Here is a 230,320-nt window from a genome sequence, read left to right as displayed (position 1 = left end):
TGCTGCGTTTAAATACCCTGTCCTCAGCTGACATCCTCCTTCCACCAGCCAGATTTGGCTGATGTCTCATTTAAGTGGTTTATGTAACGAGTGCCTGTTTGCACCGCAGTCCTTGCTCTCCTGTCAGGAATGTTTGTGAGAGTCAATTTGATAGAAATGCTGAAATGAACTCAGGTAAACGAGGAAGATGGGAATCTGGAAATAAAAGTGGACCAGAATATTCCCTCCAAGCCCACAAGCTAGAGGTAAAGGTAAAAGGTGTCACCGTGCAAGTAACAAGGACACCCTTAAGGAGGTACCAGAGAATCCCTGTAGAGCTCCCTGACACACATGGTCACACACCCTGCAGATCTCTGACTCTATTTCTGGAAAAAAAAATGAGAATCAGCTCTATTGCAGGTGCTCTTAACATTTTAGGACAGGGGAACTGACAGACAGACATACCTTGCCCAGATACAGGAGCCAAAAACAAATGTAACTGCTGCATTTTTCTGCAATCTCTTCCCCAGACAGGGGAATCATGCACAATCACAATCATGCAGTTTCAGGTTGGACTGGCATTTTGTTGGGGAAGACACTCAAGGTGCACTTCATGCCTTCTAAATCCTATGTCCCAGCAAAATTTGGATTTTAGGAAAGAAGCCAGGAGGCAATTTACAGTAAATCCCTGAACAGTCATTAAACTGACATTTGTTTGCACCAAACACTCTGGAATGTAGGGGCAAGTAGATGTCCAGATACTGAGCTGTGTAGTTAAACAGCATAAACAGAAAGGACAAAGAATGAATGATGGGGAAAATTAAGCCGCGTTAAATCTTTAAGGTGAATCGTGGGTATTTTTGGGTGTTGACCTGAAATTGTTTTGAGTGTGAGCATGTCTTGGGCCCTGGGCTGTGGAGGCAAACAGAGGTACATTTTGGAGGTGGCTGGCTGTTTTTTGAGCTGCTGGCATGTTGAAGCCCAAAGACTCTGCATCACATGCCTGTAAAGGAAGAAGAATATAAACTTCCATTATGCCAAAGTAATTACAAAATTAGTTCAGAAAGATGAGCAGAAACTGTTGTTTAAGCCTAGGGAGCCAAAGCCCTGCCTACACTTGTTCTGTCCTCAATTTCTCCAGTTTTGGAGGAGGTCTGAGAGTAAAAGGGAGGACAGGAGTGCTAGTAGAACACTTCTGGTAAGTAATGATATGTACATTCTACTCAGACTAGCTCTGGGCAATGGGCTGGCAGCAGCATCAGGAGTGTTTTCGCACCTGTGGTCCTACGAGTACATTCTCTCTGAGTACGGTGGTGGGATGAAATGCTTAAGTAGGCATAACCCACTTTTTAGTGTGTCACAAGTCTCCTCCAGCGTTTGTTCTAAAGCCTATAAATGTACTGGTGCTACCAGCCAGAGGAGTTACATCTTTAGCTCCAGTGGCAGCAGCTAATGCTTTTAGTGCTGCAAGTCCTGGATTCATCCCTGAGGGATGGGAGATGTTATATAAACAAGGCCTGTACTGTATTAAAACTTGCCCTGATTCAAGATCTGGGATTTGCTGTAATCAGACCTGACTGCAAAAGAAAAGCAGAGCCAGACCAAAGAGCCAGCAGCAGCTTCAAAGCCAAAGCCTGCAAACCAGGGTGAGGAGGCAACACCTGACAATTCGGTTTCTTAGAGGTGTCCAGGAGCTGCTCCCCTCCATCCCAAAATAACCATCAGCAACAAACCTAAAGCAATGCTTGAATTGATTTGAGCCATTGGAGCAGAAAATGGAGCATCTCCAGACTGATCAGGAAAACCAAGGTTCAGTTTGTGGGAGTGCTGGTCTTTGTTCATCTGTCTCTCCTATTACATCTTCCCTGGAGGACCTGAGGACCTGCATCTGCCTTTTGGGAAACTGGAACAGGTACTGGCCAGGTGAATAAACTGAGCTGAACCTGGATGAAAACAGACTTCTCAGGACATCTGAGCTTGAGGAGCATGGCTGCACTCAGTGCTCAGTGTTTGGGTTCATATCATTGCAATTAAGACTAGCCATGCAAAACCCTGTTACACACAGGACTAGGAAGCAGAGAATTTCTTATGTGCTGAAGGAATGCAAATGCCTGGTGAGCCCAGAAGACTCTGGCTGCAAAGGCTGGGTGAGTGACTAATGGGATGGTGCAGTCAGTGTTTTACTACTGGTAAAATATTGCAGTGAGGCACTGAGATAAAACAGCTTTTCTCTTTGCCCTGAAAAAAAAGCAGTTCCCCAAAGAAGCAGCATGATGTGATTGGACTGATGTCCATGGAATCATAGAGAGTGCCAGGAGGATTAACAGAAGTGAAGAACTGTCATTCCAGACTTCCTTCCCACCCACTGCTTCCTTTTAGGTCTGTGGGTTCTGTGAGCTGTCTGGGGAACACAATATGCTTTGGTCAGTGTGGAGGGTCCCTGAGGAGGTGTCTTCCTTTGACACAAATCTGGACACTGGGAAAAGTAGTTCTTCCCCTTCTCCCAAATCCCCTTTCCCATGTACCTCATATGCAGAGGACATCATCTTCTTGCCCTTCCCCACTGGGATACTTGGTGCAGGGTGCTGACACTTGCATTTTCAGCATGAGTTTCCTGAGTGTGTCCCTCCTGATGAGCATGCTGACAGTTGTTATGCTTGCTAGCGGTTTTCTACTCTCTTGCTGATCAGAACTCTTAGCCATGAAGTGCAGAACTCACAGATTAATTGGACAGCTCAAGTAGAAGTCCCATGACCAAATTTAGCCTGTAGCACTGCAAACCGTAACAAGCTCAGAAGTAGGGAGGTCTGAAGAGACTGCATTATTAGCTTGTTCATGATTCTCTATTCCTGTGCAGTGGCCGATCTTTTATTGTCCATCATGTCCAAGTCTCCCTCCCACACACAGCCTGTTCAGGATTTTGAGCTCCCAGAACAGTCCAAAAATTTTCCCATCACACTGCAACTACTTCACATCACTCTTCTGGAAAGTAATAATTTATCCTCAGCTGGGCCACATGAGCCACCAATCCATGTGGGCAGCTTGGCAGATTGAAACATATGTTGCCAACAACTGCAGGGCAAAGAGACATTGCTATTCATTTTCCTTTGTATCTTGTATCCACTTCCTTTGTATCTTGTATCCACTTTCACAGTTCCAGAGAAAAGAAAATTTTTGTAGCAAAAGCACCAACAAGATCACTGAGGGTAGTCATTCTTAATCTATCATACTTAGGCTACAGAGTTAACATCCCATTGTGGAGAAAGGGAGGGGGGCAGAAGTCAATGTGGTACTTGTGGCAGGGCTGTCACAGAATGCTGTGGCTTGCTCAATCATTCCCCTCTTCAATCTCACTAGAAAATAAACAATTTGGGGACATCAGTGGGATGGGTTTGTCATGTGAAAACCACAGTCCAGTTTCCTGCAAACAATGACATTAATAATAATCAATAACGTTGCACAATAGGTCATTATTGTTACAGCAAGAATTGGGTACAATTGCTTTTAATCCAAGTAAAGTTATGGTATCTAATGGATTTGATCATGGCTTGCAATTGAAGAACTAGAAGCACAAATACTCCCTGCACATATTTAGTGCTTCTAGCATCAGTCTTCCTAAATATCCTTCTGAACTTGTCTAAAGAGGGTCATGAGCACTGCTCTCCAAGCTGCCTGTAGCAACACCTGGATAGACACACACTGTCCATGCTGTGCCAGGCATCTCCCTGTCCGCTGGATGTGGATACTTGTCCACAAGACAATGCACACACCAACCATACACCATTCATGCCTACCTGGTTCCATCCAAACACACAGCATGGGGCCGATAACCTCCCTACATGGATGAGGTACCAAAACTCTCCCCCATCCCAGTCACAGCTGCACAGAGGGGTTAGCACACTTGCAGCACTAAAGACCCAGTGCCATGATCCAAACATTTCCTGGAACTCAGCATTTTCCATGCAGCTGCTCTGATTGTCGGGGCATGTGAGGCACAGGAGCTTGTGGGATGCTTAAGACCTAATCAACACCACAGGCATCCCTCACTTCACAGAATGGGCACTTTCTGAGCTCTCACTTTTTCATTACTGCAGTTTCATTGTGCTCACAGCTCTGCGAATGACTCATCCAGGCATTCAAGTTCATGTGCTTTCTGTTGGTTCAGTGCTGAACAATCTGTGTTGCTGATCAGAAACTGGTGAGAGTGAGGGCCAGCTCACACAGCACAGTGGAGAGCTATTATTTCCCCACCCTTTCCCCAGAAAAATTCTCAAGAGGGATATGATGTATTTGGAACTAGAGAAACAGCAATCTTTCTCTTTGCTCCTAACCTGTTTTAGCAAAAGGAGTTCATTAATATCTTAATATACCTGTGCATTTGGCTTTCCTGGAAACAAACTGTACTTGCTTGATATTTGTGCAAAGCTGTTGGTAGTGTGGGTGTTCACATTGTGATTATGTTTCAGAGGATGAGGCTCCTAAGCTGATCCAGGCAGAGATACCACTCCAGGCTACAGCAGTACCCCCCATGGCCTTCCCATCAGTTCACATGGGAGGATGAACCTTCCTAGCCAAGCTAACGGCGTTCTACTCTTGTTCTCAATAGCTTCTACAAATAGCCATGCTTTTGCAACAAATATCTCTTGGTGTTATTTTTCTTTTTTCAGGTTTTGATCATCCTGCCCTCTTTCTGCAGCGTTTATGCTTGTGAAAGTGCAGAAGTAAAAGGTGCAATGCTGTGCTGTATCACACAGATTAAATTAGTTTGTAATTCATCATTCAGGTCGGGAGGAGAAAGCACTGAAAAAGTATCTTATTTCATATGCTACTTTCTTTGGGTTTTGGGAGAGTGGGTTACACAAAACCCCTTCCAACACAATTAGCAGCAACTTATTCAGAACTGGGTTTTTTTACAGGGAAAAGCAAGACGGTTTCAAAGCTGTTGCAATGTCTGAAGTCTAATCCAGTGCAGAAAACCAGTTCAAGGTAGTTCATACCTGGACTGATTGTATGATTTTTCTTCTATAAACCTGATAATTCAAAGGACAAGATCAATTCAAGGGCAAAGCACTGCCCAGAGACCAGAAGCTGGTGCAGACCTACACAGGTAGCAAGTTTTGTGATTCCTACGCCTCACACCACACCCACGGCTAATGAGTAATCCGTAGAAGTCAGCAGCTTGGGTCAGGCTGGAGCCTGCCTGCTCTCACTGGCACAGCAGACTGTTGTATGGCTGGTTATTTGATGAAATTAGTGGAAAGGACAAACAGTGCTGTGGTAAAAAAGCTGGAGATGTGTCTGGATGAGCATTAACGGGCTGGGATACATTCTAACTATACCAGTCTGGCTTTGGGAGTTAGGTCCTTTCAGCTGGACCCCTGGTCCATTTCCCATAGTCTGCAGATGTGCAGCAGTGGCTTTGGTTAGCCTGAGGCAGGCAAGGAAAAACTCCTCTAACCCCTCTCCAAAAGCAGCCCAGGACTGTCCCCAAGCCAGGGCATGGAAAAGGGAAACAGCCACAACAGAATGCTATGTTCAGTTCAGTTTGCTTTTCTGAAACAGTATTTGGGTTGGCCAAGCAGCCATGGCTGGGGCCATATGTAGGCTGTGGCGGGGGGAATTGGTTTAAAGAGCACAAAACCCCGAGATGGTGGCCAGAGCATGATGCAGTATGACCTTCCCTCTGGCTCCCAGGGACACGGTCACAGTCTTCTGCCAGGGCAAAACACCCTCTGTCCACTCCTCTCTGCCTCTGTGAAAACAAACCTGTGGGTCCATGGAGCTGGAAGTGTCACTGCTTCCAGCTGCGTGCAAAGAGCAGGGCCAGGCACAGCAGCAAGGTCAGTTGGCTGGCTGGTATTGGGATGTGGGTTTCTTTTGGTTGGCTGCTTACTTGGCTGTGCAGAGCCCGCTGGATGGGCACCATCGGGATATACCGTGGAAAAGCGATGTGTGAATGCAGCAGTGATAGCCCTGTGTAAAAGTACAAAGTGCTGCCTCCTGCTGCTCTCTCTGCCAGCACCCACAACACTGCAGCTCCTCTGAGCAGCTCCTGGTTCATAAGCTGCAAATTCGATGTGGACGGACACCACTTCTTTCACCTTCCAGCAGATGATGAGCTTGCCACTAGCCATGTCTTCACTCCCATTACCCCAAACCCTTCCCATTTCCTATTTGTTGTCATGTGACCCTGCCAGTGAAGAGTCTTGGGGATGCTGCATAGCAGTGACATCCAACACCTTCCTCTGTTGCTCTCTCCTCTCCCAGAACATGGTTCACAGGTGCCATCAGCTCTCTCACCACCTGTTCTCATCCTCTGCTTGTTGATGGCAGCTCAGCTGGTCATTGCATATGGGGGGGAAGGTACTGCAGGGACTGCCAATACTGATGGAGTCAAGGTCTCTGTTTCCTCATGTGTCCTAAAACCCCAGGGCTTTTCCGTAGTGGAAATACAGCCAGCTTGTATTTGCCTCCATGCTCTCAGGTGTCCCTCTGAGATGCATGGGAAGGATAAGCCAACCTGAGCAAGCACACAGCAAACAGCCTGTAGGGAGAGGGCCACCCTGTCCCACTGGGAACAGCATAAACAGCATGAACGAAAAAGGCTTCAAAAAAAGGAGAAAAATAATTAAAACTGCTGGGAGCCCCTGGCAGTGCCTGGAATCCCACGCGGTAGAGAAAAGGCCGTCTGGGATGCCAATTTTGGAGCTCACCAGTGTGATCAGCCAGTTTTAGAAGCAAATGAGGACAGCCAAGGTCAGAGAGCATTGGGCCTCTGGGACTGTCGCTGTGCAGCTGAAAATTGGGAAAAAGGGGAAGCTGCAGGTCAAACACAGCTCTGTCCTTGCTGCTACAGCTGGGGCTGGGCTCTCCCAGGGTAGCCAAGCCCCAGGGGCTGGCCTGGCTGCACACAGGGATAATGGGGGCAAGAAACTGGGGTTTTTGGAGACTCCTGCTTGGTGTTGCAGGGGAAGGCAGGCAGTTCTGTGTTCAGAAAGCAAGGTGATGGGAACTCCAGGGAGCAGTGAGTAATTGTCAGGGTTTGGGAGACTTGCTCTGTTCTGCTGCTGGGGGAGAAAGCAGAAGAGACAGTTGTCTCCTGCTTTCCCCTCGCAGAAAGAGTACAAGGTTTCCTGGGGGTTCCTCAGACAACCCCCCTGAGTACATCTTGTTTTGCTGAGCTAATTGCTTTTGCTTCCTCGGGAAGTGCTGCCTGAGCCCCCATAGCCACCCTGCACTGCCATCACAGCCCCCAGGCTCCTCAGGAGCTCCTCTGTGCATTGCTAACCCCAGCCCCTGCAGGAGTTGTGTGGGACTGGCACAGTAAGGGGTGGATGAGTGTCTGTGTCCTGGTGGACTCTTGGCCCCTGAGCTGTGAATTAGAGCCACCTTAGTGCAAGGAGCCTGGGTCTTAGTCTGGGTGGCCATGGCACTTGTTCAAACCTCCTCTCATTGCTTCACCTAGTGGGACCATGAGGATGGCCATTGTGGGACACCAAAAAATTTGGGACAAAGCCTAGGCAACAGCCTGGATTAGCCGTGGTGGAGCCTGCAATGAAGATACCCCAAAAAGAAATACTGGTCAGTCTGAAACTTGGAGGCTGTTGAGGCTGCAGAAATCCCTGAAAAGGAAGCTGTATGTCTGGTGTAGGTTTGTTTTGCCACATAGAGCCATGTCATGTGCCTGTCCCATGTGCTGCAGGCGGGGACAATCCCCCAGCTGTTCTGAGCTAAAAATAGGAAAAGCCCCCTGTGTAATCATGGCTTAGGTCAACTGGAAACAAAGCACTCCAGCTGCTGTGTGCTGCTCTCCATCACGACTTGGGAGGACAGGAACCCACCAAGCTGTGGCTGCAGGGATGAGAACAGTGCTCGAGGAGTAGGAAGCAGCTCAAGGGTCTGAAGCCTGGTTAATTCAAAGCACAGCCCCACAACCCCACAACACTTAGGATAACAAACAGCCTAATACCGACAACCAGAAAATAGCCCAGCCTCCAGACTCCCCCTGCCCTCTCCCCAGGATTGGGACTGCAGCACGTGGGAGCTGAGGGATGTAAAGCCCTTGAAGCATCAGGACTTCCTCCAGAATGCAATTATAGGCTGAGAGCAGGGAGACAGTGGTGAATTCTTGGGGTGGTCAGCAGCTTGTTGTGTGACCACAACTGTACCACATCTCCAAGATGTGGCTCAGTTCCTCCTCCTAAGAAATGTGTGACTGCTGGAAACCATGTGATAGAGGCAAAGAAAAGTCACTGTATGAAAAGCAGAGCAAGGTCTCAAACCACTGATGGGCAGAAGATCCTCCCCATGAGGGAGCAGCCTGTGGCTTCTTAAATACAAGAGATTAAACAGTTTGAACTAAAGAAACATACACTATTCAGACCCAGCTCCTTGTTGAAGTGAGGCACATGTACCATCAATCACCACCAGCTGCTCCTGACTTGAAAATACAGCAGCTCCTCATGTGGGTGGGAAAAATGATCTCCAGCACTGTACAGCTTTTGTGAATCCTACTGCTGCCTCCTCTGTCTTTGAAAGAGCCAGGGTCTTCACTCTGCAGTGCACTTACTGTGCTTACAGTCTGGTCTAAATTAAGTTCAACTCTCAGTGTTCATTTGTTACCTTTCTGTTTCCTCAATGTGTTTGCAGTGATGCACAGAGATAGTTTGAAACAGATTTTACTGCAGGCATTTATCAGATCAATCAGATAACATCCTGATGTCCTGGTTGCAGGCAGAGATAGGATTTAGATCAAGTTTCTGGCTGAGCACCTGTGTCTCCTGTAGGTAAGAGCAGGCCTGGTAATGTCTCTGCAGGGAGAATCCCTGCACCATCCAGCTGTGGGGAGAAGAGCTGGCCCTGCCTGTTCACTTAGAGCTCTGGGCTCTCTTGCATCAGCATGGATAAGTTACTGCAGTCATGGTAACTTGGGCTTACCTTTGGCATTACCTTTGCCCTATTTTGCACTTATGTCATTGCAAACACCCTTTCAAAGTCCAAGCCAGGTTTTTACAGATGCCCCTACCCAGGAGGTTGTGACTCCCTGAACTGCAGGGGTCAGAGCTGTTGTTATCTCTAAGGACCAGGGATCAAAGCTGAGTATTACCATCCTGCTAAGTGTGTTTATTCCCATATATAGTATTGGCACTGCAGTCGTGTCTGGAGTTCCTCCTTGGAAGCAGAGGCCCTCCGCTGGGGACAGACAGCCCCAGAGGCAATCCAGACTGGCTCTGATAGCATTCATCAAGCCTGGCTGGGTCAGGAGCCATCTGAATTTTGAGGAGGGGGTGTATTCCTACCTGGTGGAGATAATAATTTCATTTCATCTCAGGTTTGTGACAAGAAACAGTTTAGATAACTATAAGGCAGCAGGTGTCAAAGCTTGTGATTGGTGGTATCACCAGTGCTTCAGATTGTGGTTGATTGCAAAAGGGTGAAAAGAAATAGAAATAACACATCTGTTTAGGGCACCCAAGCCAGCACTGAAACAAGAGAGCTACAGACAAGTGGAGACTGGGAAGCTGTTCCCAGAGAAAAAACATCCCAGCAGCCTGTGCCTAATACTCCCACTGATGTGACAGAAAAGTGATGGGAGCACTGAGATGAATTCTTCCATGTATCTTAGGTACAGACTCTCCTCACATGGCTGAGCACATTGTGTTATAGCATTATTAATTGCTTTGACTTGGAAGAAACAGAAAAAAATAATCTTTAATCTAAGATACTTTATCTTTTCCAGTGTATTACCTTTTCCTTGGTATCTACTACAGCTGGAGCAACCACATCTACACTACCAGGAAAAAGGTCATTAATCAGCAACTTCCTTCAACTTTTCTGCAACCATGTGCATGTTGCACTTTGAAATATATCCCTGACAAATTAAAAGAAGTGTTGGAATGAGTCCATGGGAAACATAAGTTCAGTAACCAGATCTGTAGTATACAACATCTGTCAAGATAATGTGATCTCTCAGCAGCTTTGATGTGGTGGAAGGGGGCCACTGAGTTCCCCTGAGAAAGTTTGCCTCCATTCTCTCTATTAATTAGATCTGTAGGCAGCCTCAGCACAAAGATTTTCTAAACCAAAACCCTGGGTGCATGAACAACTGAATGGATCCTTGAAAAGGCACAGTTACTGAACATCACTCAGTTCCCAGATTCCCTAGAAGTGTGAAGCCCTTTGGGCTGAAAGTTCTAATAAATGTGCCTTTCTTGTGGAGCTCCAGGCTCACAGGGAGAGAAGAGTTAAAGGAAATGTCCCCTCTCCTCTGAACAGGGCCTTGCAGGAAAGGCAGCGATCAGAGCACAGATAGTTGTGCCTTGATCAAAGCTCCCCCTCACTTCTGGCAGACCAGGCAGTGGGAAGCAGAGCTGTCTCCTTCCTGAAATGATGCATTTGGGGCCAGCAGCAGGGAGAAGGCAGAGGGCTGGACTCCACCTCACTCAGCATCTTCTCCAGGCAAAGCTGGGGCAGCTTTGAAGGGAATGCTGCAAGAGCCCTTTTCGTCCTCTGGACAAGTTGAAGGATGAGGAATAACCTGGCCCTTGCACAGGGGAGGAGCAGCCCCATCTCAGAGCAAGGAAGCAGGAACAGAGCAACAATTCTGTCTGGTGCCTGCTCTGTGTTGGTGACGTAATGCCCCAGGTCAGAAGAAGTGGAGGGATGGGCTGGAGTCAGATAAATTGCTCTGGAAATGAGGGCCTGGGCCAGACAGTGGCCAGCCAAACTTTTCTTGGGTATTTGTCCTGGCTGTTTAGAAACACAGAGTTGCCTCCTTGCCCCTGGCAGCCCTGACTTGGCATCATGGGCTCCCTTCTCATGATGCAGGTGACACTAGGCCCTGTCCCTGTACTGCTGTGCAATATGGCATTTCTCTGCCCATCTCCACAGTCCCAAGGTTGTGGTTATCCAGCCCCACACCTTTTTTCCTCTGGCTCAGCCCATGGATCACTTCCTAGGAGAGATTATTGAAGTGCGAGCCTATCTGGACTACCCTGCTATACCTCCTTGGGGAGGGCTTTCTCAGCTTCTCTTGCTACACATATCCACACATATCAGAGCTGGAAATGGGTTAGCTGGGAAAACAGGGGGCAGCTCTGCTACCTCCCATCTTATGCACCACTGAACTGGGAAAAAGAATCTGCTCAGAGACTGCCACCCCATTTCACATGGCTCAGTGCAGAGACAAACAGGAGCACAAAGCAGGGGGTGAACCCTGGACTACGGTAGGATTTGAAGGCCAGAGTCTCCAGGGAAGGAGGTGTTGCTGTTGCAGCAGCAGTACAAAACATTGTATGTGAATAAGGAATTTAGAAAGGGCAGGAGAACTCTGCAGACTGAGGAGCCTTGCTTCAGGGTGTTCATGTTCAGGCAGTCCCCATGTGACTGGGAGTGCCTGTCCCTGTGACTTCTCCAGTACTGTCCCCCATGGGAAATGTGCTTTGCTCTTCAGGCTTAAGCAGCTTCTGGGGTCATACAGGGTGGCTGCCTCCAGGGACTGCTGTCCCTGTGGCTGGAGCACATGCCACGCATGTCAGATGGCCACTGACTCATTTTCCATGCCTGGACAGGGTGTCCTCACTGAGCTCACTGAGGAGCCTATGCCTGCCATGGCCAAAGCCTCCTCAGTCTCTGAGAGTGACCAGAGGGATGAGTCAGTAGAGGATGGAGCCAGAGCATGAGCAGTGTTAGTAGAAGGGCAGCTCCTGCATCTGCACCATGGTTACCTGGGCAAGACTATGTCTGTTAGTTGGACATGAGCATCATCATGTCTTATCACGCTGGGGCTGGTGTTTCTCCTCAGGAGAGCTGCTGGTGAGGTATAATGGAAGCAGCATCCTGAAGGATGAATCGTATCACAGAGAATTCATCCATGAGCTACCTAAGAATTCTGGAAGGAGCTGTTGCTTGCTGAGACCATGTGAAGGAAGAAAAACCATTGCAAGCAGGAGAAGCTGGAGCAAGGCTTGGAATGGAAACTCAGCTAAAATATCCAAGGCAGTATATCCTACTGCTCAGCCTGTATCTATGAGGGCAGAACCTGGGACCAGGAAAAGTCCTAAGGAGAAGTAAATTAGAGAGAAGTTTAGCCTGGGACCTTGCTGTGCTTTCCCTCTCATTTCAGGTTCCTGAGCTCCAGGCAGGGACAGTAGTGGCAGACAGACTGTCACATTGATGTCCCTTCTCTTAAGTAAGCAGAGGGGCACTTCTGCTGTCCCCTGTCCCTCCAAGGAGACCCGTGCCACCTGTGGGGAACCTGCTTAGTTTAACATACCTGTGTGGTATCCAGAGACAGCGGATGAACATCCACCAGCAGCACCTCTGTGCTGTGAATGCTTTGCTCCTTGTGAATGGACCCCTCCCACCCTGTCTCCATATTCTGGTAGCTGGGGAAGTGCTGATGCAGCTCCTGTCTCATTGCATGTCCCAGCTGCTACAGCAGCAGCTGCGTACAGGGAGTTGTGGTAGCCCAGAGTTGTGGCAGCAGTAGTGCATTCTCCCTGTTAGCAGGTGAGGGATGCTGGGCACATGTGGTGGAAAGGAATACCAGGGAGCTCTGCAAGCACTGGCCCAGAAGAACTGGAAACACAGGGGGATGCAGACAGGGTGGCTTCATGTCTGGTTCACCTTCTCAAGTCTGTCAACCCAGGAGCCAAGAGCGGACGAGGCCTGTCAGTTCTTCTGGCAGAAATCCTCGTCTGAGAAGCACAGGAGAAGCCCAAATGAGCAAAGAGTAGATGAATAGCCTGTGAGTCAGTATCCCTGCTGTCCCTGCTTGGCCAGAGCCCAGGGCGTGGGAGAGAGGGAGGCAGAAGGGCTGGGGTGTAGAATCTGTCTGGCTTTCATGCTTACTGACTTACTTGTGGTCTGCAGTTTTATTTTTCCTTACAGGACTTGGTTCAGTGCTCCGGTAATTCTTGTGTCAGGCACAGAGTCATTCAGATGTATAAGAGTACTGGATAATGTCCATGTCCTGGCCATTGCCTACCCCTTCTCTCAGGGGCAGGAGCTCCTCCAAGGGTGCTTGGGGCAGGCAGACCCCTCTCTAGACGTGCCAAATGAGTGTCAGCTGTCCTGGGTAAGTCCAGGACACTGCCCTGAGTGCCCGGGGTTCTGTGTGCAAGGGTTCACGGCCTGCCCCTGTCACCTCTGCCACAGTGTGGGAATAGCCCCAAGCAAACCAGGCTCCCTGCCAGCATGCAGTGGGCCAAGAAGAGCTGAGTTTGGGCACTAATTGCATCCCTTACCTGGAGCTGAGATGACAGAAGTCTCAACTCTGCTGTAGGCACTGAAGGATGCTCTAAGAGCATCAGAGCTGCTGGTCAGGACATGTGAGGGGAAATGAGCCTTGTGTTAGGCACATGGTTCTTCCATGCAGATTACCTGTGATCCTCCTCATTGCAAGTCTCACCACTCTGGGGACCCCCTGATTCCACTCAGCCCATGTGGGGCCCCAAAGCTGTCTAAGACAGGACCAGACCCAGAGCTACCTGCCAAGGCTTGGAGATGGCTCATGGGCCATTGTGTCTGCAGAGGGAAAAGCCAGGAAAGAACCAAATGAAAAGGGAAAAGGGTTTAAAATGCAGGAACAGGGACCAGAAAGATGTCCCAGAAAACAGAGCATCCCCACCAAGCTCATCATTCCCAGAGTCGATGTATGCTGCCCTGTCCAGGGCATGTGCTCTGTCTAGGATATCCAAGGATGAGGAAGCAAGGAAAAGTCCCACAGTCTCTGTGTCTTCCCTTACCCAGCCACTGTGGGATACTGGGATTGACAGACCTCCAGTCAAACCCAGTTCCATCTCATTTCAATTTTCATGAGGTAATTTTCATTTTAAAAGCACCCCTGGAATTACATTGCTTTCAGAAAATGTTTGGCCTTGGTGCTGCTGGCCTCCAAGTTCCTGGTGAGACCAAAGGAAAATGTGTCTGCAAAGCCTGAGGAATATTTATCAAGTTGATTTTGAGTTTAGTTCATTAGCAATTACCTTGATTTGTCTTCCCCATTCTTGCCAATTTACCAGGGCAACGTCTTGGAAACTTGCCTCATTTGGAGAGAACAGGATGTAATTAGCCAGATAATCTACTGATTCCCCTGTCAACCTCTCTGTGCCCAGTCCCAACACACGCAGTTGCTGTGCAGGCTGGATCAGACCTGATTTCTGGTGCTGTTTATGCACTTAGTGCCACACAGGCAGGAATTAAGATGTTGTCCTGCCCTCAGGCAATGACAAATCCACCTCTTGGATCACTCCTCAGGCTGTAACCCCCGGACTGAAACCATCTGGGAGCTTTTATTCTGGGGTTAGTTCCTCTGCCAGGGCAACAGAATTCCCAAGGGTATGCAGATACCTATTTTTGAAAAGGATAAGGATTATTTACTTCCCATGGGCAGTTCATTTCTATTTTCTTGCTGTGTCCATCCTTGATGCTTTTTTCCAGACCACTAGCTAAGGTCAAGCAACTCTGCTGCAAGTTGTGGCACAGCAAGGGCTCAGTCACAAGTCACCAGGCACAGATGGTACCACCTAAGTGATGCCTGAACATTTTAACTGCTCAGGGAAATTTCAGGGAATACCCAATGCTGCAGAGTCCTTCAGGAGACAGAGGAGACTGTTTTCTACATCAGTCCTGGATCTGCAATTCAATCAGTGGAGAGGAATCCTGCATGGTGCCTGTTAAAGATTTCTTCCCTTTACTGAAGACCTCTCAGCAATGTCACGGGGGCTATACAGCACTGTCCTTGATATTGGGGCAGTGCTCTATGTCTGCAGTTAAGAGGTGCCTCCCTTAATTTCCCTCCCTCTGCCTATACTGTGTGCCTTGGACAGATAAGCACCAAGTGCCACCTTCCGCCCTTGGGAGAGGCCCTGCCACAGAGGTGGGGGTGCAAATGCCCTGTGTTTCTATCAGACCACAACTGAATTTGAGACTTTGAGTCTTCAGCTTGTCACCCAGTAGCAGATGACAGCAGCGAGGACCAGAGCAGGGTGTCACAGTGGGTCAATTTGTGGGGACTGAGGGAAAGCAAGAGAGGCCGGTGAGGTGGCAGAGCAGGTGCTGTCAATACCTGTCCCATGTGGAGAAGAGCAGCAGCGTGACAACGGGGCAAGGCAGCGAGCACCAGCTCCTGCAGCAGCCAGCACGGGAAAAGGCTGTCCTGCTGCCAGGCTCAGGGCTCTCCATAGCCCTTCTGCTGCCATCCAGTTAGGAGCTCCCTAGGGAGGTCTTTCAGCCTTTCCCTGGTTTTGAATGCAGGGTTATCACACAGCTTTTCCTCGGTGACAATTGAGCCGGTGACAGTGCTGTGTGAACTGTGCCAGGCAAGTCTCGCAGCCCTGGGACGGGCGGCAGGGAAAGGCAGCAGATGAACCCAGCGGAGGGCAGGTTTTCTGTGCTGAGGGCTGTACATGGCCCATCCCTTCTGAGGACCAGGATAGTACTGAAACACAATCAAAGCTAAGCGAGGACGGAGCCTGGGCTGGGGCAGGAATGGCTAGAGGGGATCAGGACCCATGGAAGTGACAGTGTCCGAGCAGGGGGACAGCCAGACACCAGCACTGCAGCATCCCAGCTGCTCCACCAAGCTGAGGGGAAGAAAAATGCCACCCCCACCCTCAGAAACCACGTCTCCTTTCATCCCATCCGCTGTGGAAGGGTCTCTGAGCGGGCTCCGAGGGGTCCCTCAGGGGCTGCGGGTTTTGGGGACAGCTTTTTGATGGCAGGTGTGAGCTGTGCGCTGACGGGCTGCTTCACATCAAGGCTGTCCTTTGCAGGAGGAGCGTCTGGACATTTGGGAACGCAGCACAAACACGACGCTGCTAGGAAGTGTATGAGAAAACATCACTGCTCCCAAAACCAGACACCACCAGGGTGACACCAAAGCACTTCTGACACCCCAAGGCCACCTGGGGCTGTCTGTGGGGACATTCAGGCCTCCCCCAGGCCGGGTCCCGACCGTGCCCGGCCATGGCAGGGAACTGCGCTGCTCCTCCTCCGCTCCTTCCTCGGGGGATGGCGATGAAACGCCTCTCCCCGCTCCTCAGGCCGTCCAACGGCGGACCTTCGCCATAGAGGTGACGCCGGGAAGAAGGAGATGATGGGGAGGCAAAGAGCAGCCCTCGCCCCGCTCCCGCCCCGTTCCCGCCCCGTTCCCGCCGGGACGCGCCGCCCCGCGCTGTTGTGTCCCCGCCGGGCGCCCGTTGCCGCTCCCGTCGCGAGCGGAAGCGGAAGCGGCGGCGGCCGCGTGCGGCGATGGCGGCCCGCGGTACCGCGCGGCGCGGGGCGGGCGGGGGGTCTGCCCGCGGCCCCGACCCGCAGGAGGAGCCGCCGCCGCCGCTCCAGGCCGTGCTGGTCGCCGACAGCTTCAACCGCCGCTTTTTCCCGATCTCCAAGGACCGGCCGCGGGTGAGAAATCCCCTCTGGGTGCTGCTGCCTGCGCCGCGCCGGTGCCTCCGGGGCCGCCTGTCCGGTGTGCACTGTCCCCGGGAGGCCGGGGTGCGCAGGGAGCTGGCGAGAGATCGGGCTGGGTGGGGAGGGGACGAGGCTTCTCCCGCCCTCCTGCGCTCCGGCAGTTCTCGCCCGCAGGAGTTTGTATCCCCCGCTGGAGAAGCGGCGAGGATCGATCGCTGTGTCGGGGCTCTCCTCTTTTCCATGTGGCGTGGCGAGCTGCGCTATCGGCTCCTCGTCTGCGGCTGGTGCAGGACTGGCAGCGGGTTTGGACAGGCTTGTTTCTGATAAAGGAAAGAAACGAAATCTTGGCCCTTGCCAGCTGTAATGCGTGAAAGAATATGGCCAGAAAATGGGTGGGCATAGTACTTTAATTATCCGTCTCAAAAGGCTGAGTGTTAAAGGCTTCTGGAGACTTTAGGTCTGAGTAATTATTTCACCTCGTTTGCTGATTAAGTGTTGGTGGTGCTTGTAATTATACATGCAAGCTCAAGCCTGAAATGGAACAGCACCAAAAATGAATTAAGGAATGGTATGCCATCACTCAGGTGTGACTCAGTAACTCAGTTTAATAAGTGTGTGTTGAATCTCAATTCAAGAGAGTACTTACTTCACTTTATGTTGGGGTTTCATTCCCCTTTTTTAATTCTGGACACTCATATTCCTGTGGCTTCATCATTCATGTCTGACAGGTTTTTCTTGAAGCAGTTAAAAGCCTGAGTCAGGGAATCAGCACTTTTCTTTTCCAGTCTCTGTCATTTATCTGAGTTTTCTTGAACAGTTTTCAGTGATAACTTCACTTGTTTATGCCTTCCTTTCTGAACTGAAAATTTGCCCCTAAAAGATCAGAAATTAGCTATTACTGTTTAGATCAAGTCTAAAAGATTTTTATAAAACCTGGTGGAGCAGTTGCTTGTGTTATGTTTCTGGTACTATTGATGTCATTAGATCCCCAAGTTGGAAGGGGCTGTTGCTGATGTTGGGGTACTGAGTGTTTGTTCAGCTATCTCTATGGTGTTTTGTTTTTTTTTTTCAGGCTCTTTTACCTATGGCAAATGTGGCCATGATTGATTATACCTTGGAGTTCCTAACAGCAACAGGAGTAGAAGAAACCTTTGTTTTCTGCTGTTGGAAGTCAGCTGAGATAAAAGAGCATTTGCAGTAAGAATCTCTTCTTTTCTTTAGTTTTATCCTGGAAAGTATTTGTCTGCCCTCCAACAAGCCTCAAAGGTCTCACTGATTCGTATGAAAACTGTGAGACACCCTTTCAGCAGTGGTCTCCCAGCATATCTCAGAAAGGACTGTCCCTGCGGTGTAGGAGGGTGGTTGTGCAGTGTTAGAAGGGTTGAGTGTTGTGGGATTGCTCCTTAGCTCCCCTTCTGAATGTACCTGAGCCTGGCAACAGCGGGCTCACTGTCACAGGATGCTCCTCACACCCCCTTACAGGTGTGGCACGCACTGGGACACTGTGTCCTAATGCGTCTGTGGGAACAGCCTCTTTATGCTCTCCTGATGTTTTTTTTCCTTCCAGGAAATCCAAGTGGTGCCGGCACACGTCTCCCAACACGGTGCGCTTTGTCACCTCGGACCTGTACCGCTCCCTTGGGGACGTGCTGCGCGACGTGGATGCCAAGTCCCTTGTTCGTTCTGACTTCATCCTGGTCACTGGCGACGTGGTGTCCAACTTCAATATATCCAAAGCCCTGGAAGAACACAAGTAGGTGCTGGAAGAGTGAATGCTTGCCTGGTGTGCTGAGACTGCGGTCTGTAGCTCTCTAAGGAGTGTTCTCATAGTTCTGCCCTCCTTTTTCAGGTTGCGTCGTAAGATGCAAAAGAATGTGTCCGTGATGACGATGATATTCAAGGAGTCCTCGCCTGGCCACCATGCCAGGTGCAAGGAGGATGACATTGTTATTGCTATGGACAGTGCCACAAACCGTGTCCTTCACTACCAGAGAACGCAGGGGCTGAAACGATTCCGCTTTCCTATGGTGCGTCTGGAGCCTGGCAGGTGGAAAAGGGCTGTGGTAGTGAGGCAGCCCACACAAGGAGATCCTCCTTGAATGAGGGCTGGGGACCTGTCCTAGCTGCTCCTCTTGGAGGAGCAGATGATAGGAAGTAACTTGGGGTAAATGGCTTTTCCCCCCCTTGATCTTTATTTGAGGCTTGGTGAAATCATGCTGGGACACACATGTTTGTGCCTCATTCCGGTTTGAGCATGAGGCAGATGATTTCTCAGAGTTCAGGTTTTGACCTTTATTTCCTTTCCATGATGTAAAACAAGGGAGGGATATTATTTGTGATATCACAGGGGCTCCCAATTTGGGTTGCATATACCACTACCATACATAGACCATTTTTACCAAATCATTTAGGTTGGAAAAGAGCTCTGAGATCCAAATCCAACCTTTGATCACCACTTTATTAACTAGACCATGGCACATCCAGTCATTTCTCAAACACCTCTAAGGGTGGGACACCAGCACTTCCTTGGGCAGTCCATTCCAGTGTTTAACAACCCTTTCCTTTTTGAAGTGTTGTTGAACCTGACATGGGGTGGAATTACAAGTCCTTTTACCTGTTTGTTCACCTAATAACGTAGTAAATGCTCTCTAAATGTCTGTGAAGACCCTTTCTCCATGAGATAGATGGACCAGTTTCTTTCTTCAACTCATAACTAAGGCTGTGATTGTATATTTTCATCCCCAAATCGGTAATCAGGAGGTTATTTCATGTCTTCAAATGGAAGTACAAACCACCATAGGAAACAAAAAAGGAAAAACTAAAAGAAACAAAATGCAGCAATGCAAAACTGACCCCCAGCTGTAAAAATTGTATTTGGATTTATCAGTGGGTTTTTTGTACAGTTGTAGTTCCCAGAGTCTGAGGTAAGGAGCCTCCTGGAGGAAAAGTGATTGTTGGAAGTATAAGGTGTTTCTGGGAGACCTGCACTGTGTAGAGGCAGGGGCAGTCTCTGCTGGCTGACACTCAGCTCTGTGTATGGCCAGTCTGTGCCTGCTAGATTGGGTCTAGTGTAGACTGTAGATTTCTCTGATCCTCAGAGCTTCAGGTAGTTTAATAATTCAGTCAGTACTGCCCCTGGCTTATAGAAGGCTTTTGGGGTTCGATACTGCATGAGGCACTCAGGTCACCTGAATTTTTTCTTCTTTCAGAGTCTGTTCCAGAACTCTATTGAAAACGTCGAGGTGCGCCATGACTTGCTGGATTGTCATATCAGCATCTGCTCTCCACAGGTGAGCTCTGCCCTTCCAAAGGTCCAAAATTCAGTCTGCACTGCTCCCTTGGTAGTGCTGGTGTGCAGGGCGTGTGTGGCCTGAGTACCAGGTCTGGGAAACAGAACAGGCTGAGCTGAGGACCTGGGTGATCATGTGGTGCTGCTGTGTGGAACACATGGGGGCTCAGTCTGTTTCTGGCATCCACTGCTCAAGCCCAGGCAGAACTGCATGGTGAATGCATCCAGAGACTGGCTGATTTGGTACAGAATGAAACTGTTTCAGGAAATAAGTTATTTCCCTTTGGATATAATACCATCTGTGGAGCAGAGGTGGTGCCTGTGCTGTGGAGAAGTGTCAGTACTTTTAACCTGGTACCATGTTAGGGTAACATTCAGGGTTATTCCAGCTAAGGCTTTCTAACATATCTTCCAGATCTGATAAAGTTTGTCTGCAGCCTTCCTTTGGAAGTGAAACTACAAAGTAAGGCTGGGAAAATTGCTTGGAAATGCTAAAGCAATGTCTTGCCCCTTTTGAAAATCAGAATCTGTTCATGGGTTCTGGAGGAATAGTAGGGTGAGGAGACGGGAGTGTCAATATTCTTAGCAGAAGGAGTCAGAGCTTTGTTCAAGGCAGGACCATCACTTTCCTATATTGTATAACTTGGCTCTACCTATAGTATTTCCATGTACTTTATTCCTGGCAGGTGGCTGAACTGTTCACAGACAACTTTGACTACCAGACACGGGATGACTTTGTGCGTGGCCTCTTGGTGAATGAGGAGGTAAGGGGAGAGGGTTGTTACAAGGGAGATCCTGTTACTTTTCCTTAGAGAACCCTCTGATGTGCTTCTGCCTGTCTGCCAGGTCCTGGGGAACCAGATCCATATGCATGTAACAACAGAAGACTATGGTGCTCATATATGCAACCTGCTGATGTACGAAGCTGTGTGCTCTGACATCATCCGGCGCTGGGTTTATCCTCTCACTCCAGAGATGAACTTCACTGATGACAAGAACCAGAATTACACCCACTCTAAACACAACATTTACCGAGGGGTGGATGTGAGCCTCGGCCACGGCAGCGTGCTGGAAGAGAACGTGCTCATCGGGCAGGGAACGGTCATTGGCAGCAACTGCTCCATCACCAACAGTGTTATTGGGCAGAACTGTAGGATAGGTGAGTGCAGGAGTGGGGAATGTGCCAGGCCAGGGCACACATTTGCTGGAATTCAGTTTTAAAAGCTTTGCACTGATAGCGGATGATAGGTGGGCACTGATTAATTGCTAATGGGGAGAAGGGAGAAAAGCTTGGTTTTCCAGCAGAGAAAATAGATTAAAGTTTCCAGGGTACCATAATGAAGCTGGAAAGTACTTCATGCAAATGAGTTTTTTCAGCAGCAGAGAATGCATGACCTTTACTGATCTACAGTTATCAAACACCACCATCCTGCCAATGAGGGACATCTGTCCCCATTTTCATGAGCTGTTTCTTCCCCTGTCGTCTAACATCCATCATGCATCAAGGGGATTGGGAGTCAGTAAGATGTAAGACTTAAGTAAGCCAGTAAGACTCAGCAGTGTCAGAGAGCACCAGACAGCCTTCCTCAACATATTTGTACTTGGTGGTGTATAACAGGTGATGAAGTCACTTTGGATGGAGCTGTTCTGTGGGACCGAGTGCACATAGCAGATAACGTGGAGATCCACCATTCTGTTATCTGTGATGAGGCTGAAGTGAAGGAGAAAGTAAAGCTAAAGCCCCGCTGTGTCCTCTCTTCTCAGGTGAGCTGATTTTTGTCTGTTCTGCTTTCTGCCTCTCCTGTACTATTCCAGAACACAGGACTTCCCCAAGCCTTTTTGCAGAGGTGGAGACTGTGCTACTGCTCCCACCCTTTTCTTCCCTTTGCTTGGCTGGGGCAGTATAGTGTGGAAAGTTGCAGTGCTGGTGTCTTCAGTTACACTTAGTGACAGTTTGTCTGCAGCTGCTGGGGCAGTCAGAGTGTTTTTCATTAAGATGTGTTTCATATATTTTCAGGTAGTAGTAGGTCCTGGCATCACTCTCTCTGAGGGCACAGTGATCTCTCTGCACCCCCCAGATGAGGAGGAAGAGGACGATGACCAGTTCAGTGATGATTCTGGTGTGAACAAGGAGAGCAAAGTGAAACTGAAAGGTATGAGAGTCTCTGTCTCCATGCACTAAAGATATGCAGAAGGTTTTTTCTTCCATGATCTTTTGCAGTCTTTACCAGTGCTTCATGATCTTTTGGGGTCTTTACCAGCACCTTTCCAGACACTACAGTGCCAGGGTGGAGCTTAGAGCTGCATTCAACCTGGAACCTATGGGTTTTCATCAGGGCAATCAAGGATATTTAGCTGAGTCTAAGGGCTTTGTCCTTGTAAAGTACTGATGCTACAGCGTGGGTTTGTCAAGGGATCTAAACATGGTCTGCCAAATGTTTCTCCTCTAAGAAGGAGTAAGTCACTTGTCAAGGCATGTGAGAAAATGAAAGCTGAAATCCATGTGCATCTGCAGGAATCCCAGCTCCCTCTTCATGAAGTCTCTTTAGGAGCAGTAACATGCAGGTTATACGGTCTATTTCAGGTTTGCCTGTAAGCAGATCTGCTACAACTCTGATTGCTGGTTCTTTTTCAGGTTACAATAAAAAGGATGTAGGCTCAGAGGGCAGAGGCTATCTCTGGAAAGCAGATGACAAGAATGAAGATGATGAAGAAGAGCAGAGGCAAAGCCTATGGGGTGAGGAAAAGTTTAGTGTGGTCACCTTGGGCTGAGCAGACAGGTGTGTGTTTGGGACACGAGGCAAGTGGCATGCTGGTGATTGTATCCAGAGGAAGACCTGGGAAGCAGGTGAAGCAGACTGGCTCCAGATAACAGCTATGTGTGGAGGGAATGTGAGAGTTAAAAGCAGGTCATGGACCAGATTCTCTGTACCTGTGCTCTGTGGAAGGTGTTTGTTAGATAATTGCTTCACACTAACACACAGAGCTATCTGTGCTGGGAATGCTGCACTATGGGACACCAGGCCCTCCCTCAGATGGGAATATGCTTTGGCTATTCCAGGTGCTGCTGGCTTTCTTCCTGCCAGTGGCAGTGTCTGCTGACATTGCTCCATTGTGACTCAGCAGTTTGCACAAAATGCAGTTACTTCTATCCGTGTCCTTTGCTGTCTGCCTGCAGACTTCCAAAAAATCCCATTATCCTCGTGCCAGCTCTAGTGTTCCCTCTGCAGCAAATCTAATCATCTGGACCTGTAAATAGAAGCTTCCTTTCAAGGACAGATAGTTGCTGACTTGGTTGGGAAGTCCCTGGTACACCTGGTTCCTCATGGCATATGATCGTTGCAGCTTTTGAGTGCTGAATGCTGCATCTTGTCCTTCCTCAGGCCCAGCTATGCATTCAGAGGAAGAGAGTGAATCTGACAGTGACCTGAGCATGGGCTCCGAGGAGCCAGACAGTCGGGCAGCTTCCCCTCAGCTGGATGACATCAAAGGTGAGATGGGCTCTGAAGAACAGTGATTCTGTAGATACTGCAGTGTGTGAGGTTTGTGCTGCATTCTCTGGATGTATTGGAAAATTTGTGCACCTCTGTGATATGTTTCCTGATCTCACTTCCTGCATTTTCTACAGAGTTCTTTAATATTCCCTGTATCACTGCTGGGTTAACCCAAGGCAGTCAAGGATGAGAAGCTAGCAAAGAGTCTCCATCTTTCTCATTCCTCATTACTGGACCTTCATAAAAGAGACCTCCCTGAGTTGTCTGTTTAAATGGCAGTATCATTGCCTAATTTTAGAGACTATGGGATGGTCCACTAGAGTTTCTCTGTATGGACATCTTAGTGCTGTAATCTTTCTGGAGAAATAAATGTTCTTGTAGGAGTTTCCTCTTTTGGCAGAGATGTTTTGGTTTTTTGTTTTGTTGTGTTAAGCTTACCTGGATTTGAAAGAGGTTCAGGCCAAATTGGAAAAACCCAAAAACTTTCTCATATTGGATTATAGCCTCAAAGGAAATGAAACCAATAAATTTTAGATTTGAATTAATACTTTCAGTTATGGGAAGATGAGGTTTGTCTGAGTAGGAAAGGCTAGATTGTGAAAGTATAACAGAAACTCTGCTCTAGAAGGCTGCAGAGGTAAATAGCTTTGTACTTGTTTCTGTGGATAGATCAATGACATGTAGTAGGTGGTTTCCTTTGTTTGAATTATATCCCACTATTTATAATTATAGTTGCTGTGGGTTTGTGTCAGCGTACAGAGAACAAATAAACATCTGTGTCAGAATGCTTTTTTTGTGAAGGGCATCATTCCTTCAGTAATGAGCAGTTTGGAGAATCTGTGCTTTTCCCTCGTATCTAACTGCCTGTCCTTTCTTTCATTAGTTTTCCAGAATGAGGTTCTGGGTACGTTACAAAGAGGTGAAGAAGAAAACATTTCCTGTGATAACCTGGTCCTGGAAATCAACTCCCTCAAGTGAGTTGGGGATGTCCTTAGGGATATTGTCCCTTATGCTGAACAGCTGGGATTGAGAGCAGGCATGTCAAAAGAGGAGAAACCACGTGAATGCCCATTGTTAGACATTTTGTCAGTATGGAGCAGGAAAAATGCAGCTTAGACATCATGACTGAATGACAGCAGGAGTTGATGGAGAGCACCAGCTGCACCTCTAGCATCCTTGGTGGTTAGGCTTTTCCTGCCCCCTCTCTGTAACAAGAGATTGAATTGCTGCTAAATAACTGTGGACTGAAGAGAAAAGGCCAGTTCTTGGCACGACTGTCTAGAAGTTCATGCAGGGTCTGTTGCTCTGGGCATTGCAGCATTCAGCCAGCTGCCTGCAGCTGGGGCTGTGCTGTGGTGTGACTTGTGCACAGTATTTTTACAGCAGCAAGTCTAGAACACATAATCAGAGTGCCTTTTATCTAGTGTTTCTCAAATCCAAACCTGTGTGCCTTCTTTTGTGCAAGAGCATTCCTGCAGCACTCTGGTAAATGTGAGGGTGCTGTCCCTGCAGTAGCTTGTTCCAATTGTGAAAACAGATTTTCAGGACTTACAGCCTTATGCAGGGTCTGATGCAATGCAAATGATTTTATTATCTGAATATCTGGAAAACGAAATAAATAAGAAATAGGTTGGGAATATGAAAATCAGATTTTCTACTCTATCTCCGTGAATAGGCACAGTCTGCAGAGATCAGACAGTGTGAAATGTTGAGGGTTTTTTGCCTTTTTCACTGTAGGTATGCATATAACATTAGCCTGAAGGAGATGATGCAGGTGCTCAGTAAAGTGATCCTGGAGTTCCCACTGCAGCAGCTGGATGCAAACCTGGACTCCCAGAACTATTTCTCAGCATTACTTCCTGTGAGTCCTGCTCCATTTGACTCTTCTTTGGGCTTGTCTTCTCCTAGTGTGTAACAGTCTTTCTGTGTGCCCTAGGTAGTTCCAGCCTGAGAAATGTCTTTTGTTTAAGCCTGGAGCCACTTGAACTCCTTGAGTTCATGAGCCTCTTTGTCTTCTATAGAAATAAAAATGAACTGAAACTGTTGTTCCTGTTTGACAGAGCTCAGCTGAGACTGTAGGTGTGGGAGCTCTACTTCAGTACCTGTGGTTGTTTCTGTTGCCTATGTGACACAGTAGAAGAGCATAATTTGGAAAAGAGAAAAGAGGAGGTCTGTTAGAGATGTCTTTACAGGCTTGCATTCCAGCAACCCTGTTCCAATCCATCTCAACTCCTGTCCCTGGGGCAATGGGGAGCACTCCTCTCCCAATGGGATCCTTTCCAAGGTCTTATTTTACTGCATACCATAATTGGTGCCAATTTTTTTTTCCAGCCAAATGCAAAGGCATTATATTGTTGTCTTTGTGCAAAGATAAAGTTCTGCTTTGTTGCTTGGGATATGGGTTGTATAGTTGGGTGTACCAATTTCAATTTCCTGCCTTATGGCAGACAAAACAGGGTAGGATCTGTTTTAAAAAGCAGGCAGTCTTCTCTTAATGGTTTTGTTCACCCAAGCTGAAGTCATTGTAGTATCTTTGTCTCCTTGTTACAGTCCATTTATGTGTTTGACTTCGCAAACTACAGATTCTGAAAATGCTCTTTCAGAATGAATAGGTCTGATGCATGTTTGGGACAGACTACTTTTTTTTATTAGGATTCTTTTTTTATAGGAGATTGAGAGGAACACTAGACTTCCTCATAATTCTTTCTCTGAGGAAGTATGTACTTTCAATTGATGGGAAAGGGTGGAAAACTAATTCTCCTTTGTGTAGGTGTAAGCATGCTACTTAATTCACCTTTTGGACATGTGGAGATGCCTTCTGCAGAAGACATCCATGGAAACTGATCTGTTCTTCAGATGGCTTAGTGAGATTTTCCTGCTCACTCTGTTTAAATTCTGCTTGCTTTTGTTCATTTTCCCAGACTGTTTTCTTGAATAGCATGTCCTGTCCTAGAAAAAGAGAATTGAAGGAGGAGGACCAAAGAAAATGTTGGAGCAGGTGTTAGATTCTGAGTGGAAAGCAGTACATCTAGACAACAGCTTTTGTGGAATTGGTAGCTATATAGGATGGGGTTTTTTTTATCCCAGCTGGGATATGGCATCTCTTGGTCTCCCAGATTAGGTCTTAACTGTAGCATGAGTGGGAAAGGAGAATTTCACTGCAGCACCCAGTCAGAAGATGTTCTAGTCTGGGATGAAGCATTAAATGCGTGAAGTTTTGTGCAATTGCCCCAAACCCCTAGAAGCTAAAGACAGTGGTAGTAGGTGAAGAGTTTCTCTGGGTAATTTTGTCCATATCTTTTTCATCAAAGGAAAGCTAATATTCATGTTCAGCAGCATAGAGAGCAACTCAGCTCGCCTTTAGTGAGAAGTAGTAATAATCAAAATGTGATGTTTAGAGTGGCCATGTGTCATGCCATTTGGCATTTGTCTAGGCAGGGAATTGTGTTCATTTATGAAATAAAAATTACCCTTAGATTTATTAAATAAAGCCAGGTGTCAAACGAATTGACCATCATGGCAGCATTTCTCCAGATTCTCCCTTGTAAAGAACAGCCAGGAAGTTTCTTAGAGAATCCTTCACTGTGTTCAGGATTGCTGTGCTGGCTTTCTGCACTGCATTCAACAGGAGCACAGTGTCCTGGTGAGGTACAGGTGTGTTCACTTGCACTCGTGGTGTCTGTCACTGTTACAATAACCCAGTATTTGGGGTGAGATGTACTCTAATAGATGTAATGACCCAGCCTTCAAAGGCTTATTGAACACATATCACTGTTCTTCTGAGGCAGCAGCTTTGTGTATTTACCAGCAGTGTTCTGCAAAGATCAGTTCTTCAGGCAGAAGTTGTACAGCATCTGGAACAGTGGCTTCTCTGCAGCTTGCAATTCCCTGGTTAGTAAAAAATATACTCCATTAATTTACTAATTCTTATTTACACTCTGCAAATCCCAAGCACAGGCTTGGTATAGGTTAGTACATAATAAAAGTAGTTGCTGCTGAAGTTTGCAGCTAAAACTGCCTCAGGCAATAGCAGTTTTGGGCTGACAGCTGCTCGTGATGGCGTAGTTATGGAAAAGTGTTATTTTGTGTGAGATGGGGCTACCTGCATTCTGAGAGAGATGGGTATCTGAAGCCCACTGAACCTTACAGACCTGTTTTATGTTTCTCACTCTCTTTGTAGCTCAACTCTGACCAAGAGATGCTGAAATAAGATGGGTTGCTTATGTAAAACCTATGGTAGAGCAGTCCCAGGCAGCTCAGGAGGGGAAATTGTGGGAATGCCATAGCTGTGATGTATGGTTTGACTTGAAACCACACTATGTGGTCTGAAGTGCTGGCCCCTGAGCATGAAGCTCTGAAGTGTTGCAGCAATTTTAGGAAACAAGCATCTGGTAAAGGATAGGCCCATGGGTATTTTTTTCAGATGAAACATGGAGGCTTGACAAATAGAAGTATCCAGTTTGATCTGTGTCAGGCATCTTGTTTAGCTGTTGTGCAAGTTGTAAAGCAGAGAAGGTGCAGGAACAGACCTTTCCTAGAACTATAGACCTTTCCCAGAACTAGGATTCTGTAATGGAGTGCATGTGAACACACTGGGATTGCTTATTTGCAGACCAAATGGATTTCTGCTGTCTCTGAAGCCATTTATGGTGATTAGCACAGATGCTGTTGTGGTCTAACTACCCCCACTAGCACCAGTTACAGTGCAGTGCATGTTCTCAACTTGACATGGTATATTTTTTCTTCTTTCCCTTTTCCATCAGCAGGCACACTGAATTGGGCCTTGGGGTGTGAGTATTTTCTGTATAAATAACCTGCTTTCAGAAACTCAATAGCTTCTGGTTAGGTTTATGCCTGCTTATTATTTAAAGGTGTTAATAGAAAGGTATTACAAAGTGTTTCTTAACCTGGAAAGAACTTTCCAGTAGCTTTACTGCAATTGAGGTGAAGATTCCAAAGAATAATAAGAATGGGGAGATGGTTGTAGAGGAGAGAAGAGTGTTTGGCGTTAAGCATTTTGCTAAAGTACCTCCTGAAATATGCCACAGAACCCTCTGTTGTTTTATTGTCATACCATGATGATCAGGATCTTTCTGTGCTGTTACTGTTGTCCCTTAAACCAGTCAGTGTACCACTGTACAGATGAGTTTGCTTGGACTAATCCCCTTCTTTGTTTCTGCTTGAGGCATGCAGATTCTAGCAGGGTTGCATAGCAGATGTGTCTGAAGAGGTGATGGGGTGCAGTACTACAGAGCAGATGAGCACTGTTTCCTAGCTGAGGCTAAATTTGGTAGTCCACACCAGCCTGGACTATCTCCATAGCTTGGGTTGTAGATCTGCTGTGTGTCCTGGAGCTCTCCGTCTTTCAGGTCTGCTACCTGTTAACAGTTACCCTGGAGGGTGTGATGCTGATTAACCCCAAATGTACGTGACTCAAAGCTTCTTCATCACACCCCAAGCCCCTCTGAATTGCCAGTTTCCCTTCAAAACAGACCAGATTTGTTCTGTAAGGAGACACTGATGAAGGCACAGCAGACCTGTGTATCTGTGCAGGCATGCCAGGGGTGTAGTTAAAAAAGATTAAATTAAAAAATATTTGGAACTCTGATTTAATTTCCTACAATGCTTTTGTAGGATGGTCAGGTCATGATGTGGCCAATGAAGAATTTTTGTATCTTATCCAAGTTCTGATACCTTTTAAAATTTTTATGGACAGGGATCTAAGTATTATCTCCTATCCCAGATTCAGGTCAGTCTGTGCTGCTTTGCAGAGCTCCCTGCTGCATATTTCCCAGATATGTACAACAAGGGAAAGAGCTGTGGGGGACTCAGAAATATTGTTTGAAGAGGTACCACTAAAATCGTTAAACTTAAGACTTAAGAAAAATAAGCCTTGGAGGAGAGAGAACAGCTAATAGTGTAAAAACTTTTTGCCCTTCATTCTTCCCACTCATTCCCTGCAGCAGGCTTCAGGATCCAAACAAGCCTGTAGGCACACAGCAAATGTGTGATTTGCACTTAGGGGCTGCTCTGACACGTTCCTGTTTTAGGGGTGGTTGTTTTTCACTGTTCACTTGTACTCAGCTGGTAATTAACCTGGCATTATCTTTTTCTATGTTTCCTTATTCGTCCTTCTGCTTTGAAGGAAAATTCCACTGAAATGTCAGCTGCTCTGTGGGGGGAGGCTCTGAATAGCATGTAGGTATCTCTCCTTATCAGTCTGCAGTGAGAGAAGAGATTTTGTTTGAGTACCACGCTCCATTGAACAACATTCATTGTAATGATCTGGTATTCCATTCAGAGAGGCAAAAACAAGAAAGCAAATATATATTCTGAAAGCTTAGTAAAACCATGTTCTGTCCTCACATGTGAGACTCAATATTATCTGTTTATTGGACAGAGAGGGTCAAATACCTGAAGTAGTCAGCTGAATAGTTTCATAAAATGCTTCTCTGGGTCACTTTCTTGGTGTAACCCAGCTGAGACACAGAGCTGAGTTCACCCATCCATCTCAGCTCTGGAACTCTTCTGTGTTTTCTCCCTGCAGCTGTTGAAGAACTGGACCCCATTGTTTAAGAACTACATAAAACGAGCATCAGATCACTTGAATGCCTTATGTGCCATTGAGGAATTCTTCTTGGAACATGACAGTCTCTGCACATCGATAGCTAAAGTGAGTATCCTCTCCCAAATCTATTTTTGCTAGATTCACAGTGGAATGCATCCTATTTACATCATCACCTCTCTGCTTTAAGGGAGAGAATTTTGGAATCTCGGTGGAGAGGGTGTGTAGAAAATCCATTTATAACAATTTCTTTAAAAAAAAATAGTTCTGTGTCTGCCTGTGCCTCTGAGGGAGCACAGCTGAGAGTGAGTATTAATTACCAGCCTGCAGCCTGTGGGGAGCTATTATTTTGCAGCTTCCAACATAGATGCCCTTGTTGTGTGACGCTGGAAGAGGCGAGGCCAGAGACTCAGTCTAGGAAGAGCTTTTCTTCATTTATCTCTCCCTGGTCCCTGGGATCTTACTGCTAAATGGTTTATCCTACTTTGGAGTGCAAAACACAAGACCTGGGAATAAAAGTGGAATTTTATTCAGGCTGAGCTAGTTATGAAATAGGGAGTAAATAGGAAAGCTGTCATGTGGCTTATTATCTGTCTCCCTGCTTCTGAGAATTTTCATATATTCCTCCTCACCATCCTTCACAAATATTTTGTCCCTACATTCTGTCTGCCTTATCACATGGAGAGCATTTGACTTGGATTACAAGGCTTCTTTAGCAGCAACCCAGAAAGCCCCTGTCTGTTTTGGAAGAGCTCTCCTAGAGCCTGCTTAGCTCTTGATTCCTCAAGAAAGAGTAATGCTAACTTCTGCTACCAGTGCTTCTGGCTGATGGCAAAGCACTTAGGACTGGAGCCAAAAGCCTTCAGTTTGGTGAGCCAAAATGTCCTTGAATTACAGCAATTGTTTGGCATGTATCCATTGTTCTAGGGGCCTGGGTTTCCCTGGAGGCTGGGAATTGAAGTGACACTTTATATTTGGAGTTGGCAGCCAGCTTTGTTAGTGCTCTGCTGCAAGGAGACTGATGCGAAGTGCCTGCTCTGCCTGAGCACAAAGGCACCCTGAGAAAGCCTGATTGCCTCTCCCCCTCACTCATGGGGCAGAGGCTTGAGCTGAGGAATGACCAATTGCTTTGACACCTGCCATAAGGCACTGCAGAGAGAGAACTGGCAGGAGGAGGAGCACTGCTGGATAGGTTCACGTGTCACTGTTGAATGTGAGCCGGCATCAGTTGCTTGTTGGATCTGCTTTGGGGATGGCGTTTGGGTTGCTTTTAAAAGAGAACTTATGTCTTGACCTGATGTCCTCTGTGACCCCTCACTGCCCGCTGCTCTCAGTCATACCCAGCATCCTCAGAGCTGAAGCTGATGGGGCTTGAACTTTGACTCATTATGTGTCACAGCATCTGTCAGGAACATAAGGCTTGGTAGGAGAATCACAGTTATTTTTAACAGTAGAAGGAAAATGAAGCAGGCTGAGTGCCTTCTGGTGAAGACGGAGCCGAGAGACACAGATTACGTGCAAACTTTGTACTTGGACATGAGCTAGTCCCAAAAGAGTTTATAGAAAGCCTGTTGCTCTTTCCTGATTGATGCAGGTGTTGATGACATTTTACCAGCTGGAAATTTTGGAAGAAGATGTAATTCTCAATTGGTTCTCTTTGCGGGACACGTCTGACAAAGGAAAGCAGCTTCGTAAAAACCAACGGGTGAGTCCCAAAGGTGTTGGGAGAGGCTGGGGTTGGGGGAGAGAGACAGACAACAGCTGCTGAAAGAAACTTTGAGTAAAGTTTGGTGTCACTGTCACCTTCTGTGGAGCAGCTGCCATCACATGGTAGGCCAAGAAACACACCAGTGCAGTGAACACTAAGCAACACAGATTTGTTCTCCAGAACAGTTTCTGTGCATTCTGCCATAATCATCCTGTTTGGATAAGAAATGGAGGTAGTATGAGGATTGTTTCTAGTGGGCTCTCTGTAGCACGAGGCCAGCACTTTCTGGAGTAGCAGCACGGCTTCTCTAAGCCAACACCCATTTGAAATGGGCTTTAGGCCAATGCCCTGTGTGCTGGCCCCATGCAATTCCTTTGAAGCTTTCATTCCTGGCTCAGCAGTCCCTTCACATATATTTCTAAGCATTTGCTGTACTGAGTATTTCATTTGGCTTCTGTTGCAAGGAGCATATAAACTTCCCTCCTCCATCAGGCAGAACTTTGTGCTGCAGTTTGGCTGAGCCCTGTTCCAGTCCTTCTCCCTGGATCTGGAAGAAAAGTAGAGGGAAAAAAAGCCATCTAAAGAACAACTTTTTTCAAGACCTTTGCAAAATCAGCTCTTAGTATAGGTCAGCAGTGCTTTCAGCTGCTTGTTCAAGCCCAGTTAAAATGTAAGATGAACTGCCTTTTTAATAGCAGTTTCTGAGGGATGAGTTTTTTTTTCCAAGCAGAGTTTTCAAAAAAGTCAGCTAAGGTGCAGCTGCCATCTCTTTGCCCTGAAGCTCTGAAACCTCTCAAGCTTTCGTCTTTTTGTTGAGTGTTGGAGGGATTGTCTGACTGGAGGAATCTCCTTTAGGAGTTTAATCAATCTACATTTGTCTGTGGCATCCCAGTTGTTTTTCACCTAATTTTCTCTTGCTCCCTCAAACTGCCTTCATTTCTGTTTCTTCTGGAAACACTTTCTTGTGTATGACAGTGCTGCTCACTCACACAGTGTATTTGTTGAGCATTTCCAGCATCTCCTAGGTGTCAATTGTTACCCAATTATGTTCCATTCTCTCTGCAGCTCCAGAAGTTTATCCAGTGGCTGGAGGAGGCAGAGGAGGAGTCGTCTGACGGCGACCAAGACTGACATGGTGGCTCAGCATGAGAAGAGGCTCTCACTGCCTTTCAGGGCCAAGTGGGCAGGGCAAGATCAATGCCAGTGCATGGTGTATAGATGTGGGGCCTGACATCGAAGTGACTGACAATCCCATCATTAATTCAGTTGTGTGTTCCCAACTTTGCCACTTCCCTCCCTCCCTCCCTCATTTGCACCTTATGTTGCAACCCAGTATAAAAACTATAAGGGAAAAGCAGGAGGCGGTGATACCTAAAATCCCTCTGGAGCCTGGATATGATGTACTATAAGCTATCTTTTGGGAGGTCCCTGTTACTAATACAAAGGGAGAGAGTAGATGCAAATGCATATGATGCCCCTGTAGATCTAACCATCAGGGTTGTGGAAGAATGGTCATACAGCTGAGGTATTTGGAGTCATTGTTGCTTCTGGAGCTAAGGGAACTCCTGCTGAAGAGACACTGGCAAGGTTGGTGAGTAAGAGCATGTGGATTAGGATCTGGAGTGCAGGACTAGAATTCAGGAGTTCTTGTGCCTAAAGAAGATGCAGCTGTCTGAGGACGCCCAAGGCATTTTGCAGCCTAGAAGGTACTTCTGTGATCTTTCCAAAAGGGAAAATCTCTTGCCATCTGCCATGCTAGGATCTAACACAAATTGCACAGTGGAGTTGGTAAAACTATGTGTTTCCTGTGCTGTAGAACTGGGGGTGATGTGTGCTCACCTTCCCCACAGGGTTGGTTGATGGCTGTACAGATCGCCATATCCTGCATGTGATTGTTCTTCTGTGCCCCCAGCTTAGCAGACATGGTTTAGAGAAGTGTCTGTTTCTTTTTTTTTTTTTTTTTTTGTGAAAAGGGAGCAGAGGTGCCTGGCTCCTCCTGCTGCACCAACTACACTTGTATTTTGCTCTGGGGGAACTGACTGTGCCCGTTGCTTTGAGGAGAATGCAAGTTACTAAGTTCTGCTCCAGTGTGAAAAGGAGCGAATGGTATTTCCTTCAGCAGCACACAGTCTGTGTATCCACATGATTTCAGTTATATAAGCTTGCTTACTTCATGGCCGTTTATTTATTTGAAACTTCCCTCAGACAGCAGGGAAAGTACTGCAGACCCACTGTGAGGCTCTGCAGCTGCAGAGCAGCTCGGCAGGCAGCAGGGAGTGAGTGTGCCTCTGGCTCAGACAATGTGTGGCAGCAGCAAGGCCGTTAAGAACAGCTTACTTGGAAGTGTCACTGTGCTGCATTCTCCCCTGTTCTCAGCAGAGTACTGCAACCATCAGCTTGTGTTCATAGGTGGGTTATTCGTTGGATGTGCTGACCTAGCCTCTGTCCCTTCAGGAGGAGCATGGAATAAATCCTTTGCAGGGAGAAATGCACTGGAGCTGCCCACTCAGGATATTTACTTGGCCGTTCCGTGGTGCCACAATTGTCAGTGAGGGGACAGCATGGATGATGGAGACCAGGGATACTGCCTCTAAAAAGCTGATGTTCAGGCAGGGCCATCTTGTGCACTCACACTATCAATTGCCAGGATTGTGCATAAATGTCCTTGTTTTCTGACATTGCAAACTCAGTCTTGTAAATGTTGGGGAAATAGTCGGTATCTGAATTTTCTGTATCTGCCAATATTTAATTCAGGGAGCAAATAAAAACTATCCTGGTGTTACCAGCTTGTTTGGTTTTTTTGACTTGAAATTGTATGTCTCCAGTTTTACATGCCTGATCAGGGCTTCATGTGTAAGTTAAATAACTCATCACTGCTTTTTCCTCAGATTTTAAGCACACAATAGCCATACAGGAAATCAGCACAGCATTGAATTGGTGAAAGTGTTTGATGGTAATTCATGAGTCCTGTTTGCAACTAGAGAACAATTCATTAAAACTTCCAAACTTGGAATCCTGAAGTGGGTGAGGTTTGGTTTTGTACAGAATTATGTTGCAAAGATGAACCTTAAATCCGAAGAAATCTGTTATCATTTGTCATTATGGGAATTGATGGGAATGTTGGCTGATAAGTCATGCATTGTGTCCTCCTGATGCTGGGAAATAAGAACTGGCAGAGGCAGCTACAGAAAAACCATTTACAAACCAGCTGCAAGACTTGGTAATTTTAAAATCTCCTTGGACATCTCAAATATTTTTTTTTCCTTTTACAGGGTAAAGATGGCTTAAGAATAAATTTAACATGTAGCGCTGTAAATGGCTCAGTTTTGCCAGAAGTTCTTGATTATTTCTGCCAAGTAACAATTCCACTTTTGTTTTTTCCACATTCCTTCCTCCCTTGCTCCAACTTTGTGGTACGAGCTGCTTTTTACCTGAGAGTTAAAATCCAAGGGGAGAATGTTGCTCTACGGCCACATCCTTCAGGCGTTGGTGTTGTGTGTGGTGGGGTGGTGTTACAGATGCCAAGAATAGAGTAGCAAAAAGAAAACAAATTAGAACACTTGATACTCTCCAAGGTGGAGTTCTGGCATGGTGCAGTATCCTTAGTACTGATACGTGTTGTACTTTTTAAAAGAGCGTTTATTCCATTGCTGAAGTGTAGGGTGGGCTTGGTGCTTTCTTGTTGCTTCAGTCAAGATGGTTTTTTTGTTTGGAAGACTAGAAATGCCTTTGAGAGCGATCTTGAATGTGGAATCATTGCTACCATCTCTGAGCAATGTAAGCAGTTAAGTACTTTATTTTCCTGAGGCTATAATAATCAACTTGTCTGCCTTCCCGTCTGACAGGGAGGGAGGGAGGGAGGGAGGGATGGATGGATGGATGGATGGATGGATGGATGGATGGATGGATGGATGGATGGATGGATGGATGGATGGATGGATGGATGGATGGATGGATGGGAGGAACCTGGTGTTCCTGTATCAAAGCTACAACTTCAGTTAACAATAGTAACCCTTTTAAAAGAAGATAATAATTTGTTTTTGCCTAAAGGTGTAAGTGATGGAACTCAACTACATCCACCTCTATGGGCTGTTCCATGATGCACTAAAATGTCTGAAGCCTGTGTACTCTAAGGAGAAGCAATGTTATCAATGCTGCAATTTTTAAGTTGCCATAATTGCAAAAATAAGCCAACAGGCAGTTCAGAAACTCTTCCTTGTAGACCTTGGAGTGCACAGCACAATCCCCTCCTGCTAATTTCTTTGGCACTGTGTTCTTAACTTCCATTCAGTGAGTCATACAGCACAAGGCCTCTGTGAGCAGTGAAACTGATCTATCATTGAGTCTATTCAGTCACTTGGCTTGTTTTGAAAGAGAAGGCAGCTGTAGCAATGAGATTTCATCTACTACCACCCTGGGGGTGTGGTACCCCTCCCCTGAGCTGCTTGTGTTCCCTTGGGAGCTCAGCATTACCGAAAATTGCTCTTTTGGTAACAAAAGTGTCTAATGTATACAATGCAGGCTCCGAGGTGCATCCACGGCTGTGCTGGGAGGTGGGTGAGTCGGTGGCCCTGCCAGGGACACACTAGGATTCTTTCACATGTGCCTGCTTTTGGGGCAGAGGGGTGTTGCAAAAAGACTTTTAAGATTAGCTCTTTCAGGGTTGACACAGGAAGAAGCAACTTAAACTAAACTTTTCCATTCCTGACCTAGATTCTTTATTCCAGGTACACCAGCTTTTACTACAGAGCTCCGAGCATAAGGAAATTACAATCTTCCAAGAGCTGATGTGAAAACATGGGAGAGTCTCAGACCTCTTACAACTTCTGTTTACCTGAGGACTTCCCTGGAATTTTTTTTATTTTTTCAGTTTAATGTCAGGTTCTTCCCCCAGTCTAGCAGTGCTGCCCAGGTAATTACTAGCAATGCCTGCAGGACTCTAATGCATTAGAGGGCTTATTTAGCTCAGCCTGCCTGCCTGAGGAACTTGGCTCTGTTCCCTATAGGATCTCTCTGGCTCCTTTTCCTACGGCAGGGCAGTCTAGTCTGAGGGCTGATCTAGTCTCATGCCCTGTGCAGGCCCATGGTGTGGTGCTTCCTCTGCATTTGTTCCTTCTAATCCAGGATGGTGCAAGGCGGTTCTTGCCCTTCCTGTTGGTGGGTGTTCCCAAAACTCCATCCACCACAGCTTTGCTCTCAGCCACAACTCCGGGAAACTGCTGATGGAGATGGTTCCTTGGTGCCTGCTGGGTACTGGCAAGGTGTGCAGAGGGGAAACCAGACAGCCTGACACTGCTGTGGAACAGAGGCAAGTCCTAGGGGCTGGGGTCACAGTGCTGATGACTGTAGGTAAGAATGTGCTGGGGTCTGGGGAGATAGAGGATGGGAAGAAGCCACATAGCCAAAGAGTGCCCAGTTGAAGAAGCCATGGTATATGGAGCAGAGGATTCTCATAAAGAGCAGAGGAGAGAGTCTGCTTGGTGAGGAAAAGGTCTGAGCACTGGGTTAGTTGTTGGATGGTGACAAGAGGTTCAGAGGGAGGCCGTAGCTGAAGAGGAGCTGGGGTGGGTGGTAGTCCCTGTGAGTGGTGGCCATCTGAGACAGTACGGGGAGCTCAAAGGGGTCTGTAAATGGGAGGAAAGGGTAGAGATGGATATGACTCATGTTTTGTAAGCTGTACTCATGGGGCACATAGTTGGATGAGGAGCATGGGGAAGGCTGGGACGTGTGCAATAAAGGACTAGGGCTGCAGAGATAGAAGGGGAGGCCTGGGGTGTGGACAGAAGTGGTGGTCGTGGGACACAGGAATGACCCTGTGTGTGAAGCAGCATCAGAGGGTGTAAAGGGGGTGTGAAAGCTGAATAGGGGTGGGGAGCCTGGGAGGGCTTTATTCCCAGCTGGCCCTGGGAATGCGGGTGCACGGGGAGTACCAGGCTGTGGACAGGAGGATGTGGATGTAAAGTATAAATCCCAAGGCACCCACGGGTGATGGGGCTGGGGGCGGGCAGTCCCAGGGACCATGCACCCACATGGACACAGCAGTAGAGGGGTGGATGGCTGTCTGGGGGGTCCGTTCCAAATGAGAGGGTCAGTGCCAGCCAAGGGGGGTCTCCTATCGATGCGGGGTCTGGGTGCGGGCCAGCATTGTGGCGAGATCTGGGCCCAAACTCCCGCGCTGCCCGCCGAGCCCGGTCCCGGCTCATGGCGGGTCCTGGGTTGGCTCCCGCGCCACGGCCCCACGGGGCGCCGGTTCCGGTTCCGGCGGGGCCGGGACGGCGGGCGGGGCGGGGCCGGCCGAGGCCGAGCCTGCGCCGTGCAGCCGGGCGGCGCTGGGACCCGGAGAACAAGGGGCGCGGGGGGACCGGGCGTGCGGAGGCCGCAGCCGGGCCGGGGCGCGGGCGGGGGCCGGGCCGGGACTGGGGGTCCGGGCCGGGGCGGAGGAGGCGGCGGAGGCAGAGGCGGGGGCCTGGCGGCCGGGCAGGGGCGCCATGGCGGCGGCCGAGACGAAGATCATTTACCACCTGGACGAGCAGGAGACGCCGTACCTGGTGAAGCTGCCGATCCCGGCCGAGCGCGTCACCCTCGGCGACTTCAAGGGGCTCCTCAACCGCCCCAACTACAAGTTCTACTTCAAGTCCATGGACGATGACTTCGGGTGAGCGCGGGCCCGGGCCCGGTCCCCCGGGGCCACGCGTGGAGCCCGGGCCCCGTGGGCCTCCCCGGGGAGCAGTGGGGGGTGGCTGGGGAACTCCGCCCTCACGGGGCCGGGGCTGGCTACCCCCTCGGCCTCGGGAGCGCCCCCGGGACGGCGGGGCCGGGACCCCCGGGGTGGGGAAGTGCCCCTCTGTGCCCGGCGCGGGGAAGGGGACCCCGATCCATGATCCATCCCCATTGCCTTTCCTTGGCGAGGATGGGGATGGTGACCCCCTTGGGTTCTGTCTGGGGGGGACACACCCTCCGTGCCCCCCAGGACCTCACCTGTAGGAGGCTGGTGGTGATACCCCCCCGTGCACATTCTCTGGGATTCCTTATTCCTGGGTGCTGCCTCCGGGAACAGCCGCACATCCTCGGATCTCGCCTCAGCTCTGGGGAAGCTGCGCCATGCTAACTCCTCAGTGAGGGAGCTGGTGATACCCTGCTTCAGGTGCCAGAGGCACCTTAGAGGAGACATCATCCCCATTTGAGGGTCACATCCTCCCCGTACTCAGGATGTTTGGCCAACAGCTTTCCTGAGGTGGTATCTCCCATGCAGCCCACATTGGGGTGTCTAGGGTGGCACCCCCAGGTTGTATTCTACTCAGGACTCTCATTCCCCATCAAAAGGGCCTGGGCATCTCCCACTGTGCCTACCTGGGGAAAGTGCCCCTTTCTCCCTCCTCCAAGAGGGTGTGGAGGTAGTGCCACCTCCATCAGCCCTTTCCATGGAATGGATTTGGGGACAGTTTTGTTCTCCTACCATCCATTTTGGGGAGGGACATCCATTTTGTCAGCTTTGTCCTCTGCATCTCATTTTTTGGAAGAATGTGTGGAGAAGACCAGCTTTGTCCTCCCCTCCCTCCATGGAGAAGGAGTGAGAGGTCTCCATGCGCTGCCCATCTCTGAGCAAGGGGTGTGTGCAAAACCCACTGTACCGATGTACATGTCTCATCCTCAGAGATGTCCCATGCTCAGTCTCTGGTATGGAAGAGGGGTGCAGCCCTGCCTCAATTCCTGCAGGGCAGCTCTCTTCCGACACTGGTGTTTCCATCACGTGTTTTGTGATGTCCTTTGGTTCCTCCCATCACAGGTGACTCTTTGGAGGTGAGGAGGTGTGTTGTGTCCCTTGTTTGGGTGTTGTACTCACCAGTATTCTGGGCAGCTCCTGCTGTCTCCTACTTGTGTAAAGTTGGTTACTGTTCTGGGAAGCAAGTACATGTGAAGCCAGCTCCCTGTAAGACCCTTTGTCCAGATTTCCTCCAGCTAACTTACCTTTAGCCTTTTTGAGGACCTCTTTTTCCATCCAGGGGCCCTTCTGGTTTCTACAATATGTGATCCTTTACCATTCCTAGGACTTTGGTGTTTGAAGGAGTTGTGTGATCCTTCCTCTGAAGATTTAGAGTTTACAGTAGGTCTTGTGTATGGGCTGGGATTGCAAAGTGTTTTCAGTTTTATAGTCTTCCCAGTGTCTTCTCACTGCACCAAATACCTCTCTAGGCTGTGATTTTGGCTTGTACCCTATGTTGAACAGGGCTGGGCCTGTTTGGGGCTTGGATGAGATCTATGTGGCTGCCTCAGCAGGGGGTGCTCTCCCCTCCTTAGCCAAATTATCCCAGTGCCCAGGTTCCCGTTACTTTGGGAGGTGCCAGCTTTCAGATGAGGCTTGAAATTTGGAGTCAGTCCTTTGACCGCAGTCTGGGGCACTTTGCCTCCCTAAATTCCTCCTGACCCAGTGGAGAGCTTTAATCCTCAGAAGCTTCCCCATTCCCTCCTGGCAAATACAGATCTCCAGCCCTCATTTTCCATAAATTTCCTCAGTAATATCAGTTGTCTGTGATTGTTTCCTGTCCCTCAGCTGTTGAGTAGCGTTGGGTGCTATGAAACAGCTGCCTCTCCTGGTCTCGGAGGGGACCATGCTCATTGGTGGGAGAAGTGAATTCTCCATGCATGCTGTTTGTAAACAAATGCTTTGGAATCCTTTGAAATGTTGTTCTTGAAGTGAATTCAAACTTGTCGTGAATGAAACATTGCCATGTGGGTGGGAGAGTGCGCAACTATAAACAAAGTTTAGTAATAAATAGCATCTTGCATTGGGAAGAAGGGTCTGGTGGCAGTGAGGTTTTGTGCTGTGCCTTTTCATCCTCTATCTCTTTAAGGTTCTACAAGAGGATAGATTAATAAAACTCAACCATAAAGCAGCATAGGGAGTTATAGTAGGTGATAGCAGAGAGAGGGTAAAGTCACTCAGGAAGACACCACAAGATCAGTTGTGTCAGGAACGCATAGGATGATATTTTTGTTGTGGCCAGTTCAGCTAATTTATTTGGGAAGCATAAACTGCTCTGGAAGGAAAGGTGCAGCTGAGAGGGGGTCAGAGGCTGTGTGTGGGCAGCCTGTTCCTTGGAGAAGTCCTGGGCAATGAGCTGTGCAGTTGGAGCAGCATGTGCAAGCCTTGGGGTTTGAGAAATAGAGCAAGACTCTGTTGCCATGGATGCTTCATCAGGAAAGCTGTCTCTGCTGCTTTCCAGAGAGCTGAAGAATGTGCTGGTGGTTGGCTGGAACATGGTGGGAACAACCAGAGCAGTCCAGCTGCAGCCTTGTCTCTGAGAAGCCCTGAAGCCCCAGGCAGCGCACAAAATTTCATGATCCCTGGTAAATGATGTCCAGAGAAAACAAGCCATTGGCCTGCAGGGAGAATCAGAGACAGAAGGGCAGGAGGCACCTTGGCTGCTTGACTGCAAATGCATGGGCAATTAATGAAAACTAGACTGGAGGTTAACAATGGTGGCATTCAGGAGCTGTGTGACAGGGAAAAGCATTTCTCTCTTGCACACGTATTCCTCTCAGCTCCTTCCCTGAGGGGATTCCCTCAGGGTGCCTTCTGTCTGGCTTCTGCTGAGCTGCTCTCTCTCAGCTGGGCAGTGTCCAGGAGTGGGACCCAGGTTAAAGCCCCCTCAATGAGAGAAGAAGCATGTGGCCTTAGGGAAGCTGATCAGTGAGGAGGAGGCCTGCAGGTTCCATGGTTCTGCTTTGGACTTTCTGCTGGATCCCTGTGGCATAAACTAAACTTTTCCTCTCATCTTATTAGGAACAGAGACATCTCACCTTCCAGAGCCAGCTGGAGCAGAATCTCCAATGTTTCTTCTCACCTCTGTAGCCCAGTCTGACTCTTTCTCTCTCTTCCTCCTTTTTTCCAGTCTGGTATTCCCTTCAGCTAACTCCATCCCCAAGGGAGTATTACAGCCTCAGTCTTGGTGTGTGGGATTTTTCATTCTTTTGTTTATCTTGTTAATATTTGTTTGCTCTGAGAATCAGAGTAGTGATGGAGCAGCTTCAGTGTTTACATCTCCTTGGAAATGTGAACTGATGTTCCCCTGGGTGGCTGTGGAGTTGTCAGGCTATGGCAGGAGTTAGTGCTCAGCTTCAAATAATTAAGACCCCTGAGTGGTGTCACTTCTGGGTGGCAAGGAGGAGAAATGAGAGGAATTCCTGCACCTGGTCCTGGGGAGAGGAGTTGGGAGCAGCAGGAAGGCTGCAGAGTTTTGTTCCTGATGCAGTGTGCTACAGCTGTATTTAACGGGGTGTAGATATTTGTGCCCTTGTTGGCTTTGTGTTCTGCTGATCCCGGAAGTGGAGGCACATGAAGGTCAACTGATGGATGGTATGAGTGTGGCAGTACACAGACGTGGTCCTGTGGTCTTTGACCTGAGACCTGGACCTGAGATGCTTTGTGTGGATGTTTCTCACCATGAAGTGTGGAACTGCCCTTGACTGTTAACATTGCACTCATTAGAGAGGGAAAGTTTCTTCCTGCAGCTTGAATCTTTTCATTCTGTGTTTCACAGGTAGGAGCTGTGTGTTGATCAGCAGGACAGCACCTTAGATCAGTGCAGTGCTGTGAGTGCTTTTGAGATCCATGTTCTCCATCAGACTTCCCCCATGTTTTTCAGGATTTTGAGCAGACTTTGTAATTTTTTTTTTCCCTTAGTCCATAAAATGGAATCTCTAGCTATGCTTTGTCTTGTCCACTTGACACTGGGAGCTTCTTGGGCAAACATTTGTGTGTCTCTTAGCATGACAGAGCTCTCACCTTCTGTAGAGGTGCTGGAAGAACAGGACCGTAAATTCTTCCGGGCACCTGCGCAGCTGGGAGGGGAACAACCGTGCTGATGGTCTGTAGTTTGTAGTTTGCTGGGACATGGGCTACAGTCATGTGTAAAGTGTTGTCTCCTACCCAAGTCCATCATGAGAAATGTACCTGTGCAGTGTGGACTTCTCACCAGCCAGATATTGTGCCCAGCTGCCATAGCTGAACTACAGATTTGTCTTGTTATCTGGTACAACTCTGAGAATATTCTTATATCAGCTGAAATGTGATTTCTTTTGATTCATTTTCTGTGTTTTGTTGATTCTGCTCATTTTCTCTTGATCAAAATGTGTTCCCAAAGGGGCATGCTAAAGTTTAAGCTAAACTTTTCAGAGCATTTTACTGAGTGTAATTTGTCTTCCAGGTAAATCCTTAGCACCTGGCCTGAAGTTCTGCCTTGTCTTTCCATAAATTGTGGAGTGCTGAAAGTTTGAATTTCTTTTGCCTGTGAAGAAATCACTTTGGTGATCATTTTGCTTATCTTCACTTGGCCAACTCTCTTCTTTTAGACTGGAGAGCAGAAGGGCCTCATTCTTCTGCAAGGGGACCACTCCTCCCTCCCCATCCTACTGGTTCTGCATTGCTGGTAGAGCACCAGTGATCTGAGGTACAGTAGTGGGATGGTGCTGCTCCTCCTGCTGCCGCTGGTTTCTCCCTCTTGCAGGTCTCCATTCCAATTTTAGTTTCATAGCTGTGGTGATTCCTTGGTCTCAGCTGTGAAGCGAAAATTGGTATCCAGCTAATCACTGGCCCAGTATCTCATCCAGACCTGCTTAATTATCACCTGCTCTCCAAAGCCGGGTATGAGGCAGTGATTAGAACAACGCTCTGGAGGCAGAATAAAGCGGGCGCTGCGGGAATTCCCAGTGTAGGGGTCAGATGCCATTGGTATTTGGCAGCCTCATCTCTGCACATGTGCATGAGGAAACGCGTTGATGCTCTCTGAAAGGCTGAGTGATTTATTTTTATTGCAGGGTCTTTTTGAAATTGATACCAGTGGTGACTGTCCTTCTGGCTGGAAGTGCTGGGAGCTGGGGAAGAGATCCTAAACTTAATAAGCAGTGTCAGTTTTTAAGCAGTGGTGAGCCCTGGCATTGTGCCCCTGCCTTTCCTGCCAGCTCTTTGTAGCATGTGTTGGGGGAGTTGTTTTATTTTGATTTTGGGAACTTTTTAAAATTTATTTTTAATTGGAAACTTTTGCTGTCTCCAGAAGACCTTTGCCTGTCCCATGCCCCTGATGGAGACTCCTTCCATGTCAGCATGAATTTCGTGCTGAGAGAGGTGGGCAAGAAATCTATGAGTGAAAGGGCCTACAAAACTCCTTTGCATGCTCACGTCCTGTGTGGTGGTCTAAGTGACAGCACTGGCCCTACTGGAAGGTGGCTATCACTTTTTTCCAGTTTCTAGTCAGTCCCTGTCCATTCCATGTGGAGAGGAGCACTTCACACATGAAAGGCCACAGCAGCTCATCTGTTGTGATCCAGAGGATATGTTTCCATGCCTGCTGTGAGGTGAGCTGCCCTGGTTAGCAAGGGCCCACCAGCAGTTACTTCAGACATTTTACATGTAGGTTAGTGCAACCTGTGCCTCTGTCTCCTGAGCTGCTGAGGATTTGGCAGAGAGCTGTAACCACTGTCTGCATGTGTGGTGGGGAGTTCCTGTAATGTTGCCCGTGCTTGGGGTGGCCCGTGGACACTGGAGCTGATTCTGGCTGGAGCTGCTGCTGGAGGCCGTTTCCAAGTGTTGTGGTGGTGGGGACTACAGCAGTGCCAGGGTTGAGGTGGAGATGGAGAAGGTTAGTTGACAGTATTCCCTGATTCCCTGGATTGTATTGTCTGTGCCTGGCCCTGTGTGTCCTGCTGTTCAGACCCAGCTATTACTGTCTCTGTAGGTGTCTGGCATTCTCAGTTGTGGTTGGAGCTGTGCTCTGAAGGCCACATTGGATGGCAGTCACAGCCTGGTTTCTTTGCCCAGGGGTGGTGTTCGAAAAGCCAAGTTAGCCAAATCAGGCTTCAGACCAATTTCCCTAAGGCCTTGTTGTGTCCTATGCAAACAATGAAGCTTTACAACAGCTATTGAACTAGTTTGCAGACAGAACTGGTCAGAATTTTTTTTTTGACTGAACATATTTTCTCCCAAAATATGGTGTCATGTTGAAGCCAGCATTTTTCTTGGAGAGGCATTGTTTTTAGTTATGTGTTTGATGGGAATGTTTCTTAATTTTAATCCTCTTTTGTCATTTCTGAAAAAAAAAAGAAAGGTCAAGAAATCTTTACTCAGCCATGTGAATGCAGCTGTTTTGGTGCAGTTCAGTGTTCTGAAATCATCTGGAGGACTCTGGTCCTCCAAATTCCAGTACAGACCAAAAACCTACCTTGATGTCTCAGAAATTGCTGCAAAGTGAATCGGTGTGCCCCGGCTGTGGTATGGCTGTGCTCCAGCATGGTTCAGATTTGGAGGTCAAGGAAAAATGCCGTAAAAGAACGGCTCATAAACCACCATAATTTGGGTCACAACCTGATGATTTTTTGTTGTTATGATATGATAGTTGTGGCCCCACTGCTCAGTTTTCTGGTTCCGCTGAGATACCTCTTTTTTTCTAAAGCGAACTCTAGAATTTCTTCTAGAATTTTGCCATTCCAAAATCCCAGACATTGGCTCACCCACAAGGTGGATGCTGGGTCTTCTGGATGGTAGTGTAAGCGGTGATGTTCCTTCCTACATGCTGCAGTGAGAGCATGATGTTGCTGGGGAGGCTGCATTTCATAATGGACTCTGAGAAGGGAGATGCTGGCGTGCAGGGGTGGAGGTAGATGGTCCATGAGCCCAAGGTCATTGTGCTTGGAGGACTGAGCGTTCAGTAAGTTCTTCTTCTCCATCATGCTCCTGGCCTCTTTCTCCAGTGATCTCTTCACCTGGTCTCCTAGCAAGTGTGAATTCTTCGAGGTGGAGGCTGCCACCCATTGCTATGCACATGGGGGTGCTCAGGAAAGGGTCTGTGAATATAAGCAAAGAAAATCTGGTTTCCCCTGCAGCTTTTCTGCTGCACACGTGGGTTTGGCTTCAGTCCTCTGTCAGGGTGGGCATCAGGCCCTTCATCTAGACTTGAAAGCTGTATATGTAGAGGTGTAGGGAGCATAGTTGAAATTCCTGAAGTCCGCTTTGAGCTCAGTGTACTTAAAGGGATGGGAAGCCTCTTCCATGTCCGTGTGGCAGTTGCTGAACTGTTGTGAGCTGAGGGTACCTGCTGTAATGAATTGCTACTCCTCCACTCTTGACTGCATCCAAATAGATAGAACAATGTTGTGGTTTAAGATATTTGATCTGTGAAATAGCCCATGAAGAGGAGCTGGGCTTGCACAGCACAGCAGATACTGAGTCTGCAGGAAATTGCCTTTATGTTGCACCAGCTTTGTGTCATGTTGCACATCTGATGAAGCAGCAGTCAGGGCTGTGTGGTTTTGGTGTTTCCTATTGATTTCCTCCTCTCTCCATCCCTTGTTTGTTATTCAGAGCCTGCCCTTCTGACCTGTGCTGGATGGATTGTTGTTTTCCAGAAGGGGGATGTGGCACCACGTGGCTTTGTTACTGTTTGTCCCTCTGGTGCTGGCTTGTTAGGCAGCAGCTGGCAAGTTAAGTAAAACTTAATCCCGCTGGTGGCTGCCGTTGGAAATTTTTGGACCAAATCCTTTTGTAAAGGCTTTTTGGAAGGCGTTTCAATAAGGTACAAATAGGGGAATTAGTCTAATCTCTGTGACTTTGTCTGCTTTGTCCATGTGCTTATCTGTGTAATGCCATGGTGGCCTTAGGAGAGAGTGTGAGCTTTTGGGCTGTGGTCTCTGAGGACTGAATTAGCTTGCAGAGCTGAAGCATTAGTGTTTCCCTGAGCCCCAAAGCTCTTGGTTTCGCTTGTTTCCATTGCTTTGTTGTTACTACTGTAGCACTAATATTAAACCCATCCAGGAATGGGCTGGAACTCTCCGGAGGGTTTGGCAGGCAGAGATGCCTGGCGCTGACCTTCCTGTGCTGTGTAATTCTGTATCACAGTGGAGGGTTGGGACTGTTGTGGTTGTTGTATCAGTTATTTATTAAAGGAGACATACCAGAGGTGTTGTTTTTTCAGTCACAGCTAGCTATGGAAGGCAGCAGAAGCAGCATTGTGGTATCCTGCTCCACTAAATCCTTTGTGGTGATTATCTCCTCACTGGGGTATTTGTCCTTGTGTCTTGTTGGCTAAAATTTGTTAGGATGTTAGAACTGTGGAAAAGAGGGAGCAGTGACTGAGTTGCTGCAGTGGAAGTGTGTCCTTCTGGTCCTGGCTGAAGACAGAAGCTGAAGTGGGAAAGGCTTCCTCACGTGACTTGGAGCAAAGCTCTGTTTCTGGGAGAGCTGTCACTGGCTGCTGTGTGGGAAGGTCTTTCCTCTGCTGGTTTTTGACCTGCCCCTAGGGTTTGGAGAGGAATTTATTTGCTATGTGGCCTCTCTGATTGCTGGCAGCTGTCTCTGTGATAGGCTGGGAGTTCTAGGTCTGGGTAGCAGAGTTTGTGGACTTTTCTGGTGCCTACAGGCTGGTTCTGGGGACACTGAGACTCTATCAGAGGGGTCTGTGTTTCAGGAGCTTTGGCTCTGCATGGATTATTATAGCAGGGAAGCTGGTGTTAGTGCAGTAACCTGCTCCTGTCTGGGCTTCAAGTCTTTCCCTCAGCATTACTCTGGCTACCTACTCATGGTGTTTTTGTGTCTCATGACCTGTGATCAAATAGGTTGCTCCCTGTACACTGCATTGTGCTGTGCTGCTGTGGTTGACAGCCAGAGCAATGTCAGGAGCAGGTGACAACCTTGGCTTGATGGCCTGATGCCATCGTGGCAGGGAGAAAGTTGCTGCAGTGATGATGGCTGTTGCCTGGTTGGCCCCAGGGAGCAGCAGCTTCTCAAGCTGAAGCTTTTTCCAGAAGCTGTGATGGATATGCAAACTCCATACTTGTGTTTGCATACAGCTAACCAGCTGTCCCAGTTCATTCAGCCCTGCCTAGCTCAACCAGTATGTTAGTGCCATTCACACAGAGACTTGCCTGTGGGCCCAGATGGGGCCATGCCATACTGGAAATCCATATAGGGGCTCAATGCATGAAGTCTTGCTCTTGCACTGTGTTCATTTGAGGCTTTTTACTGTTTTTTGTCACTCTGAGAAGGGTGAATTTTCGTGGTTCTGGTTGCAGAGCTAACTCCCTTATGGCAAACATGCCTTAGACCTAGAGCTGGTAAATGCATCTTTAGGTCCCAAAGGGCGTCCTGGGAAGTGGATTTTTCTTCTAGACTAAAAATGTGTTGTTTCAGCAGGGGCCAAAAAGTTATACTTGGAGAAAATCTTTAAGACTATTCCTTGTCTAGTCATCCTGGATGTGTCAGGGGACTTTGAAAATGTCAACATCTTCATCAGTAAGCTCTGGTTTTCTTTGAGGCAGTTTCAAACTAACACAAGGTGTGTAACATCTCTGCCAGTGTGCATGATGTTGGAGCTGGGTCTGACTTAGCTCTGCCATGTAGAAGGGTTTGTAGATGTGAGGTGGGGACTGTCTGGCCATCCTGACTGTAGAGTGCAGCTGTGCTCCTGGTTAATCAACATGTGGTGTTGGTACTAAGTGTTTGTGGTCACTCTACATATAACTTACAGGAGAGATGCTTCAAGGGAACTTGGTGTCAGTATTGCAGATAATTAGGAAGCTCAAAATCATGGTGGTCTTGTAACATGACTTACCAGCAGATCCACAGACACAGGATGGCCCCATTGCAGTAACAACATGTGATGAGTATTTCTGGACTGCCTTTGGGAATAGCTAATGTGTAGCATGACCAGTTCAACACAGTTTCTGAGTTCATGGGATATTTGCAGACTTGTAGACAGGTTGTGCGCCCTTCCCCTGCACTCTTCCGTCCTTGAAGGACTTAGGAGTTGGCAGTTGTGGCTTTGAGATGCCCCACAACAGAAACATTCCATGTCCTGTGATGGTGATTTCTGGAGGTCAATGGCCATTACCCAGCCTTTGGTGCAGTTGTCAGAGACAGCAGATGGAAGGTTTTGCCATGGTATGTGACAGGGTCAGGTCCAGGAGTTAACAGTGTCAAAGAAAAGCAGCAGTTGGACCTGGTGCTACAGTGATCCAAAACACAGTCCTCTTCTAAACTGAGGGGAGGCTTACCCTCTTGTTGAAAAGGAAGATAATTCCTGGTGTATAGGTGAGGCCTGCTAGGACCTGAACTGAATTCTGTACATGGCAGCTGTGAAGACTTTATATTTACAGTAATGTATTGGGTCCTACTGTATGGCTTTCATCTGCTTGCTGGACCTTTAGTTGAGAAAGTTGTGTGCCAGCACATGATTGGTTTGGTTGGGACTGGAGCACCTTTCTTGTCTCTTTCTTCCAGCAGTTGAACAGTATTTTCATGCTTTCTGGGTTGTTGGCTGGAGGGCGAGCCTTCATGCTTGGTAGGTTACTTGTTGTATTGTTGTCTTATGTCTTGAATGGAATTTGGTGAATAAGACTGGTATTAGTAAAATTGATGAAGTATATTAAAGGCTACTAAAATGTGCTTTATTCACTTTTTTTTTTTTATACAGGGAATTTTTTGTACTATCTGCATGACACAGTCAAAAGCAGATGAGGAAGAAAAACAATTAAGTGTGCCTGGCTTAGCAATGGTCAGAAAAGTTTCTTATGAGTGTTCAGACCCCTCGTGCTCTCTTCTGCCTCCTGCATTTTAGGACCAGAGGGATGTAGTATCAGTGTTTGCCCATTTTTCAGAGTACTGCAATAATAGCTTGCAATCTTTGCCACCACGCAGCTGTTGTGACACTGAAAGGCTCTTCTTTGCGTGAGTCCTTTTCATTGTCTTTGGCACATGTTTTGTGGTGAAAGTTTGTTGTGAGCTTTATTAACAGCCTGTTGGTTTTATGGGGGTTCTCTGTATGTCTTACAGACCCAGTTAGCAGAGTTGTTGCTGATGGCAGCCCAGCTGAATGTGCAGAGTAGGTGCAGCCATCTACAGCCTGTTGTGCTTCAAGACCCCTTCCCATTGGGTAGGAGGTTGAGTCGGTTTCCTAGGGAGGCTCTTGCAAAATTGTTTATGCAAGGAGAGAGTAATGTGAGCTGGTCAGTATCTTGAGGACAGGACACATGTGGAGGCTGCTTTGTCATTTCCTCATGGAGATCTGTCATTAAATTAATTATTAACATGATGGGGGAAATGAACCTTGCTCCTCTTCCCCACAGACATCTGCCTTGGTCTGTGTGGTCCCAGATCTGCTCTGGAGGTATCTGGCTGGCAGAAGGGTGCTCCAAGAGCATAGGGCTGGTGCTGGGCAGGGCTGTTGTGCTGGCAGCCCATGAGGAGGAGGTGCTGGTGAGCAGACTGCTCTGTGCCTCCCCAGGTGTGGAAGTCCAAGCTTTCAGACTTTGTTTCCCACCCTCCCCCTCTTCCCAATTTCCCCCTGTTCTCCTCTCCTTGGTCTCCCGCTGAGTTGATGCTTTTCCAGGAATGAGCTGTACTGCTGGCCCAGCACATTCCACAGCAGCAGCGCTTTCTTGGCAGGAGCCTCACTTGCTGTTAGAAAAAGCAGGACTGGCTTGGTGTCCCTCAGCTGAGGGCCAGAAAAGGAAGGCCTGGTCTTGTGTTCCTTACGGTGCATGCAGAGCCTTCACAGGCATCACAGCCTTCTCCCTTGGTTGTGGTGTATGTGCAAAATTCACGCTGTCCCCCCAGCAGCCCTTGGGGCTTTTTACAGCTCCTTACAATCATCTTAACCAGTGTGAAGTCCCTGGACATTGCAGGGGAAGCTGTTGCTTTTCTAGCCAGCCTAGAAAGACGGAGTGACTTCTCACTCATGGGGAGTTGCAAGGACCTCCTTGTGGGGTGCAAACACCTCATTCACAAGCTTCTTGATAAGCTGATGTTGTCCTTTGCGTTTTTTAACCAGCAGTAGCCAGATAAACCCTTTGTCCTCCTCTGCACTATTTTCACCTCTCACCCTTTCCCTCTGTCAGCAGGAGCTGGTGTTTTGCAGCTCTGCCTTGTGGGCTCTTCCTGCTGTCTGTGTCCAGATGGAGCTGAGTGTCACAGCAGACCAAGCCTCCTTCCTCCGGTGTGCTTGCTGTCTCACATTAGTGTGAACCACAGCAACCACATCAGGATTTTACCCTGTCTCATACACATCTCTGGCTGCAGCCTCTTTGGGCCTGTTTCCTCTCCCACCCTGAACACAAGCCCAGGTTTTGGCCACTGTTACTATGTGTGGAATTGTCTCCATTCCCTACAGGTCATTTCTGCAGATGTTTAAAATCAAATATTTTTTTCTCACAGTGAATCCCTGCACTTGTCTTGTATCTTTGTGTTGTGTTGTACGTTTATGCAAGCTTTTAGTTACTGAGGAGCTGAAATTGAGCTAGCAGCGTGAAGAACCTGACTTGGCTTCTGCTGGAAGTTCCCGTTTGTCCTGATTTCCAATTCAAAGAGACTGAAAGTGTCACTGAACCTTCCGGGGCCTGCAGAATGCTTTCTTTGATGATGTCTGTTAATGTCCTTCTGGAGGTTGGAAGCATCGCTTGGGCAGGGCAGGATTAATTAGTGTGGAGGTGCCTCCTGCAGTCCCTGTGCAGCTTCCTGCTGCCAGTAGGTCGGTGGAGGACAGGTCTGTCGGGCTTGTTTGCAGAGCAGAGCTGCAGCCAGATGGTCACTCTGGGATCAAGGTGGGAGGGGCTGCCAGGGCTCTGCACTCACTGTGAAATCAGTCTGTAGCTTTGCTTTGATAAGTGCTACTCCTGGGCAGGCCTCTGAGCCTGGGTAGCTCCTACCTAAATGGCATTCCGTTTCCAGTCTTTGGACTGGGTGAGCGGGAGGTCTGATCTCTGTCATCTGCCACACAGTGATACCTGTAGGACTGAGCACAGGTCCAGCTGAAGCTAAGTGTCGCCCAGACTTCGGGGCTCTGCTTGTCCTGGTGTTTGTCTAGCGGAGTGATTACAAATGTGTTGATGAGGGCTTCTCAGGGAAAACAGTTGGATTCTTGGATGTCTGACTGACCGTGGGGGGAAGGCACAGAAAGTTGGGGATGGTGCATGAGGAGGCTGTGGGGCAGCAGAAGTAAACATGGTTGAGGGAGGCTCTAGGCCTCTAGTAGGGGGACTGGGACTAAATGATCTGTAAGATCCTTTCCAACTCAAAACATTCTCTGAAAAGAAAAGAGCCTGTTCTTGAGGAGTGCAGGTAGTAGCTTGAAATGGAATGACCTTTGAGGAGTCCTTGAGGAGTCCTCCCCGGACTTCTTAGGAGGGCAGGAGAGCTCGTTCCTGCACAAATGCAGAGATGTGTTACTGTTTTGGTAGTAGGACAACTGCTGATGATTTGTGCTTCTTACACCAGGTAAAGACAGTGCTGCAAAGGAGTTCATGTTCATATGGGGTGCAGGGACAGACAGGACAGCACATCTGAAAATGAAACCATCTACAAATCTGTGTTTCCCCTTTTACCTTGCTGCAGCTTAGAGGAGCAGTGCAGAACACCCTATCTGGGGGCTTGGAAGGGGAATTAAATGGGAGAGTGACAGTCTGTTTATGGTCAGAGAGTCCTTCTCACCCCAGTGTAATGCAATTTGTACTCTTCTTTGCACAGGAGGTGAAAATACGGTGAGGGAGACACAAAGAGTGTGTTGGCTTACAGAGACAGACAGCTCAAATCCTCTAATCCTGTTTGATTCATCTTGTTTGCCTGCAAAGCCCAAGGTCTCACCAATATACGTGTGATCACTGCCATGTGAATTCTTTGTTTGGGTCTGTACTCTTGGGTGAATTGTATCCCCTTGGGAAATACATATCTGGGCTTAATCTAACAGGCACATATTTCCCAACTGAAATCCCAACATTCGTAGAGAATTGCCCTCTCCAGTTTTCTAATCTGGTGAAATGGCTGTAGAGCTCATCCCTGTGGCTTCAGCACTATCTTACAGAAGAGATAACGATTTTGCTCTAGAGCCAGGAGCTGCTCATATTTGGGTAGTAAAACATGAAGGTGCTTCCTTTAGCTATGTAGCATTATTAATCTATACAATCAATTGGAAAGAAGACATCCCTACCCTAAGGGGAGTGTACTAGAGGTCTTGAAAATGAGATCACATTTCTAGTGTGTAAATCCCTGAAGCTTGTGCTGTTGGGTAGAAGTGTTTCCTGGTTTCCTGATGGTTTTTGTTTGCTTGATTTTTTTTTTCTTCCTTTGTGAGCTGTAGGAGATAGGAGCTGTTAAGGTTACAGGAATGACCAACCTAATTGTGCACTTCTGGAATGTTGTAAGAGAAGATTGTTTATAATTTAGTTTCTGGGCTTTGCACTCTTGGAAAAACGTTGCTGCTCTGTAAAGGTTTTTTCCTCTTAACGCTTGAGGAGACATCTTCTTTAATCTGCTCTACTAACTTTGCATCTTTTCAGTGTGAAATTGTTGTTGCTCAGTTGTCTTCTCAATCTTTGCACGTCCCCTGTTTTTCATTCTGGCCATCAAGCTGTCCAGCATGCCCAAGAGGTCCCCAACCCTACCTCCCTTCTTGGAACTGAGCCCTCTGATGCCAGATCCAGTTTTTGTATTTGCCACCATGTCTGTGATTTCTTCTCTTTGAGTATCATCTCCACGGCAAGCCCTTAGGTAGGCAAGGTGGGGGACAGGACTGTCAGAAACAAGCAGTAATTGCTGCTGAGCTCCAAGCCTGCCTCCAAATCTGAGGTTCAAATCCTGTGGAAGCCTTTGTCTGTGCCTCTTGGATTTCTTCTTTCACTGGGCTTGTATTACTCCGTCAGAGTTCTTCTCAGGGACCTCGCTGTGGCTAGCGGATGCTGCTCAGGAGAGACCAGAGCTGGCTGAAGCTAGAAACATGCTTATATCCACAGCCTCAGCCAGGCTGGAGGCCACCAAGGGGAAATGAGGAGGCTGGAGCAGAGCAGCTGCGCTGGCGATGTGTGCACAGCCGGGGTCTGACATGGCGCAGCCGTCTCCGCGGCTTGGGGTTTATGGCCTCCTTTCTCTCCTCTGCACACTCTCTTGTTCCCCACCTTCCCTTCATTCCGAGGACATGACTCTGTGATATAAAATACCCTCTAATTTCCTGAGCCAGGCTGGAACTCCCCGGGGAAGGCAGCGTCTGCCTGCCTGTCCCTCACCCGCCTCTGCATCCATGTTCCAGGCTGTCAGCTGCTCCCGCCGGCAAGGCAGTGGGAGGGAAACTGGGAGCATGGCACCTTCCCAGGCCGTGGGGAGAGGGTCTGCTGGCTCCAAAGGAGGAGCTGGGGGGAGGGTAGGGATGGAGTCAGGGTTGGAGCTGGGTTTCCTTTGCTTCCCTCCCTACTGCCGGGGTTGTCCCTTCCCCTCCCCCAGCTGCATGGGAGCAGATGTGCTGCTTGTGTCAGCCCTGGCAGCCCCCTCCGCACACCCCAGCCTGGCTTCTGCACAGCCAGAGCCTCGTCCCCTCCTCCCCTTCTTCCTCCTCCTCCTCCTCCCCCCTCCCGGCTTGGCCCCGTGTCACTGGGGATGGCGGTGGAATCATCCGCCCACTCGGCCTGCCTCCCCTGTAACCCTCCCTCCTTCCTCCCTCCCGCAGGTCTCTTTGTTGGGAAATTCAAGGCAGATGAGTACCGGGGAGTGCTGGGCCTGCGTGCCAGGCGCTGAGCTACAGTTTGGCCTCGGCATGTCTGCTTGCCCCAGGATAGGAAGGGGGCCAGTGAGTGCCTGGCTGCAGGGCAATTCTCTGGGCAGGGCAGCAGCACCAAGGGTCCTGGACTCGCACTCTCCTGGGCATGCCTTGGGTTGCTTCCACATGAAAGGGTTTTTTCCTGACCACCATTCTTAGCCATGTTCTACGCAGCCCCCAGCAGGACATTGGAACATTCAAAACCTGACAGTAATCTCAAAGCAGTCCCTCTGAAATCAGCCTTAGGCAGATGTTTTCCCTGGGCTCTGGGAAAAGGAAAGGCTTGGTGAGAGCCAGAGAGCCTGAACTCCTTCTGAGTCTGTTCTTTCAGGAATCCCGGGCTCAGACCCCATCAGGTGGGGGCTGTTCCCATCACATTCAGAGGATGACTTTTCCTGCCAGCACATCCGCAGGACAGTTTCATCACATGGCTGCCTCCCATTCAAGCACGGAGCAGAAACGTGGCACTGCTCACAGCTCCCCCAGAGGCTGCTCGCTCGGTGGCTTCTGACGTGTGAACCTGCGGTCGTGTCTGTGCGAGAAGTGTGACTGGAAGAGTGGTGAGAGGTGGGAGGAGGAAGGCTGCAGCTAGGGCTGAGGCTGGAAAGGAATGGAGGAGGAAGGCTGCAGCTAGGGCTGAGGCTGGAAAGGAATGCAGGGCACGAATAGCTGGGATGGTGTGAGGGGTGACAGATGTGAGTAGCGCTGCAGAGATATTCCTGCTCGGCATGTGCCTGACTCCAGCACTATCAGTTTTTGCTCTGTAGAGTCTAAATATATAATCCATTGTGCTCTGGCATCTGGGTGATAAATAGTGATAAATAATGTAATGGCTGGAGAAGGAGGCAGAAAACTGCTCCGGGGTGGAGCTGACCCCTGGGATGTCTGGGGCAGCCGCAGGGTAATAAGATAGAGGAGGGACCAGTTCTCAGGACAGAGGGAGCTTGTTCTCCATCAGGCATTGCAGCTGAGGCTGAATGGGTGGGTCTTGGGGTTGGTTTCCTCTGTCCCCACTGAAAGTGGAATAGTTTACTTGTGCTGAGCAGTTGGTCACCTTGACCCAGCAAATATATCACCTTGTCCCTTCACTCACAGGCAGGGCTCTGTGTCCCTAAGCAGGCACTATGTAGCACTGAGAATTGGCTCTGCCTGAAGTTCTCTCTAGGAATTGGATGCAGTCCAGGCTGCTGGCGACAGTATGAATGGATGCTAGTGCAGCCAGGGCAGGGTGCATGTGTGTGCACTTGGAAGTGAGAAGATGACAACTTGCCTGCATTGGAAAGGGCTGGTGTGGGCATGAAAGAGGGTGGGTCCCAAGGGTTCTGCCTGTATTTGACATTCATCTGGGCTGTAGGGGCTTTGAGCAGAGGCTGGCTCAGAATATGCTGAAGAAGCGTTAAGCTATCAGGGTTTTAAATCCATCGTCACTGCTCCTTTCCTGCTTTTCCTGCTTCTCCATCTGTGCAAGAGGAATTAACACACATCCTGGGAATGGATTAGACTGCTCAAACCATGACCTCCTCATCTGTGCCTTCTGGGGAAGGGTAGCCTTTGTGCAGTCCATTTGCTGGCTCTCCAGTTTTGTCAGGGATTGTGAGTGCCAGCTGCCAGCAAAGGCCTGGTGCCATGCTGCCTTTCACCCTGTGGGACAGCCCTTTGCTGAGCGTGTGTGACACTGGTGTAACCAGTGGGGCTGGCACGGTGGAGCAGGCCTGCTCCCCAGGTCTAGGCTTCCAGCACTGTTCATTTGCCTTTTGCTAATGCCTTGTGAGTGTTGGCAGGCCTTGTGTCCTGTTTTTGGGGCCAGCTGGGACAGCTGTTGGCACACCAGGGAGCACTGCCAGAAGCCCAGAGCACCTCTTTCTCCAAGCCCCAGCGTGTTGCGACTTAATGGCACTGGGGCAATGGGTCACAGTTCCATGTCTCACCTTTGCATCCTCTTTGATTCCTTGTGAGTTGAGGACTAGCTTGGGGACCTTTCAGATTTGTTGTTAGGATTCCACTTCTGAGTAGTGTTGGATACTTATAATCTACTTAATACATAATTTCTCTTGGTTTCACATTCTTTACTTTTGTTATTTTTTCTTTTTTGTTGGACTTTCTCCCTACCCCCATAATTTATTCACTATCTAGTTACCTCATGTTTTAAGCATATGTGTCAAGCTACCTTAAATATAGGGTGGAAGGGGGAACATAGTATCACAAGCTAATTGTAATATATCTTTGTATTAAATAAGAGTGCTTAAAATGTTGTCATTGGATAGAAAAGGAAATGAGCTTGTTAAAGCCTATTTTGCTATTAGATTTATCAAAGATAGTAGTAATTGAATCTTCTGAATTTGCAAGTTGTTTTGATTGCTGATTCTGTGTGGAAAAAGTATTTAGGGGTCCAGTAATATTTAAAATAAGAAAAAGAAACTTTTTTTTTTCCCCTAGGAGTAAAAAAAATAAAAATAAAAGAAATCAATTTTCTTTGGAGAAAGAAAGTTAGTGCTTCTTTCACTGTGAAGGCTGATAATAATGTAGCTGTTTGTGTAATGCAGGGACGTGACATTATGGCACAACTATAAAGCTTGAAATGATGTTGAAATATTATGCATGTAATTAAAAAGCAACAGTGTCATTTAGTAGGCAGTGTGTTTAATGTATTTTGCTTTCATCTATTAGAAATCTCTGGCATAGTTTGGGATTCTTTCAGATCATTATAAAGAGGCTTAAATTATGTATTTCTTTAGAAATAAGCAAACTGGTGGAAATATGTCTGCTGGAAATGGAGTACAGCAGGAGTAGCCTGGGAGGTTGCTGGAGTGTGTGGAAGAACTTTCTGATACAGCAGGCGAGGGAGCCAGCTGGGGAGGGCACGCACTGGAGAGAAGAACTGGGGGGTGATCTGATGGCTGGAGGCTGCCTTGTGCACACCAGCCACAACATGATGAGAGTTTTTGATTCTCAGAGGAGTAAGGAAGAGGATGAGCAGAACTACCACCTTGGACTTGCAGAAGGCAGAGTTTGGCCTGATTAGGGACTTGGTTGACAGAGTCCCTTGAGAGGCAGTCCTGAAGGGCAAAAGAGCCCAAGAAGACTAATATTCTTCAGGAAGGAAATCTAAAAGATGCAGGAGCAGGCCGTCCCTATGTGCTTGAAACACAAGCCAGTGGGGAAGAAGAATGGCCTAGCTGAGCAGGGACTTTGGCTCAAACTCAGGAAAAAATATTTTATCTTTGGAAGAAGGGGGAGGCAACTCAGGAGTGCTATGAGGATGTTGTGAGGTTAGGCAGGAAGAGCTAGAAGGGCCAAAGCCCAACTGTAACTTACCTGGCTACTCCTGTTAAAGACAATTAAAATGTTTTTACAAATAATGTCAGCAACAGAAGGAGGGCTAAGGAGAATGTCCATCCTTCATTGGATGTGGGGGGAAACGGTGACAAAGGGTTAGGAAATGGCTGGGGTACTTAATGTCTTCTTTGCTTCAGTCTTTAATAGCAAGATCAGCTGTTCTCAGGGTGCCCAGACCTCTGAGCTGGGAGACACGGACAGGGAGCAGAAGGAAGCCCATGTAATCCAAGAGGAAATGGTCAGCAACCTGCTTAAACACGCAAAAGTCTATAGGGTCGGATGGGATCCACCAAGGATAGTGAGGAAGCTGGTGGAAGTGCTGACTGAGTCACTCTGTCATTTACCAGCAGTCCTGGTCAACCAGGGAGGTCCCAGGTGAGTGGAAGTCAGCAAATGTGATGCCCATCTACAAGGAGGGCCAGAAAGAGAATCCAAGGGAATTACATGCCTGTTGGCCTGACCTCAGTGCCAGGGAAGGTCATGGGGCAGATTATCTTGAGTGCCATCATGGGGCACGTACAGAACAGCCAGGCAATCAGACCCAGCTGGCATGGGTTTTGGTAAGGCAGGTCCTGCTGGACCAGCCTGATCTCCTGTGTCAGTGTGGCACAGTTAGTGGATGAAGGAAAGGCTGTGGTTGTTACCTACCTGGGCTTTAGTAAAGCCTTTGACACTATTTCCCCAGCATTCTCCAGGAGAAACTGGCCAGTCAGGGCTGTTCCCTATGTAGAAAACTGGCTGGGTGGGCTCAGGAGGGTGTCAGGAATGGAGCTACATCCATTGGCTGCTCACAGTGGTGTTCCCCAGGGCACAGTACTGGGGCCAGTCCTGTTTAATATCTTTATCAGTGATCTGGTCATGAGGATTGAGGGCACACTCAGTTCACAGATGACTAAGTTGGGTGGGAGTGTTGATGTGCTGGAGGGTAGGACAGCTCTGCAGAGAGATCTGGACAGTCTGGATTGATGGGCCAAGGCCAGTTGTATGAGGTTTGACAAAGCCAAGTGCTTGGTCCTGCACCTGGGTCACAACCCCACAGAGCTCTGCAGGGTGGGGGAAGGCAACCTGGAAAGCTGCCTGGTGGGAAAGTAATTGGGGGTGGTGGTTGACAGTGGCTGAACATGAGGCAGCTTGTGCTCAGGTGGCCAGGAGAGTCAATGGCATTTTGGGTTGTGTCAGCAGTAGTGTGCATAGCAGGACCAGGACAGGGACTGTCCCCTGTACTTGGGACTGGTGAGGTCATACCTTGAACCCTGTGTCCAGTTTTTGGGCCTCTCACAACAAGACAGACACTGAGGTGCTGGAGCCATGTCCAGAAAAGGACAACAGAACTGGGGCAGGGTCTGGAGCACGAGTCCTGTGTGGAGCAGCTGAAGGAGCTGGTGATGTTTAGTCTGGAGAAAAGGAGGCTCAGAGTGGACCTTATCACTCTCTACAATTCCCTGAAAGAAGGCTGTATCCAGGTGGGGATTGGTCTCTTCTCCCAAATAGGAAGCAACAGGACAGGAAATTGCCTCAAGTTGTACCAGGGGAGGTTTAGATTGGACATTAGGAACATTTCTTCACCAAAAGGGTCAAGCACTGAAACAGGCTGCCCAGGGGAGTGGTGGAGTCATCATCCCTGAAGGTATTTAAAAGTGGTGAAGATGTGGCATCTGGGGACATGGTTTGGTGGTGGCCTTGGCAGTGCTTGGGTAATGGTTGGACTTGATGATCTTAAAGATCTTTTCCAACTTTAACAATTCTATGATATGCACCTGAATTTTGGCTTTACTGATTAAAATGTGATCTGGGAGATGAAACAGCTGTATGCACATAGAAAGGCTATTCTGTCTTTGGCTCCTCTTCAGGCTGCCGGTCATGGCTGTGGGCATAGCAACCTGTGGCCTAGCAGCAGGAGAGAGCTGCCAGTCCTCTCCTGCTCCATCCCCAAGCCTGGGCTGCCTGGTGTTGTATGCAAATACCCATCTGGGAGTCTCCTTTTCCTTTGAAGTCCTGAACCCAGCTCTGACTGCCTCCTCTCCCCTCTGCAGGGTGGTGAAAGAAGAGATCTCGGATGACAATGCCAAGCTTCCCTGCTTCAACGGCCGGGTGGTGTCGTGGGTAAGAAAGCCCCTTGCTTCGGTGTGTCTCAGCCTGTTTGTGCCCTCTGAAAAACAACATTTGGATGTGGAGTGCCAAGTAAGGCACAGGGGCTGCTCAGTTGGTGTGCTGGCTGCTCACAAAGCTGATGAGCTGGATCCCCACACTCCAGCCCCCCTTCAGCTGGAGAGGGGGCTCTCTGCCAGGGAAGATGTGGGATATCTCTATGAAGAGCTCATGGTGACTGATGCCTGGCAGAGATCATGGTCGTGGCCTGTCCACAGCGTAACCCCTGTGCCCCTATGGCAGGGTCAGCTTCCCAAGGAAAGTCCCACTCCAATGACTGGTACAAAGGGCTTGTGTGACTTTAGTGCTGGTGAAGCGGACTGGATTTGACTGCCCTGAAGACTAAAGGTACTGCCTGGGCAGCTGCAGGACAAGCTTTTCCCTCAGTACTGTGCCATGCACACGCTCTGCTCCCTGCTCGCATGCTTCCCTCTGTCCCCATGGGGACTCTCTGTTAGTGGGGGGAGAGTCTCCACAACACATCATCCAGTTTTCCCTCTGCTGAGCTGCAGTTTGTGCTGATGAGGGTGTGTGGGTCTACACCAAGACTCAAGTGCCTTTTTCTAGAGGCCTCTGAACAATAAAAATCCTCAGTAAATCAAGCCAGGTCACACCTAATTCTGCTTCTATCCCTGCACCAAACAGTGATGGGGCAGGCAGGTACCCCCCTGCCGACACAGTTGCTGCTGGGATTCCAGCCAGGGGCACAGGGTGCAGGCTGGAGCAGGGAGGAAAGGCTGTGCTGGGCTCCCGCACAAAGAGCCGGGGCGGACGCCTGCCGTCCTCCCTCTAGCGGTTATCCAGGCCCTTCGGAAATCAGCTGTGTCCCGCTCTTGGCCACCACACATTCCTCTGCATCCATCCCGCTGCTGCTGCATCTGCCCCAAGATGTCCCACCACCCCACTCCTTCCAGCTGCTCTTTGCTTTCACCTGCCCTATGGGGTGTCCCAGAGTCTCTAAATCCATTCCAGTGCTCCTTTTTTATCTGGTGTGCTTTTCCTTGTGATCCATGTGTCCATGTAGCTGCTGGCTTTCCTTGCAGGAGCTCTTTGGTTGTTCAGTGTGTGAGTGGCACAGATCTGGTGTGCGTCTGTCTGGTGTGACCACCGTGCTGCTGCACTGCTGGGCTGGATCCTTACAGGGAACTTGTGCCCAGAGTGAGCATCACTACCAGGTCTTATGCATGAAGGGTAATGGCCTTTGTGCACCTGATGATCCCTTTTTCTATCTCTTCTGAGAGTCTCCTAGTCCATGGGTAGTTTGGGGGCTGAGAGGAGGGCACTTGCTTTGCTGCTTCTGACAGACAGGCTGGGATGATGCTATTTTAGGAACTCAGTACTAATTTTAGCAACAGGGAAAGACAGGGGCTTGAATCCAAGTGAGTATTTCCTGACAGTGTAAGAGGCAGGAAAAGTGCAGGATCGTTATCAAAACCTTCCTGGGAGGAAATCCCAGCCTTGGGAGTGTTAGAGGAAGATAGCATCAATCCTGCCTGCTTGGGAACACCACTCTCTTCTTCACTGCTGTTTGACAGCTGCCTGTGGCTGGTTCCCTCTGTCCAGATCTATTTCCTTGATGTTGCCTTGAGATTTTCAAGCATAAAGTGTTATAAGACTTTTCCCTAGGCAATGCTGGCCACTTTCAGTATCTTTTCTACCCTGTGCTCCCGGGCAGTGGCTACCAGAAAAGGGATGTGGCCCTTAGGGAGGGGGATCTATCCTGGGAAGACAAGTCACCAGGAAGGTGCCAGGAGCAGAGCCAGGCGTGTGCCTGGGGCTTGCTGGAGGGAGAGAAGCTGACCTGAGATGAGCTGGTTAGACAGTTGTGAGAGCAGGAGCCGTTGGGCTTGTCCTGGGGCTTGTGGGACGGGCTCTGCAGCTTTTGACACCTGAGGCTGCTCTCTGCCCTGTGTGCTGCCTTGGCTCCAGCTTTTTCAAGGCTGCCCTGTCTTGCTTGCCCCAGCTACATCCCTGTCTTTGTTTCCAATATCTCTGGCAGTAGACCTCTCGTCTGCTATGCTAATGATGATCTGTGGGGTTCATACCCCCATTATGAGGGTTTCTCCAGTTCCTGAAGGTGGGCAGGGCACAGCTCTTTCATCAGTGATGCTGGAAGCACTCAAGACGGGCTGTGCTTCTATCATCCGAGTTGGGATCTGCTCTTGGCTCCATGCAGATGTGGTTCCCTCACCAGCAAGCAGTAGTGCTGCCTCTGAGTTTATACTGGGTATTATGGTTTGGACAGCAGCTATCAGCTTTTTTCCAGCCTATGTTTCATATTTTGTCTGTCCTGATCACAATGGGTATCCCTCACCTCTGTTAAATCCTTTCTGGGCCCTGACACCTCTGCTCTGGAGGTCCTGAATGCTTCTGTCAAGGAAGAGGCTTTTTGTTGCTTTCTTGCTTCACCCTATTGGGATTAGCCCAGTTCATTACAGCTTGAAAGTAAGGGAGAGTGCAAATCTGGACAGGGAGCAATACTGGGGAGCACCTCATTTGGGCTGTCCTCTGTTTCATTCCACTGGTGAGCCCATGGCCCCTGGGAGTCTACAGGGTTTGTTGGTGTGCCTGGGCTGCCCCACAGCATGGCTGGCATAAAGAGTCTCTAGGGTTTAACCCTTTCTTGAGTTTCTGCACTGGATGCAGTCCACTGAGCATCCCAGAGATTGGCTGAAGGTTGTGCTCAAGCCAATAAGGTGAGCACAGCATGAAAGTTTGTGAAGTACACATGGAAGCTAGAAAGAGCCTGTTTCAAGAGTCTGTTTCAAAGCCAGCCTTGGCCCTGAGCTCTGTTACCCCCAGCTTCTGAGGGTTGTGAAGGTGAAAGTCCTTCTGGGTCCCACAGCTTGAAGGCAGAAGTGTAGAGGCTGCTAGAGCTGAGGAAAGAAATGACTTGTAACTGCCTTTCCCAGTGTGAGAACTGGGGGAATCCGGTCCCTGCTGCAGGATGTGTGCTGAAGGTTACCTGAGTGTGTGGTGTGGGTGTGCAGGTGATGTCAGAGTGTCCAAGCACAGCTGTCACCCACCCGGGCTTCACTGCTGGGTCAGGAGTTCCTGAGCCGCAAATAGCCAGTGTCTGGGAAGGCCTTGGGGGGAAATGTTGCTACGTGCTTGGCCTGTTCCGTACCTGCTCCTGGGCATCTGCTGTGGTCGACTGCCAGAAATGAGATCCTGGGCCAGGCAGGCTTTTGGCCAGCTCCTTTGGCCACTCTTGTAAATGTTTTCTCAGCTTCCTTTTCTGTCTCTCATCCCTCCAGCTGGTGTCTGCAGAGGGTTCTCATTCAGATGCTGGCTCGGTCTGTGCTGATAACCAGACAGAGCTGCCGCCCTCCATGGAGCGCACAGGAGGAATTGGAGACTCCAGACCCCCCTCTTTCCAGTAAGTTACATGGACATCTGTTCTGGTTTCCAAGGGCCACATGGTGCATTTGCTGTAATCCAGACCAGTATCCCAGACCAGGCTGGGACACTCTTACCCAAATTGCCAGGGATGACAGCCAGCAAGAGGGGAGGAAAGTAGGGCTGGGAGCTGATTTGAAGTGGAGCTGCATTATTCAACAAACAAGGGCATGCTGAAAATAATGCGGGGAAAGAGCCAGCACAGCATCCCCAGTCCTTTGACCTGCACTCGTAATGTGCTGTGGTTGTTCCCTTCCCTCAAGAAGGAGACAGCTGATGGCTGGAACCTTGTGTTGGTCATGACAGAGGTAGAGAGAGCCTTGTCAAGTTGTTCCCTGTTGAACATATTTGTTTTCTTTTATCTCATCACAGCCCTAACACTGGGGGGAGTCGAGAAAACTTGGACAATGAGACAGAGACAGACTCGGTGGTGTCATCACAGAGGGAACGACCTCGTCGGACTGATGGGCCTGAGCATGGTGAGTGTTGGTAACATGGTGAGAGCTCTGCAAGGGCATGGCTGGGGCATGGTGGCAGCACCAGCTCCAGACTTGGGGCAGCTTTCTCTCCTCTGCAGAACTTTTCCAGCTTAAAAGGGCTAATTCTGTAGCTTTTAGAAGGGCCATAGCCTCATGTTGGAGGTAAGAGCTAACGCCTGTGTTACATCAGAGCTTGGTGATTAACCCTTTGGGGTCAAGGGAGATATTTCCTGTAGAAGCCCTAAGAGCAGGAGACACTTGTGCCTCTGTCTTCTTAGCTGAGAAGCAGAGTGAGCTTGAGCCTTGCCACTTGTGCTGCTTCTTGCTCTACCAAGGAAACAGCGGCAAGTCTTCCACAAGTTTAGCAGCATTGTTCCTACTGAGTCATCAGCCTCTTCCCATCCTAGTGATAAAAGAGGTATCCCATAGGAGATGGATCTGATCCCAGGGAAGACTAGGAGTTACTTGGCACTAGATGGGATTGACTGATGGCCAGATTTGTTCTGAGGAGGTTGCCATGAGCCCTCCATAGGGGAAGGGTTTCTCTCAAGCCCACTGACTCTTGTCTTTACACAGCACCCAGGGTGAATGGGACGGTGAAGGGAGAGCGGCGCCGAGACCTGGGTGGGTACGAGAGCTCCTCCACACTCATGAGCAGTGAGCTGGAGACCACCAGCTTCTTCGATTCAGATGAAGATGACTCCACCAGCAGGTAGGAGAGCTTGGGTCTTGGAGAAACACTAATTTCCTCCTGACTCTCAGAACAGAGAGATGCCTTTGCAGGGCACACTAGTCCTGGGCTCAGACCTGCTTCTGTCTCACTCAGCAGACCCCTTTGCCATTGTCTGTCACCCATGTGCATGTTCTCCCCTCTGCCCCTGCAATCCTCTATTCCCTCTGCCATTTCCACAGCTCTCTTGCTGCCAGAGCCACCACTATGGCAGCAGAAGAGCTGATTCTTGCTTTGACCTGCAGGTTTAGCAGTTCAACAGAGCAAAGCAGTGCTTCCCGTCTAATGAGGAGACACAAGCGACGCCGGAGGAAACAGAAGGCTCCACGCATTGAACGGGTACCCAGGGAGGGGCTGGATATCCTGGGGAGGGCAGTGCAGGTCAGGGTGGGCTCACAGGGATTCAGCTGGTTTTGCTGTGGGCATGGCTTTGGACAAGTGTTCAAATGCTGAGACTTCAAAAAGTGCTGTGAACCTTTTCCAAGTCAATGTAGCCTCAAGAGCTGGGACCACAGGCCTTGTCTCAGCTGTAGAGAGGTCACAAGGACCGTAGCTGTTCTCTGGCTCTGCAAAGCTCCCAGCATAAAACTGGAGTTGTGGGGGGTGGCTGTGGTGCCACAAGGAGGCGCAGGAAGGAAAGGACAAGTGGAGGAAACTAGGGCTGGGAATGTTACTGAGGCACAGGAGAACATCTTATGTTTTGCTTACGTTGCAGTCCTCATCCTTCAGCAGCATCACAGACTCCACCATGTCTCTGAACATCATCACAGTCACACTGAATATGGGTGAGTGGGAGATGTGCATGGAGCCTGCAGTCCTTCCAGGGCGAGATTGGGTCATGGAGAGGGAACTGGGGAGGGGGCAAAGAGAATACATGGGGGAGGAGTGAAAAGATGGATTCTGTAGGAGATTGGCTTCTATTGTAGAAATTGTCTCTCAAGACTTTGTGTGTTTCAGGACATCTCTCTGGGACAGGGGTGCAAATCACCACCATTAGGATGTGGTTTTACTGAGGTTAGGTCTGCTTGTGCTTGATGCTTTGGGGTGACTTACTTCTTTCTCTTTCCATCCCTGCAGAGAAATACAACTTTCTGGGCATTTCTATTGTGGGACAGAGCAATGAGCGTGGGGATGGAGGCATTTATATTGGCTCTATCATGAAGGGAGGCGCTGTGGCAGCTGATGGCAGGATTGAGCCAGGAGACATGCTCTTGCAGGTACTTCACACCCACATATCTCCATCTTTGGGCCTGGGACAGCAGTAAGAAAAGACCCAGAAGCCTCCCTGAGAAGTTTGGCAGGCTAAACCCAGGAAGTCATGCTTGGAAGAGGGAAGCTGAGTCACTGCTGAGCTGAGTGGGGAGCTCAGCCTCTGGTCATATCTCTGGGACTCACCTCTTTGTGTTGTTTGTAGGTAAATGACATCAACTTTGAGAACATGAGCAATGATGATGCTGTGCGGGTGCTGAGGGAGATCGTGCACAAGCCGGGGTGAGTACTTGGGTTGTTCCTTCCATGCAGGGACATCTGCCCAGTTTGTGCTTGGAGTGTGTGAGTTGTATCTTCCGGCCACCTCTGCCAGTGCCTCTGTAGAAGCTCAGAACTTCGGGGATTGGTTTTGTTTTGATTCCTGGGTTTTTATGTCCGGTGCAAGAATTGCAGTCTGTGCCCTTTTTTTTTGTGGGGATGCCGTGCTGCTGCTTATTGCAGGTCAATTGGACTAGATGACCTTTAAAGATCCCTTCCAAAACAAATTTTGCTGTGATTCACTGATTCTATTTGGGTCATCAGCAACCCTCAACAGGGTCACATCATTTTGTTCATGTCACTAGGGAAACCCATAGCTGGAGGAGAACAAAGTCACTATACTAGCAGCTTCTCCCTGTCTCCCAGGATGGCACACAGCATCCACTCATCATGCAGGGGTTTGTGTTTCTCTGCTCTGGTTCTAACTCTCACCTTTTTGTTGCAGGCCCATTACCCTGACAGTGGCCAAGTGCTGGGACCCCAGTCCGCGGGGCTGCTTCTCATTACCCAGGAGTAAGTGGATAGCTGACCCACCCTTAGCGCTGGTGCCAAGCTCATGTGAGAGCCCTGCCTTAAGCACTTACTTGGTTGTTGTCTTATTCCTCCCCTGTGTGTGTGACTCCATGGGGCACTGAATTGGGGTTTGATGGGGTTTCAGCTCTCCTTTTAGGAGGCTGTTAGGTCCTATTCCCAAACCAAAATGCCCATAAGCCCAGCCCGTCTTCCCACATCACGCTGGGGACGCGTTTCACTGGGGCAGGGAGGTCACTTGCTCGGGGCGCCAGAGGAAAGAGAAACCCCCCTAAAGCCATAGGGGGATCTCTCCCTCTGCACCTCTCCTGCTGACCCTCCCTCTCTTCTTTCTCTCCCAGTTGCTCCCCAGCGGATCTGGGCTGGGCCAGACTCTCCATGCTCCGATCCGGGTGAGTCCCGGCAAATACTGGGGATGGAATGGGCTGTGCTGCGTCCCTGTCCCTCCCCAGAGGTTGTTTTGATGAGCTGATAATTTCTTACAGCTACTGACTGACTCTTTTTTCATTGCAGGTGAGCCTATCCGGCCCATCGACCCGGCAGCCTGGGTGTCTCACACGGCAGCGATGACTGGCACCTACCCAGCGTACGGTATGAGTCCATCCATGAGCACAATCACTTCCACCAGCTCCTCCATCACCAGCTCCATCCCAGAGACTGAACGTAAGTCCTTGTGCCTCCGTGCTGCACCCGCTGCACGGCCTCCTCACCTTCACTATGCTGTCAAGGGAGCAATACATCTGCCTGGGGACAGCTGGGGTGGGCCTGATCTGCCTTGCCAAGGGAATGAGAGGGAGGCAGCTCTTGCTGGGCCGGCACTTTGGTCAGTGGGAGTTCTGCCTGGGAGAATTAACATGTTTTTAAGCCTTCTGTGTGAGGAGAGTAGAGGAGCCTGGCTGCAATCAGGAGCTGTGGCAGGTGTAGAGGAAAGGCTGAGACTAGTCAGGGGTTGGCTGCTGAGAATATGGAGCCAGATGGATTCAGCATGTCCCTGGAGCAATTGAGAGCTCCTCCCAGACAGCAGATAGAAGAGGTAGCTGAGAGCAAGGAGCCTTGTGGTGGGGCAGGGTCCTGCTGAGCACAGGCCTCTTGGTTGCTTTCTGAAGGTTTGGGATGATTTGGTATATAGAACCCTGAAGCAAGGGTCTGGAGAGCTTGGGTTGGGTGAGGCAACAAGCCAAGAGTTTAAATTTGTGACTCTTGCCTGGGCTTTGCCCAAGAGGAAACTGCTGACATGTGAAAGATAACATGGGAAGGCTGGAAGGGGGGTACCACAGCATGTACCCCGAGGCTCTCTGCAATGTATTGTTCACTGGCCCATTCCTCCCATGTGTGATGCTTCCCTGTGGCCCTCTTGTCTCTTCTGCTCTCTCTCACCTCTGCCTGCCTTCCTTCATCCACACCACAGGCCTCGATGACTTTCACCTGTCCATCCACAGTGACATGGCCACCATTGTCAAAGCCATGGCCTCACCAGAGTCAGGCCTCGAAGTGCGTGACCGCATGTGGCTGAAGATCACCATCCCCAATGCCTTCATTGGTAAGAGACTGTGCTTGCAGCAGAGGCAGGGACTGGGAAATGGGTGGCCGGTTTTCAGGCAGATGTCCAAGGGAGCATCTCTGTCACCATAAACAAACTGTTGACTAAGCAGGAGTTAGAAATTGAACCTTTTGACCCACTTTGTCTTTGCTCCAGTGTGTCTCACTGCCTCAAGGGTCACCGTCTTCCTCTCTCTTGCCAAATTTAACTGTGTATTTGGTGGCAGGTTCGGATGTGGTAGATTGGCTCTATCACCATGTGGAGGGCTTTACAGACCGCCGTGAGTCCCGCAAATATGCCAGCAACCTGCTGAAGGCTGGCTACATCCGACACACCGTGAACAAGATCACCTTCTCGGAGCAGTGCTATTACATCTTCGGAGATCTCTGTGGAAGTATGGCTCTTGGTGTGGGTGGGAGGGAGAGGATGGAGGGGTAGTGGTCCTGCAGAGCCCTGCTGACACCCTGGAGATACACCTGCAGCCATTGCCATCAGGCTGGGCGTCTTGTTCTACAGACTCTGTTAAGGGAATGATGAAGAATATCCCAGCTCCCTTGTCGTGCTGCTGAAGTAGTGAAGTTGGAAGCAGCATTGACAGTGTCACCTACTATGTGATCTTTTCTCCTGGACAGTCGTAGCAGAGTTTTAATCTTTACTGACTGTCTCCAGGCTCTGAATTTCAGTGCTGGCAAGGGGTTGGTGCTCGGGCAAGTGGGTTCTGCTCAGATAAGATGGGGGAAGGAATTGGCAGGGTGAGCTGTAGTTCTGATGTCCTTTCCCACCAAGCTGGTCTCTGTATTAGAATGGCAGCTTGGACTCCCACAGCCTGGCAGTTGTTCAGCCAGGAAGCCCAAATAGTGGCATTGACTAACAGAGAGAGTGCCAAATTCCTGTGTCTCTTTGCATATCCTGTCCTTGTCCATTAGCAAGAATGGACAGAAAGCTGCTTCACACATGGTTGTTTTTCTGCTTGGATTAACCCCTGTTCTCTGCTTTTTTGCAGACATGGCTAATCTGTCTCTTCATGATCATGATGGCTCCAGCGGTGCCTCTGATCAGGACACTTTGGCTCCGCTCCCCCACCCAGGAGCCGCACCCTGGCCTATGGCCTTCCCATATCAGTATCCACCACCTCATCCATACAACCCCCATCCCGGCTTCCCTGACCCAGGCTACAGCTACGGAGGGGGCAGTGCAGGCAGCCAGCACAGTGAAGGTGAGTGAAAAGGACTAAATATGACTCTAGGTGGGCAGATGTCCTGTTCAGTACAGGGCAGCAGCAGGAAAGGGCTGCTTAGGCAAGGCCCACTGTGGGGGATGCCAGGATAGAAGCCATCTCGCAAGGGTCGTGGAACTTGCTGCTGAAGGGAGATAGAGAGCACAGACTGTGCTGGGGCCTGGCTGTGCTGGAGCGTGCTGCAGTCCTCCCTTGGCTAGAGCAGATCCATCTGTTCTTCCTGACTTGTCCGAGCTGGCACCTAACCTTGCCTCACGTGCTTCGCAGGGAGCCGGAGCAGCGGTTCCAATCGCAGTGGCAGCGAGAGGAGGAAGGAGAGAGAGAAGACGGGGGAGTCGAAGTCAGGTGGCAGTGGGAGCGAGTCAGACCACACCACGAGGAGCAGCATGCGGCGCGAGCGTGCGGCCAGTGAGCGCTCGGTGCCAGCCAGCCAGCACAGCCAGCGCAGCCAGCACTCCCTGGCTCACAGCATCCGCAGCCATCACAGCCAGCAGTCGTACGGGCCGCCCGGCCTCCCCCCTCTCTTCAGCCCCCCCATGTTGCTGATGCCTCCACCACCGTCAGCCATGGGGCCCCCCGGGGCGCCGCCGGGCCGTGACCTGGCCTCTGTGCCCCCCGAACTGACAGCCAGTAGACAGTCCTTCCGAATGGCCATGGGCAACCCCAGTGAGTTCTTTGTGGATGTAATGTGAAGCGCCCGTCCCCTGTCTGTCTGCTGTCCCTCCTTCCCCCTTCTATCCCTGTCGTTTGTTTCCTAGGACCAGCCCTGGCTTCACCCCTTGTTTTTTTGGGTTTTTTTTTTGTTTGTTTGTTTGTTTCTTTTTTTTTTGGTCTTGATAACGAAAAGAAAAAAAGGGAAAAAAAATAATAAATGGAACTAAACCTTGATTCTAATCCCTCCTCGAGCAGGGTGGACAGGCCTGGCAGGCCTGCTGGGTGCTGTCAGCCCATCCTGCCCCCAGACTTGTGTATTTCTGATGGTAATTCCCTCCTGCCATCCTCTCTAACCCCATTAATCCGCATCCGTCCCAGCACCCTGTGCTGCTTGCCCGTGTGTCACTGCTGCCTCAGTCCTTTCACCCTAAACATCTCTTCTTTCTTTCACCCTTTTGTGTTTCTTCTATCAAGCAGCAAAGAATTACGGGGTGTTTGACTTTCTCTGAGCCTGCCGCCTGTGGGGGGGAGAGCTGGAGCATGGCGTGGCCCGACAGCAGGACACAGAGCTCCAGGGGCGCTGGGCACGCATGGCGCTGAAGATGGCTTCTTTCCTCCCCCTCGCGGAAGATGCCCTGCCCTTCCCACAGCCCTGAGAGGGGAGCAGGGACCAGCCTTACATATGTATTTTAAATCCCGTTGTAGTTGCCTTTTGGCTAATGCATGAATGTTCCAGGGCTTCAGTGCCTCCAGGGAGTGGAGAAATGCTGCCACTTCCCTCTTGCCTCCCTTCTCTTGCCCACATATTGGGCCAGGTCCAAGCCTGACACTGACCCATGGCAGGACCCTCCTTCACCTTGGCCAGGTCTCGGGGCTGGGGCTGTACCTCAGCCCAGAGAGGCAGCGATTGCCTGTGCACAGTCTCTTGCGTGACTCAGTGCCCTACACCTGCCCTGGGGTTCTTTGGGGAGAATTAAGGGCAGAGCTCTGCTCCTTTCATCCTGCTCTTTGCCCTCCTGCCTGCAATGTGCTGCTGCCTGTCCTGTTTGTAGGGGCTGTCCCGTGCCTGGGGCTGGCGGTGGCAGCTGTGGCCTTCTCACTCCTGCTGTCGCGCTGCTGCTCGGCTATGTGGTACCTTCAGGGGCCTGGACTACGATAGAAGGCAAGGGCGGGGCACAACTGGTTCAATTTCTTGCTTTGGAGAAACGTGGAGGTCCCCTTTATTTGCCCTCTGAAGGGCCTGAGTCTGTCTTCTCCTCTGCCCAGTGCTGCTGGCCTGGCTGCTGGGAGGGACTAACCTCTGGGACAACCCCACTCCCTCTAGTCTGTGAGCAAGGTGAGCTCTCCAGGGGTGAGACTTCAGCCTGAATCATGGCCTCTGGGCTCAGTGCCCACAGGTGTGCTGGGACAGTTGAGTCTGTTTGCTCCAGTGCTCCCTGCCTTTCCTCCTTCCACTTCTGGGTACGCAGAGACGTGCCTGGGGCTGGGGCAGCGGCAGCTCTTTCCCCATGCCCAGGGCCAAGCACGGTACAGTATGGACATGTTGACCCTGCCGCTGTTGGTGCTGGCGCCCCGGCGCCCTCTCCTCCTGCCACACCGTGGCTTTCTCCACAAGTTTTGCCTCCTTTGGTCTTTCTTGTGTTCACAGTTTTTATACGATGGAGTTGAATTGTATTTTGCTCCCTGGGAGTCTGCATTGCCCCTGCAGCCCCCCTGCCAGCTCTCACGCACCATCAGTTCATCTCCCTGACTCCCTAAAGCCTCTCCTTCCCTCAACCCGCTGGAGTCAGACTGTCCCCAGTAGCCTCCCTGGCCACTGCACACCCCTTGCCCTGCCCTACCCACTGGGTTTTATAAAAACAACACCAATCTTCTTGTTTTTATTTATAAACATAGTTTTATTGGACTCCTGCCTCCTGTCGTTCGTTTATTCTTTTTCCCCCAGCCTCCTCCATCCTCCTGCCTTTTGCTCTACAGCGAGATCCCAGCAGGATGCAGGCGCCCGGTCTCAGTGTGCCGGCTGTCATTTCCCGGGATGCCGAGGGCCGCTGCGGGTTGAGTTTCTCCGGAGCAGGGCCTGGGCGGGAGCTCTCGGGGTTCCCTGGGTCCCAGCGGCAGCACTGCGGGGAGAACCACGGGCCAGTCCGAGCGCGGGCGCTAGCCCCTGGCGCCGCAGTGCGGGGTGGGGGAACGGAGATGCCTGGGAGCGAGGCCAGCGGGAGCTAGCAGCCCTCTGGAAGGGCGCAGCGACCTCAGGTCTTTGCCGGGCGAGCGCGGCCTCCTGCCCGGGCGCACCCCCGGCCCAGCCCCTCGCTGAGCGCAGCTGCCGTGCTGTCCCCGCCCAGCCATAGCCTACACTTCCCAGTACGCCCTGCGCGGAATAGTAATTCCCGCCGCACGGCCACCCCTATCCCCCGCGGAGGCGCATGCGCAGTGGCGGGGCGCGGGCGGGGCGCGCGCGCGGCGTCTCTGCAGTGCGCGGGGGGGGCGCGGGGCGAGGGGGGGCGGCGCCGCCATCTTGGGCGCGGGGCGGCGAGCGGCGGCGGTGGCGGCAGTGGCAGGTGAGGCGCTCCGCTCCCCGCCTGGCTGCGCGGCCCCAGTCTCTTCTCCGGGCTGCTTCCTGCGGTTGGGCTCGCTCTGCGGCCGCGCCCGGGCGGTGGCCGAGCTGCTGCGGGTGACGGCTCCCTGGGCGCAGGTTGGGGGTTGGGGTCTGCAGGCCCAGGAGCGGGGAGGCGGCTGCAGGGTGAGGTGTCCCCCGGTTGCCCTTGGGAGGGACGCGAGAGTGCCTCCGGAGCCGGGAGGGAGGGAGAGAAGCGAGGCCGCCGGGAGGGCTTTTCCTCAGCTTCCTCTAAGGGGGTGCTGGGAGACCCCATCATTCATTCGCACTTTGTTCGTGGCTCAGAGGGGTTATTAACAGCTGTTAATTAGCTCTCTGGCTGGAATACCTGTGTGGTAGCCCTGCGGTGCTGCACCATGGAGGGTGGGGACAGGGTCGGGCTGTGTGTGGCACAGGAAGGCCGGCACCGATGCGTCAGGTCAGCCTGAGCAAAGGTTTTTTTTTAGCCGGATCGGGCTGGAACTTCACCGAAAATTATTTGTCTGTACTGCTTATCCAAACTTGAATTAGCTAGGTCATGGCTTGCGCTCTGCTTCCTCCCCGGAAAACCTGCTGAGGCAGAACGCAGCGCTGCTGATGCCGAACTGCTTATTCTGAGGCTTAAAGCAGACTCGTATCCAGCGGCTCCTCTGGATGCATTTCCACATCCATTCTTCCCAGGACTAGGTTTTTGGTTTCTGTAAAACGGCAGGAAGCACAGCCTGTGTTTATCAGCCAGTGCAGTTGACTTCTCTCACTTCTGGGAAATGACTTGCTTTTGGTCTAGTGTTCTCTCCATAAGCTGTGTGAGCGCACGATCTGTTTTCTGCTTGCTTTAGTATGACAAAGCTGCTATCAAGTTTTAGCCTCAGGCTGCCAAAATCTGAGCCTGGAACTTGCCCAGATAGGTGAGTCTGGATGGCTTCTGTGTCTTGGAAGTCTCAGTATTGTAGGCTTCTAACTGTACATGGGCTCATGGTAGTGTTTGGTTGGGCAACATTTACTTGAATGCTGTCAGAGCTGTAGCTACTGTTTTTTCCCATAGTAAAAGCTCTGTGTGTCCCGGTGAGTTTTGCTTGGAGGGACAATCTCAAATCTGAAGAGATGCTGCCAAACTGTCTACTTCCATATTTTTCCTGTCAGAAGGGAGGCATCACTCCTCTTCTGTAGAAAATGCCATGTTACTGACATCTAGTGACAAAGATACCTGGTGTTCTTTGGGCTGCAGAATGGCCATGTTCCAGGGAGAGCATTGGGGTGTCTTTGAAGGGTATCATGGCCAGCTGCTTCCTCCTCCCAAAAGAGCCCAGTCCTGGCTTTTGGAGAATTGACTCTTGAGGTCTTGAGGCTGTGAAGGGTTACATCTTGAGTTCTTTGAAAAACAGAGGACTGGACATGCATTCTTGTTTGATACCATCTCTTTTTTTTTCTTCTTTTTTTTTCTTTTTTTTTTTTTTTTTTTTTTTTTTTTTTTTTTTTTTTTTTTTTTTTTTTGGTGGAGCAGGAACAGTTTCCAAACAAAACAGGCTTTATAAAAAAACTTCCTGTAACCCTACTTAAACTTTTCTTGCCTCATTCCTGCATCAAAAAAGGCAAAGTCAAGACTCTCTTTTGCAGCTCAATGTCTTGCACTGGTTTTCTAAGCTTATTCTACTGAAGACCATTAGAGTATTTAAAGCCTGTTCCTGGGGCCAACTGGAGGATGGCCTGTGGTGCCAAAATATAATTGGTTTGTGAGACAGAGTCTGCTTCTCTCCTTTAGTGAGTGACCTACTGAGTCAAAAGTTACTGGCAAGTCATGTATTATTTTGATCTTGGCAGGAGGTCGGCAGCTCAGCTAAAAGCTTGCAGGCAGAGGCACAGAATGTGAAATGCAGTTATCTGCTCTCCAGTTAGAGTAGAGAGAAAAGCTGACACATCAGGGCACCTAGACCATTAGTGGTCTGTAGAATACAAGCTTGTACTCAAACTCCACTCTGCGCCTCTAACCTCTTCTGTTAGAAGATGCATAGGAAGCAAATCACTGTTCAGGTTTCTAGCTCAAGAGTGAAAAGCAGGTAGTTCAAACTGACTTTCAAAATGCTTTGGTAGAATGGGTAGAAGTAGAAAAAGGCATTGGGGCTGTTCACATCAGGTTGGGCTCAAAATATTGCTGAGAGATGTGTTAAATGCTGTACCTGTGATGTTTCCCTGGAGTAAGGGAGCTTCTTGTGTTTCCCTGTGTCAGTATTTATCTCTTGTTACTCTTCAGACTGGCTGCGTGCAGTATGGCATGCAGAGGTGGGCTGTAGGAGGAGAGCCTGGTAAGAGAACAACATGCTTCTCTTCCTGCCCACTGGTTATGAGGATTTATGGGATTGTGTTTAAAATAGGAACAGTTTCTCTGAAACTGATGGGTTTAGCTCAGGAGCTCTTTAGCTCAGGGTATGCCCCTTAAGTAAATTATGCAGCCTGTCTTCCCCAGGATGAAGTGATTGCAGTTACTCTTGTTTAAAACCAAGTACAGCCCATGACCTCCTGGAAAGTGGCTAATGCAGCCAACTAAGCAAAGCTTAGGTGCTCAGATTAGCTGGTGGGGTAATGGCATTGTTTTGCGCCTTAAGTCTTGGGTTGATAATGGCTAGTGCAAGCTAAATGGATGGGTTTTCTCAACAACTTCAGTTGCCAGAGCAGCCTGACTAATCCCTCTCCTGCTTCAACTACTGTCACTTGTCCAGGATCATACTGCTTTCTGGAATGCAGAAATGGCTGCAGTTGGTGATTTGCCTTCAATACCTCTCTTGATTTCTTCCTGGATGAAAACTCAGCAGCTAATGTACCTTGAACTGCTTAGTTAGATAAGCTCATTAATGCACAGAAGTCTTACTTACTGTTAAGTCAGAACCCAAACTGTCTTTTAATAGACTACTAAAGGGGTTGGTTGCTTTACACCAGCTTATTAACTGACTTGTGATTGCTGTTTCCTGATGTGCTCTGTAGATTACAGAAATCAGCATTCCTGTTTGCATTCAGGCTAAGTGATGTCTGTGCTGTAGGAAACTTTCAGCCCCTTAATGGGAGTGACAAAGTCCAAGTAGCTGGGTCTTGGGCTCACTACTGATCAACTTGTGTTTATTTGTACCTTGTACTGGATGGTATAGGATGAAGCTCATGGCCTGTCTCACAGTGGGGTTGAGGCCAAAAGGGCTCTGCAGGTTAACAGCAGTCCTGACATCTCATCCAGCCTTGGTCAATGGCTGGCTGAAGGCTTTATTTTCCCCACCGGTAGTGCCAGACTCTTTTCTGAACAGGTATCTCTATGGTAAGAGTATCACCCACACAGCTGGCTTGGGAGAATACAGCTGATCCCAAAGTTGCCTCCTAAAATGAGTGGACAGATGTGCTCACTGGTGATGCTACTGGTGCTCATCAAATCCAGGCACAGCTGGGGCAATAATGTGAAACTGTAGTTATATTGTTACAGGCAGCCTAAGAACTGCTGCAGTCACATTGCTCCTGAGCAGTTATTCTTGAGTTGCTGTGTCACCTCTGCACCTCTGAAGAGAGGGCACAGAGGATTTGCCGAGTAGATGCCATGAGAGCAAAGAGGCCTGGCTCAGGAGTTCCTCAACTTCGGCCTACACTGGAGATAGAGAAGCTGTCGTGGAAGGATACAAAGAACTGTATTTGTCTATTTCCTTAGGCAGAAATACCAATATGCACCAAAAATTTATGGTGACTCTGGTACAATTAGGCTGTAGGCACATTACATTGCTAGTGACACATTTCATTCAGACAGTTCCTAATTCTTTTGGAGCTAGAACAAGTACTTCTTGCCTTCTGTGTGAAACTGGAATTACTGCAGCCATGTTCCTTTTACCACAGAAGAAAACTGACTAAAAATTCACAATTTTTTCTAAGCAACAAATTCGAGCAGATCAGCTTGTTTGTTTGTTTTTACTTGTGCAAATACAGCTACGAAAGGCAGAGAACTGTTTCAAGGTTTGCGGTGTAGGTTGAAGCTACCACCATCTGCCGGTGCAGGGAATGGTTAATGGTCTGTGTGGTGTCATGTGAAAGACCTCAGGTTATGGGACAAAAGTATTGGAGAAAATCACTCATTTGAATATCTGTGTATCTGGGATTTAGGCTACAATTCAGCTTAGTCTTTCATAGGCTAATGAACAAATGACTGATACTGCAGTTGTGTGTTACTGCTGATGTCATGCTTTGGCTTCTCAGAGAAACCATGGAGGGATGCACTGAACAGACACTTCAGCATTGGTACTGTGTGCTGTGGTGGTTCTGAAAGAGTTGCTGCAGATAAACAGCTACAGAGGGAGTGAACTGTCCTGGTTAGTTGATTCCTTACATATGCCTTGTTTACTTTAAGAAAGCTCCATGCTGCATGTTCATTTTTCTGCAGCTGTTATAAAGCAGAGGAAGGCTGGGCTCTCACATGCTACAGGAGGGAGCTGCTGTATCTCCACTTGATAAATGCAGGTTTAGTGCCTCATCTCACTAGGTAGCTCTCAGTCCAGCCACTTGTTGCAAACCAAAACATGTGAAACTGACAGTCCAGCAACAGGATCCTGCTGCCTGAGCTTTGTGCTCCTGGCTTCACCCATGCATTCCAAGTAGGTAGCACACTGAAAGGATGAAGTCTGACTTTTAGAGAGCCACCTGTTTTTAGATCAGACTTAATAAACAGAGCATTTTCCATCTCTGATAGAATCAGTGGACAAAGGCAGTTTTTTCAGATACTGTGCTTTATTGTGTCTCTATCTTCCGCTGGATTCCTTTAGTTATGGTCTGCAGCTTACTTGCTGCAGACTGACTTTGGGGGCTTCCTAGTTGGTTGGGAGAGGGGTGCTTATTGCACATCCCCTGCCCAGTGGGAGCACTGAGACACGATTTGAGGCAAGTATGTGTGATTCTTAGGAAAGTGTATGTTACCATGTCAGTCATTGTAGGCCCAGATAATCCTGCTGCTTTTCTCTTATGTAACTACTGAAATGCATTAAAATTTTTTTCCCAGCCTGTTTTTATACATGTTTTTTTTTTTTTCAGTTGGTGTCTTAATGCTGTAACCTTGCCACAATTGCTCTAAAGGTATATTTTAATGATCTCATCTTCTCTTGAGTAAAAAGGCATTCTGAAAAGTCATTTCCATGTAATCTTAACTCCTGGTGGGTTTATAAGCATGTATATAAGTGTGGTCTGTCTGTGATGTTCTTTACTCTCCTTTTCTGTTTATGGGTTGAAATGACAGTGTATAGGAATGTGAGCGCTTGGCAGGAGGGTAGGAAGCCTACTGGCCTTAGGTATTTGTAGGAGCTGCATTCAGATGTTACATCTACCCTAGTAGCTGCTTGATGAATGCAGAGTGTATTGGGAGAGGGTTGTTGTTCCTAAATTAAGGTGATTAGTCACCAAGTGGTGTGAATTCAGCATACATGTGGATTATCCCTGTACCTTAACTAGAATAAATCCATCCACACTGTAAGTAGAAAAGAGGGCTGTAGCTACCAGTGTGGAGCAGGTTGCCATATGTTCAAGCTAGTGAAACAGAAGGAGTGAAGCTGCAAAGCCCTGAAAATGCAGCTGATGGATCATTAACCCGAAGGTTTCAGCTAGAGTCATCTTTTCCAGGCACTTCGTGGTAAGCAGTTAAAGAAATGGTGGGCTTTGCTCTTAAGCTGTGTCTGACAGTGAGATATTAGGCTGAGGAAACCCAGAAGCAGTGTAGAGCAAGCTCCCTAGGAAAGGCTGTCTGGAGAGGAGCAGAATGAGTCATTGAAAGCTGATTGAGCAATGCTTTCTGAGTCATGTTGCTAATGCACAAGAAGCAGATGAACCCATCTCCTGTGCTGGAGTTTTTATTCTGAGGCCTTCTGATTCCAGCAGCCATGAGTCACACTGAATGTCAGTCTCAAATTAATTTCAGCTCTGTTCCCTGCAGTTCTTAACCACTGCAAGCACTAGGATCTTTAACTTCCACAGCTGATCTGTGAAGAAAACTATTAATTATTTTAAAATATGTGGAAGATTGTGCTATGTCTGAACTGTACCACTAAAATCCTCATTCTAGTTAGAATGTAACCTTGAAATACTTGAAAGGAATATCTGTGAAATTTGAAACACAAAGGAGGATCAAAACAAAGCAGGCTTATTTTCACTGCAGCGACTTCAAGGAGAGGCATTGTCGTCTTGAAGAGCCATTCTTCTTGCTGAGCTTTAAGCAATTTTCTTTTGCATTCTGCCCTTTGTATAGCTTTCTGCTCTGTTCATCGATCTCTGGGCTACTTACTCCACTCTTGAGTTTCCAGCTGTGTGGACATGCTTCCATTAGCTGATGGAAGTAATTCTGTCTGGAGAGGGAGTGTAGTCACTCTGATCTTGTGTCTTGGAGGGATGGAATGCAAGTTGTGAACAGAAGACTGGAATGTTGTCCATATTTCCTGAACTCCCATCATGGCCAAGCTTGGTGAAGGCTGACAGAGAGTAGCCCTGCACCAAACTGAACTTGCTGGAAGTTGTGCTGATGCCATTGTGCTGTCTATGCTTGTGATGCCTGGAACTCTTCAAGATGCTGAACTGCAGGAGTTGAGTAGACCAAGGGAGATCTGATTATAATTGTGTTAAATACCTTGCGTAGTTGAGACCTCCTTGTTCTCTGATGCCATTAGAGGGGAATGCAGCCAGAGGTTTATCCTGCTTGTGTCCTTCAGCTACTGCTAAGAACTGATTGGTAGCTGGTACAGTTGGGTAGATCATCTAAAACCCTTTCCTTATAGTCACCATTTTTAGCCCATGTGATGTTGTTGGTACCTGGAAACACTTTACCAATTGTCTGACACAAATCATTAGATAAATTGTACTTAAATGTGAATTCAGGTTTCATTTTTAGAGCTGTAGAATTGTGGGTTCTTTCATACTTGAGGTGAATCCTAACTCATATGGAGGCATTCTGCTGCTACATGTGAAATAATGCTTGTGCATATCTCAGTATGGTTGGCTTTTAAAACAAACTGTCAGAATGGTCCTGATACTATGGCCAAATCTGTAGTAGTAGGGAAAAGTACAAGCTCAGGTGTTAACCAGGGCCTCACATATCACAGAGCAGCCCCTTTCTGACTTTGAGCAAGTTCATCAGCTGGTTGGTGGCAGATTTCTGCATGCTCCTGTTTTGTACCATAGAAGAATTTGCAATAAGAGCACTCCTGGTGAGTAGTCATGGGAGTGGGATGTGTGTAGATATGAGGGTATTCAGAGTAGTGAAGGCAAAGTGGATCGAAGTAGACCAAGGAGGTGCAGATGGGTCTACAGAATGGCACCCTAAATCCAAGATACCCAATTGTACAACGGTGCATGTAGGAGGCGTGTGGAATTGCCAGCAGAGGCAATTCTGGCTTCACCTGTAGCTCTGAATATGAGCCAATGCAGCTCTTAAATGTGCCAATGAAGGTGGAACCAGGAGCTAACTGGGCGGTCTGAAGATTGAACTCATCTCCTGGGATATTTTGTATAAGGAAGAAGCGTAGCATTTCATTGCATTGATGAAGGATTTTTGAAGACTAAAAGCCTTTGAGTCATTATCTTCCCTATCAAACATGCTTTTACTATCATGTAAGATGAGGAAGCAGCTGACTCTGCTGCCTAGTACTGTGATACAATTAAAAATCCTGATTTTTTTGCCTGTAACTTCAGCAAAGCTTTTACAAATATGTTCTAAACTAACATCAGAAAGCATCACATCGTTATTTCAGACAACATTTAAAGTTTGTAGATCTTCCTAAGAGAAAGCTTTTAATTTCCAATGCAAAGCTTCATCAGCAATCTTCTACATGTTTTATAGTAATGCAGTAAATATTCAAATCAAGGCTTTTTCAAAATTGATTTGCTTGTCATGCTGGCAAAGAGCTTTGTCTTGTTTATGCTGCATGTCTGATCCTGTTGCTTATCAAAGCAGACATTTCCTTTGTACTAAAAATAGTGAAACAAATAACTTAAGCAGCATTAAAACCCAGAGGGAGATTATTTTTTTTAAGACTAGGATGTGCTTTCTAGGATTCTTCTGGAAAGGGTTTGTAGGATTCTTATGATCCAGCTTTGACCAGTTGCATAAGCTTCCAGGAAGCTGCTCTATAATAGACAATGCAAATCTTAAAAAGAATGCAAGAACTCTTTGTCTTTGATTGGAATAGTCTGTATCTGAATGTGGAAGCCAGCACTGTAGAATTCTGAATACACATGCTTGTTTCTTATCTAGAGTGAAAAAACTAGTAAATAGGAAAGAATTTTCTGGAGTGGGTAATAAGTTGCTTTCACTGTCATAATGTTTCTCATTTTTTTCATTGTTTGACCAGTGTGAATGACCTTGCAAATGTTTCAGCTTGTGCCTGTCTTGTTGGGCAGCTGTGTTCAATTCTCCATGTTTTGGATTTCAGCCCTGCACTTTAGCTCCCTGTGGCCTTTTCATGCCTGTTAGGGCTGTGTGTTCTTTGTGTAAGTAGTTGTGAGTTTGTGGTACAGCTACTTCCTTTAGTCTGAGAAATTTGGGTTGTTTGGTTGTCCAGTGGGATTGACTTCTGCTGTGAGGATGCTGACATTGCTGCCCCTGCAGTTTGTAGCCTTGGTCACGAAACAGTGAGCAGCCACAAAAGGCTTTTCCCACTCTAACTACGTGGGAATCTTGGAGCTGCCTATGTCTTAATAGATTTGGTTACAGAGACTTAGAAGTAAATGAAGTACTTGTATCCCAAAGTTATAAAGTGTTACAGTTGGGAATGGAAGAAAAACATATTTGGAAAGCTCTTCTGTGCCAATTGGATTCTCAGACATGAAAGTATGTTGGTGACAGCACCACAAGAAGCCACTGAAAAGTGGCAAAAGGCAGCCCATTAGTAGCCAGGGATACTTGACCAGAATAAAAGCCAGAAAACTTACTACTGAGCTTTGGGAAAACCACTTGTGTCTTTCTATTTTGCCTTAACTGACTTTTGCGCTCTTTTTTTTTTTCTATTAATAAGCAGAAGCACCCATCTGGAAGCTGAAGACCTGTAGCAGAGAAGTTTGAGTAGTGTTATGCTTTGAGGACTCACTAGATGTAGCTAAAAATGTTAGTGGAAAGGCTTAGGAAATTTAAAGTTTCTTTTTTGTCTTGCTGAAATTAAAAGTGGTGGCTGCACTGTAAACTTTGGTTTAGCGCAGAACTCAGATCTGCAGTACTGCCTTCAGATGAGCAGTTACTGTAGTTTATTTGGTGTAACTTCTAGAGAATACGTTACTTTTGATAATCCAGAAGTCTTTTAGTCCCTCTGATGTGTGCATTGTTTTCATATTCTTTTTTCCCTGACATTTGAAGTGATCCAAAGCTGGGTCACTTCAACTTTGTCATCGCAGTGTTCCTGAGCAGACACGTATCGGTTCAGTGTCAGCATCTGTCTCTAGGCTGGCCTCTCCCTATCCTTTTCACCCAGCCCATACTAATGGGTGTAGGCTAACCCACCCAAAGAGCAGTGTGGAGATGGTTGTTATCTAATGCTCTGCAGTGCCCAAGCTAAGCAGTGCCTGTGGGATCACCCCAAGGCCTGCCCTATCAGGGTTGCAGTTCTTTTCTTGGGACTAAGCCAACCAAAAAGTTGCTGCTTGTGGGTGTTATGACTTTGACCTAAGTGAATAGGAGTGCATAAGACTCCAGGAATGGAATCTGGTGAAGTAGCTGTATATTTTTAAAAGTCTTCTCTGTCAATAATATCTAATGTCTTTGGAAAGAGCTCTGTAGCTTTCTCCAAAGCAATCCTCCTTTGAAGAAAGACAAAATGAGCAGTTTAGGAGGGTAACTTCTAGGGGACTATCTCCCTGTTCAAATGAGCCATGATTGTGACCACTCCAGTGGTACCTTCTAGCCAAATGGCTCTCAGTTTGAATTCTGAAGTGTGACTTGATATGGCTGCTAGGGACTATCAAAGGCTCTTACTCTGATGTGTAAAAACTAGGTAAAAATGGTAATGAATGGAGATGTACTTGGTGCTAGGAACCCCGGGTCATGTGGTGATAGGCTTGGTGACATGTCAGACATTTGTGTGAACTGCATGTAAAAAGACTTAGGAATTGTGTCTGATTTGTATCTCAGTTTTTAGGGAGATAGACACTTTATAGTAGAAGTAAGGGGTCTTTGATTTTCTTGTAGTTCCAGGGCTGTGTTTTTTCTCACATTCAAGAGGTATGTTTTGGATACTTGTCCTTGAGGCTTAATCTGTTGTGCTGATTTTTGGAATGAGAAGTAAGGCAGCTTCTATTTCAGTGCCAACTTTAAGCTTTAGTCTTGGCTACAAATTGTTTCGGTACAGCCTACTTAAATATGCTCTTTTCTGCTTCAGGTATTAAGCAACATGGGAAGTGAAGACTAAAGTTCCATCATGATCGGAGGCTTGTTCATCTATAATCACAAAGGAGAGGTTTTAATCTCTCGTGTCTACCGGGATGACATCGGGTAAGTGCTTCTGTTGCATCCCCAGTTTTTGCATTTTTGTTTCATTTTGGTGCAGTAAACAACCCAGAGCTGCTTTGTTCTGCATTAGCTATGCATGCATGTGAGACTGCAACTCAACTTGCTGCTCTAGGCTTAGCTTAGAATAAAGAAGTTTAAGCCCTGGTCACCTACAGTGAAGGATAGCCTGCAGCCAAACCTGGGACTTTATTTTGGATGGTGGGGATCTGGCCATTATTCCAAATGCTTCAGCAGCTTGGACTGCCACTGTGGGAGCCTACCTCACTGTAATTGCTAAAACTTTACAGGAGCAGTAATGTGAGAACTGTCTGCCACACACTATAGCCAGGGTTCTGAATTAGTTTCAGGCACTGATGTTTAACATCAAGTACAGGCATACAGGAGACTGTTGTCTTGGAAAGTTTTATCTGCAAGCAGTCTCATGACTGTACTGCTACAGCTGGCTTTCTGTCCCCCAGCTTTGTATGGCAGCCTAGTGTGAAAAGCTTACATTTATTGGGTAACTGAAGTTGTGGGAAGCCTTGAAAACCTTCAGTAGATTGTAGGTGTCTTGTTGCACTTCCCTGAAGTGTTATGATGCTCACTTAGACTGGATCTGTGCAACCCTTAGGCTGCTAGTTTCCAGAAGGCATCTTTCTAAAAATGCGGTGTCTTGTAGGCAGTGGATAGTGCTGTAGGGAACCGCAAGTGATGGTGCTGCTTGGGCTGAAAACCTTAAATTCAAGGGGTTTGTTCACAACAGTACTCTTTCTAGTGGGTTTTCATTGGCGTCAGGCATTATGTGGAAGTTAGTAATTAAGTTGGCAGAGTTAAGACAGTGCTATCAGAGGCAGAGCTGTGGTAGGTGCTAATTCAAAGTTCAGTGAGAGAGAGCCTTCAGGCCAATTTAGGAAAAAGTAGTTTGTACCAGGTCTCCACAATGACTAGTGGTAGGATGTGCTGCGAAATAACTTGTTGCCATAAATTACAAAAAACAGTTAAGCCAGTCTGCCTTCAGACTGCTCTGGTCTGAAGAGTATGTCCCTTCTGGTTATGGATTGTCTAGTGGAGGTTAAAAGTTGAGGTAGAACTAGTAGCTAGTCAAGGCTTGTACTGCTTCATTCAGGGAGTAGTCAACACAGTGTCTGTAATGAGGCTTCACCTAATGAGCTTTCAAGTCTCTTGGCTTGTTCTAGGTCAGCTAAGGCGAAGTAGCTGTTCTAAGGCTGACTGAGTTATTCCAGGACTTCCATACATAGCTGAGCCAAGGAAGCATTGTATTTCTCAAGCAGAAAGCCAGTGGCTGTGATGCTTTGTCTCTTTTCTACTGTACAAACTCTTACCAGTCTTCAATACTTGTTAGCTGAAGCTCTTCAGAGCAACTCATATGACAGGACTGACTTTGTAAAGCTGGTATCACAGTGGCTGAGCCAAGCCAGTCTGGATTATAGGTAACTTTGGTGAATATTTCAGGTGGGGGCTAGGAACACTTTCACTGCAGTTTCTGGCAAAAATATTTTGTTGTTTGCAAACTTGAAACACGTACAAGATTGTTCTCAAACTGATGTTTATTCAAGAAGGCCTTTTGATTTAAATGGCATTGTGGATGTGGAGATGCAAACTGGGGAGCAAAGTAGGTATTTTTAATATGCTCTTCTACTGCTTTTTATCTTGGCTCATTTCTCTTACAGAGTGAGTGTCTTGTGTTCAGTACGTGATAAAATACTTCCTGCTGGCTGGCCATACAAAGCTAGAAAATGGGATTTCCTGCCTGATCCTAGGTTAACTTTTTCATTTGGCAGAATGCCAAAATATTCCAGTGTTTTCTCTAGTACTTGAGGAGTTGGTGTTCCTTTCAGTGAAATCATCCGTTCAGTTCTTGTGAAAGTGTCAGTCTTGTGACTTGGGCGGAGCTGGTGTTGGCTGTTGACAGAACTTGCTCCCAAGGTGCTGGATTTTTTCTCAAACGGGCCTTCAGTTTGGATATTTTAAAACATGTAGCCTTACACAAAAAGTTTTTATGAAATGGTTATGTCTCATCTTGTGTAATCAAGAAACTGAGAGTCTTTCCATTTCGTGGTCTGAACATTAGCATTAATGCCAAATCTATTTAAAATTTTTAATATCCTAACCCTCAGTGGGAGGTAAGGAAAGGAATAGCTATGATACTGTAGCTTGTACTCAACTTTATAGGAATTCTGTCTCTAACCAAACAGCTGAGTGATGGACTTCTGGCATACCATACAGTTCTTAGATCCTAAGCAGTAGTTCTGAAGTGTTGAGGGCTGAACGCACCCTGCATGTTGGGAGGTAGTTGAATAGGAAAAGAGCATAACTGCTCCCTGTCTTCATGAGTGATTGACCCATAGGACTCCTTAGTCCTGGCCATTGCCTTTAGCATTCTGAAGCCTCAGTTTCTGAGCTGGGAGATAAAGGTCATCTGTGGTTATGAGAGCACCTCCCCTTGCAGTTGAAGGGCCTTAAAAAGCACATAGCTCAGATATAATGACCAAAGTGACAAACAATGAGGATATCCTTCTTATGAGTTTGTTTAGGGCAGAAGTACCACAAAACTTGAACTTTCTTTGCTTGCAACTTAGAATGGCTTTGGTGCATGTAGCGCATCTGTCCATACAGCAGCTAGCTGCATGTATAAGCAGCCTTATTAAAAAAAAAAAAAAAGGCAAAACACCATGCATATAATTCAGGATACCATGGAGGGTTCTGCTGTAATTTTTGAGTGCCTTGTTCTTCAGTGACTTAGTCGTTGGGGAACCTACCTGCATTTAAGAATGCAGCTCTGTAATAAAACTTCAGCTATTTGAAACTGAGCAGCTTACATGACAAACTGCATGCACTTTAAATGTAATAGATATTTGGTTTCTGAGCTTCTAATACATCACGTCAGCTTCGTAGCTCTTGATCCTTAAGGAAAAAGTGCAAGCTGGATAGAGCAGTGTCTGAATCTGCAGGATGTGCCCTATCTCTCCAGATGTGCTCCAGCTCTATCAAACTTGCTGTATTTCCTGTTGGCTGGACCAAACCAGAAAGCATCGACCCAAACACCTTCAAATGAGAAGTACTGTCACAGAAATTCCCACCCAGACTTGTAGCCCTGTCCTGAGGCAGACTGGGAAGAAGATACTTGATACTCTGCGGTCCCCAGGTGATGCCTCTGATTGAGGCTTTGGGGTTTTTCCACACCAAGGCCTGCTACCTATATTAGCAGAGCAGACTGGGTATCACTGTTGTGAAACAGGTGTAGTTCACCTGGACTAAATGCCCAGTTATTCCTAAAGTTCAGCCAAACACAAATCTGTCCATGCTGACAGCCTGACCATGGCATGTCAGTGTTGTACCTTGTGAGGGCTTCATTGCTGCTGTAGCTTGTTACTGTCCATCCAATACTACCTTGGCCTTTTGTGCCAAGGAGCTGGGGGAGGGGGTGCTGTTTGGTCTCTTCTTATCTCTTTGGATTCATTGTGCCTTGTGTGTGTGTTTCTAACCCTTTCTCTTGTTGCTGTCACTCCTCCTTTCTCCGCTGGCGCCATTTCTGTCCATCCCATCTCATTGGCTGCTGTAGCAATAGGTAAGAGACGCGTGGTAGGCCACGACTGGCACTGCACAGTGGGCACCTGGTGTGCTAGCAAAGCCTCCCTGATCTGAGGCTTCTCCTCTAGTGTGCACCAGTCTAGTGACTGGTTCTGGTGCTACTTTTAGTGGGTTAGAACTTGAGGCTGGGAGGGCTAATGCTCCAGAACAAGCTGAACTTTCCTTGCAAGGCCTACTGGAGGGGAGGATTTGGGCTTTTAGATATTTTTTTATAGTAGATTAAGTTACTTTCTTATGGAAAAAGTAAAGTAGAAATGAAATATTAATTTAACTCCAGCTTGCAAACTTTCTGGAGCAATAAAACCTGAGAAGTATTCAAATGCCAGAATTTTCCTTATGGGGGAGCTTGTTTACTGATGAAACTTCTACATATGTCCCCTGACCTTCAAGGAGCAAACGCCTGCTGTGGTAGCATATGTTCCTTGGAATATCCTTTGTTTTCTAACTTGGAACTGTATGTTGGATTGTTGACAACCCTCAGTGCCTACAAGCATTTGTATGCTTGTATCCTTGCTTGCAAGGATGATTTTACTGTCTGCTCTCAAATGTGTTTCTGCATAATCAGTACCATGGCCTTGATGCTGCAGTCAAACCCCCTGTTCTATGGGTTGTCTGAGAGTATGAGTAATAAAGCATGACTAAATAAGTTTTGGCTTTGTGTGTAGACTGTTGCTTTAAGTTTTGGTCTTGTCATATAAAGCACTTGGGCTTCCTTCCTGTATTCTCAGGATTGGTGGAGTTAATTTGGGAAGTTTATTCTGACTTGTAGTTACAGGATAAGGAGACCATTGTGCAAGAGCTGGCATCCAGAATGTCACTTGGACTCTTTGGGTAACAAGGAGGGCTTTCTCCCTTGTTGCTGGTGTATAGACAGTTCGGATCAAAGAGGGCAGCACCTATGGGCAGCTTGTACAGCAGTTGTTCAGCACTGGGGCAGAACCCTTCACTGTAAATGGTCCTGGACTGTACAGCACTACTGACATGTTGCACTTGTGGGGATTCTGAGTCTGGATGCAAGATACCTGTTCTGAAACAGAGCAGTCTTGAGGTGCCATGTAACTGGAAATCCAGTGGTGATTCTAATCCTCCTGCTGCTTTGAGCCTGACATCCAAGGTGTGTGGTGGAGGTGAGCTGGGTCTGAGAACTAAAGCTCCGTTCTGGAGTGTACCTGGGCACTGACATCTCTAGGGTGGCCCAGGAAAATTTTGCTGTTTTTTCCTTGGTTGTATGTCTGGGAGCAACTGCCATTGACACGTATCTTGGGAGACTACAGCTTGCTTTGGGGCAAGAGTGTGAAGGCCTGGGCATGCAGAATAGACAATAATTAGGTGTTTGGTCAGAACTGGACTCTCTGAGCCATACGTTGTTAATGTGTTTGTTTCCAGCTATGACAATCAATTGGGAGTGGTATCAAAATTAATTGAAGGGAAGGTTTCTTTGCCATTTTATTCCAGATGGAGGTTTGCTCCTCCTTCTGACTACAGTTACACTGTAGTCCAAAGCTCCCTAGAGACCAGTAGCTCTCTCTCTCCTTGAACTTGTGCAGAATTTAGTGTCTAACTCTGCTCAGAGCCTTCACTTGCCATCTTAGAGACATCCCCAGGCACCCTCCCTAGGTGAGCTTGGTGTATGTAGTTCAGTGTCTGACCGTAATGGCAGAAGAAGAGCTGTGCAGCCCGCTGGTGTCACATTTGCTGTGCTGACTTGTCTTTGGTGGTGCTTTCGTAGGCGCAATGCCGTGGACGCCTTCCGCGTCAATGTCATCCACGCACGGCAGCAGGTGCGCTCGCCCGTCACCAACATCGCCCGCACAAGTTTCTTCCATGTCAAGCGCTCCAACATCTGGCTGGCTGCTGTCACCAAGCAGAATGTCAATGCTGCCATGGTATTCGAGTTTCTTTACAAGATGTGTGACGTGATGACTGCCTACTTCGGGAAGATCAGTGAGGAGAACATAAAGAACAACTTCGTGCTGATCTATGAGCTGCTGGATGGTGAGATGTTTCCCTTACATACTGTGGCCTATTGCACTTGGTCATCCTGAAATCCTTAGCTTAGTATGATGTAGTAATAATCCTTGAAGTATTTTTAACATGTGAGGCAGAGTTCAAAATTACTTGTTCGGCTTTCTAATGCCACCTGTACTGCAAATGTGAATGTCCAAGTCCATAGCCTTGTGCGGATTTCCTTCCCTGAAATGTTGGGAGCTGTGAACTTGTATGACTGAGACAGCTGGTACGACTGGAGCTCAGCTTCTGAGGGGATCCTGTGTAGATGTCAGGCTTTCCTTACTCCAAGGTATATCAAGAGGACTGTCAGTAGCACCTCTAAGGCCAGCTGGTGCCCAGGTGGCTCTAGCAGTGTATGGAAAACAGCCACCCCAGGATTAAGTTGATTGCCCCTAGAAAGTTGCCTTTTGAGCTCAATTCTGAACAGAAGGAAGTCGATAAAACAATGTGCTCTGTCCTAACCCTACCTCTCCCACTGATAAAGCTACAAATTTTGCCACAGATTAATAATAGTGTCCCTTCAGCTGCTTATGATATCAGCCTGCTTGTGTAGGTTGCCCTTGAGCTGCCCCAGTTTCACATATCATGAGGACTTTGTTTTAGTTATGTTTCAATTTGTTTTCCAGACAGCACACCATACGTGTGTGTCCTGGGATTCTTAGCCAAGGATCACAGTGACTGATGTTTTCCCTGTTTCCTCAGGGCAGACCAAGAGACTTCCTATTCTCTGCTTTGGTCAGTTACTGCTGCCTCCTTGCAGGCACAGTGAGATCAAACCTGCCAGTGTGGTGTTGCTCAGTATCATGTTAGTGGTCTTCTTTCCCCTCTAAATCTCTTGTGGGTTGTTCCCTTTCTCTTTGAGGGGAGTAGGTGTGTACTGTTCCCTGTGTGTAGTTAACATCTGTTTCCCTCCTACACTCATCCTGCAGTGCCACTACTCAGCTGTTGTTTTAGGGTTTGGTTTCATTACATCTTCATAAGAACAAAACTAGAAAAAAAAAAGCTGCAAAGATAAAATTGCTGTGGTGTTTTTAAAACTCTCTATTGTCCCTTGGATGTTTTCAGTGTGCCCTGTGCAGATAGCTAGGTTAGTTGATATTTAGTCCTGAGGTCTGGTTGTGTTTAAAAACTGGCAAATTCAACACTTACACAGCTTTCCATCACCCCTAGTCTCTGAAGTAATGCTCTGGGAGTTCAGTGTAGCAAGAATGATCCTTTTCCCTTGGTAAGGAATGCTACAGAAACTTACCCAGAAATTCAACATGTAAGCAGTATCTGTGCACTGCTTGCCTCTCTCTGTATAGTAGCTGTTAGCCTAGTTGATGTGTTTATTCCTTGTAGCTCTAAACTAACCTTTTACCCTTCTGTAGAAATCCTGGACTTTGGCTATCCTCAGAACTCTGAAACAGGGGCCCTGAAGACTTTCATCACTCAGCAAGGCATCAAGAGTCAGGTAATCAGAGGAATTTGGTGTACAGCACTGATCTGCTGGTTAATTTTTGCTAAACCTGTTCAAGAGAGCATGGTCTTAATTACCATCTAACCATTTGACCCCTATGGAAGGAAGGTGCCTGAATAGGTTGAGAACACCCTGGCAGGGGTGTATCTCAGTGGCACCTCGTTCTAGGTGTCCCTGCACTATGCTACCTCATGTTCCCTGGCACATGATAAGATGCAGGAGGAAGAGCCCAGAGCTAGGATAAAGTCAGTCCCTTGCATGTAAATATGGTTGCTGGCTTCAGGCTCTGCTCTGTGTCAGCTTCTAAGAGAATAAACAAATCTACCTGCTGAACCAGAAATAGCTTTTTTGCATGTGAATCTCACTGAGCAAGTCTGTTCTCCAGCAGAGCTGTCAGGATTTCATGCCTGCCGTATAATGAAGTATTCTTCAGCCTTGTGAATCTTGCTGTGAAGTCAGGAAGCTCATGTTGCTCTGTCTCTGCCTGTAACATCCTTGCAGGTCAGCGTCAGTACAGCTTAAGCTTTCTTAGGTTAGAGATGAGAATCTCTGCTGTGCTTTTAGCATAGTGTTAACCCTTGCAACAAAGTTTACATAGAGTTAGAAGATAAAGGATGTGTTGGGAAAAAGGTGGTTGATTGGACTGGTTTGGGGAATGTGTTTAAACTAGTTCTAATTCTACTCTAAGTACTAGTTCTAATTCTACTCTAAGCCTCAAAACTAGGCTTCCAGTCTCATAAGCTCATGCTTAACCTCTGAATTCAAAGGAAACTCATAGTCTGTTTCTCATGTCCCCAAGGAATCTTGTCCACCTTGTCCATCTGACACAGCTGTGCAAGTCAATAATAAGGACTTAGCCTTAAAGCCTCTCCTCTGCACAGCAATGAGTCAGGAAAAAAAAGCTGGGAATCCATAGTGAGTGTCCATAGTCTGTGGAAGAGTAAAGCTTCAGCCTCAGCTACAAACAGAAGCAAAGGGCTAAACAAGAGCCTGCATAGTGACTGTTCATGTTAAGGTTAGCAGAGGTCAGTCTCTGGAGGCTCTGTTTCAACTCAGTTCATCAGCACTGATTTCCTTAGAATTCCTTTTTAAACTTTTAATCTAGTAGTAAGACTAACTGCATTTCAAGAGGAGGTGAGAGAGAGAAGCTGCCCCTGGGCTGCTGCATATTTCCCGTTAAAACAGCAAGCTGTTTCGCAACATGGCCAGATGTGAATGCATCCGGTCTCGGTCCCCATCACGAGTCCTAGTGTAAATCTCTGGCCTTCTGCAGTCTGACAGTTTGGGCAGTCAGCATTGAAGATAGCTGAATCAGCTCCTGTTCCTAGGAAAACTCAAAAACTAACCACCCTTCACACTTCCTTCCCTTTTGCTCTTTTTTTTTTTTTTTTTTTTTTGCTTTTGTTGGTTTTAACAAACTTTTGTGCTTGTTTGTGTGCGAACCACTGTTGCAACATCATGCTTAATTCAACAGCAGGTTTAGTCCTTTCCTTACAGAGAGAAGTATGGCTTTCAGCTTTACACAAGTAAGCAGTTCTCCTGTTCAGTATTGGAATTTTGTGCAGCCCAGTTCAAAAACCAGAATTAATCTATTGCAGGCACATGATGGCAAGGGCATCAGTTGAAACAGTACCTGCCATGTTTCCTTATCTGCTCTCTCCGCTGGTACTTCTAGCCTTCAGCTCCTCATTGACTTAGAGCCTGTTCACACAGGTACCCAGGACCAAAATTTGGGTCTGAATCATCTAGCCTGTCATCTGTGTTTCCTGTCTTCATGTAGTTTCTGGTGATACTTTCCTTGGGCTTGTGTCCTGAGGAATTTAAGGAGCAAAATCTACTTCCGGCAGACTTTCCAAACTCAACTTTTTGACTTTGTTCTCAGTGAAAGATTGGAGATGTACTGAGCTGCTGTGTTCTGAGTGCCCTCCCTGTATGGCTACAGTGATCTTTCCAGAGCAGATGATCTTGAAATGCAAGATCTGCTTTATTCTTTTTGAAAACATGTCTGAAACTGCTGCACTGCTTGCCAAGGAAAATAGCTGTGTGCTCTGGGAATGAAGTCATGTGCCACACAGGTTTTTAAAGGTCTTGGTATGCAACATAGTTTTACTTCTAGTCCCTACACTTGAAGTAGCCCACTACTCAGATTGCAGGACTGCAGGCTGTGCTGTAGCAGAACTGATAAAGCAATTATCTTGAATATCTTCCTCCAACAGAGGCTAAACCTTGGTCTTACAGCTTGAGGTAGCTGTGCTTCATGTGCTGTTCTCACTCTTAAGATGCTATCTGCATTTGTCCAGACTTTGCTAACTAGATGTACACTGAAATCTTCATCCCTTCCAAGTGATTTCTGGGCTTGTGAGTTGGTCAGCTGTTAGTTACAGTGTTTCCCCAAACCATAGATGTTCTTTAGTGCTAAAATGCTGGTGTTACTTTTTAAAGTAGGCAGAGGACCACCACCAGCTGGAAGATCCCTGGAAACATGCTGTTAGCTAGCTGTCTTTAACCTAGTCAGCATGCTGGCAACTCAGCATAAGGTGGGTATTCTTGGGCCGTTTTAGCTGATTTGTCCAGCTCTGAGAAGCACCCACTCCTGAGAAATTCCAGACCCAGGTGTCTTCTGTGCCTCCCTTAGGGAATACTCATGCTTCTGGGTGGTCTCAACTTCAGCAGCTGCTTCCAGATCCATCCAGTCACTTTACAGAGTAAATGTCAAGTCAGGATAGTGGTGCTGTTACAGGAGATGAGAATGTTATCACATGATCAATGTCCCTTTGGAAGACAGAGCACTGGGTATTAAATTTATGTATTCTTCTAAAGCCTGAACAAAGCATTGAACAAGACAGTGGGTTTTTTTGGTGGGACAGACAAGAGAGGTACTCTGTGTACTGTACTGAGCACTTACCTAGGCAGCTCTCAGGGGAATATAAAACTCTGTCTCTTAGATGATGAGACAGTGCTTGTACTTACTGAGGAACTGACCCTGTCTGTGGCAAGAGCATGTGTGAAGCTGAGATCATGCACTGCCACCCTGTGGGCCTTCTGCAGGGCTGCTGTGGGAGAACCCCCTTGTGTCTCGTGCAGTTGTTGTGTGGGAGAGCAGAATTAACAAGGATACCACTTTATACAGGACCCAAAGTGCCTGTTATTTCCCAAAGTCTGTGCATCTGTGACATAGCATAGTACACATCCAGGATTTGCACTAGGAACACCAGCATGAATCTGTTCTGCAGAGAAACATTATTGGGAGTGGTATTTTGCCTGTCTCTCCCTCTGCTCCACCTTGTGTTTGGATTGTCAATAACGGGCCAAGTCTGAAAATTAATTTCACTGCTTGGAGTGCTGGGTTTCCTGCAGGGAGCTAAAGGTCAAACCCCCTCATCTTGTTTGTGCTAATTAGCTCCCTAATTAACAAAGAGCTGACCTGCTTTTTTCCTGTCCTCAGGTAGCCTTAAGCCTAATCTGCCTCTTTCTCCCTTCCTCCCTTCTCTTGCTATTGACCTGCTTGCCTGTTAACCCTGTCTACACTGCACTTGCTACTATACATCTACTTCTTGACTTTCTGCGTGTGACTGGACCCCACCTCTAGCATCAGGTAGGAAATCTCTCTGTGCCTCTCAGTACAGCCCTTGGTACTTTTCAGAGGCTTAGAGCCTGGGTGCTGTTAGATGCCTTTTGGGTTTGTGTTGGCATGTAACTTTTATGACTGTAGTTATTCAGAAACAGGCCTTGGGGATTAGCTCTCCTGTGGCCCTGGGGTTTCATGTTGGATAAGGGTGTGAACTGCTGCATCAATCCATGTTAAGCTTCTCTGCTTAATATGGATTGATGTGACAGTCTGAGATATGATTTGAATGCCGTTGGTGGAGCCTGTGCCTCCCTGCACTAAGAGGTAGCCTAATGGACTTGCTAGCAGAACAGAACAACATTCCCTGCTGTTGCTATGGCCAGTTCTTGGTTAGGCATAGAATTTGATGTTCTGAGGAAGGAATCACCAAATCATGTGAGGTGTCACAGCACCCGTATCTAAGTGACAAAAACTTTTATGTGTAGTAAATGGCGAGTGTTTGCTCTTAGATTCAGAGCAAGGTTTCTTAGTATTTGGATTTATTTATGTCTAAGATGCCATTTCTTCTCTTCAGACCAAGGAAGAGCAGTCCCAGATCACCAGCCAGGTGACTGGACAGATTGGATGGAGACGTGAAGGAATCAAATACCGTCGCAATGAACTCTTTCTTGATGTGCTGGAGAGTGTGAATCTCTTAATGTCTCCACAGGGTAAGTAGGTGGTGGTTGAGCTGGCATCCTTCTCCTGCTCAGGGTTTGTGAGTGGTGACTCTTATAAGTGTTCTGAACTGTGATCTTCTCTAACCAGGTCAGGTTTTGAGTGCCCATGTCTCTGGCAGAGTGGTGATGAAGAGTTATCTGAGTGGAATGCCAGAATGCAAGTTTGGCATGAATGACAAGATTGTCATTGAAAAACAGGGCAAAGGGACTGCGGATGAAACGGGGAAAAGGTAAGAGGTTTGGACCTCATGACCACTTGCCACCAGGGACTCTGATGAAAGGGCAGCCCTTAATAGCTTTTCTGATCTGACAGACTAAAAGCTGGGTTTTTTCTTCTCTTCAGATGGTACTGCTATCTTAGGGTAGATCAGTTGTCATGCAAGCTACCATCCTGAGGGCCTCAATACAGAGGGCTTCTCTACAGCGCTTTAAGTATTAAGATTCAAACATAGTTTTAAGTGTAGAGTTCTTGCACCTGGAAACACTTCCCCAAGATGGATTTTCCTATAATCTTTATCTCCAGCAGTTTTGCTCAGTGTTCTTAATCATAAAAGCAGTAGCAGTGCTCCCAAGAAATAGTGAAAGAATCCCTCTGTCTGCTTTACCTGGACTGTTCCCACAAAGTAGAACAAAGACTGGGGAAGCCCCTCCTGCTTACGAGTGATCAGTGGTTGTGTGAGTAGGAGGCACATCTTTCTGAGGGCCCAGCTACCCTCTCTCCCAGCTGCACCTCAGTCAGTACCCACCTTGAAGCTGAAAACAGCTCTTAACAGCTTCCCCAGCTTTCCTGCTTAGGGTGAAGAGATAAAAGCAATGGGACTGCCACTTTCGTCTCACTAACCATTTGCAACTCATCTGTATTTCTCTTGGTTGTCTTTTTTTTTTTTTTTTTGCTGACCCCCAGTGAATTGGGAAGGTAGATAATCTGCTTCAGCTTTGTGTGCACTCTGCTCTCCCTCTGTCTCTTGCTTTGTGTGACTTGTGCATGTAACTTGGATCTCAGACACTTCCGTGATGGTTCCTGTAAATGGAGCTGAGCTGCTATTTGCCTTTTCTCTCAGAACCAAGCCAAGAGCTATTGCTTCACTGTCACCTTTAAGCCATCTTCCCTGTACCTGAATTGAGTTAGTGAAATTGCAGGATGAGCCTGAGATGGCTGATGGGCCAATGAAGATTTACTCTAGTGAAAATATCAGCTGCACAGGCCTTGAAGAGTCAGTACACTGTCCCAAAGCTCCTGTGCCAACTGCCTTTGCCAGTAAATACACTTGTTTTTTGAGTTGTAGAAGTTAGATGAACAGGGACTCTTGGTAGGTGGTTCTGTGATTGTCCAGTGGGCATCTCCAGCTTGGAGACATTACTCTCCAGACGCATTTTGTTATGAAGTGACCAAAAGGAACAGCTGCTATTAGTTGCTTTTTGGGATCTAGGTTGTGGCAAGCCCATCCCCAGTAATGCGCCTGAGACCTGGAGCAATCCTAAGCAGAGAGATTTCTCAGCTGTTTTGCAAAGAAATAGAAATCAGTTGACTAAGATTGGTTGTCATCTGGGCAGCAGATTAGGAAATACTAACTCCTCCTTTTGCAGCACAAAGCAGACCACTGGTGGTTGTGTAACCAGACAGCCAGTTAGCCTGGGGTCAGTCTGCTTCCCCTTGCTGTAGGTAGTGGTGGTTCCTAGAAGAGCTAAAGCTGCTGTCATTCTCACACTATCTTGGCATATTGGCATGGTTGTCCTGTTGCTTCCAGCGATTGAGGCAGCCTCGATACCGTAGTGATACGCTGCTGCACCTTCTCTACACTGCTTCCTCTTCTGTTGCTCCTGCCTTCTGGTCCCTCTCAGTAGCTGAGGGGTTTTGGCTGGCCAAGGACCTGTATTTTCAGGAATTAGTACCTGGCACATGTTCAGTGCTGGCAGGTTAGGCTGGTGCACATATGTGGACAGGTGGTAGCTCATCAGATTTTTAGGAGAGATACAGACTTGTATGTCACAATATCATGGTTTTGGTGATTTGGTTCAGAATCAAACCACCTGCTGGTAGTGTGGAAATGAAGAGCTGTGAAGAGATTTCTGAACAGGAGGACTCTGAACCTGGCATTTCTTGGCTGTGTGGCAGTGGGATAGCTTTGTGGACAGGAAAGTGTTTTCTGTCCTTTGAACTGTGCTGTGGGAAGACTTGGGCTGGCAGAGTTGCCTTTGCAGTACTGAGTGCTGCTGGCAGGCAGACCCAAGCATTGTTGTGCTGGCTATGACAGAAGGGTTCTCTTCTAAGCTCTCTCCTCTTTGGGGAGAGGAGGGAGAAAATTCTTTCAAACAAGCTTCCTGAAATAAGATTTTTGTGGTTGTGAAACAAGGAAAGTCTGAGCCAAGAGGCTGCTGTCCCCTAAATCTGTCCCTGCCTCCCCATTTCCTGGACACCTGCGATGGCAACATGCTCTGTAGAGTAGTTTCTGCCTGGACAGATTTTGACTGCACCAAGATACCAGAGTAGCAGCTTGTGCTTCTCTAACTGTGTTTTGTGTTTTTAGCGGCAAACAGTCAATTGCCATTGATGACTGCACTTTCCACCAGTGTGTGAGGCTCAGCAAGTTTGATTCCGAGAGGAGCATCAGCTTCATTCCACCAGATGGAGAATTTGAGCTCATGAGGTACTGTGGGTGGAGGATGAACGGGCTGGTGTTGGCATCTGCTTGCTGCTACAGTAGCGTTGCTGCTCCCAGGCAGACTTGCAGTCCTTGAGCACTTAAGAAATACACACCACCCCCTTTTCAGAGTGGAATCTGTAGGGTGTCCCACAAATCCATCTGTTACAAATGTGGAAGCCCAGCTGTGTTTAGTTTCTTTGCCATAACCATGGTGTTGGTTTGGGTTTTCTTGCTTTTGAGCTTCTTATAGCTGTTGTTTTTAGTGTTTAACACTGGTGTCCTTGAACAAGGCTGTTGGCAGCAGCCAGATACAAAACTTGAGACACAAGAAACCATTGCTGCCCTACAGCAGCACGGATCTTAACTGCTATTTCCTTCTGGCATGTTTCCCTTTCTGTCTGATGTTTCCAAGCTGTTTGGCATACTCAGAGGCTATCTCTTTAGGAGGGTGATACAGTTTGAGGCGTAAGGGAGTTAACTCCTCCTCAGAGTTCACTGTAGCTTCCATCCCTGCAGATACCGAACCACGAAGGACATTATCCTTCCCTTCCGTGTGATCCCACTGGTGCGGGAGGTGGGCCGGACCAAACTGGAAGTGAAGGTGGTGATTAAATCAAATTTCAAACCTTCCTTGCTGGCCCAGAAGATAGAGGTAAGAGAAAAAAAAACAACTGTGGTATCTTGTGCCTGGAAGTCGTGCCTCTAGTTTATGTCCACTGCAGTAGAGTTGTCACAGATGAGTCTTCAGGCTTGAACAGGGCTAAAAAAGTGAACTGATTTATCTCTTACATGTGTGGTACTGCCGTTTTGTGGGAAGGAGGTGCTGTAGAGTAGGGAGGTGGAAGCTGTTTTCGTTTGCACAGCTGCCTTGGCAAGGGCCTCATTCCATCCCTGCAGCAATTGTTCACTTAATTCCTTAGCCACTGAAAATTTCACGTTCTTCTGTCTGCATGATCTAATGGTATGTCAGACAGGCAGCAGACTGTGACCTGTAGGGGTGGCTTTGCAGCTTAGTCCCATCTGGAAGGCTTAGTGCTGCAAGGCTGGGCTGTCCAGAGCCTGCTGCAATGCCTGGCATCCTTACTGAGCTCATCTTCCCAACATTTCCCACGATTCCTGCAGCATGGCAATCTCTGCCCTGTTCCTTACCAACTTTGTGTATTATGGAACTGTGAACGTGTACTTCAAAGCAAGAAACTGGAGAGCTAGCCTAGGATGCCTTGTGATAGCTGATGTTCTCTGGGCCATGAGCTGGGCGGGAGAAGGCCCAAGGGGTGCAGGACAGACTGTCTGAGACTGCCCTGAGTCCCCAGGCTACAATCTCATTGCCCCCGCTTACCAGACTGTGCCTTCCAGGTCCGGATCCCAACGCCCCTCAATACCAGTGGAGTGCAAGTCATCTGCATGAAAGGGAAGGCGAAGTACAAGGCCAGTGAGAATGCCATTGTCTGGAAGTAAGTGAGCTTCTTGGGGCTGGCCTGCAGGGGCAAGCCTCTGGGAGGCAGGGTCTGTTCAGTGCTCCTGTCCGCCCTGAGATTATGTAGTGATGGGGAGCATCAACCCTGGCATTTTCTCACTTCTGAGCTTTCTCCAATAGGATAAAACGCATGGCTGGAATGAAGGAATCCCAGATCAGTGCGGAGATTGAACTGCTGCCCACCAACGACAAGAAGAAGTGGGCTCGGCCTCCCATCTCCATGAACTTTGAGGTGAGTACCTGTCTGCCTTTCAGGATGCACGCAACCTTGGAGAAGCTTTGTGAGTCCCTCTTGGGAGTTACGCAGGTATGAGCATCCCCTGTGACAAGCTGCCAGGTGAGGTCAGCAAGATGGTAAAGCTAATGGAAGAAAATTGCCCTTAGAGCAACAGGAGTCTGTGCATGCAGGGAGCAGGGAAGGGAACTGTTGACTCTTGATGTCCATTTCTAGATGTGTTGCCCCGGGGTCCTCTGGTGTTTGTGGATGGAGAGCATCTTACCCCCATTCCAATGCTCTCTGTTGCCTTTCCCTCTCTCAATAGGTCCCATTTGCACCCTCTGGGCTGAAGGTGCGCTACCTGAAAGTCTTTGAGCCAAAGCTGAACTACAGTGACCACGACGTGATAAAATGGGTGAGGTACATCGGCAGGAGTGGGATCTATGAGACCAGATGCTAGCCCCAGCATGCTAGCAGGCTCCCTCTTCTCCAAGCCATGCTCTGCCTCTCCTCGGTCTTCAGCTACATTCAGAGATGTCTGCCTGGCCCCTCGACGCAGATTGAAAGACCCTGTGGCTCACCCCGGGAGTGGACTCGCCTGCCTGTGTTCAGTTACCACCCACGCTGCAGATGAAGTTCAGAACCTAGTCGTGTGCAGGGGTGCAGTCAGCCTCCTGCTCCCCATCCCAGGGTGGGCAAGGGCTAGTCTAACTCCCATCTTCTCGTGATCTTTCTAGGGAACGTCCACCATTAAACTCCTCTTCTGTTGGTGTCTCACTACTTGCATCATATCCTAGTATTTTTGAAGTTCTTGTGCATATGTACTCGTAGAATAGACCTAAACATAGACTGGACAAATCTGAGTTGAAGTTACCCTGGCTTCTGTACTAGCTATTGCTGTTGTGGTAGATATTGCTGGCCAGTCTGAGATGTCTGGGGTGGTGAGTTTGTTGGGCCCCCACCACAGGAAGATGGTGGGCTCACCAGATCTCACCACCACCTTATTTCTTGCAAAGTTGTCAGTATAGAGTCCTGCTGTGGGAAGGTTTGTGACCAAAAAGGATGATGAGGGTTTAGGCTCTTGCTGGTGTGTATGTGGGTGGCACAGCATTTCAGGTCTTTGGAGCATTTACCCTTACCCACTGCTGGCTTGAGCCAGTCTGTCCTTTCCAAACAAATTGGAGACATGGCCCCACTGTCCCAGGTAGTGTGGGCCAGCTGAACACTGTCAGGATGTTAACAGGGTGATCTGTCCTTGGGGAATCTCAAATGCAGCTGGCAGTAAGAGCACCCTGACCCAGCCTGCCCTCTCCACTCTTCTACCAAATGCTTCTGGGCCATAGGAATGCTGCTGCAACCCACAATCCTGCTTCTGGTAGTGTGGTCTCCATTTTGTACACTTTGTGATTTGTCCAGCTCTGAATCTAATAAAGTATGTAGAATGGAGAAGGCTGCCTGTGCTGCTGTTTGGGACTGCTGCTGCAAGAGCCTGGGCTGTGCCCTGGGCCTGTGCCACAATGTTTGGGGGCTTGCTTGTGCTGCTTCCCCAGCCCTGGGCTGCTTGGGGGCTTGTAGGTGAAAAGGACAAGCAATGCTTTTATTTCCAGCTGTGCCAGTGCTGCAGCTCCCTGGAGAAATGAGAATGCTCTGGGCTTTCCTTGGGGCTGCAGCTGGGATGAACTGAACTCAGTGGAATGTGTCCCAGTCCCCTATAAGTCAAGCTCCCATGCCCCAGCCAGGCTTAAGAGAATCTTGGTCATCTTTCCTTGCACTCACCTGAAAAAACTCAAAAGACAGTTACTCTTTTTAACTTGGCATTTGGTGGCAGGGACCGCGGTGGGTGCTGTATGGGGTAGCTGAGAGAGTCAGTAATTGCTGTGCAGCTGGAGCTGGCCCTTGGCTCAGCCCCCCCTGCCTTCAGTCTGTTAGCAGGTGAGGATGTGCAAATGGTCATTTCCCATCGGTGGATGAAAAAATTCAAACCCAAACACCAACCTGAAGTGTCTTGATTGTTTAAAAGTAGAAGCTTTTTAAAAGAGGGAAGAGAAGAATTCCAAGCCCTCCCACAACCTCTTTCACTGGGCGACAGGACAGGTACGGGCTGAGTGGCTTTGGGCCCGTTCCGATCGCTCCCGGGTGCCTCTGGGCCGGCACGTGGCATTGGGAGTCTCACGCCTGGCCCCGTATTGCGCAGGCGCAGTCGGTCCCGGACTACATCTCCCGGCGGCCCCCGCGCCATGGCGGCCGTCCACCTCCTTCCCGGCAGCGCCCGCCGTCCTTTCCGGCTTCGAGCGGCGGCGGCTCCGCGGGGCGGGCCCGCCCCGCCATGGCGTCCTGCGCCGACATCCTCCGCTCCGAGTTCCCCGACTTGGACGGCGAGCTCTTCGCTTACGTGACGGGTGAGCGGCTCCCTCCTGCCCGCTGTGGCTCGAGCTCCCGCGGCGCCTCATGTCGCGACACATCCCCGCTGTGCCGACAGGCGGCAGCGCCCGAATCGCGACAGACGGCCGGGGAGGGGTGCGGTGGGGGGACCGGGAGGTTGCCACCTGTCGCCACAGCGGCGGGGTGTGCAGCGCCGGCGCCGTCTGCCCGCAGGGATCCTGCACGGCAGCGGGGCGGACTTCGAGTCGGTGGACGAGCTGGAGGAGGCGGTGGGCGAACTGCTGCGGGAGGTGTCGCAGGACACCAAGGACGACGGCGCCATCAGGGAGATCTGCCAGCGCCTCTTCAACACCCTGCAGCTGTAAGGGTACCCGGCGTCCCCTCGCACCTCCTCACCCCACTCACGCACCTCACTCTCCTCCTCCTCCTCTCCGTAGGGACGAGGGCCAAGCCCAGCGCTGCAGCCAGGTGTTGCTGGATGCCCCCATCCAGCTTTCCCAGATCACTGATGGATACGGTGAGTGATGCCCTCGGCTCACGTCCTGCCATCGGCGTGCTGGAGCTCGGAAGGGCTCGGGGCGCTGGGTGTGCTCTCCTGACCTTGGGGAGGGGAGCCTCAGGCTCTCCCTCACAGGCACACATCTGTTTCTCGTTTTGCTGCTGAGCTCTGGACAGCAGTGCCCACGGGGTGAGCTAGGGTGGAGGTGGAGAGATTCCCTTTGGTCCCCTCATCCTGTCCGGGGAGGGATCAGTCGTGTCTGGGCATGGGTGGTCATTAAGGCAGGGCTTTGCAGAGCCTCCCTGCGGCACGTGCTCACCAAGCCAACCCCACACTGCAGGCGATGCCAGCGCGGATCTGCTGCCGGGGCTGCTGCTGAAGAGAGGCCAGACCTCGGTAAGTGAGGGCTGTGCCCTTCCTTGTGGGAACAGCTAACACGTGGGGCTGCAGGTGCCCTGCCCTGCTCCAGTCCAGGTTGCCCTTGGAGAGCAGCCAAGGCAGGCAGCAGCCTGGTTAGGAGAATAGCTGCAGGGGGTACTGCTCCTCCTTGTCAAGCTCTCTATAATTTGGGAAACTCTTGACCTTGGTCTGGTGAAGAGGCTCCAGATGAGTTAGCAGCTTATTAATTTGATGAGATCTATTTTGCTGTGATTTCTTAGTGAACTCTGACTTTTGTAAAGACCTTTGGCTCCTACAGCAAGGCCTTTGATTGAGAAAATAGGATGTCCCTGCATGACATCTTGAATATTCAGTGAAGGGTGAAGCCCTGGGTAATTGCAGGAGAGGAGGGTGTTACAGGTGGGAAGTTAGCAGAGAGCTGCTGCAGGGACATTTTAAGCTCTAGATCCAGCTGTAGATTGTTGTGGTTTGGGAAATGAGATCAAGAGCAGAGAAGTTTGGAAGAATTCCACTCCATGACCTGAGGAAATCAGGATGTCTGTATTGATAGAATGTGTAGTTGCTCAGGAGCAGCCTTGGCTTGCTGACTGTGTTGGATGTGCCAAAATCTGGGCATGGGTGAGGTGTAGTACATCCACAAAGCAAGGATGGCGGTAGCTGCACAGTGTGGGCAGTGTCATTGCAGGCTGGTCCCTCACAGAGCTCCCTTTCCATGGGTTAATGTGTTGAGGATGGGAACCCTTCACTTGGAGGCTGAGACCTAACACGATTCCCACGTGTCTGAACGGGAGTCTCAAGCAAAAACTGACAGCTCTGGCTGGGTTTGGCACCAGAGTTGTTGCAGCTGGATTCACTTTCCAGTTCTCGTGTCTACAATTCAAAAAAGGATCTTCAGAAAAATTGCAGATGATTCCAAGCAGGCGTGGGGAGGCCTGTCAAGCTTTGGAGGACATGTCTTACTAGGAGATTCAAAAATCTGGGTATAGTTTAGAGTGACTCTGTCTGTTGGTGTGGAGTCACAACTCTAGTAACAAGACTTTCTTCAGTCTGGCATGCAGGTCTGTAACGTGCTCCATTGCCTGCAGAGTTGCCTAGAAATACCTAGGAGTGTTCTTGGTCAGCCACAAATATTTGACTCTATGCAGGAATAAGCTGGAGTGGGCTGAAAGCCTGGCCAAGACCAGAAGCCAGGTTTAAACACTTGGCGCCTTCTTGCCTTCAGGGTTAATTAAATGCTTTTTGTCTCTGATCCACTGCTCAAGAAGAGTTTGTTCCAAACTGGCTAACGTTTAACGTGTTGGGAAGGGAAACACCTCATGGTGCACTTCAAGGGTGAGTGCAGGGTATACCAGAAGAGTTACTGGGATGGCAGGTTGCTGCTGTTGAAGTGACTTGGCTGATCCAGGTCCCTGGAACTACAGAAACTGTAAGAAAGGGTCAGCCAAAACCTCTACCTTGCTGAGGCAAAACTTGTGTATGACCTGTTGATTTAGGACTTCATTCCTGAGGTAGCTTCCTGGCCTGATTAGCCTCCTCAAAATATGCCTGAATCTGTCCCAGTTTCCCTGTCCTTCTTCCCTCCCTTTCTTCCAGGTTTGAGAGGTTGATTGATCTTTTTTCTCCCAGAGCTGGGCTTTTGGGGGTTTTGCTGAAGATGCTTTCTCTTCTTTAAACTCTGTTCTGTGTCCCAGATGGTGAATGCCAAGAAACTGGAGAAGGCAGAAGCCAGGCTGAAAGCCAAGCAGGACAAGAGGCTGGAGAGGGACTCCCTGAAGTCATCTGGCCCTCTGTGAGTGTGCAGGGCACTTTGAACAGCCCCATCCTGCTCTGCTGAGCATGGCTGGGATCTGGCTGTATCAGAACTTTCCTGTTGAGCCCCCTCTATGTGTTCTGTCTGTCCTCAGAGTCCTTGAGGAGGCATCTGCCAGCCAAGCTTCCAGCAAGAAGGAGACTCGCATGGAGTCATCAGGCAAGAACAAGTCGTACGATGTGCGCATCGAGAACTTCGATGTGTCCTTCGGTGAGCGGTGAGTGCATTGAGGACTGGGGCAGACCCTGCCTGGGACTTTGGACGATGGGGGATTGAGACTGGTTTAGAGAGCAGTTGAGAAGTTACAGAGGGTGTGGCAAAGATCAGGAAGCTAGGTGGGCACTGGCCCTATTGGCTTTTGGCAGGAGAAGCCTATGATTTTTGCTTGGCCCAGCACAGCCTGAAATACAGCAAGGGCAGGTGGCTGTCCATTATCCCCTCTTCATGGGACAGTCTGACCAGGGAGCTGCCTGTTCCCTTGCTTCAGTGTCCTGCTGACGGGAGCAGACCTGAACCTGGCCTTTGGACGGCGCTATGGGCTGGTGGGCAGGAACGGGCTGGGGAAGACCACGCTGCTGAAGATGATCGCCAGCCAGAGCCTCCGCATCCCCTCACACATCAGCATCCTGCACGTGGAGCAGGAGGTGGCAGGGGATGACACACCAGCGCTGCAGAGTGTGCTGGAGTGTGACACCACTCGTGAGAGCCTGCTGCGGGAGGAGAGGGACCTGACAGCCAAGATCAGTTCTGGCAGGTGAGGCGATCCCCTGGATTTCCAGCCCTTCTGTGGCCTCTTGACCACAAGGTCTCATTCTGAAGTCTGTTCCTTCCAAAGCCAGGCTCTGGCAGGGGTGGGCTGTATCTTGTCCACCTTAGTCCTGCCTGGGGAGATCAGCCTCCCCCAGCACTCAAACCCTGACTTGGTGAGTCCCACACACTCCTCCTTTTTCTGCCCTAGGGGAGAAGGGACAGAAGGTGCCAGATTGTCAGAGATCTATGCTAAGCTGGAGGAGATTGAGGCAGACAAGGCCCCAGCAAGGTGAGACAGCCCTGTGAGCACTGCTCTGTGTTGGTATGGCCAGGGCTGAGCAGTGGTTTGGGGTATGGAAGGGCCATGCTGTGGCCCTGGGATCCAGCTTGCGGGGATGGGCTTTTCCCTGCTTTTCTTCTTGTCTCTTCTCTGTCACAGCTCTGCTGGTTTAGGAATAGTTGAGCTTTTTGCTGAAGCTGGAGGGAATTTTTTTGCCCCAAATGGCTTGTATTGTTGCTGCTGCTGCTGTCTGACCTCCCTAGGTTCCTGGTGCCTGGGGAGCATTTTTGGGATGGTAGTGGTGGTGTGACTCTCTTCCTGGCCAAAGAGATGAAAACTCTTTGCAAATCTCGTGGGACTTTGTGTGGGTGCCGTTCCCTGCTGGGCTGCATTTCCTAGCCAAGTGTTTCTCTTGGGTGTGCAGGGAAGTTTTCCTGCACCAGAATGGCTTTAAAATATGTAGCAGAGTTCCCTTGGTGGTTGTGGGTCTGAGACCTTGGACTGTGCCCTGCCACTGGATGCTGTAGCTGGATTCCAGTTCTCTCCCCTTTTCCCCAGGGCGTCCGTCATTCTTGCTGGGCTGGGCTTTAATGCAAAGATGCAACAACAGACAACCAAGTAAGTTTCCAAACTTTGGGCACTGAGGCAGTGATGAGGTTGGGGAAATGTTCCAGTTGAGCCCCCAGGCACTGCTGTGGCTGTAAGGAAGAGCAAGGGATTATTCTTGCCCATCCATGTGGTCTCTTGCCCTGGGGGTGCCTGTGATCTCCTGCCACCTTCCTGCTGGACCTCAGATCTTGTGCTGTGCCTGAAATCTCTGCAGGGACAAGTTGCCTCTGAGCAACAGCAGAGCCAAAAGAGCCGTGGGGGAGCAGGGATCCTGCAGGCAGGCAAACACAGTGGTTCTGTGTTAAACACTAACCCCTCTCTGCATCTTCTCTCCTCAGAGAGTTTTCTGGAGGCTGGAGAATGAGACTGGCCTTAGCCAGAGCCCTGTTTGCCAGGTTGGTGTCCAGGCTTTCATGCTCTGGGGTTAAGCCTCCTTGTTGTCCATGCTTCAGAGATGCTGCCTGGGGGCCCTCTCAACCCAGGCTCTTGAGGTGGAGGGTGTTGGAGGCACTGCAGCTCTGTGTGTGTGATGAGACGCTCTGCACTGACCCTGTGCTTCTTCTGCTTCTGATACCCATGTCTTGTTTTCCCCAGGCCAGATCTCCTTCTGCTGGATGGTAAGTTGATACTGTGAGTCCCCCTCTGACACTGCTTGCCTGCCTGTGCCCTTGCTGGGGTTGAGAACATGCCATGGCCTTTATCTGCCTGCTCAAAATAGCCCTGTGTGATGGGCTGGCCTGGCAGCATCGTTGGCAGCAGTGGCACAAGGAAAACTGCCTGGGCAGCAGCTCTCACTGTGCTCAGCAGAGCCTTGCCCTGTGCTCCAGCCAGGTGGTCTGCATGTCATCCTGCCCCAAGTTTTGTTCCCTTTCCCTTGCTAGTCCCTGGAATGTACCTTGGCTGCCAGTCTCTGCTGGGGGAAGTCCCTTCACTGCAGAGCATGCCCAGGTTGGGTAGGGAATCTGGGTAAGATGCTGCTATGAGGAGTATCTCTGCCTGAGCCTCAGCCCCCCTGCACACATGGTATTACACCCTACACAAGTGCCCAGAGCTGGGCAGGGAAGGTCTCCAAGCAGGCTCTTTCCTCCCCAGTGCAGATCACTAGCCTTTCCTATGGGAAAAAAATATAATCAGCCATCCCCATCCCTCCTGACCTCAGTGCCTTTTCCCCTTCCCTCAGAGCCAACGAACATGCTGGATGTGAGGGCAATTCTGTGGCTGGAGAGCTACCTACAGGTACGGGGGGATAAGAAGACCTTGATACAAAGAAAGGGTGAGGGAGGGAGATGTCCTCACCTCCCTGGGTGATGGAACCAACCCCAGTGCTCTGGCTTGATGGTGCTCAGGCCTCCCTCTTGCTGTCTCTTCCAGACCTGGCAGTCGACCATCCTCGTGGTGTCCCACGACAGGAACTTCCTGAACGCGGTGGCCACGGACATCATCCACCTGCACTCGCAGCGGCTGGACATGTACCGTGGGGACTTTGAGAACTTCATCAAGATCAAGGAGGAGAGGCTCAAGAACCAGCAGCGAGAGTATGAAGCCCAGCAGCAGTACCGTGAGCACATCCAGGTACTGGGAGAAAGAAGCCAGTGGAGCTGGAACATTCTTCTCCCAGCCTTGTCCCTTTCTCTCTGCCTTACTGCTGTAGGTTTGGCAGTGAGCAGGGTGGCTGGTGCTGAATGGGACTTGGGGCTCTCTGATGCTTTTCTCTCTCGCAGGTTTTCATTGACCGCTTTCGCTACAACGCCAACCGGGCGTCCCAGGTCCAGAGCAAGCTCAAGCTGTTGGAGAAGCTGTGAGTGCCTGTCCTGCTCTTCTCTGGAGGTGGGAAAGGGGCAGCGCTCATGGGAAGAAATGGAGGTTTCCAGGGTACCTGGCAAATACAGTTGTGGTTTGGGCTTTTTGGGTGCCCGTCTCTGGTCCAGAGGCTTTGGTTAGGATGAGGTGTCACAGAGCTAAAGCTATGGCACACCTGGGCTTCTGGTGTGGGAGCAGACCCACAGTGCAGAGCACCTTGGTTATGTTTCCTCTTCTTGCAGGCCAGCGCTGAAACCTGTGGACAAGGAATCTGAGGTGATCATCAGGTAAGTGTCCCCTGAGCCATTGTTTGGAGGGCACCTGGCTCCATTTCTGACATGAACTTCTCCAGGGTGCTGTCCCAGCTGGGACAACCACCCCTTCATATGGGCCCATTTTACTCTGATGGGGAGACCAGACAGGTCTCTCATTCAGGCTGGGTTCCCTCTTGGGGCCAGGGCTGCAGGTCTTTGTTGCTTTCTCCTGACCATCCTTCCTTGAGGCCCTACATGGTAGGGAGCCCTCCTTGTCACCTGGTGGGGTTACAGAGGTTGTTCTGGGTGGTTGGGAGTCTCTGAAGTTCCTGGCCATCTCTCTCCTCTTCCTGCCTCCTCAGGTTCCCCGATGGCTTTGAGAAGTTCTCCCCCCCAATCCTGCAGCTGGATGAAGTAGACTTTTATTATGAGCCAAGTCACTACATCTTTCATTCCCTCTCTGTCTCTGCCGACCTGGAGTCCCGCATCTGTGTGGTATGTGGGATTGCAGAATAATGGAGGCTGTGAGGGACCTTGGGAGGACCCTGCTCAAAGCAGGGATAGCTTTGATTATAGGTCAGCTTGCTCAGGTCCTTGTCCAGTTGAATTTTGGATGTTTCCAGAGAGGACCATTTCTTCCATTCCACTGGGTCCCATCAGAGCATTTGATCGTCCTCATTTTGAGGATGGGACACTACACTAGGATATTTTTCCTAGTACTGTTAAGAACTTGTGATTTCAGCCTTTCACTGGATACCTCTGGGAAGAGACTGGATCCATATACAACTCCTGTTAGATGACAGCAGCATGTAGTGGGGGCCCTGCTACGTTGGATGGGGCAGCAGACACTGTGCTTGAAGAGGAGGCTGGGACTGGGTGATCCTTAGACTTGAGAGTTGGGGAGGGAACATCTGGCACTGCTGCCAGTGCTGCTTGTCATGCAGCTTCCTGGTACACCATTTGTGCTCTGTCCTGCTTCATGGATTTCACATTCTCCAATGATGCTGCTGCTTCTCTAGGTTGGGGAAAACGGAGCTGGCAAGTCAACCATGCTGAAGATTTTAATGGGGGAGCTGGCACCAGTCAGAGGGATCAGACATGCTCACAGGTACCTGGTTGGAAGGGCTGGAGGATTGGATGGAATGGTGCAGCTGGGGGGCTCCTGGGCTGTGCTTTGGAGCAGTGTCTGCTTGAGTGACCAGGATGGGTCCAGCACATGCACACATGTGCCCCTTATGGCACTGCAGCTATGAATGCTGTGATTGTAGGGTCTGGTACCAGCTCCCAATCGTTCTTCTCATTCTGCAGAAACCTAAAGATTGGTTATTTCAGCCAGCACCATGTGGATCAGCTAGACTTGAATATCAGTGCTGTAGAGTTACTGGCAAGAAAGTTCCCAGGTGAGTTTTTGTTGATCCCAGAGGTCTCCTTTGCTGTGCATGGGGGAGCATTGATTTGTCCATGCTCCTGGGCAGAAGACTCTGTCCCATCAGTGCTTAAGGGTCACTGCCAACACTGGGACAACTCCCCTTGTCCAGCCAAGTTCAGGTCATCAGCCATGAGAAGAAGGGGTAGCTGGTAGTTTGCAGATCTCAGGCTGGTGCCAAGTTTTGGGGGCAGATGAGCTGCTTTCCTGCTCATAGGATGAGCACTGGATGGCCCTTTCCCAGTTGCCAAAACCTCTGGTTCCTTTCTGGTTCCTTTCTTCATTACTTGACACCGTGACAGGGACTCGGGAGCAGCATCACTTGGTGTCAGTCACCAGTCCTACAGCCCCTGTCCTGATTGTGTCAGGTTTTCTCTGCAAACCCCTCGTACAGGAGGGAAATGCCTTGAAGTGCTGCTGATCTCCCATTTGCTGGTCTGGCAGAGGCTGTCCAGCTGTGACCCTGTGTCACACCAGGTGTGCCATAGCAGTGTTGTGACATGATCCTGCAGGGAAGACGGAGGAGGAGTACCGGCATCAGCTGGGGAGCTACGGCATCTCCGGAGAGCTGGCCGTGCGTCCTGTGGCCAGCCTGTCTGGGGGCCAGAAGAGTCGGGTGGCCTTTGCCCAGATGACTATGCCCTGGTAATGTTCTCCCAAATGCTGTTATTTTGCATGGCTTCATCCCTGGAGCTTGCTTCACCAGGAGGAGGGCAGGCATTCAGGGCCTTTCTGCTACCCCACAGAAGCCTTGTCCTTGGGGGTTTTTATGGAGAGGGAGGTGTCACCCTGGGGAGAGTGTGTGGAAGGAGGCAGGTGGTTTTCTCCCACTGCTTTGGGCTCAGAGGGATAAGAGGTGTCCCTGGAACTGGGCAGTGCCAGTCCTGGGGCCGGGCACATGCCAATGGCTGTGGCTCTAAGCAGCTAAAGCAGCAGTCAGGGTGCAGACCCAACCTGAGTATTTCACTGCAGCCTCAGAGCTGTCTTCTCTTCCAGTCCAAACTTCTACATCCTGGATGAGCCAACAAATCACCTGGACATGGAGACCATTGAGGCACTGGCAAAGGCACTGAATAAGTTCCGGGTAAGGTTCTCCCGGCAACATCACTTGTTTTTTTAACACCTCCTGCAGCTCAAGTTACTTGGTATCTCAGCCAGATGTGGATGGTGAAATATCAGCAGTGACTTCAAGTCTGGGACAGTTTGGGAAATTAGTCACATTCTGCCTTTGCCATCCATCCAGGTGGTTTGTTTTCATGATGGCTTTGGCTAGGAGTGGCTGAGAGAGGCAGTAGCAGCCCAGAGAGCACCTTGTCCCATCCTCACCTACTCTTTGGCTTCTCACATGCTGTGTGCAGCTCCCAGCCTTGCCTTGAGGCCACTCAGATCTTCCTTAGGCACGTTTTATGCCTGATCTCCAAAGACTCAGCCTCCAGATACCCCTGTGATCAACCTAGATCTCACTGGTTGTTGCTCAGGTTGGGGCAGTTTTCCTATGACAGAAAAGTTTAGCTGAGGCTGCTGTTACTGACTTTGTGGATTCTCCACCCTTGAAGTTGTTGGAGACCTGGAGAGCCAGTAACAAACTTTGCACTTGCCTTCTGAGAGAGGAGATTAGATATGTTAGTACTGCACATGGCTCCTCCATAGGTGATCTGTTTGTCCCCCTGAAGGGAGGAAAAGCTAGGATGAGCTCCCTGTCAGTAAAATACTGTTAAGTTTTCCCTGGAGCTGATGGAAACCGGAAGTCCTGGGCACAGGCTACACAGAGGCACAAGATCTCCATGCCAGCAGTCCTGGGCCATGGGTTATGCTCCACTGAGTTCCCAATTTTCCCAATTGTGTATTGACAGGGTGGCATAATCCTGGTGTCCCATGACGAACGCTTCATCCGCCTGGTGTGCCAGGAGCTGTGGGTGTGTGAGAATGCCACTGTCACACGGATCGAGGGTGGCTTTGACCAGTACAGAGACATCCTGAAGGAGCAGTTCCGGAAGGAGGGTTTCCTATAAGGGAGGTGGGAGCCGGACTGCACCAGGGGCTGGAGGGCAAAGCTCAGCCACCTCGGCTTCCATCCCAACTGTGCCTGGCAGAGCGCGGAGGACGCTGCTGCCCACATGGACCGTCAGCCATGCCATCAAACTGCCACCTGACCTGCTCTCCCCTCCTGGGGCCGGGTGGAAGGACAGTGTGGGAGCAGGAGCCTGGTGTGTGTGGCCAGGGGCACGCCAGGGGCTCTGTCACTGGCCAGGGCTGTGCCTGGCACCGGGCACACTGGGAAGGCTGTGCCTGGAGCTGCTGCTGTGCCGAGAGGAGGGAAGGCAGAGCATCCTGACCCTCGGTTTAACTCCGTGCTCTGCAGGGCAGAAGAGCTGTTCTCCGTGTTTCTTCGCTTCACCCTCTGCCTTTTTCTTTCTTTTTTTTTTTTTCTTTTTTTTTTTTGTTTATCTGCCTGAGCTCTAGTCTGGCTCTATCACATGCCACTGTCCTTCCTGCTGCCTTGGAGGGAAATGAGGCATTTGCTGCTAAAAGTGACCCCTGCCTCTTCCCCTGCCCCCCGATCCTGGGGCTTGCTTACGTCTGTAGTGCCAAGGGAGCCAGAGCCCGGTTCCCCTGGGTGTGCTTCCTGCTCCTTTCCCTGTGCTGCTGCCGGTACCGCCTCGCTGCCTGCCTTGCCTTTGAGCCGGCTCGGGAGTGGACTGCCCTGGGGTGGGCTGCCCAGCATCCCTCTCTGCCCACCCACACTGAGGTTGTGGTGTAAATAAACCCAGGACGCAGTGGGTGCAATGCTCTCCTTCCTGTGGAGCTTGATTTTGGGGGGGAGGGGGCGATTGTCCTGCTGTTGCCTCAAGCACAAGGCTGGTGAGGGGGAGATGCTTTCCAGATTATTCTCTTTGAGCTAAATGGCAGCTCTGTGGTGCAGGTGAGGCTGTGACCTCCTGGATGGAGCGTGCCAGTGTCCCACTGGGCAGTGGGAGGCTGGCTCCATGACCTTTCAGGGCATGGAGCTGTTGTGAGGCTGGTGTGATACCTCTTGAGGGTATCAGATCCAGTTGTGGTTTGAGGGGGAAATGGGGCCAGGGTGGGTAGGAGGAAGGGCGCAGAGGTTTAAATTACATTGAGCAGGGAATGGGGATGTATTTCTGTGTGTCAGAGAGGAACCAGGAAACATTAACACCTTAGGAAGCAACAAGGTAATACCCATAAATTGTCTCAAAGGAATTATTAGGCAGGACTTCTCCCAAATGGCAAAAAGGCCCCCAGCTAAAGTGTCTCCACACCAAAGCATGCAGCACAGGTAACAAGCAAGAGGAGTTGGGAACCATGGTGGAATTAAAAATCTATTACATAATTGCTATCAAAGAAACAGATGTGCCACACAACTGGAATACTGCAATGGGGGGGCTACAAGATTTCAGAAGAGAGGATGGGAAGGAGGGGCAGGGGTGTTGTACTCTTAAGGAAGGGACAGGTAATGAAGAGCTGCCTCTAGGTAACAGCCATGAAGAGGCTGAGAGCCTGTGGGTAAAAATCAAGAGCAGGACCAGCAAGAGAGATCCTGTGTTTGGCATCTACTACAGGCTGCCTGGTCAGGGGGGCTGCTGATACAGCTGCCTTGCTTCAGATATGTTGGCAAACTCGGTGTATCTTCAAGTCCTGCATCCAAGTTGTTTATGAAGATTTGCAGAGCGTTGGCCTTAAAACTGAGCTCTGCAGAACCCCACTAGTGACTGGTCACCAGTCTGATGCCACCCCATTCACTATAACCTGACCCATGAGCCTACTGCTCACCCATCCCATGACATATTTACCCATCTGTGTGCTGGACATTCTGTCCAGAAGAATACTGGGAGACACCATATTGAAAGCTTTACTGAACTCCACATTTTGTATCAAGACTTCCCTAGATCAACTACTTGAGTCACCTTGTCCATAAAGGAAGTTAAGTTTCTCAAGCAGAACTTTCCCCTCATGAACTTGTGCTGACTGTGACTGATGCCTGTGTTGTCCTTCAGGTATTTTTCCATAACTCTCAGAATAATCTTCTCCATAATGTTACTAGGCACTAAAATGTCACTGGCAGTCCTGTAGTGCCCAGGATCATCCCTCTAGCCCTTTCAGGGAAAATGTTTGCCAGTTTCCAGTCGAGTGGGATCTCTCCAGAATCCCATGGCAGTTAAAAAATCATTGAGAGATCTCATGATGACATCCACCAGCTCTTTTGAGTACTCCTGGATGAATTCCTATAAAGGGATTCAGCTGGAACAGCAGATCCCGCACAAGTTTGTGATCGACTGGGAGTTAATCATTCTCACAGCCATGGTCCTCCAGCTCAAGGACCCCTAGAGCCCATCACTGGCGTTGAAAGTTGAAGTGAAGATGGCATTAAACATCTTTGCTTTGTCTATGTACCTCCTTGTGAGGTGCCCATCCTCATCTAGTAAGGAGAAAATGTGAATTCTAGGATGGCTTTTGCTGTTGACATATTTTAAAAAGAGGGAGTGACTTTTTTACACAGGCGGGTAGGGATGAGAGATGGGGGGGATGGCTTTAAAGTGAAAGAGGGGACACTTCGGTTATTAGGATGAAGTTCTTCCCTGGGAGCTTGTAGAGGCAGTGGTGCAGGTTGGCCAGAGCAGCTGTGGATGCCCCAGCCCTGGAGCTGTTCCAGGCCATGTCGGACGGAGCACCCCGGTGGGGTGGGGTGGGTGTCGGCCCGGCCCCGGCGCGCGGGGACCGTTCGAACGCGGTGTTCCCCCCGAGCCCCAACATTCCATGAGCCGCGACCCCGCGCGGGCGGTGGGCGGTGCCGCGGCGTTGCCGTTGGCGGCGGCGGCGGGTCCGGGCGAGTCCAGCCCGGCTGCGCTCCCGTACTCGTACCGGGAGGGGCGGACACTCACCGGCACCCCCCCGCACCGGGACGGCAGGCGGGAGGCCCCGCCCCCGCCTTCCCCGCCACCAGGTGGTCCCGCCCCTGCGGCCGGGGCGGCGCTCGAGCCTCGCTCCCACCGGCGGCGGGCACCGCACCGCACCGGGACTGCTACCGGCACCGGGACTGCTACCGGCACCGCCACCGGCACCGGCATGAGCGCCGGCGGGCAGCCGGCGGAGCCCTGCCCCCGCGGCGGGCCGTGCTCGGCGGGGAGCAGCCCCGTGCCCAGCCCCGCGTCCCCGGCGCCCGAGGAGGTGAGCGGGGCGGCGGGGAGCGGATGGTGGTGAGGGGCGGCTGCGTGCTGGGCATCGGGGGTGCCCTCCGGAGCGGGGGGGGTCGTCTGTGTGTGCGCGGAGGGGGGTGGGCTCATGTGGCTGTGTGTGTGCAGGGGGGGGGGTCCCCTCCTGTGTGTGTGCGGGGGGGGGGAGTCCCTTCTGTGTGTGTGTGTGCTGGGGGGGTCCCCTCCGTGTGTGTGTGAAAGGGGGAGGGGGTCCCCTGTGTGTCTGTGTGTCCGGGCGGGTCCGCTCTCTGTGGCTGTGTGTGTGTACGGGGGGGTTCACTCTGTGTCTGTGTGTGTAGGGAGAGGGGTGCCCTCTGTGTGGCTCTGTGTGTGTGTACGGGGGGGTCCTTCGGTGTGGCTGTACGGGGGGGGGTCCCCTCTGTGCGGCCATGTGTGTGCGGGGGGGTTGTGGGTCCCTCCGTGTGTGTCTCTGTGTGCTGGGGGGGTCGTGTGTCGCGGAGGGCCTCGTGGGGGAGCGCTGTGTGCGGGGGGTGAAGCTTGGTGTGGAGGGCTGGGGGGGCTCTGTGTGTGTGTATGAGTGTCTGTGTGAGTGTCTGTGTGTGCGCGGGGGGGGGGCGGCTCCGTGTGTGCCCGCGGGGGCTGTGCGTGGGAGAGGAGCCCTCGGGGGGCGGCTGTGGGCACGGGCGGGGGATGCCGCCCCGGGGGGGTGGTGGCGGCACTCGGGGTCCCCATGAGGGAGCTCGGGCTGCTCGGGTGGGCTGTGGGCTCCGGGGCTGCCGGGTGCCCGTGTGTGTGCAGGGGAGCGGGGGGTCCCGTGCCGGCGCGGTTGCCGCGGGCGCGGGGGTGTCGGTTTGGGGGGCGGGGTCCCCCCCGGCCGGTCGGCCGGGGCAGGACCGGCAGCGCGGCGCCATCTTGGGAGCCATCAGGTGCCCGGCGCGGGGACGGGCGGTGCGGGGGGGCCGCCACCGACACCCCCTCCCATCCCCGGCCGCCACCGCGGGGGGAGTGCTGCGGCCCGGCCCCGGCTCCCCCTCGGTCGGCCGCGGCGTGCGGGGCTGCCCCGGTGGGGCGCTGGTGCTGCCGGCGGCGCCCGGCCCTCCCACCGCTCCCCCCGCGGGACCGAGCCCCGAGCGCGCCGGGCGCTGCCCCGGGAGCGTCCCCCGTCCAGGAGTCACCGCTCGTGGGTGGACATCCCGGCACCGGGCCCCTGAGCCGCTGATTCAGGCTCCGCCAGCGGCTGCCCGGCTCTGGGTGTCCCGGCATGTCGTCACGGTGTCGTCGCGTGTGTCCGGCCCTCCCTCCCCCCCCGCCCAGCCCCGCCACCACCCCGCCCGGGATCTGGGTTTAAAGGGAAGGGCTGCATTTTCCTCGGCAGATGAGGAAGACTTAGGGGAAGGATGGGTGTTTGGGTGACCTCGATATTCTGTGCTTGTAAAACTGCCGGGTGGTCGAGGGCTGCCGGCAGGTGATGCCGGCTTGGTTGGGATATCCCCGGAGTTTAATCCATTCGTGGTGTTCGTTGCAGCCACTTCAGAAACGGCGGAGAACCGTGGAAGATTTCAACCAGTTCTGCACCTTCGTTCTGGCCTATGCAGGCTACATCCCCTACCCTGAAGAGGTAAGTGGGCTTGCACAGTGTTCCTCTACAAAGCCACTGTTTCTCCTGATCTCCCTGCATGTGCAGACTCAGCTCCTAATCATAGAATCATGGATTGGTTTGGGCTGGAAGGACCTTAGAGCTCATCTAGAGTTTCAACCCCCCTACCATGGGTGCCACCCACTAGATCAAGTTGCTCAGGACCAATCCAGTCTGGCCTTGAAGTCTGGGTAGACACTGCTGGAGAGTCGTTCTCTCCTTACCCCAAATATCTGTGCTCTGTCTCCCCTGCTAATCCTTCATCTTCCCCTCTTGCCACTAGTATGTGCCCTGGACACACGGAGGCAGCATGAGCCCCCAGAACAGCACGGGGAGCACTCAGGACAGCGACAGCTCAACCTCATCTCACTCCTCTGATGGCCACATCCCCATGGACAATAGAAAGAGCAGGAATGCTGTGGCCAGAGGGGCTGTGGGCAGCAGCCTGCTAATGAACAGCCCTGCCTTTTCCACTGCCTTCTACAACGTCCGGCCCCAGCAGATCAAACGGAAGAAACCACCAGCAAAGAAACGCATTTTGGAGCAGGAGGTGAAGAAGAGGGTGCCTCTGAGTGCTTGGAAAGACTTTGGGGCAGAGCAGGACGGGGTGAAGCAGCTGGCTGCACTGGCAGGACAGCTGTCTCCTGTGAAAGAGGAGCTATTGGAGCCTTCCCTCAACCCGCCTGGGGACCCCCAGCCCAACTCCCTCCTGGAGGAGCCAGTGATGGAGGAGAAGGACTTGATGTACGGAGCACAGGGAACTGAGAAGCCAGAAGATGATCCTCAGCTTAAGGAGCATGACTCCTTCTCTGGAGAGAGGAAAAGCCCTAGTCCCTGTAGTACCTTGGACCAAAGCACAGGGGAAGATACAAGCAGAGAGACCTCCCAGCTCAGTGGTAAGTGTCTGGGGGACTGCAGAGCACTGTTGTGCTGCAGCCAGTGCCAAACATTGTCCCTCCCTCAGCTGGAGCCACCCTTGCTGGCCACAGGGAGGGCATGTCTGTAGCTCAAGCTTTTCCCAGCAAGAGGAATACTTTTGGGACCTGGGGGACTGAAGAGCAGAGGGCAGGAAGCTGGCCAGCCCTTTGGTAGCTCTGTTCTGCAGAGCAACCAGTGCAGACCTAAACAGATCTGAAGTGGGGTGTAGGGCTGCCTTACTCATCTGATTATGTGGTTTTTTTTCTTTTTTCCCCTTTTGCAACTTTAGCAGTCGAGTTTGCAGAAGTCCCCAACACCAAAGCAGAAGGTGAGTGGGGGGCTGTCACATTTAACAGCAGTAGAACTGGCTGGGCTGGCCACAGCCAGACCTGCAGCTGGTAAGGTGGTGTCTGAGCCGTGTCTCTCTCTCCCTGAGCAGATGACGATGCCTGGGATCTGATCACTTGCTTCTGCATGAAGCCCTTCGCAGGGAGGCCCATGATCGAATGTAACGAATGCGCTACCTGGATCCACCTCTCCTGTGCCAAGATCCGCAAATCCAACGTGCCTGACATTTTCATCTGCCAGCGGTGCCGGGATGCCAAGCAGGAGATTCGCCGCTCCAACCGAGCTCGGACAGTGCCCCGCAAGCGCCTCGTTGACTGATGCTCCTGCAGAGCAGGAAGGCCGGGGGTCCCTTTTTAACCTGAAGACTTAGACAATCAATGCACTGGCAGGGGAGGGGCTGGGACACAGGGCCGGACTGTCCCCCTCACACCTCTGGCCCCTGAAAGCTGGCCCTGCGTGTTCTCCCCGAGGATCGTATCGGCCACAGAGCTCGGTTATCCCAGAAGTGTGCAGGGGGTAGGAGGGTGGTCCAGATGCTCATCCCTGTGGGTGGTGTGTTAGTGTTTGTGATCTCCTGGGGCCCCACATGCACTAACTGTTGGATCCCACCTCCTCCTCACAGCCCCTCCAAAGAGCCCTGCCCATGTGCCTTCTGCACTTTCCCTGGGGGATGCAGGCCCCGCTCCTGTCCTGGTGACACTTAGCCCCTACCTGCCAGTCCCCATGACTATAATTCTTAACTGGGTTCTTTCCTACTTGCACATCTGGTTACTGTGGGACCACAGCTGGGGGCAGGGTGTGGGACAGCCCCCTGTCACGCAGCAGCCCTCAGGCTCGTCCCTGTGCCTCTCTCCTCCTGTGGAAAGCCTGGGCCCCAAAAGTGCTTTATGTTTTTATAGTTAATTTGTATCATAGTTAATTTGTATTATAGTTACTTTGTATTATAGTTAATTTGTATTATAGCAAATTCTGGTCCTTGCCCTGTGGAGTGTGACTGGAGTCTTATGTATATAATAAATACTTTTGCCATAACAGTGGTGGCTTTGGCATAGGTCAGTGACCTTGATTCTCACGTCCCTTGGGGACCCAAGTGCTCCCTGCTTCCCTTCTGCTGTGCCTGGGAGGGGACCCAGTGTAGGGATACCTCTCAGCCCTGCTATTCCACCTTGTAAATCCCAAGCTGCAAAAACAACAGAAACGAGCAGACCAGTGCATCTGTATTTAATTTGGCAATGACCACCTCCCCACACTACTGCAGTTTACAGGGATGCTCCATGGGTAGATCCTCAGGAGGTGCCTGGCCTGGGGGACAACCTCCTCAGTGGAAGCGTGTTCCAGAGCCTGCTGCCATCTCACAGGGAACGTCACGGGTTATTCCACAGGAGCAGCAGGTCCTTCCTCAGGGAGGAAAGGCATCCATGTGCCTTTGCTCTGATGCTTAAGGCACATCACTGGTTCACAAGAAGAGTTTTGCTCTTGGGCTCTGACAAACCTTCCTTGACTCTGTCTCCACTCTGAAGTACAGTTAGAAAATAGTCCCAACAGTAACTGAGGTGCCAAAGATTCCAGTTTTCACCACAAAATAAGCCTCTACTTCCAGCACAGAGATGTCATTGGTTTCATTTGCAGATCCAAATGTGTGCCAGCTTCCATCAGGCATGCTGTTGGGGCAGGTGGGGGATGCAGTGAGGGTGACAGGACAAGAAGGTTCTGGGATCTGAGTGCTGACCTGGCTGGGGCAGCAAGAAGGCACTGTTTGTGGGGACCCTTACCAAGCAGGGTCCTGCTGGTACAACTTTTCAGTTCCAAGGCTGTGAACGGTTCAGGAACAGCAACTAACCGGGGTGTAACTTCTATGCTAGGGAACAAAGCTGGATTATGCAGCCAAACGAGTATCCAGTTGAGGTAGGCAGGCAGTGGTCTATTCCTCCTTGGCCCAGACAGAGCTGCCTGCCTTCTGCTCCAGGTGGGGAATCACTGCCTCCGTGTAAAACTTCTCCAGTTTGGGCACTGTCTTCCCCCAGAACTCCCTGTCAAACTCCACAGGGACCACAGCCGTCTCCTTGTTGGTGTGCACCACGAAGTCGGCCCTCTGCAAGCCAGTGGTTCCCAGCTGGCACTGGACCTGGGTAAAGTAGGGATGATTCTTCTTCAGGGCATAGGAATCCCCATCCACCTCCAGGCAGAAGTCCTTGTCCTTGCAGGCCTCACGCACCGTCCTGTTCCTGTGCTTGTAGGGACACTTCACCTCCAGCAGCCCCAGGTCCTTCCCTGTGGCTGGATCCTTGATGATCCCATCTGGGCTGGCAGCAAGCCAATTCTTCTCCGGGTGAATGAAGAGGCCACAGTCCTCCACTTGCACTGGCTTGCCCCCCTTCTGTGACTTCTGCTTGTAGGCCTCCACAGCCACCTTCTCATTGCGGATCCCCCAGGACATGGCTGGGGTCTGCACCTTGGAGCCAGAGCTCACCACCTCTTTGAGGTAGGACTTGGGCACCTCGTCGGTCTTGCTGTTGGCAAACCTGCTGTTGGCAATTTTGGGGGCCACGGAGGCAGTGATGCGGTTCTCCCGCCACTCGTACCACTTGGGGTTCTCCCGCTGGCCCCGGGTCTCCTTCTCCACCCTCGGGATGTCCTGGCTCTTCACAGGGGGCAGGAACTGGTCACAGGCCTTGCTCAGGTCAGCCCCAGGCTGCTTCTTCTGTGGATACAGGTCAGTTCTGGTAGGACCAGCAGCTCCCTTGGCACCAGGCGCCTTCTGGGTTGTAGAACTCCTGCTGGGTGCTCTGCTCTTGTCCCCAGCATTTCCACGGGATGCTGTGCATCTCGGCTGAGCAGAGTCTGCCTTTGTCCCCCAGCCCTGCGTGGGGGTGGTAGCCTTGGCAGCCGAAGTGCTTCGGGATTGGCTCCCCACAGCTGCGGCCTTGGCCCGGGTGGCTGAAGTGGAAGGTGGGGGCACAGCGGGAGCAGTTTTGGGGGCGGTTGTGGCCGGTCGGGGGGATGATGTGCCAGCAGACTCCTTCCTGGGTCTCCCCATTGCTACAAGTCAGAGGATCTTGTACTGTGGACATGGAATAAAGTTTAATGCAGATCTTCACAACACTTATTTCCCTTTTCTTAGCCCTCCCTGCACCTGCTCCAGGGCACACCGTGTCCCTGCCAGAACTGCTACTCCCACACCTTCCCTCGGCTCACGTGTCTCGGTGGAATGGCAGCCGGCCCAGCTGGGGTGCTTGTTCTCACCCCCCTTCCCCGCATCCCAGCCCGGGCCGCCCCGAGGATAGGGCGGGGGCACAGCGGAGCTATCTCCGCCGGGACGCGGCAGCGGTGCCCGCAGGAGCCACTTCTGGCCGCGGCCCAGGCGCGCTCCCCCGGGTCCATCCGCTCGGCCAGCTGGGGTGCCGGGCAGGCGGGGGGGCGGGAACCCCCAGCACCACCCCGGGCATCCCGGGCGCGCTCCGGGACCGCGGTGCGGAGCTCCCCGCCCGGTGCCGCCGCTCTCACCGCTCGACCGCCGCCGCTCCGGAAGCGCGTCCCGCCTTCCCCACGTGCCGCAGGGGCGGCGGCCCGAGGCTGCGGGAGGGAGGGCGGGCGGCGCGGGGCCGGGCAGGGCGCAGCCGTCGGCCAAGCCCCCGGTCCCCGCTAGAGGGAAGCAGCCGCTCGGCCATTGGTGCCGCGGGATCTGCCTGGGCATGCCCGCTCAGCTCCGGCCCGACATCCCTCTGCCTTCCCCCGCATCACGCCCCCCGGGACCCCCGGACATTTTACGCCGGGCTGGGGATAAACCCCGCAGCCCCGCCCGTGGGCAAGGGTCCGAGCCCAGCCCTTGCGTAGCCCATCCGCGCCCGTGGGCAGAGGGCTGAGCCTCTCGAGCTCCACTGTGAAGGGACAGCTGACCTGACGCGACCCCGTCGAGCCCCGGTGGCCCAAGCTGATCGGAACCTGCACGTCCCACGGCGAGCAGACGTTCGGGAGAAGGGCGGGAAGCTGGAGCGGCGATACCACCGTGAAGCGCCCTCTGTGCTGCCTGTGAGCACGTCCCGGCACGGCCCCACCCCGAGCCTCGCCGAGGGCTGGGCCCCGTGCCGGGGGCAGAGACTGGCGTCACGGCACGGGAGTTTCGGGTTCCTCAAATCCAGGCGGTTTCGGTTTCTCCGGAGAGGCTGGCGCCGCCGAGCGAGTCCCGGAGGGGAGGCTGCTGAGAGGTCCCCCCGGGCCCGCCCCACGGCTGGGAGCCCCTGTTGTTTTTGCCTGCCGAAAGCAAATCCAGCGGCCCCCAGTGTGTGGCCTGGGTCTGTGTCAGAGCCAGCCCCTCTATCTACCTCTGCCAGCATCCTGGGAAGATTTCAGTTAGGCAGGCTGAAGTGCTGGCAGCATTCCCAGCCCCTCTCCCCAAGGATCCCAGATGTCTCCACCAGCCATCTCTAGCTCTGCTGATGTGTCATTTCATTTCCTCCCTCCAGGCCCTGTGTAACTCCCTACAGCTGGGCAGACCAGTATTACCTAGGTTAAGCCAAAGCGTGCCTGATTTTTACCAGAAACACCACTGGCACCTTCCTCCTCCATGGCTGCCCATCCTCAGGATTTGGTTTAGTTCTTGCTTATTATGGAGCAGCTAAACAGGACACTCCTGCCCCGCTCCCTGCAGGCAAGCCTGTGCAATCTTCATCGGGGTCTGAGGAGCTGCAGATGCATTGAGCACAGCTCCTGCCAGCCTGGGTTTTGGGTTATTTCCCAAAATAACTCCACTCACGCTAAATTCACAGGGCTTGTCAGCTACTCAGGACGCATCTGTAAAATCTCTGCGGCCTGTACCCCCTCCCGCAAGCCCTATCAGTGGGTGATAATTCCGCTCCAGTAAGAGGTGATTTGGGGATAAATACCCAGATCCTGATTGGTCCCTTGGGTTTTGCTGCAGCTGCAGCTGCTGGTGAAGTGTTACTGGGGTGTGAAGGAACTGAATGGAGCCATTGGGCTGAGCTGGGCCTTAGTTTGCAGAGTTTAACAGGTCTTAGCTCAACACTCTGCTGAAGAGCAATGCCAAGCTCTCCAGGTCTGTTTGTGTCTGAGATGAACTGCTGTAGGGAAGCTGTGACAGTGCAGAGCAAGGACACAAACGCCTGATGCCGCTGGGAGCAGATTGGGATGGAGCCCTTCTGTGCCTCCTGCTGAAGCTGCCAGCATGCTGGGGAGACTCAGCTGTGTCCCCAGTGCTGTACAGGCCGTTGTCACTCACCTGCTGTCACACCAGGGCCGACGTCTGACGCTGGGGGCTGGCTAAGCTCCATCACCCCGGCTGGTGGCACTGAACCAGTGCTCACATTTGGATGCTTTTCTTTGCCTCAGCTTGGCCTAGAAATGATATCTCAGAGAAAAATCAAAGCTTGTGTGGTTTTTGTCTGGGCTGGAGTGGCTGTGGCGCTTGCTATGATGATGGGAGCACGAGTCCCGTGCACATTGCAGGCTGTGAGGATGTGTTGTGGCGTGTGTGGGGCCTCCAGCAGCTCCTGGAGCTGGTGGCTGTCACAGGGGGATAACACATGGATTAGCATCCTTCTCCTCTGGTCGTAAAGGAGAGGGAAGGGGAGCAGCTGCACACTTCAGCTCTCCTCTGTGCACTGGGAGGGGAGGTGATGTGCCATGGGGCAACTCACACGGGGGAGGGAATGGCTCAGAGTGCTCTAGCAAGGGCCCTAGGGATGCACAGAGTGCCTCTTGGCCAGACAATTGTTGGCTAAAGCTCGGGGTGAGGGGTCAGGAAGGAGGAGTGTGCTTTGCGCTGCCATGTGAAGCCAAGGGCCTCTTCCACTGAGATTTCCCTGCATTGCTCCTGCTGTCACCTGTGAAACCCGTGTCAAGGAGCTGAAGCTGCAGTGGCATATGGGTCAGCTCAGAGGTGAGATCTAAAAATACCTGCTGAGGACTGGGGATTGCTCCCCTTGTGGTGCTGCTGGATTGTCTGCCCCAGATTGTGCCTGGGCTGGCTCCAGGTTTGGTGTGGCTGTGGCGGTGGGTTCTGTGGTGCAGGAGGTGGGGGGGACTCCTCTCTGTGTCTATAAAAAGAGCTGCAGCAGCACAGTCCTATCTATAGCAGAGGGAGCTGCCTGGGAAAGGCAGGGCAGGGATTAGCCCAAATCTGATGGATTTCTCTGGTCCTGCTTGGGAATGTGGGGCTGTCAGTGGCTGAGGGATTCCCAGTGCACCCCGGGCTGTGAGATCTCCCTGCCAGCAGACATGTCCTGACTTTGCTGGGATTTCCTGACTGTCTGCACCTTCCCCAGGGGGGCTTGTTGTCACACTTGTCTCCCAAAAGCTGCGCTGTCCCTGAATCCCCCCTTGTTCCTGCTCCTCAGGGCTGTGATTTCACTGCAGCACATGGAGGCTGATGCCCAGTGGTACCCCAGGGCATCTGGGTTTGGGGTGGATATTGAGCATCTACCCACTACCCATTTTGTTATGGTCTCAGGGCAGCTGAGACCTTTCCTAGTGAAGCTGGTTGTGACACTTGTGGACAATGTGATTTGTGCTGGAGAGTTCAGCTGGTTGATGGGGGGCTATTTTGCCTCATGATCTGTTGGGGGGCACATAGGGAGTGGTTACATGTCCCAGTCAGACAAACCCCATGGTTTTTCTCGCTGCAGCATCACCAGGGGTCTCACCAGTACCCCAGTTTGCCTGGACACTGCTATTCTGTGGGTACAGAGCAGCCCAGAGCCATGGGCTCTGCTCTTGACTGGTGCCTGTCACTCTGTGAGGGTGTTGGCTGTCCCCTGAGACCCCCAGTGTTCCCTGTGAGAGCGTCGGCCCCCCCCCCCCCCCCAGGGTGCCGCTATACGGAGTGTGTCTCTTTAATGAGGCTGGGCTTGGAGCAGCTCTGCTGCTGGCACAGGGAGTGAGGGATGGAGCGAGGGCGGTGAAGGAGCCAGTGCCAGAGAGGGAGCCTGCAGCAGGGAGAGGCGGGGAAGGACCGCTCATCCCCCGGGTACCGCAGCCACCCAGACAGAGCGACAGGGAAACCCATCCCCAGGGAAGAGGGCTCTGCAGAAGGCAGGGACCCAGCGAGTGCTGAAAGGAGCCTGCAGCCTCTGTGTCATCCTCCTCCTCCAGGTAAGGACCAGGGCCAGGGGCAGGCAGGGTAGGGACCATGGTGGCCTGGGACTCTGAGGGTGTCCCGCAATTCCTCGGTGTCCCAGGGTTGCGCATCCGCTGTCAGGGCAGCTCTGGGTCATAGGAGGGGTGAGAGGTGGAGATGAGACAGCAGGGCCACAAAAGTGCTGAAATCACCATCCGGCAGGGACCAGACAGGGCTGGCTCCAGCAACTGCTGGGAACATGCTCCAGGTTATCAGAAACCAGTCCCTGGCCCACGACACAGCTGTCCCATGGTGGGAGACACTGGGACCCTCTGTGGGGCTGCCCTGCCAGGATTTGCCCTTGTCAGGGGAAATCCATGGAGCTGAGAATTTTCTTTTGGTGGATGCCTGTTTTAGGGTGCATTGAGGACAAGCAAATCCTGTTCCCTGACACAAGGATGGGTTTTTCCAGGGGTTTTAGTGGCTCTGGGGAGGTGAGAGCAGCAGCTCAGGTCCTGGAGGTGGTGGTCCTAGATGAGGTGTCGGAGTGAGGTGTGAGTGCCAGCTTGCACGCCCGTGTGCAGTGGGCTCTGTTCTCTGTTCCCACTCCCCAGCAGACAAAGCAGGGGGCACCACAGGCTGGAGACAGTCCTTTGCCCCATCCAGCAGTTCCTTTCCCCTTCACTCCTCTTTGGGCTTTGCAAAGTGATGTGTGATGTGTCCCATGGACATAGGGCAACAGCACCATCACCTCCTGGCTCCGTGGCCTTCTCCATGCTCCCAGAGTTGGGATGGATCCTGCTGTCCTGCCTCTGTGCCCCATGGGATGACTTGCCAGGAGGGGAGCCAGGGAAGCAGGGGGTAACGCAGCTGAGCAGCAGGGGCAGCAATGGCTCCTCACTCAGGCACTCTTGCAGAAGTTGAGCTCCTCTCCTTCCATCCTTTCTATTGAACCTGTCTGTGTGTCTGTCACCAATGGAAATTTCCGCTGGGTTTGTCTGTGTCGGGTTTGGCCTCTTCCTTCCCCCAGACCGTGCTGAACCCTGGTTTGGACGGCTGTTGCTGCAGCAGGTGAAACTCTGGCAACTCCCCAGGCAGCTAGGGAGGATCTGCTGGGCTCAGGCGCCTGCCTCCCTTTCCAGCCTTGCTGGAAAACTCAGCCTGCCCACAGGCGAGAAGAGAAACATTGATCTATTCTGACCCAGGCAAGAGTCAGCTCCGTCTTGCCTTCAGAGACAGTTTTTAGCTGCCAGCACAGAGAGCTACCCCCAGCCTGCTGTAGCCCTTTTATATTGGAGGTGTTGCTGGTTAAACCAGCTCCTGCAGGCAGTAGGTGGAGAGGAGGAAGAAGAGAGGGCTGTGAAAGTACTGGAAATGATGCTGGGGATGGGGAGAGGGCTGGGGACCTGTTGGTGATGCCACCTTGGACTCTGGGGACAAGTTGCTGCCCCAGGGAAAGAGGATGAAGAGGCTGAGGTGAGGACCATCAGGTCTGGTTTTTATTCATTAGCACGGGGCTTAGAGCAGCCAGCACAAAGTGTGGAAGGCCAGATGGGGCCTGTTTACTCTGTGAGGTAAATGTAAAGAGAAGTGATAAAACGCAGCCGGGACGGCTTCTCCAGCAGTCCCTGGTAAACACGCTGGCAGTGACCCGGCCGGCAGGCAGCACGGCAAACACGGGCACGTTGCTGAGCATTCAGCTGGGTGCCTTGGGAACAAATTAAACAGCTCTGGGGAAAAATACATCTTTAATGCTCAGTGTGGCTGGGTTGGTCTCCAGATCCCATCTGGGTGCTGTGGTCAGGGCAGTAACCAACTGTTGATGTTCCCAACTGTGGAACTGCAAGTGTGGAGGAACAGCAGGCTGTGCAGGGACCCTGTGCCACCTCGTGGGCTGGGAGCACAGTTTGGGGGCTGCAGCAGTGCAAGCAGCATCCTGCACAGAGGGTGGAGGGCTGGTGATGATGGGGTGTGGTTGGGTGGCCAAGATCTGCCAGCATAACCCTGCAATGCCAGTTGTGCATGTAAATGGCTCTCCTCTGCTGTAATGGACTGATTTTCCTGGGATGCAGCCACGTTGCTAATGCACTTCTGCACTTCTCCAAGGCTCCCTGTTTTATGCCAGCTGAGAATTTGGTCCCGGTGCTGCCTCCAAGGATGTAGCCCTGCTCCACTTTCAAGGATGCTCTGTGAGAGGCACTCTGTGACCCCACACCGAGGGCACCCTGAGCCTCCCATTACCAAAGCTCTTATGAGCTGTTCCCAGGATGAAGGCCACTGGAGTGGGGGCACCAGATGGCTCAGTTGTACCTGGCTTTGTCCTTGCCCTGGGCACATTGTGTGCTGCAGCACCAGCACATGGCGTGGGGTGGGGGCCTTGCTGGGTCAAAGGGGTTTGGGGCAGAGCAGAGGCACAGACCCACGTGTGGAGCAGACCCCATGCACACTGTCCACAGATCCACACAGCCAAGGCTAAGGCTGACAGGAATATTTTACGCAAATATTTGATGGCACAAGATGGGCTGATGTTGGAGAGATGCTTTGACTCCAGACAATTGTTTGTGATGCTGCTCCTGGGTGTTTTTCCCAAGGGGAAGAGAGGTGTGGAGTGGGTTGGTGCCATGGCTGGAAGGCATCCCCAGCCACCTCTCTTCCTGCCAAGAGGTGGGACCCTAGACACATCCATTTCTGGGCAAAGAAGGTGATGATCATCCACTTGTCGTGCTCCACCCTGCAGTGCATTCCCTCTGTGCTGTTCTTCCGTGCAGCACTGACCTTGTTGTTAATTATTAAACCCCCAGCAAACACTGCTGGCTGCTTTGTCCTAGTTACACTGTGGGCTTCTCACCCTTCTGGTTGGCTTTTTTTTTTAACAAATTACCCTGGTAACCTCTGTGGACGAATGGAGCTGGGAGCAGCAGATGCTCCTCTCCTAGTGCAGGAGATGGCCTGGAGAGGCTCTGGGGTGGCTGAGAGATGGGCTGCATGTGGTTGGCCATTATCCATTCTGTCCAGGAGTCCCTGTTTGTCTGCCAGGGCTTGAGGCTTGCATGGAACTGGAGTTTTGTTGCCCTCTCTGTGAGGTCCTGTGGCTCCAGACCTGGTTTGCAGGTGGGCTGGAGTCCAAGGAGAGACCTGGGTCCAGGTCCATGTGTTCTGTGGATGCTGAAGAGCAGCCTGGGATGTGGGAGGGCTGGAGACTTGCTCCCTCTCACAGGCTGGGCAGATGTAAATAGCTTGTGGGCAGAAGCCCCTTCCAGCAGACCCTGTCCCTGGGCATCCAGTGCCTGCCTTCCCTCCGCTCACAGCTGCCCACTGAGGGACAATGCCAGGCCTCTACGCCCTCTTGTCCTGGGAGGCTCTGCCCCTGAAGAGCTCCACAGTGAAGGCTTGTGCCAATGGATACTCCCTGAGCATCACCGCTCACCTCCTGTACACCAACCCCCACAAGGAGCCTGTGGAAGGTAAGGGAGGGCTGCCAGGTGTGGCAGGGACTGCATGGCCCCCTGAAAGCCCCTGTGCTGGAGAGCATCCTGTCTGCAGCCCATCTGTGTCCCGACCCCCAAACCTTGCTCAGTCTGGGGAGCAAAGACGGAGGCCAGCGGAGGTGGGGCCACTGTCACACACTGTGGGCAGGAGGAGAGTGAGACTGAGCAAACAGATTGCCAGCACGGAGGAAGAGGAGGATTTCATCCTCGCTCTGGGTCGCTCCTGTATCTTGCTCACGTGCTGTGAGTCAGACAGGGGCTCCCATGGGCTGTTCGTGCCACAGCCATGCCAGCATCTGCCTCGGGGCTCTCTTCTGCCTGCAGGCATCTTCATCTACCCGCTGGAGGAGTCTGAGGTGGTGGCTGGCTTTGAGGCAGCAGCGGGCAGCCGGCGGGTGACGTTCCAGCTCCAGAACCGGCACCGGGTGCAGGAGTGCTGCCTCCAGTGCAGTCCCAGCCCCGGCCGCCTGTGCCGCTGTGCCAGCGGTAAGTGCCCTTACAACCCTTTTCCTTACGAGTTCACCACGGATGGAGCTCTTGGGTGGTGCTGGCCAGGAGGCTCAGAATGGGCAGGGGGGAAGTGTGGGGGAATACGAGGGGCTGAGAGCCCCTGCCAGGCCACCCCAGCGCCTGGGGGGTCTCTGGGGCTGGAGCTCTCCACGTCTCCTTTCACCTCCCGCCACCTCTTCTGGGGCTCTGCCCCCATGTGCACAGCCTTCCTGTGCTCTGCTGTCACTTCAGGGCCACTAATGACCTCCTCCACAACCCCACATGCCTCACTGACCTTCCCCTATCCCTCCTCCCTCTCCTCCCCAGGCCACCTTGTCTTGGATGAGGATGTGGAGCGCTCCACCTTCATCATTGTCACCGGCACATTGTGCCCATCGGAGAGCCTGGCTGTCACCCTGAACACAGTGCAGGAGCTGCCCACGCTGCCAGACGGGGCCCTGCGCCTCCTCCTGCCCCCCATCCTCACACCCCACGTCCTCGCTGACCCCGAGAGCGAGCCGGCAAGCTTGTGTGACGACAGGTTGGCCCTATGGTGATTTTCATGGCTTCCTCAGTCTCTGCCATCCCAGGGGGGCGATGCCAATGCTGGGCGAGCAGGCCAGGGGGGCAGGAGCCATCACCCCCTCTCCCCTTGCAGCCCCACAAGCTGTTTTGGGGGGCCAGGTGCCCGGAGCCAGTCACCCACTGTGGTGCCTGTGGACAGCGTGGATGTCTTTCGGGGACGACCCTACAACCCTTTTCCTTACGAGTTCGCCTTCGAGCTGCTGGTGAAGGGCCCCTGCTTGCTGGCAGGTAGGGGATGTGTCTTGGGTGTTATCAGTTGGTTGTGTAAAACCTCCTTAAAATGTGGGTCATGTTCCCTGGTCCCTCCCTTCTAGGAGGATGTGAGGGCCTGTTCCTGGGCATCCTCTTGCACTCTCTCCAGGTGAAGAATCCCTTTTTCCATTCCATCCCTGGGGCTGGGACCCCTCAAAGTCACCCTGCCTGTGCCTTTGGGCAGCTCTAGGTCAGCAGCCTCCTTTCCCGGGGTGATGTAATGCACTGGGGAGAGGGTGGGTGAGGAGGGCAAGATGGTTTGTTGGTTGGTTAGTGGGGATGTGCTCCTTGCTGCTGGCCCAGTCAATCCCATTAGCTCTGTCAGGAACAAGCCACTGCTGTGGGGCCTCGTGGGTGGGGGGGCTGAGGAGAGGGTTTGTGGGGGACTTACCTGCTGCCTTCCCTTCTTTGCAGGGCTGGAGAGCCCATCACATGCCCTGAGAGCTGACGCCGATCCCTGGGCCAATTCTGCCACCACCACCTGTGTCACCCTAGCCGAGCCCCACCGCTATGACAGGGACCTGGAGATCATCCTCTACCCTTGTGGTGAGGGGAGATGGTGCTGTTGGAGGGTTTTGAGGCATCACCCCAGAAACATCCAGAGCATCCCCAGCCCCTTGCAACACAGGGTAACTCGAAACTCTCCTGTGTGCCCCAGAGCCCCACAGCCCGCACCTGGTGATTGAGGATGGCACCATGACATACCCCGAGTACGAGGCGCACATCCGGAGCCGTCGGGATTACATGCGGATTGCCAGGAAGGACAGCAGTGGCGAGAGACAGGTGACAGGCACAGCCACTGCTGCCCCAGCCAGAGGAGGAAAAGGGAGGTGGTGGGATGTGGGTGAGGCAGACTTTGCTGTGGTCCAAGGGTGGGAGAAAGCTCTGACCTGCCTGGCTCGCAGGTGGCTTTTGTGCAGAAGCGTTTCCACAAAGACATCTTCCCCAACCCCGTGCTGATGCTGAACTTCTGCCCGGCCATGGAGGGCGTCCCCGGGGCCCTGCAGAGCGTCACCCGCGAGATCCTCTTCCTCATTGACCGCAGCGACTCCATCAGTGGCCCTGACCTTGACAAGGTCAAGGTGAGGCACGGCCATAGGACCGGGGGTGCTCCCTGGGTGGCCAGCTCTTAGCAGCTGTCCCTGGTCCCTGCTGTCACCTCAGGAGGCTTTGCTGGTGGCCCTGAAGAGCCTCCCGTCAGGAACACTGCTCAACCTTGCCAGCTTCGGCGCTGACATCAAGCCGCTCTTCCCATCCAGTCGCCTCTGCAGCAATGTGAGTCCCATGGGCAAATCCTGGGGATCCACTAACCCCTCTTTGTCCTTCTCCCAGCTCCTTGACTTGGGGTGGGGGCTGGTGAGCCAGGGGACTGCTGCAAGGCTGGCTCTTTGTGCTGACAGGAGACATTGCGTCGTGCCTGTGAGCACCTCGGCGGGCTGCGGGCAGACCCTGGTGGCACCAACCTGCTGGCAGCCCTAGGCTGGGCACTGGCTCAGCCCCTCCACCACGGCTACCCTCGCCAGCTGTTCCTCTTCACCGGTGCAGCAGTGGGCAGTGCAAGCAGGATCCTCCGGCTGGTGCGCAGGCAGGCCAGCACCGTCAGGTACGGCATGGGCACTGCAGCGGGTCTCCGTGTTCCCTAAATCCCCTGCGCTGTTCCCGCTGATTTCTCCTTGTGCAGCCTCAAATCTTACCTGCACCTGCCCCAAGGGTGTCCTTCACCCATCGCATCCCTCAGCCCATGGCCTCGGCTCTTCCTGGGGTGCCCCAGCACAGAGCCAGGGCAGCGCTCTGGCTGCCAGATCCCCCTGCCCATCCCTGCTAAAGGGCTCATCACTGGAGCCCCCGGCCCCAGCCCAGCCATGGCTTTCCATCCCCTGGCTCTCCTGCAGGTGCTTCAGCTTTGGCATGGGCCCGCGGGCGTGCCGGCGGCTGCTGAAGGCCATGGCCAAGGTGAGCCGGGGCCGTGCCGAGTTCCTGAGTCCGGCCGAGAGGCTGCAGCCCAAGGTAAGACCCGGGCCAGGGCAGGGGGAGTGCTGGGGACACTACCGTGTGTGACACTGTCTCCACTCCCCGACCCAGCTGATCAAGTCCCTGAAGAAGGCGATCGAGCCAGCCATCAGTGACATCACCATCGACTGGTACGTCCCTGACAGCATGGAGGCTCTGCTCTCACCCACCGAGCTCCCGGCCCTGTACCCCGGTGACCGCCTCGTCAGCTACTGCGTCCTCTACAGCATCGCCCGCTTCGGGGACAGGCGCCTTCTGGTACGACTGGCACTGGCCTGGGGAAAGTGGCCTGGTCCCTGTGCCACCAGCTGCTCCCCCAGCTGGGGGCTGATGGTGGTGTCCTCTCTCTCCTAGGGCCAGGATGGGGCTCGCCAGAGCTCCCGGGGTTCAGCCTTTCTCTCCCAGCAGGAAGTGCCCAGTCCTGGGGAGAGCCGCCAGCCACCCCAGAGCAACCCAGGAACTGGGGATGCCTCCCTGGACATTTTTTCTGGAAGTACAGAGGTGTCAGAGCGGAGTGAGTGGGGTCGAGAGCTGGGGCAGGGGGCAGTCGTGGGAGCCACGGGCTAACAGGGTGTGTGCTCACCGGGCAGGTATTGATCCTGTTTCTGGGGGAGACATCTGGAAGCGGATTTACCAGCCCTCCTACATCCAGGAGCAGTATGTCCTGACACACTGCTCTGTCAGCACTGACCGCAGCCAGGGGCTGCTCTCCCGCAGCTCCACCAGCAGCGAGTCCACTGGTTCCCGGGATGTGGCCCCCGAGGGTGGCTCCTCAGCCCCTGGTGCCGATGTCACCTCCCAGCAGGGCCAGAAGAGCCTGTCCCTCTGTGAGTCCTCCACCAAATCTGCCCCGCTGCCCTCTGCCCCAGCTGGCACCAAGGTAAGGATGCCAAGGGGGTGCAGGGGCTCATGGTGTGGGGGTTGTTCATGGCTTAGCTGGAGCCTGGCTGCCCTGTTGTGTCCAGGCATCTGCCCACTGGGCTGGGAAACAGTGCTGTAGCCTGAATTTTAAGCAAGGATCAGCAGTGGATGCCATAAGGATGTTCCTGGGTGGTTTTGTCCTACTGCAAAGGGACAGCTGGGGACCAAGCAGCTGGTTCCTTAGTGTCCCTGGCCAGCAGTCAGCTGAGTGTCTAACAGACCCCTGAGCCAGCTCAGTGACACCTTAAAGCTGCAGAAACCAAATGAAAATAGCTGGGCTGGCATCATGTAACAAATCTGTTGAGCCAGAGAGGAAAGGCTGGCTGGGCTTCAGCTTGACTCCTTCAGCCCTCAGCCAACACTGCCAGACGCTTCATTAGCGATGGGCCACATCCCTGCTGCTTCATACCTGGGTTTAAAACCCAGCTGGGTCACTGGGGTGGGGAAAGGCAGCTGCCCCGGTGATGACGGCCCCAAGGCTTGGTGAGGCCAGCTGTCACCCAGCACCAGGACACGCTCCTTCCCAGTGGCATGGCTTAGGTAACCCATTCCTGTCACACAGCAGCACAGCTGGTGCCCTTTGCTGCTGAAATGTCAAGCGTAAGTGATTTCCCTGCAGAGTAAATGATCCTCCCAACTCCCTGCTGCCGTGGCGAGAGGTGGCATGGGTGCCACTGCCCTGATATGGCTTTTAGGGGAAGCATCTCAATGCAGGGACACCACTCTGCACTGGGGAATGCATCTCTTTGTAACATCATCCAGCCTGAGTATCCTCGTTAACCTCACTTCTGCACACACACAAATCCCTGGCAACTCCAGCATCAGCCTGAGTCAGTCCCCAGGGATGTTTGCAAACTCCTGTGTGGGTGCTTCCCATGTCTATGGTGCCAGGGCAGCATCTCTGGGAAGCAGCTGGTGCCAGTCTGCAGAGCACTGATGACAGCCAAGGAGAGGTGCGGGTGCCCATTGCAGCTCAGGGCAATCTGGGCTCAGTGCTGGCCTTGCCAACAGCCTAGTCCCTACCGCAGGTGATGGTGGCCCTGAGCACGGAGGAGCTGGCGCAGCAGAAGAGGGTGCTGGCACGTGCTGCCCTGGCTGGGCGCAGCTTCTCCACGCCACACGGGGAGCTGGATGCCCATCGGCTCTGCCAGGCCCTGGAAAAGGTGTCTCAGAAGAGGAACCAGTCCCTGGAGGGGCGGCTGGATGAGCTGGGACCCCAGCCACGGCAAATGCAGCCTGGTGCGGTGGAGTCAAGTGCGTGCTGGCTCTGGGGACTAGGGAGGTGGGATGTAGCCAGGTGTCCCTGCCTTGCTGAGCCCAGCCTTTGCCGTTGCCCAGATAACCTCCTCTCGCCCACCCACCTGGACTGGGACATGCTGGTGGAGCCCTCCTACCTCTTCAGTGCCTCGCCAGTGCCCGAGCCAGGGCAGCCCAGCCTGGGTGACGCCAGCATACCCCTGCGCTGCCAGGTGGTGATCCACGCGCTGCGAGCCGGCAAGCCGGTGTCCTGGGAAGTGACAGCCTCGCTGGAGTCACTGCTGCAGCCCCGGGAGGGGCCGGGCAGGGAGGACTCAACGCGGCGGGTGACCAAAGCCTGGGACAAGCCTCTGCATCGCCTGGCAGCGCGCTCCGTGGTCCGGGACAATGAGAGCATGGCACAGCGGGAAGCCAAGCTGGAGCAGGGTGGGTGCTGGTGCGTCTCCCCGGTGTGTCTCCCCGGTGCCGCTCCGGCATCCCCCCCGCTCTAACCGCCTTGCTCCGGGCAGGTTTTGCCCGCCGGTTCCGCCTGAAAGCCGTGCAAACCAGCAAAGCCTGCAACGTGCCTTCCCTCTACACCCACCTGGTGCCCGTGGACGGTGCCACGCAGACAGCCCTGCCCGCAGCCCCCGAGGTGTGGGGCATAGGTATGGACAAGGGCCTGGTGGGAGGGAGAGGGGCAGCAAGGGGGCGAAGGGTTGAGGTGGTATCATCCCTTGCAGCTGGCTCAGCCAGCTGGACACGAGCTGCTGCAGCAGGAAACTGGCACCACCGGAGCTTCTCAGCGGGTCAGGGGCAGCAGCAGGAAGTAGAGGAGCACGATGAGGCCCCTGGCACTGCAGGTACTGACTCAGACCTTTATGTCAACTTATGCTCCCCAGAGACCTGTCAACTTATGCTCCCCAGAGACCTGCACCAGCGTCTCAGCTGGTGGCTGAGGGGCTGGATCTGCCTAGGGTGCTGTGGATATCTGGAAAGAGGCATCTGGCTGTACTGGGGAGGGGGGTGTTGGAGGACAGCACAGCAGCCCCTGAGAGCAGCTGTGAGCTCTAGGGGTCCCTGGAGCCCAGGGCCCCACAAGATTTTGCTCTTTTGCAGAGCGAGACGAGATCGCCAGGTCTCCAGGCAGCATCTCCTCCCCTACCTTTGGCTGGGAAAAGAACTACTCAAACGGTGTGTCCAGGCTGGAGGGGGCCAAGGGCTGGATGAGGGTGGGAGATGGGCTACCCTCCATGCCCTGCCACAGCTGGAGCATTCACTGTGCCCTCAGTACCCTGGGTACGTGGGCTGAGCTGCCCTCCCAGCTACTGGGCAGTGGGACACACCTCTGGGTGCATCATGTTCCCACTGTGCTTAACTCTTCCCCCTTGCAGGGCCTCCATCCAGCCCCTCCACCACCTCCATGGGCTCCCAGAAATCCACAGAAAGCATCGCAGGCTCCAGGTGACACTGTTGGGGGGATGCAAGGGACCAAAAAATGGCATGTTGTGGGGAGAGTGGGACAGTGCCACTTTTTGGGAGCTGCTGGTCCCTTGTCCCCTGCAGCATAAGTGGGGGCGTTAGTGCTCCAGACCCTTCCCTACAGCAGTTTGGTGTCCAGCTGCCTTTCAGGAATTCTTCCCAATCCTGTTATCTTGCCTGTGACCCCACAGGTTTAGCCTGAGCAGGCGCAGGGGTCCCAGCCTGGTGCTGCGCCCGCAGTGCCTCAGCCCAGAGAGCGAGCGCTCCAACAACCATGCCAGCCATGACTACCTCCCGTTGGTAAGGACCTGCTGCCTGTCCCCTGTCCCCATCCCAGCAGGGGGATCTGCCCTGCTGGGTGCCAGCTGAGCCACCCAGGTCATGCCCGGCAGCATGAGCAGCAGAAGATGCTCTCAGTAGGTGCCTGCTCAGCCCTGCTGCGTCCTTAAACATCTCTGGGGATCTTGGTTGGCTTTTTGAGGGGCATTAGACTGTCCCTGTGCCCTAGGGACACTCCTGCAGCCTGCAGTGATTGGTGCTGCAGTGGGTCTGCACCCTGCCTGCCCTCCCCACTCATCTGTGCCCCCTCCTTGCAGGTGCAGCTGCAGCAAGCCCGGGGGCTGTTCCAGCTCACCGAGAACTTCTCTGAAGTGGTGCAGATCCCCCTGGACCGCCTGCGCCGCGCCTCCCCCTATGCCTCCCACCGTGCCAGCCTCAGCCCCATGTCCCCAGGGGCCAGGAGCCTGCCTGAGGCAGGACCTGGGGCTGAGGAGGGTGAGGAGCCCATCATAGCCCCACAGCCCAGCTCGCCCCCATCCCGCAGCACTTGCTCCGAGGTGCCCAGCGCAGCCGCATGGGCGCAGGCGGACAGTGGGCATGGCTCCGAGTCCGACACCGGGCCCCACTCGGCTGCCCCCTCTGAGGCTGGTGTGAGCTGTCAGGACATGGGGCCAGAGGATCTGGAGAGTGCCAGCTGGGCCACGGCAGTGGCCTTGGCATGGCTGGAGCATCGCTGCGCTGGGTTCTTTGAGGAGTGGGAGCTGGTGGCAGCCAAAGCGGATGCGTGGCTGCAGGCACAGCGCCTGCCCGAGGGGGTGGACGTGGGCTGCCTCAAAGGGGCAGCCAGGCACTTGTTCCTGCTGTTGCGTCATTGGGACGAGAACATCAAGCTGAACATGCTGTGCTACAACCCCAACAACGTCTGACGGCCGCCCAAGGGGCCAATAAAGACACCTGGCTCCAAGCCACCTGCACTGGTGTCTCTGTTATCAGCAGAGAGCTGCTGGCTTCATTCAGGCCATGACAGGACTCACCAGAATCCTAGGAGGGGGTCACCCCCTTCCCAACCATCTCTGGTGGGAGGGAGCAGGCAGGGGAATAGGAAAAGCTGTACTGGAGGGACTCCTGGGCTCCATCAAAGCAAAATGAAACTGTGATGCAAAGCAGTTTTGCAGCTCCTCTCTTCTAACCTCACTGCAGAGGTTCCTGCCTAGCCCTGGGCACCCCTTTCCCACAGCTGGGAAGCGAGAGTGCTCACGGCTCAAGATGATCTGCCTTCCCTCAGGTGCGACAAGTCCAGGGACATCATCACAGGACAAGGATTTTGGGGAAGGGCACACAAAGCCCCTTTATTCAGGAAGTCCTGCCTTTTGGGGGTCCCCACACCTGCCCCTTTTGCACAGTTCCAGGGCTCATGGCCCTCTTGGGATTGCTGTGGGCAGCCTGGGAGTCAGCTGGGAAAAGAACAAGCAGATGGGGCAGCTCCAAAGGCCAGTTCCCACTGGCCAGCCATCCCCACTCACTGGGCTTTCTTGGACGTGGCTGTGGGTTTCCTGCTTGGTGTAGGGGTGTGTGACACTGGTGTGGGGGCTGTGCCGTACCAGAGTTGGAGCAGGATGAGTCCGTGGCAGATGTGCAGGGAGAGGGAGCTGCAGACTGTGGAGGGGTAGGTGTTCCAGCAGAGCTCGATCACGCCCAGCAGCAGCACCCTGTGCAGGGGGAAAGCTGGGGGTCAGCATGGGGGACACACCAACCACCCTCACTCCCAGACCCCCAGCAGATGGGTGCTCCCCGTCCCGGCCAGCACGTACTTGGGCATGTGGGCCAGCTTGGTGGTCGGGGTGCACCAGAGTAAGTAGGGCAGAGTATGGAAATACCAGACATAGAACTGGTAGTGCAGGGAGCGGCTGCAGCAGACACCCAGGAAGTTGGAGGAGAAGAGGATGAAGACAATCCGTGCACTGGCATTAAGGGTGCAAACACAGGAGGCTGAAGGTGTGGTCCCACAACAGCTCCCCAGCATAGCTCCTTTCCCCAGGGCAGGCTGGTACAACAGCACTGCATGACCTGGGACCTAACCAGTTTTTCCCTGCCCTGCCTTCTCCCTCTCTCCTTGCTGCCCACCCTGCCAAAGGATATTGTTGACAGTCAAGCGAGGGGATGCAGGTTTCCTTTTGGCAGGATCCTTCAACAGAGTCAGGATGTTCTCTTTGGAACTGAGAGGGAAGAACAAACATTGATCTCAGCTGCTGAAAGTCTCTTACAACCCAACATTCCCCTGTGAGCCCCAGTGCCTGGGCCATACACTCCCCAGAACAGAACAGTAACTGCCCTCCAACTCACACTTGCAATCCCAGGACTGCAGCACTGCAGGGGCAGGGGAGTCATGGATCTGTATCCTGCAGGTCTCACCTGTGCCAGCGGTGCAGTGCAAAGAGCCCCAGGCCTGCCAGGTGAGCCAGGAGCAGAGCAGCATGGAAGACTCGATTCTGGAAAACATCTTCTGGGAGGAAGCGCCAGTTCACCGTCCATTTAAACTGGAACTGGCGGCCCAGGTCAAAGGAGCGAGTCAGGTACCCCACGGGGTTCACCAGCAGGAAGGGCAGGCCCAGAATCCCCTGCAGGGACACAGCAGCAACATCAGAGAGCCCTACACCAGGTTGTTGTTACCCCAGCTACCTCCTGAGAAGCCCAGTGCCACGTGTGGTGACAGGGACAGTCAGCCCAAGATGAAAGTCATGTGAGTTAAATTATTTATCAACACCCAGCTTGCTGTGAGAGGCCACAGGTGCTGGTACCACTGTCTCCACCCATGGCTCTGCAGCCTGGCAAGGCAACCCACTCTTCCCTGTTGCTGCGGCCAGTGCAAACAGGGACCCACCTGGAGCAGGGCACAGATGCAGAGCTTGGGGATACAGCCCAGGAGACCAAACCGTTGAAGGAGGAGAAAGAGGAGTCCAGGGGCGAAGAGCAGGATGTTCATCTTCACAGACACAGCCAGGCTGAGCAGGAAGCTGCATTACCACTGCGGACCCCACACGGAGCCCTGGCAGCCCCTGAGCCAAGCGCAGCCTCCTCCTGGGGCTGAGCTGGCTCACACACCCAGCAGCCATGGAGAGCAGCTCCCAGCCCCTCACCTGAAGAGGAGGCAGCCCCAGGACCAGCGCTCCTCCAGGAAGAGGTTGATGGCGAGGAAGAGGATGGCCATGGCCACAGGGTCATTGAAGAGCCGCAGCACAAAGATGGAGTGGATGCGGTATGAGGCACAGCACATGAAGAAGAAAACATATGGAGGGACCTTGCAGGGAACAGAAACACAGAAAGGTCATCAGCAGCCTGTCCTGGGCTCCCTGCTGCTGCTGAGCTCCTCCACACCCCAGCCCTGAGCCCGTGTCCATTCTGCCGGGTTGAGGGCTCAGCAGAGCCCTGGCCTCACGGTACCTTGTTGGTCCGGCAGTAGATGCGGAAGACGAGGAGCAGGTTGAGGAGGTAGAGGCCGGCAAAGAGGTACTGAGCCAGGCGGATGTCGGAGCCGCGGCCCGTGGCATGGTACAGCCCCAGGAAGATGTACACGAAACCGGCGGGGTAGCTGTGGGGAGATGGGAGTGAGGGGCCGGGCCCTGCGGCCCCTCCGGGAGCCGCAGGTCACAGAGAGCTGGGTGTCCCTGTCACTTACACCAGTGGGCCGGTGTCACCCTTCAGCTGGGTGTAGTCGAGGGTGCCGTTGGCGAACCCCTCCACCTCCTGCATGTAGGCCTTCCAGTCGATCTCGGTGTCTGTGGGACGACGGGGTCAGGCGGCGCTCGGGTGATACTGCAGGAGCTGACCCACCTCCAAAGCCGCCAGCCTGACCCTATGCCTCCCTGCCATGCTGTCGGCATGGGCTCCTCCCGTGCCACCACATCCAGGACCCCCAGCCCAGCCCCGCGTCCCTCCCTGGCCCCATCCAGGCGCCCCGCCCGGCCCTATCCCCCTGCCCGGGGATGCTGTCACCCGAGGGGCCGGGGCAGGGCTGTCCCCGTGCCCGCGGCATCCCCGCCCTCCACGCTGCCCCGGGACAACCCCGCCATCACCGCCCACCCCGGGGCCGAGCTGTCCCTGTCCTCGGACCGCCCCGCGCCGTGCTGGACCGGCCCCGCCATCCCCGCGGGCAGCCCCAGGCAGCGCCAGGCCGGGCCGGGCCGGGCCGGGCCCCGGCACTCACAGGGGACCCTGCGGATGACCCAGAGGTTGACGCCGCCCTCGGCCAGGCAGAGGCAGGCGGCCACCAGCGGGGTGTAGCGGGGCTCCAGCAGAGCCGCCCGCCGCTCCCGCCATGCCCGCCGCAAAACCGCCGCCCCCCGCCCGGCCGCCATTCCGCTCCGTGTTTCCGTCCGGAGCCCTTAAGGCGCGCACCGGCCCGGACCGGAAGGCGCACGTGGGGGCGCGGGCGGCACGTGGCGCCCGGTGCTCCCGCCCCGCGCCCGGGCATGGAGCGGCGGCGCGCGCCCCCCGCCCCCCCCCGGTACGGGCGGCGCCGGTTCTGGGACGAGCTGTACCGGCGGGAGGGCGCCGAGACCCGCGAGTGGCTGGGGGGGCTCTCCCGGTTTCTCCCGCAGCTGGAGCCCGAGCTGCGCCCCGGTGACCGCATCCTCGTCCTCGGTACGTGCCCCGTGCCCGGTGTGCCCGGTGGAGGGCGGGCGGGCGGGGCTCGGGGTCCCGCTGGTGGATGCGCTGGCGCTAGCCGCCAGGGGGCGGTGTGGCAGCGGGCCGGTACCGGGAGCTGCGCCCAGCCCGGCCCGGCGGGGTGGCCCCAGTGCCGGGGGTGCTGGCGGGTATAACTGCCCCGTAATCCCACCTGCGGTCTGATCCGATGGCGGGATTAAGCGGGTGTAATCACCGATCCTGTTAGCGGATCAGCCGCTGCCAGCTGCGCTTAATAGCCCCCAAATCCGCCCCCCTCCCCGGGCTTCCCCTCGGCCCCCCCGGTGAGCGGCCGAGCCCCGGTGGAGCGACTCCGAGGGGAGGGCTTGGTAGTGGGGCTCTTCCCGTGTCTCCCCGTGTCCCGCTGAGGCACCAGTTCTTCCATCCCTCTCGCCATCGAACCCGGTTAATTCCCCCCGCCGAAGTTCCTTGTTTTCCCACTGGAGTTACCCAGCAGGCTCTTGGGACCGCAGCCGGCTCCTGCCCCACAGCACTGCGGGAGGAATAACTGGGGACGCCCCTGCCTCTTTCCTGCCTCCAGCCTCCCCACACCTCCCACCCAAGGTGAGGGGATCGGGTGTGCAGGGCTGCCCCAGGATAGGAGCCCAAAGTAGCCATCTGGCAGGACAGTGGTAATTAGTGACTCGCCCAACACTCACTAGCTGGCATCAAAGCCATGACCTGCCCCTGTCCAGCAGCCCCAGCCCACCCGCACCCTCCCCTGGACCACGGGAACAGAGTTGGGGTGCCAGCACCCCCACGGGCACCCCGAGCCTTGTGTGAGCTGTGCCCCACACAGGCTGTGGCAACAGCGCCCTGAGCCATGACCTGTACGAGCTGGGCTACACCGACGTCACCAGCATCGACTTCTCGGCCGCCTGCATCGCGGCCATGCGCGCCCGCTACGCCCGCTGCCCCGGCCTGCGCTGGGCCGTCATGGACATCCGCGCCCTCACCTTCCCTGACGCCTCCTTCGACGTGGTGCTGGAGAAGGGCACCCTCGACGTGCTCATGGTGGAGGAAACTGACCCCTGGCACGTCTCGCCCCAGGCAGCCGCTGCGATGCGCCGGGTGCTGGCAGAGGTATGGGGTGGGGGGACCTGAGGAGGGGTGCAGAGGGTGGACCCCATCCCCGTTTGGGCTGGGGGAAGGTGCTGAGTGCCTGCTCACTACCCTGCTTCCCTACGGGTGCCCCAGCCAGTGTTTCTGTCCTCCCAGCCGGGGCTGCGCCTCAGCTGTGTTGCAGGGGGGCACCTGGGGAGCTCCCAGCACTCCTGGGGGTAGGAGACTGCCCCCTCTTACAGCCCATCATCTACTCCCCAGGAAGGTGGATGGAGCAGGATATGTCCCTGGCTCCTGCTGGGGGACTGGATGACCCCTCTCTTTATTTGCATGCTAAATACAAAGAGTTGGCTGGAAAAATGGGCCCCATCGTAGTGTGGGTAGCTGTAGGGGACCCAGGGGGACACACCGAGGTGGCCCTGCCTGCCCAGGGCAAGGTGATGACCGTGGGGCTGTGAGAGCTCCGGCCCCCCCCGCACCCTCCACCCCAGCTTCGATCGCCTTAGCCGGGGTCCCCATCATCTGGTCTGGTGTTGCCATGGCAACTCCCATCAGCATCGACAGGGCCGTGGCGTTGCCACGGGGACGGGTGATGCCTCAGGGCCCTGTTAATTGGCGGTGGCAGGACCGGATTGAACCTGTCCCGGCGCGGGGGTGCGGGTCCTGGCAGCCTCTCCCACCCTGCGGGAATAACTGCCAGGATAATTAATTGCTGCACCTCCCTGGCACCCTGGGGTTGCAGGCACGGGGTGCTGGGAGGGTGTTCATGGCTGTTGACAACCCTCCCAATCCTCTCTTGCCTGGCTGAGCCTGGGAGGGAGTGCAACCCCCTCCAGGGCAGTGGGGCTGTGCTCGCTATCCGTGCCCTGCCCTCCTTGCCAGCGCTGCTGCCTGTCCTTGTCATTTTGCCAAACGGCAGGGATTTAATTTTCCCTTTTTTTTCGCTTTTTAATCCTCTGCTCAATCCCTGCCCTCCCCCAGCATTGCTGGGTACCAGCTTCCACCCGCAGCCAGTCCCTGCTGTCCTCATCCCCAGGGGGATTCACTGGGTGTTCCCATTTGCTCCCTGTTTTGAAGGTCCCTTCAGAGGGGTCTGTCCGTTGCACCTGCCTTCCCAGCCTCATCCCCCTTCACTGGGGGGTTCACAGCCTCTGTCCTCCTCTCCCTGGGGGCATGTAAGAACCTGAAAATCCACCCTGACTGTGGGGACATCCCAGGGATGTCCTGTCCCATCGAGCTGGGGACAGCGGGTGTGGCGGGAGCAAGGAGCGGCCCCCTCAGCCCCCCTGCTCCTGCTGACGGATGGGAAGGTTTCCTGCACTCGTCTCCAAGCAACGGCCATTATTGCTCTATTAACGAGGGATGGATGTGGACATGCAGCTCAGTTCCAGCCGGAGATCCCTGTCTGCCCCCACCTCCGGGGACCCCCCTCCCTGCCTATCGCTTGGGAAGCTGTGGGGTCTTCCCAGCACAGATTTTCAGGCGCTTAGCAGGGAGGGATACTGAGCCAGGTGCCCAGAGAGGGATGTAGGGAACTGCCTTCCCCTTTTCCTGGCCAAAACCGGTAGGGTTTGGTTCAAAAGCCACCGCCGCAGCAGGGGAGGGCACGCAGGCTTCCTGTCCCCTCCACTGGCCCCAGCCAGAGCTCCCCAGCTGGAGCTTCCCAGCAGGATTAAACCAGAGCTTGGGAAACCCCCCAGTTGGCCTCCAGCCCTGTCCCCTGCAGTGGTGACTCTCTGCCCTTGCTGGGGGGGCTGGGGGTGTCCCTGCCTGGGGCAGGGTGCCGGGGAGGGGGCTGGACACCCGCCCACTCCGGGCATTGCCTTTGCATGCCGAGCACGCCGGCGCTGGCCGTAAAAGCCTTTTGACATTGGATAAAGCCAAGCAGGAAAATTGATGTTCTTTTCCATCCTGTTAGCGGGGCTTAATTCCAGCAGGGAGAAAATGGTGATTAAAAGGGTTGAGTCTTTTCCCATCAAACACCCCCTGCATCCCCCTCTGATTCTGGGTGTTGGTGGTAGTACTGGGTGGTCTGAGGAGAAGTGGGTGGGATGGGTGTCCCATGCTGTGCTTGTGGGATTCCTGTGCTCGAAAGGGTGAAGCTTTCCCATGCCAGGGTTGGGTCTCTATGGTGTCTGCTGTGGGTGGGAGTGAAGAGTTTTGGGGCACAGGGAGAGGTGGAGCATGGGGATCCCTGTTCCGGATTGCCTCACCCTGTTGGTGGTCTGGGGACAGGTCAGAACCGGAGTTTCTCTATGGGGGGTCAAGGTTAGGACAAGAGGTTTTGGGGTGTGATGGAAAAGGCTGGGAGGGGTCTTTGGCAGATGGTGACTGGGTCCCTGGGAACGGAGCCAAAGCAGTGAACCTCACTGTGTTCCCCCACCCCATCCTGGGGCTTTTCCTGACACAGGTGAGCCGGGTGCTGCGCCCAGGGGGCTGCTTCATCTCCATCACATTCGCCCAGCCCCACTTCCGCAAGCCCCACTATGCCCAGGAGGCCTTTGGCTGGTCCCTGCGCCACGCTGCCTGCAGGGACGGGGACGCCGGTGCCTTCCACTACTTCCTGTACGTCATGCGCAAGGGGCAGCCCCTGGAACCCCAGGACGTGGTGTTGGGGCGCCGCCTGCACCAGCCCACCCCGGCCCCCGCCCCGCCGCCGCCCCCCGCCCCCCCGGATGACGACGAGGACTATCTCCTCGCCATCCAGCTGTGACCCGGGGGCTTGCCTGCCTGCCCCCACCCAGTAAAGCCTTAAGATGCTCTATCCTCACACGTGGGAGGCAGGGAACCAGTGCATCCCCCTGCAAGCTGCCCAGTGGTGTGGGTGATGGAAGGAAAGAGGGGGGTGCTTGGCCTCCTCCAGGGGCACAGGGATGCTCTGGTGATTCTGTGCCCCCTCCCTGGCCTTTCCTTGCTGAGCTGGAGAGCAGCCAGGACTCCAGGCTTTGCAGCCAGTAAAGAAATCAAATCAGGTTTAATTTCACCCATCCATCTTGCAGGGAGTGGCTCCCTGTCCCCCATCCCTTCCCCCTTGGCATGGACAGCCAGGCTGAGGGCAGAATGGGGATGCTGGCACTGGCTATGGGGGGCAGGATTGGAGGTGCCCACTGGTCCACTCCCCACTCCCCCCCCCCCCACTCCATCCTGCACCAGGACCTGGCCCTGGGGGTGTGTAAGGGCACCTTGTCCTTGTCACCCCCCAAGTAGCGGGGGGGTCCAGGCTGGAATGTGCCAGCATGGGGCAGGCGGTACCACAGGGCAGGAAGGGCAGCATATCTGCTTCTTTCCCCATCCATCCCCACTCCTGCTTGTGGTGACAGTCCTGGTGTGCTGCACACGCCTGGCCCGTGTCACCCTGTGCCTGGGGCCAGCAGCATGGTGACACATGTGTGCCAGGGTGGGTGACGGCTGGGCCACCGCATGCTGGCGGGACTGGCTGCGTGTGTCTGCTAGTGTGGCAGGTGCATGGGTGCCACTGGCAGTGTCCCCAGAGGCTCTTTGGGCACCAACTCCCCCTGGGGTAGGCAAAAGGGACCCCCTCCTGGGTGGTGACAGCACAGAGGCATGAGCTGCTGGGCTGCTATTTCGGGCAGAAGGCGTAAGTGGGTCAGCCAGCGGCTCCCCCTGCACCAGGAGCCAGCAAAGGGCTCTGGGGTCAGCCCCCATCCTGGCCACGCCACCCCATCCCACAGGTACCCCAAAAACCAGCTGGCACGAGGAGGGGACAGAAAGGAGCAGGCAACTGCCGGCTTCACCTGGGTACATGAATGTATTTTATTCATTGCATTTTGTTCACCAGTACAGTGAAAAATGGCATTTAAATTTACAATGGATCATTTGTAGAACATCATGACACAAGTATCTTTTTTTTCCTTTTTTTTTTCTTTTTTTCCTCAGTTTTTTGTTTGTATTTTTTTTGTTGTGGGTTTTTTTTTTTTTTGCATCGTTGTCTCCATAAATGCCACTCGTAGGTTATTGAAAAAGATGACAAGTTTCTCATGCACATCAGAACCCCCCGAGAAGCTTCTTAAAAAATAAAATTAAATTAAAGTATAAAATTAAAAACAACGACTCAGGCCGGTCCCTGCCCTCCCCACTCTCCCCCGACCCCACCACCCTCAAGCGAGGGGCAGTGCAGGGACCCCCCTGGCACCTGCAGCTGGCCCCGGTGGGCTCTGCCCCGGTGCTGCCGGGAAGGAACTGCAGCGGCCGGTGATGCTGCCAAACCCTCCGGTGCTCCTGCTGCCTGCCAGTGGGGGGTCGGGCCAGGGGGTCCCTGCTCCCCTCCCTCCTCCTGTGGCTTTCCTTGTGCTCCCTCCATCACTCTCGCCCCCCCTTTAATTTTTGCCCTCGTTTTTTTCTTCTTTTTTGTCTTTTTTTTCTTATGGAAAAAAATAAGAACCTTTTTTTTGTTGGTTGGTTGGTTGTTTTCGTTTGTTTTCTCGATGCAGTTACTTTGACATCTCAACGTCAGCAGATCGTTTTTAACAAAGATTCGGATATAAAAATACAAATATGAGGAGTTTCTGTTTAAAAAGAAGCGTGCCGGAGTGGTGGGGCTGACCCTCGGCCCCCGGGCCGGCCGCCCGGGCCACCAAGCTCATGCAAAAAACGATGGAGCAAAAAATGTCTCTGGACAGCAGCGCTCCCCCCCCAGCTCATGGGGCCGGGTGGCCCCGGATTTCGGGGACCCTCCGCCAAGGAGGATTGGGGGGACGCGCCACGGAGCAGGGGGCTGGACCCCTTCCCCGGGGAGGGGGGTCTTCGCCCAGGGTGGGGGGCTCGGCGGTTTGTCCCGGCCCCGGGGGAGGCGGAGGGGTAAAGTGCATGGCTCGGGGGGGGGTGGTGGTGGCTGCAGGGCCCCCCCCCGGGCCGGGGGGGGCAGCGGGCATGGCCTCCCCCTCCTCGTCGGCGGTCCAGCCAGCATGCGGGGCGGCGGGCTGGAGCGGGGCTCGGCCGGCGGGTCCTGGCGGCGGGTCCCGGCTTACACCCCCGGCGGCGACTTCTCCGTCATGCCCTTGAGCACCTCGTCTATCCGGTCATCCTCGATCACCACTGCGGGGACAGGGGGGGCGCGTGGGCGAGGGGATGCGACAGCCTCTGCCCCTCTACCCCGGCTCTCACCCCCTTCAGGCTCCAGGTGTGCCCCCGGGTGCTGGGCAGCGGGGCAAAGGGGGTTAAGGTGGGTACAGTGGGGATGAAGGATGGGGGATCACCCCCCTGCCCGGCTTGGGTAGGGGCAGCATCCCCCCTGCAGCCAGCTGGCTGCCTCTGGATGGGTGATTAGGGAAGGGGGGGGGCAGGAATAGACCAGGAAGGACCCCCCCCTCCTCTCTGCGGCAGGCGCTGATGAGAGCAACAGGACTGGAATGGGTAATGACCCAGCGGGGGGGGCACCGCCTGCTCGGCGGGGGTGGCAGCCAGACCCCCATCAGCATCACCCGCTGCGCAGGACACCCACCCTCACCATCGGCATCACTGGGGGGGGTTGCGGACAGCCCCCCACCAGCATGGCGGGCTGCATGAGCCCCCATCAGTGTCACCGTGGGGGGCTGGAGAGCCCCTGGTCATGTCACCTTCCAGAGAGACACCCCCCCCTCAGCATCACCCACTGGGCAGCCCCCTCCCCAGCAGCAGCAGCAGCGATGGGAGGCTGGACAGACCCCCGTTAGTATCACCAGGGAGCTACACGCACAGACACCTTCCCCTACCCCACACCATGACCGCCTGGGCAGCTACCTCCCATCAACATCACTCTGGGGGTGGAGGGCAGACCCCCACCCAAATATCACTAGTTGGGGGGGGGTTCAGTAATGCCCTCCATCACCCTCCTGGGGGTGGATTAACCAGACCAGAATCACTGGGAGAGCAGATGGACCCCCCAACACGACCGAAGGAGAACCATCCCCCATTAGCCCGGGGGTGATGCTAGACCCAGCCGCCAACACTGCAAAAGGGGGCAGTGGAGCAGGCAGCACTCACCCCCGTGGGGCTGGGGTGTGTTGGAGCTGGGGGGGAACTCTCCCCTCCCTCATCCCTGCAGGATAAGGAGTGTTTGCCTATAGAGGACCCCCAAGCAGGTGGGATGGGGGCTGCAGGAAAAACGGGGGGGGATATTTTTAAGGGTCCCCAAGGCATTGGGAAGGATCAATGGTGACAGATCAGGGTGCAGGAAGGAGAGAGGGGCAGTTCTTTGGGTCTTGATGGAAGCAGGGGAGATGCTGCTGGGGTCTCTGCTGCAGGAGGTGAAGTACAGGGGGGCAGGACACAGCTGGGCTCATGGAGTCCTAAGGGGGCAGTAAAGTGGGGGGGATTTGCTGATCAGCATGGCCAGAGGCTGCTGGTGGTCTCTGCGGCAGGCAGAAATGTGAAGGGACAGAGGTTCAGGGGGCAAGGAGTGCTGTTCTGGTGATCCTCGGGTACAGGCTTGTTTATCCAGAATGAGAAGGGGGCAGTCCCGGGGGTGCTGAGGAGCACTCCTGAGGGCTCCCAGGGGCACTCATGGACGTGCTGGGGGATAGTCCCGGGGGCAGCCCCAGGGAGGCTGCAGGGTAATCCCAGGGGTAGTCCCGGCATGAGGCGGAGGCTGTTGCAGGGCAGCACTGGGAGGCTGTTGGGGGAACAGCGTGGTGTCTGGAGCAGGAGATGGGGGAGCCTGTGGTTCTGGGGGCGGGTGTCAGTCACGGAGCTGGGGAGTCTCAGGGTTGCCGGGGGACAGTGCTGGAGCTGATGTAGGGCAGAGATGGAGATTCTGGGGATGCTGGCGGCGGTGGCAGGGGACAGTGCTGGGGATGCAAGGCAGAGCCAGGAGTCGCAGGAATGCAGTGGGGCAGTGCTGGGGATGTTGCAGGGCAGAGACAGGGGTTGCCATGGGGCAGAACTGAGAATGCAAAGGCAGAATCGGGAGTCTGGGGATCTCGTGAGGCGATATTGGGGGTGCCAGGGATGCACTGTACAGTGCCGGGAATGCCGGGGAAGCAAGGGCAGAATCCTGGATCCTGGGGTTGCTATGGGGAGGTGCTGGGGATGCAAGGGCCAGTGCTCGGGATGCCGGGGGGCAGGGGCAGTGCCAGGGATCTGCAGGGCAGATCCGGAGACGCTGCAGGGCAGATCCGGAGATGCTGCAGGGCAGAGCGGGGATTCCAGGGCAGAGCGGGGATTCCAGGGCAGAGCCGGGAATGCAAGGACAGATGCGGGGGTCGCAGGGATGCGGTGGGGCAGCGTCAGGGATGCAGGAGGCAGTGCCGGGGACGTTGCAGGACAGATGGGGGGTTCCGAGGATGCCGTGGGGCAGTGCCGGGGACGCAAGAGTCAGCACCAGGGATGCCGGGGATGCTGCAGGGCAGATCCGAGGGTCCCGGGACAAACCCGGGGATGCTGAAGGGCAGATGCGGGGGTCCCGGGGAAGCGGCGGGGCTGAGGCGGGGTTAGGGGGCAGAGGCGGGGGTCGGCGGTACCTCTCTTGGCGCGGCCGATCTGTCCCAGCTTGGGGGGCCGCTTGCCCTGGTTGCCCCCGAAGAAGGCGTTGGTGTCCTGCAGGCGGCAGCTGAAGGGCAGCTCCCCCGCCTCGGGCTCGGCGCCGTAGCGGCCCACCTTGTCCTCGCCGTAGGGCAGCACCTGCGACATGGCGGGGCCGAGCGGGCCGAGCCGCGCCGCGCCGAGCCGGGAGCCGGTCTGCGGCGGCGGCGGCGGCGGCGGGGAGGAAACCCGGGCGGAAGGATGAAGTCATGCATCCGGGGGGAGCGGGGACCCCCCCGGCGGGGGGCGGCTCCGGAGCGCCGCGGCCCGGCCCGGCCCGGACAGGACAGGGACGGGGGACCCCCAGGGCCGGTGCCCGGGGACCGCCCGCTCGGAATGGGGACCCGACCACGCCACCGCCCCGGCTCCTGCCGCGGCCCCAGAGCGCAGGGCTCCCCCCGGCACAGCCTGTCCGAGGCGGCCGCCTCTCCTCGGGGGTGCCCCCAACCACGGGGTACCCCTGTGGAGGGGAAACCCTTGTCACAGCCGGGTGCCACCGGGTCAGACAGCTGAGGACCACCAGACACAGCTGGGCCCTCTCCTGGCATGCAGAGGTGACCAAACAGACCCCCAACATCCTGCTCCAGTCCCCCAGCACTCCACAGACCAGAAAGCTCAACCCTCAGGATTCCAGGCCAGCTCCCACCCTGGGTCTACCTCAGCCCCTCACTTGTGTCCCTTGCCCAGCACCCATCCAGGCACCCACTCCTGTAGCCCCATTCAGTGCTGGGATTCCCCCTTGAAGCCACACCAGTCCTGCCTCAACCACTGCCAGTCCTCTTGGCCCTTACAAGTTCGTGTGTTTGTACACATCCTCCCATTCTGTATCTTTGCAGGAATGAGGGGCGCACAGGTGTAATTCTGCAGGCATCTGTAAGTGTGGCCGCGTGGGGACTGTGCCCTGGGACACCCCTTGTCCCACTGATCCTTCCCTGGGGGCTCTCTGTGGAAAAGGGGAAGGGCTATCCCCTGTGGGGACCTGCAATGGGGCAGAAAGGGGTGATCCCAATGTCCCCCCCAGAGCCCCACTTGTATCTACACACCTCTACCCCAGACCCACCCTGGATCTTTCCTCCTACATTGTTGACTGCCAAGGCAGTGATTACATTAATTGGCATTGGTGGTTCTGAGCAGCCTCACCCAGGACCTCCCCCATTCACGTCACCTGGGGCATCTGGGAGGCTATTTAAGCTCAGGATAAAGTTGGTGCTTCTTGAGTGAACTGTGGGTACAGCTGGACCCCTGGATATTAGACTGCAGGGTGACAGCAGTAGTGGCTATGGCTGGTTGGAGAGAACCATCCTGTCTTGGAGCAGCCCAGCTGTTTGGAGAGGACCATCCTGTCTTGGAGCAGTTTGGTTCCTGCTGTTCCCTCACATCCAGGTCCCGCTGCTCATGTTGGGGCCCTGGGTTGAAGCAAAGCCAGATCCCTGAATGGAAATGGCACTTCATTCATGCCAGCCCACAGCCCAGCGAGAATATCTTGAGGGGGTGAGAGTGGTGTTTTCCAGACAGCCCTGTGGTACATCTTGCTGTTCTAGCATCTCCATAGTCTGAGATCCTGTTGAAAGGTGCTGCAGAAGAGCATCAGCTGGGCTGGTGCATGAGGGCAGGCAGGTTCTTCTATTTTGGGAAGGCTCAGCCATGCTTTTACCTTTGTGTCTGGATCTGCAGAATATCGTTCCCTGCTGTCCCCTACCAGAGCCAGGTCGGGACAGTGGTACCTGCTCTCCTGGCAAGGCAATTCTTTTATTCATGCCTTTGCTGGGGAACCAGCTTGAACTTATTCATGTGAAAGCTTCTGCTCCTGTGAAAAGTGCCTGGGAAAATAGGCAAGAGGCCCACGCTGAGATGTGGCCTGCTTTTCCCGTTGCTGAGCCCACGTGCCACTGCCCGTGGGCAGGGACAGGCAGACCGTGGCACGCGCGGGGCCGGGGGTAAGCGACAAGAGGAGCAGATGGGCTGTGTGGGATGTGAGTGGCACTGGTGCAGCGCTCCAGGAGGGCTTCCAGCCTGGCAGGCTGCTGGGGAGAGGCTGGAAATGGGTCACCCTGGAAATAGACCCACATATCCCACACCTGTATCTCCACAATGCCTCACACCTGCGGCAGCTACTTGACTTGGCTGTGGGGTGGGGGGGAGCTCTGTGCGGCTGCCTGGGATCTGGGGCATGGGAAGGACTGTGTGCCCATCCCAGGCAAGAGGAGGGCTGGATTTGTGCCAGCACAGCTGGGCCGTGGGTGGGACAGGGCAATGCTGTGGCTCTGGGCTCTGCATCTCCTTGGGATGGCTCTAGTCTCTGGTTCCCCAAGGGTGCTGCTTGTCACTCATCCCTGAGTAGCAGGGGACGGTACCAAGGACCTGAATGTGAGTGGGCTGGCAATGGTGTGCATAAGAGACACCCCTCATCCCCTGGCATTGCATGTAGCATCCCCCCTGGTGAGCCAGATGAGCACCCTCCTTCCTCTGGCTCTCATCCCACCTTCCTTATCCGTCTTTTAGCAGCCACGTAATCTCCTTTCTTGCTTCCTTTGCAGCCTTTTGTCCAACACAAAGCCAACTCTTCCGGAAAGAAGAGGCTGTGGGGGTGGGAAGCAGGGTGTTCTTCCTGCCCTGGCTCCTTAAACCTGGGCAGCAGCCCCTGAGCTGGGACACCTTGGGGATGATGCAAGGGCTGGAGGCCCCCCGCGGTGGATATGGAGCTGGGTAGGAGGCACAGCATGAGACTCCCAGCTGCAGTGGGGCTGGAAGTAGAGGTTGTGCTGCATTGCCCACACTTGGGCCATGCTGGAAGCTCACCAGTCCCTGCCATGCCCTAGCTCCACACCTGGATACTGCTCCTGAGCCCTGCACCCTTGTGGAAATTCGGGTGACTAGTCCAGGTGATGGAGGTGATAGCTTTTCCTGCAGTTACTGATGGTTCAAGTTGTTTTATGGTGGAAAATCATCCTGTGTGTGCAAGTGGCTTGGTGGAGCACGTCCTGCCCATGTTCTGCAGGGACCCCAGGCAGCTAGAGCTAGGAACCACCAGGCACTCCCATCCAGTCCAAGGCCTGGCAGGAATGGGGTTGGTATCCTGGCAGGCAGTGACTGGATGTCAGGGATCTGAAAGGAGGCAGGAAGCATCAGCCACAGGACCCATGGTTTTCCCTGCTGCACGTCTGGAAGGTAGTGCTCTGGGGCTGGTGCCACAGAGCTGGGGGCTGCCAAGGCATGCCAGGAGGCCAGTGCAGGTGCCTCCATCTGTGTTGCTTTTAGCCCTGCCAAGAAACGTGAAATGGCACTTCTGTTTCACAGCAGTGGCAGCCACTGGAGGCCTCACTGAGTGCCTGCTGTTGGCGCTGATGCTCTCCCTGAGTCCCTATCCTAGCAGGAGGGACTATGTCATGGTAAGGCTGGGGATGTGCCTGTCCCTGGCTGTTGCTGCTGGCTCTCAGTAGCCACAGTCCAGATAGGGATGCCACTTTGTGTGCTGCTTGTGCCACAATCCAGGTGTTTTGGGGGAGCAGAGACACACACTGGGCTGGGAACAGGCAGTGGGGATGACCTTGTGAGACGATGGTTGTGGTAAAAACTGTCACCACAGGGCAGAGATGTTGAGGGACAGGTGTCCTTCTTGGCAGTTGTCCTGTGGGGGAGCCCAGGGCAAGTGTGCAGGAGTGGCATGCTCCTCATCTTCTGCTGTTCCTGCAGCTGCTGCTGTGGGAAGATCAGGCTGTCCCTGGAGGGGCAGTGTCTCCCCCTGGGAAGAAAGACAGGTTGTCATTACTGAGATGAGTTTGTCTGTCTCTGTGCACAGCCTGGGAGATGCCCTGTCAGGGCAGGTGGAAGGAGGATGGCACTGTCCCCATTCCTCACATGAGCTGCCTGGGACACAGCTGTGATCCTGGCATCTGAGCAGATGGAGCACCCCCAGCACACTGCCTGGGGCAGGGGCTTCATGGAGGGTCCCCTGCCGAGACCCGGGGTTGACAGGGGAAGAGCAGGAAGCCGGGGTAGCCAACCCTTCTGGGCAAACAGCCCTGCTGGGGTGTGAGGCTCCATCCTCGCCTGTCACCACATATCTGGTCACCATGACAACAGACAGGGAGGCAGGCAGAGCGGGCTGGCAGCCCTGGGGGGAGCGGGTGGAGGCCATGGGCATGGGCTGGCACACAGGGGCACCCTGTGGGTGTGAGGAGGCAGCTGTCAGGATGTGTGGCCTGTGTGACACAGAGGGAGGCTGGGCAGTGCTCGGCCCAGGCACTGTGGGCTCCCCATTGTCCTGCCCCTGACCAAATACCCATGAGAGGCACACAGCATTTGTCTGGGGATGTGGGCACTGCAGCGTGGCTGGGCAGCCCCTGTGCCAGCCCCTGTGCCAGCCCCTGTGCCATGGGTTTGGCACAGCAAGCTCTGGCTGGTGGCAAGCTGAGGGGGTGAGTCATGCTGCTGCCCAGAGCCATGCCAGGCAGGACTGGCAGCTGGGTCTGCATCCTGGGAGTGGCAGAGACCCGGGTGGGGCTAGAGTAAGGCTATGCCCCAGCACTGGGGGGTGGCAGCCTCCCTCCACAAGGGATGTGTTCTCTGCCCTGGGCACCTTTGGGGGCAAAGGGGAGTGAGGGGAATTAGAGACCCCTCTCTAATTGTCCTGTTCTTGTCTGGCTGCTGGGCCCTGGGGAACGAGGTGAGCAGTCTCGGGGAGCAGGGGCACCCCCCGCCCTCCCCGGCCCACGCGCCCACTCGCGCCAGCAGCTCTTGGCATGCAGAGAGTGTGTTCCTGGCAGCCCAGCCCTCTCCCATCTGGTATTTATCTCCTTCCCGAAATCCCTCCTGCTGCGGGGGGGATGCCCAATGCTGGGGGGGGTGAGAGGGGGAATCTGGGCCCAATTGCTCACTCTGCAGCCCAAGGAAGAGGCTGGGCGGAGAAAAAGGCAGGGTGGGGGAAGAGAACTCCCGCCCACATCCCGACCCCAAAAAGGCATGTGGGTCCCAGGAGGCCTTATTGGGTCCTCCGGGCCTCCTGTCTGGTTGTGAGTCCTGGGGGCAACCTTGCCAAGGTACCTTTGACCCAAGCAAGCTCCCAGCCCACCTGCAATTGTGGCCACTGCTTTGGGGAGGGGGCACATCATCCCTCTCCAATCTCAACACTGCTACCTGGCTGACAGTGGCCTGCCAGCACTGTCCCCCACCCCCAAACTCTGGGTGCCCCAAAGCTGCAGGAGCCAGGAGAGCCCATGGGTTGCCTGGGCAACTGCAGCCAGGCAGTGATGGGGAGCAGTCCAGGGGAGCAGTTGCCATGGAGACCCAAGGAGCACAATCACCTTGGCAACGGTCCTGTGTGTCCTGCCACCCCCCATCCAGGGCTGCATCTAGAGGAGATGCACCTGGGCTCCATTGTGAACCAGGGCCAGCTCCTTGGATGAGGAAGGCGGGGAGGCAGTGGTGCCCACCCCTCCAAGGGGAGAGTCTTGGCTCCCAGCACCCACCCAGCCCCCAGCTTAACGGCGCGAAGGAAGAGGTGAGGCCAAGCTCAGCTCCTTGGCTTTATCACTCCACACACCACTGCAAGCCATTTCCCACACCCGCTCCTGTCCGGAGGTGAGCAGAAAGCCGGGTGCAGTGCAGCTGGACATGCGGGCAAGCTCTGTGGCACCCTAAAGCTGTTCTCCCTGCAGAGAGTGACAGAGGGACACAGCTCCCATCTTGGTGATAGAGCAGCTGGCAAAGGGACTCATCACCACCAGTCCCTGGGTGTCCCCAGTGTCATCTGGGCAGTGGCTGTAGGCACACGGATTGGGGTGGCAGGACAAAAGTGGCACTGAGGTATATCACTGCAGTGGGTCAGGGGGGTTTGGGTCTCTACCACTCCACTGTGCTTGCTGTGTCCCATCAGCCCTGGTTTCACCCTAATAATCCTCCCCATAAATCCACACACTGGGAAAAAACCACAAGGGAGAGTCCTGCGGGGCTTTTGGGAGGTCATGGCTCAGAAAGAGACACAAGTCGAATAGCCTGGCAGCCAAAGTAGTGCCCCAGTGTGGGGTTGGGGTCTCAGCTCCTCAGCTCAGGCATTGTGTAGATTTTCCCCAAGCCTTCAAGTTTAGGGGGGTCCTTCTGGCAGACAAGGGAGGATGAGAAGGCTGTAATTCCCCTCCTCCCCAGAACAGATTGAAGGGCACACCAAGACCCCTCTCTTCCAAAAGGAATTGCACAGCTGCACGTGAGGAGACAGCTGAGATTTCTGCAAGCTCCAGGCTTGGCCCGGTTCACACTGCCCCTCCCTGGGCACCCCCAGATGCTCTCAGGCCTGGTAGAGGGGCACTACGCGGTCAATGGGCCCCCGGCAGATGGGGCAGAGGCGGGTGGGCAAGGCTTGGAAGCAGCGGAAGCAGCAGCAGATGTGGCCGCAGCCCAGGAGGACACACTCCCGGGGCCGCGACAGGCAGACCACGCAGGAGTCCTCGGGCGCTCGGTCGCCGCCCTCCTCCCCATCCAGCTCCTTGTCCTCCTGCTGCTGCCTGGGGCGGGAGCGGCGGTAGGCGCGGCACAGGGCGTGCAGGAGGACAGCCAGCCCCGCTGCTGCGCACAGCAACGCTGCCCCCTTCCAGAGCCCGCTGGCCGACTCCAGCTCCGACAGCACCGTCTGCCAGTCCCCCAGGCACAGGAAAAACTCGCCTCCCTGGGCCGGTGGCTGGAGGTGCAGGGAGCCGTCGGGTTGCAGGGACAGCTCCCCGATGCCTGTCAGCCCGGCCCCCACCCGCAGCATCTCCTCCGTCTCCAGGATACCCTTGGGCTTCTCCCCGATCAGGTACTGGCCCAGCAGGTCACGGAAGCCGTGGGATGGCTGCTGGAACCGCTCGTACACCATCTCCAGGGGCAGGCAGACGGCTTGGAGTGGGCTGTCCACACTCACCTGCGTGGCTGCCTCAGGGCCTGGCGAGGCCAGCAGGAAGGGGACTGTGTAGATCTGCTCTGAGAGCACCCGCTCGCTCTCGCTCCTGCAAGTGTGGAGAATCACAGCATCAGTTAGGTTGACCTCTGAGATCATCATGTTCAGCCTATGACTGAATATCATCAGCCTGTCAACTAGACCATGGCACTAAATGCCATGGTCTAGTTGACAGGCTGATGATATTCAGTCATCAGCCTGTCAACAGGCTGATGACTGAATATCAGTCATCAGTCTTTCCTCAAACACCTTCAAGGATGTCAACTCCACCACCTCCCTGGTGGTGGTGAAGCCTGGTGGTCAAGCCTCCTGCTCCCTGGACAGCTCATTCCAATGTCTAATCATCCTCCATGTGAAGTTCTTTTCTAATCTCTAACCAAAACCTCCCCTGACACAGCTTGAGGCCATTTCCTCTTGTCTTGTCACTGGTTGCCTGGGAGAAAAGGCTGATCCCCACCTGGCTACAGCCTCCTTTCAGGGGGTTGCAGAGAGCAAGAAGGCCACCTTAGAGTCTCCTGCAGGCTACACATCCCCAGCTCCCTCAGCTGCTCCTCATCAGACATGTGCTCCAGCCCTTCACCAGCTCAGCTGCCCTTCTCTGGACCTGCTCCAGCAGCTCAGTGGCCTTCCTGAGTTGAGTGACCCAGAAATGGACAAAGGACTCGAGGTGTGGCCTCACCAGTGCTGAGTATCAGGGGATGATCACTGCCCTGTTCCTGCTGGCCACAACACAGAGAAGCTCTGAGCTCTCAGTGCTGAGCTAAGCATAGGGACTAAAGTCTTTAACCAAGTCATTTTCTGCCTCTCAATAGCCCCAGACAATGGGGTCTGGACTCACTGCTGCAAGCCCCCTCCTGCGGCCCCTTCCCATCACTCACCAGCTCCGGGCCAAGCTGTTCCAGATCAGCCGATGCTCCTTCAGCTGCAGTTTCTGGATCACACCCTGCAGCCCCTCATGGTAGTGGCTGGTCAGTGCAGCCTGGGCTGGCAGCACTATGCCTAAGGACAAGGGATGTGTCACGTCCAAAAGAGGAGATCATGGCCCTTGCTCCTTGTGCAGGGCCACAGGGTGTCCTTACCTTCCAGGGCAACATAAGGCAGGCACCGCCCCTCAGCTGCAGATACCAGGGCAGGCAAATTGTCATCGACCTGGAGCTTTGGAGCCTCCTGGAAGAGCATGGACTCAGTGTGAGCATGGGCAGGGACGGGGCAGTGAGTGGCAGAACCAAGAATGGCTCTATGGAGACTTCTGGCCTGCAGGATGTGGCCTGCTCAGATCTGCATGTCATGAAGTTACCAGAGGATGGAGAAGGCTGCAGGCATCAGTGTGTGCACACAAATCAAAGCATGAAGGGCAGCAAGGAAGAGACAGTGCCAGGAAAGGGCATCTAAGAGACAGGGCTACCTGTATGCGTGCCACGACTCTGGATTTCTTCCTGTACAGGTAATAGAAGAGGCCAGAGAAGGCGAGGCTGGAGCCCAGACACAGCAGCTCCCCAGGAGTAATGGGTTTGTCCATGGTGCCAGGCTTGGGCGACAACGCCTGCAAGGTGAGCATGTTGTCTGGGGAATGCGGCCATGTCACCCATGACAGGGACATCCCACTGCCCCTGTTCTGAAGGCAGGGGCGTCCCTGGATCCCTGTCCCCAAAGCGGTGCTTTGTCTCATTGCCCCTGACCCCAAGGCAGAGGTGCTCCTGCACCCCTGTCCCCACGCTCTGACGCCCCAGGGCCATGCCCACCCACAGCGCCAGCGGGGACAGTTCACCTCCAGCACCCACAGGTGCCCGGTACCCGGCTCGACGCTGCATCCCGGGCCCAGCCAGGGCCCAGTCCCGCACCCGGGATCGCGCCGAGGCCCAGCACCCGTGACCCAGCCCGAGGCCTGGCCCAGGCTCCCACCCGGGTCCGGCTCCCCGATCTGTCCCGGCCCAGCCCCCGGCTCGGTCCCGGCCCGGCCCCGCCGCCGCGCCCGGCCCCGATGCCCCCGTACCCCCGAGGCGCCCAAGGCCCGGACCCTGGCCATACCGCGCTTCCTGCTGGGAAATGTAGTCTAGCCCTCGCGGTGAGGCGGCCGCTCTGCCGTAACCGAACTACCCCTCCCAGCTTCCCTTACGTTGAACTACAGTTCCTAACGTGCCCTGCGTCGTTCACAGGCAGAACTGCGAGTTCCAGCAGCCTTTGCGAGCGCCTCTGTCCGCGGCCGAGGCGTCCCGCGGGGTCCCGGTACCGGGAGTTCGGGAGACCCCGGCGTGGGGCGGGACCCGGAAGCTCGGAGTGGAGGCTCGGGGCAGGCAGGGAATTCCCTTGGCTCTGAGTCGTCTCCACCAGCCTTGCTGTGTTCTTCCCCACACCTCGCTTCCCTCATTCGGGCGATGTCCATGCAGACATGTCGCCCCCGCTCCCCTCCCTCGAGGTGTCACACCACCTACGCGTCCCCAGCCCCGCAGTCGCCCCCCACAGCGGTCCTGAACTCCCTCTCCCCCCGCCCCGGCACCGCCAAGGACCCGGAGCTGCTGGAGTAAGTGGAAACTGCTTTTAATCGTTAAATAAACTCGGCGACAGCCACCCACAGCTGAAGGCACCAGAGTCCCCGCTGCCGCCCGCTGGTCCCAGCAGAGGTGGATGGGGAAGCCAAGCTGGAGTGGGAGGGGACAAGGGAAGCGCGGAGCCGGGTAGCCCCCAGCCTCCATCTGCGGCAGGCCGAGGGGCAGGAGCAGGAGGATCGTGGCTCTAATGCTTTCCCCGGGACCCCTTTGACCTGCCCGCCTGAGGGGAGGACGCAGCGCAGGGGACACTGAGCTGTGCCCGACTCAAGCACATCAAGGTTGGGGGGCAGAACTGCGTTTTGGGGATGCTACAGCCTCTCTGCCGGCCGTGTACAGCCCCAAGCCGTGGATGGGGCTGCGGCGGGTGCCTGGTGCGGGGCCGTGTGTGCCGGGGAGGGTGCAGAGGGGGGGTGTGCAGTGTGAGCGCAGGAGGGGGACTGCGCTCTGCCCGTGGCCAGCTCCGGCAGCCACTGAGGTCTGGGGAGGGGGAGCACAGCAGAGATCATCCCCTCTGTCCCCAGCACCCTCCCCGTCCCTACCACACCTCACAGTGCTTGCCGGGGTTCATGGGAGAGCCCAGGGGGCAGCCGAAGTGTTCGACAAAGTCCCGGGAGTTGCTGAGGGTGCCGATGACACGGTACTTGTCGGGGCTGTGGGGGTCGGTCACCAGCCCTTCGTGGGAGCTCTCGGGCGTCCGGACGGAGCACCACACCTGGCGGAGCCGGAGCAGCCTCAGGGATGGGGACCGAGCATCCCCCCGGTGCGGGATGGGGAGCTGCGGGGGGGCTCCGAGCAGCCCGGGAGGCACGGGAAGCCCATCATCCAGCTCCGCCCTACCTGCGCAAAGCCCACGAAGAAGAGCTGGTGGTTGGTGAGCCCCAGGGCTGGCAGGCGCTTCTCCTCCCCGTTCTTCTGCAGCCAGGACTTGTAAGCCTGCAGGAGAGCTGGCCTGAAGCTCCGGGAAGGGACAGACAGGCACGGGGGTTCGTGTCCCCTCCGGATGGCGGCACTCACGTTGTAGGCTGCCTTGAGCCCGCCGTTGTCGGCGATGTTCTCGCCCAGGGTCTGCCGCCCGTTGACCTTCTCGCTGTGGACGGTGTAGCGGCTGTACTGCTCCGTCATGCACGCCGTCCGGTTCTTGAAGGCCTCCAGGGAGGAGTTCTGCCACCACGGCCGCAGGTTTCCCTCTTTGTCATATTCCCGTCCTGCAGGACCGAGCCGTGGGTTGGGGTGGGACCAGGGGAAGCCATCCCAGTGCAGCCCTTCAGCTGCAGGGGGTCCCGAAGCAGAATGGGATGTGGTGGGAGAATGGGCACTGGGGGATGCCAGGGGGACCTGGCACCTTGGGTCCACGCCCAGGGGAGAAGGTGTCCCCCAGCCCCTACTGTGGGCAGTCTCTGCCTGGGGCTCAGCCATGCACTTGGGTCCCCAGGCATCCCCCAGTGCATTCCTGCTAACCCAGCCCACATCTGTGACCCCAGATTCCCTCATTGACCCCATGTCGGCGCCGGGGCTGTGGTGAAGGTGCAAGGCAGAGTGGATGCGAGAGGGACCCATCCCATGCCCTGGAGGGAGGAGGATGAGAAGGGGGCTGGGGCTGCAGACACTGTGTCCTCACCAAGCGGATGAAGCGAAAGCTGCACAGAGAAGCCGGGGGAAGGAATCGGCAGGTGCCACCTGGGGAGACAGGATGATAGAAGGGGGTGGCCAGGGGGGCACAAGCACACATGATGCAATGGATGGCAAAGCGGGACCCCTGTGCACCCAGGGCACCTCTTCCCCATGCCAGGGGCAGGGGCTGGGGGGACAGGAAGGTGACAGGGGTCAGGGCCAGCGCTGCCTGTAGGCTCTCACCTTGGTCATCAAATGCATGGGTCAGCTCGTGCCCCATCACCACACCGATGCCACCGAAATTAAGGGCTCTGCGGGGCCATGGGAAAGAACCAGGTAAGTACAGGATGTGTTAATGATGCCATTGCAGCCCACCCCATCTCTGCCTGGACACCCAGTGACATTCTGCTCCAGCTGGGACCCAGCTAGGAATCACTCCTGTTGGGGACACTGATGGCCCTAAGGGGACTCAGGCTGTCTTGACTGCAGGATGTAAAGCATTGAGAGACACTCAAGCTCTTCAGGGCTTTTATTTGTGACTGTAAAGGGACTCTGTGGCATGCTGGCCCTGATCCAACCCCTAACTCCAGGAGGTGCCCCCCATGCCAGACTCACTTGGGATGGTTGCGGGCGTAGAAGGGAGCTTGGAGGATCCCAGCAGGAAAGACGATCCCGTTCTTGGTGGGCAGGTAATAGGCATTGACAGTCTGTGGGGTCATGCTCCACCTGGGCAGGGAGGTGGGACAGAGTACAGGCAGGGGTGTGCCTCTCTCACCCCAGCTCCAGCCCCTTCCTGTGCCACTGCCCACCACAGGGCCCTGCCCAAGGTTGACACTTTTGCCCCCATCCTGTTACCAAGGACCTTGCCTGGGGATAAGCTACAGCTACCACAGGTGACCTACTGTGCTGTGCTACGCCATGAGGGTGATCTCCTTCCCACTGAATCAGGGGAGGCACCCAGGGTCACATCCACCCCTCCTCCCCCTCCAAGCCCACCCCTTACTGGTCACGGTTGGGGGGTTTCCGGAGTTGGTCGGCCATCACTTTGGCAGAGAAGTTGTAGAAGTTGAGCATGTTTTGGAAGAAGGAGTCCTCAGAGACCTCGTACTGGTGAGGAAGAGGAGGGATGAAGACAGGTCCATTGGGGTGGTTCCCCACACCCTGGCCAGGATGAACTCAGTACTTGGGTGGCTTTGCATAACATCCCAAATAGGGATATCGCTCAACAATGGGCCCCCCCCTCGCCCCAAGCTTGGCATGACCAAGCTTCTCCCTCACAAGCCAGGTGCCCCCTACCCCATCATAGACATCATCCAGCTCCTTGTTGTCCAGAATGAAGTCAGGGAAGCCAATCATGTCGTAGATGGCATCCGCCTGCATGGGGAGAGGCCCCATCAGTGAGATTAGGGGGCTTACATGAGTAGAGTGAGGTTTCCCATCCACTTCCCTCCCTGGGGTCACCTTCTCCTTTGCAGCCTGCCTGGTCTTCTCGTCCATCCAGTCCAGCTGGTCCAGGGATACCTCGAAGGCTGCACGGATCTCGCTGATCATCTCCTCAGCCTGGGGAGAGGAGGCAATGAAGGCCCCCTACCCCCCACAATGCCTTGGTGGGAACAGGGTGGGCAGGGTACAACCTCCCCAGGGCTAGGGGCCCCATTTTCCAGCTCCCTGCCTTCTAGCCCTGGGGCTTGGGTGGGATTGGGGTTCCCACGAATGGTGATGGGGAGGGGATGGGGACAGAAGTATTCTCACGATGGCCTTGCTGTCCCGGTCAAAGGTGGCTTTGACGAAGAGGGAGCCCAGCGCAAAGCCCAGTGTGTCATCCGTGTTGGAAATGCAGGTTTGCCAGCGGGGTGTGCACGACTGTGGGAACGGGATGAGAGTCTGTGAAACCCTCATGCCACTCCCCTGCCCCCCTGCCTTCATCCAGCCTGGCTCTGCCTCCTCATCAGAGGGAAGATAGGCAGCAGCAAAACCCCTATCCCAAAAGACAATCCCTGGGTTCCTGCTGAAGCATCCAGGTCTTAGCATCTCAAGGGCATATGAAGGACAGAGGAGGTCCTGGCTGCTTCCAGGCTGAGTGTGTAGAGGTCTGATCCCAGGGCCCTCTGTTACCTTCCTGGTGCCATAGAGTGTCTCCAGCAGCCTCTCCTGGGCTGTCTCAAAGCGCTGGTCCAGGCTGGAGGCCGTCTTCTGCACCAGGTTCCAGATCAGGTAGTTGTTCAGGATGCTGCAGGGGCATAGAAGATGCTGCAGCTCACCACAGTCTATGACTGCAAGACACTGATGAGCCCAAAATGTGTCCCTGCCACGGGGGCCACAGCCAGGGATATGAAGGAGCCTCACCTCCTGTCAGTGTCATTGATGAGGTCAGAGACCTGCTGAAGGTAGGTGTCCCCATACACCACCACAGGCTCCGTGTCTGCCAGCTCCAGTGGGGCCAGGGCATAGGAAAGGTAATCCAGCCAGTCAATGGCAGGGGCCAGCAGCTGGAGGGGACACAAGAATGTGGCACCAGGGGCTTGGCATGGCTATGCTGCATCCTGCTCAGCATGCTCAGTTCCTGGGGCAGGAACTGTGTTTTCTGGGAAGGACTCAAAGTCCTTCCCACTCCAGATTCTTCTCTGCACCCCTCCTGCTGCTCTTAATGGTGGCGGCTTCCCCCAAATGGTAACAACTGGGCACTACTCTTCACCACCCAGCACATGTCCCACAGCAAATAGGGCTGCCCAGGGTGTCCCAGAGTGAGGACAGCAATGGGCACAGACCCCTTAGTGCCCTCTGGACAAGTCCCCATATGTCCCACAAGGGTGTCCCCAGGCTGCTCTGGGCCATGCCCACCTGCAGCTCAGCGATGCTCATCTTGTGGTAGATCTTCTCGTCATCCCGCCGCTCAGCCTGGGGCACGGTGATGTTGGCCAGCTGGGTTTCAAAGTCCAGCACCTGCTGCATCTGGAGGCGGGTGGGCTCTGGGGTGCCCCCCAGTAGTGTGCCCAGCTCCACCATGTAGTCCAGGTATGCTGCCAGAACCTGCGGAACCCCAAGCCCTGCCTCAGTGCCAACCACAGCTCATCCCACCTCCCTGGGGTGGGCACCCAACAGGCAGGATGGATATGCCAGGTGTGTCCCAGTGCTGCTCGCACCCCATTGCCATGGGTTTCCCCTGACTGCTGTTGGCAGCATGCCCAGCACCCAGCCTCACCCTCTCATTGGCAGTCTTGTTCAGATAGTAATCCCGGGATGGGAGGAAGAGCCCCGACTGGTCCACCTGTGGGGAGAGAGGGGCAGCATAGACATTCTGGTGTCTCCTGGTGTCTGCCACCCCTGGGGGCCAAGGTGCCAACCTGGATGATGTTGCTGTTGGAGCTCTTGGAGTCTGCACCAACATACACCGTGAAGAAGGGGGTTGCCCGGTATGTGCCTGACACGCTTTTGAGTACCTCCATGAAGCTGGTTTGGTTCCAGGAGCCAGTGATGTTCCATCCCCCAATCTGCCAGCAGACAGACCCAGCACCTCAGGGAGTGATGGGGTGCACGGGGTGCATCCCCGAGGTTACTCCCTCCCTGGTTATGTGAAGAGCTAAGCAGGAGGTGTTCTGGGCTGAGCCCTGACAGCTTGGCTCACGTGTAGGTGTCTGCCCACCTTATCGATGAGCTCCATAAGGGGCTGGGAGCCCAGCTCCTCTATCCTCTGCTCCTTGAGGCAGGACAGGTAGTACCGCTGTGTCTTCCGCTCTGCCTCGCTGCTGGAGTTGAAGGTGGTGTTTTCTGCGGGAGGCTGTGGGTCAGCCCCAGTGACACAGGGGTCACCCCCTCAGTGTCTGTGACCCCTTGGTGCCCACCTAGGAGATGCTTCATGATGGCCTGATTCTGGTCCCAGATGCTGTTGAAGGTGCTCCACTTGGAGCGCCCGTTGGGCAGCGGGTTCCTCTTAATCCAGCCCCCGCACGAGTACTGGTAGAAGTCCTGGCACGGGTCCGTCTCTGTATCCAGGGCCTCCAGGATCTTGCTGGCCACCCGGACACAGGCATCCGTCAGGCACGTGCTGTGAGAGGGATCTGGCAGGGAAGGCATGCCTGGGGCTGGGCGAGTATACTGGGGGAAACTGAGGCACGGAGCGGGGCCAAGCCCTGTCTGTACCCCAGGATGGGCAGAGTACCTGGTGCAGGTACCCAGGGCTGACCCATCACTCCTCATCCTCCCGTGTCCTCCCGGGTGTGGGAACACTGCTGCCAAGTCTCCCTACCTCTGCGGTACTGAATGGCCAGAGTGACAACGGCGACGCTGAGCAGCAGGGCCAGGGAGACGGCGACAGCGCAGAGCACCATCTCCAGCTGGCTGCGTGAGGCCAGGCGGCTCAGCAGCGTCCCCGGCCCCTTCTGGAACCCCACCTGGGCAGGAGGAGCAGGACCTGCCATCGCACCATCGGGGGCCGAACATCACTGCCCCCCTTCCCTCCCTGCCACTCCCCAGTGCCTGGTGTGGCTGCATGAGGAGGTGGGGACCAGGGCATCCCTCCCCACCAGCTCTGGCCAGCCGGTGGTGGGTCCTGGCAGCTCCCCCTAAGCCACAAGGAAGGACGATCGTCCAGGCACACTCTGTGCTGCATTTTGGCTGACTCCCAGCACATCCCTGGGGACAGCCATGTCTGGCTTGGCTCCCAACCCTGCTCCCACTGCCCACTTGGTTGCAGGCAGGGCCCAGAGGGTAAGGACGGGGGCTAGAGGGGATGGAGAGGGGAAGGATGGAGGAGCCGGGGCAGACCTCACCTCCACGCTGTCGGGAGAGGCGCTTCCATCCCCCGCTGGCTCCGGCCCCTCCTCGTCCTGCAGCGTGGCACGCTTGTAGTTGGGCATCTGCTAAGGGAGGGAGCGGGCTGGGGCAGGGGCGTGGGGGTAGCTCTTCCCCGCCCTGCCACACCCTCTGGCTCTTATGGCAGGGCCGAGTGCTTGCTCACGGAGTACACAGCGGGGCTGAGGCAGCCCCTTACCCCCCTCAGTGTGCCTGGGCCTCCCCCAGAGGTTGTCCCCAGCCCTGTGTGGCCCTGGAAAGCATGGGGGGAGCTGCTAATGAAGGACTTGGGGACTGTCACCAGAGCATCCCTCTGCATAGCCATGGCATCAGCCCTGCCGACAGGTGACACATCGCCACGGAGACATGGTCCCTGTCACCAAGCAACGGTTTCCTAGTGCTGCTGTCTCACCCCTCCTCCCCTGACTGGAACTTTCCATGCAGATGTGCACCGGTCTGAAACATCTGGAAGTGCTTCCAGCCCCATCATGGCTCCGGGGTGACCAGGATGCAGGACAGAGTGTGCAAGGGGAGAAGGGGCACTGCAGTGTGTACCAACCAGCAGGGCAGGATCCCCCTTACTCCTGGTCTCGCCAGGCACAGATCCAGCCGTGAGGGCTGCTGAGGACTCAGCCAAGAGGGAGGTGGTGGAGTTGAGCCAACAGCATTGGAGGGGGGAATAAGCTAGAAGAAAATGCTGGAGGTTTTGGTGGAAGAGAATCAGCAATGCCGCTGGTTGTAAGCTATCCTTAGGCTTCAGAGCTAATGCCTGTCTGGGCTGCAGCTCACCCTCCAGTCTGTGCTGCAGACTAAAGTGAATGCCCAGCCTGCAGGGCTGCTGTCACAGGCCAAGAAGGAGCTGGGGGGGGAGGGATGATGGGCAGGGGGAAAGCAAGGAGAGTGCCTCATGCCCAGCTCTGCCCACTGCCACACTGCTGGGATAGGGAGGGGGCATCACCAAGGGCTGCAGCCAGAGGGTGGGATTGGCAGGAGATGGCAGGAACCCCCCACTGAGTTGGGCTCCTGGAAGGTGCTGGCATTAGGAAGAATTGCTCAGCATCCTGTAGGAGCTTGGCCAGCCTGCCCCCCCCCACCACCCCAGCTCTCCTCAACGTGCTCCTTTCCACTCCTGGGTGGTCTTCATCCTCGGCAATAGCCAGCACCCCCTCTCCAGCATCTTCTGTGGCATCCTCAAGGCAGGAGCCTATTTCTGGGGCTCCTCCTACCCCCTCTGTAGGGCTGAGACCCATGGGGACAGGGCCTCCTGCCCCCTCCAGAGGTGCTGTCTTGGGGCTCACCCTATGAGCACCATTACCGTACTCGGTGGAGTGGGGTTTGTGGGGCCATGTCTGAACCACCCCAGTTCTGTCTGTCCAACCCCAGTCAGGGATTTGGAGGGGGTCCTTCTTCCTCCACCGTGGGGGACAGGGACCCTCTAGCCACTCAGTTCTCTTAGCCCCGGCATCATGCAGCCCCTGCATCCCATAGGCTCTCACCGCCCCCCGTAATCCACCAGTCCCCCCCGCCCTCCCTCCCTCTCTCTGGTTCCCGAAGCCCCCGCAGCCCTTGCAGCTGCTTGAGTTCTCCAGACCCGGCGCTCTCTTGTGCCCCGACCCCCTGCTGTCCCCCTCGCCGAGCCCCTCGCCAGTGACTCCCGTCCCCCCTCCTCTTGCCCTCCTCCCTGCCGCGCCGCTGCCCCGGGCACTCACGGCGTGTCCAAGCTCCTGTAGGGCCACGTTCATCCTGGCCATCCCGGGCCGCCTCCTGCCTAGCTCCGCTCCCCGCCCGGGCCGCGCCGGGCCCCCGCCGCCGCCGCAGCGCCGCCTGCCTCCGCCGCCGCCATGGCCCGCACCGGGCGCCGCGCTGCCGCCAAGACCGGCACCGGGGCTGGGCAGGGATGGGGCCGGGTGGAGATGGGGCCGCGCCGGAGGGATGGAGCCGCAAGGGCTGATACCGGCGGCGCGCGGACCGCAGGCACCGGGCGGGGGCGACGGGGGCCGGCGGCCCGGGAGGGGCTGGAGCGGGGACCCCGGTGCCCAGCCCAGTAGCACCGCTCAGCTCCACTCGGCCTGGCCGCCCCAGCAGGGTGACCGCCGTGCGCACGGGAGGAGCTCCGTACCGGCGTCTGCACCGGCAACGCCGCTTGCACCCCCGGAGAGCCGCAAAGGCACCCGCAGCCTCCCTCACCGACACCGGCACTCGGACCGGCGCCCTCACCGACCGGCACGGGCAGCAGAACTCGGGCTCACATCCGGCTGCCCGCAGCGGGCACCGGCACACGCACACAGGGTCACAAGGACCGGCTCCTGTCTTCAGCACTCAGGGCAGGGGAGCACAGCAGCGCCGCACGGTACCGGTCACCGGCGCCGGCAGCGGCCGGTAATGGTGCACAGCGGCAGCAGCACGCCGTGCTCCAGCACGAGGGCACACCCCCGCGCAGCACCCGCACAGGTGGATGCACACACGCACGCCGACACCCCGTCCTCGGTACCTAAAGAATGGCACCCCGATATCACCCTTAGGCCCATGCCAGAGCACACGCACACACGGGTGCACAGCCGTGGTTAGAGCCTTGGCAGTGAGCAAAGAGAAGGCCGGGGCTGTGCACAACTTCACATCCTGCCTCGATACTTCTCAGCCCTGTGTGACCGCCTGTCCGGGACAAGGTGTCACTGCAGGTCACCCACTCGGTGCCCGGTGTGCCACTGTTCAGGGGTGGAAGCGCTCCCCAGGGTGCCAGGCGGGACAGAGTGAAGGCAGCGCCATCTGCCCCAACTGCGGAGCCAGGGACACAGCACGGAGGAGTGCGTGTGAACACAGGTGCTGGGGCACCAGGCTGTCCACGGGTGTCTGTGACATGTGGGGGCCACCGCAACCCTGCCAGCAATGCTACTTCACTTGTCCAGCTCGGGTGGCAGCGTTGCCCGAGCCAGGGTGGTGGAACTCCGGGTCTCCAGCTGCCAGTGCCGCTGCCAATGTCAGCATCAGTGCCGGTGCCACTATTGGTGCCAGTGTCGGTGTCAATACTGGTGTGTCAGTGTCGGTTCCGGTGTCAGGGTCAGTGCTGGTGCCGGTGCCGGCGTCAGTGTCGATGCCCGTGTCAGTGTCCCTGTCAATATCGGTGCCGGTGTCATTGTCGGTGCTGGTACCGGTTTCAGTGTCGGTGCCTGTACTGGTTTCAGTGTCAGTGTCAGCGTCGGTGTCATTGTCGGTGCCGGTACCGGTTTCAGTGTCGGTGCCTGTACTGGTTTCAGTGTCAGTGTCAGCGTCGGTGTCATTGTCGGTGCCGGTACCGGTTTCAGTGTCGGTGCTGGTATCGGTTTCAGTGCCGGTACCGGTTTCAGTGTCAGTGTCGGTACTGGTTTCAGTGCCGGTGTCGGTGCCGGCGTCCCCGCACGTGGGGCCGCCCCGCCCTTGGCCCCGCCCCCGGCGCGCGGCGGTGCCGTCACGGCGTTGCGCAGGCGCGGTGCGGCGGAAGCACGGCCGGGCGAACATGGACGCGGGCGGTGGCGGCGGACAGAGCCGGGTGCAGGGCGGCCCCGGGGCGGGCGGCGACGAGAAACCCACGCCGCCTTGGGGCCGGGACCGCCGGGACCCGCCCTCCGGGCCCGAGAAGGAACAGGAGCTGGTGAGTGCCGCCGCGCCGCGGGCCGCAGCTGAGTCACGGCCCGTTCGGGCCCGCGTCACCGGCGGAGCAGGACGTCATTCCGCGTCACGGGGTTGGCCGGCATCCCTCCGGGAATGGGACGTCATCCCGCGTCACGGGGGCGGCCAGCATCCCTCCGGGGACTCCCTCCAGCGCGGCCGCGTGACGGCAGCGAGGGGTTCCCTCCAGCGGGGCCCCGGAACGTCATGGGGTGCCCGCGTGACGCAATCGAGGGTTCCCATTTCTGGGCGGGGGGCTCCGGGGTCTCAGAGGAGTGTTGGTGGGGGAAGCTGTGGTGTAACCAGTGTTGTGTGTGTGTGTGTGACAGTGGGCACTGTGGAGGGATCCCCGCTTTGCCCAGCACGGGGGTGACCTTGGCTCTGGGAGTCCCCGTGGGCTGGGGGGACACAGTCTGTGGGTGAAGGGGCTGCTGTCAGTGGCGTGCCCCCGCTGGGCTGTGACCTGACGTGCTCTTCTCTGTGGGGCTGTTTTCATACGGCACAGAGTAATAGGGGAGGTGCATCTCACAGCCCGGGAATGGGTGGTTTCTTAGGGATGGTATCCCCAGTAATGTGAGCATTGCTCCACCCTGGCAGCACTTGGGCAGGGTGGTGCCCTGAGCAATGAGTGCATTACTTTGTCCTGGTACCCTTGCAGCTTGGGATGAAATCCCTGCCTCTGTCACACTGAGACTTCCTGTGCTCTGCACCCTTAACTCTGCTTTCTCCTGTGCATTTTGGCAGTCTGAGGAGGACAAGCAGCTGCAGGATGAGCTGGAGATGCTGGTGGAGCGCCTGGGGGTGAGTCTGTGCTGTGTCCCTCAGCAAGGAGTCCTGGCCAGGATTTGACTCTGTCTCTTGCTTATGGCTGTTCCTTGTGCAGTGGAGATGGGGGGATTTTACCTTGAGTGGGGTAGGCCCCTGCTTATCTGCTGTGATCTGTCCCCCAGCCTTGTTGCCTGTCTGACCTGTGCCCAAGGGACCTCTGTGTCCATGATGTGAGAGAAGCTTTCTACCCTGCTGTGCCCTCCTTCTCCAGCTCTTGGGCTGAAGGAGGCAGCCCAGGGTGGGGGGCTGTTCTGCTAAGAGCCATGGCTGTGTTTGGGGTGGGCTGGTGAGGTGGTGGCTCAGGAACCAGCCCCTGACAGGCAGCTTCCCTCTGCAGGAGAAAGACACGTCGCTTTACCGCCCAGCCCTGGAGGAGCTGCGGAGGCAGATCCGCTCTTCCACCACCTCCATGACCTCTGTTCCCAAACCCCTCAAGTTCCTACGGCCCCATTATGGCAAGCTGAAGGAGATCTATGAGAACATGGCTCCAGGAGAGAACAAGGTAGAAATTCTTGGCCCCACCATCCCATGTGACTCAGGGGACAGTGCTCGGGCAGGCAATCACAGAGCCCTCTGGTCCCTGGGATCTAACAGCAGTCTCTGTGGCTTGCTCCAGAGGATTATAACTTGTCAGGATGGTACCTTTGCCACCTGTGGTGGTTTGCAGACACAGGGAGGGTATTGTGTCCCTGCCTGCCCCTGGTTCCCTGTGCCTGGCCTGTGTCTGGAGCTCTGCACTCTTTCTGCAGCGCTTTGCAGCAGACATAATTTCTGTCCTGGCCATGACCATGAGTGGGGAGCGTGAGTGTCTGAAGTACCGGCTGGTGGGCTCCCAAGAGGAGTTGGCATCTTGGGGGCATGAATATGTCAGGTAAGCCTGAGGGGGACCAGAGGGGAAGGATAAGGGCTCAGGGGAATTTCCTGGAGTGCTTTAGCTCTGGCCTGGCGGGGATGTGTCTTGACTACCTGGCCGTGTGTTCAGCTGCTGCTATCACACCTGCATACGTGTCACTTCATGCTCTATGCACGATGGTTTTCTAGCTGCAGAGGTCTTGCTGCTGTGGCCTCTAAATCTGTGGTCTAAACCCTGTTTCTCCTCTGGCCTTGTCCCCCATAAGGTCTGCAGAATGCAGAGCCTCCATAAATAGTACACAGCCCTGGCTAACTGGGAGCAGCTGCTCCATGTTCTTATGGCTCAGTGAAACTGGTTTTTGTAGTGGTGTTGTCCCTTTGTTCCTGCAGGCACTTGGCAGGAGAGGTGGCCAAGGAGTGGCAGGAGATTGATGAAGCTGACAAGGCTCAGAGGGACACACTCCTCACCCTGGTCAAGGAGATCGTCCCCTACAACATGGCCCACAATGCAGAGCATGAGGCCTGTGACCTGCTCATGGAGATAGAGCAGATGGACATGCTGGAGAAGTACATTGATGACAATGCCTACTCCAAAGTGTGCCTCTACCTGACCAGGTGAGGGGACTTGGCAGGCTGAAGTGCTGGATGGGGCCTGATCCCTGTGGGGCCAAGGTTGCCTGAGCTGGTTGTCACCCTCATGTCTGTCTCCTCAAAGCTGTGTGAGCTATGTCCCGGAGCCCGAGAACTCGGCTCTCTTGCGCTGTGCCCTGGGCATCTTCCGCAAATTCAATCGCTACCCTGAAGCCCTACGCCTGGCTCTGATGCTCAATGATGTGGAACTGGTGGAGGACATCTTCACTTCCTGCAAAGATGTGTAAGCGGAGATGTTCCCTGCCCTCTGTGGCCTTTGTTCATCCTGGTGAGGCAAGGCTCCCCATCTGGGCAGAGATAAGTTGGATCTGTCACTGTTAGAGGTGTCTGGGGGTTTGGATTGAGACTCTTATCCCTGAAATGAGGATGGGCAGGAGTGGATTATGTCTGTATGCCCTGGGCAGGGCAGGCTGCTCACTGCTTGGTGAACCTGTGTTTGTGCTGGGGCTTGCTGGGTTCTGGGCACTCAGGAAACCCCTCCCCTCTGCACAGAGTTGTCCAGAAGCAGATGGCCTTTATGCTGGGCCGCCATGGGGTCTTCCTGGAGCTGAACGAGGATGTGGAGGAGTACGAGGACTTAACAGAGATCATGTCCAATGTCCAGCTCAACAGCAATTTCCTGGCTTTAGCCAGAGAGGTGAGTATCCCAGCTGGGAAAAGCACCCTAGGCTACTTCCAGCTGTGGCTGCCCTGGCTGCCAGGCTCTGTGGCAAGATTTGAGAAGAAATCCATCATCCCTATGATCTGGGCCAGACACCTCCTGAAGAGGTTGCCATTGTAGGATGTGCTGGCCAGGTGGTAACCTCCTTCTCCCTTGTCTTTGCAGCTGGACATCATGGAGCCTAAAGTGCCAGATGATATTTACAAAACCCACCTGGAGAATAACCGTAAGCGCTTGTGTTGTGGCCTTTATGGTCCCTGCCTGTGTGGAGTTCTTGAGGCTGCCCAGCACCTCTGAGCCTGTGTGGTCAGATGTGTATCTGAGGTGGGCGGATGGCCTGCCCATGGTCTCTGGCCTGTGGATTTGGGCTTCTCCTTCCTGCTGGTGATGGGACAGGTCCTTGTTCCCCTGTGGTGTGGGATGGCTGCATGTTGAGGGCTGGCAGGGCTTCTGTTGCTGCTTTCCTCACCGTGTCATTGTTCCACAGGGTTTGGGGGAAGTGGTTCCCAAGTGGACTCAGCCCGGATGAACTTGGCCTCCTCCTTTGTGAACGGCTTTGTGAATGCTGCCTTTGGACAGGACAAGCTGCTGACAGATGATGGCAATAAATGGTTGTACAAGAACAAGGACCATGGTAAGTTAGCTGGCTGGTCAGGGCTGGAGGTGCCTCTAGGCTTGGGGTTACCACCCTGTCCCTTTTGGGGTAAGAGTGGCTGAGCTGGCCTAGGTCCCTGGCTACCACAAGCCCCAGACAGGGCACGTCAGTTCAGGCCTGATTGAGGGCCTTTCTTCCCTGGAACCACAGGGATGCTGAGTGCTGCAGCCTCGCTGGGCACAATCCTGCTGTGGGACGTGGATGGGGGGCTCACACAGATCGACAAGTACCTGTACTCGTCAGAGGATTACATCAAGGTCAGTGACAGATCCTGGCTCTGTGTCTGCGTGGGGCAGTCCTGCTGTGAGCTGAGTGTGCAGCTGGCTGGGGAATGGTCCTTGCTTTGGGCCCCTGTGCAACTCGGCTCCTGCACAGAGAAGGGTTGGATGCCCTGTGTCCCAGGCTTTTGAGCAGCTCACAGTGAGGTGGTGGTATCTTGGGGACTGACTGAAGCAACCTGGGGGCTCCCCTTGTCACAGAGCTATGAGCTTTGAATTTCTCAGCTTGATCCAGAGTGGCGTTGCCCACTTCGTACCAACTTGCCCATCCTGGGGAGTGGATGTGATGTGTGAGGTGACATCAGTCACTGGCTGGCAGGGAGCTTTGTGTTTTGGTGGCTAGTGTGTGATGGTGCTTCTGCCTTGCAGTCTGGAGCCCTCCTGGCCTGTGGCATTGTTAACTCAGGGGTGAAAAATGAATGTGACCCTGCCTTGGCTCTCCTGTCTGACTATGTCCTCCACAACAGCAACACCATGAGGATTGGAGCCATTTTTGGGTAAGGGCCTGGCCCCAGCCTCCCCGTGCTGCACAGGGTGGTGCAGCTCCTCCCTCACACCCTTCTGGACTCTCTGCAGGCTGGGACTGGCGTATGCGGGCTCCAACCGCGAGGATGTCCTGACGTTGCTGCTGCCTGTCATGGGAGACTCCAAGTCCAGCATGGAGGTAGGGCATGAGGCAGGGTTTGCCTGTGATTCCTGCTTCCCAATCCAGTGCCCCAGAGCTCCTGGGAATACAGGCACTGTCCTGCAGCCAGCTTGAGCTCCAAGAGCAAGGCCACATGTCCCTGCTTAGCACTGTGCTGTGCCAGAATAGCATGGCCCTATTTTCCTTATCTGAGCTGTTGCCACAGTGGGACTGCAGCAGATTTAGGAGGATAGGAAACCAACAGGTCTCCCAGTAGCCCAGATTTTCATAGGAAGTGGAGACCAAGGATACCTAGTGCTATAGGCCAGCTTACTCTGAGCTGTCCCTGTGTATGACATGGCTCCTTCCCCCATCACTAGGTGGCTGGTGTGACTGCCCTGGCCTGTGGGATGATATCAGTGGGTTCCTGCAATGGAGATGTTACCTCGACTATCCTCCAGACCATCATGGAGAAATCAGAGACAGAACTGAAGGACACCTACGCCCGGTGGCTGCCACTTGGCCTGGGCTTGAACCACTTGGGTAAGGCTGGGCAGTGCCAGTGGCGCATGGGGTAGGAGCATCCCTCCATCCTATCCTTTAACCACTATGCTTTCCTTGACAGGGAAGGGAGAAGCAATTGAGGCCATCTTGGCAGCGCTGGAGGTGGTGTCGGAGCCGTTCCGCAGCTTTGCCAACACACTGGTGGATATCTGTGCTTATGCGGGTGAGTTGGGCTGGTTGAGGTTGGGGTAAGAAGGAGCAGGTCCAGGGTCCTCTGCCTGCTGATCCTGGCCCTCCAATTTCTGCGCAGGCTCAGGGAATGTCTTGAAGGTGCAACAGCTCCTGCACATCTGCAGTGAGCATTTTGACTCCAAGGAGAAAGAAGAAGACAAGGACAAAAAGGACAAGAAAGAGAAGGAGAAGAAAGAGAGCTCAGCTGACATGGGTGCTCACCAGGTAGGGAAATGTTGGCTGGGGTCTGTGTTCCTGGAGCAGGACCTGGCCTTGGAAGGGTTCCTAGGGCCCTTGTGGTGTCAGAGCAGAGGGAAAACAGCTCCCAACAGGATCCCCTGCTCACCCTGTCCCCCTAGGCTTGGGGTGGGCACAGAGGCTTAAGAACTTGGGTGTTGGGCTGGGTGCTCCCTGTCTGGCACTCAGGGCCTGTGTATCTGCAGGGCGTGGCGGTGTTGGGGATCGCGCTCATTGCCATGGGCGAGGAGATCGGTGCGGAGATGGGCCTGCGCACATTCGGCCACCTGGTGAGTGACACCAGGGGGACAGCACAGAGCCGGAAAGGGACCTCAGAATAGAAACGGGGTATTGCCTCACATCTCAGTAGACCTTGCTGTGCTTGGTGATCTAACACCCACCTCCCCTCTGTGCAGCTGCGGTACGGGGAGCCCACCCTCCGCCGGGCCGTGCCCCTGGCCCTGGCTCTTATCTCAGTCTCCAATCCCCGGCTCAACATCCTTGATACCCTCAGCAAGTTCTCCCACGACGCTGACCCCGAGGTCTCCTACAACTCCATCTTTGCCATGGGCATGGTGGGCAGTGGTAAGCCTGGGAACAGCCTGGTTTGGGGTTTGTTTTGGGGGAAAGGTGAGAGACCCGTGCCTTGGACACTTCTCTGTGCCTCCTTGTCCCCAGGTACCAACAACGCCCGGCTGGCAGCAATGCTGCGGCAGCTGGCCCAGTACCACGCCAAAGACCCCAACAATCTCTTCATGGTGCGGTTGGCACAGGTGATGATACTGTGCTCACTGTTTGTCTGTGGAAGTTTGGGGTCCCTGTCCTGGGTGTGGGAGGAGAGTGGTGTCCTGGGGGTGTCACCCTCCTGAGGGCAGGGCTCAGAGTCCCAGGTTACTCCATCACTCTTTTATGTACTTTCTCTGCCACACCAGGGCCTGACTCATCTGGGCAAGGGGACACTCACCCTATGCCCATACCACAGTGATCGCCAGCTCATGAGCCAGGTGGCTGTGGCTGGGCTGCTGACTGTCCTCGTGTCCTTCCTGGATGTGCGCAACAGTGAGTGGTGCTGGCTCTGTCCCCCCAGTTCTCTCTGCCCTGCAGCGTGGGCATTGCTCAGCCCCTTCACTTCTGTCTTCCCTCCAGTTATCCTGGGCAAGTCCCACTACATTCTCTATGGCCTTGTTGCTGCCATGCAGCCCCGCATGCTGGTCACCTTTGATGAGGAGCTGCGGCCTCTGCCCGTGTCGGTTCGGGTAGGACAGGTAAGGGGCAGCCAGGGCTGGGGAGGGGCTGTGCTGGTGTCCCTCTCTGTCCCTGGCATTGATCTCACTCTCTCTCTCTCTCAGGCTGTGGATGTGGTGGGCCAGGCAGGCAAGCCCAAAACCATCACTGGCTTCCAGACTCACACAACACCAGTTCTGCTGGCACACGGAGAGCGGGCAGAGCTGGCCACAGAGGAGCACGTGCCTGTGACGCCCATCCTGGAGGGATTTGTTATCCTACGCAAGAACCCCAACTACGATGTTTGAGCCAAGGGGAAGCTGGGGGGTGGGTAGGTGGTTTGGGAGGGGAGGGAAAAAACCTAGTTTGTTTTTGTTACTGAGAGTCAAGGAAATAAACTATGTGGAGACTAGTGCTGCCCTCTTCTCCTTGTGCTGGGAGTGTGGGCTGCTCTCTCATCCTTGTGGGTGTGCCTGTGGCCCATGGAGGCTGTGCACAATGCAGATCCCAACACGCGGGGCATGAACTGAGTTGTGGGGTGCCATGGGTGCTCCTAAACTTCAGCATCCAGCTGTGCCCTGTGTGTGTGCCTGGCACAGCCACCTGTGCTCAGAGTGTGCAACTGCCCTTTAGCACAGCATCGCCTGTCCCTAGCTGGGACTGCCGTCCTGGGGGGTTCTTGGCTGGCAACTCCCAACTTTGAACTACCCTCCCAGATGTGCTGGGCTCTGCCATCATTTGGTGCTGCTCCAGAGCTGACATTAGGGTTAAAAGCAGTCAGGGAGGTGGGGATAGAAGCAATATGGGAAGTGTTTTTAGCGGAGAGGAAAGCCCTGCCCTGTTTCCTAAACTGACAATGTCTGGATCCTGCTGTGCCCCAGCTGGGTGAACACGGGAGGCTGTGTCTGGGTGGAAGTGGGGTGGATGCAGGGTCGGGGTAAGGTGCTGCATCCTGCGGGGTGCAGGGTGGGCACCATGTTCCCTGTGGATGTGAGGTGCTGGGTGGGCTCTGGGCAGGTGCAGCTCCTGGCCGGGAGAGGGGTGGGTGCTGGATGGGTGCAAGTCCCGTGTCAGAGCAGACGCTGGGTGGATGTATGTCCCGGGAAGTGCTGGTGCACGAGGAGGCATCATGGATGTGGCCAAGGTTAGATGGAACACGGGTGGATTCCCGCCGGGGCCTATTTCTGGGTGAGGCCGAGTCCCGGTCATGCCAAGCACAGAACGGGTACGAGTGCCGCTGGTGCCGGTCCCTGGGTGGCTGTGGTAGGCGGGTGGTGTCAGGCCCCGGGTAAGTGTGCGTCCCGAACGGTGCCGGTGCCGGGTGCGCCCACTCACCTCGTGACCCCGCACGGGGTGCGCGGCGGCGGGACAGGACGGCGGGCGTGGCTGCCTGCATGGGGCGTAGCCATGCGGACCCCGGCCTCCTCTGGGACGCCAGGGTCTCGCCCCGCCCCGCCACGTGACCGCAGCGGCGGGGCGGGCGCGGCAGCGGCGCAACGTGCGGAGCGGGGGCGGGGCCCGGCGCGGCTCCGGGCGTGGCGGCCCCGCCCCCGCGCGCCCCTCCCCCGCGGCGGCGGCGGGCGCGCGGCCCCGCGGCCCCGCCCCCTGCGCGCGGCACGGCTCCGGAAATGGTCGTGCTGCGCTGCGCTGCGGCTGCGTCGGGCCGCGCGCGCTGAAGGAGACTGAAGGTAACGGGCGGGGGCGGGGCGGGCGCGCGCCCCGCGGGGGGGGTGGGGGGGCGCCGGTACCGGGGCCGCGCGTGCCGCCCTATTCCTCCCCCTTCCCCGGGCTTCGCTTCGCCGGGCCTTGTCGCGCCGCCGCCGCCGCCACCACGTGGGTGCCGCCCCGCCGCCGCCACCCCCTTCCCACGCCCTGTCCCGTGCTTCGGTCCGGTGCTGCGCCGGGCCCCCCGCTCGTCCCGATGGTCCCCACGTCCCGGTGATCCCGCGGCGGCCGCGTCGTTCCGCGCCCACGTGCCGGCCGGTGCGCCCCGCCGCCGCCGCCAGCACCGCACACGTGCTCCCGGCGCCGCGCCCGCCTAGGCCCGGCGCCTCCGCCGCATGCGTTGCGAGCACTGCCGCCCCCGCCCCGCCGCGACCGTCCTCTCGTGCCGCCGCCGGTGCCCGCGGGGCCGCGGTTGCGGCCGGCAGTGACACGTGTCCTTGGCAGAGGCCGCCGCCGCCGCGGGGGGGAGCGGGGCCGCCGGATGCCGCACCGGGCACCGCACCGCGCCCTCCCGCCGCCGTGATGGTGGTGCCGCCGCCCCGGGACGGAGCCGGCCGCAGCTGCCGGTTTGGCCGCCGCCTCGGCCTGGGGGCGAGGCCGCGCTTGGGCCTGGAAGGGCCGGCCTCTCTCGGGCCACCGCCGCGGCCTGTCCCAGCTCGGCCTTCGGTGATTCTTGTCCTGTCCTTCACTCCCCCGTGGGTTCCCGCCTCCCCGGACTGCTGCTCCCGTCCCCCGGCCCCTCACTCGGACCTTGGGTCCTCCCAGACCCCCCCCGGGCAGGGACCCCCCACCCCGTCGGCGGGCCCAGCACAGGCCGCGGCCCGGCCTCTCCCGGCGCAAGAGAGGCGGCCGCGACTCTGATTACAAACAGCCGCGCGGTGCCCCGTTGTCCCCCCGGGACGGAACCCGCATTCCCCGGCCCTGCTGGGCTACCCGGGCCAGTGCGAAGCCGGGGCCAGGCCGGGCTCCCCCCGCGGGGCCCGGCCTGATCTCTCTCTCTCTCTCCCCCCCCCTCCGCCTCCCTCCTCTCTCCCAGTCAGTCGGATGAACGGTCTCTGCAGGCCCGCTCAGCCGGCCCAGGTTTTTCCCGCGGGGGGGTGAGTATCCTGCTCGCTCCCGGTTGTGTCTGGTGGAGGAGACCAGGTCTGGCTGTCCCCGGGTGTCCCTATCCCCTGTGAGACAATCCTCCCCCTCTTTCTAGGGGTGATTGTTCTCAAGGCCTAGCTAAGCTGGCTCAGGTACGGGCTGTCTGTGCCGGGTGGTTGGGTCCCTGGTGAGAAGGGGCCTGAGAGGAGCACTGGGGGGTGCAACCCAGCCCCTGCCACCTCCTAAAACCCTGGCAGGGCCCATCTCCACTGGGGTTGTGGCTTGCGGGATCCCTGGATGGGGTGGCATCCCCGTACCTAGGAGCAGCCCTGGGGGGATTGGGGTGCCCAGTTTCCCAGTGTTGGTGGGACATGTCTGGCAGTGTCCACAGCGGGGCTGGGGGCCGGCAGTGCTGACGCATCCAGGCGTCAGATTACAGGAGGCACCAGGGCTGCTCCCTTGGGTGTCTGGCCGGCAAGGGGCTTGTTGGGTGCCGTGGGGTGCAGGGGACCCCCGGCAGTGTGCGGGGTACTGCCTCTCCTTCCTGCCCTGGTGGCCTTTGCACTGGGGCGAGGAGAGTGGCACTGGCTGCCAAGTCCTTCCTGGGACAGCCGGGAGGGTGTCCAGGCTGCCTGGGTGCTGGCGGTGGCGGGGGGCTGCAGACTCCCCCGGGCAGGGCAGTGGGCAAGAGTGTCCATGGCGTGGGGGGACAAGGGAGCTGCTCCCTGCCTTCCCTGGTAGGCGTTTGTGGTGTACGCTGGGGACCCGGCGCCACCGGCAGGAACAGGTTTGGCCGGCCGGGGGAAGCGTTTAGTAGGTCAGCCGGGGTGGAGCTGGGCATGGCTGACGCCGGGGTGCTGCCGGCCCACCCAGCCCCCTGGAGTTAGTGGTGGCCTAGGTGCTGGTGGCAAATCATGGGTGCTGGTGCCCACTTTCGTGTTGGGCCCATATAGGCTTTGTGGGGTCACCGTGGGTGGATCAGTCTGGTTGGTGGGCATGGCTGGGTTTGGGGCATGATGAGGGGTGTGCTCTGAGGAGCAGACCAGGCTGAGTGACTTGGCAGTACCTACCCTATCTTCTTTGTGGCCCAGTGGGGCAGGAGGAGGGGGTTGGGGGTCCGTGCCTTGGTGGGATGCTGTCTGTGGGGCATGGCTGATGACTGGTAGGCTGTGGGGCTGGGGATTTGCAGATTTTAGGGCTGACGTGGACAGGGGACAGATGCCTGGGATGTTGCCATCTCCAGCTTATGCCCACTGTCCCTGTTCCTGCAGATAGCGAGGGGATCCTTATGCACAACCCCATGAAATGAACAAAGCTCCACAGCCCACAGGAGGAGCCCCGACTGCCCCGCACCCTGCCCCTTCTCCCGGACTGCCGCAGGTAACTGTCCCCTGGGGGGCTCGGCGACCCAGCTGGGGGACCCAGCTTTGCCTCCCCAGCTGGTGCCAAGGGCAGTGGTACCATCTCTTTCCCTCCCTGCCTTCTTCCAGCCGACGTTCCCACCTGGTCAGACGGCACCTGTGGTTTTTAACCCAGCACCGACCTCACAAATGAATACGCCTTCTCAGCCGCGCCAGGTAAGGATTTTGTCCAGAGCTGCAGAGGGTGGTAAGGGGTATCCAGCTGCTTCCTGGCCGAGTAGCCCACACTGCCACGGAACCCAGGGGTGTTAGGAGCAATGTGGTTCCCCTTGGGCCTGGTGTGTGCCTTTGAAGGGGGAATGAGCCCATGATCTGGACCACGACTGCCACCTGAGGACCTCTTGGCCCTGGGGTGGGAGGGCAGGCGCCTCCAATGAGGATGCCCACAGAGTGACTGCTCTTCTCTCCTTCCTCCCCTGCCCCAAACCTCCCTTTCCTCCTCTCAGTTTCCAGCAGGGCCTCGGGCTATTCACCAGCAGGTACTAACCCGCTTCCCCTGCCCTGCATGCTGAACACCCTTCCCTGACACTGCATAGAAACACCCATCTTGGGCATGAAGGGGCTGGGGGAGCATGTGGGGACCCTGGACTCTGGGGACTGGCTGGTCTGGGGAAAGTGTGGGTTGCCTGCTGAGCTTTGGGTAGGTTTCTCTGCAGTGTCTCCCCAGTTCCCTCCTTGCATGAAGCCTGCAGCATGTGGCTGTGCCTGTGCTAACTCCAGCCCAGGCTGTTGCTTCTGCCTGTGCCCTTCCTCATCTTCCTCTTCTTCCCTGCTTTGCTTGGTCTCCCAAGGCCCTGCAGTGGCGTGCAAGGCTCTGGACCTCTATCAGCCCTCTTGTGTGGAGGAGCTGCTGGGGACAGATCTGGTGACATCGTTGGCTGTGCTGTCTGGGAGCTCATCAGACCCATCCCTGCCCCTTGGGAGGTCCCTACAGGGGATCTCAGTATATTTGGGGATCTCAGTATATTTGGGATGTGGGAACAGAGCAAAGGGCTCCCTGACTTCTTGTCCATTCCTCTGCTATCCCTGTCCAAGTGCCAGTAACTCCTGTCTCTCTCTTTCCCCCTTTCCCTCTGTATGCGTGCGCTTGCTAACAGGGAGGATTCAGGTCTCTTCAGGTAACGCTTTCTCCTTGCCCCGGGGGTGCGTGCGTGGACCCTTCCTTGCCCACTCGTTGCTGGGCTGGAGCTGCTGCTCCCGGGGATGCTCTTGCCTGGCAGACGAGCTGGGTCGGGACGAAGCATTGGCCGGGGTGGGAATACGGAGCTCCACATGTTGTCCGGCTCCGGCATGGCGGGACTACAGGTCCCAGCATACACCGCGAACGCCGGGAGCCGGTGCAGAGCACGCTGGGACCCGCCGCCGCCGAGCTGCGTGCGGCCGTGGCCGGCCCCGGGCGCTCGAGCTGCCGGCCCCGGGAGGGCTGGGCCGGGGGCGCGCCGGGCATGAGCTGGGTCGGGTGGACCCAGGCGGCCCCTGCGCAGGTGCGTGGTGATAGGGTGGTGCCGGGGTGGGGGGGGTGGGGGGGTGGCCTCATGGGCTGCCGAGGTGGTGCTGGATCCCGGCAGTGTGGGGGGCCTGATGTCTCCCCCCGTGTGCAGTGGTGGCAGATGAAGGTGCTGGAGCTCCTGCTGACGCTGTGCCCCATCTCTCCCTAAGCATTTCTACCAGAACAGGGCACAGCCTCCTGCCAGTGCGTCCCGCGTGCAGAGTAACACGACGGCTCGGCCCGGCCCTCCTGCCCATGTGTATCCAGCTGCTTCCCAGGTGATGATGATACCCTCCCAGATATCCTACACACCTTCCCAAGGAGCCTATTACATTCCCGGACAGGTGAGGGCTATGCTTTGGGCTCTGTGGGAGGGGGTTGGGATGGGCACTGGTGGGAAGCATTGCCTGGGCTTGGAGCCTGGGTCTGTTTTGGTGGGATGGAAGAGGTCCTGAGACTCTGAGCACCCACTGGTTTGAGCAGGGTGCTGCTGGCTCTGTAGAGAGGTGGCAGGCAGTACTGGTCCCCTCCCCAGCAGTTCTCTGAGGCACCTTGTGTCTAGTCTGTGTCCTGCTCACTGCCCTGGTGTACAACTAGTTCACAGTCAGGTTTGGGGTTACATCAGTGTTTTGGGGGTATGTCTGTGCTCTGCAGGGGACATAACTGACTTATTCTCTTCTATTGCAGGGTCGCTCCACATATGTTGTCCCGACCCAACAGTACCCGGTCCAACCTGGCGCCCCTAGTTTTTACCCTGGAGCCAGCCCCACAGAGTTCGGGACTTACGGTACAGACAGAGGGGTTTCTCTGGTCCCCGGTGCTCTTTCAGTCCCAGCACTTCCCTGTTTTTTTACTCCCCTGGCCTCTGTGTGTCCCTCTGAGCTGAACACAGCTCATTGGGGCTGACTCTGTGACTCCATTGCAGACTGTTTTGGGGGACAGTTGCATGTTGCCCAGCAGCACATCATGTCCCGCTGGTCCATTTGTACCAGTCCAGTCACCCCTGTCCTTTTCCAAATTGGGGCTGTTTAATATTTAACTCTGCTGGCGGAGGGCTGGGGCAGACTTTATCCCCTGCTCCCCCTCACTTGCTGTCAAGGTGGTGAGCAGTTCAGTGCTTGCTGACCCCCCTCAGCTCCTGCTCCCCAGGAGCTGAGCCAGGGTGCTCTGTGCCTGCCCCGTCCTGGTGCTTGGGGAGTGTGATGCGAGCAGCCCCTCCTCCTTCCCCCTGCTGCATGTGGCCACCCAGGCTGTGACTATATTTAGGCTTGGTTGGCCCTGGGAGGCCCAGCAGACACAGAAATGTGAGCCGAGGCCTCCGGCCTGGCCCCAGCACAGCAGCAAAGCATAACCGGGGCAGAGATGGGCTTCTCCTGAGCCAGGTACGTGCCGGGCCTCCCTCGCTCTTGTCTCAGGGCCCAGCCAGCCCCTCAGAGGAGGGAGGTGGCCCCTGGCTGTGGCTGTCTCCTGTGCTTGGGCCAGGACACTGCTTCACCTTTGTGCACTGTGCACAGCCCTGGGACATGGTCTGGGTATCTCTTTGTGGTTCTAGGATGGGTGTACCCCCAGCCTCTGCTTTGGGGCTGCTGTGGCTCTTCCTGGGGAAGCTGGCAGCACTTGCCTCTTGCCCACAGGACTGGTAGGGTGATCCAGCATGGTGTGACCCTTGACAAATGAATCAGATTGGGTCTCCTATCTGGTCCTCAGGGCTAGGCAGCTCAGGGTCTCCTTCCTTCCCCCCATGCCCAGCCCATCCCGACGTGTGAGACCTATTCAGCGTCCCTGTGAGTCCCCTGAGCAAAGGGAGGGTCCCTAACTCAGGGATGAGGCAGTCACCAGAGCACCTTGGTTGACTTTCAGGGTCAGTACAGCAGGGAAGGTGCTGGAGCCAGAGGGAGCCATGACCCAGTTGTGCTTGTCCCAACACACCTGTATCCCTGTGGCACTGCTCTGGGCTGATGCTCATGGATGCCCTGGGAGGAGTGGAGCACCTCTTCAGGGTTGTGCCAGCCCTGGATGGGGTCCAACTCTGCCTCTGTCCCTCAGCACAGCTCCTTCCTCTGGGCTGGGCTCTCCAGGGACTCGGGCTGCACAGGTAGCCTGAGCCCCTCAGCCTGGGTGTGAATGGAGGCTGCCTGGTGCCGCCCTCGGGCTGGTGCTGGCCCTGGGGAGATAAGGGCGCAGGCAGGAAGGCGGCCGCCTGCAGAGCCAGGACGCCTTTACCTGACATGGCCGAGTGTCCAGGCAGGGCTCTTGGTGGTGTGGAGCTGGTGGGCATGGTGGATGCCTGCGGGGCCTAGCTGGGCGTGGGGGTGGCGCGGGGACGCTCTCTGCTTCACAGGGAAGGAATTCGGTCAGGCCTGTCAGGCGGGTTGGGACAATCCAGGCCGGATGCGATGGGGGTTCGCTGCAGAGCAGCAAGGGCTCTCCGGGCTCCTGACAGACCCCTGTGTTTGGGAGATCAGGGAGTCTTCAGGGCAGGCTTGGAGGATCTGGGTTGGCTGGTCTGACGCTCTCTCCTCTCCTTCAGCGGGTGCGTATTACCCGGCGCAGGGGGTGCAGCAGTTCTCAGCGGGGGTCCCCACTGCCCAGGTCATTGTGAGCCAGCAACCACCGATCCCCCCAAAACGAGAACGGAAGACGGTAAGGAGCCATCTGCCTCCAGGCATGGGGGTACTTGTATGAAAGGGTGTGCTCATGTGCAGGAGGGGGGTGGCGTCAGCCCCAGGTGCTGGTGGTGTGTGGGATGGGATGTGGTGCAGCATGCCAGGGAAAAGGGTTGGCACAGGGCTGTGTACCCATGGGCTGGAGGGCTTAGCAAAGGAACTGGGGTACGTGGTGGGTGCTGGCGACCTTGGTCGTCCCGGCGGGCAGCATTGTGCTGAGTCACAGCTCCCAGGAGGGCGGGGGTGCCGCGGCTGCCAACTGCTGTCTGCTCCCGGAGATGCCGGTGCTCAGAGGCCTCGCATGGGGCCTATTTATAGCGGGGAGCCGGGTGGCTGTCGGCATGGCCCTGTACTGGGAGGCAGGGGTTGCCACTGGGAGGTGGGATGCTGGCATTTTCTCAACAGAGATGGGTTGAGCTCTGCACTTGGTGTTCTGGGAGCAGGTCGTGTTCAGAAGATAGAATGAGATTCCTGGCTGCACTTTGCCCTGCGCTGTAGTCCCAGCCAGACCCACATGTACCCCTCCAGTCACCCTGCAGCAGGGTGCCCTGTAGCTTTTGCTGCAGACGTGGGGCACGTGAGGCTGTGGGCATTATAGGGTGTGCCTGGGGTGACACAGAGCTCACTGTGGTTTCTGTGTGCTGAGGCTAGTCCTGTATATTGTCCCCAAAATAGGGGGGTTCTTGCAGCCCTTGTGCCAGCACAGTGATGTATTGGGGTCCTCTCACTTCTAGACATGGGCACTGGCCTGCGGACCTGCTGTCTCCAGCTGCCAGTTGTGATGACTTGCAAGGCCCTGGAACAGGCCATTGTCTGTGGGACACTGTGCCCTCTGGTGAGGGGATGTGACACCCACTGTTCCCCAAACTGCGTGGCCAGGACAGGCACTGCAGTGAATGTGCCTTCCTTTTCCCTTTGGAGAAGGCTGTCCTGTGTGGTGTTGGGCTCATGGAAAAGGGATGGCCCGTGTGTTGTGTCCTGCACTCTGCCAACAGCTTCCCCACTCTGCTTTGATTCTTGGACAGATCCGAATACGAGACCCCAACCAAGGTGGCAAAGACATTACAGAAGAAATTATGTCTGGAGCAAGGACCTCATCCACCCCCACCCCTCCACAGGTAAGTGGACCCTCTGACTTCGCAGCTGCGGCAGAGGGAAGTGCACATGGCCCTGTTTAACTCCCTCTTTGTCCCCTCAGGCTGGAAGCGGTTTGGAGCCCCAGGCCAATGGAGAGACCCCTCATGTAGCAGTTATTGTCCGGCCCGGTAAGTGCCCATGCCAGTGCTGGGTGTGCCAGCTGGCATGGCTGCAGCAAGGTTCCCTGGTGTTGGCACTGCAGGATATGATACACCAGCCCCACTGTTTCTTGCTTCTCTTGATGCTTGTGGGGTCAGAGGCCATCCCTGCATACCTGGGGACGTGTGTCCCCTTGTTGGATCCAGGAGAGTTTACGGGGGCTGTATACTCATCTCAGCTGTCCTCTGGGCACTGGAGGACCCCTGTTGTCCCCATCCCCCATTTGTGATGTGGCTTGGCACATCTGTCCGTATGTCTCCTGAAGATAAAGGGATGTGGGGAGGAATGTGGGATGAGCAGGGAATCAGAGTCATCCATGAATGCCATCTACCTTGCAGATGACCGCCCGAAGCCTGCACTGGTGGTGAGCAAGCCTGTCTCCCTGGAGCCCAGCAAGTCGGCATCCCCGTCTCCTCCCCCTCCCCTGATCCCTGAGGTGGAGCCCGTGGTGCTCTCGCCCGTGACGCTGGTGCCAATGGAGCCTCCTGTGGACACGGACACGAAAGCGGAGCAGGGCGAGGCGCCACCTGACCCGCAAAAGACGTTAAGCGCCATCACTACAGTGCCAGGGGCTGCGGAGCTGCCCCTTGTGCCCACACCCAACATGGACATGGTGGCTGCGGAGGAGGAGGAGGAAGAGGAGGTTACTGTTTCCCTCCCGGAGCCTACCCTGCAGGAGCCTGTGCCCCCTGAGGTGCCGCTGGTGCCCGTTGTTCCCTCGATTCCAGTTGTGCCCCTGGTGCCAGCTGCATCGTCGCCACCACCTGTTGTACCACAGGCCCCTGAAGCGCCTGCCAAACCTGCCTCCCCCAGCCCCCCACCACCCCGGGAAGAGCCCTGCCCCGAGCCCACCGCTGAGGCCAATGGGGTTTTGGAGGAGACGTCTGAGACAGTCCCTGAGGCGCCCGTGTGCCAGCCAGTGCCGGTCTCTGAGCCGGTGCCTGTGCCCACCCTGGACTCCCCCGTTGCTCAGCCTGAAGAGCTGCCCCTGCCCAATGGTGTGGAGGGCACCAGCAAAGTGGAGCCGAGTGAGGAGCAGCCCGAGTCAGATGTCAGTCCCATCTCAGAGCCTGAGGAGCCAGCCCAGCCTGGCACCCCTGCCTCCCCACCTGCAGAGGAGGAGGAGGAAGAGAGTGAAGGCCCTGGTGAGACCCAGGAGCGAAGCTTGAGCCCAGCCCCTGCCCCTTCTCAGATCTCTGAGGCGACCGCACAAGGTTGGGAATGCTGGGCTGCAGGGTGCTCCAGGGTGGGTGTTGGGTCATGGGGGGCATCACATGGCATGAGGTACAGGGAGGATGTTGGCGAAGGAGATGTGGTAAGGGGTACAGGATGTGTAGGTATGGGATGCTGAGAGGGATAAGGTGTCTGTGGATGGTGGGATCAGAGATATGCCTGGGGAGTACATCTATGTGGTGATGTATGGGGTGGGTATAGAGGGCTGTGGTGGGGGGGGGGGAATGTCACGGGGAATGGGAGTGTGTTTTATATGATGTTTTACGCAGGGGTGTAGGGTGATGTATCAGGGTTGTATCTGAGAATTGTCTCCAGTCATTGAGGACACTGGGAGGTGGCAGATTGGCAGGGAAGATGTAGGGCATGCTATGTAGGGGTATGCAAGTACACAGGGGTGATTGAGGAAACTGGGGTGCCCTGGGGATGTGTTGGGGTTTCTCTTTTTTTTCTTTAAGCATCCTACACAGGAGTGTTGGGGTTACATGGGAGTGATGGGGAAGATGGGTTCACAGGATTTGCTTATATAGAGTGTCTTGGGCAGGGACACAGGGGTGCTCTAGGAGGGCACCCTCAGGGCCAGATAAATTTCTGGGGAGCACGTGTATGGGCTGGTGTATAGGGGTGCCAGGGAGGGGTGTGTGTATGGGAGCAGAGATTTGTGTGGGAGTGTCCCTATAAGGGCTGCCTGTAGAGCAGTGTCTGCAGGGATCCTCTGACAGGATGGGGAGCACACACTAGGGCAGTGGTGTGGATGGGAGGCTTCAATGAGGCTCGAGGTAAATCGGGATGTGTTTGGGGAAGAGGGCTGTTATGGGGTGGCAGGACCACATCCCTGTGGCTCCATCTTGAAGCTCACTTGCTGTTACTGGGGCCTTGCTGGTGACGCCATAGCTAGTGTCAGGGTGCTGGAGACTGGGAGAGTTCCTGTCTTTCACCTTCCTGCCTCTCCTACCAGTCGCCATGTCGGTGCCAAAGAAGAAACGAAGGATGAAGGAGCTGAACAAGAAGGAGGCAGTAGGTGATTTGCTGGATGCCTTTAAAGAGGTGAGTGTCCTGGGGTGTCTGGGGATCACCTTGTGTCCCATCTCCTCCTGTGATGAACTCTGCTTTGTGCCATCGTGTCTGGGCCACTGATACTCTGTGATGGTAATGAGGATCTGAGGTGGGATGGACACCGAGGAGTGGGGTGAAGGGAACAGGAACAGGCTTGAGTGGGTGACTGCTGTCCCTGTCCCCTCTGCTGCAGTCTCAGACTGGTGATAGTGCCTCGGAGGCGGAGAACAAGCCCCCCGTGTCTGCCCCTGCCAGTGAAGCAGAGGACGTGGCTCCTGCCCGTCCACAGGAGGAGTCGGAAGAGACGTGGGAGGAGAAGGAAGACAAGTTGGCCCCGGAGAAGGGCAAGGCTGCTGGCCAGAAGTATGGCTACAAGGAAGGTGAGCTGGGCACAGTCCTCTGCTGGCAGCCACCACCTCTGGACCCAGCAGTGGGGAAGATGTGGGTGGCATGGTCCCTGTGTCTTAAATTGCACATTCTCCTCCCATCTTGTCCCCAAGCTTGGCATGGGGAACAGAGTTCCCAGCACAAGGGTCTTGGCAGGAGGCAGGGACCTGGTGGAATCAGGCTTTCTAAGCATGCACGGTTATGCTCATAGTGTACCAGCTTGGGACAGTTCTGTGGTTGTCTATATCTCACATCTCTTGTCCCTATGTGGACCCAGACCCACCACAGCTCAGGGTGGAGAATATGGGACAGGCCATATCAGAGTGTCCCTCTTGCCCCCCATTGCAGAGCAATGGAAGCCATTGAACCCTGAAGAGAAGAAGCGATATGATCGGGAATTCCTGCTGGGCTTCCAGTTCATCTTTGCCAGCATGCAGAAGCCTGAGGGGCTGCCCCAGATCACAGATGTGGTGTTGGACAAGGTCGGTGCGGCCCTGGAAATTGGGAAATTGTGGGTGGTGGTTAGGTGGGGATCTGGCTCCTCTTTGTGCCTTGTGACAGTGGGGCAGGGACTTAGTTTTGTGCTCAGGGTTCTGTTGCTGCATCTGCAGTGACCCTTGAGCCTGGGTTTGGTGGGTGTGGGGACACCTCTGGGGCCTTTTTTCCAGTTCCTTGTCCCGGCGCTGAGGCTGGGGGATGGATCCGTCCCGCTCCTCCGCCCCCGGGCATCCTCAGCCGTGTGTACCTTCGCAGGCCAACAAGACCCCACTGCGGGCAATTGACCCTATCCGCATCAGTGGCATGAACTGCAGCCCTGACTTCACCCCCTCCTTCGCCAACCTTGGCCGGCCTGTCATGGGCAACCGGGGCCTGGTGAGTATCTCCTCACTTCATTCCTGCCATCCTGCTCTACCTCTCTGTGATGATCAAGCTTTTGAGCCGCTGTGTCTGGGCCACTGATGTCCATGATGGAGTTGAGGATCTGAGTAGGTGGACTGGGGACTTCTGGGAGCCAGCTCATGTGCTCCTAGAGCAGAGAGCTGAGTTTCTTCTCCATGTGTCAGCCCTCAGGGTTGGGTCCCCGCCGCTCCCAGCCAAGTCAGAGGAAGGAGCCCCGCAAAATCATTGCTACTGTGACCCTCAATGAGGATGTCAAGCTGAACAAGGCCGAGAAGGCCTGGAAACCCAGCAGCAAACGTGCTTCCGAGGAGGAGGATCCTGAGAATATCAAGACACAGGTGGGAGCTGGGGTGGGCAGGCAGTCACAGGGCCTGGGGGAAGGGTGCCCAGCTCTTGCTGACCCTGCTGCCCTTGCAGGAACTGCTCCGCCGTGTCCGCAGCATCCTCAACAAGCTGACACCCCAGATGTTCCAGCAACTGATGAAGCAGGTGATGGAGTTGTCCATCGACACGGAGGAGCGGCTCAAGGGTGTCATCGACCTCGTCTTCGAGAAGGCCATCTCGGAGCCAAACTTCTCTGTTGCCTATGCTAACATGTGCCGTTGCCTTATGGGGGTGAGCAGAAGCTGGGTGGTCTCCTGTTGAGCAGGCAAGGTTTTTTTGGCCATTTCATCTGGGCTTAGTAGTGTGCAGGTCCTTCCATGTGGAGTGAGGAAACTGGGGTGTGTGTATGGAGGACCATGTTCAGAGTCTCAGCGGGGCATTACAGTGTTGTAGGGTGGCTTTTCCCTGATTTGAGTAGTGCCACCTTAGTTGCCCAGTTTTTGGGGGAGACACAACTCATGGGTTCTGCATTGCATCTCTCCCTGCAGCTTAAAGTGCCCACAACAGACAAGCCCACAGTGACTGTGAACTTCCGCAAGCTGCTGCTCAACCGCTGCCAGAAGGAGTTTGAGAAGGACAAGGATGATGATGAGATCTTTGAGAAGCGGCAGAAGGAGATGGATGATGCCAGTGCTGTGAGTTGTGGTGGGAGTCTACTCTGAGGGCTGGCGTGGGTGTCCTTGGGTTGACTCTAGACACTGAACTGGCCTGCTGTGCTTTTTGTGCAGCCCGAGGAGAAGGCGCGTATGAAGGATGAGCTGGAGGAGGCGCGGGACAAGGCCCGACGACGATCCCTGGGCAACATCAAGTTCATTGGAGAGCTCTTCAAACTGAAGATGTTGACGGAGGCCATTATGCATGACTGTGTGGTGAAGCTGCTCAAAAACCATGATGAAGAGTCTCTTGAGTGCCTTTGCCGCCTGCTTACGACTATTGGCAAGGACTTGGACTTCGAGAAAGCCAAGGTACTCCTCGCCCTGCCCTACCTTGCTTGCACTTCTCTTGCCTTTAGGAGGAATGTGACCATGGCTCTGTCCCTCTATAGCCCAGGATGGACCAGTACTTCAATCAGATGGAGAAGATCATCAAAGAGAAAAAGACATCATCCCGAATCCGTTTCATGCTGCAGGATGTGATTGACCTAAGACGGGTAAGGCTGATGGAATGCAATTGCCTGTGGACTGTCCTCCATCTGCTGCTTGGTCCCTTGGAGCTGCTGGCCCATGTCCTTTGAGTGCCAGCAATCCATGTGTCCCCTCTAGGAGAGAGGTGGGTATGTGAGCTGTGGCCAGCCCCAGAGACACCATGCTAGCCCCTGCTCTTGGTTATCATGGTAGTGGTAGTGGGCACACAGTAATTGGCGGCTGTTTAATGCAGGGGGGCTCTGGAACCTGAGCCTTTTTGTGCCAAAAGCTGCCACAACACATGGAGAGTGGTGATGGCCCAGGCAGGAGACCAACCTGAGACTTTAAAAGTGGGGTGGCTGGGAAGGGGGAATCCCTTTCCCTCCACCTTTCAGCCATCTCAGTTCCCTCTTCCCTCCTTCCCTGCCCTCTGCAGAATAGCTGGGTGCCGCGGCGAGGAGACCAGGGCCCCAAAACCATCGATCAGATCCACAAGGAAGCAGAGATGGAGGAGCATCGAGAACACATCAAAGTGCAGCAGCTCATGTCAAAGGACAAGAGGAGAGGACCCCCTGGGCCATCCTCTGGTGGTGAGTGTCTGGGCTTGGGGACACTTGAGTTTGCTAGGAGTGGGTTGCTCCTGCTGGACTCTGCTCAGGGCTGGTCTGCACCTTATGACTGTCCGTCTTGTGCTCAGGACGCAGTAGCCTGGTTGCAGATGATGGCTGGAACACGGTGCCCATCAGCAAGGGCAACCGGCCCATTGATACCAGCCGGTTAACGAAGATCACCAAGGTGAGTCTGGGGGATGCGGTGGGGCAGCTGAGCTGGCTGCCTGGCCTGGGTCATGCCTTGGTGGGGGATCACGCCTGACTGTCTCTCTCTCTACCTGCAGCCTGGATCCATTGACTCCAATAACCAGCTCTTTGCACCAGGTGGGCGGCTGAGCTGGGGCAAAGGCAGCAGCGGAGGATCTGGCGCGAAGCCCGCAGATTCAGGTAGGTAGTGTGGGACTGGCTGGGTGCTGTGGGACAGAGTGGGAGGGATGATCCTTCCCCTGGCAGTTCCTCTACCAGGGAGTTGCCGAACTCTGAGACTTCCCTCTTTTCACGCCCAGCATCTGATTCAGGGCGACCAGCCACGAGCACCTTGAACCGCTTCTCAGCGCTCCAGCAGTCAATGCCTGCCGAGAGCCCAGAGTCCCGCCGTGTGGTGCAGAGGTGAGGGGGCCAGCCCTGCCTTGGTGGATGGGTGTGTGGGGTTGAGGGAGAGCCCCTGATTGAGTCTTGTGGTTGATCAGTGTGTATGCAAGTTGCAGTATCAAGGCCCCTGTGGCAAGCTCAGAGTCAGTGGTGAATCCTTGTGGCAAGGAAGGTTGACATCACCCTGGGTGTCCTCCTTATTTTTTAGCACTTGGGTGACCACCCTGGGTGCTTGGTCTGGCCTGGGGGTCCTTGGATAGACATGAATGGGTGGGAGCGTGAGGTCCCCCAAAAAAGCTGGAGTTTGGATTTGTTTGGGAGAAGAGGAAAACAAAGGGAGTCTTTGCCACAGTTTGCGTCAGAAGGAAGGTGTGGGTAGGACAAAGGCAGGCAGTGCTCGGCCATGCCAAAGAGCAGAGTGAAAGGAAAAGGGTATGAGTTGGAACACGGGAGAAATAGGGAAAAAGTTTTCCCTCAAGAATGGTCAAGTGCTAAAAGAGGCGAGGATTGGAGTGGCACGCTTTACAGAGCTCTACAGTCTGGGGTCAGGGAGGGTGGTGATGGGTTCTTCACACTGTGTGTCTTTCTCCCAGGAGCAGCTCCAGCCGTGACAGGTCAGAGAAGGCTGGGGACAGAGGGGACCGGGAGTCACGTTCGGAGAAGGGCAGTGACCGTCTAGAGCGTCTTGACCGGGGGGAGAGAGTAGACAGGAACAGGTCTGCCCTCACCAAGAGGAGCTTCAGCAAAGAGACAGAGGACAGGAGCCGAGAACGGGAGAAGCAGGGTGGCCCTGAGGCCGTGCGCAAGGCTGCGAGCATGACGGAGGAACGGGACCGGAGCCGAGAGACCAGTGAGCTGGGGAGGGGCGATACCCCAGGGTCTAGCTGCACCTGCAGCTCTGCCTGTCCCAGGTGATGCCTGATCCTTGCTCTTCTCTTGCAGTTAAACAAGAGCCAGCACCTCCTGCAACATCCACCAAGCCCGCACTGTCGGAAGAGGAACTAGAGAAGAAATCCAAGGCGATCATAGAGGAATACCTGCACATCAATGACATGAAGGTGAGAGAAGAGGGTGGCCATGTTCCTCTGACATGCCATATGCTTCCCTCCCTGTGTGGTTGCACTGTTGGGCGGGGTTCTAGTGGTGCCTGGATGTGGAAGGGGGGAACCAGAGTTGGCTGTAGGGCAGTACTGACCCCCCTTTTCCCTGCAGGAGGCCCTGCAGTGTGTGCAGGAGCTGGGCAGCCCCTCCTCGCTCTACATCTTTGTGCAAAATGGCATCGAGTCCACGCTGGAGAGGAGCACCATCTCCCGTGAGCACATGGGAGCCCTGCTCTGCCAGCTGGTGAAGGCAGGCACGCTCTCCAAGGAGCAGTACTACAAAGGGTGAGGGGCTGGGGCAGCCTGGCTTTGAATTTGGCCCTGCCTTGAGTAGGACTCAACACTTGGACATCTTGAGGTCCCTCCTAGCCAAGGGTACGGGGACTGCTGGATCCCAACAGCTCCCTCTGCTCTTCAGGCTGCGGGAGATCTTGGAGATTGCAGAGGACATGGAGATTGACATCCCACACATCTGGCTGTACCTGGCTGAGCTCATCACACCCATCCTGCAAGAGGAAGGCATCCCCATGGAGGAGCTGTTCAGGTGAGGGCTGTGTTCCTCAGCAGGGCTGGCACAGGAGTTCTCCTTGGGGCAGGTGGCTCACTCAGGTCTCTTGTGCTCCACAGGGAGATCACAAAGCCCCTGGTGCCCATTGGGAAGGCCACCACGCTGCTGGTCGAGGTGCTGGGCTTGTTGTGCAAGGGCATGGTAAGTGCATGGGGCTTGTGGCTGCTGGCTGCAGTCTCTAGGACTAGCATCCTGCTTGGGTGCCAGGTGGGGATTGAAGCCCCCTGCCACAAGAGAGGATGGTGAGGGGCATCCCTCTCAGTGTCTGGGTCATGGGGCTGTCATGGGAAAACCACAGCATCTTCCTCCCTGGAGATGGAGGGCATCCTGTGCTGATGCTGACTTTCTGTCCCACAGGGCCAGAAGACCGCAGGAAAGCTGTGGCGGGATGGGGGCCTGAGCTGGAAGGAATTCCTGCCTGAGGACCAGGATGTCAACAAATTTGTCACAGAGCAGGTGGGGGCTTGGTGGCAGCAAGGACAGAAGTGGGCTGGGCAGACCTTGGGCTGTGTGAGAGTGGCACTCCCCTGTGCTGCCTTCAACAGCTCTGTCTGCCTGCTTCCCCAGAAATTGGAGTACACAATGGGGGACAGCTCAGACATGCCAAGCCACAAGGAGCTGACCTCAGAGGAGCTGTGCAAGCAAATGGACAAACTGCTGAAGGAGAACCCAGACAACCAAAGAATATACGACTGGATTGAGGTGAGGGTGGGGACACAATGCCTGAGTGTCTGGAGGCTCCCTCTTGGCTCCCTCTCCAGCTCACAATCCTTTACCCTCCCCCCACTAGGCCAACCTGAGTGAGCAGCAGGTCTCGTCCAACACGTTTATCAGGGCCCTGATGACGTCTGTGTGCCACTCGGCCATTGTCTGTGAGTACCAGGGTGAGGTGGGAGCTGTGGGGGTGCCCCTGCCTACGCTGCCCCTCTCACATCTGTCCCCTGCAGTTGAGAACCCGTACCGCGTGGACTCCACGGTCATCCGCAGCCAAGCCAAGCTGCTCCAGAAGTACCTGCGGGATGAGCAGAAGGAGCTCCAGGCACTCTATGCCCTGCAAGCCTTGGTGGTGAAGTTGGACCAGCCTCCCAGTGAGTATCGTGGGTGTGGGTGGGTCAAGGAGAGAGTGGCAAAGGTGTCCCCACCCCAGCAGGGTGGCCGGTGGCTGGCGAATAGCAGAGGTTCCCCTTTGTCCCCCACCCCAGACCTGCTGCGGATGTTCTTTGATGCCCTCTACGATGAGGATGTCATCAAGGAGGAGGCTTTCTACAAGTGGGAGTCCAGCAAGGACCCGGCTGAGCAGCAGGGCAAAGGGGTGGCTCTCAAATCGGTGACAGCCTTTTTCACCTGGCTCCGGGAAGCTGAGGATGAGTCGGACAACAACTGAGCAGCTGTGAGGAGGAGGAGGAGGAGGAAGGGGGGAGAGAGAGTGGGGCACCCTGGGGAGTGACTCCATCCCTTCCCACCCCCGGCCCCCACGGACTTGTTGATGCCAGGGCTGAGGGACCTGCTGTGCCCCTTACTGCCCCCCTCTCTTTTTTTCGGTTCTCCTCTCTCTTCTTCCTCTGTCCTGGTTCTGTTTGTAAGGCCTGTACGAGTTTGTCATGATGATAATAAACAGATGCTGACTGAGGCGGTGGCTGCCATGGGTCCCCTTGGGGACCCTCCTTGCCCCCCTCCCAGTGCAGGCACACCGGGTCTCTGGGAGTGGGGCAGAGCACCCCTAGATTCTTGTCATGGAGAGGGGGGGATGGGATGGGGACATATCTCTCCCCTCCTCTCCCTCCTCCTCTTTCTCCTTCCCACTTCTTGATGAAATATAGAGAGATTATATATATATAAACTTATTAAATTTGGTTTGGGGACAGGAGCGTGATTTCTCCCCCTCCCCTGTCCTCTCTCTATTCCTCCATCACTGCCTGGACCCCCTCCCCTCTATGGTTTTTAAATTTTAAATATAAATCATTCCCCCCCCAGCTCCTGCTCTGACACCTGGGGAGGGTGCCGGGGAGGAGGGGGGGTGGTCCCTTCTCTCTGGGCCAGGCTGAGTCCCTTCCACGACCCCAAAAGCCCCCATCCTCCTCCCAAACGTTTAAGGCCACAATTGGGCAAGCGACAGGGCGGCCCCCTCATCCGCGTCCCCTGTATTTATAGAGCGACGGATGTGACGAGCCGCATGTGTAATTATTAAAACAAGGATTCAATTACTGGTCACGTGAATTTGTAAATAATTTTTTTTTGCCTTTTTTTTTTTTTTTTCTTTATGGAGTATTTAATTGAAGATTTAAAGGCATCTTTTCACCTTAAAACTGGAAATAAAAGAACATTGCTAAATAATGCCCCGTGTGCCGCTGTTGCCGCCCCCCCTCCCATGTCCTTTGTTGCCTGGGCTGGTGTGGGGGTGCCAGCCTTGAACATGGGTGAGGACCAGACTCCCCTGTCACTGCAAGGCAGGTAGGTACTCCCTGCTCCAGGGTTGGAAGGGTGGCAAGGGGGTTGGATGTGCCTGGAGCCAAGCACCCTGGACTCCCCTTGCTGGCACTGCCTGCCACAGTGTCTCTGGAGGTGGAAGAGACAACCCTGCCAGCAGCCTGGCTGTGGAGCAGAGCCCTGATGTCCCCAAATGTTCCTTTTTGCACAGGCATGAGTGGCAGAACCTGTGTAGTCTCCTTGGGGCAGGAGATGGGAGGTGTTGTGCCAGGTACCCCCTACACCTTCCAATGTGGGAGGGCCTTTTTCTGTCAAACCCTTCTGGCCTTGTCTTGCAGTTGGAGTGGAGATGGGGCACAGCTGGCCCCTGCTGGGGTTCCCCTGCGGGGTATCCCTGCTGGGAACAGAGGCTGGTCCCCTTTGGGACTGGAGGCTGGTCTTTGCTGCCTTGGGCAGCCTCTTGCTGAGTCACCCTGGCCATGGCCCAGAGGGTACAGAATAATTAACCGGAGGCTGTTCCCCAGATTAGAGGCTGATCTGTCTGAGCTGCAGCCCTGGCATCACTAATGCTGGGAAGCATTTGGCAGGGAAAAGCCTCGGGATGGGGACTGGACAGGAACTCCCCCTGACTGGGAATGAGTGAGTAAGGAGGGAGGGAGGCCCTTGGAGCTGTTTTGGTAACCTGCTTGCCGAGGGGAAGAGGGTGGCATCCCAGCAGTGCCCTCCTGTGCCAGGGAAAAGGTACCACAGCATTAATTGCCGTCAGTAGGTTTCAGAATGAGCACGGGTTCACCATCAGCCTGGCCCTCAGCGCTGGCCTGCATCTCCTGCAGGGGCCGTTGCTGTCAGATGTGATGTTCCAAAGGCTGCACACACCTGTCCCCAGCCCACTTCCATGGGGGTGGGAGGCTGTATGCTCCCACCCGCACCAGCAGGCCCTCGGGGCAGGGTAGGGGCAGGCAGGTCGGGCTCAAGGGTGCCCTGTTTCTTCAGGGTCTCAGCCCTTGTCCCCCGGGGGGTGTACGGGGGCCGGGGCCGGGAGGGGCGGCGCTGTCCGCGGTGCTGGCACGGCGCTCTCCGCGGTGGCCGGCCTTCTTCCCCTCCTCCTCAGCCCCCTCCTCTTCCTCCGTCCATCCTCCTCCTCTCCGCGCCCCCTCCTCTTCCTCCATCCCCCTCTTCCTCTTCCTTCAGCCCCCCTCTTCCTTCATCCTCCCCGGCTGCCTTCATCCCCCCTTCACCTCTCTCCTCATCTCCCCTTCCTCCTCTTCCTCCCGGCCTCCCTCTCCCCCGTTCTCCCCTTCCTCCCTCTCCCTCATCCCTTTTCCCCCTCCGCCTTCTCTTTCTCAGCCTTCCTCCCGCACATTCTCCTCCTTTTCCTCCTCCTCTTCTTCCCGCCTCCCCCTCTCCCTCCTCTTCCTCCCCCAGCAGTGACGTCTCTGGACGTGCTGCTCCCGGCCCGGCGCAGGCACCGCTCGGGGCTCCGGTACCGCGGCCCGGCCCGGCTCGGCAGCGGCTCCGGCGGGGCGCGGGCGCTGTCCGGGGCCGCCCATGCGGCCGGGGGGCGATGTGGGCGGCGCGGAGCCGGCGGTAGTGCCCGCACCGGGACCCCCCCGGGAGCATGGGCTGCATCGGCTCCAAAACCACCATCGGTGGGTGAGCGACACCGGGATGGGGAGCGCGGACTTGAGGGAATAGGGGGTCCTAGGGTACGGAAGGCGTATGGGGAACTTGGGCGTGTGGAGGGGACTGTGGGCACGGCCGTGGGGCTGGGGGTGATACGATGGGGGTGTGGGGGCTACGGGGGCTGGGTGGTGAGGGGGAGAGCAGGGAGCTGAGGGGGATCCAGGGGATGGAGTGGTGGCGTATGGGGACTGGCAGGCTGTGAGGGCTGTAGGGTACAGGGAATTACGGAGGTGAGAGAGAATTGGGGTATCTAAGTGTGTTGTGTATGCAGAGAGCTTGTGGACTCTGGAGGACTTTGGTATGTAAAGGGTGATGGGGCTATAGATGGGTGGGGGTTTGGGAGCTGGGGGCGCTGCTCTGGGGCAGCTGGGTGGCCCAGGGAGTGCAGGGAGGTCTGGGGGGGTGTGGATGTGTAGAGGCTGGGACGATTGGAGCAGTGGGACTGCAGCTCTGGGGGAGCTGGGGATTGGGGTGGGGGTGCAACGGGACTGGGAAAGGGGTGTGGGACTGGGGTGCTGGTTAGAGTCCTGAGAGGTTATGGGGTAGCTATGAGAGAGACAGAGTTGTTCAGGGGGGTGTTGGAGGCTGGGGTTTGCTGCAGTGTGTGGGGTGCAGTGGGGGTGCTGCAGATGTCCTGGGGGTGCTGCAGGAGGGATGGGGGCTGTGATCATAGGGAGTTCTGGAGGCTGGGTTCATGGGGGCTAGGACAGCATTCAGAGTGTTGCAGACATGCTGGAGGGGCCCTGGGGGTGTTGTTGCTAGGATGTCACCACAGGGTGCCCCTGCCCACAGCCGGGAGTGGGGGCGATCCTCTCTGCAATTTCCTAAGGAAGCCAGGGTGTACCCTCAGATGTGGGTGGGAGGCAGCACTTTTAAGCTCCCTTGTATCCCACCTCACAGCTGGTTTACGTCAGCCAGGCCCATCTTGGTGCAGGGGAAATGAGGCTCTTGAGAGATACCCCATCTTGGCCCCTTTGGGACTGGCCTTTCAAGGCAACTTCATTGACAGGAGCCCCCAGTTCTTGGAAGTCAGTGACTGAGGGTGTAGGCACCCATCAGTTTGAGGTGCCAGTGCCAGGAGGTCAAGCTGTTGTGGCAAAAGATGGGTGCAGGTGCTTTCATTGACCCTATCCTTTCTGGCTCCTTTCCCTCCTGACCCAGCAGGGAATTGGAGAGGGTTATTGTGAAGATAGTGGAGGAGCAGCAGCCCCCTGCAAGTATGGCCCAGTGCTGCCTCCCTTCACACACCCAGCACCTGGCCCAGTCCAGCCCGGTCCAGCTGCCCCCACCCCTCCCAGAGCAGCTGCCAAGCTGGGACAGGCGCCTGGTCCCCGGTGCCAGGCTGGGGACGTGCGTTACCGCTGACACAGGCGGAAGAGTTGCCCGGGCGTGAGTCACCAGTGCTGCAGCAACGAGTTGTGTCTGGTCTCAGACTGGACAAGAAGCAGCTACCACAGGGTCAGTGGGTGGGGAACTGAGAGGCTGCTGGGGAAATGGAGGTGCTGAGGTTGGCCTCGGCTCTTCCTGCAGTGGCCGTGGACACAACGCTGTGTGTGGAGTGGAAGGAGGTGAAGGCACTGTCACCCCTAAGTATTGCCCGCCCGCTGCCCCGGCTGGTGCGCCAGGCGTCCTTCGACAGCCAGGACTTCCTCCAGGTACCACGGAGCCCAGCCATGCCCAGCTGAGGTAGCCATGTGCCCGTGCCCCAAGGTGGGGCACCTGTCCTGGCCATGGCCCTGCCAGCTCGCAGTGGCTCGGGGCTGCTCTGACGTCAGCCATGAGCCGGGCTGTATCCTGGGAGAAATCAGTCCACGGTGCCTCGTTGCCATGGCAATGCAATTTGTTGCGCGCCTCCAAATCCCACATTGCTTCCCCCGTGGCCATGGCTCAGGGCCTGGCATGGCCAGGATGGCAATGGGGACATACAACAGAATGTCCTGGCATGGTGTGTGCTGCCAGGGAGTGGGTGCTGGGGAGCTGGGCCGTGGTGGTCTTGCACATGCACGTGTGTGTGCACAAGCTGGGGTGGGCATACACGTGTGTGTGACACCATCCAGCACAGGGCACGGACACGTGTGATAGCACACAAGCGTGCAGGTGCACGTGTGTGTACAGTGGAGTTCAGGTGTGAGTGTGCAGGTGTGTGTTTGCGGTCAGTTTGTGTGTTTGAGTGGCTGCCAGTGTCTGTGGGCACATGTGATTTCCTGAGCAGGCATGTGCAGGTGTGTACACAGTGCCAGCATGTGCTGACATTGTGGGAGTGTGCCCTGCTGTGACCACCCCTCTGCACACATGCCTGTAATTTGTGTGTGCACAAGCACCCCAGGCCCCCCGGGCTAGGCACCAAGCAGGGCCAAGCCCTTTCCTGCAGCGTGGGGCTCCGAGGAGGGAAATGGTGCCAGGGCTGTGACCACGCTGCCTGCTCTGGCAGGTCAATGTTGAGGACACTGTCGAGATGCTGCCCAAGTCACGGCGCGCACTGACCATCCAGGAGATCGCTGCCCTGGCCCGCTCCTCGCTGCACGGTAACTGCTCACCCAGGGGCTCAGCTGGGAAAAGGGGTTCTCCTGAGGTGAGGAGTCTGGGCCTCTTGGGGGTGCCCTGGGTATCACCTGTCTGGAGTTTTGGGGGGGACCAGGAGGTTACTGGTGGTACTCAAGAGGAGGACATGGGGGTGCCAGGTCCCATGAACTGGAGGTAGGGAGTGCTGGGTCCTGGCATTATGGGCTTTGTGGTGGGGACTTGGGGTGCCCCAAGGCATGCTGACATTGGGGCACATTCCATAGGCATCTCGCAGGTGGTGAAGGAGCACGTGACAAAGCCAACGGCGATGGCACAGGGCCGTGTTGCCCACCTCATCGAGTGGAAGGGCTGGTGTAAGCCAGTGGAGTCACCTTCCGCTCTGGAGAGCGCCTTCAGCTCCTACTGCCACCTGAGCGAGGGCGAGCAGGAGGCGCGATTCGCTGCTGGTAGGCACGGCGGGCACGGCCGGCGGGCTGGTCCCCACTGCGGCCCAGGGCAGGGGTGGTGGGCTGGGTTGTCCCCATCCATCCATCCATCCATCCATCCATCCATCCATCCATCCATCCATCCATCCATCCATCCATCCATCCATCCATCCATCCATCCACCCACCCACCCATGCCATGGTACTGTGGGCATAGAGGTGCCAGGGCAGTGGGATTTTGGGAGCACCTCCCTGTGTGTGTTTGATCCGTGCCTGTCCCGTGCCAGGTGTGGCGGAGCAGTTTGCCATTGCTGAGGCCAAGCTGCGAGCCTGGTCCTCAGTAGATGGGGACGACTCCAATGACGAGTCCTACGATGAGGACTTCATGCCCTCCACAGAGAGCTCCCAGCCCACCGGTAAGTGCTGTGGGGAGTGGGCAAGTTGTCCCACTGCTAGTGTGGGTGCCCCACCACTGAGGGATAAAGGAACAGAATGCCCACTGCCTGGCACATTCCCCAGCCTGGTCACTCCCATAGAGGGCAGAGTCCCTGCCCTGCACCCTGGCAAACAGTGCCTGAGCCAGGGATGGGGAAGCCCTTAAATGCAACACCTCCATGGTGCCAGAGAGTGTTTTGCTTTTCCTTTGATGGTTACCAGTGCCATGCACGCAACAATTTGTGGGCAAAGCAAGCGCAGGACTTCTCCCAACCTGCAGTGCACAGGGCAGGGGCAGCTGACATCCCTGGTGCCCTCAGCTGTGGACTGACCCAGACACGCTGATTTCCCACAGAGCTGACAGGCACGATGCCCGCCAGCGCGCTGCTGCGAGACCTGCTGCAGGGCCACCTGTGCCAGCTGGGCTTGCGGCACGGCTCCTGCGAGCCCGAGAGCGACTCCTCGCACACCCTCTCCCCTGAGACTCTCTGCTCCAGCCTCTGCAGCCTGGAGATGGTGTCCCCCTCCGAACTCACTGCCAAACTGCTGGGCTCCCTGGGGGGAGAGGACCTGCTGCTGCCCAAGCTGCCGCCCCCAGCCAGCCAAAGTGCCTTGCGGGGCCTGGCACGGCTCCGGTGCCAGGACTCCCTCTACTCCGTGTCCTACGCTGAAGCCTGTCTCTCGCCCACGGAGGACGAGGTGGTGCTGAGCAAGGACTTCCCGCTCCGCCGGAAAATCTCTGACGTCGCCTCCTCCGGGGTGGCCTCACTGGAGGAGGAGGAGGAGGCCGAAGAGCCCTGATGCCTCCTGGGGTGCCCTGCCTCTCCTGGTGGGGGTCCAGGTCCCCTGCTGAAGCCCTCTGGCCAGACCCCATGCTGGGTGAGGGACAGGCCCTGCCGCTGCTCCCCCTCGCTATCCGGGTGCAGGAGGGGTCCGGAGGCCACTGCAGCTCCCCCAGCCAGTGTGCCCCCACTGTGCCCCGGCCCTGCTTGGCCATATCGTTGACCTCCTGGATTTTTGCATGAGAGCAGGGAAGGGGCGCAGGGAAGGGCTTGAGGGAGTCTGTCCTCTGCCCTGATGCCCAGATGTGCCCCCAAAAACTGACAAGACTAAACAAGTGGGGCTGATTGTTCGCATGTTCTCCCCCAACCCACCCTGGGCTCCCCTTTTGGGCACAGTTCCCGCCCCCACAATGGCATGGCTGAAAATATCCAATCATCCTGTGGTGCCTCTACCACCCCAAGCCAGGGTGGTGGTGGGGGTTTCGCTGTGGGAAGGGCTTTTCTCCTCTCTCCCTGGCCAACTTCTATTGGACCGAGTTTAAAACTGTGAACTGCTGCCTTGGAGCATGGAGCTGCTGGAGGGGTGCTGTGGGGGTGCCAGGGGTGCTGGGGGGCTGTGGATGTGCTGCGGTGCTGGGACTTTCTATACTTTTGTAGCTGCATGGGGCTGACACAGGAAGACTGCAGGGCCAGGTGGGTGCAGGCCCCCAGGTTGGGGGATTTGGGCCACCAGAACAGCAGTCCCAATCCAGCCCTGCAGCAAGGGGGTCAGCCCAGCCAGGCGTCCCCAAGTCTGCTGTGAGGCAATGCAGGGTGGAGAGAGGGGGTAGGGTGTGGGACTGATGTCCCTGTCGACAAGTCACTCACCCCTAGCAGGGAACCAAGTGCCTACAAGGGCGACCAGCCCCCCCTGTCCTGGCTGGGGGTGGCACCCCCCCTCGACGACCCCCCCAAGCCCACGTGAGGGGTTCCAGGCACGTCGTTTGGGGGAGGAATGCCAGTTTTTGCCAACGCTTGCGCGCCCCTTCCCGCATGGCACGTGTTCTCGTGGGGCCACTCTCCCCTGCATGCTGCTCCTCACCCAGCCCAGTCACTGTTCCCTGTTCCCACACCCCGGGATGCCCCCCAGCACCCCCTGCACCTCTGCTCCTCTGCATCCCCCAGCACACCCGCCAGCCCCTGCCAGGCACAGCTCCTGTTCTCCCTTCCTGCCATGGGGTGCCCACTGTGGGGCTGGCCCCCTGCCCTGCATCACCGAGGGGCTGCAGGGACCAGCAGGCCCGACACCATCAGCCGCGCTGCTGGCTCCCTGCCACCCGCCGCCACTCGCTCCGGAGGCCGTGGGTGCTCCTCGCGGTGCTGGGGTGGGCTGGGGGTGCCTGTGGATGGCTGGGGGGCTTTGCTCTGAGTGTGTGTGCATGTGCACACCTGGCAGCGCATGGGCATGTGCACGCGTGTGCATGTCTGTGGCAGCTGCCCGAGCCCCCCGCCCCGCTGTGGCGGTACCTGTGGAGTATCCGCGGGGTGCCCACACCGTGGCACCCCCTTCTCCATCCTGCCAGGTCTTGAATAAAGTCAATTGTGCGAGCGCTGCACCGGGCGCCTCTTCTTGCAGGTGGGGGGGCACCTCCTCCCAGGGGACCCGGGGATGGCAGGCCAGCAGTTGCAGGGATGCATCCCCCTCCGCGGCCCCACAAGGTGACGGAGGCCTCGTCCCTTATCTCGCATTCCTACGGACAGGGTGCCTAATTATGGGCATTTGGCGGTGGTGGCTGGCGGGCGGCTGGACCCTCCCCAGGGCAGGGCCCGGGGGGCGCGGGCAGCAGGCGCCATGGCATCGCTCAGCTCGGCCTCCACGTACCGTGCCGAGCTCCTCAGCACCTACGGGCAGGGGCACAGCGAGCCCCGCTTCGAGGGCGACCGGCGGCATGCAGCCTTTGGGGCACGGGGACAGGAGGCATTTGGGTACCCAGGTACCGGGCGTGGAGGGTGGGGGGCCCCAGGGTGCGGTGGCCCTGCTACCCTGGGGGAGCCCTGCTGCCTTGGGAATGGTCCCCCCAAGGGTTATCCAGCTGACCTGTGCCTGGGGACAGCGTGGAACCCTCCACCCAGCACCTCCAAGGTTGGGAGGGCTCAGAGGGGCACCCTGACTGCCCCCCCGGTGCCCCATGGCTCTCTGGACTGTCCTCCAGCTCTTACTCCCCAAGTGCTTTTGTGCTCCCCCTGTAAGTCCCCAATAACCCCAGTGTCCCTGCTGTCCGTAGGACCACCATGCTGTCTCCTCCCTATCCCCAGACCTTTTTGATTCTCCTTTTGTCCCTGGAACCCTCCCATAGTTTTTTCTCCCCAACCCAGACCATCACGGTGTGTCCTCAGCTTCCCTGTGCCCCACACCCTTTGATGTCACCAGCTAGGTCCCCACTTTCTTGTAACTTTATTGTCCTTTTCCGCCCCAGCCCACTCCCCCCAGACCTTTGTGGTCATCCCCAGTGTCTTCACTCTCCTGTGCCATTCCCCTGCTGTCCTCAGGTTGTCCAGTGCCCCTGGAATCTTCCAGTACCCTCAGGTGCCTCCAGACCACCCACTACTCCTCCAGGCCCCCAGTACCCCTTTACCCCTGGGACCCCCAATTCCCCCTGCAATTCCCCAGCAGATTCAGTATCCCCAAACTCCCACTGCCACCTGCTACCCCCAGCCCTCCCTGCCCCAGTGTCACGCTCCCACATCACCCAGTGCCCAGCAACCCTCCAATGCCCACAGAGTCCCCAGGTGCCATGTACCCCTGCAGCCTGGGCACCTGGGTGCGTGCCCAGGGTGACACCTACCAAGTGGTGGCCGACGTCAGCCAGTTTGAGCCCCCTGACATTGTGGTGACCACCTCCAACTGCCATGTCGCCATCCAGGCAGAAAAGGTGAGGCACCCGAGGGGGCAGCATCCCCTCCAGCCACGGCACAGCGGGGTCCTGTCCCAGGACACCCCCTCCAGTGGGTGGCGAGGAGAGGGTGGTAACTGGGAATACCCCTTGGTAGCACTGGGGTAAATGGGAGCTGTGCCTAGTGATGGGACAACAGGCAACTCCTGCTCTGCTGCACCTGTCCTGCACCGGTGTAACTGGGGACTGTCCTTACTGAGAATGGGACAACTGGGAACTCCTGCTCTGTTGCTTTCTCTGCTGGAGGTGGCAAGTGGGAACAGTCCCTGCTGGCACTGGAGTGGCTGGAATTTACCCCACTAGGCCAGACTTGGGCAGCTGAGGCCTGCTTCCTGCTGGCAATAGGGTTACTGGGAATTGCCCTGGAGTCACTGGGATCTTTCCTGTGGAACTCCCTGTTAGAGTCAGGGTGTCTGGGACTGCCCATTAGAAGCACTGGGGTAACTGGGAATGTGCTGTGGAACCCACCATGCCACACTGCCTTCCACCGCACCGGTGCTGCCTCCCTGCAGGTGGCTGAGGATGGCACCGTCTGTGACACCTTCACCCACAAGTGCCAGCTGCCCGAAGACACGGACCCGCTGTCGGTGAGCTGCACCCTCACCGAGATGGGCACGCTGGTCATCACCGTGCGGCGCCGCGCCAGCGCCGGGCCCGGGCAGCGCCCGCAGCTGCTGCACCGCAGCGAGGCCATGCTGTGAGCGGCTCTGCGGGACAAAAGGCTCCTTTCCCAGAGCCATGCCAATCCCAGCACTGTGGTGAAGCTCAGCCAGTGCCCCACTGGCTGTGGCCCTCTCCACCTCTAGCCCCATAGTGCTACAGCTCTGTTTATAAAGTCCTTTTATTAAATTAATATAAAAATCTCTGTATTTACATGGGGAGAGGTGCACGGCAGAGAGGCAGCAGGACCCCCTGTTCCCAGCCATGATGTGCTGAGCACAGGGGGCAATGCCCACCCACGTCCCCGTGGACACCCCAACCTGATGCCCCTCTCTGCCCCGTGCCACCCTGAGAAGGGACATTGTGGTGCTCATGGAGGGTGTGAGGGCAGTGGCCATTCTGGGGGGCACCGGGGGCTGGGGGGGTACAGAGGTAGCAAAGTGGGAAGCCCCAAGAGCTGGCAGGTCGTTGGGGAGCAGAGGCTGGCTGGGGAGCATTTGGCTGTTCCCCAGCCCAGGGAGGGAGCAGAGGCACTGGATTGAGAGTGCCCACTCTTGTGCTGAGCCTGGCGGCAGTGGACTCAGGGTGGGCACACCCCAGCCCGTGCCAGGGGGGACACAGGGGGGTGGATCTCAAGGGCCTCACTGACCCTTGGGGGTGTCATCATCCTCGTCGCCGCCAGGACCAGCCTCGCGGGGCATGTGGTGGTGCTGGTGGCGGTCCCAGAGCTGGTGCAGGGCCGTGGTGTCGGCCTCGCTGGTGCTGGCGGTGCTGTCACGGAAGCTGGCGAGCGGCGGGCGCACCTTCACCCCCTTGCCCGTCAGGGAGCCCTCGATGGCCTTGCGCAGCTGTGGGAACCCCAAACCCATGGGCAAACAGCTCCAGGTGCTGCTCTGTGCCCCCCCAGCCTCCCTGTCCCCTGCTCACCTCCTTGAGGGACACCATGCCCACCAGCCGCCCAATGCTGGTGACAAATGCATGGTCCAGGCCCAGCAGAGAGAAGATGGTGTGGGTCTGCAGGAAGAGGGGGCTCAGTTGAGGGTCTGGGGGTTGTGGGTGGGGGTCTGGGATGGGGTGAGGGCGCACCTTGTGCAGCGAGGTGTGCTCCACCAGCTGGAAGGGTGCGGGGTCGATCTTGGCACTGCTGAAGTCCACCAGCTGGTCCAGCTGCTGTTCTTCCCACTCCAGGATCTGGGGAGGTGCCATTGGGCAGGGTCAGGGGTACAGCCTCCCCACAGGTGCCAGCAAGGGCCTTCTCATCCTCCTTACACCCGGTTTTATGGAGAAATCTGGGTTATCCACCCCTACCCTGAGCAGGAGGGTCCTGCCTGTCTCTGCCCAACCCCTCACCTCTGCTGGGGTCATCTTGTCACCCAGAATCATCTCCTCCTGCAAAAGAGATGTGTTGGCACAGCCTTGCGGGCGCCACTGGGCAGGGTGCGGGCAGGGAGCAGTGGGAAACAGTGAGGGTGGAGGCAGCACATGCAGGCAGGGCACGGCAAGGGTACAGGCAGGGTACAGGCAGCACATGGGCAGGTCAGGTAAAGTGATTGGTTGACAGGACATCGGTCACACCCTGATTGGCCACAGTTGGACAAGCCAAGCTTGTGATTGGTTGAGAGAATGCAAGGTGTGCCATGATTGGCTGAGCAAAGTGGGGCAGATCCCGCGGTTTTGATGGCTGGAAGGCTCCACATCCCAGTTCCTGGGAGGGTTTGGGATGGGGAGGTTGCACACCAGGATTGGCTGGATGGAATCGTAACTGTCCAAGATGGACTGCACAGACATAGGCCCAACGTGATTGGCCAAGCAGAATCTTGCCAGGCCCCTGATTGGTTCAGAGAACTCCTTCCAGGCTTTGATTGGCTGGGAGGAGCTGTGCCCAGGCTGCGATTGGCTGCAGCTTACCACAATGGAAATGCGGACGCGTTTGGCCTTGTGATAGGCTGTGCCCTGGGCCTGGCCCGTGGGAGAGACATCAGTTAGGGGATGGGATGGGATGGGATGGGATGGGATGGGATGGGATGGGATGGGATGGGATGGGATGGGATGGGATGGGATGGGATGGGATGGGATAGAAGACGATGGAAAGGGATGGGAAGGGATAGGCAGGGTTGAACAGGAATGGAAAGGGATGTGACAAGAATAGGCAGGGCTGGGAAGGGCCAGGCAAGGCCGTTCAGGGGTGGGAAGGGCTGGGAAGGGCCAGGCATGGGAAGGGCCAGGCAGGGCTGGGCAGGGCCAGGCATGGGATGGGAAGGGCTGGGGAGGGACAGGTTCTCACCTCGGTGGGCTCTGTGGCAGCATTGGCACAGAAGAGGCTCTTGAGGGCGATGCCAGTGTGGTCAGTGCTGCCAGCTGCAGGAGGAGAGGGGGTGTCAGTGGCAGGGACTCGGGTGGGCCAGGGGGCCACATGCAGACTCACCTGGGGGGCTGTCGGCTGGGCTGCTGGGCACCCGCTTCAGTGCCGGCTTCAGGGGCTTGCGGAGTGCGGCGCGGGCAGGGGTGCCCGAGGAGGTCTCTGTGCTGATCTGTGGGGGGATGGGGTGGTAGGGTGACAGTGGTGGGGGACGCCCTGTCCGGGCATCCCCCAAGATGGTTGCAGCGCTCACCTGGAAGCGGATGCTGGAATCGGAGAGCTGGTGCCCGTCCTCGGGCAGCACCTTCTGCCGCAGCATCAGCAGCCGGCGCTGGGGACTGAGCTGGGTGCTGAGCAGGGCCCCCACCTGCGTCCGCTCAATGGAGCCCAGCAGGATCATGGACTCTGCCAGACACAGCACAGCGCCACGTTGGCTCCTGATGCTCCCTCTGCCACCCACCCAGGCCACACTCCACGGCTGCTGTGGATGCTGGCAGAGGCCCTGCTTGTGTCTCACCAGCTGACTCCACCAGTGGCAGGTTCTTCATCTTGGTGCTGTGCAGGACCTGCTGCAGGTCCCGGTACTTGCAGTTGAGGGTGACGTAGCGGATGTCCCGCACCATGATGTCCTCCACCCGCACGCTGTATTTCCTGCCCAGGGCAAGAACAGCGGCCTCAGAGTAATGCCACCGCCTCCCCTGTGCAAGGGGTTTGGGGTTGGGACAGGGGACACAATCTCACTCGTGGTGGCCCCAGCCCAGCTCAGGGAGGTAGGGAAGCTTCTTGATACGGATGATGCTGTCGTAGAGGGAGGGCTGGAGGCTCTGGGCGACGGCATTGGCCAGGATGACAGCGATCATGACAGGGAGGATGTGTGAGATCTGCCCCGTCAGCTCAAAGACGATGACAGCCGTGGACACCGTGTGGGTGACAGCACCCGACAGTGCGGCCGCTCCTGCAGCCACCACCAGGAGATGGAGGAGGGCCGTCAGGTACTGACCACCAGGCTAGGTCCCCACCCTAGGTTCCCCCCTCTAGGGCATCCACCACATATGGAGAGCCCTTGGGACCGTGCAGGGACATTCCCAGTGGCGGTATCACTCCCAGTTCCAGGGATCATCACCTCAGCTGTGGGGCAGCATCTCCAAACGATGCCCACCATGGTGTCCCCATTCCAGCTTAGCGCTTACCCACCACGGCGTAGCCCCCCGGCACGATGCGGTAGATGTTGCTGTCCGTGTGGATGCCATCAGGGAACCAGGCTGCCATGCTTTCCCCAACCAGGCGCCCAAAGGCTGCCCCTGCAGGCAGGGAAAGGCTGGGAATGGGCTCAGGGCTCTCCCAGTACCTGGCCCAGCCTCACACCTGATGCTGCCAGGGAAGGGAACATTTGGAGGCACCCACAGGTGCCCAGTGTGGGCTGAGAGGTGGCTCCCTCCTCCCACTGTGTCCACACATGGTGCAGAGTCTCACCAATGACGAAGACGGGCATGAAGGCTCCACAGGGCACTGGGATGGTAGTGGCCAAGGCTGACATCCAGAACTGTGGAGCAGACACCCATTAGTTGCCCTCCCTGACCCAGCCCTGCCTCCTGCCCCAGCTGTGACCCTCAGCTGGGTGCTGTGGAGCAGCACGTGGACACCGCACCCTCCAACGGGGCATGGGCTCCTCCCAGGGGCACCCTGCCAGCTCCTCCCTGGTGGCACTTGGTGGCATCTGGCCAGCACCTCCCTGGTGGCACCTAGGAGCAAGCGGCCAGAACCTCCCTGGTGGCATGTTGGTGGCTCCCAGCCAAGATCTCTTTGCTGGCATGCCAGCACCACCCAGCAAACACCTTGGTGGACTCTTGGAGCAGCCACCCAGTGCCTTCCGGTGCCACCTTTCTGGTAACAATCTGGCACCTCCCTGATGGCATCCAGAAACCCTCTCCATAACCTCCCAGAGGTGCCTTGGGGATGACAGGGGAAATAGGCACCCACCTTCATGAGGATGAAGACAACAAGTGTGACAAAGACGTTGGAGCGAGGATGCAGCCAGGCCTCCAGGATGCCCAAGTATTCGAACTCATCATTGATCCCCTGCTTGGCCCACGTCTGGTTGTCAAAGAGTGTCACCAGGGTGTCCTTCTGGGTGAGCTGGTGATAGGCAGGGATGAGCTGGGGCTTGTGGTGGCCCTAGTGTGGGGACTGGTCTGGTGTGCCACCCCACAGCAAGTACCTGGCCAGCCATGAACTGTCCAAAGCCAGGCGGGAAGGTCAGCGTGGAGATGATCAGCGTCACCAGGGCGGGGAAAAGCAGGCGCCTGGCAGGGTGGCACGGGCAGGGGGTGATTTTGGTGCGGCCCCAGCTCCACCACCCTGCTGCTGGGGACTGCTGGGCACCTACTTCTTCATGAGGAAGCGGTTGATGGCCTTCTGGCGGCGCATGAACTGCACAATCTTGCGGTTGAGGTAGACAAAGAGTGCACCCCCGAAGCCGCTGGCGATCCTGGGCAGAGCCAAGGGAAGAGGTGTCCTGCTGCCACCACCAGCACCACCAGTGCCACCACTGCCACCCCTGGGGCCATGGGATGGGTGCTGGGATGGACACACTCACCCGATGACGGCAAAGGCAGGCAGCTCCTGCAGGTCGAAGGGGAAGTCGAGGCGGAAGCGGGTTTTGAACAGTGCCGTGATTGTCTCTGGGGGATGGTGGGGCTCAGTAGGGCTGGGCAGGGGACCCCTGTGCCCTCACCCTGCCTGAGGTACCTTCATCCTTGTTCCAGACAGCGAGGACACGGAAGATGAAGGCGCTGAAGGTGGCAGCGAAGAAGCCGCGCCAGTAGTTGCGGACGGCAAAGAAGGTGGAGGTGACCTCAATGCTGAAGAGGACGCCTGGCATTGGGGGAAGTGCACAAGGGAGGTGGAGAAACCTAGGCAGGCCCCCGGTGCCTGGCATGCTTCCCACCCTGAGTCCACACTTGTGCACAGCTCACGGGGGTCTGGCTGCCCCACGGACCCACTACGGGGTGGTTCAAGGGCTTCCCTGGCAAAGCACTGGCCAGTCCCAGCTGGGCACAGTGGACACAGCACAGTGGGCCAAGCACGAGTCTGCGCGAGCGACAGGGTAAGCACAAGGATGCGGGCAGCGACACGAGGGGTGGCACTGGAATGGAGTGGGGTGCACACAGATGGACAGACAGACAGATAGGGCAGCAGGCAAAGGGCAAGGAAAGAGTCAGACACCTCACCAACCTACGGGCAGGGCTCAGCAGGGCTGGAGCAGGGAGCTCCCTGGAGCGCAGGGCGGCAGGGGAGAGGACAAGAGCAGACGTTACACATCTGGGAGGGTGCTGCCCGCTCCACCCTTCCTCCTCCCTGCTGAGCAGCACTGCCCTCTCCCATGCCAGCTGTCCCGGGGGTCCTGCTTGCCTCTCCAGGTGGACCCTGCTGCCTGGGCGGGAAGTGTGGGGGTTGTGGGGAGGCCCGGGGTGACCCTACCTCCAATGGGGGCGGCGAAGCAGCAGCCAACACCGACAGCGCAGGCAGCTGCCAGCATTTCAATGTTTCTTGCCTCATTCTGTGAGGGAGACAGGAGTGAGTGGGCACTGCCCCCAACCCTATGCACTGCCTAACCTGATGGTAGGCACAGGTTGATCCTTCTGGAGCCAGCCTGCCTTGCTCACCTCATAGAAGCCCCCGAAGAGGGAGAGGAAGCGGCTGAGCAGGGCTGCGCACATGCTGGCGATGTGGACAAAGGGACCCTGAGAGGACAAAGGGAGACTGAGGACATTGCCCTTAGCCTCACTCCCTGGCGCCGTGCTCACCCTGCTCCGGCACTGCCCTCACCTCCTTGCCCAGGGGCATGCCACTGCCCAGGGCACACGTCAGTCCGATCACCTTGGCCACAAAGGTCTTGAGGGTGAGGTACTCCTTCAGCACGACGCCCCGCAGGATGGTCTTCATCTCGGGGATCCCTGAGCCTGGTGGTGTGGGGACAGCCTTGACCAATAGCCATGAAGGGGGGACACTGCCCCATGCTTCTGGGGGCTAACTCTTGATGCTTTGCCACACCCCACTGCCACAGGGAAGTCCCAGTCATACCTCTTCCCACAGTACAATTGGCAGGAACAGCCCCATGATTATGTAGGCACAGCTCAATCCATAGCCCCACAGGAACCCCAATTTCACAGTCCCCAGGAGACCCTCTGAAGATCAGGTCTTAGCCCTAGGAAGACCCCCTAGCCTGCAAGACTCATAGCCCTGGAGGAAATCCACCCCTTAACTCACAGGAGACTCTCTGAAGATCTCTCTCCCATAGGCCTTAGAAGATCCCCAACCCCATAGCTCCTTATGACATCCAAACCATAGTCCCTAGGAGACCCTCTGAAGACCAGCCCATATCCTAAGAAAGATTCCCAGGACCTCCAGGGACACACCCAGGCACAGCCCCAGGGAGTGGACACCCTGTTTAGGGTGCAGGCAGCCCCTTGATGCCCTACCCACAGCCTGGGGGGCAAGGATCTGGGTGAAGCCAGCTGAGAAGGTGATGAGCACAGTGGGGTAGGTGACCCAGGCCATGTACTGCAGCAGCACGTTGGTGTCCAGGCCCCCGTACATCCACTTCTGAGCTGTGGGAACAGCCAGTCAGATGGGTGGTGGGTGGCAAGGCACATGGCATGGCCCTATGGCATGGCCACTCCCTGCCCTGCCATGGCCCTAGGAACCCAATGGTACCCGCCTACCTTGGAGGCACGTGGCGATGGCGAAATCCATGGCCCAGCTGACCAGTGCCATGACCAGTCCCAGCAGTATGAGGAAGACCCAGTCCTCACCCACCTTGGAGATGAGGAATCGCTGGCACTGCAAGGCGCAGACTGTGGACACAAGGGCGGGTTCAAGGCCGGATGCCCCAGGGATGGGCACACTGAGGTGGCAGAGATAGGCTGGCAGCAGCAGAAATGCTCGCAACCAGCAGCACTGACCCAGCACAGCTGGCACTGTTTGGTGCAGGAGCACTGCTGTGTCCAGCTGTCACAGCCAGCTGACTGTGCAGTCACACACGGCACCACTGGGCATGCACCTCCCGCCAGCACGGCCTCCCTGGCACGGCCCCAGGTACAGGGGCTGGGGGCCCCCGGTCCCTGCTGCGTGCCCGGCTATTTCGGGCCATTGTGTCCCTACTGCCCGGCGGGCAGGTGGCATTGTCCTCGGCGCCGGTGTCCCGTGACAGCCAGAGAAACTCTACCCGCAGCACCATGGTGGGGTGTCCCGACTGTGCTGCCGTGGGTGGGGCTGTGCCCACCCGTGTCAGTATCCCGGTGACCCTTACCCCGACAGGGGGCACAGCGGCCCTGGGTGTACTCCAGCAGCTCGGAGGGACGGCGGGGCTGGATCGTGTCCCCCTCCTGCAACCGCAGCCGGGCCGCCTCATCCTTGGCAAAGGTGCCCAAGTCCTGCGTGTAACGCCCATACATCTGGGGGAGAAGGACAGGCAGCAGTGTCAGGGAGGCTGGCACCCCAAGCCCGGCACCCAAGTGGGGAAACTGAGTCAGGGCAGCAGTGGGCATTCTGGCATTAGCCTGCCAGGTGAGTGAACAGCCACAGCATCCCAAGGCAAAGGGGTGGAGGCACCTGTGGGAGTGCCCGACTGCCCTCCAGGGCGTGGGAAGGAGCCAGGAAGATAAGGTGAGTGTGGATCAATGGCGATTGTTTTGCCTGCATGCCCAAAGCAGGCAGCTGAAACGTGTACCAGTCTCTGGCCCTGCCCAGGTGCCCCAGGCACTGCAGTGGGGTGGAGGGTGAGGTGTGTGCAGTGATAGGAGCGTGGCCAGCTTGGCCAGGAGACTCTCTGAGGGCTGGTATTGGGGTTGTGCTGGAGCTCTGCAGGCACCACACTCGACATTTTTAAGAGCAAGGCTGGGATACCCCCTCCAAATGCAGCCTTGGCAGGTCATATGTGACATGAGCTGGCTGGTCTCAGCTGGCAGCAGGGAGACAAGAGGACATTGAGGGACAGGATGTACCCCCAGTTCCAGGAGAGAGGGAGCACATCACCAGGCCCAGGGGGGTCCCTGGGCTGTGAAGAGGGGGATCACATAGGGATCGCCCCCCTTTCCTCGGGTGCCTCCTGCCTGGCTGTGGCACGTGGCCTGGCCCTGGCAGGGGGTGGCCCTGGCTGTGCCCCTCATGCTGGCCAGGAGCTCTTTGTGCCCGTCTTCCCCGCTGAGCCGGGGGCATTTGTCCCGCGCTGGCGGGCACTGCCAAGGACTCGGTTGCTTGGTTTCCGCCTCACTCCCCCCCGCACGACCTGAATGCCAAGCGCCAGAGGTTGGCCCAGCACAAAGGGAGGCTTCAGGACCGTGGGGACCCTGCCAGGCTCCCACGTCGGGACAACGTGAGCCCCATGCTGATGGCTTGCCCACCCGCCGTGCCGTGCCAGCGCAGCGCGTGGCTGCCCAGCCGGGGCGCAGCCGCCCTCCTCCCGGCACGGCCCGTGCTGGCTCCGGCAGAGGGGCAGCGCCACGGGTGGGCACCGTGCTCGGCACGTGGGCAGCCCAGCCCCGGCTGCTGGAGGCAGTGCCCACCCCGCATGCCCGGGTCCGGTTCACAGCCCCCTGGCCTGCTGGCACACGTCAGCTCCCCATGGGGATGGCGTGAGGGTGCACTTCAGATGGGGCAGTGCTCCTGCCCAGGTCCCTTCGGTAGAGAGCAGAAAGCAGTCAGAGCGGCGCCAGGTGGATTCTCTGCTGTCTAATACCCGGGTTGTGCCCAGCAGTGGGAGGGAGGGAGGGAGGGTGGGGATGTAGGCAGGGAGAGAAGGGTGAGCTAAGTTCCATTGCTGACCCTGTCCTGGCATGGATTTTCCCCCAAACTCCTGCTCAGCATGGGCTCAGTGGCTCCTTGCCCTGCGGAAAAGAGCTGGGGGGAAAAGCACGACCACATTGAGGGGCCAAATCCAGCACTGGCTGCCAGAGGAGGACCCCTGCCCCGCATGGGGTCTTGAATTCAAAGGCTCCCTTCGGAAAAAGCTTGTTTGCTCTGGAAGATGAAATGGGCCGGCACCCCAGGAGTGCTGTCATCCTGCCAAGCACTTGCCTGCCTGGCCCCACTGCTGACCCATGGCCAGCCCAAACCAAGATGGAAGCACCCCCAGGCTGAGTGCCCCACAAACCAGCTCTGTGTCTACCTCTTGGGGCTGTGCCAGGGTCTGCCACACTGTCCCCCCAGGTGCTGGGACACAGAGTGGGATGCCCAGTCCCAAGTGCTCCAGCCTGGTTGAGGGTGATGGGATTTGCTCCCCCTCTTCCTCACTTTGGAGCCCACCCCACTTGTAACAGCAGGGATGCAAGCAAAGGGGCCATGCCACCCTGCTGCCACCTGCCACCCTGTGCCATCCCATGCCACCCCTCTGCCCCATGCCACAGCCCCACAGGTAGGACATGGGACCCCCATGGGTGCCCAGTGCTGAGCAGCCATAGCTACTGTGCCCACAGCCCTGGCATGGCTGTGAAAGCCAGTGGTGGGCTCTCTCCTTCCTCCTCCTCCTCCTTCTCCTCCTCCTCCTCCTCCGCTTGGGTTATTTTTCCACAAAGGCCTTTTGAAACACAAACAGCCCCGGGACTCCGGCCTCTGCCGTGAAGCAGCTGAACAATCACAGTGCCGGGCAGGCAGGGAGCGGGCACAGGGGGGGCTGCCGGGGGGCACTCAGGGACACGGGCACAGGCCAAGGCCACTGTGTTGGTCCTGAGCTGCTGTGCTGCAGGCACCGGCTGTGCCACAGCCCCTTGGCCTCTGCCAGCCTGTGGTGCCTGCTGTACCCGGGTGATGCTATGCCTGGAGCGGGCACTGGCATCTGGCACTGCCATGTCCCCATGCCAGCCTGTCCCACAGCACAGAGCTGGTCTGGCAGTGGTGCCTACCTCCTCATGGCCAAAGCCAGCCATCCTTCTCCCCCAAATTTCCCCTAGGGGAGATTTTTTAAGGTGAGGGGTTTTGGGGTCCTCTGGGCTGGCAGTGGGCAGGCAGAAGCCAGGGGGTGTGTGTCACGCTGCCCGTCTTAGCTGGGCTCTAATCACCCTGAGCGGCTCTGCAATGAACAAGGGCAGTTTGTCAAGCTTAATCCCCCCCATGGGGCCCGTTGCTCCCTGCCACGACAGCCTGGCATGTGGGGGACACTGGGGCTGATGTGCACCCCAGCACCCTTGGCATGTCAGGGCTTCCCACAAACATCTGTCAAGCATGGGGAGTCCAGGGAGACCTTTAGGTCTGGGGCCCCAAGACTCATGGCATCCCAAGGCTGGTGAAATCTGGGGAGGGAAAGGGCATGGGGTAGGGACAAAGGCCTTTGGACATAGCTAGGCACAACCCTACAGCCTGGCTGTGATGACTTGGCTATGGGCACAAGCAGCAAGAACTATCTCCAGGCTGTCCAGCTCAGACCAGCCCATGCCAGGCTCCAGCTGGATCCTGATCTTCCTGGCAGGTGCTGGCAGGAGCTGGTGGTGCCTCATGCACTGAGGAGGGCTGGGCACTCCTCCTGCCCAGCATGTGCCCAGGCAGCTCCCAAAATGCAGGTGTGAGGCTATGGGACAGGAGCACACACCCAGCCTCACCCACAAGCCCCGGGCACTTCCACGAGCCTCACTGAGCCCAGAGGCCACGGGGATGGGCACCATGGAGCATTCAGGGCACGGGTGCGCCCCTGCCCAAAGAAAAGGAGGGCAAAGTCTGCTGGTGCTGAGCACGGCTGCCCTGATGGCAGCCCAGCGTGCCTCTCCCCTCATGCTGCCCGCAGGCTCCTCCGCCCCGTGGTGCCCGGCTGGGATGGCCTCTCTGCTCACCCACCGTGACCAGGGCGCCCAGGGGGGCCCTCCGGAGCTGGCGGCAGGGAGAGGCACCGCCACCACTCACCCCTGCTCCTGCCCCCGACTGCTCCCTGACTCAGCCCTGCCGGGAAGGACCGTGGGGTCAACAAGGTCGTGGAGATGACGGCACAGCCAGGGCTCCCACAGCCAGCTGGTGTCCTGCAGCCACCTGAGAGGGGCAGCTTGGGGTGAGCACTGAGGGGCATGGCCAGAAGAAGGGTTTGGGTGCTGGGAAAGGCAGTGCCGAGGGTATGCAGGGCAGCAGTGCCCTGACACTGCCCCGTGCTCCCATGCTGGGTGGGCAAGGCTCAGCAGAGCCTGTCACGCACACAGCAGCCGGCTCAAGCTCTCTTGGGCAGCTGTGGGCACAACTCTGTGGCTATGCAGTCCCTGCTTCCCTGCACACCTCCCTGGCCCTGCCTGTCCGAATGCCTTTGCCAGGGCAAAGTACCGTCCGCCTTGGGCACCGTCCCAAGGGAGGCCAGGGAAAAGAACCTTTGCCCGTGATGTCTGAGGGCCGTGGGCAGTAGGGTGGCTGGGAAAACAGCAGGCAAGGAAGACACCCCAGGACAACGGGACACCCTGGTGCCAGTGGGGAGGCCTCTGAGGTAGAGGAGTTGTAAACATGGGGCTAAGGTTGCAGGGAGGGGAGATACCGTATCTTGGGGGCAGAGGGCTGGGGACAGGCAGTGCGGGGCAGAGAAGAGTGCCCGGCTGGCGCCTCCGGGGGCACCCCTTCCCAGGGAAGAGGGGTGTTGCCAGGGGGTGGTGAGGTGTGTGCAGAAGTCTTGCCCGGGGGGTGGGAGCTCAGCTAGGCTCCTCCACAGCCGGAGGGGGGCTGGGGGTGACATCCCAAACAGGAGGCAGCATCCCAAACAGGGCACCGCAGAGTTCTGCCGCCCTGAGCAGGGCAGCAGCCCCAGACCACCAAAACCCCCGGGCGTTCCATCGCGCCCGGTCGCGTCCTATGCCACACAGGTGCTCGGTGCCCGCCCGGTGCCCCCGGTACTCACCAGAGTCTGCTCATATTGCAGCGCCCGCTGCGCCTCGCTCTCGGAGGCCATGGTGCCGCCGCTGCCGCCGCTCCGCTCCGCGCCGTCCCGGTGCCGGTGCCGCTGCCGGTGCCCGCGGCGGCCGCGGCTCCTCCCGGACCGCGCGGGGCGGGCCCGGGGCACTGCCCGGGGGAGGGATCGGCCGCGCTCCGCCTCTGCCGGCAGCGCCCGGCACCGGCGGCGCCCGTTACCGGGACCGGCGGCGCTGGGCACCCGCTGCCCGGCTGGGCCAAGAGAAGTCCGGCCGAAAGCTCTGTCCTGTGGCGGGACCCCATCCACCATGGCCTCTGCTAGGATGGCACCCCTGGGCAACCAGCGGGTGCAGGTGAGGGTGAAAGCTGGCGTGACCACGGGCCAGCTTCCCCCGGGACACCGTGCTCCCTTTCCCCACAGGTACAAGGGCTGGCGTGGGGCTGGGGCTGCTTCCCTGTGGGTTCCCCCTGGTTGGATTTCGGATGACCCTGCTGGGGCCCTCCAGATGGTCACCCCCAGGCTCATGGCCGTGCCCGGCTGGGGGACAGATTGGTGGGGGCAGAGTGCCTGAGGTCTGTCTTGCCATGAAGGGCACGGGGGCAGTTGTCAATGCCCAAGGAGGGCAGGGCACCTTGGCACTGTGGGGACTTCACCACGCAAAGCTGTCAGGGCGCTCATCCTTACCGTGATGCTGCTCAGCGTCCCGGGACTGTCAGCCCCCAGTGAGAGAGGTGGGCTCCACTCTTCCTTGCTGAAGTCGCTGGGCAGCAGAGGCTCAGTCCTCTCCAGAGAGGCACACGGGTAGAGCTTGGCACCGGCAATCCCTGGGGAAGGCGCTCCGGCATGGCAGGCTGGCTGTTGGGACCTCTGCCTCACCGCCGCCACGGGCTCAGGGACAGGGCACCAAGGCAGCTGGCAGGGCCACGCTCACCCTCTTCCCAGGACACAGGATGGCACTTTCGTGGCAGGAACTGTGCGCAGGGAAAGCCAGAGCTGTGGCACTGCTGGGCTGATGCTGCAGGATTGGGAACGGGCTGGTTCTCACTGCCCAGGTGCCACCCTCTGGTTTGACGTCGGCACCCTCAAGGGTGGGTGACGATGGCTGGGCTGGGGGCTGGGATATCTCCTGTGCCAGTCTGGGAGGGTTCATTGCCCGACATGAACCAGTTTGAGGCAGAGAGGTGACAAAATGGGTTGCCTGCTCATTGTATCCCCAGGCACGGAGCTCCCTCTTGCTCGTCAGCTCCTGGCACTGCCCCGTGGCAGCAGGGATGTTCGTCCGGAGGGGAAGCCCTGTGCCAGCACACATCTCTGCCCACTGCCACCAGTGCGCCTGGCCATAGGCCACCAGCATACTGCAAGGCCACCACAGGTGATGCCACCCTGCTGGCACAGGTTCCTGTGTGGCTGTGGGTGCATGCAGGGCAGGACACCCAGCTTAGCATGCAGGGCTCTGTCCCAGCCCAGTGTGCCCCAGCACCTTCCTTCTATTGCTTTACCACTACTCCAGTCTAGCCTGGTGTCACCCTGGGTGCAGCCCCAGTATAGGCCAGCACTGTCCCACTACAGTGTGGTGCTTGTGCCACCATCCGTTACTGCTACCGCAGTGAAGCCCAGTGTTACTTTCCCTACAGCTCTGGCACTGTTCCAGTATAGCTCTGACTGTCCCAGTCATCCCAGCGTGTACCAGCACAAATGGCCCCAGAGATCCCTCAATTCTCTACGTTGGGGATTAAAGAGCAGGTGGCAGCTGGATCTCCCATGGGCCCCACAAGGCCTTAGCCCATTGCAGCTGTACTGGGGTCACCAGGGTTGTGCTGCCCCAGAGCACACACAGGGGTCTGCCCTGCACAGCCATGGGTGTCTGTGCCCAGCCTGGGCATGTGGCTGGTTATGGGTGCTGCAGGACAAGGGCCTCCATGGGTGGCAGTTGGATTGGGGGCCCTGGCTGGGCTCTTTTTGCCACTCTGGAGGTGTGAGAAACAGAGTCCTGCCGTCCCTGTGCTAGCAGGCACCATCACCAAGCACTGTGTTGGCAGCCTCCACCATGGGCAAAAGTTGGCATCGTGGCTTCAGCTGTGGGCACTGTACACTGCTCTGGTCTTCTCCAGTGCCACCCCACAGCCCATAGGGGTGTCCTCATCCTGGTATTGGCTTTCACACCCCATATCCCCAAATATACATCCCCAACCCCAGCAATGCCAAGGCCTGCAAGTTCCCCATGGGATGCAAAGGCACAGCCCTGTGCCTGCTGCTGCCAGGAAGAGACAGGAACCAGGTGGGCAATAGCTCTGGTTTTAATAAATACATCTTGACCTCCATCCACTGGCACCATAAATTATGTGAGAAACCCGTCCGAGACAGGGTGGGTGCAGTAAACAGGGGCCAGAAGGACTTTACACTATGTACAACACGGGCACGATGCCCGCTGGCCGGGGGGCTTGGAGTGGTAGGGCAGCGGGTGCCCCCAACCTCCACAAGCCTGGGCACTGCCCACTACACAAGGGTAGGGCAGTCCTGGCATTGCAGTCGTGCTGAGATGGGGTGACCAGGCTGGGGCCAGGCCATGTGCACCCCACTGTGCTCCTCTGTGCCCCTCACCCTGCATGGGCAGGGGCAGTGAGTAGTGGGACCCCCCAGTGCACCCAGCGTCGCCGCGTGCTTGCCCCGCTCTGGGCAGCAGTCACTGCTCAGTGGCTCCGCAACTCCACCTTGGCATCGTGGACCTTCTTCCGTGCATCTGAAGGGGCATCAAGGGCTGCGGGGGGGGGGAAGTGTGGCTGAGAGATGGGCACAGGGGGTGCCAGGAAGGCACTTGGGGTGGTTGTGCCAGCCCTGGCTCAGCACCAAGGAGACTGGGAGGTACAGGGACTGCCACCGTGTGTTTGGGCAGTGGTGCCTGTGTGTGAGCACTGCACTCACCACGGCACTTGGCACAGCAGGGGTTGTCCCTCGTGGCAGGGCTAGCGCAGGCCGATGGGGGGCACTCCTGGCGCTGGCAGTGCGTCTCCCCTGACTGGGGAGCAGAAAGAGGGGCTGAGCACCAGGGTGGGGGAACAGCAGCTCCTCAGGGTGCACTGGGTGTCTGAGCTGCTCTCCCACCATTCCCAAAGCCCTGGGTACTAGCACAGTGGCGCCTTCCCTTCCACTGGTGCTGCCCTAGGCTGGCACACTCACCACACACCAGCACAGGATACACTTCATTTCTCCGAAGGGGGGCACAGAGGGGTGCCAGCTCTCATTGTTGAGGTACCAGCGGCGCCCGAAGCGGCACGCCCGCGGTGCGTCTGCCTGCATGGAGTCAGCCAGCTCCGGGACACTCTTCTCTGGGGCTGTAGGAGAGGGCACTGGGAGGATGCCCACCGGTGGCATTGCCAATAGGGGCACACGGGAGCTATGCAGGGTGAATGGAAGGCAGGAGAGGGGTGCAGGTACCTGGGCACTGCTTGCAGCAGTCAGAGGGGCTGGCACGCACGGGGTTGGCACAGGTGAGCCGTGGGCACTGCACCTTCTCGCAGTGCACCTCACCTGTGGTGCCCTGCAGGGAGGGCACAGGGCTCACAGGAAGCACACGGGAGTCAACTCCCCATGCCCTGGTTTGAGCCTCAGCTACAGTGCCTGGGAACTGAGAGCCCCCATAGGTGCCAGACCAGGTTGGGGGCAAGTCTGGAACCCACACTCACCTTGCAGGTACAAATGGCACATTTGATGAGGCCAAACGGGGGCACTACGGGGTGCCAGCGAGTGCCAGAGCCTCGCCATGTCTTGTCGCCATCAAAGTAGCAGCCTGGAAGAGGAAGAAGAAGAGGAAGTCACAGCCCTTGTGACTCAGCCTTTGCAGAGCTGTCCCCTCAGCCCATTCCCACAAGGACTCACCCTCACTACTGTCCCGTGCCCGCTCCAGCTTCAGCTCTTCCTGCTCTGTCTTCTTCTCTACAAGGGAGAGGAAGGCCATGACGGGGTGCGCATGGCAAAGTCTCCAAAAGGGACCCCCACCTTGTTTTCACAAGGACCCCCCCAGCCCATCCCCCAGGTACCTTCACAGATAGGGCAGCACAGCTCTTCAGGGTGCACCTGATGGGTGCAGTTGAGGGGCTGGCACAAGATGGGGTCACAGATCACTGTGCGCTTCTGGGGACAGCAGAGGTGGGGCTCATTAGAGAGGAGCAGTACTGATGGGTGCTGCCCCTTCAGCACAACTCCCAGCTCATACCTGGCAGCTGCAGATTGAGCACTTCTTGTCATAGTCAGGTGCCCAGCGGGTGCCATGTGCCCGGTGCTGACCTTCAAAGAAGCAGGAGTTGGGGTCTTTCTTCAGCTGCTCCAGGTCCCTGGTCTTGGTGCTCTCAGAGAGCTCAGCCTGCCCCAGGGACTCCCCTGGGGTCAGGCGGGTCCCTCCTGCATGGCACTGGTTGGGAATGTGCACCTGGAGGGGAAATGAGCAGGAGGTCACTTCCCACACCGATGCCTGGCTGCCTTCCATGGTCAGGCTGGTGAAGGAACCACCCACGACCACAAAACACATCAGGCTGTACTGCTGGGACCTGGTAACAGAGCAATCCTGTGCCCTTCCACCCTGCTCCAGACAGTGCCATGCTGCCACAGGGAGCAGTGGGGGTGGGTAGGGTGCCCTGCCCCAATGAGGACCTACCCGTCCCCTCATCTCCCCGTTGGGGTGTGCTTTGGTGCTGACTTGCAGGAAAGCAGTGCCCTGGGCCAGATGCTGCAGCAGGTCGGCATCCAGGTCCTTCACCACGCCCTGAGCCTGTCATGGCAAGAGGGGCACCAGGGCTGGGATAAGGTCTAGCCCAGCCCCTGCCGTGTGGTGCCCTGACCTGGTGCCACCTCACCTCAGTGCTGTAGAAGCCCTTGAGCAGGCGCTTGTGCTGGTGGGGGCGGGTGCCCATCTCCCCCAGCTCAGCCACGCCATGGATGTGGGCGCTGACAGTGCCATCGCTCGGCCGCCCCAGCCCCGCCACTGAGATCTCGTAGTGCAGGTGGCAGTGCTCATCCAGTGAGAGCCAGGCATGCCCCCCAGCGCCGCTGTGCACGGGGGGGGACACCAGCTGCCCTGCCAGTGCCACGGGCATCTCTGTGCACAGACAGGGACCATGGCAGGGTGTGGTGGTGTGTGGGAGGGCTGCCCCACAACCTCCTATTACCACCCCACATGTCTCTGTACCTGTGTAGCGGGCGAGAAGTCCACTGTAGGGCAGGGAGATGATTTGGCCCCGCAGCTCACCCTCTGCCCAGTCTTTGGTGGCCACGTTGAGGAAGAGCTCATTTTGTAGAAGCATATGGGCATCGCGGGCGCTGGGGCTCTGCCAGGCACCCCAGGCCTGCCACCAGTGGGAGACCATGCAGGTTGGGACAGGGACTCACCCAAAGTCCCCACATCATCCCTCCCAGCATCAACTAGTTCTCACCAGCCCATCCTTGTAGCTGGGTGTCATGTCAAACAGGATGTTCCTCTTGCTTTTCCGTCGGGGTTTGGTCTCCAGTGTGATGCCCACCACCTCGCTGGCAGTGCCCACCACCTGCACCTGTGGGTGTGGTGCCAAAGGGCAGTGTCAGGGTGGCAGATAGACCTGGGACCTTTAAGACGGAAATGGGTGCCCACCACTCACCTGGTACTCCAGGGTGCCATTCTCATGGAGTGCCAGTTTGGCTGAGCCAACAGCCCCGGTCTTGGTTGGCAGCAAAGCATCCGCTCCACATAGCACACTTTGGATGGCTTGAGCCCAGGGAGAGAGGCACAAGGGTGGGTGAGATTGGCAGGGGGATGAGCACAGCAATCCCCCTGCACCCCAGCGTGCCTGCCCTGTGCTCACTGTCACAGCTGCGGCGGGTGGTGATGGTGCCAGCCAGCTGCCGTGCGTGCCGGCCCTCCGTCTCAGCCACAATGCGGAGCTGCCCCTGCACCAGCCACTGCAGCTCCTGGGCAGACAGATCACTCAGCACCTCCGCAAAGTCAGGGTCCTGGCAGAGGGGGTAGAGTGTCATGGATCAGCCCTGGTGCTCTGGGCACCATGGCTGCCAGGGCCTGTGGGGGAAGAAAACACTTTACCTCCACAGTGATGTTGGCATGGACCTCGCGTAGCATCTGGCCCTGGTGCACGATGCGGACCCTCAGCGGGACCCGAGGGGATTCTGGACATGGCAGAGGGGAGTGGACCCACAGGACCAGGGGTCTGCAACCACTTCAAACCTACACCTCTGTGCCTACCACCTCCAAACCCCTGGAACTTTCTTGCCAGTTCCCCGTGTGCCTGGGCCCTCATCATTCCCTCCAGCATGCCCTAAATCCTTGCAAACCTATCCTTCTTGCACAGTGACCCTCACACCCCATGTGCTCTGCAACATCCCCAGCCCCACTGCATAGGTGCACACCTTCCCCTCCCCACCAGGTGCACCCCAAATCACACAACACACTGTATGCACACCTCCCCCTCCCCCCCCCCCCCCAGCCCCTATGTCCATCCTGAGCCCCACACCCAGCCCAGCCACCCATCCTGACCCTACAGATACTGACCCATGCATCCTGAGCCACAGACATGCCATGCACTCAGGTCTAGACTTCAGGTCTATGCAGCCTGCTCTGGGCAGTGTGTCCCTCCCTTTCCTTGCCTGCCCTCACCTCTTGCTCCAGGCTCCAGCAGTCCCCGTGCCATAAGGATGAAGTGCAGTTTGTTCTCTGTGTCACTCAGTGTCAGCATGGCCATTCCCCCAGCACCCAAGTGCGAGGGGTTCGATGAGGTCAGGATGGCACCGAATGTCTCTGTCCAGGGACAGGGGCGTGAGGGACATTCTGGTGGCACCACTGGGTGTGCATGCAGGAGCTGGACTCACCTGCAAAGAGTGCCCGGTGCTTGAGGATGTGCCCATGGACCTCTCCGGAGGGCTGTGCCCGGGTGATGAGGGACACACGGAGCTGTTCCCGCCGCAGCAACTGGACGTTGGCTTTGGACACTGTCCTCCACATTCCACAGAGCTGTGGGTGATGGATGGAAGGGCTGGGCGGTGGCTGGGGGGCACCACAAGCCCAGCAGGGGTTGGAAGGGGGGCACCGTGCCCCCTGCCCTCCCAGCCCCTCTCACCATGCCATCCTCGGGGGCAGCACTCTTCTGCACGGGGTGTTCAAACAGCACGTTACCCTCGGGGTCACTGAAACGCACCCGGCTCGGCCGCCCCAGCCTGCAAGCATCCGGGGGGTGAGCAAGGGCCAAGTACCTGCCCTTCCCCTCCCCCTCACTCAGCACTGGAACAGGGGTGTGTCAGGGAGGGCATGTGGGGGTCACTGGGGATTTGGGGTGGGCAGGAGAAGGAAGACCTTCTCCTGGGGTGCCGGGTGCTAGACTCTGCCCGCCCATTCCAGGACTAGCCCAGCATTGCTGTCCTGCCAAATGCCAGCTTGGCACGGATTCTCTGGGCACCCCTATCCTGGAGCAGTGTCTAACAGGCACAAAGCAGAATGAGGGTCTCTGCCGGGAAAGACACCATGGCAGGACCCGCTGGGAGCTGAGCGTTCAGGCTGTAAATAAGGAGCATTTTCGGCTCTGCTTGGCTCCCCCTGTCAGAGCTGGAAATTAGTCACCACTTTACTATGCAAAGGGGCCTGGAAGCGAGGAAGAGCAGAAGAAACTGGAGCGGGAAGGAGGGAGGGAGAGGAGAGGCTGTGCTGCTGGCGGGCATCCGGGGAGGGCATGGCAAGGATGGGGAACCCTGGCAGCAGTGCCAAGGCACTGCCCCCCGGCAGAGCCTGCAGGGTGGCACAGCAGTTCTGCCAGCTGCACCCACGGGAGCCCTGGAACCATTCCTGTTTGTTTCCAGTCCAGATCTGGAGGCAAATGGGTGAGGCTGGGCCGACACTGTGGGTGTGCCGAAATTCTGGCTGCTGACCTAGGCTGGAGCACAGCAGGCTGCCCCCCCTTCTCCAAATCTCTCACTCTGTCAGTGCAAGGCTGTGGCACCATGGGGGGGATATCAGAGGCAGAAGCATGGTTGCATTCCCCCTTTTCCAGAGGGCTGCCTGCTGTGCCGGGCTGGGCAGGGGACAGGGGCAGGACTCACCGTTCGTAGCTGATGGAGAAGAGCAGGGAGGAGCGCAGCAGGGTAAAGCGAGCCTTGGCCACGGCGCTGGATGTGGGGTGCCACGGTTCTGGGCCACTCGTCAGCAGGGCCACAAACTCTGGGGAGGAGATGCTGCTGCTGAGGGGGAGCATGGGGGGTGCCCCGCACTGCTGCTGTCTGGGTGGGTGGCTCACCTGTGCGGGAATCATCACGAGCCAGGCCCTCAGAGCTGAGGTAGGAGCGGTCACTGTAGGGCTTGTCCAAGTCATCCTCCTTGTCCTGGAAGTACTCCAAGGTGTCAAATCGGAGTGCAGGGCTCTTCTCTGGTGGGCCTGGTAAGGTTGGTATGGGGTGGACACAGGAGGAGACCATCACACCAGGCTGCTTGTGCCCAAGAGCTTGGGGTGGGGGACAATAATAAATCACCCCTTTTGAGACAGACCAAGATGTGCCCTGTGAGGCTCTTAGCTGGGCCATGCTGTGCACAGGCACATGGACAGGCAGGGCAGTTAGCCCTGTGTGCCTTCCCTGCACTCCTTTCAGGCTGTTCCCATCAGGGCTTTCCCCTGCCCATTGTATCATGGGCACGGGTGACTTTCATAACAAATTGACCAGCCCTTTTCAGGGGAGTGTGCAATGCCCCCTTTCCCAGGCCAGCAGGGGATCCTGGGAGGACTGGTGGGGGCTCCCTGCAGAGAAGCACCCACTGTCCTCACCTTTGGGGCAGGTGTGGCAGCAGTGTCCCGGCAGCAGTGTGGCTCGGGGACAGGCAGGCACGGGGCAGTCCTGCTTCATGTTCTTGCAGTTCACTTTCCCCACGGGCTTTCCCCGGTGGTTCTTCTGCTGTAGGGGGCCAAGAGGACTCCAGGAGAGCCGTGCCAAGGTGTGCCAGGTCATTTCTAGGTGTGCCAAGCCATGCCCTCCCAGCACAGCATGGCTTCCCCCATCTTGTTCCATCTGGAGCCTGGACACCTTGCAGAGTCCCCAGATGCCTGTAAGGCAGCCAAACCAGGGCCCCCTCCCCACAGCCCCCAGCCTCCTGACCAGCTGTGCATGGCCCCGCCAGCCCCGGCCTTGGGGAGCTGCTCGGAGGGAGGGAGGAAGGGGGCCGGAGGCCATCCCCGAGGAGAGGGAGGAAGAATGAAGCCTGATCCTTTAAACCCCCCTTCTCCTCCCCTCTGCCGCGGGGGAGGACATCCAGGTGTCCGGCTGGCTGAAGGAATCCCGCTTCCCTCTTCCATAGGAATGAGAGGAGTGTTGAACAGAGGGGTCCAACCTCTGTTCAATGCCACCCCCTCCCCAGCAAGCCGGGGTCCTGGGGAGTCTCCCAGGGAAAGGGGTGCGTGGGTGCACTCACCGGCTCGCAGTGACAGATAACGCAGCGCATCACCCCGAAGGGCTCCCCCAAGTCCGGGTGCCACGTCTCCTCCAGAGCATAGAAGTGCCCCCCGAAGGCGCAGCCTGCGGAGACCCCACCACCACCCACCGCCGTCCCCAGTCACCTCCGGGCCGCGGGCACCCCCCTGCCGCAGCCCCCGACCGGCCGGCACCGCCCTGCCGCCTGCTGCGCTCCCGGTGCCGGTCCCAGTGCCGGTCCCGGCCAGCCGGGGGGCCCGGGGCGGAACGCGGGGTGCCAGAGAAGGGGGGTGCAGGCACGCCATGCACGGACGAGGGTGCGGGTGGCAGGGAGGGGGTGCCCGACGCGGGATGCGTGACGGGGGGTGCGGCAGCGGCTTGTACAGGACCGGGGGTGCGCGGAGCGGGGGAAGGAAGGGTGGAGGGCAGGGGGCTCCTACCTGCCGCCCCGCCGGGGGGCAGCGGGTCCGTGTCGGGCCGGATGGGCAGGGCGAGCTTGGGGCGGGCGGCGCGGCCGGGCAGGGGCCGGAGCGGCAGCAGGGCGAGCAGCAACAGCGCAGCGGCGCGCATGGTGCCGGCCGGCCGGGGCGGGCGGACCGGGACCGGAGGCGGCGGGGGGGAGGGGGGGCCGGGCGCTGCCGGGCGCTGCCGCCGCCTCTGCCCCGCTGCCGGCTCCGGCTCCGCTTTATAGGCGGCGGCATGGGCAAGCGGGAGCTGCGAGCCCTGTGCAAACAAAGGCCCCGCTAATGAGGCGCAGGCAGCGGCCGGCCGGGGGGGATGCGCCCCCCGCCGCGCTCCGACCCCCCCACATATCCCCGGGCCCCGGCCCCGCCGCCCCCGCCTGGCACGGGATGTCCTGTCCTGTCCTGTCCCGTGGTGCGGCACCCAGGGCACGCGGCTGCCCCGCCAGGCAGGGGGTACCCCCGCACTCGGGATGTCCTGGGGACCCCCCCCCACCCCATTCATTGCTCCCCCTCTCCCCGGGCATGCGGTTCCCCAGCGTGCAGAGCATCCTTACTCACATGCCAGCCCCAGGGCATGGGGAATCCTGAGGGATGGAGGCTGGAACTAGATGATGTTTACAGTCCTTTGCAACCCAGACCAGTCTATGATACGATTGTATGATATAACCCTCCCTCAGATCATCGGGCACCCTTGGGTTCTGGGCATCCTGGGGACATCCCCTCCCAATTCACACAGCACACTCTGGCATATAAGCCACTGTGGAGACACCACCACCACTATCCACACCCTTTCCACAGAGCTTGGGATGTTCCTGAGCACTAGACATGGGTATGCCCCCATTCACATTCCCCACAGGAGAGCCCCACAGGAATCTCCACATCCAGACAAGCCCCATCGGGAATAAGGCATTTGCAGGGCACACCCATTCAATGCCAGTCTCCTCAATCTGCAGTCTTCCCAGCATAGGGCGTCTCCTGGGCACAGAGCATCGTGGAGTCTCCACACCCACACTGTCCACCTTCAGTCATGAGCTCTTCCAGGGCTCATTGCCCACCCCCCCACACCTCCCCCCAGGCATAAGACATCCTGGGTGCTACTCCATCCACTCAGTCCACTCCCAGGCCCCCTGGCACCCCAGGACACAGGACACTGCAAGGCTCTGTCCATCCGCTGTTTCCCTGCAGCCAGCCCTTCCTCCATCCACTCAGCACCCCTCAGCTCCCCAAACAGCCAGCCTCCTCTCCCAACCCACACTGCTCTCTGCAAAGGCACAACCAACCCCCTCCAGAATGTGCCTTCCACATTCCTAAATTTTTCCAGCTGCTGCCCACCCTGGGCAGGGCAAGGCTCCAGAACGGGACCCTGGGCTCCTGCCCACCGGTGGCAGGTGTTGTAGGGGAATAGGAGCCTGGGTTCCCTTGGCCAGGGAGGGAAGAAGCATCTGGAGTGAGGATGCTGTGAGAGCAGCACCCAGCACCAGATCCATTCTTCACCCACACCTGGGCTGGTAAGGGTGGCAGAGGTTGGCAGTGAGTAGGCACCATAGAAAAGTTTGGGGAAAGCATCATCCATCTGGGGAAACTGAGGTATGAATTTAAGGGAGGGGGAGCCTATGAGGAGTGGGGGCACTTTGTGTCACCCATGTCCCTGTTGCCACCTCTGCCAAGAGTGGTAGGGAGAGGCTGAAGGTGGTGGGTGCGTGGCAGGCGGGCGCCCTGCAGGGGGAAGGCGGGTGGGGAGGGGAGGAGGGGGAAGCGCGGGGCTGCCAAAATCAACTCCGGGCGGTGCAAACACCCGGCCAGCTGCGCGGTGTAGCTAGGGAAACACGGCACAGCTGGAGCACAACAGGCCCCTGCCTCCCCAGAAAGCTCCTCCTGGGCCTCCCCGCAGCCCAGCGAGCAGCTGGGGGGGCTGCAGCCCACCGCCCTGCACCCCAGAGCCAGAATGAGGTTGCTCATCCCCAGCTTATCTATGGCTGTCCCATCCCATTCCCTGCCCTGGTCCGGCACATGTCTCCACGCAGCACGACACCTCTCCCGGGGAGGGCAGTGGGACAGGGGGCTCGGCCCTGCCGGGACCTGGCCCGTAGCAGGAGCGAGCGGCAGACAGCCGCGAGGAGTAGCTGGGCTTACCCCAGCGGGACGGCCAGCTGGCATCACCAGGGCTGGGACACTGCCAGGACCTCGGGCATCCCCCAGGCATGACCGTCCCTAACACCCTGCTGCTTGCAAGGAGCAGGGACCATGACTGGCAGCATGGCACCCCTTGGCCCTGTGCCCTCCCTGCGGTCCCCAGCGGTGTCACTGACCTGTCCCCTCTCCTCTCTCCTGACGTCCTCCCTGGCTGGGGGTCCAGCGGCACGGAGGGCAGGGAAGGGTTGAGGTCTGTGTGGCTGTGCCAGCGTCGCTGCGCGGTGCCCGCTGCGGCACAGCAGCGGCTCTGGGGACGGCGGGACGTGAGCGGGGCAGAGCGGGGAGGAGGCGGGCGATGGCTCCCAGCTGTCCCGCCGATGCCAGGAATCCGGTGCTGGCTCTGTGCACCCAGAGCTCGTCACAGTCTCCTGGCTCGTCTGCGGGACACGGGGAAGAGATGAGGGAAGCTCCCTCCCCTTTCCTGGAGAAAGGAAAGCGACGGGGAACCCGCCTGGCTGCAGCCCCGAGGCACAGGGGAATCCGAGGCACAGGGTGGCACTGTGAGGGAGAGAGGGGCTGCAAGGATATCCGGCACTGCCAGGCTGGGAGCAGGGTGGTATGCTGGCATGGGGCCTGTCAGGTCAGGAGGGGGAGGGGGGCATGACCACTGAAGTGGGAGCAGGTGGGCAGGGAGAAATGGATGTCGCAGCTTTGCCTGGGCTTCCCTTGTTCACAGCCTGGACTGCCCCTGGAAATGCCAAGGGGTGCCCTCATCAATAGGCAGAGGTGGCTTGACAGAGCCTTAGGGGTCCCTGTGCTCTTGGAGAAGGGATGGTGCCAGCCAAGGGCAGAGCTGGGAAAGGGTCCTGGTCCCAGCAGCTGCTTCCCAGTGCCCGCACATGTGTGTGAGGAGCAGCGCCCTGGACAAAGGCTCCTCTGAGGCTCCAGAGCTGGGCCTGGCACTGGCACATCCCCAACGGGGCTGCCAGCTGCGGGCAGCCGGAGCTGCACCATGATGGAGACAGCTGGCCATGGGCAGCATCAAGCTGGTCACATTCACCCCTCCACCTCCTCTTCCCAGGGCAGGTACTGGCTTGTCCCCGGTGGGGTGGTGATGGTCCCATGGGGTGTCTCCTGTCCCAGCAAGGTACAGGTGGGGTGCCCCAACGGTGTCCTATAGAACAGCCTGGAGTTCTGCAGGGGGCTTGTTGGGCATGTGCCCTGCTCAGTGGTGAGGGTCCCATGGAGTATTCCAGAGGATCGTGGTGCCAGGGCTGTGCCATGCCTGCCATGGGGGTGTCTCAGCAGGCCCTCACCCCAGCTCTGCCCGACGCAGCTCCCATTGTCTGCCCTCATTAGCTGCTGCCTACTCGCGGCTTTGAACACGAGCCCAGCTTGGGGCGACAGGAAGGAGCCTCTGCTCCCAAGGGATGGGGTCGTGGTGAAACTGCATGCCATGGGCCCCCCTTCTCACAACCTCCCACTGCCTTCTGGGCATCTCAACACTGCCTCCAGGCCTAAGCCTGAAAACAGGAAGGCGTGTGGGGTACCCCCTCTCTCCAAAAAGAGCCCCCCTCTAGTGCCCCGCCTCGTTGTGGGATGCAGAGAGCCGTCAGCCTCCCCAAAGCTTTGTGCCGAGCGAGCGTGGCTTGTGCCTTGTCTAATCCCCCCGGCCTCACACACACGCGGTGGGGCGGGGGGGGCTGTCGTAATGGGTGGAAATATCTCATAATTCACGTTGGACACAGGGATTACAGCCGTTCCGGCAATATTTGCACAACTGGTAGGCAACTTGCAGGGCTGGGCCATCCCAGATGAAGGCCAGGGGGGTCTGGGGACGGAGGGAGTTTTGGGGGTGGTAGGTATGGAAGGGGGATGCAGTTTGGGGGGCAATGGAGTTGGGGAAGTTGGCTATTTTCTGTCTGTGAACACATGGAATTTATTACAGAGAATGCATTGCTGACATGGTGGGGATGGCTGGGACTCTCGCCTTCGCCTCATCCTGCTGTGGTGGCCACGGCTCGGGGAGCAGAATGGAAACCCCAAAACAGTCTCATCAGCCATGCCAAACAGACCCTGGCAGTGTTCCTGAACAAGATACCTGCTCCGAGTGCCCAGTCAACCCCATAGAGCTCCCTGATCATAGGAGCACCCAAAGGTGCTGGTGACCTGACCCCAAATGTCCCCTCCTCAAAGGCTTTGCAGGGTGACCCCAGCAGGAGGAAGACGGGGGGCATGTGGGGCATGTGGGGGCCTTGTTTGGCATGGGGATTAGCAAACTCCCAGAAGCGATGGTGGTCTCCCCCCTCCCCACCGGACATGCAGGCAAATATTTGTGCCCAGACTTCGCAGGACAGCGAGAAGGAATTTCATTCTTGCGCCCACCTGCGGCTCAGCTGCCTGGCATTAACCCCTTCTCCTCTCCATGGGATGGAGGCAGAGGGATGAGGTGCCCTACCAGCACACTCCGTGTGCCCCACTGGAGTGGGAAGCTTGGCTGAGAAGCAGGATGGTAGAGGAGGCACAGGGGAATCACCCCAGATGCCAGCCGAGCCAC

At 55.4% G+C, this 230,320-nt stretch overlaps 18 protein-coding genes, 1 long non-coding RNA gene and 2 other non-coding genes across 38 annotated transcripts; 14 read left to right on the top strand and 7 right to left on the bottom strand.

The window, feature by feature from the left end:
• Positions 1–16,194: 16,194 nt before the first annotated feature.
• Positions 16,195–34,230, top strand: EIF2B5 (eukaryotic translation initiation factor 2B subunit epsilon). The gene is made up of 16 exons (XM_030227195.2): positions 16,195–16,386; positions 17,465–17,589; positions 17,960–18,145; positions 18,242–18,419; positions 19,602–19,682; positions 20,368–20,445; positions 20,528–20,840; positions 21,300–21,445; positions 21,699–21,834; positions 22,317–22,418; positions 23,065–23,172; positions 24,059–24,149; positions 24,913–25,036; positions 29,723–29,848; positions 31,335–31,445; positions 32,514–34,230. The coding sequence occupies exons 1-16, from the start codon at positions 16,234–16,236 to the stop codon at positions 32,577–32,579; spliced, it is 2,124 nt and encodes a 707-aa protein (XP_030083055.1). The 5' UTR covers positions 16,195–16,233; the 3' UTR covers positions 32,580–34,230.
• A 3,634-nt stretch (positions 34,231–37,864) lies between these two features.
• DVL3 (dishevelled segment polarity protein 3) lies at positions 37,865–71,503 on the top strand. Of its 2 annotated transcripts, XM_030227172.2 has the most exons (16): positions 37,865–38,103; positions 59,386–59,455; positions 62,758–62,879; positions 63,272–63,378; positions 63,955–64,090; positions 64,354–64,447; positions 64,824–64,893; positions 65,186–65,325; positions 65,523–65,599; positions 66,081–66,148; positions 66,508–66,558; positions 66,680–66,829; positions 67,575–67,706; positions 67,933–68,100; positions 68,710–68,922; positions 69,211–71,503. In XM_030227172.2, the coding sequence occupies exons 1-16, from the start codon at positions 37,937–37,939 to the stop codon at positions 69,633–69,635; spliced, it is 2,190 nt and encodes a 729-aa protein (XP_030083032.1). In that variant the 5' UTR covers positions 37,865–37,936; the 3' UTR covers positions 69,636–71,503. The 2 variants fall into 2 exon arrangements, with proteins under 2 accessions (XP_030083032.1, XP_030083033.1); XM_030227173.2 differs by lacking the exon at positions 66,508–66,558.
• Positions 71,504–72,048: 545 nt separating this feature from the next.
• On the top strand, positions 72,049–99,823 carry AP2M1 (adaptor related protein complex 2 subunit mu 1). 3 transcript variants are annotated; one of them, XM_050977832.1, is made up of 12 exons: positions 72,095–72,158; positions 77,243–77,284; positions 82,558–82,670; positions 88,009–88,274; positions 89,660–89,742; positions 93,891–94,026; positions 94,124–94,265; positions 96,564–96,683; positions 97,197–97,332; positions 98,037–98,134; positions 98,278–98,389; positions 98,700–99,823. In XM_050977832.1, the coding sequence occupies exons 3-12, from the start codon at positions 82,597–82,599 to the stop codon at positions 98,832–98,834; spliced, it is 1,302 nt and encodes a 433-aa protein (XP_050833789.1). In that variant the 5' UTR covers positions 72,095–72,158; positions 77,243–77,284; positions 82,558–82,596; the 3' UTR covers positions 98,835–99,823. The 3 variants fall into 3 exon arrangements, with proteins under 3 accessions (XP_030083036.1, XP_050833789.1, XP_050833790.1); XM_030227176.2 differs by lacking the exon at positions 77,243–77,284 and having other exon boundaries at positions 72,049–72,158; XM_050977833.1 differs by lacking the exons at positions 72,095–72,158; positions 77,243–77,284 and adding an exon at positions 73,077–73,101.
• Positions 99,824–100,584: 761 nt separating this feature from the next.
• Positions 100,585–111,370, top strand: ABCF3 (ATP binding cassette subfamily F member 3). Of its 3 annotated transcripts, XM_018912861.3 has the most exons (21): positions 100,591–100,773; positions 100,970–101,117; positions 101,194–101,273; positions 101,596–101,651; positions 103,346–103,443; positions 103,559–103,681; positions 103,952–104,218; positions 104,423–104,503; positions 105,053–105,112; positions 105,442–105,498; positions 105,698–105,720; positions 106,284–106,339; positions 106,475–106,675; positions 106,825–106,901; positions 107,146–107,190; positions 107,520–107,652; positions 108,177–108,265; positions 108,466–108,557; positions 109,096–109,228; positions 109,580–109,667; positions 110,437–111,370. In XM_018912861.3, the coding sequence occupies exons 1-21, from the start codon at positions 100,701–100,703 to the stop codon at positions 110,593–110,595; spliced, it is 2,139 nt and encodes a 712-aa protein (XP_018768406.1). In that variant the 5' UTR covers positions 100,591–100,700; the 3' UTR covers positions 110,596–111,370. The 3 variants fall into 3 exon arrangements, with proteins under 3 accessions (XP_050833788.1, XP_018768408.1, XP_018768406.1); XM_050977831.1 differs by lacking the exon at positions 105,053–105,112 and having other exon boundaries at positions 100,585–100,773; XM_018912863.3 differs by lacking the exons at positions 109,580–109,667; positions 110,437–111,370 and having other exon boundaries at positions 100,585–100,773; positions 109,028–109,149.
• Positions 111,371–113,277: 1,907 nt separating this feature from the next.
• Positions 113,278–117,693, top strand: LOC103815609 (PHD finger protein 13-like). The gene is made up of 5 exons (XM_030226865.2): positions 113,278–113,770; positions 115,283–115,375; positions 115,677–116,289; positions 116,601–116,639; positions 116,751–117,693. The coding sequence occupies exons 1-5, from the start codon at positions 113,360–113,362 to the stop codon at positions 116,975–116,977; spliced, it is 1,383 nt and encodes a 460-aa protein (XP_030082725.2). The 5' UTR covers positions 113,278–113,359; the 3' UTR covers positions 116,978–117,693.
• A 170-nt stretch (positions 117,694–117,863) lies between these two features.
• On the bottom strand, positions 117,864–120,739 carry LOC108961868 (uncharacterized). Of its 3 annotated transcripts, none has more exons than XM_018912866.3 (2): positions 120,557–120,739; positions 117,864–119,720 (listed from the first exon to the last, which is right to left on the bottom strand). In XM_018912866.3, the coding sequence occupies exon 2, from the start codon at positions 119,694–119,696 to the stop codon at positions 118,581–118,583; it is 1,116 nt and encodes a 371-aa protein (XP_018768411.1). In that variant the 5' UTR covers positions 119,697–119,720; positions 120,557–120,739; the 3' UTR covers positions 117,864–118,580. The 3 variants fall into 3 exon arrangements, with proteins under 3 accessions (XP_018768411.1, XP_018768412.1, XP_018768414.1); XM_018912867.3 differs by lacking the exon at positions 120,557–120,739 and adding an exon at positions 120,164–120,217; XM_018912869.3 differs by lacking the exon at positions 120,557–120,739 and adding an exon at positions 119,855–120,134.
• Positions 120,740–127,056: 6,317 nt separating this feature from the next.
• VWA5B2 (von Willebrand factor A domain containing 5B2) lies at positions 127,057–135,399 on the top strand. Its single transcript, XM_030227382.2, has 21 exons — positions 127,057–127,195; positions 127,544–127,705; positions 128,036–128,261; positions 128,367–128,521; positions 128,960–129,091; positions 129,204–129,328; positions 129,451–129,627; positions 129,710–129,820; positions 129,946–130,148; positions 130,438–130,552; positions 130,628–130,813; positions 130,910–131,069; positions 131,146–131,435; positions 132,505–132,730; positions 132,815–133,159; positions 133,243–133,380; positions 133,456–133,575; positions 133,832–133,906; positions 134,107–134,176; positions 134,386–134,494; positions 134,791–135,399. The coding sequence occupies exons 1-21, from the start codon at positions 127,057–127,059 to the stop codon at positions 135,397–135,399; spliced, it is 3,873 nt and encodes a 1,290-aa protein (XP_030083242.2).
• Positions 135,400–135,795: 396 nt separating this feature from the next.
• ALG3 (ALG3 alpha-1,3- mannosyltransferase) lies at positions 135,796–138,828 on the bottom strand. Its single transcript, XM_030226976.1, has 9 exons — positions 138,678–138,828; positions 138,150–138,249; positions 137,915–138,062; positions 137,611–137,771; positions 137,355–137,475; positions 136,886–137,091; positions 136,613–136,689; positions 136,285–136,429; positions 135,796–136,182 (listed from the first exon to the last, which is right to left on the bottom strand). The coding sequence occupies exons 1-9, from the start codon at positions 138,826–138,828 to the stop codon at positions 135,993–135,995; spliced, it is 1,299 nt and encodes a 432-aa protein (XP_030082836.1). The 3' UTR covers positions 135,796–135,992.
• A 114-nt stretch (positions 138,829–138,942) lies between these two features.
• Positions 138,943–143,816, top strand: EEF1AKMT4 (EEF1A lysine methyltransferase 4). The gene is made up of 3 exons (XM_030226978.2): positions 138,943–139,114; positions 139,956–140,239; positions 142,629–143,816. The coding sequence occupies exons 1-3, from the start codon at positions 138,943–138,945 to the stop codon at positions 142,929–142,931; spliced, it is 759 nt and encodes a 252-aa protein (XP_030082838.2). The 3' UTR covers positions 142,932–143,816.
• Positions 143,817–143,968: 152 nt separating this feature from the next.
• On the bottom strand, positions 143,969–147,890 carry CAMK2N2 (calcium/calmodulin dependent protein kinase II inhibitor 2). The gene is made up of 2 exons (XM_050977830.1): positions 147,676–147,890; positions 143,969–145,273 (listed from the first exon to the last, which is right to left on the bottom strand). The coding sequence occupies exons 1-2, from the start codon at positions 147,842–147,844 to the stop codon at positions 145,203–145,205; spliced, it is 240 nt and encodes a 79-aa protein (XP_050833787.1). The 5' UTR covers positions 147,845–147,890; the 3' UTR covers positions 143,969–145,202.
• A 5,358-nt stretch (positions 147,891–153,248) lies between these two features.
• LOC103815337 (mitochondrial ubiquitin ligase activator of nfkb 1-A-like) lies at positions 153,249–156,702 on the bottom strand. Its single transcript, XM_030226977.2, has 5 exons — positions 156,661–156,702; positions 156,073–156,210; positions 155,747–155,834; positions 155,546–155,666; positions 153,249–154,716 (listed from the first exon to the last, which is right to left on the bottom strand). Exons 1-5 carry the CDS (start codon positions 156,691–156,693, stop codon positions 154,020–154,022), a joined length of 1,077 nt encoding a protein of 358 aa, XP_030082837.2. The 5' UTR covers positions 156,694–156,702; the 3' UTR covers positions 153,249–154,019.
• On the top strand, positions 155,787–156,858 carry LOC127059889 (uncharacterized). Its single transcript, XR_007778206.1, has 3 exons — positions 155,787–155,855; positions 156,112–156,217; positions 156,824–156,858. It is a non-coding gene; the product is annotated as an uncharacterized LOC127059889 (long non-coding RNA).
• A 331-nt stretch (positions 156,859–157,189) lies between these two features.
• Positions 157,190–165,418, bottom strand: ECE2 (endothelin converting enzyme 2). 2 transcript variants are annotated; one of them, XM_030226974.2, is made up of 19 exons: positions 165,328–165,418; positions 163,597–163,683; positions 163,074–163,218; positions 162,670–162,885; positions 162,471–162,595; positions 162,172–162,318; positions 162,030–162,095; positions 161,669–161,857; positions 161,174–161,316; positions 160,943–161,057; positions 160,580–160,690; positions 160,289–160,387; positions 160,124–160,201; positions 159,831–159,934; positions 159,443–159,553; positions 159,071–159,138; positions 158,231–158,421; positions 158,054–158,149; positions 157,190–157,928 (listed from the first exon to the last, which is right to left on the bottom strand). In XM_030226974.2, the coding sequence occupies exons 1-19, from the start codon at positions 165,367–165,369 to the stop codon at positions 157,752–157,754; spliced, it is 2,310 nt and encodes a 769-aa protein (XP_030082834.1). In that variant the 5' UTR covers positions 165,370–165,418; the 3' UTR covers positions 157,190–157,751. The 2 variants fall into 2 exon arrangements, with proteins under 2 accessions (XP_030082834.1, XP_030082833.1); XM_030226973.2 differs by having other exon boundaries at positions 163,597–163,686; positions 165,328–165,406.
• A 1,661-nt stretch (positions 165,419–167,079) lies between these two features.
• Positions 167,080–174,421, top strand: PSMD2 (proteasome 26S subunit ubiquitin receptor, non-ATPase 2). Its single transcript, XM_009089081.4, has 21 exons — positions 167,080–167,246; positions 168,008–168,064; positions 168,429–168,593; positions 168,841–168,962; positions 169,334–169,558; positions 169,659–169,817; positions 170,087–170,231; positions 170,421–170,481; positions 170,743–170,889; positions 171,061–171,167; positions 171,558–171,685; positions 171,765–171,852; positions 172,194–172,356; positions 172,439–172,540; positions 172,628–172,773; positions 172,992–173,075; positions 173,202–173,370; positions 173,464–173,558; positions 173,718–173,844; positions 173,932–174,050; positions 174,135–174,421. Exons 1-21 carry the CDS (start codon positions 167,112–167,114, stop codon positions 174,315–174,317), a joined length of 2,727 nt encoding a protein of 908 aa, XP_009087329.2. The 5' UTR covers positions 167,080–167,111; the 3' UTR covers positions 174,318–174,421.
• A 1,162-nt stretch (positions 174,422–175,583) lies between these two features.
• On the top strand, positions 175,584–193,847 carry EIF4G1 (eukaryotic translation initiation factor 4 gamma 1). 7 transcript variants are annotated; one of them, XM_030226928.2, is made up of 33 exons: positions 175,584–175,697; positions 176,771–176,831; positions 178,096–178,200; positions 178,311–178,397; positions 179,901–180,074; positions 180,418–180,517; positions 182,261–182,373; positions 183,422–183,514; positions 183,595–183,661; positions 184,031–184,906; positions 185,881–185,969; positions 186,172–186,358; positions 186,714–186,847; positions 187,101–187,238; positions 187,430–187,603; positions 187,683–187,880; positions 188,138–188,284; positions 188,378–188,614; positions 188,695–188,799; positions 189,210–189,363; positions 189,471–189,568; positions 189,669–189,771; positions 189,891–189,993; positions 190,569–190,825; positions 190,918–191,033; positions 191,188–191,360; positions 191,494–191,619; positions 191,703–191,784; positions 192,001–192,099; positions 192,211–192,345; positions 192,434–192,515; positions 192,591–192,731; positions 192,846–193,847. In XM_030226928.2, the coding sequence occupies exons 3-33, from the start codon at positions 178,126–178,128 to the stop codon at positions 193,025–193,027; spliced, it is 4,845 nt and encodes a 1,614-aa protein (XP_030082788.1). In that variant the 5' UTR covers positions 175,584–175,697; positions 176,771–176,831; positions 178,096–178,125; the 3' UTR covers positions 193,028–193,847. The 7 variants fall into 7 exon arrangements, with proteins under 7 accessions (XP_030082788.1, XP_030082794.1, XP_030082793.1 ...); XM_030226934.2 differs by having other exon boundaries at positions 178,092–178,200; positions 187,119–187,238; XM_030226933.2 differs by having other exon boundaries at positions 178,092–178,200; positions 189,903–189,993.
• On the top strand, positions 186,014–186,090 carry LOC115484001 (small nucleolar RNA SNORD66). The gene has a single exon (XR_003944758.1). It is a non-coding gene; the product is annotated as a small nucleolar RNA SNORD66 (small nucleolar RNA).
• LOC115484002 (small nucleolar RNA SNORD66) lies at positions 187,281–187,355 on the top strand. The gene has a single exon (XR_003944759.1). It is a non-coding gene; the product is annotated as a small nucleolar RNA SNORD66 (small nucleolar RNA).
• A 1,421-nt stretch (positions 193,848–195,268) lies between the features above and the next one.
• FAM131A (family with sequence similarity 131 member A) lies at positions 195,269–201,512 on the top strand. The gene is given in 7 exon segments (XM_050977839.1): positions 195,269–195,674; positions 195,676–195,719; positions 197,284–197,408; positions 198,185–198,278; positions 198,540–198,722; positions 198,988–199,116; positions 199,491–201,512. Coding segments are annotated over 7 exon segments (1,077 nt in total). The 5' UTR covers positions 195,269–195,618; the 3' UTR covers positions 199,937–201,512.
• A 236-nt stretch (positions 201,513–201,748) lies between these two features.
• On the top strand, positions 201,749–203,551 carry LOC103815606 (heat shock protein beta-7-like). Its single transcript, XM_009089426.3, has 3 exons — positions 201,749–201,890; positions 202,678–202,829; positions 203,363–203,551. Exons 1-3 carry the CDS (start codon positions 201,749–201,751, stop codon positions 203,549–203,551), a joined length of 483 nt encoding a protein of 160 aa, XP_009087674.1.
• A 122-nt stretch (positions 203,552–203,673) lies between these two features.
• Positions 203,674–215,831, bottom strand: CLCN2 (chloride voltage-gated channel 2). 2 transcript variants are annotated; one of them, XM_050977835.1, is made up of 23 exons: positions 215,729–215,831; positions 211,181–211,325; positions 210,594–210,725; positions 210,351–210,479; positions 209,698–209,831; positions 209,535–209,612; positions 209,350–209,428; positions 208,618–208,743; positions 208,466–208,550; positions 208,256–208,357; positions 208,088–208,172; positions 207,850–208,005; positions 207,343–207,412; positions 207,060–207,170; positions 206,611–206,824; positions 206,387–206,520; positions 205,936–206,274; positions 205,795–205,868; positions 205,419–205,469; positions 204,861–204,899; positions 204,597–204,701; positions 204,438–204,524; positions 203,674–204,358 (listed from the first exon to the last, which is right to left on the bottom strand). In XM_050977835.1, exons 1-23 carry the CDS (start codon positions 215,777–215,779, stop codon positions 204,152–204,154), a joined length of 2,733 nt encoding a protein of 910 aa, XP_050833792.1. In that variant the 5' UTR covers positions 215,780–215,831; the 3' UTR covers positions 203,674–204,151. The 2 variants fall into 2 exon arrangements, with proteins under 2 accessions (XP_050833792.1, XP_050833793.1); XM_050977836.1 differs by lacking the exon at positions 205,419–205,469.
• A 2,188-nt stretch (positions 215,832–218,019) lies between these two features.
• CHRD (chordin) lies at positions 218,020–225,736 on the bottom strand. Of its 3 annotated transcripts, none has more exons than XM_030227062.2 (23): positions 225,607–225,736; positions 225,168–225,271; positions 224,527–224,653; positions 224,005–224,142; positions 223,811–223,928; positions 222,838–222,934; positions 222,590–222,731; positions 222,378–222,518; positions 221,808–221,890; positions 221,572–221,719; positions 221,368–221,474; positions 221,167–221,283; positions 220,923–221,079; positions 220,591–220,832; positions 220,392–220,505; positions 219,954–220,166; positions 219,778–219,871; positions 219,617–219,673; positions 219,424–219,527; positions 219,176–219,278; positions 218,918–219,072; positions 218,663–218,756; positions 218,020–218,498 (listed from the first exon to the last, which is right to left on the bottom strand). In XM_030227062.2, the coding sequence occupies exons 1-23, from the start codon at positions 225,734–225,736 to the stop codon at positions 218,431–218,433; spliced, it is 2,853 nt and encodes a 950-aa protein (XP_030082922.1). In that variant the 3' UTR covers positions 218,020–218,430. The 3 variants fall into 3 exon arrangements, 2 of the variants coding, with proteins under 2 accessions (XP_030082922.1, XP_030082923.1); XM_030227063.2 differs by having other exon boundaries at positions 224,527–224,650; positions 225,607–225,666; XR_007778207.1 differs by lacking the exon at positions 219,176–219,278 and having other exon boundaries at positions 218,450–218,498.
• Between the last annotated feature and the right edge of the window lie 4,584 nt (positions 225,737–230,320).

This window comes from Serinus canaria, chromosome 9 (genome assembly GCF_022539315.1).
Source record: "Serinus canaria isolate serCan28SL12 chromosome 9, serCan2020, whole genome shotgun sequence".
NCBI lineage: Eukaryota > Metazoa > Chordata > Aves > Passeriformes > Fringillidae > Serinus > Serinus canaria.
Note: the sequence above shows the minus strand (reverse complement) of the source record. Positions and strands in the feature narration are given on the sequence as shown.

Coding starts and splice junctions, on each gene's coding strand:
- EIF2B5 (XM_030227195.2), top strand. CDS start 16,234: ATGGCGGCCCGCGGTACCGCGCGGCGCGGGGCGGGCGGGGGGTCTGCC. Junction 18,146..18,241: donor AAAGCCCTGGAAGAACACAA/GTAGGTGCTGGA, acceptor CTCCTTTTTCAG/GTTGCGTCGTAAGATGCAAA. Junction 29,849..31,334: donor TCTGCACATCGATAGCTAAA/GTGAGTATCCTC, acceptor TGATTGATGCAG/GTGTTGATGACATTTTACCA.
- DVL3 (XM_030227172.2), top strand. CDS start 37,937: ATGGCGGCGGCCGAGACGAAGATCATTTACCACCTGGACGAGCAGGAG. Junction 65,600..66,080: donor GAGATCGTGCACAAGCCGGG/GTGAGTACTTGG, acceptor TTTTTGTTGCAG/GCCCATTACCCTGACAGTGG. Junction 66,149..66,507: donor CTGCTTCTCATTACCCAGGA/GTAAGTGGATAG, acceptor TTTCTCTCCCAG/TTGCTCCCCAGCGGATCTGG.
- AP2M1 (XM_030227176.2), top strand. CDS start 82,597: ATGATCGGAGGCTTGTTCATCTATAATCACAAAGGAGAGGTTTTAATC. Junction 89,743..93,890: donor AGCAAGGCATCAAGAGTCAG/GTAATCAGAGGA, acceptor TCTTCTCTTCAG/ACCAAGGAAGAGCAGTCCCA. Junction 98,135..98,277: donor GAGAATGCCATTGTCTGGAA/GTAAGTGAGCTT, acceptor TTTCTCCAATAG/GATAAAACGCATGGCTGGAA.
- ABCF3 (XM_018912861.3), top strand. CDS start 100,701: ATGGCGTCCTGCGCCGACATCCTCCGCTCCGAGTTCCCCGACTTGGAC. Junction 105,113..105,441: donor ATGCAACAACAGACAACCAA/GTAAGTTTCCAA, acceptor TTCTCTCCTCAG/AGAGTTTTCTGGAGGCTGGA. Junction 108,266..108,465: donor GGGATCAGACATGCTCACAG/GTACCTGGTTGG, acceptor CTCATTCTGCAG/AAACCTAAAGATTGGTTATT.
- LOC103815609 (XM_030226865.2), top strand. CDS start 113,360: ATGAGCCGCGACCCCGCGCGGGCGGTGGGCGGTGCCGCGGCGTTGCCG. Junction 113,771..115,282: donor CGTCCCCGGCGCCCGAGGAG/GTGAGCGGGGCG, acceptor TGTTCGTTGCAG/CCACTTCAGAAACGGCGGAG. Junction 116,640..116,750: donor CCCCAACACCAAAGCAGAAG/GTGAGTGGGGGG, acceptor CTCCCTGAGCAG/ATGACGATGCCTGGGATCTG.
- LOC108961868 (XM_018912866.3), bottom strand. CDS start 119,696: ATGGGGAGACCCAGGAAGGAGTCTGCTGGCACATCATCCCCCCGACCG.
- VWA5B2 (XM_030227382.2), top strand. CDS start 127,057: ATGCCAGGCCTCTACGCCCTCTTGTCCTGGGAGGCTCTGCCCCTGAAG. Junction 129,821..129,945: donor CCAGTCGCCTCTGCAGCAAT/GTGAGTCCCATG, acceptor TTGTGCTGACAG/GAGACATTGCGTCGTGCCTG. Junction 132,731..132,814: donor GCCTGGTGCGGTGGAGTCAA/GTGCGTGCTGGC, acceptor GCCGTTGCCCAG/ATAACCTCCTCTCGCCCACC.
- ALG3 (XM_030226976.1), bottom strand. CDS start 138,828: ATGGCGGCCGGGCGGGGGGCGGCGGTTTTGCGGCGGGCATGGCGGGAG. Junction 136,690..136,885: donor GCACTGCACCGCTGGCACAG/GTGAGACCTGCA, acceptor CTTCCCTCTCAG/TTCCAAAGAGAACATCCTGA. Junction 136,430..136,612: donor CCCTCGCTTGACTGTCAACA/ATATCCTTTGGC, acceptor ATGCCAGTGCAC/GGATTGTCTTCATCCTCTTC.
- EEF1AKMT4 (XM_030226978.2), top strand. CDS start 138,943: ATGGAGCGGCGGCGCGCGCCCCCCGCCCCCCCCCGGTACGGGCGGCGC. Junction 139,115..139,955: donor TGACCGCATCCTCGTCCTCG/GTACGTGCCCCG, acceptor TGCCCCACACAG/GCTGTGGCAACAGCGCCCTG. Junction 140,240..142,628: donor TGCGCCGGGTGCTGGCAGAG/GTATGGGGTGGG, acceptor TTCCTGACACAG/GTGAGCCGGGTGCTGCGCCC.
- CAMK2N2 (XM_050977830.1), bottom strand. CDS start 147,844: ATGTCGCAGGTGCTGCCCTACGGCGAGGACAAGGTGGGCCGCTACGGC. Junction 145,274..147,675: donor GATCGGCCGCGCCAAGAGAG/GTACCGCCGACC, acceptor CTGTCCCCGCAG/TGGTGATCGAGGATGACCGG.
- LOC103815337 (XM_030226977.2), bottom strand. CDS start 156,693: ATGGCCAGGGTCCGGGCCTTGGGCGCCTCGGGG. Junction 156,211..156,660: donor GGGCCTTGGGCGCCTCGGGG/GTACGGGGGCAT, acceptor CTCACCTTGCAG/GCGTTGTCGCCCAAGCCTGG. Junction 154,717..155,545: donor AACAGCTTGGCCCGGAGCTG/GTGAGTGATGGG, acceptor CCACACTTGCAG/GAGCGAGAGCGAGCGGGTGC.
- ECE2 (XM_030226973.2), bottom strand. CDS start 165,369: ATGGCCAGGATGAACGTGGCCCTACAGGAGCTTGGACACGCC. Junction 161,058..161,173: donor ATCAATGACACTGACAGGAG/GTGAGGCTCCTT, acceptor ATGCCCCTGCAG/CATCCTGAACAACTACCTGA. Junction 158,422..159,070: donor CCATGCATTTGATGACCAAG/GTGAGAGCCTAC, acceptor TCGGTCCTGCAG/GACGGGAATATGACAAAGAG.
- PSMD2 (XM_009089081.4), top strand. CDS start 167,112: ATGGACGCGGGCGGTGGCGGCGGACAGAGCCGGGTGCAGGGCGGCCCC. Junction 168,594..168,840: donor TGGCTCCAGGAGAGAACAAG/GTAGAAATTCTT, acceptor CTCTTTCTGCAG/CGCTTTGCAGCAGACATAAT. Junction 169,818..170,086: donor TTCACTTCCTGCAAAGATGT/GTAAGCGGAGAT, acceptor CCCTCTGCACAG/AGTTGTCCAGAAGCAGATGG.
- EIF4G1 (XM_030226928.2), top strand. CDS start 178,126: ATGAACAAAGCTCCACAGCCCACAGGAGGAGCCCCGACTGCCCCGCAC. Junction 183,662..184,030: donor AGCAGTTATTGTCCGGCCCG/GTAAGTGCCCAT, acceptor TCTACCTTGCAG/ATGACCGCCCGAAGCCTGCA. Junction 188,800..189,209: donor ATGTGATTGACCTAAGACGG/GTAAGGCTGATG, acceptor TGCCCTCTGCAG/AATAGCTGGGTGCCGCGGCG.
- LOC103815606 (XM_009089426.3), top strand. CDS start 201,749: ATGGCATCGCTCAGCTCGGCCTCCACGTACCGTGCCGAGCTCCTCAGC. Junction 201,891..202,677: donor GGAGGCATTTGGGTACCCAG/GTACCGGGCGTG, acceptor CAATGCCCACAG/AGTCCCCAGGTGCCATGTAC. Junction 202,830..203,362: donor TCGCCATCCAGGCAGAAAAG/GTGAGGCACCCG, acceptor GCCTCCCTGCAG/GTGGCTGAGGATGGCACCGT.
- CLCN2 (XM_050977835.1), bottom strand. CDS start 215,779: ATGGCCTCCGAGAGCGAGGCGCAGCGGGCGCTGCAATATGAGCAGACT. Junction 210,480..210,593: donor CATCGCCACGTGCCTCCAAG/GTAGGCGGGTAC, acceptor CTGTTCCCACAG/CTCAGAAGTGGATGTACGGG. Junction 205,869..205,935: donor CCCAGCCGACAGCCCCCCAG/GTGAGTCTGCAT, acceptor CTCCTCCTGCAG/CTGGCAGCACTGACCACACT.
- CHRD (XM_030227062.2), bottom strand. CDS start 225,736: ATGCGCGCCGCTGCGCTGTTGCTGCTCGCCCTGCTGCCGCTCCGGCCC. Junction 221,475..221,571: donor CACCCGCCGCAGCTGTGACA/GTGAGCACAGGG, acceptor CCTGGGCTCAAG/CCATCCAAAGTGTGCTATGT. Junction 221,080..221,166: donor CCAGCTACAAGGATGGGCTG/GTGAGAACTAGT, acceptor CACTGGTGGCAG/GCCTGGGGTGCCTGGCAGAG.